The 288,358-nt window shown below is 38.3% G+C and overlaps 2 protein-coding genes and 1 long non-coding RNA gene across 9 annotated transcripts; 2 read left to right on the top strand and 1 right to left on the bottom strand.

Moving 5' to 3' along the window:
• Positions 1–61,562: 61,562 nt before the first annotated feature.
• On the top strand, positions 61,563–269,858 carry CNKSR2 (connector enhancer of kinase suppressor of Ras 2). Of its 7 annotated transcripts, XM_048955174.1 has the most exons (23): positions 61,563–61,998; positions 95,511–95,674; positions 107,364–107,566; positions 116,891–116,978; positions 134,934–134,975; positions 147,197–147,316; positions 153,851–153,910; positions 158,486–158,554; positions 170,963–171,030; positions 172,560–172,716; positions 182,200–182,333; positions 185,230–185,441; positions 189,498–189,587; positions 190,337–190,551; positions 210,148–210,196; positions 211,098–211,270; positions 213,348–213,421; positions 215,920–215,991; positions 221,728–221,795; positions 227,025–227,125; positions 228,772–229,324; positions 263,044–263,240; positions 266,274–266,489. In XM_048955174.1, exons 1-23 carry the CDS (start codon positions 61,935–61,937, stop codon positions 266,487–266,489), a joined length of 3,189 nt encoding a protein of 1,062 aa, XP_048811131.1. In that variant the 5' UTR covers positions 61,563–61,934. The 7 variants fall into 7 exon arrangements, with proteins under 7 accessions (XP_048811131.1, XP_048811140.1, XP_048811148.1 ...); XM_048955183.1 differs by lacking the exon at positions 170,963–171,030 and having other exon boundaries at positions 61,712–61,998; positions 172,570–172,716; positions 266,274–269,858; XM_048955208.1 differs by lacking the exons at positions 263,044–263,240; positions 266,274–266,489 and adding an exon at positions 250,650–252,542 and having other exon boundaries at positions 61,717–61,998.
• Positions 269,859–269,871: 13 nt separating this feature from the next.
• KLHL34 (kelch like family member 34) lies at positions 269,872–272,372 on the bottom strand. Its single transcript, XM_048955283.1, has one exon. It carries the CDS (start codon positions 271,666–271,668, stop codon positions 269,881–269,883), a length of 1,788 nt encoding a protein of 595 aa, XP_048811240.1. The 5' UTR covers positions 271,669–272,372; the 3' UTR covers positions 269,872–269,880.
• Positions 272,373–272,599: 227 nt separating this feature from the next.
• Positions 272,600–275,354, top strand: LOC125697797 (uncharacterized). Its single transcript, XR_007378929.1, has 3 exons — positions 272,600–272,755; positions 272,896–273,020; positions 275,071–275,354. It is a non-coding gene; the product is annotated as an uncharacterized LOC125697797 (long non-coding RNA).
• The last annotated feature ends 13,004 nt before the right edge of the window (positions 275,355–288,358 follow it).

Below are 288,358 nucleotides of genomic sequence, written 5' to 3'. Positions count from 1 at the left end.
GCCATATTCAACCCCAGATATGATACTGTCCCTTTGCACAGCTGTTGCAAGCTAGCAAACCCATCCTTCCCATCTCGTTAGTAAAGATGCTCTTCAAATAATACATGGGACAGGTAGCAGTGCATATTGCTGCTCTGTATAGGCAACTGGGAGGGCACAGACTTAGGAATGGGCCAACTCTCTTTCTGACTCTCTGCACCCCAAGTCAGCTTCTTTGCACTTTGATTTCTGAAAAAATGAAATCTGGACAGGTCCTGGAGCTATGGAGTGCTGCAATTTTATATACAGTGTTGATATTTGATCAAGAAGAACCATTCAGTGCTTTTCTGTATGTTACCATAGAAATGATTTCAGTATATTTTGCTACTGAAGATGTTTTGGTGCTTTAAAGGCTTCTGTAACCTTCAAGCATTGTATTTCCCCTGTGCCTTGACAACTATTCTCTATGCATTTAGGCATCTGGTCCTTAGAAACCAGGCTTTCTAGGAAGTTTATTAAAGTCAATTTGACTTCCCGTTTACATCACCATGAATATCTCTCTTAAATTGTTTTCCGTTTCCTCTGCAAACTAATGCTGCATTTGGTGCCAAGAAAAGCAGACTCATTCTGCTGGATACTAATACTCTAGAATAAGAGTAGAACTCACTGTTTCTTCTATCTCTTTTGAAATATCTGCAGTTCTAAAACTTGTTTGACAAAAATAAAAATAAAATACAAATAAAAATTAGAATATCTAATTTTATTTCTTTATTATAAATATCTAAGGTGTGGGGGGCAGAATGGCGAGGCCGGACTCTTTTCAGTGGTGAGTGGAGACAGGACAAGGGGAAACGGCTGGAAACTGGAGCATAGGAAGTTCCGCACAAACATGCGCAAGAACTTCTTTACAGTGAGGTGATGGAGCACTGGAACAGGCTGCCCAGGGAGGTGGTGGAGTCTCCTTCTCTGGAGATGTTCAAGACCTGCCTGGATGCCTACCTGTGCTACCTGCTGTAGGGAACCTGCTTTGGCAGGGGGGTTGGACTCGATGATCTCTGGAGGTCCCTTCCAACCCCTACAATTCTGTGATTCTGTGATTCTGTGATTATGGAATGATAAAGAACAATAATAGAGAATGATTAGTGAAGTACATCCTGTGTTGGAGACATCACATGTAGAAGCAGAACTCATCTCTATCTCACAGTGGGGGCATGGTTTGATATCATCATATTCTGTGTTCTGCAGAGCTGAAAAACTTCCTAGCTTACTTGCTTTCTGAATTATCCAGTGCAAGTCATCAGAAAGAATTAAGGGTGTTATAGCAGCCTTAACTCAAGATCAATAACTCTATAACCTTCCCCATTAACTCAGACATTTGCTTTGCTTACAGTTGCTCATTTTTACTTAAATTCATTATGTGAACTTATCTTTTAATTACTTATTACACTAATTCATTTTTATATAATTTCACTAACTTTATTTCTAATGTATGTACCCTTGTAATGTTGGCATCTCAAAATAGTGGTTCATAAAGAGTTCGCTCACCTTAAGAATATTCCTTTTTGGTGTTCATTTAGTCATTATTTAGATAATTTAAAATCTTTCCCCGGTCAATGTGCTGGACTTTTTATAGACTCCTTTGTTCAATCACAGTTTTTCCCCAAGTAGTGTAGATCAATAGCTGACTCTTCTTGGTTTTGTTTATTCTTAGCACCTATGTAGGTAGCTTATATGCCAATCAAAGAAAGAAATACATTCAAGGTATGGCAAATGGTTCTCAAATAATTGTTTTGTAGGAAATGCCAGTTGTGAACTCCATCCTACCTATCGTGAATGTGTGCCCACACTAATTGAAAATAAAAGCTACTTTAAAATCTAAAAAAAAAAGAAAGGTATGTTTCCAAAATCACAATACACACAGTAAATATGTTGGAGAAGCAAATGTTTTAGGTTCCAGATATCTTTATGGAATCTTAATCTGCAGCCAGCAAATATAAACCTACCAGATTTCAAACAAACATGAGAGAATTTTATACTCTACATAAATCCCAAGGATCTTACTAGAGAAGAGCAAGTTTCTTTCCATTAATTTGTAATGTGCTCCTGACTAGGTCCAGGAAGTCCAGCAAGACTTTTGACTTGTAAGCTCAGCTGTCAGCCAGACCCTCACTGTGAGCCAGACTTTTTGAGAAAATTGGCAAGATTTCACAGAATCACAAAATCACAGAATGGCCAGGGTTGGAAGGGACCTCAAGGATCATGAATCTCCAACCCCCTGCCACATGCAGGGCCACCAACCTCCCCATTTAATACTAGACAAGGCTGCCCAGGGCCCCATCCAATCTGGCCTTGAACACCTCCAGGGACGGGGCATCCACAACATCTCTGAGCAGCCTGTTCCAGCACCTCACCACTCTCTCTGTAAAGAACTTCCCCCTGACATCCAAGATTTAAGAAAATGGGCACAATACTTTTGTTTTCCATCTGACTTTTGATGCAGTGTACACAACAAGTTCTAGATGCCTCCACTGATTGCCAGGTTCTGCAAGAGGCTGGTATTATTGACAAGAAACACTTCCAATGGGATAGGAAGTTTTATGTGAGTTTAAGGAAGGTTCATGGCATGTTTTCTCTTGTTTCTGCAGCCACATTACTTTGTAATACCATTTTTTAATTTTTCTCCAGAACCAATTCTTTTCGGTTGTTTGATGAATGGCAAGATGCATACGCAGATGACATTAGTTGATTCTTGGGAATCCAGATTGCTTTGATGACAGTCTTTTTTGCTGATTTTCTTAGACAAGAAAAAAGACATCATGCTTTGTTTACTGAATAAGACCAAACTAAGCATCTTGACTGCCTAGCAAGAAGCTGATAACTTTAGATAGTCTCCTGTTAGAGTAGAAGAAGAAGAGAAGGACAAGAAGAAGAGTTAGTAAAAACCTTGGTACAAGCTATTTTAAAGTTGTGTTGACTGTTATCCTATTTTACTGATCCATGGAAGAGATAATCTTTCTTTTCCTTCTTTCCCTATTTAAGCCTATAACCCAGATGAAACCCATTCTTTTAGAATATTCTGGAGTCTCTTTGTTTCCAAACATATCCAAAAATACATTTGAGATCTGCTTCTTTTTCTTCACTTAGGAAATAAGAAGCAGGATAGTCAAAAGGTAGCTATTTATTTATTTAAAGATCCCTATATCAGTTCAGATTTCTTAATTTTACAAATTGTTTAGAGCCTATGTTCGGCATTTTTATTTACTTTATCATTTCAGCCCTGGCATTTGGGCAGGTATACAACAGGATTAATTGTGCTGAGATTTATCTCAGTAATGTAGAAATAGAATGTCAAAAAGGAATGGGATAATGAACATCTTTGGCCAAGAATTTGCCCAGGCTGGACCTAGTTTTGAGTTCCCAGTCCTTCCACTTGTCATTAGTCCCATTTGGCACTGTCAATTAGAAGCAGATTTTCCATGTGTGCCCATTTCTCATCTTCAACAATGGTTGCTCAGCATAGTCATTTCTGGCACCCTAATTCGCCACTTCGCATGAGAGTCCCATCTGACATGAAAATGCACCCTTTACAGAAAATTCAGTTGCTTTCTTTTTTCTTTTCTTTTTTTTTAATTTTATTGTAAATTGGCCACAATAATGGAGAGAATATACAGATTGCTTTTCAGAAACTTTTGCTGACCACCTGTTTCTGAGTGAAACTGAAGGTGTTGATGTAGCAGATGTAGGCCCAAGTGACTGGGGTCCTTGCAGGCTGCTTCTTGCTGCATAAACCAGACAAAGAACTAAGATTGGCAGAGGCTTGTATGGTAAGGGGAAACAGGGGCCAGAAGGGCTCAGGGGTGACCGCTCTCCATTGGAATTTGATCCCTTCATTGTTCATTCTGAACTAGTCTCTTGACCCCGTAGGCACACTGTAAATCTCTGCTATTCATTCAGACATTTGCTCTTGAGCATTCAGTAAGAAAATTCAGTATTGGGGACTCCGTGGTTTTGATGAAGTTATTCAACCTTCTTTAATTTTTCATGTATGAACATAAAGCCCATTGCTTGAAAATAATTTATACATTGGGAATACCATGCAAACAAATTCTAATGGGCTTAAAGGTGAAAATGAGTTTTATTTTATCCCTTTTTGCACAACTCAGGTACAACACTTAAAGGAACCTAATTAGCATATTGGATGTTATTACTAATTTTTGCTGCAATGGTAGCTTTCCTATTATTATGTCTATGGTAACAGATTCTCCCTGATGATAGTAGCCAGGCAAAGCACAGTTTTATGTGTTCTTTGCAAAATACTTCTCTGGAGTTGTTCTGTTCCTGCTATCAGTTAACTTTACAACACAGACTTACTTGTGCATGCTTGGGTGAGACTTCAAAGAACATCTTGAAGATTCTCACACAGTGAGAAGAGGGCAGATTTCAGCTCATGAAAGATACCTGTGCGGTATGCCAGTAAACAGTACTGGTTTCTTTATGGCACTAGAGTCAGGGTGACAATAGAAGATAAGATACTGTGGCAGGTCACTAGTTTGAAGTGAGATGGTGTTAGAGTATCCTGTAAGTGTAAAAGAAGAATTTAAATAAAAGTAGACTATGGGAGTTATCAAACCACATTGACAACATCCAATTCACTAAATGTTTGGTGAGGTCTGAGTGTAGATTTGTATTTCTAACAGGCTTCAGTCTGGATGGCACTACAATTTTCAGTCTGCAGTAGAGCTGGAGGCATCCACAAAGTTTAAGTCAATGTCTATTCCCTTTCCATTTCTTTCTTTCTCTGCCTCTATCTCTAATAAGCACATACATACTCATACACATACATGCCATGCAAAGCTCAAAAAACTGTGAATTTGAGGTTGGTGTTTTTTTCCATATTTATCTGTATATTGCTATTAAGCCAGAAAAGAATCTACACTGCTCTGAGAATAATGACTTCTATTTAATTAAGATCTAGGATATCAGAGGCAGATGGTGGTATGGCAGTACAGGTTGAACCTTTCCACCAACATCCTATTACATGTTGCTGTGTGACGAATGGCAGCAGAGGGGCACTCTGACAAAATGGTGTCTGACTGAAATTGTGGATGAAGCAAAGGGGTGGAATTGAATTCCTCCATGCATAAAAAATGGTATCCACTGACATACATCAATGTTTGCTGAATGTTTGTGAAAACCAAAGAGTGGATGTGAGCACAGGGAGGTGGTGAGTGATGTATTTCAGTGATGGCAACAGCAACATGAAAGACAAGACACATTCCAGATGGCTATAAACAACTGTTACACCACAAAATGAAGAGCATCTCAATCAGCTCAAAGTGTTGGAAAAGATGCTGATAATGTTAGAATATCTCAGGATCTGTGCTAGATGAGTACCACAATTGCTCACACAGGAGCAGAAAGAGCACTGTATGAAGTTCGTCAGGACCTATTGAACCAATACTAGGCTAAAGGTGACAATTTCCTGGATGGCATCATTACTGGAGATGACATGTGGTGTCACCACTGCAAGCCAAAGTCAAAACTCAGGTAGCGAAGCAGCAACATGTGAATTCCCCAAAGAAAAAGTTCAAGACACAGCTCTCAGTGGGTAAAGTGGTGTCTTTGGAGGTAGGAAAGGGCTGATCTTTCTGGATTTTCTAGAACCCAGGCAAACATCGAGTCTGACAACTACGTCATGATGCTGACTAAGCTGAAAGACAAAACTTCCAGAATTCACCTGGAGAAGACAAACTTTCCCTTGCAATATGATAACACCAGACATCCATAGCAGTTTGAAGACTGTGGAGCACACTGTCCGTCTTGACTGGCATGTCCTACCAAAACCACTGTATAGTCAGGATTTGATGCCTTCTATCTTCCATCTGTTTTAATTGATGAAAGATAGATGGCATCAGCAACATTTTCCTAGCAAATATGCTGTCATAATAGCTCTGAAACAATAGGTCACCTCCACTGACAGAATTTTATGAGCATGGTATGCAGGCTTTTGTTCATTACTGGTGAAAATGCGTAGCTAATGGTGATGACTATGTTGAAAAACAGTGTGAAGTGAGAATTTGCTCTATCAAGTAGTGTTATTGTATTCTTTTTAGCTGTTGTCATTTCCATGGAAATAAATAAATAGGTGGCATTACTTTCAAAGCAACTTATATATGTTAAGATATTTGCCATTTTGCTGCATTATTCTGGTAGCATTAGGAGGTTAATGGAAATCATAGTGAATGCTAAAAGAAAGAATGGATATTATTGTATATTAATAATTGGATAGGCCACCTGCAAGCTTACAACAAATGGAATGAGTATGACTATAAAACACTATTAATAGTAGTGTTTTTATATAATTCATGAAAGTTACATCTGTGATATCAGAGAGATTTACCCAACTAAGGGCCACCTCTTCCACATTTCTTGTTGCTGAACTTAGTCCACGGTCCAGAACTTAGTCCAGAGCACAGTTCTGAGAAGAAAGTACTGCTGAAGTAGGGAAAAAAAGAGTTCTACTCCGTATTGAAATAATGAAAGTTTCTGGGACAAATTCTAGTGAGGTTATTCACATTTTTTTTAGATTCATGGAACAATCTGAATTTGATAAATGCATCAGTTAATCAGTAGTTACTGCACTGACTTTTCAAGAAGTGCATCACTTCAACAAACATATTTTGTTAATGTAGGTGTTCATAGAAGGCATTATCAGGGAAGTTGACCCATAAAGAGTTTCGAATAGTCTAATCTTGAAGTAACAAAATCATGAACAGGTTCTGGACAAGATACAACTGGCTGCAGAATGATCATATTCTTTAAGCACACTCAACAGGAATTTGATTAAACTAGATAATAAACAAAAACCCCAGGCAAATTACTATTAAAATGCAGAAACATCAAAGGTGCTAGCAGGGAAATAAAAAGATTGAAGGAGTCGTTTTGATGTAAGGATAATTTATATTCATTTTATCAACCTTTTCATAGAAAATTTTTTAGGCTCCAGGCATGCACATTTGACAAGATTGAATATTTTAATATCAAAATGGCAAGCCGTGCCCGTCCTATCCATTGATTCTAATTTCCTTCTGTTAGATGAACATTTAGATGCTCCTTAGTTATTGAAACCAGGTTTTCTTTTTTCTTTCTCTCTCTCTCTTTTTTTTTTTTTTTTTTTTTTAATCTTCTTCCCTCTTCTCAAAACCTGCCTTGAAGTTAGCAGTAGGGCAAGAGAGATGTGGTCTACTCCCACACCTGTTAGAAGGCAACCAGAAGACAAGTAGAAAAGTATAAATACAAAATTTATTTTGGCTGTTTCAAAGACAGAAAAAGTAAGTTAAATCATTAAAAATTTTCAGATAGTAAGAAATAAAGATGTTTAAAATCAGACAATGATTCTCTCAAAATTCTTGATGTGGAGCCATTTAAAGACAACCTAACTAACCAAATACAGATAAAATAAATCAGACCAAAAATGGAAGGCCGAGCTCTTCTATTACTGCCCCATAAAGTCCCATAAAGTACCATGACAGAATGTATCTAAAGTGTATATTTAACGAAAAAAGATCAGAAATCTCACTATGTTCAGAGAGGAACTGGTATGACACAAGAACAAGTCTGACTTTATTTTGTTATGTTTGAATTGATGACTCTGGTAATTATGCAGGCAACTAGCTACATAAGTGTTGAGGACTGGCTTGAGAAACAAGGCCATGCTCAGAGTATCGAGGACATGATAACGATGTAAAGGAATTTGGGTAAACAACTTGTTGTAAGTTGTGATGTATGAAAAAGCCATTGTGAGAAGTAGGTGCAGCAGGGAATTTCGTGTTGTCACAGTTACAGGGTGATGTGAATAAGCAATAACCAGTGAGAAAGAGCCAAGTGTACTTAAAGTTATATATTCTATTTTTCCACCATTAAATGTTGGACTTAGATGCTAACTCGTATTGAGTCATCTCTAAGTAACTGCCCAGAATCCCACTCCCGCACGTAAACAGTTTAAAGTTTTACCAGCAACCTGATTTTTAAGGAAGGTTGTGTGCACATTTGCAAGGATGGGCTTTGGATCAACACCCATTCAGCTACAGCTCCTATTGGGTAGAATTCCAGGAGTATTTCCACCCCACTTAATGGAAGACAGGTAGTATTTTGTGGAAAAAAAAAGTTTAATTTTGGCATGCGGAGCTCTGAATCAAAGGCTGGCTGTACTGCTGAGCATCTCTTACAGAGACTGAAACACATTGTGTTGTCAATACTCTACTCCTCCTTCTTCCCACAGTCTGTACGCTGTCTTCTGCATTTAGTGTAGCAGCTTATCAACATGTGAAATATTTTCCTTTTAAATCTGTCCAGTTCTTAGCATAAATGAGAATCAGATAAGCAAATAATCATTTAATTGACGCTGTGAAATAAATAATTAATAAGACAAAGCTACTTTCAGTTTAGTAGTCCAGTCAGTTATGATGCTCTTTCCTGAAAAAAAAAAAAGGCAGTTCAGTCATGCATTAAAGGGTTCTCATACGCCGGGCTCCAACTTTATTACATATCCATACAGAAGAATGAAATGAAGGGTTTCATAGAAAAGAAAAATATTAATTTCTCATTAAATTAAGGCAAGCATAGTATCAGTTAGAAACCATGCAAGGAAATCTCTAGTCTCAACCAATTGCTATTTAAAAAACACCTAATTTTATTGCCATTTATATGCGCACTGGAAGTTTTGCTAAATGCTGACTATCAGAACAAAGGGGCAGAACCTAGGGACTACATGTAAGTGTGTTGCTCTAATATTTTTTATTTATTTTGGTATGCAGCTACCTTCTTCCATTTGTCCCACATCTGCCATTCAACATAAATAAATGAGTCAAATTAAAATAGGCAATTCACATTCTTCATGTCATTGCCAGTATAGCCTAATCTAGCTTATATTAAAGAAATAAGTAGACTCTTTTCTTGATTCGCTGTTGGAATTTTTTGAGCAGAGGAAATAGACTGACTTCATTAGCATTTGTTTACTGATACCCGAGTTAAGTTGTAGGAACTGTCATCCATATCATCCCTTAAATCCATTTCCTATGCAAATTTTAGCTTTGGATGTTTTGGAAAAAAAATAGAGATTAAATCCTTCCCATTTTTTCCATGGTAAGGAAGTAGGCTGGAGGCAAGCAGAGACAAATTTCTTAACCTTTGAAGAGCCTAAGACCCCCCGGAATAAAACAAGGTCTTGAAACCCACAATTGAACAAGAAGTCCCAAAGTCCCATTGCTTGCAAATCCAGCAAGTGCTTCATACTAAAACAGATTAGCTAAATCTCCACAGTGAACCATGCTATGTAACTTTCTGTGACAAACCAACAAAAGGTAGTTCTGTGAATAAACACTGACTTGACAGGAGGTTAGACAAATCCACTCCAACAATATCTTTAGTATTTCAAACAAAAGGAAGTATTTAGGGAAAAATTGGAGAGAAAAAAAGAAAAAGAAAACAAAAAACAAAAATAAACAACAAAATGAACAAAAACAGCTCCCAAAACTGTACAGAGTTCCAACCAGGTGCAAATCTTTACCTTAAATGAACTGGTGAAATGGTGCTTTTGAGATATACAGAAGTGAAGCCTAAGTGTGGGGTTTAGAGGGATAGTCCTGTGAACATCAGCATCAGTGAATGACCATCATGCAAACCTATCTTTGCTTTGTACATCTGTCCCTTATATTTTGATGAACAGTATTTCCAAAACACTGTCAATTTGAAGTTACAGTACAAATAGTTTTGGTTTTTTTTTCCATGGAAGTTTCTTCGTCTTGCTTTGTCTGTGCAAAGTAAGCAGAAGTATTTTGCCAGAGGCTTGAGTATCTCCTAAACATATCTATCCACACTTTCAGGTTGTGCCCACAGAATATGCTTTTTTGCTCAGTGTTAAGTGTGTTAATCTGAATTGTAAATATTCACATAGTGCTAATGCACTATACTGGCACTTCTGCAATTTAACACTACTCTAATTTACTACAGAGCTCTATTGAGCGACAAAGGGCCAGCCTTTCACAAGATTCACAAGAAAAATATGCTTCTGGAATTCATCCTTCCCCAGTCTCATCTTTGTAACTGAATTGAAAATCCAAATAGTGAATGTGAAGTATACAAAAAATTAAAGATATCTTGTTGCTTATAAAAGTACTGATTAGAAGATTTCTTTCTATTGATTAGAAAATAAATAAATATTTGAAGTGAACAGAGTCAAACAGTATGTTCAAAATGGTTCACATTGACTAATCAGCTGCACAAAAATATAAAATTTATGCAAATCTAAGTTTTCTCATGAATTCATCTCTTTAACAACATGTTCATGAGGTCATTTGTTTTAGATTAATAAATCAGGCTGTTCTAATAGCAACATACTTGCCAACATTAACCTCTTTTAATCATTTGCTTCCTGGAAGGAAGCTATCATTCACAATTGCCATTTCCTGATTAAGGATATGCTGAAGATGTAGAATAAAGGATACAGAGGGATTTCAAGAAGATCTGGTTTTTATTCTGCGCAGTGGAGCATGCTGAAAATCTTCCCTTATAGCTATAAATATTGTGGTTTTTTTCCAATAAATCTGTGCTAAAAAAACCCAGGCAAATAATTTCTAGCCCAGGTGCAAGCAGAAAGTAGATTATCAGAACCAGCACTGGAACCTTAGAATGTGATCATATACTTCTCTATATCGGAAAGACATGAAGATTAAATGAATGTATCTTCATTGGTACATGAGAGAAAGTTTCTTAACTTGCGTACTGCCACACACTGATCTAGTAGATTTGATTGTACAGATATTTTATTTGTTGACCATATCATTGAAATTTTAAACTTTATAAGTAGACATATACAAAAAAAAAAAAAAAGTAAGAAAAAAGGATGGAAATCAGAAGTCTGACTTTTCCATCTAAATGCTGTGGTGAGGCTGATATTGTCTTCAATACTATGGCCTAAGATCAGTGATGCTCAGAAAAACCTGTAAGATATTATTCTGTCAGTCATTCTCAATCAGAAGAAGAAGAGTTTAATTATTACAGAAAGATCTCATCCTGTGGTAAAAATTCTCACATGCTTTCTATGTTTGTGGGCTTCAGTGCATGTGATCTGATAATATCCTGGACATATCCCAGACTGAAATGTGTATTCTCCATCTCAGCCTGCCCAAAGCATGCTGATGTCCCTCTTGAATGTGGTGGCTCAGGAGGGATAATGTGGTGAGCAGGGCACCAGGGCAATGAAGTTCAGCAATTTAAACATGATATATCTCTATTTCCCTTGGAAATGTCTGCAAATCAGAGGCTGCTTTCATTAGCCATTCCCAAACTATGGAAGCCAGTTATCAGCTCATGATGTCTAATCTGGATTTCTTTAGTTGTACATGCTCTTTACACATAAGAGCTGAGAAGTCCATCATGTGTTGAACTCTTCGTTTTCAGAGTTATTGGAGAACAAATTATAAAAGCAGTTCTCAGACAGAGATTTTATACTGCATAGTTTTGAGCTCAACTTTTAATTCAGTATACAAACAACTCTGATTAAAGAGGTCATCCAAAGAAGAAAAAGCACAAGTTTCTTTTATTTCATTGCCTTGACCTGTGCAGCTCAAGCACTTTCCATAATGTGTCATAAAAAATTATAACTGGGTGTATAGTATAGCCTTCAAAGCAAATATATGCTTTAATAGCCCTGATCCCAATTACATGGTTTTTATTGCCAAGTAAATGGTAGGCATTTGTGCACATCCTGTCACTCATTTTTTTGTGGTTTCTGAGCAGATAAGAAAAACTCTCTCTGAAAATGTCTCTCAAAACTTAACATTTTATACATTTGTTTCATCACTCATTACTATGAAATTCAAAATAAAAATTCAGAATGATCCTGATGCAGAATTCCTTTATCAGGAGGATCAAACAGAAGAGGAACTTACTGAGTTAATACTCATGCTTATACAAATGTTGAAAATCAGAGGAATGTAACATAAACCTTATAGCTGGGTACTTTTAAGACTGTGTAAAAAGAAGATGATACATAATTTTGTCTTTTAAGTGTTAAACTCTGACTTACAGCTGAACCACGTTGATAGAAATTTCTGTTTGAAGAAAGATTTTCTTTCTATGGTACTACAACACCTAGAGGCTGCAGTAAGTGTTGTGTCTTCTGTTGCTCTGAGCACTCCACTTAGATATGACCAAGCAAAAAGCAGTTACTTTATTCTCTAGAGAGTGTGTGTGTGTTTTAAGGCTGTAAACAAAGATGGAAGAGATGGTAGGGTGGAATGGAAAAGGGAGAACAAAAAGGGAAAAGGAGGGGTTAAATACATAACAGTGAACATATGGCTCAAACTGATGACATCAATTGTTTCAGCTCACCTCGCACTGAATTCTTTAGTCTTTCATTTCCCGTTTTATGAAGGAAATGGAAATAATGAGAATACGATGAATAATGCATATTCATATGCCATCCAGAGAGTACAGACTAGCACTTTTGCTAATTTGTAATTTAACAATATTCTGTGGAAGAAACAATGAAATTCTCTTAGTCAGGAGACTGGCTCAGAGTCATTATGAGAGATGCAAGCTCACAAGTCAATTTTCTGTTCAATTTTTTGGAAAGTCCTTCTGTTCCCAGACATTAGATGCTTTAGTACTAGGCAATTAAGAACACTGCTGAGCTTTCACAGAAGCCACTTCCTGATTATTGGTTGGCTTTTTTTGGCAGAACTGTTCATGCAGGAACATTCTTAATAGAAAACTACTAGGAGTTGACCATCAAAATGGACAAAAGGAAAATACATACGTAAATTGCAGCATTAATAAAAGGAAAGCCTGTTATGCAAATATTTTTTCATTTAAAAGTTTTCCATTTCAGCCAAAATTGACAAAAATGTCAGAAACATTTTTAATAATTTATTTTCTTCTTTTTTTTCTTGATGAAATCACTGGAACCACAGGCAGAAAGTATGTACACATATTTTCCTTTTAACTTACCTTTATTTTAGTTCTTCTGTGTGAGAGAAAGGAAGAATAGGTAAACATAAGAGAATTTCATCACAATTTAAAAGGAAAACATTTGCTTTTTTTTTTTTTTTTGGAAGTTGCAATGCTGAATATCTTCAAAAAGAACCTACATTTCTTCCTGCAAAACAAGTTATCAAAACACATTTGTTTTTTTTTTTTACAGATTCTTTGTCTTGACAAAATCAGTGATGTCTAATCACTCTCCATAGTATTGAATACGAAGCGCCAGACTCTTCCAGTTAAACAATGGTGTTGGGAGGACTTACACAAGTAGCAGCAGCCTACGCAAATGTGTCAAAGAAGAACAAGACCAAGAGCTGGGGGAGACACTGGGAGATTTGTAATCCATGTGTGTGCCATTATGAACAACAAAAAAACCTTTTATTTTATTTTTCGGTCAAATTTGACAAGTCTGGACTCATGCAGCATGTTGTATTTTTGTGGTATGAAATAAAAAGTGATTCTCAGCCCATTTTATTGTCCTCCTTCTGTTTCCTTTAGGCCGGAAGATAACTCCCCAGAGCTGTCTTCTAAGATGAATTCAGCACCTGACATGGAAAGAAGTGTGGGGATCAGAAAGTGACAAGCTAGAGAGCATGGCCCAAAGTATCTCTGTGCTTTGTGCTTCCCTTAGATCCTATACCGAACACAGATTAGCTAGATTCAAGGTCTGGCACCCTGCCTGTACTACAGTAGAAAAAATGATTTGCGCATAAGAACTCACAGGACAGTATCTCCAGTCAGCATGAGCTATCACAGCTCTGTTGTTTTATTTTGATTCATGCCTGCAAAGGATCCAGCTCTTCAGTAGTTTAATAAAGTAATAGCCATAGTCTGTATTGACAGGATTTTAAATGACAATACCTAAAGCAGGAGTGCATGTAGTTACTACAAAATAGTCTTTTTCAATTCCTGGTGTTGACAAAGGAAACTGTGATACTGCACATGCAAAGACCCTTCAGAATAAATCACACAATTCAGGGAGCATCACTGTTCATGAACTATTGAACCTCAAAACTGCCATAATTTTCATAGTCCTCCAAAGATTGCTATCTAGATATTAAGATTTCCATTTCTAGATGAATGCCCTCTTTTTATCTTTTAAAATACTATCTACTGATTGTAAAGTGCTATTCAGCTTCCTAAAAATCCATACTGTAATACATGGGCATGGTTTCATAGCTGTTGTCTTGATTTTTTTGGGCTCAGAGGGGAGCTCATATCCCTTCTGTGATCCAGGCCCACGGTGAGAGCTGACAAGTTTCTGTCTGTCTTGGGCTTTAGTGCCTCTTGATCTTATGAAAGGATTCTTGGCCCTGCAGCTTCCTCCCATACATGATATGTCTTCCTACAGTCCCCAAGTGTTGTATATATTTTTAAATCCAAGGCATGCTCAGGAACGAAAAATATTTCTTTCCCTTTACTTGGAATGCCCTTTCCATCCATTCACTGAAATCTTCTGACTGAGCTGGCTACAGGACCCATTTAGAAACACTGAACTGAAAGATTCGTTACCACCTTGCCTTACTGAGCAACATCTCTCAGCTCTCATATTTCAGCCCTTTCTTCCCTCTATGTTTCAAATACTTGACAGGGAACAAGAGGGTTAATGTCTGAGGAATTCAGGACTGGGATTAATGCTTGTGGCAATTAGTTACTCAGAGGAGCTGCCTGTGCACACCAATTTTCATGAGGTTTGACACAGCCAGTACTTAGCCATATGGGGAGTTTTAACTACCTGGAAATTCTCCTTTTTCCTGAATTGGATCTCCAAACTTCCTTAAAGTTGGTCATATGTGTTAGGAGCTGAAGACTCTAACTGAACATAGTGAAGTGAACTATATTAGGGAAATCTTACTTTGAAATACAATCCTGAAGTGCAGTTGGAACAAACCAAGTAGAGCACAATCTTGCTTTGAGCTTGAGAGAAGTCTAAAACCCTAATCCCACACTACGGACTTAATTGCCATACAATGGTAGGGTCCTTAAAGTGTGAGCAATCTGCTACAAACGATGACATTGCAACATGTACAAAGATTATTTCTGGAATGTTAACACACATAGAACTTGTAATGCCCATTTTATGCCTCCTTCATGCAAAAGTAAACTGTATTTAAAGGCATTATACATGCTTGCTATGTAATTACATTAATCAGAGAAAGCTTCTTCTCTGTGTTCCTCTGGTGTTGCCATGGCAGCATCCCCATGTTTGCAAAGTGCAGAGCACCCATTCTTAATTATACTTACAAAGCAGCTACATTTCAAAGGAACACAATAAACACAAAGTTAAAGTGAGGATGCTGTACAGCATGGATACAAACAAATGCATTGTATTTGTTTGCATGTGTGCATGCACACTTCTTACCCGCTATTAGAAGGTTCTCCTTAGGAAGCCTCAGCTTCCTTTTGCACATTTATGAAAAAACTCCTGATTTCTGCCTGCTAGAAAATGCAGTGTACATTGCAGACCCCAGAGCTATTTCTGCTTCTAACCTGGGAGCTGATCTTTGTGAAACCGAAGCAGCTTAGAGAGACCTTTGAATCTGCACCCATCAAACGATGGCAAATGGGAGCATCCTCTTATTTTCCACTAAGCAGCTGAAATGCCACCACTGCTCTCCATTCCCACTAGTCCTCCAGCACCCTCCCAGCAGATGCTCATTGAGCTGCTCCCTACTGCAGTCACCCATTTCGATGCCACAACATTATTTCTGGTGACAGAATGAAGGCCTCACCACCATCAGCCTGAGATGTCAGCATGAGGTTAATCAAGCAGAACACATTTCCTATAGCATGCACAAACTCCCAGCTTGGTACAGCACAGAGTACCAGTGTAGTCCTTGCTTCCCAGTGAATGAATAACAAGGAAATTCAAGTCACACAGAAATTTGCATTTTTACCCTTTTAAAGAAATGAGGGATTCCCTCGTTCTGAAATTAATGCTCCCCCTGAAGTTGAACAGAGCTCGTACAGATCCGATATGCAGATATGAATTATGTATTTTCTGGGGGTGGAATGTCATGCAATTTCAGTGCTATTCAAGCCACAAAGATCCATCGGGAATGAAGTAATTAGAATATTTCAGAGGCCCAGATTTACATTTCTTAAGCTTGTGAGCAAAATGAAATTGGCTGCCTCCAATTTACATGTCTACAATCACACCATGAGAAATCTGTCAGATCACAGCTTTTGGATCTAAAACCTCTGGGGAACAAACAGGTGCTCTGGCAATTGATGATATTGCTTTGGTGTGCTCACAGCTCTGCTGAGTCTCTGCTGAAGTCTAGGGTGAACTGTGTTATTGCACGTATATGAGCATGAGTAGTAAAAACTATTGGATCAGACTTACAGGTCAGAAGCTCTATTTTCTAGCTTCTTTGTTTCTAGTTTAACTTGCTTTCCCCATGTGCATTTAATTGTCACCTTACACACAGGAAACTGGCACTTTAACCCAGCATCATACTGAGCAATAGAAAAGGGAAGCACTTCTGTCTTCTTAATGAACTGTGCTCTGAGTTAATTGCCTGGGTAAGCAACACGGCCTGGGCACGGCTGGCATATAAGGACATGTGGGAAGTGATGCTTCTTCTTACTGTAACAGGAAAATCATTCTACAGTGAGGGCTGTGAGCTGTAGCCAAACGTTGTATTCTCCTGGCTCTGTCTGCCCTGTCTAGATCTATGCCATGGATTACAATGACTTCTAGATAGTTTTTCCATCTCATCAGGCTCCAGCCTGCCAAGAGGAGTCACTAGGTTGCCATGGCTGGAGCTGGGGGCTGAACAAGAGGCCATGATATCACTGCAAGACAGACATTGGTAGTTTCTTGCAGCACATGCTGATTCTCAGTACTGGCCTCTGCAGAGGCAGTTGCTTTGCTTACTCCGCACGCAGAATAATAATAAATGTCAGGGTGGCTTGGACAACTAGCACAAGGACTATCCTTTTGTTTTGACTTGTACAGGCTCACATTTCCATAATTTCTGTTCCGGGACAAATTTTCCCCACAGATTTGAGAAATGTACTGTTGAAAGCAAAGAGTACGTAATTAAGACTGATTGTTCTGTATAAATATTTGAAAATATACACACACGTGTGCATGTATATGTGTATAGATATACACATAGATATATCTGCTTGTGCGCATATGTGGAGCCTGTCCTGGTACCGCCCCAGTGTAAAGCACAGCTGTTATATAATGCTACCAGCCAGGAACAGAGAAGCAACTATATGACTAAGCAACAGAGTGTGACTTATGAATATCAAATGTTACATATTCCCTAAGATATTCCTCTAGCTGATCTCCAAGAAAAGAAATTTGCAAAACAAACGCTTTTGAGAATTCTCCCATCTCCTCCAGGACTACGAGAACATACTCGAGGACAATGAGAAAGCAGAGAAGTAGATGAAATTTATTTCATGTATTTACATTGTTCCTTGTAGATTACTTATTTTGGCTTGATAATGACTTCATATATCGACTCAGATGATTAATATGTGGGTCAAGATTTTTCTCCCACTGTGCTGCAGTAGTATGATTGAACTCAAGTTTGCAGCTGACAGCAAACCCAAATACTCATGGGACTCTTCGAGGGGGGTTCAAGGCTCAGAAAGGTGACAGCTGGGGAATTTGCTCTCTTTCTGCTTGACCGGAAAGAAGCCTGCATGCAGGCACCTACAGGCCTTGTGAAGTTAAAAAGCCTCTCAGGTTGTCAGTACCTCCAGTACATCTGAAGAGAGCTCTGAACTTTTCTGTCTGCATAGAAAGGCCCCTGCAAAGTGATGGTATCAGTGAGGCAGACACTGCTAAAATCTTAGAGCCAGATCCTTGTCTGGAAGAAGTGGGCAGGGCTTCAGTGGCACCAATAAAGCTGTGCCAGCTGATTCCTGCTGGCATTCTCAGGAACTGATTTCTCAGAGAAAAATATATCAGATTGATGACAAAATAAGAGAGGGGAAAGCTTCTAATGCCTGAAATATGATTTGGAGACAGAAAAGGAAGGGCTAGGGGCAAAGAAACAAGGATGCGCTTGAACTGATTCAATAAGCAAATGGAAAAAAAAAAAAAAAGAATGAAATATCACAGATAATGAGCGAAAAGGGTGATTATTTGCTATCTCCTCTCTGAATCCACATTTTCTCAAAGCTTTCTGGCTTTGCCATGGAGACAACATGATTGCCTGATCCAAGGCGCTGTGATTTAGGTAAGATATCTTCCCACAATATCATCCTGGGATCCCTGCTTGGCTTAGAACTGATCGGGTGGTTATACAATGTCCTTATCTGCTGAATTTGTACAATGCTCCCCTTGCAGCAGGTGTGCCTACACCAGCACCGCAGGACAAAAAGGAATGCTGAGCTCTAGCTCTCCTTCGCTGGTCAAGCAGAGCTGAGTCAGTACAAATCGCTTTGCAGTTTATTGCTGGCCTTGCTCAGCACAGGGGAGCACCCGGGGAGCAGTGCCATCAGGGGCTGGCACTGGAGCACTGCGTCGCTCTGGACAGAGCCTTAACATCGTGTTCTTCTCAAAGGCTCCATGAAGCCAAGTGTTTCTGCTGACTTTTTCAGATGCTCACCAGCAGGGCTGCTCCTTTCTCTACACTGGCTCACTTTGCCATTCCCTTGCTTGCTCCCCAAGAAAGTGCAGAGTGAGATATTTAGGGTGGCTGAAGGCTACTGCACTACAAAAACAAACAAACACAAAAACACCTCCTTTCTGGCCCTGCTTGCTAATGAGGGCTTATTCTTTAATTTTTTCTCATTTTGTACTCCCCTTCTCTTTCAATTCTAAGGTTTGCTTTAGCCTATCCATTTAGCCTACCAAGCCATGGTCTTATTTCCCCCTGTGCAGAGGAATACCCCATAACACGAACAAGCTTTTAATTGCTGAGGCCCAAAATTTGGATGTCTTGGTGAGAGAAAGCACAGCAGTGTGTAAGGTTCTGAGCAGTCCAGCATGATACTGCTCTGAATAGTGAGGACAAGATAACTGCTGCTGCTACTGATTTTATGGCTGATTACAATTTGGCCTGGAATTGTTTTACCAAAACAATTAACTATGTTAAATGGATGCTAATGATTTAATGGTGTGGATGCAACTTTGTCATGTCAAATCTGAATGTAAAACATACTGATAAACTACCCCAAGGAAATCAAATGAACACATGTAGTTTGTCCAGGAACATTCCAAAGACGTACCAGTGTTAAAGTATTTGAGGTCCACCTGAAAAGGGGAAAGGATGCATGTATGGGCAGGCTACTGAAATTATCAGTTCCAAATGAACTACTACCTGATTTGGAAGAACTTCAAATACCTGGAAAATGAGCTCTTTGTGCATTTAGCATCTAATTTTCTAAAGAACTAACATGAGTGCACATCGTAAATCTTTCCTCAGTGATATATTTGTCAAAAATGGTGATAAGGCAGCAGCACAGAGACGAAAATTTGGACAACTCTCCTTTCTTTATGCCTCGTTTCATACCTCAGACCAACTCTTCAAACTTCCCTGCAGCTGTCAGCTCTGGTGAGATTTATTCACCAGTAATAAAGATTCCAGGCATTCCCAAGAAGTGAACACATCCAAACATTTACACCGACCTGTTCCCCTCTTCACGTTAACTCTCCTCTGTTCCCATGGCCTCTCTTCCCAGATCCTCTGTGACTTCTCCCTTAGCAACTCTGCTTTCCTCCCATCAAATATTTCTGAGCAGCCACTCTCAGAGCTAGCAGTGGTGAAATTTTGCCATAGCAGAGAGAGTGGTGTTTTGTGGCTTTTTTTTTTTTTTTTTTTTTTTTTTCTTCTTGGGATTGATTTATTTTTCTCAGGGTATGATTTCACTGTGTAGCAGAACACAGCTCATACAACTAGCACCAAGCATAACTAATACTGACTGAAAGAGCTCCCAGTGTGGCACAGCACTGTTAGCTTGGTGCTGCCCACAAGATAATGAGCCTTAAGCACTTTGCTGTGCTAATGTGTCTGTCTCAAAAACTGAAATAGTTCCTCTGCATAGTGTGGCTCTGTGTAATACTTACGAGATTTAGGGACTCAGATCACGCACCAGCTTCCTAGCTGAGAGCAAAAGTGAACAGCCACCTCTTTCCCCAGCACAATCAGCCACCCAGCCAGCCAGCCAGTGGGTGCAATGAAACAAGTCGGTGCTCATCAGTGGTGGAAGCTGGTTTACTCAAAAATTCCTTTCTGAATGGTGGGACCCACCAGACACCTCTGACATCTGAGTCTCCAGTTATGGTGGTGCTTTTCCTTCTGCAAAGCAGAAGTAGGTTCTGTGTCCTCTACTAAAATCTGTAGGAACATAACATCCAGCATATCTACTAAATTTGATTCCAATGAGTTAGTAAAAGCTGTCGACAGACAGGTAGACTTATGTATTCTTATTCCAGTAGGCTACAGTAGCCAGACTACAATCTCAACTTTGAAATAAATGGCATGCTCCATCCATCTTTAATATAGATCAAAGTGGAAGAAGTTGTCCAAATATCCATTTATTAATGCTAACCAATGAGCATAATGACAAAGCACATTTAAGCCCTACGGAACCACAAAATCTTGTGCATATGTCATTCTGTTCCCCTTTGTTGCAATCATCATTTCATGAATTCCACGTAGCAAACACATATTGTTCTGGGGAAGGATTTTGAGTAGTTCATCGTATTCTGAACTGAACAACAAGAGAGAATTACTATGCAGCAATATATGGGAGCTTTATTAGAGACAGACAGGCTGCAACACTGCATTTTCTTTCCTACATGGAATTAACTTTCTTTTGCCTCCTTCTTACATCTAGATCTATGTGAAGTTATCCTCTTGGGTTTGATCATTGATAATGAGAAATAAAACATGATCATCAAACACTCCAGTTAGCTATTTGTGTCACAGACAGGACCCTTTATGACAATTAATGTCAATTAGTTTTAGTAAGGACAATTGACCCTTTAGCAACCAACAAGAGTTATAGCTTTTTGCCTATTGAATTTTTGCCTTTCTGGTGGAAGTACAAGTATTTTCCAGATCCTGTACATATCACTGTACACTGTACATATTTTATGTCCTTTCTGTGCACTGCCACTCTTTTTTAGCCCCTGCCTTATGCTTTGAAGAGTCAGTTTAATGAAGAACTACACGTGTGAATATTTTTCTTTATTTTCATTTGAGCAAGCACTGTAACACATTGCTAGCTTTAAGGCAGGTAGTACGACTTAAGATGTTTGCTTTCCTAGAGTAAACAGGCACTTCTGGTCCTACCATTTAGTTTGGTCCCAAAGTATTACCAGCCTTTCCCAGTGTGATATTTACACAGAAGGAATGCAAACTCTCATCCAGCTCAAGTGATTTTTATGGTCCACTGAGTAACAAGATATTAGTCACCAGAAGGTCTTCTGACCTCACTCATTTTTACCTTCTTTTCTGCTAATAAATATATTCTTCTTGTTATGAACTGCCCAATTTTTATGCAGGAAAGGTCACCTTCCTGGAAAATCTGCCAAAAGCAAGTCAATTTCAGATCATTACCTTGGAAGTTAAGACAAACAAGTTTTTAACTCAGATACAAAGTTTTCATGACAACAACAACACAAAAGCAAATTCTTCTAACATCTACAGTATAGGAATTTTGGAAGCAAGGTCGTTACACACTGGCCATAGAAATAACTTTAACTCTTCTATCCTTGATCCCTTGATTTGGGATCTCCAGACTGTTTAATGGAATCCCCTCAGACCTCTTCCAGCTGAAATACAAAGAAAGCCATCTGGCCAAGGCACCCTTGGCTGTTGGAGGAATTATGTAATATTTTTGCAATATGAACAGAAGAGGGTTGCACATTCCTTGGAGATAGCACAGGGGAAGAACTTTTTTCTTGTGAGGCAAACAAGGGATGTGTCTAACCACAATTTCTTCCAAGGCCTCTGCTGGAGAAAGGGTCCAACCTGGAAGAAGCATCCTGCCATGTTAGCAGATGGGTGTGAGTAAGGCAGCCAAAAGATGAGAGAAAAATGGATGTTTGTGGCAGAATGACAGAAAGGGATTTCATCAGAACTGAAGGATGCAGACGGCTATTAAGTTTGTAGACTGCAGTGAAGAAATGTAACATAACTGCACACAAACAGCCAACTAGGATTAAGTCTTCAGCAACAAAAAAGCTTTACAATGTGAGTCACCAACAGGCATCTACTCTTGTCTGTGAAAGCAGGGTTCATTACCCTCCATGGACAGCACTGTGCCTTGTCACAAGAAGAGGCTGGGGGTACAAGCCTTCCTCTCAGAGATGGCATATTACACTTGCTGAGACCATATGCAGCTCCATGCTACTACTCAGCAGGAACACAGCCATCAAAATCCTTCTCAAAACCAGAAGAAAAATGCCTGAAATGCCTCAGCTCCCTAAGCTGAGCTCTGAAGCCTCTGCAGTGCAACAGTATTGTTGAGAGCTTCTAACAGTAGTCCAGAACAGTAGTACATAAAAATGGTAGAATTAGTTTGTTTGCCAACTGGTAGTGCCCAATCTGCCAATTTAACAGTCAGCTGCAATCTATGAATAATATAAGCTGCTCTTCTGCTGCAGTAATTGTATATTCTAACAAAATTTTAAGATTCACCACTGAAACATTCTATTTTTGTGTATGTTTATTAGGAACTGTAAGATTTAATTAGCTAAAGTGCAAGCATTTTATTTTGTCTGTTGCAGACAGAGATCGGAGATGTGTATATTCTTTGGGGCAAATACTCTTCCCAGAGAAACTCTCTTTTACCCCAACTGTTAACCCTACCACCTTTCCTCTAATTTTTGATATACGTCTGTTGTACATGGCAATTTTGCAACAGTGATTGGTAGGATATTTTTAGTGAAGGTCATATCAACACCCAGTATGCAAAGACTGCTCTGAAAGTAATGCCTCCATGGCATCAGAGGTAGATGGTATGGAAGTATAGGTTGAACCTTTCCACCAATACCCCATTGCATGTTACTGCTGTGTGACAGATGGCAGCAGAGGGGTAGTCTGACACAGTGGCATCTGACATGGAAATGCAGATGAAGCAAAGGAGTGGAACTGAATTCCTCCATGCAGAAAAAATGGCACCCACTGACATTCATTAATGCATGATGAATGTTTATGGAGACCAGTGGATGTGAGCACAGGGAGGTGGTGAGTGGTGTGTTTCAGCGGTGATGATGGTGACAATCTGCTCTGCTGGTGCAGATTGTTATGAGCACAGCTTGAAGGCTCTTGATCATCCCTGCAGAAAATGCATAGCTCCTGATGGTGACCGTGTTGAGAAACAGTGTTTTCTATCCACGAGTTTGCTTATTTCCAGGGACGTACATAGGAGGTATTACTTTTGGAGTGACCTATGTATTTTGAAGCCTCATTGTGCATGCATGGCAATAGAGGCATTGCCACAGAATCTAATAATCTGTGAAGGACACAAGAGCATTGATTTGAGTGTAAGTTTGTGCTTCAGGAACTAAAGCAGATAGGTTACATGGAATTGCTATCTGCAATACTTTTCAAGAAGAGCACTAGCTTTCAGAACTGCCCAGAGATGAAAGATGCTCCATTTTAACATCTTGAAAATGTTCTTTTTCTTAAGCGTGGTTTGTTTTCATTTTTTGAGGTTACCAAGATGTTCTCAAATGGGTCACAACATGCAGAAGAATCCAAGCATTAACAACTCTCCTTTCAGTTCAAGCTATATATGCTATCTCAGTATTATAACTTGAGCATTTTTTGAGACTTTTCTGGTTCTTACTCCCAAATGGATCGCAGAAAGCATTTCCTATGTGTCTTTGCTTAATAGACCCCATTATTTTCCAAAAGAAAGAGATTTAATCTAGCCAAGTGCCTAGGCTTGTGCATACCAGCAACATACGAGTAATGTTATTGAAGTCAAGGAGGAGTGCCACCTACATAGATACGTTCAATAGGGACTGCAGTATTTCACTAGGTCAGGCCTCACAAGGGATGCTGATGAAATAGAATAGAGGACAGGCTTTACTCAAACACATCTACCACTGCCCATGCAGTGGGAAGGGGCTACAGGTGCTGGGAATTTCCAAAATTTCCAAAATAACATCCTTCAGTGTCTATATCCTCTATGGATGAATCCAGCTCCAATTTAGCAGGCTGTTGGCTGCTTGCTACAAATCCACTTAGATTTTTCAGTACTCACCTGGAATGACTACTACTACTAAAACAAGGCAATATCTTGGTCTCTGTGCAAGTTTATCACTGCTGAGCCCACCAAGAAAGGGCAGCATCTGCTCTTTTACCTTGTGCTGTGCCAGGAACTGAGCTGCATTTGCTGGCTGACAGGTAGGAATTACTTTTGACTGTGAGAAATCTGAGATAGGGTGAAGAGATAAGTAATCTCTCTCTATTGTCCACCACTCTATTCTCTGAGATATTCAGTCACTTTTTAACTGTGTAGTTACTTTTCCCTTCTCAGAATAGCTCAGATACATTCTTCTAAGCAGCAGTGTCACTTATCAAGTGATGCAAAGCTCCCATTCTCAATGGATGATAACCTAGAAAAAAACATGTTACTAAGAATAGTGCACTGAAACCTTGCTTTAGTTGTCACAGCTACTGCAGAGGGAGTCCCACTGAAGACCCAGAGGAGTCAGAGCATCCTTGTCAGGAGTGAGACTATGGGGGGAGCTCTGGGAATGCTCTGCTGGAGTGTGAGCATCCCCAGCCTGGTGGTAAATTGCTGTGATTGTAGTCACTGGCAAAAAGGAGGGCAAACAAACACAAAGAAATTCAAAGAGAAACATCAAGTTACTGTAAGCAACCTGAATTATGCAGGAGTCATAAGGGTAAGACGTGGATAGGAAAATTACTGAAAAATGTATAGCAACATCTGCCTTGTGTCTGTATCAGAAGTGAGACTGGATTGGGAAACCTGTTTTGATGACATGCTGAGTGAGACTAAACCCTTGCTTATACCTCAAGGAGAACACATAAAACACTGCTCACTGTCTCTCTGGTAGCACTTTCAGCCTTGTCTGTGCTTTTCTGTATGTCCTGCAGATCAGAGGGGCAGCCCCTTGTGGTGCTGACATGGCTGGACCCCAAGCTTGGCATTGCCAAGGAACAGGCATCCTGGTGCCGGAACGAGGCCCAGCTGCTCTCCTTCCCACTGACACACTTTGACCCATGGTGAGAACCAAACCCTGTGTCTGGCAGGCATGGGAGGAAGGCCGTGGCCCCACCAAGGGGTCAGCATGGTTGGGTCAGGAAATCACACTTTTCAGCCCAATCACTCCAGTTTCAAGCATGGAAAATCCTTGTGGACAGCAGAGAGGGAATTTCATGAAGGGAGGGGTGCAGCAGAGCCTCCTCAGCTGTCTCTGCCTTTCTCATTCACAGCACATCCCACATCATGACGGGTGAGGCAGGAGCTGCCCCAGGCTCTGTGTGCCCCTGCACACCCCAAAGCACCACTGGTCTGTTTTCACACCATCTGCAATGATATCAGGAACCAGAACACTGTTCAGGTTATATTATTAGATACAGAGACGCAGCGCAAAGCATGTAAGCTAATAGTCTGCTTGTCCAAGACAGTGACATTATCACGAATCAATCATAATTTTGAAAAGATATCATGTAAAGGACTGGAGGGGATATCTTTTCATGGTTTCTGAGCAAGGGTGGAGGGTTTTGAAGAAGAAGTGGGAAGGTTAGATGCTCTTCCTTATATTTTCAACCTTTTCCTTTAAAAATTATTTTATAAATCTCATTCCATTTTTCTGCCTGAAGTACATTAGTTTCTATGGAAACATTGTAGTCCTTTATGCTCATGGTGTTTTCTGACATCCATATGTGGAGTAAAAGGACGAGGTATGTCACTGTTGTGAAACAGGCGTTTATGTGATGCTTATCATGACTACATCCAAGAGAGAGGATGCTTTACAGTGGTGTATAATAGATGCAGAAATCCAGATGCAGGGAAGGAGCAGTGATCTCAGCTGCAGAATTTAACACACTCAATACATCAATAGCCACACTGAAGAAAAATGAGATATTCACGTAATATTTTGATTTTGCCTATTTGGTGCAGCTATCTGTCTTCACTGTGTAGAGCAGCACTTGAACTTCAGCGAATTAATCACTGCAGAGTCCAATGATGTAACTCATCCTTCCTGTGACAACATCCAGTACTGCTGAAGGAAAGATAAATAAAAAAATCATGCTGTTTCTGCTTCATGAAAAAGATAAAATTATATTGTGGCACAATGTGTAAATAACAGAACAAAAACCACTGGTTTTGTAGGTATCTCATTCAGTAGAATAAAACAAGCTTCCAGTGAGTGATTTTTGTTTCTTATGTTTTAATCAGACTCTTATGAATCTACTTTCATATCTGCTGAAGGATTAGTGAAATCCTCCCTATTTGAAGTATGTTTTAAAAAGCAGCGCTATGACGGTTTAGGAAATTTAGCCTCTCCTCCAGCTTTAATTTTTCATTTATAATATTCAGAAACACAGTTTGACAATTTGTTATCATTTCTACCATTAATTTCTTGTATCAAGATGTGGAAATCGGCTTCCTTGAACATGCCTGTGCAATGCAAATTAAACTGTCACAGGATTATAACCTCTGATGCACAGATCAGTTGTCTTACATATAATATCACAATACTAACAACAGGCAGAATCTGTAGTGATATGGCAGATTGGACAAATTAAACCAAGCAAGCAATTGAAACTAGGCAGAATTCTCTGCTAAGAAGATATAGCAATACTTGTAAAGTTGTAACTTATTTCAGACAACACAAAGAAAAAATATACTTTTGCAGATCCTTCCTGTTGATGCACAGGATTCTACACAATCTTTCTTTTTAAACATATGTAGACTTCACATATATGATGAATTCTGCCACGTGGGAAGAAGCAATATTTGTTCTAAGGACCATCTTGGGAGTGACATGAGTTTCTCTGTTGTACACATTTAATATGGAGGTTGGTGGCCTTGCCTGTGACAGGGGGGTTGGAGCTTGATGATCTTCGATGTTCCTTCCAACCCAAGCCATTCTATGATTCTATGATCCTATGAGTGCCCTTCTAGTGGATGTAGAAAGGACTGCCAACTCTGGAAGGAGCCTGAGATGAGGAGACACAATTGCCCTAATGGTGCATGGTGAGATGGCACATCTGGTCCCAGAGCATCCAACTCATATCCTCACAGAGTGGAGCAGAGCTGAGCAAAGCAGAGTTAGTCTTCAGCCAGGCTGGTGATACGGGCAGGTCTGTGCCCCCAGTCAGTCTGACATCATGACAGCCACTTGTACCAAAAGGGCACGTGCTGTCAATGCAATAACAAAAAGTGGAAACACCATACAGGAAAATTCTTTAGCAGTCTGCAGCTCCAGCTTGCTTTTTACTGTATCAGCAGTGTGGATATTGAACTCGGAATTCTCAGCATAAGACCAATGAATCCACAGATTTAAAGATGTAGCAGACTTTTGCTATTTCAGGTCAATGTGAATGGAAAAATAATAGATAGATAGATAGATAGATAGATAGATAGATAGATAGATAGATAGATAGATACGGTACTAAGTGAATCTGAACAGTGAAAGATGTGGGGTCAAGATGTTAAGAAGAATAGGTTTTGATGCCACAGAATGACAGAATTATTAAGGTTGAAAAAGATCTCTAAGATCATCTAGTTCGACCATCATCCCATCACCAACATAGACTCTAGAACAAATACTTAACTGCCACATCTACACATTTCTTGAATGCCTACAGGGACAGCGACTCCACCACCTCCCTGGGCAGCCTGTTTCAATACCTACTTCACCACTCTTTTAGAGAAGAATTTTTTTCCTAATATCCAGCCTGGACCTCTGTTGGTGCAACTTAATGCCATTCCCTTTCGGGAAATAAATATATCAATCACTGGAAACAACAGTGATAGAACTTTTAAAAAGTTTGGTGAATTTACCTTGTTTTCAGTTTCCCCTGAATCAATCCATTAGGCAAATTCTCAGTTACCCATCAGATTTAATATCATTGTTCTTTAAGAAGTTTCTGATTCTGTGGGTTTTCCCATAAAGTGAAGGCTGCTGAGACACTTCACTTATCATGGTGGCAGGGAAGAATATAGTGAAGAAGACTTCATGTACATATATTGCCCACTTTAAATACATTTTAGCTTGAGAAGCTTTTTTTAAAGGGGAATAGTAAAATATTTATCCTGGTGCAAGGAAATCCATCCTTGAAATGTAAGTCTGGAAGTACTATGGGATAAAACTATTGCTGAATATAGGATTTGTTTTGACAATGCTCAGTACACTAAAACTACATCACAGTTTTAGCCTCATATCTTTTTCCTTTGTTTTGTGCTTCCAAGGAGAGAAGTTTCTGATTTGTAGTAATGTCAGATGGGTCAGCTAAGAAACAAAAACCCGGTAAAAGGATTGAGAAACATGGAAGGGAAGAAAATGCCGAATATTTATTTTAGCGGTGTCTCTGGGAAATGTTCCAGATCTCAGCTACATGACGCTATGTCAGAAGGGGAGATAGTTGACGAGCCTCCAGTCTTTCTGAAATATTCTTTTCAGCATTGCATTCAGCATTCCATTTCCAGCCCAGGAGAATGATAGCTAAGACATTTCCTAGGAATTGCACCCTGGGAAAGGGTGTGATTTTCTCAACACATGTTCTGCATGCATTCCATGAAATGCCAAAGGTAACATCACCATATGTTCTGAGCACAGAACGGCTGAGTGTTTCTGTGAATCTGTGTTTATGATACAGTGGATTGTCCCTCAAGATGATTCTGTTAATGATTGTGGATTATGGCTATTGAAAATGAACTGTAGCTCTGCCAGAACTGAGGAAGATTGATTCTATTTAGCTCACATTTATTCAACTATCTGTAAATCAGTCCTTTTCAATTTATTTTCTGTTAAAGACAGGTAGCAATTTCTCTTCTCTTAGAGCTTTATTCTGTCGCTTACTGCTGTAACATGTGCAAGTACTCCATGCAAAATCAATAGTAACAGCAAATTCCCTGGTTGACTTCAAGGAACCTCCACAAATTTTAAAGCCAGATCTGTGCCTGAGGAAGCTGCTTTGACTGGTGATTTTGCTCTGTTTCATCCTGAGTGAAGTGAAAGAAGCTGAGGACTAAACGGGGTATTTTATTTGTTAGCAGTACAATTGGAGCAGAGGCTTTTCCTTGGAGGATAACTTCTTAACACAAGGCTCAGCACTGAGACATCGCTCCAGCTGCAAATGCCCTTTCACAGGGCTGGAGCCATGTGACCCCCTCCATCTACAAGGTCAGACCTGTTTTCATAAATTTTGGTAGGGCTGGGGTTCGGTACATTCATTCATTGATTTGAAAACTGAAGGCATGACATCTTCTTGGGGCTGGATGCTTAGTGAGCCTGGAGCCTGGCTGGATTTCTGCCAGCAGCTGCAGGCCGGAGATCAGTGAGCAGCCAGGCTCCTATCTGCAGTCAGCTTTGGGGTGAGGTTGGCTACAGCAAGTTATTTTATGCCAACATGGATGACACAAATGATGTGGTCAAGCCCTTGTCTAGATTACCAGCAAAAATGATATTCAAAAAGGAATTTTTACATGTTTGTTTAACCTCATAACCTCCCTGTAGGGAGCCAGATGGAAACATAGGTTGTGAAGTGATGCCACTGGTGGAAACTGGGAACAAAAATTCTTCTAAAACATCTCCTTCTGAATCTACTCTGTGTTTAGCTTTAGTTTGTTCCTTTGATGTTTTAGTGGGTTTATTGGGTTCAGATGATATCTATATATACGTCAATGTATCTGTGTCATCACCAGTTTATCTGTATATATTTATACATGAAATCACTATCATCATCCCAAGGCATTACAGTATGTTGTCATTTCCTAAGGGTTTGCTGTAGCTTTTGATGAGAAGACAGATTACCGTAAATATTTTTAGGACTTCCATTCTGAGTACAACTGTCGTATAATGACTTTTTTTTTCTTTTTTTCTTTTTTTGCTCAAAGCATCAATTGCAGAGGGTATTGCTCTAATGCTTTTCTCAGAATTTTTCAGGTGTGCTGGAAGCAATCTCAGGCAGAGCCAGTGTGGCACATGATAAAATTGAAGAAAGGATCTTCTTTTCTCACTCCTTTAATATTATGTTAATATTTAACAATAACGTATTAACAAGCTTGCACTGACTGACATTTTATGGAAATGTGATTGTTTTGCAATATCCTTTCAAAGTAGGAAGTAATGATCATCAGCTAACAGTCGGGGAGCAGTCCCTCTGAAGGCAAATGCTTTCACGTTCATACTAGAATCATAGAATGGCCTGGGTTGAAAAGGACCACGGTGATCATCTGGTTTCAACCCCACTGCTATGTTCAGGGTTGCCAACCACCAGACCAGGCTGCCCAGAAGAAGCCTCAGATGGCAGTGGTGGAAGGTCGTGCTCTGACCACTACAAAATCTGTTTTCTTCTGAATGTGTGAGGTTTGCAAGGTCACAGTCTGATAACTGCCTGAGCTACTGTGCATGCAGATGGGTGCACATTACAAACTCTTAGCTCTATCTGTGCCTGTCACCAGAGCTTCTTCAAGAGGAATCCTCGCCAGCCCATTCTGCAAAAAGTGGGAACAATGAATGAGCAACTCAGTACCTAAATGTCTCCAAGCAGCATTTTTTACTGATTCAGCCAAGTAATCATATATTGGCCTTTCAGGATTTCAACTATGGGAAAAACTTCTCTAAAATAAAGGTAGGATTTTGGCCAAAAAAATACTATCTTACAAGCAGGTATTTATTCCTTTCAGGAGGCAGCAATATATGATTATTTTCTGTATTGGATAACTTAGTTTAATACACAATATTATGAAAATGCCAATTTCTAATGTTTTATGATATATGAGATTTTTCATCAAACTTCATGAACCTGAATACTTTGTTCAAGAATTTTGAAATATCAAGGAGCCTGGAATTTACTGTCACCATCATATGTGAGTATGATGACAACTTTCTAGGAAATGCATACTTTCTTTGCCTTCATTTTCAACTGTTTTTATTTTCCATTTCATGATAAGGCAAAAACATGTAAAAATACAGGTTTCAACCTTTATGACAAGAATTTCTTCTCCTTGTAATAGTTGTAAAATCTCTCTGTTAGAGAGTCAATAAGCAGTACTCGGAGATGCCCAACACCCACAACCTACCTGAAGGGAAAATAAAATCTAACTTCATATTCTCTTCAAAGCAGTCTTTTCTCCAGTTCTATTTAACCATGCTCCATGCCAAAACACTAGCTGTTAAAATTGCTCTATAAGTCACAATATGTGTACAGGGCCTAGACCCTTTTGTAGTCTCCAGCAGGAGACAGTTGTGATAGGAGAATGGTTTGGCTGGTTAGAAAGCAATGTACACATCTATGTCTACAGTCCTACCTATGCTTATTATCCTGGAGCCCCTGAGCAACATCACCTTCTTCCTGGTGCCTTTCCCTCATGAAAGAGCAAGTTGGGGCGTGATGGTAACACGCTGCTGTTATCTTCCTCCCTGCCCTGCTTTCTGCAGGGCAAATCTTTTGACTTACTGCTGCCTTTTGATCTCCAACTTGTAAAAACGTCTTGTCAAGCAGCTGAGCACGAGGCAGAGCTTCTGCACACCTCTTAGCTAAGCCACTTGGTCTGAGCACTTTTGGGGAGGCTTCTTACCAAGGTGTTGTGCTTCTTGCTTTTGTCCATCTTTCTCTTAATCTATATAAAGTAGCATCAGAACAAACGTTCATACACCCACAGTACTCAGAAGCATATTGTAGATTTTTTTTTCAAGTATAATTTGTGTATGCTCTCCTAGGATACAAATTCTAACTAGAGAACACATACACAGTGCCTAGCACTGTAAACGGATTTTAATTATGGTCTAGTGAGCACCTTAGTGAGATGACAGATGAGAGTAAAGAAAGAAGGATAACATCATGAAAAGAATACACATACTGGAAAACAAATGCTGTGCATTTTATTGCATATGAAATATTGATGAAAAACTGGAATAACTCCATTTAATATAGTGCTGTTCAGACAAGCACAATGGTTCAGGTACCAAAAATATATAAAACACAAAAATGCTCTCAAGACTTCTTACACGTATACATGTCAGACCTGAGCAAGACAGTTTGAGCAGGTAATAAGACTTAGGACTGGGGAGGAATACAAGACATTTTTTTTGTGGGAGTGCACAAAAGTTTAGCTAAATCTTCTGAAAATCATCTTGTTTTCCAGGGCAGGTAGAATAGCTTAACATACCATAACATAGAATTGAGCAGACTAGAATAGTTGAAAGAAACGTAGAGAGATCATCAATTCCAACTGCCTCACCACTTCAGACCTAACCAGAAGTTAAAGCACATTACTGAGGGTATTATCCAAATGTCTCTTGAACACTGATAGGCTTAGGGCATCAATAATCTCTCTAGGTTGGCCAGTGCAACAAACAGTGAAATAAGTTGAGCATTTTCCAGCAAATGAGCAGAACCTTGTCAAAATACATTATTGCAAAGAGGGTTAAAAAAGAGAAGATTTTTCTCTTGACTACAACAGGTCTCTGCACTCTAGTCACATGTATGTGGGTTCTCACTTAATTCAGCAGAGTTAAGATCAGGCTCTCCCTGTACTTTTTTAGCAGTTGCTTACTCATATTCCCAAAAGACAGACAACAGTGGTGGTACACTCATCTTCAGCTATGACAGAAGCCCAGGCAGCATCTTCTGGCAAGTGAAGGTGCTCCCCAGCAGCTAATACCTCCACAGAACAAGAATACAACAGTGCAATCATCTGCCCCGCATCATTGTGAACACCCTGTTTGATATCCTTATTGATGATCTGCACAGGGCAATTGAATGTGCCCACAGTAATTTTGCAGATGACACCAAGTTGGGAGGATGTGTCAATCTGCATGAAGGAAGAAGGCCCTACGGAAGGATTTGGATAGTCTGGATCAATGGACTGAAGCCAATTGCATGAGCTTTAAGAAGGCCAAGTGCCAGCTCCTGCGTTCTTGCTAGAGCAACCCCACGTATTGCTGCAGCCTTGGGGCAGAGTGGCTGGAAAGCTACTTTGAGGAAAAGGATCTGGGGGTGTTGGTAGACAGCTGGCTGAACACAAGCCAGTAGTGTGCCCAGGTGTTGTATCAGAAATAGCGTAGCCAGAAGAAGTAGGGAGGTTCAGGCCAGATATTAAGAAAAATTTCTTCTCAGAAGGAGTGGAGAGGCACTGGAACAGTCTACCCAGGGAGGTGGTGGAGTCACCATCCCTGGAAGTATTCAAGAAATGTGGAGATGTGGCACTGAGGGACATGATTAGTGGGCATAGTGGATTGGTGTTTGGACTAGATGATTTTAGAAACCTTTTCCAACCTCAGTTTCTATGATTCTGTGACCATGCCAGCTAGAGAGCAAAAATCCTACTAGGGAAACTTTGTTAGGTAGAAGTAATTGCTCACACTGAAATTAGGCCAGAAAACTTTGCCTAATTGCACTGGTTATGAATTGCATATGAAGTGTGTGGTTTTCAAATGCCTTACAAGTTAAAATGTCATGAAATTTCTGCTGACCAGAAGCAGCTAAAAATTCACTTTTACATTTTTACCAATTTCTGCATTATTGCTCTTGCTCTTAATTACTTGCAGTTAAAAAAGCACTTGGAGATCAGCAGTTTATTGTATAAATGTACATGACCTATTGTTCCAAGAGGCCATTGTCTCCAAGTATCCAGCATCCATCTGGCTCTGACTGCTTCCAGTAGCTGTTGCAGGGCTATGAAGAGGATTTACCTGCTGAAGACTCAGAATCTTTGGGCAACTGAGCTATTTATATCTACCTCTGGGTTGGGATCCCCCTTGTCCTGTGCTAACTATGCCAGCCAGGTGCTTAGCCTAAGGTTGTCCCTCTGCAGCTAGTGAAGACAGAAGGACATTCAGAGGGCAATTCTTCTTAATTGTCAGAAATGTTTTCAGACATGAGTCATTCTCCAAAGGATCATTACTTTCTCCTCTGATCATAGAATAACTCGAAGGGACTGCAAATCTATCCTCTATGCATTTAGAAGCATTAAGCTGAACATCACAGAAATGTCTGTTGGTGAAAAAAATGGTTAGATCTCATACTTTTCCCTTGCTTTCACGACAGGCTGAGATCTTTGAAACCTGATTCACAAATGAAGCCAGAGCCTGTGTTTAGCCAATGGCTTTTGAAGTTTTGTTTAAGATACAGCAAGATCACAGGGAAGGAGAACTGAAAGATAATATTTTTGTAATGTTAAATTAATTGGACACCATAGAAATATTGGCACAGTCTGGTAGTGCAATTTTCTATAGACTAAGTAATTACACAAATGATTCTTTCTTACTCCTGCTGAGAGATACAAACGAACCTGTGTAGAATTGGAGTTGTCTGTCATCTTGTTAATGTCATTTTGATACTCAGCAGCTTGCGAACACTGCATTGATAACATGTCCCATCAGACCCAGGATCATATTCTGCACTGAGCAAAATCTCACTCATTGTATTTACACAGAAGTGTCTGAGTAACTGAATAACAAATGTGTGAACAGTACAGACTTTTGATGAATAAGATCCTTAAGGGCTCTGTTACTGACTATAACACTTCAGTTGTAATTGTCTTTGTTTTCCATAGCTGAAATAGCACATAATAAATGTTTCCAACAAGACATAGCTCTTCAAGAGGGTCCCTGCATAGGCTATGATGCACACATGTTTGCAGAATACTGCACATTCACATCTGCAGAATCACAGATGTTCCCTGTGTCCAGGCGACAAAACAAACTACTGAAAAACTGCTGTGTTAATCTTTTGCAAAACACCACTAATCTTCCTCCCACTGCTTTTGAACACTCTTTCCTCCAGATTCCTTTGCAGCTTTTGGAATCTTGTCATTAGCCATTTGATCTAGCAACTGTAATTCTGCCTGGTCATCACAGTTATTTCTTTATACTTTAAAGAGATGAATGTGTATTCTTTGGGAAAATTATTTTCCAGCACTACAGAGTGATTTATTTTTCATTAATGAGTGGGTGAATAGAATGTTCTGTCCTAGCTACAGACTGCAGGAGTTTCCTTCTTGTTTTATCAAAGAAGAAAAATATTTCTTAAGGAGGTTGTTTTTCAGTTTCCTGAGATAAGAAGGCAGAGAGTTGAACTGCAGTTTCAGCATAGATAGGTAGAAAGTTGGTCTTTTTCAGTAGAGTACAGAAAAGTACATGGCCACATCTAAAATATTCTAGTACTTGACTTGGAACTTCCTTAGAAGTGCTAGATCTTGTTCCTTGTAAACAAACAAGCAAACAAAAAACTGCTAATATTTTTGCTTATGAAGCCATATACAGTTGGATGTTTAAGAAATGGAAATGAGTCTGTGTGCAATATTTGAGGGAATGCATTCCTTCTGTATAGCACTCAGTGACAGGGAAACAAATTGCAAACATGCCTATAACTTCTGAATTACCTCTTGGCTTACACAATATAAAAATACTGTGAGATGAAGTATCACTGTCTTACATCATGAATAAGTTTCAGAACATAAAGCATGTGGTCAGTTCCTTAAAGCAGTGGCAGCAATCCAAAAGTACAGCTATGCATGTGCTCAAAGTTACACACGCAAATACCTCTCCTGATTTACAATAAGTGTATGCTTAAGTGTTTTTCCAGGTCGGGGCCATAACCTCTGCTCATTCGTACTGCAGCAGAGTTCTAACTCTCCATGTTCTGTGCTGCCATGCAGGAATTCACACCAGATGTGTTACACACTTGTGTCTTTCAAGTTCTGAAGATGAGAGGTTAACCAAAATTAAATTGTGCAAATTAGCTCAGATAGAAAGGAGAGAAAATTGTTATTTGAATCTGACAATGTGGCTGTACTTTGGGAATGAAATACAAGTTTAAATAGGAGGCAGTGAGAAGAGATAAGAGAACACAGGTGCATTGTATGTTATCTAGCAACGAAAAGCCTCAGTGATATGGGAATAGAAAATTCATTTGGAAAAGGTGGAAATATATCAAATGGCATGTATTAAACAGTAGCAAAAAAATCATAAATTTTCATCAGAAATAATCATGAAGCATGTCCGATTCCCCTGGCAGCCCCTTCCCAGGCAGGAGGTGAGGCTTAGGGAAAGGGATCAGCTCAGGCAAACAGAGTGGAGATGCTGTATTGTATTATCCACAAGCTTACCACCAGTAAATTCTCCTTGACTTCTTTGGGGCATCTGGGAAAGGCCAGCCACAGACTGCCTTTGAAGATTTCATTACCATGAGCTGAACAGTTCATTAGTCACACTGTGCATTCTTTCTCAGTGAATCTAAGACACGTAAAGTAGTACTGAAAAGGTCATGCTGTTTAATGTGGGATAAATAAATGTGATCTTATTTTAGTAGGAGTCAATCATATTTCAGTGTTATTATGGAAAAGACAGTGTCAAGTGCCAGCCTCTTTAGCAGGCGCTTTTGTTTATTTTGTGTATCTCAGGGAGAGTAAAGAATAACTTCACTGGGAAGAAAAGTACCGGTAATATGTCAGAATAGTATTTCTCAGATTTACCAGTTTTTCATTTTCCAAGTGCCCGGATTTATAAAAACCAAAGGGAAGAAATCAATAAGAGGCAGCCTGTTGTTATGAAGTCAGAGATAGAAGTAAAATGCTCTAAGTGCAGAAGCAGCAATGCGGCTTGGAAAGAAGATAAATAAATATTTATTTACAGATATACTTTATTAGCATGAAGTATTATATTATGCAGTGAGTTGAAATGTGCATAACAGGTAACCAAAAAGGAAAACCTATTAATACATTTATGAATTCATTTCTTATTCTCTTTCAAAATCTGGTTGTATAAGTTCAAGTTGAAATATTTGAGGCACATGTGGTAAAAGTTTTAAACAAGGTATTAAGAAATTTTATTCAAAATGCCCAGCCTAATTATTGCACTGGTCAGCTCAGCAAACCAGTGACAAATTTATTTTGAAGTTGCCAAACTGAACAACTCTGGAAAACCAGAACAGATGCTTTCTGAGATAAATAAACTGGGTCATTTTCGTAATTATACGTTGGCATTAGAACCAAATCATTGTTAAGCACAGAATAATTTTTGGACTGTATTCTTCGTTAGCCATTATATCCAGTGACCCGAATGGCTCTGACGAAGGGCTTTTTGGCCTTTCTGTTCCACTGTGTTCACTTCAGTGAACTGTTTAATTATTCCGTTAACCTGCAAAAGATATAAAGGTCAAACAAAACCTATGTGGTTAGTGTGTGTGTAAAATGCTGACTAAGTAAATAATGAATAACATGAATTATTTTTTTAAGAAGACAGAAGACTTAATGCTCACCTCAACAGGATAGAAATCATTCATCTGAACATTTTATGAGAGCTGATTTCTCCACCATGGGAAAGTAAATAATACATGTGAAAAATTTTATTATTCAATAAGCAAAAGTGCATTAAGACAAGGCTCTGCTACTTTGACAAATTTTTCTTTCCCATGCAAAAGAATACCACAAATAACCACAATTTTCCCATATTTGCTATGCATATATCATTCTATATTTTTGTCCACAGGGCTAAATTCTACCATGGATAGATAGGTAAAGTAACAGCATGCCTTGTGCAGGCCAGCAGTAACTTTGCTTTCCTCTGAGTATCTTTGATATTCCGATATCTGATGGATAGAGGTAGGGGGGTGGTAAAGAGAGAAGAGAAAGCAGGTGAGTAAAGAGAAAATATATAGCTGAGGGAGATGGGGTAAACATCTGAACCTAGTGAGACTCAATATTCACATGAGGTTTTCCTTATGATTACAGTTCAAGTAAAAATCTTCCAAATTTTAATATTTAGGGCCACTTCTGCAATTATGTACCATTTAATTGGAGAGAAAGTGTAAGCTGTTGTTATGTGCTTTGCCTCTGTGAGTCACACTTCGACATTTATTCTTTTATTGAAATACTTTATTTCGCGTTCAGTCAATACGACATCCAAAACCATATTCAAATGTTGTTTATGTTTAGTTTGAGATAGTTTTGAAAAATGCTGATGTTCAGAAAGTGCCAAGAATATTTGATTTTGGCTGGAAATATTGAGAAATGTGGATACTCCATAATGTGATCATTTTTGGAAAAGTAAGGTTACCTAAGTAAACACTTAAAAAAAAACAAAACAAAACAAAACTTCAAAGAGCTTGTTTGGTATAAATTATAACAATTTGAGAACATTTTGAATTCTACATATTAAATTCAAGGTAAATTTCAAAATTAACAAAAATTAGTTATTGTTTCATTCTACAGAATCTTTATGTTATTTCTTTTTATCTCAAACTCTCTGTTCTCCCTGTGACTGAAGTACATGAGGAAATAACAGTTAGCAAAGGAGTAGAAGGATGAGGAAAAAAGTTAACTTCCTACTGGAAGAAAGATACTTCCAAAGTTCTTCTAGATTGTTTGGAAAATTTTTGCTGGTGATATGAAAATAATATATGTGAAGATTTAAAACATTGTGTTTATTTGTGCAGAGAGTCCTTCTTTCATTTGTGTTTCTAGATAGGGAGAGAAGGTGAGGAGGGTGGGGGAACATAAACTCCCCTTATTTCAAGTGTCAAATATATCAAAAATATTTTCATGATTTTCTAAAACTGCCATTTCCTCATAAAATTCTGATATCATGATCTTTTCAAGATAGTCCATTTTAAGATGCCAGATCATTTGAGTAACTCTTCTAACAAGTTGAGAGGAGTTCATGGCTACCATCCACTGAACTACCTTAGTATTACAGACTCTATGGACTTAAAATGAGACTAAGATGCCATGAGAGCAGTAGTGTGCACCTGAAACTGCTGTGATGGCCACTGCCCTAGCAAGGGATAGCTGGAGATGAACATTTCACAGGTGACCCTTCCAGAGGTGGGCTACCACTGGGTGTTGGGTGAGGGATCTCACTTGCCAGAGCTGAGCCTCAGGGTCTTCCCTGGTACAAACTGCACCATATTGGATTAGTTTGTGGCTCCTGCCTTCTGCCCATTTTGATGTCCACACTGTACCTCTATTTATGCCAAAAATGATTTGAAGTCAGAAGAAGCTTCTGGAGGCATTCAAGACCAGGTTGGATGGTGTCTGATCTGGTCAGTGGCAGTTTTGTCCATAGCAGGGAGTAGGAGCTGGATGGGCTTTAAGATCCCTTCTAACCCAAGACATTCTGTGATTCTAAATTCTATAACCTACAGTGCTGCCGCCTGGTGTGAATCTCCAGTTGGCAAAGGTGGGAGCAGCCTCCACTTCTGGCTTGGCTGCTTTTAGCACAGCAGCTCTGGTTGTCTTTCCTCTTCTTGCTCATTTAACCAATTTCAGAAGCTCAGCATCAGAAACAATACATGTTAGGAAAGGAGCATTTGTCACACTACTTCTATTAGTTTTGTCCTAAAACAAATTTAAATAGGATTTTTAATGATGTGAAAGACCTCTGTTAGAAACAGATTAAAATGTATGAAGAACAGCCTCCACCATGTACATAAGTCAAAGTATGAAGTATTTTATGAGCTCAGCCTCTTTTAGGTCTGTGTGAAAATATAGCTTTTTTCTTGGTGATCTGAGCCATGTAAATAACCAAACTAATTCTTCAGGGAAAAGTTTGAAGGCTCAAGCAAAAAGAAGCCTAAGAAAAGAAAATCCGCATGGAACTACGGGGCATACTGTTTTAGTATCCTTAACAGCCAAGCCTTAATACTCCTTCGGAGAAGAAATTTTTCCTAATGTTTGACCTAAACCTGGTGTGACCTGAAGCCATTCCCTTTAGCCCTGTCTCTGTCACTTGGGAGAAGAGGTTGACTCCCTCCTCACCACAACCTCCTTTCAGCAGTTGTAGAGAGCAGTAAGGTCACCCTTTCTCCAGACTGAACAATCCCACTTCCCTCAGCTGCTCCCCATAAGAAATGTGCTCCAGACTCCTCACAACTTCATTGCCCTTCTCTGAACACGCTCCAGGGCCTCAATGTCTTTCTTGTAGAGAGGTGCCCAAAACTGAATATAGTACTCAAGGTGCAGCCTCACCAGTGCTGAGTACAGGGGGACAATCACCTCCCTGCTTCTGTTGGCTGCACTATTTCTGATACAAGCCAGGATGTCGTTGGCTTTCTTGGACACCTGGGCACTCTGCTGGCCAGTGGCATGGAGGTCCTGTGGGAGACAAAGACGTGTGCCACTGGAAACACAACAGCTATAAAAAACTCACCAGTGAGAAGAAATGCAGTCCCTGAGCTGGACCAAGATGACAGCAGCACCTGCATGCACCAACACCCCTTGCAGACTTAGGGCTGGGCACTGTGAGCAATACATCAGAGAAGGGCTGGAAACAGACATTATGGCGCTATCATACTTGCATTGTTACCAATTCTATTGAAACTTTTTCTACTTAGGCATATTCTTTCTTTTCCTGTCATAGTTATATCTGTAATAACAATTCTTGAGTTGAATTCCTAAGGTTTCATTTATACTAACAGTAAATTCCTGTCCTCATATATAAGATATACTTCCTGTTTGCCCACAGAAGAAGATAGCACAACCAGCTTCTCCACCTCTGAGCTAAGCCATGAAAACATTACTTGTTAGTAATATTGAAACAAGTTCTCTTCCTTGTTAGTTTAAAAAGAAAGAGTGAACCTGCAGATTTTAACCTAAAACTTACATCTGCTGAAGTTTTCTGTGTCTGCCGCGCAACCAAAGGAAAATCAAGAAAAATGATTTCCAGAAGTGGAAGAGGGTATTGCTTTGTGGATATGTGAACATCACAGAGTACTGATTTCAGCTCTGAAGTTGGGGAACTGAGATTTCACCCAAGGCAATTTCATCCTGAATAACACCCTTAGCCTTCAAGAAAACTGGGCCGAGCCCACCCAGTCATTCAGGCTGGAGGACCCAGTCCTCCCTTGTAACTGAGCATACCTACCATTCTCTGGGCTGGAGGAAGACACAAAGGCACTGTCCCCAAGGATGTTACAGAAACACACCACAAGCCTGGTCATTGGAATTTTGTGGGTGCAGTATAGTGACATGTATGGATGCATTAGATTAGCTGATGCTACAAGGCACATTATAAATAGAAAAGTGAAAAAAGAGAACCAACAAAAAACACCAATCCTGAACCAAGAGGAATGTATTATCTGCAACTGTGATTAAGAAGAGTGAGATTTGATGCTCTGAAATAACACTGTGAGAGCTATGGAAATGCCTGGAGGATATCACAGAAGAAGTAAGTATCTACTGGGTACGTATGTACCTCTACACGTCTGCCTAATTACCTTTGGTTGATGCGATATGCAGGAGTAACTTTGATTCAGTTAAGTTTCAGGTTAAAAAACATACACAGGGGCAGCTCTGAAAGTTATAGCTCTTGTTATATTATGTTGGCCCACAACATCAGAGGTGGATGTTGTTAGTATGGCATTAGAAGCTGAACCTTCCCACAAATATCCCATTACATTTTATTGCCATTTGACAAATGGCAGCAGAGGGGCAGTCTGACATCATAGCATCTGACATGGAAGTGCAGGTGAAGCACAGGTGTATCATTCATTGAATTCCTCCATGTAGAAAAAAATGGCACCCCTTGACATTCACTAACATTTGCTGAGCATTTATGTAGACCAAACAGTGTATGTGAGCACAGTGAGGGGTTGATGGTGTGTTTCAGCAGTACAGACAGTGACAGTGGGTCACCTCTGCTAATGCAGGATTTTCTGAGTGCAGCATGCAGGCTCTTGATCTTTGCTGGCAAAAATGCATAGCTACTGGTGATGACTATGTTGAAAAATAGTGTTTTGTAGCTGAAAATTTACTCTATCAAACAGTGCTATTGTGCTCTTTGTAGCTGTTGTATGTTCCATAAAAATAAATAGAAGGCATTACATTCAGAGTGATGTACAGACATGAGTACATATATACATAAGAACACTTTCTACCTTCTTACTATTAACAAAGTATTTTAGATTTCTATGGATCACAAACACACAGTATTATTTCCTATATAAAATATTTGAGTAAGGTGTCTAGTCTATTTCAGTCAAGCTACATCATCTGAAGACATAAGTTTACAGAGCAAGAATGAAGGGAACATGACTGATCTCCTTAAACCAGGAATTATTCATTGGACAGGGGAACGTTTTCATGTTGTTCTGGGGATAACTGGTGATTTTGGGCACCCAAATCATATAGTACATTTATAACATCTGCTCAGAAACAAGCAAGCCCAACATTATTTTTGTTGCTTTGTCATATCAGACTCTGTTTATGGTCATAGACTATCGACTTCATCTTCTCAGAAATTAAATGCCTGAGTATGAATTATTCACAAGTGGATCTTTTTCAGTCTGTTGAAAGAAACAATCATTTCTAACAGGCAATTCATCTTCCTTTAAGTTAAATCCTTAAAGCAAATCACCCTCCAGAAACACTTGTTTCTCTTAACTGGTCTTTGTAGGTGAACAGCCCATACTGAGATTTCAAGAAGTTGGTTATTTAATGTTAGGTAAGATGAATCCCTCTCAAAGCCTGTATGTGGAGGCACGTAATAGATGTTTATCAGTTCCTGCCTATGTCTAATCAGGAGGCTGTAAAACAATATCATGTGCTGTGTCCGGCTGCAAAGGCAGCTATGTATAGGACTGTTTAGTATCTTCTAGCTATGAAGTCTTGAACTTTGTAGACAATCTAACAAAGGAAGTTATTGATTTTGGAAACAAACACAATTTTATTTGTTTATTTATTGTACAAAAAGAGGTGTTATGAATGTAGGGGTTTTTAATATTTTTAAATTAAAAAAAAAAGCCACAACATTTGAACATTTGTGTGATAATTGCAAGTTCAATTCTACACAAATTATATGATATATTGGAGGCATTTCACAAACACTGCTTAAAAGACCTTCAACATCTGAGTCTTCCAGTTGAAAATGTGATCAATTAGAACTTTTAATGATGATCTTTGATCACTGATTTTTTTAATGACTATTAGTTTCTAGAAAATCATATGATTGTTCTAATAGTAGTAGTAATAATAATATTAATAAGCTATACTGTGAAAAGAGTAGAAGATACTCAAACTTTCTCAAATGGTCATTTTAGAAAACTTTTATTAGCACACTTGTAACACATCCCTTCTTGGCAAATTTACCGTAAATCTGTATTATATTGTTGCAACAGCCACAAGATGATTCCTGCCAGTAAGCTAAATGCTATAAAACCATAATAAAACCATCTTTAAATGCAACAGTAAGCTTATCATAGTGGGAAAACATGATAATCCCTGACTGGGAAGCTCATTTTAATGGAGTAATTCAGAACAGGGCAACTGAGCTCAAGAGTAACCTTGGTAAGGAAGTGAAGTGTGTTGTTCATCAAGTGCACCATCTGTAGGGGTGATTACAGCTCCCACCTCCTCACCAGAGGAAAGGTCATAACAGCAATGAGTGGTAAGGAGGAAGCAATAGCACTGTGTTTGTGTACAAGATGGCAATGGACAAAGGAAGGAATTGCTGCATGTAAATGTCTCAGACAGATATGATTTTGACTCAGTGTCACATCCTCAGGTCTGGACAAGAGGGGGGCAGAGCAGGTAATCTCCATAGCATGCACATATATATAGAGGGCACACACATATATACAGGGCACACAAACATATATATATGGACACGCAGATTGACACAGACTGAAATGTGCACAGGCTCAGTACCTGTGCACACACAAATAGCACCAATCTTGTTTCCTCTCTGGCTGATCAGTATGAAAGTCTTTTAGGGGAGAGCTTATACATAAAAAATCATAAAATTGTAGAATCGTAGAATCATAGGATCATAGAATCATAGAATCATAGAATAATTTAATGATTTGGGTTGGAAGGGACCTTAAAGCCCATCTAGTCCCAGCTCCTCCCATTGGCAGGGCTGCCCAAACCAGCTCAGGCTTCCTATTGCCCTGTCCAACCTAGCCTTGAGAGCCTCCAGGGATGGGGCACCCAAAGCCTCTCTGGGCATCCTCACCAGACGCAAGTACCTCACCATTTCTGAGTAAAGAATTTCATGATTTAATATATATCTATCATTTTTCAGTTTAAAATCAGTATCTCTTATCACTATCAGTAGCGAGCCCCCCAAGCCCAACTGTCTCTCCAGTAACCAGCTTGGACCCCCTCAGTCCTCCAGTAGCCAATGCACAGACCCTCTGGATTTTTCAGTATCCAAGCCAGGTCCATGGCTGCTGCTATACTTGGCTCCCAAATATATTAATCTCACTGGCTAGTCCATCCTTGTGTTCGCTATAAATCACACACTAATACACTCAGCCTCTCACATGCCACTTGTGGCACTGCCTTCACAAATGATCTGAGTCTGTAAGGTGCTCTGGAGAGCCTTGCTCTGGTCCCATGGTTATGGATCTGGTCACCTCCTTGGTAACCCAGAGAGTCTGGATCTCCTTTCTCTGCTGAGGTTACTGGTAACCCTCTGTCTTCCTGCCTCTGTGTAGGGACACAAGTTCTTAATCACATAAGAAGCAAAGAAATGTCACTAACTCCAGATATATGAAATCACTGGGAGGAACTATGTAAAGAAGCAGAAAACATCAACTCTTTGGCATAGTACCTTCTGAGCAGGTAGATTATATGTTCACACAACATACACTAGTGTAAGGTTGACAGAGCACCTCTTTTCCTCATTTACTTATTATTTCATCTTTCTTCTTTTTTAAAAATGCTGTTCTTACATTTCCAAACCATTTTTCTTGGTATCTGGTCTACTCTACAGAATCATTTAAGAACAAAAGAAAGTTAAAGATTTTAGAAGTTGGAATGCCTGGTACCAAACCCAAGGTTTGTGTACACATTGGAAGAATTTTTTTCAGCTCAGTACAACTCTGTTCTGGGCTTCAAAGTCCTCTGCAGCTGGAGGGCCTTAGTTGTGTCACTGGAATCCTTCTTCTGGTATATTTTTGTCCAAAAGGAATCCACATTCATGTTCAAAGACCCATTTCTAATGAGTCAAAGATCAATAAGTCTAGGCAAGCAAGAAACTCACCTCAGCAATGCACTTTTGCTGTGGACAGAAACTTGACTGCAGATGTGCTTTCACTCAGAGGAAAGGAAAAATTATATAAAGCATGGCTTTTGGCACATGCAGGAGCAAACTCGATGCGAGCGTTAGTCCAAAGAATATCTAAAATGCATATATTGAGAGGGATCTACCCTGATTCCACAGGGCTCACTCTGCAACGAGCACACTATCACACTGTGCTACCTGCTAACACCAACATAAACCATGCAAGGTTTCTGTCTCCAGACAGCTCCATACTGCCTTCCCAGAAAGGTCTCCATAGCCAAGCTTCTTCAGATGTGTGCACACATCTTGTTTTGGAGGGACCTTGGAGGGTCATAGCAGAAGAGAGTGTGAGAGTATGCTAACAGCGATGGTTTGAGGACAGAAACTTGAAATGAGCTGTGGACTTAGGTCATCTGCCCGATGAAGCTAGCACCATCTGAAAGAGATATGCTTCAATAAGCTATGCTTCAATAAGAGCACATTTTTGTTGGAGAGCCAGTCCACATACAGCATGTCTTTTTAATTTCTCCTTTAAAGCAGAAATATTTAATTTTACATATTTATTAAGCAACTGTTACAGCAATTATAGTGTAATTACAGTCTGCAGTAGACTCCATATTAGTTTGTTAACAAGGAATGTTTGTAAATGTAGTGTATCCTGGGCTCCCTGAACTAAATGAAAAATCATAGGCCATACCTATTATGAAGGCATGCGGGGAAGTTAATGAAATAAAGGTGGAAGGCAAGTAGGCCTAAACTGCAGGTTGATAAATGCCATCTGGGTGTTTTTATGCAGGAATAAAGTGGCTTTCATTTTTCTGTACCTTAATTCCATTTAAATTGCTGCAAACTCTGGCCTCTTTATCCTGAGTGAAAACACATGTTCAAAGGGTTTAACGTGCTTGACCTTATGCCTGTTAACTTCACCACTTCATTACCCATACCTTTCCCAAGTCTCCCCAGCCAAACTTTGCCATGAAAACAACTTTTTGCTCCTGCTAATATGAAGGAGCAGTGGTGTGCTCCAAGCAAGACATGAGCAGCACATTAGCCATGTGGGACTCTTCTGATGTGCTCTTATGTTTGCATGTGTTTTAGGAAGCTTAGCTTCCAAAGACAACAAGTGAACCAACTGAGGGAGCTAAAAGCATTCTGACTCTTCTCTGTACCTTTTCTGACTTTGTCCCAAAGTCAGAGACTGTTTTATAAAAAAGATGCAACATTGGCAATGCACATCAAAAAAGTAATCAAAATCAGTGCTATGGCATTCTCAGAGTTGATGTCAAATATCAGTAAGTATGTTGCCCTCAACTCTACCAAACTCCTCAGGAAGACAAGCTGCATATTGTCTTGCTTCATCTTACCCCCACAGTGCCCTTCAATATTTAGAACAGAAATACTTCTCGATACACTGCTTCTGATTTAATTTCCAGGTTTAGCATTGTATTTTTCACCATTTAAAAATACAGGAAGTAATAAAAACAAGAAAAAAGGAAGAGCAATAAACACAAAGTGATTAATAGCTGAGGTACCAGCCTACTGCCCAAATTGTGAGGCATGCGTTTGATGTACAGGATGATGAGAAAAATTTAATAACAGCCATTTCATTTGTGTGCTCCTAAATAGGGCAAGAATATTCAGAGAATGTGCATTACCACTGAATAATTCACTCATTGCAGGTCTTGTTCTCTGGAGTACAAAGGTAATACTGCCTTGATCTATTTTGGAGCAGACTGACACCAGCCATGGTTCCCCACCCGTGGCAGGAATGACACTGGCATCACACAAACCACTTCCAAGGCCATAGCCAGGCATCCTCCCTTTTCCTATATGAATGCTAATTTGAATTCCTGGGCAGAGGCAGTCATGGGGAGCTGTTTAAGCAGGCATCTATCCCTGGCTCTGCTCCAGACATTCCTGCCCACAGTTCACTGACCTTTGTGTTCAGTCAGTTGATTTGAGAGATGGGGTGGTAACACGGTGGGCTGTGGGGCTGATGCCCCAGTGTGTGCAATGCCCGAAGAGTATAGGTGTTGGAAGAAGATGTGGGCAGCAGGGGTAGAACCAATATTCAGCGTCACCATGAGTGTCAACAACACCGTCTATATCAGGAAATCCCTGCCATGCAGCACTGCTGTCTCAGTACTATGAACGACTGTCTAGAAAAAAGTATAATGATGAATGATGAAAAGTCTTCCTCTCTGTGACTCTGGTTGCTGTACAGCTCCATGTTTTCATTGCCTTACAAGATGTTTTACATTTGCTGTGCAACCTAGAGGGAAAAAAATCCAAATCTACCTCCTTCAGATGGAAAAGTCTGAGCTCCATGGATACAATTACTATAATACATCTTCATAGCTCCATCTCTGGACCACAGCTTTACTTTGAAAACGGGCTTTTGATGAGAAAATCTGGCTCTTTTGGAAGATCTAGAATCATGTCAGGAAAAGTACAGAGAAGTTTCACTTTCACTAAATAATCCCCCAACATCATACAATCATTTGAATTGGAAGGGACCATTAAAGATCACCTAGATCAGCTCCCCTGCAATGAACAAGGACAGCTACATCAGGTTGTTCAGAGCCCTGTCCAGCCTGACCTTGGACATCTCCAGGAATGGGGTATCCACCACCTCCCTGGGCAACATGTGCCAGTGCCTCACCACCCTTACTGTAAAAAACTTCTCCCTTATATCCAATCTAAATCTTCCCTCTATTAGTTTGAAACTATTTCCCCTTGTCCTATCACCAGAGGCTCTGCTAATGAGTCTGTCCCCTTCTTTCTTATAGCCCTCATTTAGTCACTGAAAGGCTGCTATCAGGCCTCCCCAGAGCCTTCTCTTCTCCAGACTGAACAGGTCCAGCTCTCTCAGCCTGTCCTCATAGGACAACTGACCAAGTTGTTCACATGAACACTGAGAAGCAAAGCAGCCTGGAAACAGTTAAATGAGTCTGCTTGCTCCATTCTGTGGCAGAAGCACAATCTACATACTGTCCATATTCAGGTGTCAGATTAAAAGATTTGGTGCGTAAATTTGGATATGTAGTTATGAAAAAATGCTTCTGGTGTCCAGGAGTTCACCAGTCAATCCTTTCTAAACACAGCACTAAAAAAAGTTAACCTGTCCCTATACCAACTTCCTGTTGCTTATGTAACTGATTAACGTCAGTTTTATGGAATTTTTAATTCCTGTCTACTACTGTAAGTGCCATGGACTGCATGGAAATGTACACAATCCCTTTTACAGTCTTAAATAATTTTCTCTGATGCTTTGAGCTCCTTTAAGTCACCACTTGAGTACAAATTATAATACACTGGACTTTTCACATATAAAGCCTGAGGTGTTTTGAAGCTTTATGCAAAATACGAGCAGTGCACTGGATTAATATCAGTGGAAAACCAATGTTTGAAAAGATCCAGTGTTCTCATATCATAAATGTTTTCTTTCCTCTTTTTACTCTCTGAAAACATAAGTAAAGGGAATATCAACATTATTGTTACACTGCTGGTTTTTTGTACAATATTCCAATAAATGTTTTTCTGTTGAAGTTGTTACTTTAGAAAGACCTGACAGGACTGACAGAGGCTTCTAATGCTTTATGACGAAATGAACTAATTGACTTTTAGGAGAAAAAGATCAGAACAATTTATCCTACTACTATATATCTTTTTCTGGGCAGAAAGGTCATGATGACAAAGTAACAAAACTGAAAAATGATTTAACTTTCAAAAGCATGCAAAGCCCCCATTACTCTTCCCCATGACAATTTGTGACAGAGATAAGACTCAAACAAACTTCAAGATATTTGATGTTAATAAGCAGTGATGAACGATGAGGTTTCAGTTCTTCCGTCAGGTGCAGGGGTGTTCTGGGGAAAGCAGAGCTGCTGAAGCCAATACACTGAATTCCATCGTCCATAAACTTAATGCTCACTTGCTCAGTGCTTTGAACTTAATGGAATTCTGGAGTTAATTGGGTTTAACTCTGAGGACAATTGGACCAACTAGAATGAGTGCTAACACAAAAGGCTTTGGAGTTGGGCCTGCATTGCTGCTCAGAGAGATTAATAGCACAGAGAAAAGGAACCTCTCAGGAAGAGAGAAGGACAGAATGTGATGTAGGAGAAATGTGCCCCATCTTTTGAACTGGCAGCTGTACCATATACTGTGACGGAATGGGAGGCACTCAGCACCTCTCTCTGCTCGTGCCAACCAAATATTTCCTCAGTCTTTCATCACAAACGCAAAGTGGATAAGTCAGGATGGATAAAAGAGAACAATATAGGGAGTTAAAACAGGTTGCCATCTGAGAAGATGTGGGATAATGATTAAAGAGATCACCATTAGTCCTATCTGATGCCTAGAACTTACACATGCAATTTCACCAAAAAAGCAGCCACAGAAAATATGTTTTTTATATTGTTTAAAAATCTTTCTATGTTAAAAGATCACATCAATTATAACTTCTCATAGTAGTATCAGATTGTTGGTCAAAACAATTTTTATGATCTCAGACTGAGAATGATGCCATCAGCTACCCCCGAAGTTTCATCATTCAGCATGCACTGACATAGTAATTACATTTGTGCTACAGTATGCAAGCCCATATAAAGTGCCCCAAATAAAATTCCTCCCTAAGACTTTGATATCCTTCAAATAAATGCATATTAACCAGCAAGGTTTTATCTTTCACAGACTGACTCATTTCCTCCCTCAGTAAATGATCACAGTGTAACCCATTGAGTTTCTCCATAATTATTGGCAGCTATAAGAAAGATTTCTTGCACAAACAGTAAGACAGGTGCCATGGAAATTGGGATACATTCATATTGCTTTATCCATTCATGAAGAATTCAGCCTGTAATTACTGGAGATGGTTATGGAAATTTCCTGTAGAGTGCAGAAGGAGGTGTCAGATGTAAAAAACCTGATCAGCACCCTCCCCTTTTTAGCTGTTACTTTTTGTCTCCTGGACTGAAAGAAAGAAATGGGTGACTGATCATTTTTCAAATATATTGAGTTCATCTAACACTCATTTCTAGCATCAACAGCAAGGAGAACATTTCCTCTTAGCATGAACAAAGGACATTTTTTGTTGTCTAAGACACACTTCATGCTCTTGCTTAGAAAAAGCTGCTGGCTTCCAAAGCTCTTTCATCAAAATAAAGATGCAGCACGTTTGTTCAAGTCATGATGACCATCCAAGTCATTCTGAAATTATCTCTGAAGGCCAGAGAAGCACCTGCACCTTTTTCTCTGCAGACATCACCTGTGAAATTATACAGGCAGTTTTCCTTTTTTATTCAACATCTGACTATAGTGGCTGTCATGCTATAGCCTCAGACTGGGTAAGAGTACTTGCAGAGTGAAGGTGACAAGAGGGAGATAGGGGAAAGTAAGACAGGGAGGATGTTTAGTGTGCAAGTAAGGACCACAAAGGTTTTTGTCTCTTCCAGCATCCACAGCTGGCATAGCGTGTTTCCCCATCAAACAAACAGACCTGGATGAGTGACAACAGAACTCCTACACGTAGACTGCATGTGGCCATGAAATGTCACCTTCAGATAAATGTTTTAGGCAGGATTTTTACCCACAGATTCATTGTGGACATCGCTGTTGGGTTTTTCAGAAGTCTGTACTGATTTTTTGTCTGAAGACAGTAGACCTCACCCATTGCTGCCACGTTATGACTTGGTTCTGAGATTGTTGACTTCCAGTGATCTAGTGAGATCAGAAATAACCTCAGCTCCAGAGAGGCATCTGTAAAATCAGGTAGGTTCAAGAGACAACAGGTGACCTACAAAGAAAGGGAAGGCATAGAAAGAAAATGTTGTGGTGTTTCCGGGCTCTAACCTGACTTTCAGAGCAGTCTTGGTAGACTCACTCCAGACTATCTACAAGATGACCTCTTTCTAAAAAGCCATATGACCAAATTGGAACAGTTGGAAATTTGCATCAGTATAATGAATTATACAAAATTTACTATCAGCCTGTGCACAGATGCAAAGCTGGTCTTAGATATGATGCGGTTCCATGTGAGGTATGCAACTGTGTGCGCTGCAGCAGTGCAAACATAAATACATGCATGTACTACATATCTACTGCTGAAAAGCTGTTTGAACAAATGTGCTAGCACAATGTTCCAGTGTAGTTTGACAAAAGGAGAGGGAAGCTTTCTTTGAAAGTCCCTCCTACAAGAGACTGGAAGAGCCACATACATTAACAAGCTCTGGCTAGAACTCAGGATCCTTTTCTATCATTTCTTTCCCACAGTAATAACTTTAATAATAATAATTAAACAAGATGAGTTATATGCCTTCTCCTGCATGCATTAAGACAGAAGAGAACCCAAGATCGATATTAATTAGATTATATAGTAGACTCATTTAATTCTCTAAAATCCTCAAAATACTACAGAGAAAAGCACAGTGAAAATGTGCTGGAAGATTATATTAAGTAGGTGCAATACCTGACTGCCACTGGGATTAATAGTTTTTTAAATTGGGGTGGTTGGAGGTTTCTGAGATGTTTCTGTGGCTTGCATTTTTGCTGAGCAATTATTCAAGCAATGCCTGAGAGCTCTGCCAAAGTTCTCAGTCTGTGACTCCTATTTCCTGACTTCCCAGTGTTCTTCTTTGCCAGCTATGGACAAACGCTTCAGGAGGCCACAAGGCTGGAGCAGCACTTGGGAGTAACTTGGGAGGATGGCCAGCTTTCAGGTGGTAATTTCAGGCAGTGAAGCTAGAAGCATCTCATGAATGAAATAAAATGGTTTTATGTGTAGTATGATACTGACTGTCCCGCTCTTGAAGTACAGCTGTGTGGGGGTACACCACGAGCTGCTGTGGTGCATCTAGTTCCCTGAGACCATGTTTAGATCACTGCCTAAAGTCACCTTTGGGATTTGTCACACCTGAAGGACGTCTTTAGATGCAGGTTTCCAAAGTATAGGGACTAGGAACCACCTGGAGGTAGTCTGAGCCCCACCCAACCCGGATTCCACTGCTGTGGTGGCACTGAGGCAGTGCTGCTTGCCCCAGTTTGATGCTGACTCTCCATCCAGAGCATAGCTGAGCGTGAACCTAGCCCTGGCAAGCAGTGCCAGAACCTGAGACATGAATGTAGGCTCTGTTATTATGTCCTCAGTAGTAAATACATAAAGATATTGAAATATTTTCAGGCATGAGAATGATTCCACAAACAACCTGTTCAAATGCTACCTGGCACAATTTTAGACTATGACAGCAAACAGCTCCCAAACAAGTCCCAAACACAGCTTGGGTGTTAACAGAGTCAAAAACAATTCAAAATTTGCATGTTGTGTACAACTACTTGGTTCTGGAGGGAAAGATGGTGTAATGGTATGCATGTGAGCTATTCTTTAGTGGCTGATACTGGTGTTAAAGAATGTGCCAGGCATGTTTAATTCAGCAGAGTTCAATTCAGTAGCAAGAAAAATACCAACAAGTAAGCTTTTGTTTAGTGCTTGATCTAGGTCTTTTTCTGAGGCAGTTGCTTACTTTTCTGATTAATTAAAGTTATTTTGACTCTTTCCCCATGGCTTAATTTCTATTGAGTCTCTTCAGGTACTTAAATCCAAGTTGTTCAATCTGCTTTTTTTAACATCCTTTTCTTCTAAAGTTTGTCCATGTTTTGGATTTCTTGGCTTTGATGATAATATACTTAGATTTTCTCCTTTATTTCCCCACAATTTCAATATTCTTCCTTATTCTCTCATGTCACTGGTTTCTACTCTTTTCAACATTTTTTTTAATTTCCCAGTCTTAATTTCAGCTCTGTCTACAGATTGAGCTGCTTATAAATTTATGCTTTTGTTTTTCCAAATTTATTGTAATTCCTTCTGATTATTGTACTGCTTTCTGTAGTTTGTTCTCTGCCATTCTCTTTCACTCCTCCTATAATAACTCGTTCACTTTGACCCATCATTCCTACACAGTTACTTCTTCTTCATAACCACAATTCTTCGACACTAACGTTCTTTCTCACCCAAAAATACCATATTTCTTTTTCAGAAGACAGTACCCTTTTCTCCATCCTTATTTCTTATGCTTTAACCAGTCTGGCTATAAACCATAGTACAAAGTGAAAGTTAATGACATGGTGGTACACAAAATCCCAAATTGCAACAATTTGAATGCTTAGCATATTTACGTAAGTTAAATATATATTCTGGTTAGTATTGATTTCCAGAGATCTTTTTGATTTAACCATCAGCCTCTCTAAATTCCCCCTGGTTTTAGTGTCACAGCCTATGGATGGAATTTACATTGAGGCCCAGTATGATCCAAGGGAAAATACGTGGATGGTTATGACATCTCATAAGAGAAGGACCTCTGCTCATAAAATTCTCAAGTTGTAAGCATGAAGTTTCATGTAAATATAAGAAATTTCAAATAACTTCTAATCACAAGAATATCAGGGTGAATCAGATCATATTCTCTTGTATCTGCTGCTTTATACAAAAAAAAATGTTTGTCTTTCCTTTCCTCTGAAACACATTTGAAAATACTAAATGCTTCTTAAAGATGGGAAATCTGGGGCTATTTCCATAACAATAGGTTTCAGAGAAAGTTGTCAGGTCCGAGAAATAAAACAAACCTGTCAAGTTTCCCTGGTCATTAGCAGAAAAGGTTTTCCTGCCCACTTCACCCACAAAAGCTGACTGATATGAAGTCTTGTGACATTGGAAGATTTATACACTCTTTAATTTATTCAGAATAAATACTGTCCCTGTGGGATAGAAGCCATGCAGTGTGAACAAAGAACACGCTACATTTAAGAGGACATTACTAACTTGCAAGACATATGGTAATGCTTCCTGAAGTCAGAAATATAATGTAATACTTGTAATACAGCATGTAATACTTTCTGTTCTCCACCAAATTACCAGGGAGACAGATTGTGCTTTTCTGAGTATACTGACAAATGTCCCTTCTCATTATGGTTTTGCCCTTTTTATATTACCATATCATTATTCTTTTTATTTTGTATTACAGTGCACAATTTAGTTGAACTGCATTCTTAGGCAATTCTAGAATGTTGTTTTACTTTCAGAATTCCTGAGAAAATTGTCAGATTTTATCATTCTTTCAGTAAGACAAATTCATCACTAAAAACATACACCTCAAGGGGAGACACCTGTTGTGCTTAGCCAAGTTGCCGACCAGGCCAATGGTAGCCAAGTAACATTTATAACCAGGAACAAAATGCTACATTTCTTCCTAATGAGATTTCAGAGCTGACTCTTGTTGGCAGCCATTTTATATTTGTGATGCTAATAATGAGTAGAAACCTTATGTTAGTAATTAGTAGCTGTTTGCTTTTATAATCTTTCCTAACAATTTTAGCACAGAAGCAGACTTCCCTCAGGTTTCTTGTTGTTTGAAGAAGGACATTTGCCAGTGCTGCAAATGCAGCCTGGCAAAGCAGCTGCATAAGCAAGCAGCCTCCTTGAGCTTGTGCTTAAAGAAAGAAAAGAAGGAAGCCCACTTAACACCTATGCATGTCTACTTCCGTGAAGAACTAGAGAATTCTCCAAACTTTTCTTTCCAGCCAGCAGTTTCCCTCCACCTTTGCTCGAAAAGGTTCATGAAAAGACCCCCACCAGTATGGATCATATCTATTGCCCCCCACTACAAGCCTGTGGCTTCTTTGTAGTCAGCATTGGTGAGGCTGTACCTTGAATACTGTATTTAGTTTTGGGCTCCTCACTGCAAAAAATACATCAAGGCCCTGGAGTGTGTGCAGAGAAAGTGGGGGTGAAGAGTCTGGAGCAAAAATCTTATGAGGATTGGTGGAGGGAACTGGGATTATTCAGTCTGGAGAAGAGGAGGCTCAGGGGAGGCCTTATTGCCCTCTACAGATCCTGAAAGGAGGTTGTGGTGAGGTGGAGGTCGACCTCTTATTCCAGGTATCAGTAATAGGACGAGAGGGAATGGCCTCAAGTTGTGCCAGGGGAGATTTAAGTAGGGTAATAGGAAACATTTTTTCTTAGAAAGAGTGTTGAGGTATAGGCACTGGAACAGGCTGCCCAGGGAAGTGGTAGAGACACTGGCCTTGGAGGTGTTCAAGGAACATGTAGACCTGGCACTGAGGGAAATCATTTAGAGCAGTCACAAGCATAGGCTGGTTGTTAGACTAGATGATTTTAGTGGTCTTTCCAACTTCAGTGTACCTGTGATTCTACGATTCTGTCCCAAAGTTGTCCCCCAGAGCCTAGTCCTTTGTTCAGGAACAAAAAGCAAGGGCAAAAGGGGATGTGGGACTGTGGGACGACCAAATCCATCCCTTCTCTCTGCAGATGCCTTATACTTGTGTAATAGGATAGGCTAATGAGCTCAAGACTAGTGATTCTTTTCTTGGTAGAGCTAGACACAGCCTGACTCATCCTCAAAGTCCTGTCTCCTAAGCCCTGGATTTAAACGTGCTCAATAATGTGCGCACCTCAGTTGGAAGCAGCCATGCAGTGCAGACAAATATGAAATTTGTTGACTCAAATTTCTGTTCTTTTCAGCCATTCGCTGAGCAAACCACCAATTTTACTACATATTGGAGGAAATGAAAAACAGGTACAATTTGGTACATAAAGGAGATACGGTCAAAGAAGAGATAATTCATCTCACCACAGGAAATACTGGATAAAACTCTTCAGCAAACATTAATTTAAGAGGACAAGTCAGATGATCAGGGTGGTCCCTCCTGATCTTAAAAATCTATTACGTCTTTGTATGTTCCCATATACCTGGGAAGGAAGTAACTGTCAGCAAGCAATTACTTGAGTCCACTGCTTGAGAAAAACAGTAGGACCCAAATTGTGTGCAGAAGGGTTTTTTTTGTTTTTTGTTTTTTTTTTAAATGATGAATTCTAATTAAAGTGATAGGAAATTCCTGGAGAAATTCTCAGCCTGTTCATTTTTTAGCATTCTTTGTATTAAAAAAGGTGCTTGAAGTCCTTAAATTTTTACCCTTTAGCCACCTTTAATCTATTTTCTAATCTCTTAATAGCCTTAATTGAATTCTGAATGCTTGCAATTATTAAACATCTTTAGGGAATTGTGATTTGTATTTCAGATTACACAAAAACAATATCAATTGCACAACACCTCCACCCCAATCTTTATGTCAAATTAAACCATCAGGGATGTAAGGCATATATTTTACAGGCATGATATTTGCCTTTGAAATACTATTTACCTGTGGTTTCGGGCAGGTTGAAGGATATAGATGAAAAGAACCGAGGAAACAGAGAGATCTAAATGTGGGCCTGAAGTTATGTTAGAGCTGTTGTCTTTTTGGCCTCTTCACCCACTGTGCAAGACTGGAGCCCAGTGCAAAGTTCCAGTCAGAAGCAAATAGAATCACAGAAACATAAAATCATTAAAATTGGAAAAGATCACTGAAATCATCTAGTCCAGCTATCACCACCATGCCCACTAGCCCTGTCTCTCAGTGCCACATCCACATGGTTCTCAAACACCTACAGCGACAGTGACTCCACCACCTCCTTGGGCAGCTTGTGCCACCTCACCATTCTTTCAGGGAAGTTTTTCCTAATATACAGCCGGAACCTTCCTTGGTGCAACTAGAGGCCATTACCTCTTGTCCTAAATACCACAGGAGTGTGAGATGCAGTCCTACAGCTGGGAGTGGTGCGGAGACAGGGCATTCACTGCCTTCATACTCCAATGCTCCTCCAGCATCCGCTCACAATCTGTTTGCTAGGAGGTTTCATGGAGCTGCCTGCATCCTCAGCCCCTGGACCAGGATCCACCTCAAACATGCTGGACTCCTCCATCTCACCCAGGGCCCCACAGTGTCTTCACATTTACCAGGTCCCAGAGCTGCACTGTCCTCCAGGTCTCACTCTTGGGCATCTGAATTGGTCTGGGCCTCTAGTTTCATCTGAGCCTTTTTATTTCTCTAAAATTTCCTTGTTTGCCCTGCCTCTGCCCTCCTCCTGCTTCAGAAGCTTACAACCTTTTTGTACCTGGAGCTTCCTCCTCTTCTCCTCTGCTTGCCTGCAACCCCTGGCACCAAGGGTGTTTTTTATTTCTCTCCCTTTTTCATCATTGCCACTTGTTGAAGGACAGCTGCCCTGCTGGGAACACCAAACCTGCTCCTTGCTAGGGGTCAGCTCAAACACCACTCTGAAAACAAAAGACTCTGGGAAAAGAGGATGCATGGTAGTCCTACTAGGCACAGAACAAACCCACTGCTTTTATTCAAGGACTGGAGCAACTTGCTACTCTCTAGATATGTAAGAACAGCATCCAAGCTAGATATTTACAGCTAATACTGCAATGAGCTAATAATAACGAGGAGGGCCACTAAGATGATTAGAGGGCTGGAGCACTTCTCCTATGAGGAAAGGTTGAGGGAACTGGGTTTGTTTAGCTTGGAGAAGACAGGAAGACCTCATTGTTGTATTTCAATACTTGAAGGGAGCAAATAAACAGGGGGGGAATGGCTGTTTATGAGGGTGGATAATTATAAGACAAGGGGGAATGGTTTTAAAGTGATACAGGGAAGATTTAGGTTAGATATTAGGAGGAAGTTTTTCACTCAGAGGGTGGTGACGCACTGGAACAGGTTGCCCAAGGAGGTTGTGGATGCCCCATCAGGGCAGGATTTCAACTTGTCATTGCTGAGCATCTCAAATGCTTTCTAGAGACCCTAACAGAAAATCCAGGACATTTCTGGAGTTATGCTTGTATCCATCACTTGTAGCCACTGCATAATCCGTCTCCATACAAATAAAATAAACGCCCACTCATTACACTAGTGTCAGAGCCTTGATTTAATTCATCTACCTTTATTTAGGCTGAGTAGCGTTCTACTCTGGGAGCTGTTCTATTAACCAACTAGGCATAAAAAGGCAAATTATTGGATACATTTGAAGCATTAACAGATATTATTTACAATCTGTATTGTCGTAACAGCTGGTTGCCAGTCCAGCTCTAGGGAATTGTGCTTTTGACAGCATGCTATTACAAAAAGTCAATGTTTGATCTTGCAGGCTGATGCAGTGATCCAGGAGGTACAGGTACCCAAACCTATCTACTGGGGTTGTTCATTTGTGCCCAACAGATGTTTGGAGAAATGATACCGAAGCAGATGTATGTTATATATACTGCTACTTTCAGGTTTGTACTTGAATTGTAAACTTTCTCATCCAGAGGAGGCCACAGAAATGATTAAAGTGCATGAACACCTCTCCCATGAAGAAAGGGTGAGGGAAATGGGCTTGTTTAGCTTGGAGAAGGCTCCAAGGAGACTTCATTGCAGCCTTCCATACTTGAGGAGAACTTACAAACATGAGGGAGACTGACTTTACATGATCTGGTAGTGATAAGACAAGGGGGAATGGCTTTAAACTAATAGAGAAAAGATTTAGGTTAGGTATCAGGAGGAAATTCTTTACTGGGGGGGGGGAGAGGAGGGGGCACTGCCCATGGCAGGGTGTATGGGAACTACTGATTCGTGGCCTGAAACTTTGACTAATCACCTAAGGCAAGCATTGAGTCAGCCCTGGAAGCACAGGTGAAGGCATTTACCTGTGCTGCTGGAAGGGGTGGAGCTTGGCTCCACCTCTCCTAGATCCATTTAAGAGCTGATTACCAGTAAGGAAGGATCTCTTTCTGGAGATCCCTCCTTAGGGAGTTTTCTAGCAAGCCCAGGAGAAGGGTAAGCCTTCTATCCTTTTTGATGTAATAACCTGCTTAGCCAAACTCTCTTGCATATTTCTTAATTATAGCACCTGTATATTCATTGATTATACATAGGGGTTGAGGCTGAGTGGCCTTTAAGCTCACTTCCAACTTAAGTCAGTCCATGACTCTATAGTTTTTCCTTGAATACTGAATTTCACTGTGCATTTGCTTTTACATTCACTACGTAATACATTTAGATTCACCTAATAAAGGCATGTATATTTAGATTTAAAAAAAAAAGTAAAAACAAACAAAAAACAAAACAAACAAAAAAACTCCACACAAACTAATACACCACAGCCATTTTTATTGCATTATACAGACCAAAGTAATCATAAAAGATGAGTTAGGACATAATTCTGCAGTTGAGCATCTGTGCAGAAGCCTGCCCCGTATGCTATACATAAAAGTCCTGACTCATGCAGGTGTGACTGCAAGATGCGGGCCACTAAACAATGAAAACAGCTGAAAAACTTTGGTTAAAGCAGTTTGGCTGAGACACCACAGTTTAAGCAGGTCACTATGAAAAGTCATTCAGCTCTCCTTTGGACTTCTTACCCTAGAAAGAAAGAACAGTAATAAAATCAGGCAGCAATAAATTTAGAGCAAATTATATTAAAAAATACTTGTATATAGCACATGTCCTGACTATGAAATAGTAATAGGTCATCAAATTAAATACGATGACTGGATAATTTTATCATTGCTCATACTGAGCCAAATCCTCCTTTCCATGGGTAAGCCAACCAAAGCAAGAATATTTGCCCAAATAATGCACGATTTACCCCAGTAGTTATGAGATTGCTATGTTCAATGAGAAGAACAAAAATGTAGCTAGAGCTCAGGGTCAGTGCATCTTCTATTTATTGTAGTGGGGGAGTAAACTCCCTTTTACAGTTCCATAATTTGCTAGAACCACTGCAAAGGGGCTTTAAAGTGATAAGTACTGTTCACTGGTTCAGTACTGGGTCACAGATGCTATACTGAGAACCTGACTCTAGCTCCAGATTAGTCTAGCGAGCTATTAGGGATCATAGTGCATTCTGTAATGAGGAACTATAGGGCTTGGTGCATATGTTCTGAGAACTTATTTCTCTTCTCCTCACCCATAAATAACTTCTCAACACAATCAGAATCACACAATGATGTTATGATTTATATGCCAGGTTTCAATCTGATCTCAGGTATTCACTTCCAAACCTTTCAAAATCCCAGTTTCTAATTAAAATTATGACGCGTTCTTTCAACAATAACCCAGTATGCAAGGACCTGCATACCTTTCAAATCTTTCATAAGGCAAAGAGTCAGCCTTAATTTGCAAGTAAAGTTTATTGTTCTGTTGGCTTTAGGTAATGAAAACTTCTTAGAAACAGACTGCCATGTCAGGAATGTGGCACAGTATGCATGGCTAGAGCCAATTTTGAAGGAAGTTACAGTGTCAAATCGCCTCTTTTCAGTAGAAAAAACTGCACTCTCAATTATAAATGCAATTCCAGCTTGACCTTGAGTGTGTCCAGGAATGGGGCATCCATCACCTCTCTGGGCAACCTGGATCTCCAGGGAGAGGTTATGGATCCTTTGAGTGCCTTCCTGGCACTCACTGCCAGAATTTCAGTCCCACATAATGAAACATGAGAGCTTGTGTCACTGCTCATGCTATTCAAAGGGATGCCTTTATCATTGCTGCTTAGGGGCTGAGGGAATCCTCTTTTTTTCTTCATGTACAGATATTAAATGTCGGAGTCAGCAGCTGGCATTCTGCAGCCGTCAGAGGGAATGTCTTGATGGCCATTGCCTCAGTGTTGGCAGGAGGAGCAAGGGGGATGTAAATGTAGGCAAAAATCGGCACTAGCCAACTCAAAATTGAGGAAAACACCCTTCAATGGTATTTATGCTTGGCCTGGAGCTCTGGGAGGACAGAGGCTACTAGAAAAGTTGATGGAGAAGCATTCACAGCCATTGTAGGAGGAATCCCTTTGCACTGCGAGGAATTCCTACAGCAAGATGGGCTGTCACAGGGTCTGTGGGAATTGTTCCTTTGGGGGAGCGCTGGCCAAGCCTTGCTCCTTCAGGATGAAGGCAGCCACCACACCTCAGTGGTGAAACTCGGTAGCCAACGTGGACCCCCCCTAGCTGAGCCTGCCGCTGGTCCTCCAGCCTCTTTGCCCATTACCTCTCTCTCGGGGCGAGGCAGTGAAGTAACGCCCTCTCCTTTCCTTCTCTCCTCTCAGGGCTCTTTGGAAGCAGTGGGTAAAAACCGCCATCTATCACCGGCATTTAACAGCCTGGCTTTCCCCAGAGGAGAAAAAAAAAGAAAAAGGGGAAGGACGGAAGGAAAAAACCAACCTTTACCACCCACGCAGAGATGCTTTTTTAAGGGAAGGGGAGAAAAAGAAAAAAACAAAAAAACACAGAAAACCCAACCGAACAGCAGCGATCCCCTTGGCTGAGCTCCCCGTTCGCCCCCGGCGCGGTGCCCCCAGCTGGGCAGCAGCAGGTGCTCATCCCCCCGCACCTAGCGACTCATCCCAGCCTCCCCCAGCCCCGGGCGGCCTTCGGGTGCCGCTTCCCATCTCTCTGGGAGATATTTTCGGGTGACGGGAGCCACCTCGTCATTTCCGCCAGGAGAAAAAGACCCCGCGCACGGGAACCGCGGCCTCAGAGACCCGGTGGACGCAGCCTCAACCCCGCCGCTCCCCGCTCCGCTGCCCGGCAGCAGAGCCCTCGCCAGGGCTGGGAGCCGCCCTCGGGGCCGCGGGGGCGGGAGGCGTCGGAGCGTGCCACCGCCTCCTCCCCCTCCTTTTTCCTCCTCCTCCTCCTCCTCCCCCTGCCGCCGAGCCGGCAACATGAACTGAAATCCCTAGAGAGGAACAGAGGCGGCGAGCGAGCGGAGCGGAGCGGAGGCAAGCGGGGCTTTAGCGGGGATTTTGGCTCCTTCGGGTAGAGGAACGGCCCCATCTGAGGGCAGAACGCTCCCGAAGCTGCGCACAGCCTCGCCCCTCACCCGAAGAGCGGCGGCCTCCCGAGCCCCGCGCCGCCGAGCCCCCATGGCCCTCATTATGGAGCCCGTCAGTAAGTGGTCGCCGAGCCAGGTCGTCGACTGGATGAAAGGTGAGCGGCGCGCCCCGCGTCCTCCCAGTCCTCATCCTCATCCCTGCAGGTGCTCCCAGCCGACTCCCCCCGTGGTTTTGGGCAGGGGTTGGGAAAGGAAGGGAGCGGCTGTCGAGTCTTCGCCGTCTGAGGGGACTCCGGGCAGCCTCGGGGCGTGGGGGTGGGAGCGGCCGGCGACCCCCGACGGCCGCAGCTCCGGAGGGGCGAGAGGGGGCCGTGCCCGGGGGGCTTCAGGCATGGGGCGCGGCAGGCAGCTCTCAGCAGAGTCTCGAAATAAAAGTTGGACCCGGGGGAGTGCACCCGGTGCCTAGCCTGGCGGCAACTAGCGATCTGCATTCGGGGAGCGGCCCCCGCCGCTTGAGCGGCCCCCGGCCCGAGCTTCGTTCCCGCAGTGCGCAGCCCCTGGAGTCGGCACGGAGGGACGCGCCGCTGGCGTTAAGCCGGGTGCGATGTACGGCCATTTGTTGGGCTGCCATTTATTTGCACGGCTCCTCTGCCTGCTCCCGCTCCCTCACCTGTCACCTTCTCTCTTCCCCACGTATTGAGAATAAAACTTGGACTTTCTGGAAAGGCTTCTCACTTATTCTTCATATACTGGCTTGGCTTTAAAACTCCAATTTAAAAAAAAAATGTTTTTTTTCTCTCTTTCCTTTTTACCTTTAACTTAGTCTGCAGCTGTGTTTTGAATAAATCACTCTCTGATATTATATATCTTTTAATAAAGATAGAATGACCGGATGGGTACAACTTTCGAACAACTGCTACATTGTGGGAGTTCCTTATAGCGTTCTGCATGCTACTAATGTGACAGTTCCATCATCCTTAAAATTTCAGGCATATGGCATATGTTCTCCATGCTGGCGTTTATAGCTGTCGAGTTATAATTGTGGTCAGTAATGTACATAGCTTTTTGCAGTCCATAGAATTTTAAAAGCTGAATAACGTGATACTTCATATTCTAAGGAATTAGCAAACATAACTGGCAACTTGAAGGAGCTGCAGGTGAGCAGCACTAAATGCAAGTCCATTTCAATCCCGGAATGTTTCATTGCAGTCATTTGGCTTGCAATGTTTTTTCTTTTTTTTACTTCTAAAAAAGCTCATGTTGGGTTTTTTTCAAAGCAGTGTCTGAGATACCTTCCTAATGTGTTGAAAATGCAAACAAACAAACAAAGAAGCCCAAAACCATGGATGAGCTTCAGAGATCCCGTTTTTCAAACACTTCAAAATTGTAATACATCACATACTTCTTGTAAGTGACAGGTGAAGTGCATGCCATGTTATGTGTCTGTATTGCTTCAGTGTAGAATTAGTTATTTAAAACCAACAGGCTGACTACATGAAATCCAATATTGAAAATAGTGCAGCTGGAGGAGGGTTCGGAGTGAGAAGCCTGGAAGCGACTCGTGGGGCTGTAGGTCTGCTAGGAAAAGAATTAGGTGGACTTTACAGGGAAAAAAAGTGGGGAAAAAAGTTACTGCAATCACGCCTACTGTTTGGGTTATGAAGCTTGCCTTTAAATGTTCAAACTGTTTATTTTGGTGCAAATGCTCATTTGTTTTCTGAAATACTTCCATTTTTACTGAGCAAGCAAACCTACGTTGCTTCAAGCTTCCACTTCTTTGTTTTGTATTCTGCAGAGCTGATGACACTTCATCTAGAATGATGTGCACAGAGGTAACCTACCTGCCTCTGGTGAGAGCTGTGTGAGAGAATCCACCCACACACCTGAGGTAGTTTCAGACGTAGAAACAAGTAGGACTGGCAGCTGCGTGCAGGTCACTCTGCCTGGCAAAGCTGGGGGAAGGACAGCAGTGGGGAAGGGCTGCAGCAACTTTGTTTTCCTGACTTATCGTTTAAACACAGTTGCTGGATTCCAGGTGAAAAGACATTCTTTAACTGTGTTAAGTGCGTAGTTTCTGAGAAACACAGTCCAGAATGTCACAAAAATAGCTTGTGTTGGTTATTTGGAGAGGTACCTAAGCAGGTATATGCCTAAAATGTGAATGAACACATCTTTCTCAAGAGAACTTCGGGGTGAGTGCATTAGTGGTCTCTGCATTAATAGCACTTAATTTTGGTCTGCAGAAATTACCTTCAGCTCCATGACACGGGAATATTAGGCTGAGTTACTGGGGTTATTTTAACGAATTACAAATGCTGAACTTGGTTTTAACCTCTTTCTTTAAATAAGTGCCCTGTTATGTAATACGCTTGCTAAAAGCACTTCTGTAAAGAGTGTTCTTCAAAACAGATTTCAATGTTCAAAGCACAATCTTTCCTGCAAAAGGAAAATCCTACTGTTCAACATTGTTTACAGTTATCTGAAAGCAAGGGGAAATGAAACACTTTGGATTTTATTGCCCTCAGTGTTTCTGTGATGGTCTTACTGGTATGACCTGAACGTTTGCAATAAATTCCCTGTCTGGAATTCTTTATTTAGGCAAAAGAGCCGTGACATCAGTAGCATTTTGTTCAGAGCATGATAAAGCATTGGGCCTAGCATTAAGGATGTGAAAAATGAAGACAAAGAAAGTATTCCAGCCCCGAAGCGTTACATAAAAGTGCCGACTCTTTGCCAGATGGCTGCATGGGGACTGGGCTTAAGGCAGTGGGTGTTCACCAAATTAATGCAGCCTCCCCAATGTGCTCTCAGTTTTTAATTTCTTAACATCCACAGTAGGACTGGGAAGTCCTTAGTGCTCCTTGGGCGCTAGCACTGCTCATAGGTGGAGTTGGGCATGGAACTGGTTATGTGTGCGAGTAAACCGCTGTCTAAATTTTGCCTTGTGAAAATGTGTACAGTAAGGTGTTGTGGATCCAATTGTGTGAACCAGGTGATGTTAACCAATTAAAGCTTTGCAATTGAAAATTGGAGCCTGTGTCAGCAGATGAGTTCTTGTCTGTTTTGAAGTGAACTCACCAGCACTGAATTGACTGTCACGGAGCTGGAAAAAGAGCAGATGGATTAGCTCATCTCTCCCACAGGATGGCATATTGGATGTGCAGGATAAGATGAATATTTAAATTGATTCAAACTGCGCGTTATTTCACTTTTCATATATTTAGTACTAATTTTAAAGGCCCTGCATGGATCAGTGAGCTGAAACTGTGTCAATCAACTCCTCTGCCTCTCCTTTTGAGGACATATGTGGATTCCGCTGCAGCGTTGCAAGATGTTGGCATGTTGTATGGGCGGGCGTCATTGAGCATCATGGCTTTCACTGAGTTGTGAAGGGAGCTTGTCAGATGTGCTTTGGATTGCTAGGGCTCTGAGCAAACTCAAAGATAAGGCACTCAATTACCTTCCAGCCACCAGGAGATTTTTAACTGGGTCTTGTAATTTTTCTTCCTTTGTTCCAGGTTATTTCTAATAGCTGTAGTTTAAGGGCTTGCTGCTTTTAACAATATTTTAGTTTTAATTCAGCACCATTTTTGCAGTGGGAAATATGTTCAAAAAGGCAACCCATCTGGAAAAATTGAAATTACCTTATGTAAAAAAGATTAAATATATATATATATTTTTTGGTAAATGACAGCTTATGGAGCTTGTACTAAGCTCATACAGCTTAAATTGTTGTAATGGTAGTAATACTAATCAAGCTGAATTTTGAAGCATGGAGATACTTTAAAAGCTTTTAAAGCTAAAGAACGTGGTCTTTTTACCTACATAAAGTGTACTGTACCAGCATTTAGAAGGATGTAAATATTTAGGACTAGTGGAAGAGAGAGGCTGATGTGAATGTGCTAGCAAAGAGAAAGCAGAGTGTGAAAGTTTCTCCTTTGGGTAAGTTAATGTTACATGGATTTAAGAACAGAGTTTCTCTTTGCTCTTCACCTGCAGAGATTCCTGTTTTCAGCAGTGCATTTGCACAAAGTCATCAGGGGCTGCTGACAGCTGTGCGCCAGTAGGTGTAACGGGAACTGTTTGTGCTTCAAGAAAATGCAAGGGTTTGTGAAAATGCTCTGAAACCAAGACTGTAACACTTAATAATAATTAAAATCTTGCTCTGGGGACCCTTTTACTCATGTTTCTGTGTGTGCATAGCCCTAGGACTTGTGTGGCAATATCCCAGGTTGTTCTGTAGTCTCTAAACTATTAGCCTGCTCATCAGTGAAGGCACCTTACCTTTCGCAGCACTGGGATTTAGACTTCATAAACAATAAGAATGACCACAGAGTTACTGTCAGACCTATTTGAGAAGTTCATTTTTTGCCTTGGCTTTTGCTAAAGAAGATTATTATGGACAGAGGTTAGGAGAAAGCTTTTTCTGAAGTGTAGGATTGACTGTGACACTGCAAAGATCTTATGAGCATCTGCCTCATGGTAAAGAGGTGGTGTGCTTGCATGTATGTTATGTGCCCTCATTTTGAGCTTTCAATTTTATCCTCTTCAGTTTTCTTTGCTGTCTTGAGTTAAAGGTACTTTTTTATACTACTTGTTGTTGCTTTTGAGCAACAACAATTAACAAATATAACTTAACAAATATTTTAGAAATAATGTGTATTGCTAAATGCTCTCAGAGAAACAAAAGATGGAAATCTAAGAATATGAGAAATACATGCTTTCTAAAACTTTAGTTCATTGTAAGGATTGTGGTAGATGACTGATAAGCTGCAGAAGAGTCATCAACTTGAAAAGTCATTGTGTATCACTGTATGTAAAATAGATCAGGTGTTTAACATTTTGTTAGCATTAAAACAGCTTTTTTTTTTTCCTCCCAAGAAAAGCAAACCAAAATTCTATGGTATCAGAGGATACATACAGTTGTCCATCAGCTCTGAAGCAATGCTATTAAATGTAGCTATGAGTTTTACTGTAATGCCTAGCAAGAAAACCTGTGGAAAAGCTGTAGAAAAAGACAAAGTGGTACCACAGTTGGAGCTTAATTATGATGAAATCCTGAACTTGCTAATTTAAAGGTAGTTACTCCATTCATAAAAATAATAATTTCACTAAGAGGATTTTGGATCCTTGCTGAAAGGAGGAGAGGGGAGTTTGTGTGAAGAAAGGTTGTCCCCATTGTAAGTCAAACTGTGCTATTCCAAACTTCAGTTTTAATGACTCTTGTTTTAAAACTGTAGTGAAGGCACCACTGAAAGATCTCTCTCTTTCACTTGTTTATTTTTCTCTGTGAGTTTCTTTTTTCTTGTCCTTATGACATTAGGAATTTTAATAGCATCAGTGGCCACTGTCGTGGTGATATGCTTTAAAGCATATTCATGATTAGTAAACCTCTCCTGCCATCATTTATCACCAGAAAATAAAACTGAAACTCCTGTGTAACAATGCCTGACAGCCCTGGTGTTGCCATAGCAAAGGCATTGTTACATAAGCAGCCACTCTGCAAACAATTCAAACAGTCAAATTTTAAGCATAAAATGAACATTCATTTCTAAATTAATGATCTTTTTGGGATTGAACTTTCCTAAATTAGGAGATTTCACTCATTGACAAAATTAATGTGCAAGCTGGGAAGCTCTTTCAGCAGTGCCCCTTTACACCTTTATTTTGTTTGAACATATTGTTCTGTTTCTGAAACATCTGTTAGTTTGAATATGGCCTCACAGTATGTTTTCTCAAGTGTTGTGGTTTTTTGGTTTTTTTTTGTTTTTTTTTTTTTTTTGCAAAAGTTCACTGAAGTTCTGTATCCTTATCTTACTCAGATTCATTTGCACGCTGTTGTATTAAACGAAGCAATTTGTTAATGATTGTCAAGAATTTTGCAAGGCAGTGATATAAACCAGATCATTTGTCAGATGAGAATTTTTAAATATGTATACATTTGTATTTTTAGAATCATTGCAAGTAGTTGTCTTCTAGTGCTCCAATAATTATAAAAGAGGCAGTTTTATTTTCTAAAACTCAATTGGTGAATGGTCTAGCCTTCCTGACTGATTCTCAGAAGAGCTGCTAAACTTTAATCTCAGTAAGTTACTGCAGCATTTGATGGTACTGCATTTCTTCAGGGCCGGGTAGTAGTATGTGTTACTGATTTCCAAAGGAATAGCACAAGGCTGTTTTCTTTGTGGGTGGGCTAGTGTTTAGAGGTATGCAACTAGTAGAAAGAGGAACGTAGTTCCTTGGGCTCTTATTTTATGTGGCTGTTGTTTCTTTTTCAAGAGGTCATTATTTCCTAATTAAATTATAGGATAACCATAGTAGTGATCTGCTGTAGCAAGTACCCATTGCAAGATAAATTTAGATTTCTAGATCCAAAAAAGCAAAATTGTACTACTCTTGCACTTATTACTTAAATAATTTTTTTAATGAAATCTTTAAACTTTTAGTTTAGGAGCTGACTGGTTATCAAGACAAATGCTATTGAATAAGGATTCCCAGAAATCCTACTGAAAAATTGCAGTTCTAGAAGGTCTCTGTCATGGAATGGCAAAAAATACATTTTCTTCATTCTTGTCTTTCAGCTTTTCAAAGGCATCTACATTTCTCTCTCTTTTTTTTTTCGGTTTTTTTTTTTTTTTCTTTTTATAAGTATGGAGGGAGAGATCAGTTGTATTTTTTCAAGAAGAAAAAATTTAGAGGACTAATATTAGGCCCATGTTATAGTCAAAATACAGAGCAAAGCAACTACCATGTGTGCAGGGTATTCAGTTTCACCTTGTGGAAGAGTTGGATCTAACAAGATACTTGTTCTTAAATTTAGAATAGTTGACTGTCCTGGACCAAAAATCTGCGGTTTTCAACAATGTTCCTGCAAGTGAGGGATGAAGTGTTGGAGGATACATATCCATCAATTTGTGGTGCCCAAGATGAGCACTGTTATAATATACATTCCTTCCTCACCTTATATGGGAATTAGGAGATGTCTGGCGAATGAAGGTATTTTTTTCCAGTGCAAGGAATCTCTCTTAATATAGAAGGAATTCAGCAATGTCTACATCAAGTCATTTAAAAACGCTGTGATCTTGAATACCTAGCCTTTTATGTTCTACTTATCTGCCAAATTATGTCATCTTTGAGAAAACAGCAGTGGGCATAAGCACGTAAGGTATCTGGCATTTCCTGTTTATCAGCTTTTTTTTTCTTAGGTAGAAATTTAGGGCACTTGGTACCTCAGATGAAGTGTCTAGAACAGTAATTTCAAAGTGTTTGGCCTTACATGATGAACATCTGCTGCAGTGCCATATGGTAGGAATTTCCAAGTAAACTGTTAATTAATATATGAGTTTACTAGAGTTAAGCCGTAATTAAGCTGTATTCAACTGAAGTGTATTATTTTAATACAGTAGGATACAAAATGCTGCATTTTTGTATTATACCTCTTATATTGAGAAGAAGAGAGAGAAAAAAAAAAAACCTTGATGAGAGTTAATGTGAGTCTTTAAAGGTTCAAGTACCCTTTTTAAAATAAATAGTTTAAGTCTCTCATCAGCTTCAAACATCCATTGTTTTGAGTGGAATAAGGTCTTTCTCTTGCTAATGCTAAATTTTAGATAGCTAATGCTGTGGAGATTCTACTAGTAGGGCTTTACTGGTATCTGGACTGTAACACATTGGACCCTGTATTTTCAACTGGCAAAGCCAGGATGGATAACAGAATATGTGCTGTCTGGGTCATTAGTGGAGGTCTGGCTGAACTGTGCAAGCATGTGAGCCATTTTCAGATAACATGAAATACCAAGCTGACAGGTTCTAATGAATTCTAGAGTACATCTGGAAGAAAGGGGGGGGGAAAAAAAAAAAAAAGCCCTACAAAAAAGATGCAGGTCTGTCTGCTGGGTGGTGCTGACTGGTTCATGCCTAGTACCTTGGACCAGTACCTCTGGTGGAACAAAATCATGCTGTGTGCACTGGTGAAAATGATCTGTAGGAGTGTTGGGGTGGAAACTAAAGGTGTGTATGAGTAAGGATGCTGCTGGGACCTCTTCCTTGGCTCTCCTCTATGGAGCAGGATGGGCATAGCCAGGGATGTCCAGGTGTAGAGCCTAGGTCACCTCTAAAAGACTCTTAACTCTCACAGAGGATGATTGTTGGCCTTACAGAAGTTTACAGTTTAACAAAAACATATTTATTATAGAATTTATTTTTAGTTTGGCCAGTTCCACCAGTTGCCAATAGCTACAACTATAAATGATCTATTCTAAATATACACTTTCTTCCCTGGTCTCCCTTCTTTTACCTTTCTCTCCTGATAATCCTCATGTCAGTAGAAAGGTGAAGAAAATCTTCCTCTGCACAATGAGGCCAGGTAAATATAGGTGGGACATTTCTGTGCTGACTAATTCACTTTGTGGCATTTTTTCCTCTGAGTCAACGCTGAAACCATTCCTGGAGATGCCAGGGGTGTTTAGTCTCTTTACTGAGGTCTGAATCTGAAGTCTTAACCAGGTGTGGTAGCTGAAGACCACTGGCAGCCACAGCATTATTGCCATTAATAATACAATTTTTGAAAACTTAGGCATTACAATAAAGCCAGTAACTGGCATTATTCATTACGGTGGGGAAGTTAAACCTGGTGCCCTAATAGCATTTCATTTTAATAATTAAAATCTTTGTAACTGAATTCCCCTCATTGATATTCATGGCTGATGTGTGCCTTCTTTACTTCGTTAATTGCACTGTAGTTTTGCTGGGTGCTTTTGCATAGCTGTTATTTTGACTGGGTTTTGTAAGATTTGCAAGGCTCCCTTAAAGGCTCCCTTAAAAGGCTTTGTAAGCCTTTTAAAAGCAATCAAAATTTTATTCTTGTCTTTGCCTAATTTAAGTGTGAATGAATTGTAGAATGAAATATTAAAAAAACAAAACCAACAACAAAAATACGAAAACACTTATTGAACATACAGCACTTCTAGCTGACTTGTTTACTATTCTTTTATAGTCACAGACATAACCATGAACTCTTTGTCTCCATTTCTCCAGGCGTAGCTCTTTTTGGTAGGCTTTGTTTTACTAGAGCCAACCTAATCTTAAGCAAACCTGTTAGGGTGTTTTTTTTATTTTTGTAGTCTGCTTGTACTTGTTTCTAAAGTCTTCTGTAATTGAACTGTGATGAAGTGGTCATTGCTGCTTTTCAGAAAGGTGTTTATTGCTGTTTTTCAAGTATTGCGGTCTTACTGTTAGTTTAACCTCAAATGTGGAGGCTTATTGTTTCTTAAGTTTCTCTTTATGTGTTTTAGTACAGTGTTGAGTGTTGCATCCCCTAAGTCCTCTTGAAAATATCTGTGGTCGGTAACTCCATTGCTGTGTATTGGGCTTTCAAATTAAATGTAATTTTCATTACTTTAGCCTTTATTTCATTGTATGTTTTAAACCTTTTGGATCTTAGCTGTTTAATGCAGTCTGTGGTCAAAAGCCTTTTTCTGGAGTTCTGATAATTAAGTCCAAGAGCACAGTGTAGCATTAACAATTTGTCATGCACTGAGTGTGGATCTGGGAGGGGTTCGGCCTGGAATCATAATCACTGCACGTAAGAAATTTCCATAGAAGTGTCATTCTGAACCTTTTAAGGAAGGAAGGAGTGCTGTTTATTATCGGAAAAGTAGAGAGCTATCTGTAAGACAGCATTCTGCGTGAGCAAAAAACAAAACAACACCTATTTTTTTTAACAACTGCTTATTTTACAGCCTTTAAAACATTGTTTTAAATGTCTGCTTTAGCAAATTATGTTACTAGCATAGTGCATTTGAATGCCTCTGTGAGTGATGAAGCTGTCCTTGGCAGCTAAAGAAAATACAATGTTGCATATGCAATCGTGAGACTTTTGTGTTCTCAATTAGCATGTTTCCTTAGTGGTTTGTTTATTTATTTATTTCCTTTTAATTAATGTATTTGCGGTCCTGGTAACTATGTTGGTTTGAAGAAGACAACTTGAGATTTGTGGCAAAGCTAATGAAGTATTACTTGTTATCTGTATTTCTACCAGAAATGCTGGTTGTTTAAAATGGTCTTTCAAGCTCAGCCACTCAAAGTCTTGTGAAAAACAGTATGCTTGGTGCAAGGCAAAAAAAAAAAAAAAAAAAAAAAAAAAAAAAAAAAAATCACTTTCTTGCAAAAATATACTCTGTGTACCATGCAATATTGAGAAGATGAATAGAAGATGAAATTTGTTGTGGAAGGTTAAGGGTAATTTCAGTTCCTGGAAGTTTTCAAAGGTAGTTTAAATGAAACTCACTTTTTTTTATTTTTATTTTTAAATTTTTTTCTCTTTTGATTGATAAAACCCTTTTCAGTCACTTACTTCAACATCATTTACTTTTTATCCTTCATCCTGTGCACTGTCCTTCACTCCTTCTAAGCCACAATGAACTACTCAATTATGAACTGGAGGTAACGATTACTAATGAGATATGAATGAGTAAACCTGAATAGACTGGACAATTAGTTACTGGCTCTGGTATCAGATCATGGGATTTTATGTGTGTTCCTGAGGTGCTCCTTTTTGAATCAAGGTGCGGTATTGTGCTCTAGGTGGCAATGAGTTGTAGAACAAGTTTGCAAGATATTGAGTCCTGAATGATTTTTGTATATGCACTCAAGCTTCTGTTTGGAGATGCTAGTTCTGTTCATAACAGATTAACTGAAAATGTAACCTCGGTGTATGGAGTTGCTTCAAAAAACAAACAAGCAAAACATAAGAAAGTGAACATTTTTCTTCAAACTGAAAATAAGGTAAATCAGAATACAAATGTGGCTGCCTGGATACTCACAGGATGAGGGGGAAATTAAAAAATTGATAAGCAAACAAACCTTACCTGTGAAAATGCTTGTTTTTCAGTTGATGATATATTTCAAGCTGTGGTGAGGGTGGCAACATTGTGAATCTAAAGGAAAAATGGGCATGCATGTAGCTCTTCAATTGCATGTATGTGAAATTAGTTATTTAACAGGTAGAATTCAATAGCAGTTAGGAATGTTGTCTTGTTGCTTCATTATTGTTCTTCATTATTGTATGTTCAGTAATGTGGTCTATCTTTTAAAGGTTACTGACTTAAAAACAGCTCTATTTATCCTACAAATCAAAACTGCAACTGTTAAGCCTTTACCCTCTTTTTCATTGTTCTAAATTACTTGAAGCTTTTTCTTGCATATTTCTGTATTGATAAAACTCTCAATTCAAAATTGATCTCAAGAAAAATTGAAAAACTTGAAATGAGATCATGATCTCTGAAGGGAAATGTTAATGTGTCCCTCTGAAGGTAAATTATAATGTGTATATATATATATATATATATATATATATATATATATATATAATCTTTGAAATTATTAGGCAGTTCATAATTTGTAGCTCAAAGTTTTTGGATTCAAAGCATCTCAGTAACATAAAATGACATGGACTGTATTTTCTAGAAAGAAAATGGTTTCTCAGTTATGGTAATTATAAAAATGGGTTAATAGATATAAAAGAGCCTTTTAGTGTTATGATTAGATATTTAGTTTCAAGAGATCATTTAATTTTGAGCTCACAGTTTTTTGGATTTTTGTGTTCTTGTGGAACATCACAAACCCATTACACATCAGCTCTCATTGCTGAGGGAAATAAATTCATGTGGATCCCTTACTTGAATACAGTCTTCTTTTGTGTAAATAAACGCCATCAGAACAATTGACTTGAATGAACTTCTTATGAGTTCTTAAATGCTCTCTGTAAAGTTATCATCATGTGGCAGATGGGAAGTAAATGAGCTAGGAGTTCAGAAAGGTCAGATAAGGCCAGCTATAATGGCTGTACTATTTTTTTATCGTTTTTTTTCCCCTTCTCTTAATGTCTTTTTTGCTGTGACATACGTGACTTTAAGTTTGCTCTGTGCACTCTAATCCAATTGCTTTGTTTAGTCAAATGAATGTTTTTTTTTTCTTTTGGTTTGAATTTTGGCTTTTGTTTTTAGTATTAAATGTGCATATGTAATTAGGATATGTTATTAAAGATTAGATTCTCACAATGGGATGTGTGCCAACTCTTGAAATGAAGTCATGCTTGTCAGGAGATAGTAAATAATAAGCTTAGTAAGGTTTAAAAGATGTGTCTTGCAAAATATTAGACCTTGTAATGAGCACAAAGTGACAACAGCACATAAATATCAATTGTTCTTCTCCAGTGGATCTGTTTCAATATGAGTTTCCTTAATTTGAATTACATTTTCTTTTGCCAGTTTAATGAAACAAGCAAAAAGGGATGTTTGTCTTTTGAGAAACCACAATTTCCCATCCCACAACAATGACTTGTTTTGAACTAAGGGGGAATAATCTGACATTCATACAGTATCTTGTAGTCTTAGTTCCCAAAAGCACATTAAAAAAAGAAACTACAGTCCAGCAAGTCCCTGTTTAGCTGCAAGGGGGGGAAATTGGGTTCCTAGCTTCACTTTTGGGACTCTATATTTTGTTTTTCATTATATGCAGAATTGTTTAGTACTTCTGGGAACAAGAGCATGGAGCATATGTTTCCCTGTGCTCTTAAATATTTTGAGTACTATTGCATGTGAGCATCTTGGCTGGTGTGTGTGGCATTAGCAGGAACAGGACCTGGAGCCAGGGATGGGTCTGTCTTCTTGCTAATTTAATCTGCTAAAACTCTGTGTAATCACACCCTGAAAGATAAGAATTTTTTTTAATGACTGCAGACTTCAATTTAGGCATCTAATTTCTGTCTTTCAAGTGTGCAATTCTTTCCGTGGCTCAAGTCAGAGTAACCTCTGCTAATGATCTGGACAGGGGGTTGTCCTTCACTGTTTCTGATGTGTTCTCTGCTGCCTCTGGGAGCAGGGAAACTGGCACAGCTTTTTGTGGATGCATCTCTAGCTCAAGCAAGGTAGAAAGGGGGTAACGGTACATCAGAGTACGTATGTATGATGGGGGAAGTGGGGTGATTTAAGTGGAGAGGATAAAAAGGGGGTACTGTGCGCACAAATTCTCAATATTTTTTTTGCTTTATGTTAATTTTTAAATCATTTTATAAGTTACGTTCATAAACTTTTTTGAAAATTGCGTGTATAAACTCTTTGATTTGGGAGATAGAGTATGAGATGTTACCCTGAGAAATTGCCTTCTCTGATAACCAAATGTTTCACTTAGATTAATAACAGAACAACAAAACCAAATAAGTAATGAGGAAAATGTTTATTTAGTAGTTTAGGGATGCTTATAGGGCAACCAAAACCTCTACCACCTGATGCTGAAATTAAGTAGCATTATACCAAGTAGCAGCATACTGCTATGGGCATCCTGGTATTAGATGCTTCATTTTTGGCTAACACCTGGAACTTATGTGTTTGTTATTGGAAGGCCTTAAAAATTCTTTTGTAAGAAGCTGTTATCTTGCCTGTCTCAACAAAATCACAGAAAATGTTTAATTATACTACAGAGTCTTTTCCTGTGTGCTGCTGTACCTTTTGTATTGTTTGAATCACTTTGGCTTCAGCAGTGTTTCAGCAGCAGGTAAAGAGGCTGCTTACCACCCACTGTACTGCAGGTCCTCCGGGTCCCCCTCATTACAGGGGGAAGAGGAGGTTAAATGCATTCTGTGATCTCTACTTTAGGTAGAAGCACTTCTAAGTGACTGGCTGCTTTTTTTTTTTTTTTTTAATGAAAGAAATTTGTCTTGTAACAGCTTTATATTCCCAACTAATTAAAATCACTGCATTATATTGTTCTCTGTATATCCTGTTTGGTAGGCAGAAAATGTTTGCTCTTTGACAGAATAATTTCTTGTTGATGTTGGTCCTGGACTTGTGCAACTTAGAAAATAAGGCACTAAAGCATTTTATGTATTTGGAAATGCAAAGACTTGTTAATCATTAATACACAAAACATGTTTAGTCTTGCTTAGCATCACAATATACAATTTGTTCTTCATGTTTAAGTGCCTTAGCATTATGGCAGGACTAAGTTGAAGGGCATTTAGTTTGATGTATTAAGCTTGGGAGTGTGTTTTAAATTAGAAAATCATTACAAAACATGATATGCCTTTCATAGCAACCTCTTTAAAAGCTGCCAGGCAGGAAAAAATATCTTTTGCAGTGAAGAGGTGGAATTGTCTGTGCTTTCCTAGGCACTTAGTGTTGTTTGATGCCTTTCAAATTATGTGAAGTCTTGTATGTTTTTCCAGTGGTCTCCTTGTTGCAGCGCTTTCATGTCTTCCGTGCAGACTGGAGTGTGCACAGGTGGGACTTGAAGACTGCCATGCTGCCTGTCATTCCTGTTCTGAGATCTGGAGGTTTGAAGAACTTCACCCAGCTGGAAATCAGGATTGGTTGTGGAGATGGAGCAACCTCCTAAACCAGTCAAGTGTAGCTTGCTTTTCCTCCTATCTTTTTCTTGTGCCAAAAGCTGTGGCATGAGCTGAGGATTAACAACCCCATTACCATTTCTCCCAGCTGTCAAGCAGTCCCTTGACAAATTCTTTGGTAGTCATGTTGATGTAGATTCCACAGTGTGCTGAAAAGGAGGAGAAAAGGCATTTTTACTGGCTTAAAATCTCACAAATTAGGTTCCCATTTCATTTATTGCAGTTGAGCCAGTTGGGTTCTTTTTATGAATGTAGCACTTCTAAAAATGAAAACCAACTACCCAGTCTGATATCTTCTGCCTATCCAAAAGGAGGGGCTGGAGAAGAGCTTGAGTTGACACCTTCACCCCCAAATAGAGTCCCCTTGAATCAAGGACACCATGGGCTAGTGGCATGACAGGCAAGGTGAAGTTAATAAGAGCCCAAGTTTACATTAGATATTAGGAGGAAGTTTTTAACACAGGAAAGATTGCCCAAGGAGGTTGTGGATGCCCCATCCCTGGAGGCATTCAAGGCCAGGCTGGATGTGGCTCTGAGCTACCTGGTCTGGTGGTTGGCAACCCTGCACATAGCAGGAGTTGAAACTTGATGCTCTTTAAGGTCCTTTTCAACCCAGGCCATTCCATAGTTCTATGATTCCATGATTCTTTGATTTGGAGAGAGGGATCTGGTAGCAAAATGAAAATTGTGCAAGCTTTTGGCCAAGTGATTGAAGCCATTACAGTTTGCCACCTACTTCACTGTTATTCTTCTGACCAAATGTAGAATGGGAGAGTGTTTGTAATTCATAATGTGATGTTTTGGGAGAGGCTTGATGAAGGAAACGAGCTGGATGGGGACCTGTTGTCTTGGGCTCTGCAAAATATACTCTTGTACTCTAGCTTGTCATACATGGAAAGAGAGAGGAAATGCTTGAGAAAGAAAAAGAAGAGCACTGCAAGCTTTTATTTAAAAAGATTATTTGATTAAATGATTTTGAGCAATAGGAAGCCCTTTGGTGTAAAACTCCTGTCTGCTCTAAACCATAGGCCTGTATTGATCTGGCACAGTGCTTACCATTGTTACAGTGCTAAGCAAGACACTACAAAACAAATTTATACTGAAGAGAAATAAACAAATGCATCCTCAAAATCAGTTTCAGAAGCTCCCTGAATTTGGAATCAGCATTTTGACAAAATAAGCATTTTGACAAAAGCACTGATATATTCTGCTACTGTGGATTGGAGCTGGGTTTGCTTTCTGTTTATTATGAGGTCAGATGGGGCTTTCAGTGCATACTGCTCAGTAGGTTACAAATTACAAGTCAGATCATAATGGGACTGTAAAGATTTTTAAAATTGCCCTACAGATAAGGCTAATAGATAATTTGGTGAATCTGTGCTAAAATGAATTCGAAAGGGGTCTTGATGAATGCTAATTTCTAATAGAGGCATAGTAAATATTGAAATTCTTGTGAGTTTTATATATATATATATATATATATTTATTTCATTTGTGGCTTTTAAAGTATTGCTTTCAAGGGTATTTAATGACATTCTCAAGGAAAATTTGAAATATCATCATCATACAGTTTGAGACTAAGTCTTTTTGGTTATGTTTAGAAAAAAAAAAGAAGATACTGAAATGTCAAGACTGCCAGCAAAAGAAGTTGATCTAGTCTAACACAGGAAAAGATAAGTGTAATGTATTGAATACACTGTGCAGCATTTCCCTTTCTTTGTTTTGTGGCAGTAATATATTATGAAAAATGCTTCTGGTATTTGCCATGCTTTTGCTAGAAGCTCTTTCCTGGCTCTCGTTGTGGACTAAGGCAGTGTTGTTGTGCATTTCCATGTGTGGGCAGTTAGCAGATGTGCAGCAGGTTAATTCTGGCTCTGTGGGCCGAGGCATCGCTTACAGTAGTCCCATGCATTCCTGAAGCATTAATGGGTTATTCATGTGCTCACCAGGGGTGAAATTACCTGGCACATCATGTGAGAGGCCAACAATTCAGAACAATCCTACGATAAACTCTCCCATTAACAAAGAAACCTCTTTCAGGTGAGTTAATCTGTAGGAGGCCAGGTGGAGGGGGCTGATATTGTGCTTTTAATAAGATTTCTTAGGTTGCCAGCTGCCAATATTGACAAGTGTGGACTGTGCAGAGCAGAAGGCAGTCAGGAGGACTTCCTGTGTGTAGGCAGAGGCTGAATAACCTTTGAGATCCTGCGTGACTGTTGTGTGACAAATAAAGCTGTACGCGTGGGGCTTCAGTGGACAGCCTGGCAATGCTCTGGCTCCAACTCCAACAAAGCCAAAAAGCCAAGTGTGTGAGTTGCTTTACAGTGTGGCTAGAAACTTTGCAACAACTAACATTTGTGTCATTTTGAACACTCCTTAGCACTTAAGATTAGCTGTTAAGAAACATGAAATGTTTAATCACCACGTTGTTTCTTATTAGCAGTAGATGCTAGTGCAAAGCTTGTTTAAATAATAGTAATTAAGTAAAAAAAAAAAAAAGAAGCTGTTTAAATGTTTTACTCGGATTGCTTCCATTTTAAGTGTTTAGATTATTGACCCTACATTTTCATCTCCAACGAAGTAATATTTTTAAATACTTAAAATCTTGGCATAGAAATGAAATAATCCTAAATGTCAATCAGAAATTTGGAAGATTCTCTTATTGCCTCTAAATGTTTAGGCAGTTTTAGTGTTTGCTGCAAAGGTGAATAATTTTAGACCAGATTGAAACTAATGATTTGTCACTTTCTTAAGGTCTTTTATTTCATTTAATATGATAAGTGTGATACAGTATTGGTTCCATAACAGCCACACATTCACTGAATTGCTTTTTCTTCCCTAGTGCTGCTTAGATGTTTAAAAAGCCGTTTGGAGTAGGCTTCTGAATAACTGGAACAAGATCTCTCAATTATAAGGAAAATTTATCAGCCTCAGAACTCCTCAAAATCCTGAGGTACAGCTGGATATTTAAAATGTTCCAAATAACAATAAAACAGCTAATTCCATTGGGGGCAGTAATTGTAGGACATTTTTCTTAAATAGAGATTTATTCCCCTGCACAAAGTGGGCATTTAATCAAAAATAACTTTTGCTTCACTATATTCTAAAAACATAGATTATGTAAAAGATCAAATGCAAACACAGATTTTAATGGTAAATTTGTGGAACTCTGAATGGAAAATATCAGTAAAACTTTACTAGTCAGTATATAACCTCCTCTTTGCTACTCTAAATCTCAAAGACCTGCTCCAAGCCATGATGGGAGAAGTCTTCGCAATGAATTTAGACGGTGGGGATTTCTGCTAGCATTGCTAACAAACACATAGAAAGGTCTGTGTCAGAGGAGGTGCCTTAGATGAAAAGGAAATTGGGAGAGTCCTTGGGAGAAAGGAAGAAGAAAAGGGACTTGCCTTCTTGCAACTCCTTCCTGGATATGCGCTGGGATTAGCCACATCAGAGTCTTTCCCAGCAGGAAGCAGTATGGTGAGGTGCTCCTAGCATCCACTTTGCTAGGGAAGAGTGATGCCTGGGATACGGCAGTGGGTTAGCATAGGGGAATTGGGGATGAGTAAAAGGTTGCTGTTGTGCTTTATTGAAGGCTGTTGCCCCCACTTGAAGTGATGAGGTTGGGATGAGCTGAGACACGCCTGCACAGTGGGCCCCAGGGATGAACTCTGCTTTAAAATGTCTTGGGAAAAACTGAGATGTATGAAGACAGCCTTTTGCCTCCTACAAATGCTGAAGGATGACATTTTCTTTGAGAAGTAACTGTGAAAAATCTACCAAGAAAAACATTACCATGTTATGCTTTCCCTGCATGTTGATGGGGTAAATTTTCTTATTAGCATTTAGAGAATGCTGAATGATGAGATGTGGGTTTGCAGAAGAAAATATTCTGCTGCTTCTTCTGTATAGCAAGAGGGAAAACAATGTCTGCGGGCCTGGCTGAAGTGTAACCGTGGTGATAGGCAGCAAAAGGCAAAATTGAAGAGTAAGGTGCAAAATAAAAATGTTGGTTATTGCTGGAACTAAAAAGAATTTTTGGGGCTTGACAAAACAAAAATTATTGGGAAAAAAAAAAAAAAAGGCAGGAGGGTGATATGCTTTACAGCTTGCAGAATCCTAAAAATATGTTTGTCCTTGGCAAAGTGTCTGAAGGTCTGAGAAGCCTTAAGATATTACAAGCACCTCGTAGGGAGACATCTGGGAGCTTCTTCGCCTGTTGAGAATTCGCTGCAGGATTTGGGCTTGAGAGCTACTTTCTGTGGGTAACATGTTGGATTTTGAAGCTCTGTTCAGAGATTAACTCCTTGACATTTAATTACCAGCTATTGCATGTTCAAAACATTGGCAGTTGTGATGTTTGGTTGTGTCTTTTTTTCCGAACATGTAGCATGGGAAAATAATGAAATTAAGGTTACAAAAAAAATGGAATTTGAGTTATTCTGCCAATATTAAAACATTTCTGGATTGAAAAAAGAAGGAATATGCCTTATGGATGTATAAATCTCAGAATTATTTTGGGATGTGTTCATATGTGTTGTACTGGGTAACATTGTTTGTTTAAAGGAGAAAACTTTTTTTGTAATATCTCTAAATGCTGACACTTCTTTTATTCTTACAGTATTATAAAGTAGTTATGTTAACTTTTGACAGAGAATGTGAAACGTACTCAGATCTAAGGTTTCCATAATATCATATTAATTAAAATAGTCCTAACAGGTGAATGGACACGAGTAACTGCAGCTTTCCTGTAGGATTAGAGCTTTATCACCTAGAAGATATGCAAACTCACAGATACAGAGAACACTAGAGTGAACTGCTTTGATTTCTGTCAGGATGTCCACAAACTTAAAATGAAAATCATGTATGTTCTCAGCGATGAAGTCCAAATTTGAGAACTATAACAACTGAGTTGCATATACCTTGGAAATGTTACTCTGATTTTCTGATTTTTGACTTTTTTCTTCCTGTAATGTAAGTATTGCAGTCATTCTAGCATTCATTTGAAATGTGGTTAGTCCTTAGTTACTTTATTGATGGTGCTATATTTTGGGTTGCTAGTAGCTGTGAAAATCACATAACAGTGAGTAGTACTGCAAAAGTACTTTTGCACTGTTGCTGTTCATCTGTTTTATTGGAGATGAAAGTTGTGCTTTCTGAGAAGATAGAATTTTTTTGTTGTTGTTTGTAATGTCTGTACATTCAGAAAGTTGTAAATGTTCAAGAACGCTTTGGATGAGAACATTCTTATTGCTTTTCTTTAAGTGCTAATATTTGTTTTAAAATATATGGGGATTCAGCATGCTTTTTTTTTTTTTTCCCTGAAGATGGATGTAGACCTTCTTGAGATGGCTTAGAAAGCACTGCTGCTTCCAACTGTCTTAAATATAAATCGAAACCTGTTAGTTTTATTGGTACCATTCTTTCAATTCTTTCCTTAGCATGATTTAACAAATGTTAGGGTCTACATATTTAAGCTTGTCTGTGAACGCCTATAATCCTGTGTGTCCAAATTAGCCTTCTTGACCTTATGCGCAAAAGGCGGGAAGAGACGTTTTGGGATGAAGTTCAGTAATGTCAGGCCAAACCCTGAGAGATTGTTTGCACAGCTGTGTCAAAGCAGGGACCAAACTGTTAAACAACCTAGCGGGGGAAAATGAATAGAAACTCCTGTTGGCCAGAGCACTGAATTTCCTGGACAGCGCTCAGGATGTTATGAAGTCATTGCACACAGTGGGTCAAGGCTTTTACCCATATTTTCCCTTTGCACTTGGGAATAATTCCTGCTTTGTTTTGCCTTTTTTTTGTTTTTTTTTTCTCTTCACAATAATATAATTGGCTTCAAGCATCTAAACGAAACTGTATATTGGTGAATGATTCACTATAGTGTACTTACCTAGAACTTCAATGAAGGGACCTTTCCCTGCCGGTGAGCTGCTTCTCTGATGTGAGAGGAGACAGTGTCTGTATATCTGTCTTGCTTCCTTGCAAATTGTAGATTATGAAACTGGACTACTGAGCAATAATTTAATCAGTGCATCAGAAGAGCATTAAGCTCCATTAAACATTGGGTCACCATCAATGTCAGATGAGTATTAAATTATGGCTTGCAACTTAGCAATACTCATCCAAAAGGCAGTGCTTAGGTTCTTGGCAAGCGTGTAACAGTTTATTATGGAACAGATGCTTCAGAGTTTAACATATGACTGGAGTGTCAAGTTGTGTCAGAGAAGATGGGCCCAACGTTAATGCAGTGCTCAGACTTCGTGGGACACATGTCAACGAATTACTCGCTACCTGAACAACGTAGGTTAAAAGAATTTAATTAACAAGATCTCCTATTGAACATTTGGAATTCAAAGCACAGCTCATTTGCCAAGGGTTGGCTTGTAATGTGAATAGGTTGTAATAAAATCTCTTTGCAAATGGTGGAGATGCACATCTTCTAATGCAGGGGGAGTATCCCTGCAGGCTCTTCAGTTTGATTTTTTTATTTTTATTTTTTAATGTAGGAGAATTATGAGTTTCTTTCTAGTACTGGTGCAACGCAATATTGCCACCCTGGTACTCGGCAAATGACTTTGGAAGCTTTGCTGCTAGTCATGGGTTTTCCAAGTAGCAGCAGTAAGATGAATGTAGGGACACCTTCTGGGTGACTTCCTTGATGTTAACAGCAGCTCACATGCTGTAGCTAAATCCTCAAGGATCTTGTCAGTCTGCTGAACGTCTCCTGCCAGATATGAAAGCAGTGTGCTGCAGGAGACACTGACCTTGACAGAGGGAGGAGGGTGGAAAAATGGGTGCTAGCATACTGTTGGCTTTTCCATTACTGCAAAGAGAATAAGGGGAAGATGAGGAAGAGGGGGAGTGGGTTGGGCTAGTAAATTAACAGGTGTAGTGAGGAAAAGTATCGTTAATTGCTGGGAAAAGAAAAAAACAAAGGTTGCTTTGATAGAGGCAAAGTATGCCTGATCTTTACATAGACTAGCTTGGTGGTAGGATAGATTCTTCCACTGGAAGCCCTGACAAGATTTCCCTTCCCATCTGCTGAAGATGGTGGCTAGTTTTCTGACAGAAATCTTGTCCTGTTGTCAAGATTTTCTTATCAACCTGTAGCTTTGCCTTCTTTCCTATGTGGAAAACTGGCCTTGTAGACTTAGTAGTAAAGTACTGTGTACTTTGAATGCCACACAGGCTTTCATTTGTTAAAGGTTGCATCACTGGTGTTCAGGGGTTGCCAGCTATAAATTCTTGCTGCTGTGTGACAACCACAATGATTCTGCTCCTGTTGGAATGGGCTGCAGATGGGATTGCTGCAGTTTCAGGTGATAGAGCTTGGGGCAGCTATGTAGAAGACAGTGGTCTTCAGGGAGGAGTCCTGTCATCTGGCTGTAGGATGGGGTGCTGGGGCAGTGTGTTGCAAAACTCCTCTAGCCTAGAGAAGCTTCTTCTGTCTGTAACTTTTACCACATAAGTATTGATTAAGAAATTTGAATGTCCTAAATTATCATACTGTTGTTTTTGTTTTCATAGATACACCAATGAGTTGGCAGGATATTAATGTGGAAATATAAATATTAAAAGTTTGAGAAGTCTTTTCCATTTTTCACTTTTCTCCCTTTTACAGTCATGAAGCTGGCCATTATACAGAGCACCAGCTCCCAAAGGGACTTCATCAGAGAAGATTCCCTCACAAGAAAGGGATCGACACCGTATCTAGACAGACATTAGATTTTCCAGACCCCATCTATCATTGCTCTGTGTGAGCACAGGGATGCATGTAATGCAGTGCAAGATTAGAACATAGTTGATACATATATGTCTAACAGACCTGTTGGCATTTGGAAATGATCATCAAGTGGTGCATTTTATATCTTAGAACAGGTGCTTGGAAATAAATAAGCTCAAATGAAGTAAGTTCTCTTCTCAAAAACATCACCCTTTAAGTCTTACTGAAGTTCAGAAAGATTTTTTTTTTTTTATGAGACTAAAGAATTCTGTGGTAGGTAACAAGGACAGTTGTTTCCTTCACACAAAGAAGAAGGCATGACAGGTTAGACAGAATTACTATGGTCAACAAGCTATTCATTTATTCAGCTTTTATGACTACTTGAAGTGGCATCTAACCTGTGTTGCAGGCATGCTTTTAAGATTGAATATGGAATAAGGAAGATCTCGCACAGTTAAAAAAAAAAAAAAAAAAAAAAAAGTATATGGGACATATATAGGACATATGGTTGTTGTTGTGTTTTTGTTTTTGTTTTTTTTTGGCTTTTTTTTTTCCCCTAGCTTTTATACAGGTCTAGATTGGATATTAAAAGAATACTTAGTAGTTTTGCACTGTGTACTCTTTCTAGCACTTTATAATATAAAGTAAACAGTGCTTAGTTGGGCAGGAAAAGCACAACAAGCCCAAGATGCATACTATGGTTGGACATATATAGCTAGCACACGAAGTATACAAACAATGTTTACCTCCTGGTGATATCTTGAGGAAATAGGTAGAAGTATGCATAACTGGGACACTTTATCACATGTTGACTGATACAAGTATTTAGTTCTACCATTCAGGGATATCGCAGAATAAAGGATGATGATCACTCAAAGGAAACTCAAGGTCAGAGTGTTAAATCCTGTATGTTTTTGTTTTTGTTTTTTTTTCCTTTTATCTCATATAAGGTCTTGATATATTAGCTCATGTGAAACTGCTGCTTCTCTGAACCTGTCTGGTTTAGTTTACCATGCCTTCTATATGATTTGGTGCCAAGGTGTTTGTAAGCATGCCTAAGAAAATGCACGAGAGCATCACTTTGTCCTGTATTGCCTACTAGTAAAGATCTGAGAGCTGTTGCTGATGACTAGTTTTCTGTGATGTCTCTGGCCTCTTTCTACATTAATTATCTGGAAGGCTGAGAGTGGTGTGCATCCTCCTCTGCATTGATGTTTCTGAATATTCCTCCCTCAAAACAGCAAAATGTAGGAATTTCAGGTTTTCTTTATCTTAATCTCTGCATTGGTTAAGTAAATGGGTGTGCACAGGTGCATTAGAAAATATTAGTAGCATTAAAATGCAACATTTTGCACTAATGTATGTAGTGTGTAACACTAATGTTTGATGAAATAAATACCTCATCCTGTCTTTGTGAAGAGCTTAAGGAACAGAGGTTTCATGTCATTAATTTTAGAACTATGCAGTTAGTAGTTGGGGAAAAAAAATATATTAATTTTGTGTGATGTATGCACACATTACTTTCTATGTGTGTGCTCATCTCTTTTTCCTGGGGATATAACATTGATGAGTCTTAAGAGACAGTAACATGTCGCTGTAGATTAATTCAGTCTTTGAAGGCCTTAATTCCTGCTTACTGCTTTTTGCTCATATGGATAAATTATGTGAGCAAATGATTATGCAAAATGAGAAGCTAGTGAAATTATAAGATGTCACTTAAACAGATTTAAAAAAAATTTTTTTTATGTAATTACAAGTTATGCAAAGCTGAGGACGTTATTTTGGACAGTGTATTGCCAAAGAAAATAGGAAACTAACAAATGTATTTTCCCATCAATCAGTCATGTAGGAAGCACTCTCAATTTACCTGTTTTCATTTTGTATTATAAATTTTACATTATGATGTATATTACTCTCTTTTAATGAGAGAAAGAGAGTTGGGAAGACCATGCTTTTGAACTTACACTTGCATCTACTTTACTTAAGCTTTTTACTTTGAACAGAGTTTGTAACAGGTTGTCTTAGAAAAGAAGCTGTAATGTTTTTGACTTCTTAACATAGATGGGATCTGTGCATAGCAGTAATAAAATTGTAGGGCTGTTTGTAAAGTTATCTGTACATGTTCTGTCTGGCAGTGGGTAACCTCCTTAGGGTTCTGTCTCAATCCTGAATAAGTCCTGGAAGAAAGTGGACAGAACCTGTGTATGCTTGATGGTCTTGTAGGTGGTATAAGGAAGACTACATGTGGGAGAAGGAAGAGCAACTTGGAGCATAGGTGGAAGTCATCATGTAGACATTCCCAGTCTAGGCTACTATCTTGTCTGCTACTGCTCTGGAGAGAGGCTGAGTGTCATTGCAGCCTGACCTAAGAATTGCTCATGTTTTGAAATGAATTGCTTTGCATTAACTAAACTTCTGGGACTCGTGGAATCCATAGACTGTGTGTGATGGTATCACCATATAAGTCTTGAAGGCTTATCTGAACTATTAGCTAATTTCTGCCATAGTGTGAAGCAGTGTATAATACTGAAGTAGACTATATCCTTGAGAACTGTTGTGTTGTTTCTTCAGGAACATGATGTTCCAGCTTGCTCCAAAAAAATTGTATTTTAGCTTAACAAATTCTTGGCAGCAAAGCTGGCTTTCATGGAGAAGAACTTTAATAAAGGCTATGGCAGAGCTTATTTGACTATTTTGCGTAATAGCATATATTAGCCCATGTGAGGGAGGGAGAAGAGGAGGGCCCTTCTTGTGACAACAACAGTGTGTTTAATGTGGCTGCCCCAGAGTGCTCTTTGAAAACACAAACATGTGAAGGCATTTGAAAGAACAACCAGTACTTAGTTATTTACTTGGTTAATGTCAGGGGTATGCTTGGCTTACATAAACATCTTTTGACTGTCTTACACATTATACTTGTTTTTTCCGTTTAATATATGATTCATTTATGTTTTGCAGGGCTGTAGGATGGTTGCTGAGGCATCTGAAGTACTGCTGTAAGAAAGTAACGAATATTAGAAGTATAGCTTTCCCTTTCTTCCTGAAGTGCCTCCTACACATCACACTATTTGACCAGCAATTTTAAGTTACAGATGTTTCTTTGTCATGTGGAGGGGGATGTACAGCTTTTTTTCTGCCCACAGCTCTAAAGGCATCCCAAATCTCAGACTGTGCCGGATTGTGCAAACTTCTGCTCAAGAGAGCTTTGAGCCTGGGAATTGCATGGGCGTTGAGATACAGGAGAGTGAGCGGGAGTTCACTCAAGAGTTTGGGGAAACTTTCTTGCCTGCCTGCTGTAAGCTGAGACACTTGACAGCTTCGCACTTCCTTTAGTCATATGTGATCCTATGAAGTACAGCTGCAAATAATCATGGAAGATGATGGAAAGCTACAGAAAATTGGACTTCTCTATCTCAAGTCCAGAGGGGATTTCAGCCTCCTTGTTCCTTCTAGCTGTTGGAGAAGCCAACAGCACACTTATTTAGACAAAGCCTCTGGGAATATAGTGGTTGCATTTCAATGCTTGCAGTCATCTCTTGCTTTATCACTGTTGCAGGGTGCAGGACTTTGCATTGGGCAGGTGCTGTGTGTCAGTGGGCATAGAGTTGAGTACAGATAGTGGGCTTGCACAAAGCAAATTGGGCCCTTGCTTGCTTTCCTTTGCTCTGGCATTGTCCCGCTTGTGCTGGGCTTGATTCAGGTCGTGCTGCTTGTGGCATGTTTGAACATTGTTAGTGCTTACTACATCCTTGGAAGGCATGCTAGAGGAGTCTTAAAGACATATGCTGGTGTTGGATGGACAGTTGCTCTCTTTGTAAGCTTTTTTTTGCACCAGTGCAAATATACCAGTACAAATAAGCCTCTAGAAGGCTTATAGGTGAGAAGAACATGTGGAAAAAATCTGTACTCTCATAAATTGCTTTATATTTTAGGCAAAACGAATTAGCAATGAAATTTTTCCATATAGATGTATGGTAGCAGTTCCTCTGATGTATGGTAGCAGGCGCTTAGAAAACATGAAATCCCTAAAGGGGTAGAGATGCAGGCAGATGTACAATGAGCCATGTGGAAAATGGGAACATTTGAAAGTAAAACAAATTTCTGATGAAACACAAATAGATGTAATAGGTTTTAGTGAATGGTACTTAGAAACGCAATTTTGTAATGCAAATTGAAAACAGCCTGCATGTTGAGACAGTTGCAACATGTTCTAGTTTGCTTCTGGTAATTGGTAAAGAAATGTGGTACCTTGAGGGAAGAAGTTAAGGATTGATTGGATCCCAAAGGCTTTTCTTTTTGAGGTGATCTGCAATCTGAACTACACATGAAGAAAGGGAAGGAGAGTGCAAAGTGAAATGGAATAGAAGTCAAGCTATTCAGCAGGCATATGCCTTTATTGGCTAGCATGTTTGAATCTTGTGGAGAACTGGATCTCCTTGTATATTACTTTGTGTAAAGTCTGTCATCATGGAATCCTGAATACGACCAGACTGGCTGGATTCTTCTGTATCATAAAAATATATTTGTCCTAGCATTCAGAGTGACAATGCCACTTGCATTCTTCTCTTGCTTTTTGTAAGAGTTTTATTGGTATATTTCATGTCCTCTAAGCTGTTTTAGAGATCAGTGGGGCATACGTTAGTGTACGATAGAACTTGAGATGATAAGGGGATTCTCTCTTTGAAATTTTCTGGCGGAATTTGATTCAGTGTTTCTAGTTATGTAATATTGATAATAATTGGGTAACTTGTTGGAGAAGTTATGGTTTTGGTACTGCACAGTATTAAAAGGAACAACTTTATTGTTCTCAGTCTTTTCTTAGTTCTGAATACAAAAGGGATTCCTTCATAAAAATTAAAAAAAAAAAAAAAAAAAAAAAGGAGGAAAAAAAAAAAAGGAAAAAGGAAAAAGTCCTTACTGTTCAGATGTTTGTAGTTTATCCCTTGATGTCTCCTGAACTGTGCTGAACTTCTGAGTCTGAATTTAAAAGCTGTCATTTTACACAATCAATTATGAGGATGAATGCGTGCTTTCTACCATCCCCATTGTGCCTGCCCTGTGCCCCTGTGGCTGGATATAGTAGTGTTTATCAGGAGCAGTGCATGCTTTCCTTTGATTAGCTTCGTTTGAGGGATTCCTGATTTTTAATGATGCTGTGGGTTGTTTGGCAACGACTAGCAAAGAGATTTCCGCTGCTGTTATCAGCCACACTAACTTTTCAGCGCACTTCAGCATTTCTGGTGCGCAAAGGCCACAGCTGGAGTTGAACAATGTAGTTGTTTTAATCCAATATAAGAGTCCTAAATATAACAATAATTATAACCTCTTACACTGAGAACAATATTGATAATCAGGGGTACTATTTCTTGAATTTCAAAGAAATGTAGCTCTATGTTGGATGTTGCAGAATTGTTTGTGTTTTAAGATTTCAAATACTTAGCAAAACTCATATGTATTATGCAGAGATTTGGGTTTGGTATACAGATGGGCATAGTGGTAATAAAATGCTCAGAGAAATATGAATAATGACATTTATCAACAACTAAACACAACAATGGGGATTATTTTCATAATTAACAAGCCCAACTTTCATAATAAGCCTTCAGTCTAACAGCTAGGACTTGTTTTACTGAAAATCTCATCTATTAGATACTGAACCCTGTTTGGTCTTGTATACCTTTAAATCATGTCTGTAGTTAGTCTGTATACATAGTTCTTCCTTCTCTATGTTTTAATTTAGTTTTCTTTTTCTCAAGAAAACCTTTTTAAAAATTGGTGCAAGACTTCATAAAGTGGAGCTATTGATGAGCCAGGTATGATCTGCTCAGTCTTAACGTGTCTGGAGTTTTTTGATGAAAAAAATATTGCTGTTTATTGCCAACATTCTCATATAATGAATATTTTTCCAGGTCTCATAAAAGCTCATGATCGAGAAATGAGAATGTATTTGTAGTCACAGGAACAGTAGATGTTTCAGTGGTTAATTACTAGAACAGGACTTGGTTTTTAATTATGGAACTAGTACTGACTCTGGACAGTGCTTCTTACCCCAGATTGGATTTCAACTCAGGACCTTTGCAAATTGCTCTCTTTGGCTTCCCAGTTCTTAGCTGGCAATGTTCATATGGGCATTAATTCATATATGGCATTAATTTTTGCTGCCATCCTATCATAAGTAGACATTTGCTATCTACTGCGCTTAAAATATCTCTGAGAACTGTGACATCTGCTTGTCAAATACAATGCCCAGGAGGTGCTGCAGATCCCAAAGCATCTCTAAGGACAGAAGAGTATAATTTTTTACCTCTAAAGTGGGGAATGGCAGGCTGGTCTTGCTCATGATGGCTGGAGGATGTGGAGAGTCTCCAGATGTTCATCTCCCATGAAGAGATTGTGGTGAAGTCTTTCCTTTTTTGTGTCTTCCCTCACATTCTAGTTCCCTGACAGCGGATGTCTGAATGCGTGTCCCATATGGGAACTGCTGGCTCTGGGTTGCTGGCCGTGTCCAGAAACAACCCTCTGCTTGAACTGAGTGAAGTAAGGAGAGGTTTCTTGTTTGCTGATCTTGCTGTTTGGCAGAAGGAAAGGTTTTTTTTAATAATGAGACCAAATTAGTATCCTACCAGCTCTGTATTAATAAAGTAAATGTGTGAATCATAGCACAGTGCTTTAACTTATTGTGTACTCAGCTGGACATTTAAATTCAAAAAATGATGTGTGATGTAGTAGACCAACGTGCAGTTTCTACAATGGTCAGTCCATAAGTGTGGTTGATTTTAAATGTAATGCAGATCTACTTGTTGAGAGAGGAGAAAGCAACTGATTTTGTCTTCCATCATGCTAGTTCAGGTAAGAATGTTGTAATAATAGTTTGTCATTTGAAGTGGTATTGCATGGTGCTACACAAGTGGCCAGCTCATGTTAAACTCTAGCTTAAACTTTCTTTAAAATGACTTACTAAATGCTGTGCTGTAGTCCACTGCCTGAATTTATTAAGGTGTAAAACTGACAGAGTTCATGTAGGGCATAGTCTTCCCTTTTAGACTGAAAGCTGGATTAGTTTGATTTACAAATGTTCACTTCTGTTTAAGAAAGCAGAATATTTTCCTCTCCCCTGCAAAATTATTCCATGTGTTGTGTGTATGTAATCGCTCTTCAGTAACTGTGGGGTTTAGAGAATAAGGACATACCAAGGGAAATTATCAGTTTACATCCTTGTTCTGATTTACCAAGGAGGCACAAAAATATAGTCCTCTTTCAAAGTTTCAGGTATGAAGGTTAGACCTGTAACGTTCATAATGCTTCCTTAACCCCAAGGTGGAAAAAAGATTAGTAAGTACGCAAGCTCTGTCAATTTCATTGTAGTTCTCCTGAAGAACGTAAAGGAAAAAAAACTAAAGAAAAAATTTCTTTGCCACCAATTTGGGGAATAATTTTCTACCTAGTTGTCACTGTATTTAGAGCTGTATCTTCTCTTGTAGCTGCTGAGCAACTGATTAGAAATCTGGGAGTAGATCTCATTGTAGAAAAAGGGTTTTTTTTAGTCATATTTTGTAATACTTATTTAGGGGTTCACTGGTCTCTTAAAGAGACATTGATACATGAAATTAATAATTTACTTCTGTTTGAATTTTCAGAGGAAACAAATTCATACCTTAACTATAGTGGAGATGCACTATTGCTGTACTTGCATACACGTAATCCATGTCTCAGATAGTCTGTGTTCTTGCCATGCATTCTGTTAAGGACCTAGCAGATAGCTCACTTCTTATAGAGGCATCCCCTGAGAGGAGGGAGGGAAACTGAACTTCTTGAAAAGGAGCAGGTGGTAGGATCAGAACTGAGATGTAAATGGGAGATGAAAATGACCCTTCAATGAAATACCTCTGATTTACCACAGGTGTGCATAACATTCTGGCTCTGAGCTAGATGGTTGTTGATGATTTTTCTTGCTTCAAAAGATAACCCCATACATGCATGAAAATAAGATAATACCTCAGAAAGATCATGGAGTGTGCGATTGTGTTATTAGTTAGAAGACTGCAAACACAGAAGATTTCCCCAGAGAGTAGCACTGCATCTTGCAATCTTTTTCCAGAAAATCTTATGAGTAGAAAAATGAAATTAAACATTTCCCGATCAGTTTCTAACGTGCCACTGTAATAACAGGAATTCACTTCATAGAAATCTGTCCAATTTCGCATCAGTGAGCGACTGAAAATCTTTAATGATTTGATGAACTCCAGCTTGGCTCACAAAAGGCAGAAATCAGTGACAGAATAGAGAAAAAAATATATATATAGCTATGGTACGTTCAGCTTGCAGGAGATTTATTTTTTTTCTAGATAATTTTTTTTTTTTTTTTTTTTTATGTTTAAAGCACTGATTTCTGAGTAGTTTCCTTTGGAAAGCTTTTCTTTTTTTGCCTCTCTCCTCACTTTTGTTGTTGCTTATTATTTGTTTAGTCACATAGGATATAGCTTGCTTTAAACTCAGTGAAGAGTGTTACTCCTTTTTCTGTTAATGCAGAGAACAGTACATGTGCAAACACAGTACCTCAATGGTATTCTGGCTGAAAAAATGTGCAATGTATTTGCTTTCTGTCATAGAATCATGGAGTTGCCAAGGTTGGAAAATAACTCCAAGGTTATCTTCCATCACATCTAGACCCCTGTTGAGCTGGCTGTGTAATGAGAATGCAGAGGGGTTTAGCAGCAGTGCCAAGCTCCTGGCTGGTAAGCTCAGAGAGAAAGCATCCAGCATAGGGGAGTTTGCCTTCTGGGAAGTGTGTGATATTTCTGGAGCATGAGACTTGAAGACTCTGTCAAAAACTCAAACCCAACCACTTACATAGTGGAATATTTCCTTTAAAGAGTAGGTCTAAAAGGAAGAGAACTAACATGATACAGTTTTACATTAATCGAATGTCTGTGCCTTTACATATACTCGGAGAATCCTAGGGTTATTTGGAAGGAGAGGGGGCTGTTGGATATGAGACTGTTCCTCAGTTATTGTCATCACAGAACAATTTCTGCTACACTGAGGCTGGGATCATGCAGTGCTGCAAAAGACAGAATGCTCTAAAGAAAGCTGTGCTTTCCCTGCTGGCTTCCAGGGTGACTCCATGGACCCCTGGCAGTTGATCTTGTACATCTTGTTCTGTCCCAACTTAAATGGCCTTGTAAACCAGGAACGCCTGTTCCTTGCAGTTTGCTGGCTGCTGGCATACAAGCCTGTTTGCCAAGCCTTCGGGGGCTGAAAGGTGTGAATGAGGAGTGCTGACTTCCCTTTTGTGTTATTAGTGTCGCCTATCAGTGTGCAGTTTTATTTGCAGAAAGAATTTCTGTTCCTTGATTAAGAGAATGACAGAAAAATAAATGACTTCTTAAAAAAAGATATCCAGTTTAGGAAGTGAGGGGAAGTAACTGTAGAAAGCTATTCTGAAAATGTCATGTAATCTACAGTTAGGTTATTTTGTTCTTTCCTGGATCTGTATTTTACGAAATCGGTGAGTCAAGCAATTGTCAGTAATATTTTTGTTTTTTATTTTTTATTTTTTCTTATCTTATACACGAACTATATGCATCTGTGTCTGTATTACAACTGAATGATAAAAATACAATATATAGCAGCAGGAGGAAGAATTTTAGCTTTATTTAGACTTGCAGTAAGTGTTTACTAAGTGCATCTGTCATATCATTATGGATTTGTTTTCCTAGATTCTTATGTTGGGAATTCTTTTTCTTTTTTTTTTTTTTTTTGATACCTGATGACGTTGAACATTTTAATTTTATTATTCTCATTCAGTGATCTATTATTCTCATTCACCAATCTATGTAAGCAGTGTGGGACTTAAGTACAGAAATATCAGAAGTATTTACCGATGTCTTTTTTTAGTCATTTAGCAAAAGCACATCTACAGTCCATTTTAATACATTTTAGATGAAGCATTTTATGTATCGTCAAGCATATTCAATTTCTTTCAAAATACAAACGTCACTGTATGTGAGACAGTGCTTGTAATGCAGTTATGCAGTTAATTTCTCAAATGGAAATCTTGCGCTAAATACTTTTGAATAAAACAGGTACAAATGTGGATAAATCAAGAAGGCTTCTGTCATACACTTCAGGATGATGGTATCCTGTGTGTGTTCCTTGTGTGAGATTCTATAGGTATGCCTGCACCCTAAAGGAGGTGAAAGAGAAAAGAAAATGCTATGGAAGCCTTATGCTATATGCTTGGTCTCTTGAGAATCCTGCTCAGCAGTCGGGTCTTTGCTCTTCCATATATCTTCAGAGTTTTCAGACATTTTGATTAGCAAGTAAAAATGTTCTCACTGCCTTACAACGTAACAAGCAGATGCCTTTTCATCATCAGGGAAAGAGAGATGTGCTCCCTGTTGTTTCAAGGCAACTATCAGAAAGGTGGCATCTCTGAAGATGTGGCTAAAATAGTTCATTCAAGACTTTGCCAATTCCTACTACTCAGTAGAAATCCTATTCCTCCATTAGGGGGTATTCAGTCTGATTCAAAGTTTATATGGACCCCCCCCCTCCGTACCCCCTGAAAAATATAAGTTTTTCTTATTTGCTTTGCATAGAGATACATGTGCTGGAGAGCTTTCCTAGGCAGGGCTCATCCTCTGAGGCACAGATTGGTTGGGAAGAGATCTGTGACATTACCTCATGCTTTGCAATGCTCTTTGCTCAAGGCGAAAGCATGTAGTTGGCAAAACATTGTTGGACTGGCACGAAAAGTGAACAGCTAGAATTGTGGTGGTCCCAAAGCAGAACCTGATCCTGTACAAAAGGAAACCAGCAGAGTACGAACAAACTTATCAGAGCATATCTGATGCTACGTGATTCTGCTGTTTTGCTCATGGAGTACTGTAGTCAAGAGTCCTATGAAAAGGCTGTGGACATGAAAGTCTCTGGGAAATGGCATCTCCTGTAGTGCTTCTCTATCTCCATCATGTGACCTGCCATGGCAGAGGTGTGCTGGGAGAGAGGATAAGAGACATGAATGGTCTTGATATATTGCATTAAATATATTCACACTCTCGTTGCCTCTTAGTTTGTCTCTGGCACAAATGCTTTCCCTTGTTGCCAGACTCTTACAGTATTTTGTTAACTAATATAATAGTATATATAGCACTTGCAGAAGGCAGTAAGTCTTCCTCCTTTCCCTTGTTCCCTCTCCTCCCCCTTGGATGAAATAGAGGCATTTCTAGTATATGTGTTACTAGAGGCTGTCAGGTGCATGTTCATTAACACAGTATACTGTAAGAATTCAGGGCTTTGTCTGAGTTTCAGGAGTAGTTGGTATCATCCAGAGGTGGAAAAGGCATGGCTGTCATAGCTCTCCAAAACTTATAAATTATAACTTATCACAATTGTAATATATATTATGTTTTCATATTTATCTTCAAAGATAGGACAAATATTCTCTGTATGTATTTATTCATTACTTCCTATGGCAGTATAGAATATTGTTAACTTTTCTCTTTACTTCTTCCATCCTGTTTCTGCAGGTCTTGATGATTGCTTGCAGCAATATATTAAGAATTTTGAGAGAGAGAAGATTAGTGGCGACCAGCTGCTACGTATTACTCATCAAGAACTGGAAGATCTTGGAGTCACACGAATTGGCCATCAGGAACTTATCTTGGAAGCAGTAGACTTGCTCTGTGCACTGGTAAATTTATTGGGGCAAAAGGGGAGGAAATGAATGGTGTTTGCATATTTGCTGTTTGTGTATTCGAATTTCTAGTCCTAAAAAGCATTTAAACAGGTGCTTTTCAATGTATGAACGGTTTAACATTTTAAACCAGAGTCAAGATAACAACATCTACTGCTAGGACAGTGCTTGTTAAATAAATTTGCATCAGAGGTTTAAGACTTCCATATCTTTGTTTGTAGGAAAAAAGCCTACCTAAAATCACAATGAGACTAGACAGTGCTATGTTTGGAATGTAAAATAGTTAGAATGAGAGAAATCAGAATGTAATAATTGAGTGCCAGTTGCCCTTTAAAAACCAACCAACCAACAAACAAAAAAACCTCATGATATTAACCATGTTATTTAACCATGTCATATAACCATGTCATTTTTCACTGATCTTTTATGCACTCCCTCACTGTATAGCAAATTATGTTTTAGATGATTATTTAGCTGCTTGTATTTCACAGTAGAAAGGATGAGATAGTGGAGTGGAAAAAAAAAAGTAAATAATACATAAATCCTCAATGCAGAGGGATTTTGATAATGCTCTTTTCTGTAAGGTAACGTCATGCAAAACTTTGATTATCCCCTCAGTGAGAGGTGTAGTGCTAACTTCACTGTTCTTATGAACTTCTGCATGATTGTAAAGATTGGACACGCTGTCTGCGTTCGTTGCTGTAGAAAAAATTGTGAACAGCTCTGTTAAGATGTACTTGACTGCCTAAAATAGAGTTTTGTAGTTTCTAGTGTGGATGATTTTTCCAAGCTTCAGCAGCAGCTTTAAGGAAGCCGAATCTCTGTAGAGGAAATCAAAGATGATACACTGAAAGGTTCCTTAGAAGGGCTTGTGGATTCTCAGTACTCAGCAGCTTTTCTGAATATGATACTGTTGGATCTTTGGGATTGACAAAGATTGTACAGGCTTTGGATTTTCTTCTCTAGAGCATTATGTTGTGGAGTGGCTCCGTGTGATGTTAACTCCACCATTTTTAAGTGATGGAAAGTTGTAATCCAAATAAATAAATAATAAATAAATAAAAATTGCTATGGACATACAAGAAGACAGTCACAAAGTACAGACCGTGCAAAGAGAAACAAGAAAGGAAATACTGTAATTAACTGAGACAAAATCTAAGGTAGGGTGAACACTGAGAACAGTTCTTTCCAAGGGAGACAGATCATGATTCTTTCAAATGTAACCTATTTTCACAGAATGAACCTTGTTTATTAGCTGAAATTTCCTTTTCCCCCCAGATATATAATTACAGATGTTATCATTAGACAAACAGACACATCTTGTATTTGTAGTTCCCTTTTATGAGACAATAGTATGTAGAACTAAATTGTACATAAAATAAGGAATTTTTAGTGAAAGCTTGCAATGCGTCCTAAATTCATGCAAAAAGTCTCTACCTGCTTGGCCCATATGGCATATATTGTTGTCTGCTTTTCTGAGTTGGTTTTTAAAAAAAACTTTATCATTGAAACACAATAGCAAGCATTCAGATTTCAACTTCTAATTTAAGTGGAGGCTTTTGCAGTCTCACAATTGGCTGCTGATGGCTCCTCAGGGACAGAAAATGTGATTGTTATATTGATTTTAGTGGACTTAATTTAAATTTATTGTTCACCAATCGGATAAACCTCTTAGGAAATTTAATTCAGAGACAATCCTTTTGGCTATTCTGGTCCTATACTTGCAGGCTTTCTTTTTTTTTTTTTTTTTTTATTGCATCAATAAGTATCTGTCCTGGTTAGTGCTTGCCTGTTCTTCTGAATTAGCTTCTAATGTGGACTGTATGTTTATGAGAATGCTAAACCTATAAATCTTCAGCACAGGACAACTGCTTTTGCAGGTGGTCACTGTGCTGGGCTTTTGAAATGCAAGTTACCTGACTGTTTCTCCTGTTACACTGGAGTCTAACAGAGGATTCACTATAGAATTTGGCATGAGGCACAGGTTCGATCCAAGTGAATTAAGATCTAGTTGGATGTTGGAAATGATCAGTAGTATGATGGGATAGAAACAGTAATATTAATTTTGCCTTGTGAGCATAATCTCTGATTCTGTACTAATGGTGTCCAACAGATTGCTTCCGATTCCCCTCTCCATTCTCTCTGAGTTGGTGAGTGAACACCTAAAGAGGCTTTTTTTTAATTTTTTTTTTTTTTTTTTCTTCCCCCCCAACTAAGAACAATTGAGGAGGACAGAACCACCCCTCCTACCAGTCATTCCTGCTCCCACTCTATGGGAAGAGGTTTTTAAGACAGAGATACCATCGGTGAGGGAAACTTCTGTGTCAGCTGATGTGCTTAGGAGATGCATCCTTCCTGTCCCTCTCCAAGGAGTTTTATGGAGAAGATTTCCTCTGACAGTTTCTGCTCTATAGCTGTGGTTGTGGCAAATGGCAAACTGGCTGCTTGTGTTGTATGTCTGCAGTTTGTGGGGCAAGTTTTTCTTTCTGGAGGAAAATGAAGGACCTGATCAAGTATGTTTGGTGTGGGCCTGAGTCCTGCTTGCCTCAGACAGGCTGTGGAATAGTACTAAAAAGACAAACTGCTGGCCACAGTAATAATTGGGAGCCACTTATCATAAAATCATAGAAGTACCAAGTTTGGAAAAGACCTTCAAGATCATCTAGCTCAACTGCCCATCTACCACCAATATTTCCCTTTTAAACTGTGTCCCTTAATACTACATCTAAATATTTTTTTGAACACCTCCAGGGATGATGACTCCACCACCTCCCTGGGCAGCCCGTTCCAGTGCCTGACCACTCTTTCATAGAAGTTTTTCCTAATATCCAACCTGAACCTTCCCTAGCACAACTTGAAGCCATTCCCTCTTGTCCTGTTGCTAATTATGTGTGATTACTTTTGGTAGTGTTCTTTGAAGGATGTTCTTTTTTGACAGAGTTGGTAGGTAACTGTGGTCTCTCTCAGTATTCCCATCCTGTCATGAGCATTTGCAACAAAGGGATCCTCCACTGTTAGCTGATAAGAGAAGAAATGCTGGACTATGTCACCATCTCACTTGAGTCTCTCTTGGCTGACACTTGCCATACTGTGCTGTTGACAAGAGAGCAAGTATCCTGGGGGTGAGATAAACAGGTTTTCTTTTCCTGTGATACTACAGAGGAGAGAAAGACATGGCTCAGCTGCTACTGCTGTTACAGATCACACTTGCTAATAATTTTGCATGCCTTCTCAGCTGAATGTGTCCCATGTAATTAATGTGTTTTGTATGTTTGCACTCTCCTATAGATTATCTTTCTTCTCCCCCCTTTTTTTTTTTTTTTTTTTTTTTTTTTTTTTTTTTAATTTAATAGAAAGTTTATGTCAGAAAGGGCAACTCGAATGAAACACACTCTGTGCTTAAAAGAAAGAAGAAGGTCTGTGGTGGTATTTCATTGGTAGGAAGCTGTTACGTGGTTTTTGGGTCAGACCTTGAGAAAATATCACGATGGAGCTGCTCCTGCAAGGTTACTCTATTTCTAGCAAGACACGTCTCTTCTCCCTCCCTTTTTGTTCAGTTAGACACGAAATCCAGACCATGCTGGTGACACCATTAGATTCCTATTTGATGTGGATGTGCATGTTTATTCACATGACAAAATCTCAAAAAAATATTTGACATCTCAGAACTTTGTAAACTAAGAAACTCCATACCAAATGTGAAGATTCAGGAGAAATTGCAATGAATTAGCTGTTATGCTATGTTTCCTGTGATTTTGGTTGATGAAGAAGATGCAAATAGTTTCATTTGATTATAAAAAATTTTATTTTTAAAAATGAGGCCATATGTAAAAATATAATGTGAAGAAAAGTCTACTTAGAAAACTTCACAAATGACTTCTGAACTATTTAAAATTTTCTTTAAACAAAAGAAATTAGTAAAGTCTGTGAGTTTGCAAAAATATTTTTCAGAAAGCCTGAATTTATATATTAAGTAAGATATTCTTACTTAAAAGGAAAACAAAATGGTTTTGCTTTATACAGTATATTGGTTTTAGTTCTCATTTCATACTGGTTACTTAAATCTCTTGTGACTTCACAGGAAGTTGTTACACACTGGATATTTCAGTCTGTAAATATGAGAGATTGCAGCGGATGAAACAGCAATGTTACTTGGCAGAGAATATGTTGGGGTGCGCTAATAACACGACGTTACTTGTCATTTACCACTAATACAAAACGTTTAAATGCAAATGAATGTGGAAAATAGATCTACTTCACCCCCTGAATGATTCAGTTTTTTCATAAGAATTACGTCCTTTATCTTAATATAATCTTCTTGCCATTTCTCACACAAAAATCCTTTCCTTTGCCCTTATCACTAGTCAAATCTTAGAGCTACTTTGTCAGTAATAGTGAGTATTAGACTTAAACCCTGTAGTGCTAAATGAGGAATGCTTCATTCCAGAATGGAAGCTTGTTTATACTGTACTTAGGATTTATTGTTAATATTCTGCATGCTCACGGCAGAAGAATTGCCCTTTTTTTTCTCTTGCCCTTTGCAAGTTAAAGTTCTACTTATCTATCAGCTGCTGCCTTGTCTTCAGCCTGAAATAACTTACTATGAAGAAGGAAATTCTCAATCAAAGGTCCATAACCAGATCAATAAAACTAATGAGTTAAAGGCTGTCTGATAGCTGATATTTGTAGCTGTTAGTAAATCTTTTGTGCAGAACTGCAGTAAACCCTGTGGCATGCCAAAGGCAGTAAATATGTCCATATGCAAGGAATGAATGTCCTTCCTCTGATCTGTGTTTGGGTTATTCTGAGTTTTGGGCAAGTGCAAAATAGATGCCTTGGTTAAAAGCAGGCCTGTTGAAAAAGACTGATCTTATTTCCTTAGCTGTTTAAGAATTTGGAACTGCATGTAACTGAATACGTAAGTGTTATTTTGAATTCTAGAGAAGTAAGAGGACCTGGCTGACTAAGGACAAAATTACACGAGGAAGTTGGAAAACAAAGAAAACATAATGAACACTTGGTCTTGCAGAATCTGCTGATTGAATAAGAGTAAGGAGCATAGTTACATAATTGCTCTATTAGTGCTACAAAGCATAACTAGGGCTTGGCTTTTTGATGTGTTACTTGATTGTGCTGTGGAAAAAGAACTGCTTTTTTTTTCTTTTTTTTCTGGAAACACGAGGATAGTTATTATTAAAATTTCCTGGGTTCTCATGCACCTGACTTTTTTTTTTTTTCCTGACTGCAAACACTTAGGACAAATATTTGTATTCTTTGAAACCATTTGTCTTTTAATCAGTATATATTTAATAGCTGCAGTATATAATGTCATTTGAATGTTCCGGCTTTGTTTCCTTATGTATTTGTTTTCTACTTATGAAATCTGTATAGACTGTGCATTGTCCCATATGTCAGTGCTATTCCAAGGAGGGACAACCTTAGGGTTGGCATTTCATGATTCTGGAAGAAAGGTTGTTAGAAATATATGTAGAAATGCTGTAGGCAGAGCTGATGAGGTACAAAGTTACATAAGGCACCATCCATATGACAAGCTGTGTTCTCAGTCGTTCACAACTTTGATCTTGTAAATTGCCTCATAATTTGTGGGATGTGTTTAGCCAAATGCTTTCGAGTATGAGGTTCAGAAGGGGATGGATTTTACTTAGTTTAAAAACAACTTTGAAGGAGAAGATTAGAATTTTTCATGGGAAAATTTTAGCACCCCAAATTCTGAGGCATGGCTTTGAAATGGCTGCCATGTGCCATGGTATCCCTGTGATGCAGTTTTGATTATTATTGAGATTTTGATTATTATTAAGAACTTCTGCAGGCTTCCTAGGAATAGAGGACTGTGAACTTTGTCATTTCCAGTTTGCTTGTTTAAAAGCAATGAATATTACATGCAGACATGTGTCTCAAGAATTAAATTTGGAAGATGAGAGCTCTGAAAAATAGTGAGGAACAAATGTAAACTTGCCTATGTTATCTTAACTCCACTTCTATAGCCTTATGCTATTTTTACCTGCAGCTTCTGCATCAGTCTGTGAATAAGGGGGGGAAAAATTGTGTTAGAAATAAAACTTGAATTCATCCTTGTGATTGCTGCCCAAACTAATTGAAGACACCAAGTATAATTGAGATGTTTTATTTCCTAACACATATATTATACAGTATACAGCAACCTAGACTGTAATATTTGTCTTTTCAGGAGATTGCAACTTTGTTCTCCTTCTTTAAAAAATAATGCTTATTGTTCTGTGGCAAATATTTGTCACCATAATCCTTTACCTTCTGTAGTTTGTACAGTAAGAGCAGCCTTTCTCCAACAGGGCAGCAGAGCTGACTGAAGTAAGCACTGGCGTCTGCTGTGCTCATCTTATTTTCCTTTTGTCCCAGTTAATCAGTGTTGCAGTAGTAGCCTTGGTTCCCATCTTGCGTCAATTCAGTGAGAATCAACACTGGTCATGTAATGCCTTGCACTCCATATGGCTTCCAGCAGCTTTCTGGGCTGAAAGAGAAGAACCAGCTATTTAAAGAGAGGGGCAGAGAGAACCATATGCTCATTTTTCTCTCTTGGATTGTTTGTGGGAATCATTTGATGTTCTTGAACGTAATGTGGCCTTTGTGTTTATGGGTATGTAGGCTTTTGTGGATTTATAAAAAGTTCTGATCAGGACACATGTTGTAAGAGATTTTTGGATTTGGTAGTTGGAGTGTATGTCTATATAGTATATTGTGATGAATTCAGACATGGAATTCTCTTGATACTCGAACTTGACATTTTTATGTCTTTGTGTTGCACTGTAACAGTGGTGGCATACTCTGAAGTGTGTCAGCAGCCTCTAGTCACCATGTCTGAGCCGGCAGAGATTGTTAGCACTGTATGAGATAGAAATGCTCTCCTTTCTAACCGGTATTAGCAATATGAGATGTACTTACCTGCTATAAAGGCTTAAGTGCATTTAATGAAAGAAGAAATTGAGCTCTGATCTGATATTTTTATTTTTTAGTTATTGATCAAACTTGCCCCCAAATGTTCATTTCACTTCCAAAGTTTGGTAACTTAACTCTCTTTCTAGCCTGTGATGCTGATGCAAGGATGGATGGGCAGAGAGAGAGGGCTAGGCTGGCTTTCCCCACCAATAAAAAATAATCAAAATTAATCACTAGTGATTACAGCTGCTACTTGTCAGCATGCAAAGAAAAGAGCTACAATTCATCACTACCATGTGAATCCACAGAAAAGTAATTAGTAGGTAAAATGCCTATTAATAGTTCCCACCACCTTTCTTTCAAACACCTGCTGACAAGCTATTACACTTAAGCTTCATCAAGTTCTTGTTTTGTGATTGTGAGAAAAAATGCCATTAGAGCCATTTCTGTTCAGGTGTGGTGTCTCTAAAGGCACTCTTCCTTTGCGGCTCCTCATTGAGAAAGCAGACGTATAGATTTGCCTTACTGCTAGTAATCTCTACAAGCACACAGATTGCTTTATGCTTCTTTCAATGACTATAAGTTTATCTTGGCTAATGACACTATAACTTGCGTTAGTGCAGGCTAAATACAGAGTAGGGAAAAACAAAAGAATTGTCATCTTTGCCTGCAATTATCTTTTTATGTTGCTTAGAGATAAACACTGTATATCTACAAGAAGCATATTATTAATAGTATTTGATCGCATATAAAGTATGACCGAACTTGGCAGTAATTATTTGAACAACCTTTTCCCCAGTATTGAAACACATGACACGTTAGATTTTTTTTTTTTATTTTAATGAGGACTGGAAATATTAGTGATATATCAAGTGGGGATTTTGTTAGCTTGGCTGCTGTTCTAGGAGCCTTCTCATTGAAGGCTTCTTTAAACAGAGCTGCCCAAAAATATGTACCTTGCTCCAAAAGTAATGCCTCTATGGAAACTACCAGAACTACAAAGAGCACAATAACTCTACTTGATAGAGCAAATTTTCCTAAATTTTCTAAATTCTAAAATTTTTTTTTTTTTTTACATAGTCACCACCATTAGCTATGTACTTTCACAAGCAGTGAATGAGAGTCTGCATGTTGAGCTTATAAAAATTTGCACTAGTGGAGGTGATCTGCTGTTGCTACTGCTGAAACACCACCTACTGATCCACTGTGCTTGCAGCCACTGTTGGGTTTCTATCAACATTATGCAAGTGTCAATGTCAGCGGGTACAATCTTTTCTGCATGGAGGAATTCAGTTCCACCTCTTTTCTTCATCTGTACTTCCATGTCAGATGTGATTGTGTCAGACTGCCTCTCTGCTGCCTTCTGTCATGCAGCAGCACAATATAGCATAATATTGTTTGGAAGATTCAGCCTCTTCTTGCCCTACCACCAACACCCGCCTCTGACATGGGCCAACATATTAAAATAGGAGGCTTTACTTTCAGCCGTTGTATTACTCTGCATGAAATTTATATCTGTTTTACACCCCTGCCTATATCTGTCTCATACTGCAGGTGGAGGCTGTGCCAAAACCAGCACCATTCCTAATGAATGATTAAATTGAATGCAGCTTAGATACCAACTGAACCCCTCTGTTTTTTTGCAGTAAGAAACCATGAAGTATTGGTGAATGTATCTGGACACAGACTTTGTGGTCATTAACATTGTCCCTTCATTTCCATGTATCTAAGTGTGAAAAAAGATGTCTCAAAAAGGAAAGAGAATACATTTGTACGTGGTCATCACTTGAAACATCAATGAGACTACTAAGCTTTTATAGGAGCTGCTTTTCTAAAGAAGCATATATGCAAATGTGTTCTGTTATTCTGTCACAGAATACTTTTTTGAGTGTCTTGCTCACTGTTTTAGTTTTACTGATGATTTTCTTTCTGCTGGGACTTGAGGCCTGGGTGTTTTTGACCTGAGCTTCTGCTGCAGTAGGCACAGCCCATCATTGCTGGGTGCTACCCACTGCTCGCCTCTCTGAACTGGCAAGGTGCAGGTCAGGCAGCAGAGAGGAGGATGGAGGAAAAAAGAGGTGAAGTAATTCAGGGCTGTCAAGGGAGAGCTTCAGGTTGAAGCCTGGGCCTTGGCATGGACATCCATCTGTGGCGTAGGCATCCATCTGTGGGCCCTGTGCCCAGCTTTGGCTCGGGATCAGTGCGCCCTTGGTTAGCATGGCTTGTGGCAGCCCTTCCAGCACTTTCCCCTGGATTACAGAAGGAATGGTGCCACGGGATTAGGAAACTTGAAATACAGGCCCTGTTGTGAAAACTACAGTAATACTGAGGCACCTGGAGTGCGACAAGAGTTAGAGGTGCTGTGTGACAGAACTCAAGTTGCTGAGGGTGAATGTGAGCACAGTATTTGGATAACCACTGGCTTCCCACTGACAAACACCTTAATTAAGAAATTCTGCTTTTCTGTGCATCAGAAAGAAGGACGTTTCATGAGGAGACCTACGACAGGGCTGTAGCTTGCAGTCATTCCTCTCAGTGTTTGGGAATGTGAGCATCACTGTAAATACATGTTGTCTTGTGGTAGGCTTGCTTTTCTGAGTTTGCTCAAGAAAGGTGATCTGTAAGAAACTTCCCATGACATATTTTTTGTACAGAGTAGACTTAATTTCTTTTCTGATTAATTACTTCACCCAAACAAGCTAGATGCTCAAGAAGAAGGGAAATTAAAAAAAACTTGTTCTATTTATTGTTGTTCCAGCTTATTCCTGAGCCCTACATCTTCATCAAGCTCTTTCAACCACAGCAACCACAGAAAACTGCAGGAAAAACAAATTTGTTTTTATTTGATGTTTATCTCTTTAATTTGGGCGGATTTAATAAGTTATTAATTACGAGCCGCTTAACTGCACAACAAAGTATCTTTTACTTTTCTTTCCTAATCTATTGTTTTCATCTTGTAAATTTTTAATTTATAGCCTAATTCTATCTGTTGTATAATTGCTATAGAATATTTAAAGTCATTGCCCAAATGCACCGACTGTCTAATTGGAAACTGAATGAGGTGGCAACGGACAGTGCCTACGCAGAAACTGTGCAGTTATAAACATTCCCACAAAGCCATTTGTTAGCTAAAATACGATGTTCTCAGATATTGCAGTAGAGATTTTTAAAATGCAATCTTAGCATATGCTTGTTTCCCTCTTAAGCTGAGTCCCGAAGTGGGAAAGATGACTGACATTGTAGTGACTCCTTATTAAGTGTGTTCAATTTACAGGTATCGAAAGGATGTGGGTGGGAGATACATCCAAGCCATATTCTGAAGTCTCTGTTTTCTGCAGTATTTCAGCATTGTCCTGGGATTAGGACTGTGGAAGGGTTAGGGGCTCTGTGTTTACTGGGTCTTATGACAGTGTAATCTTCCTGGAGTCCCTATATAATTAAAGAGTAGATAAGTTGATTTAGTAAATGGTGTGGATTAGGAGAATGACAACTGCTGGAAATAATCTTTTTTTTAATTTTATTTTTTTTTTTTCCTACAGACAAGAGAGGAAAAAAAAATCCTTGCCTGTAGGAAAAAAAATAAAATAAATAATCACAGTAATAAGCTTCAGTAGTCTTAGACTGGAATTGGTAAACACATCCCTTCTCATAGACAGATTAGTATGGTGACCAAACCAGGGAGTCTGGGATGAGAGAGAGGGAGTGTTGTTAGGAAATGTTTTTTTTGTGTGTGTAGCTGAGGCAGTTTTTTTGCATCCCGGTTCATCCACCTTGGTTAGTAGCAAGTAGCTCTTATCTCAGATGAAATTGTAGCCATGCCACATCATAACCCTGTGATGTATTTTAGGCAAGGAGCACTTTTAGCAGTCCCATCTCTTGTGGTAATGATAAGCTCAAGTCTCCACAGTTGCATATTTATTTAAAATAGGAAGATCTCTTTTTAAATAATGCTAGTACTCTTTGCATTTGTGAGGAAAACATCTATTTTAGAATTATCAAATTGCTTCTGTTTCTGTAATAAATTGTAATAGAACATTAAATTAGGATATTCTCTAGTGCCATTTCAGTGCATTTGAAGGATTTTCAAGTAGTATTTGTTAATATTTCTGCAAAATTGTTTTTGTATCTGCTGCATAGTAGAGGACTAATTTCAGCTTAAGGAACTGTGTCTTAAGTGGAAGCAAAGTTTACAGCTCTAAATGGGCAAGACAGACTTTGAGCAAAGTAGCATTGTGTTCTTTGGTCTGTGATTATGCTGGTCTTCTGCTGCTAACAAGAATTAAAAATGGTAATAAACATGCTTCCAAGAAAAGCAGTCTGATATTACGCTGTGTTCATACTGTTCGCTTTTGCTAATTGCAAGCCCTCTTTTCTTACATGGTCTTAGGAATCAGTGAGACTGAAGGCAGAAGGGGCTGCTCTGTAACTGTCAGATTTACTGAGAGAACTACTGGGTCTACTGCTTGGAAAATCAATTCTCCAGACTAGAAAGAGATGTTTTTTTTCTTAGCTCACTTAAACCATCTAAAAGATCGCTCATAATTTTGTTCTTCTTTTGTTCTATTTTTATGCACTTTAGAAACAGAACATGCCATACATTTAAAATCTAATGAGTGGGTATATTTATACCTTAATTATTGGGAATGGTTAAGTTTTGAAGGAGATCAGTCTTGCTGTTCTCAGTACTTCATGTTCAGTAGCACGGCTAAGTTTCTTTTTCTGTTTTTTTTTTTTTTTTCTATTTTAATTTCAGAACTATGGTTTGGAAACAGAAAATCTGAAAACTCTTTCACACAAACTGAATGCATCTGCCAAAAATCTGCAGAACTTCATCACTGGGAGGAGGAGAAGTGGTCACTATGATGGAAGGACCAGCCGCAAATTACCAAACGATTTTCTGACATCAGTAGTGGATCTCATTGGAGCTGCTAAAAGTCTCCTGGCTTGGTTGGACAGGTAAAATATCCCATATGTGTCACGGGTAACCAGTTCATGGACGTGCTGAAAACCCAGCCTCTTTACAAAACGTAACGTAGACATTTACACAGTAGCAGAATCCACTCACGAATTCTAAGAAGAACTTTGTGGCAGTTTTTTTTTCCTTGTTATTTAACTGTCAGTACATGATTCTGATAACATTACAATACTTTCAAATTCCCTGCAATCCTACACATTTCTGGAAATACAGCATAGCACCAGGCTGACATGATTAGGATTTTTGCATATTTCGTTAAGAATATAGAATAATACATTGACCTGCATAAATCAGATTCTTTGCTCTGACAAAATCAAACTGACGAAACTGTAGTCTTACGTTTCATAATGTATGTGTAAATATAGACTTTTACTGTGTGTGTGTGTGGTCTTGCAGTTTATGTTGGTTGTGTTTTTAATTACTGTTGGTGCATTTTTGTTTTGGTTTTTTTTTTGGACTGCAGTGAAATACCTCAGAACTGTAGATGCAGCTGGAATGGGCTTATATTCTTATTTTATTAGCTAGAAAATATGTGAGAGCAGGGTTAACTGCTCTCCTTTAGTATACCTGCATTGATAATTTTCTAGCGATAGAAATAGTCATAAGCGGGTATTTAAGATGATCATGTAAACTCCGGAAGTGGTTGAAATGAGTCTCCCTGTCTTTATGAGAATGCATCACAGTGCATTTTTATCATGAAAAATAAAATGCTTACCCTGATTTGCAAGATGTGTCTTTAGTGAGTATCTAATTTTTTTTTTTACCCAGCAGCTGAAGTTTTTTCAGAGTACGAGTTTTGTGTAGTTCTTAGAATCCAATAGAGCTGTTTTGGTTTACTTCTCTGGGTTTTGCTGTGTTGTATCTAACTGATGGCTCCTGTCCCATAATTGATTTCCCTATGAAAGGGTAAGGTGAAACAGGAATCACTTCCATTTCCTAACTGAAATTTAAACTCTTTTATTCAGTAGACTCCAACTACCAGTATTTCTACCTTCCTTTCTAGCCTTCCCTTAGATTTCAAAATTGAAGATGCGCTCCTGCATTTCTACCTAGGCACAGGGAATAACATTAGATATGTGGAGAAATTATTAAGCTTTGTGGGAAGAGTTAGGTACTGGAAGTTGAAGAATTGGGAATTTGTTTTTAGCTTTACCTCTAACCTATTGCTTTGACCTGGAAGACCTGTAGTCCTTGTGTTGTTTGTTTTTTTTCCTGCAAACAATTTTTGGCAGAGAATAGCATATCATTCTGAGTTTTAAAACAGAAGGAATAGTATGAAATCATGTTCTGCATAAGCACATCACTGTTTGGGACTTTGTTCCATTTAGAAAAGACCTTGATTATTTTCTCATCTAAATTGTGGACAATGGATAAATAATTGGAAATAATATTTTGTGTTCAATAGTCTGAAATTAAAAAGTAGATTTTCATGTATATTTAACACTGGAAAAAAGTTACTGTTCTGCCAACTAGTTTGCTTTTTTCTGTAAGGCTGATCAAATAACAGTAAAATTAAAAAAAAAAAAATAAAATAAAATTGCTTGCATCTGAGTGTTAATGTGTGAATGTATTCCTGTAAACTGGTTAGTTGTAGTGTTGGTGCAGAAAGATCTCTGAAATGTTTTGGTTTTTTTTAAGTGTATGTGAATCCTACTCTCAAATGAAATGCAAAATGACTTATGCATTTATCTGAAGCTGATCAAACCAAGGAGTTCCAAGAAATTAAAAATTAAGGCAACAATGGTGAAAGCTTTTAGCAATGTTGTGTTTAGCGTGCAAATGAGGCTTCCTTGAAGCAATGTATTAATTTTATTCAGATTTCTGAGAAAGTGCCTCTAATGTTCTGCGTAGCCTAAACATGTAGTGCTGCCAAATGTTTTCTGTAACATTTTAAGTCGATTCTGATTTATGAGAATGTGAAGCTTTCTTGTTTAGGTTTGTTCTTCCTTTTTTGTGAAATCCCCAAGCTGGAGTGAGAGCAGGCCAATGAATGTATCTTTCTCAGGAAGATGGAACATCTGAAATACAACAGCATTCTGCTAATTACATTTTTTTCTGAGCAGATGTTGGGGCCACTAGGGGGAGATAGTAAGATTTTAGATATTAAATATCTGAAGTCAGGAACGTGGATTTAATTTCATTCTGCAAAGCTATTGCTATAAAATCTGGGCCAAATCTGAATTCTTTTGGTTGGTGCCTAACACCAGTTCCATCTGTAGGGTATGAGAGGGAAGAGAAAACCATTTGGAGGTATAAATTGGTTATTAAGGTTATCCACTCTATAGTAACATCCATTCTCCATTGTCCCTGTGTCGATTTGCCTCACAGGTCACACAGGGAAAATGCAGCCAGCAGCAGCTTCACATTGCCTAGAAATGCAATGATGAGGTTTTCTTATGCGTGGGGAATGATGATGATAGCATATGAGTCGTGCTTTGCCAGCTGCTCAAGCAAGCCCTCCCTTTATGATGTTTCCATAGGATGTTCACTGCTTATAATGGCCATGATACATGAGGCCAGGTACAATTATCAAACAGACTGTAGAAGTTGTGATTTGCTGAGTTACTTTCACTGTGGCTCTTATAGTGGCACTGTATGGAGCTGATCTAAGAATGCTCTTTGTTCCAGGCCTCTGCTTGTAGCAGCTGTACTTTCAGATGTATGTCACAGATAGAGGTTTTTATTGGAAATTAAGATAGCTTTTACTGCTGAGGTTTTAAGGTCTTCAAGATTAATTTCGCTAAGGAACTGGAAATTTCAGCAGAGAATTCTAGCTGTTTTCAAAGGAAATTGGCTGAGAATTTTTAGGAGCATAAAATGACTCCCTAGTAATTATGTTCTGCAAAGAAATTGTCATCATGCAAATAGATTATGTCCTTAAGCTTTTTAGACTCATTTCAATTTCCCTTTACTCTCTCAAAGCACAAAATCTTCAGAAAAATATTTTGTCTTAATAATTTTTATTTTATGCTCCTTCCCTAATCTTCAGTTTTTTTGCAAGCCATCTGGGTGCTTAGATTTGAGCTTCCTTGAAAATCTTGAGAGTCTTTTCTGAAAGCATGATGTATTTCCACTTGACACACAACTTAGCTCTTAAGCTGATGGAAATACATACTCTACACTGTAGCAACAAACTATTTGTCTGCTGTTCTGAATGACTTGGCATCTAAATGTCTCTGCTGTGAAGTGATACTTCTTAGGAATTAGATAATAATAAGAGAGGAGCTGTCCAGGCGATCCAGACTTCAAGCTAGATGATAGTTATTATTTTCAGTCTTTGTTCCTGTAGTTCTTGTATCTTGTAATCTTTGAAATAGTAATTGATGCTATCGTTCTGAATCTTTCTTTTCTTTGGTGTACTGGGTTCCTGGAAATTCTTCTGTATTTTACAAGGTTCATGCACTTCAGCCTGAAGAGGTTGAAACCTCAGTGCTTTCTATACAATATACTTTATTTGCTGAGATTATGTACAACAGTTATCGTGAATGTGTTTCTTTGTATCTTCTGAATAACGGTGCACGTAATATTGCCTTCAAAGTTGGGCAACTTACTTCTCTGCAAATTGATTATTTGATATAAATGCAAGAGGAAGATGAGTACTGTTAAGCAACTGAAAAATAAACTGAATAGTTAAAGAAAATCATTAGAAAACATGAAGCAAAAACACAATTGAAAAATGCATTCAAGTTATCTAAAACTAAGAATTGAGGTAGAAGTTGTAGGTCCCTCAAGCCAAACTTAAACTTAAGGTGTACCAGAGAAAGAAAATCTTTAATGTATGATTAAAGTAGAATTACTGTTGCGAGTCCATTACTGTGGATTCAAAGCATGAATAAACCAATTTTATGGTTTAAAGCTATCTCTAGCCTCATAGAAGTGTATTTTTCTGTATAATACTGTGTCCAGTGGTACCTGTGCAATTAAACAGAAATTAGACATATTTATTTATTTCAATCCCAGGTAATGCTTTATTCTTATGCACCTACAGTCCTACATAAAACCACTTTTACAAGTGTTGCTTTTTGTGTGCATCTGTGTTCACTGCCTCTGTGAAATTTCTAAATTATGTGCCATTCATTTGAGGCTTTATTGAACTGAAAGCACTATGAATTCACTCTATGTTGATAATCAAGCTACTTTTTTTTGTATTTCACTTGCGTCTTCAGTGGCAACAGTGAAAACTTCAATACTTTTGTCTAGAGGGAAGTATGAAATGAAAACTAGTGATACAGTGTTTCCAGAAAACTATCCAGAGCTTTTTTGAGTTTGGAGTTTAGTGCAGCTTATAAGTACCTTTATGATTAAGACTGAGCTCTTGTGCTGTTCTCACATCTCATTTCTTTTCTAAAAAATTAAGAAAATATAATCGACTACTAGAAAGTTTTGCATGTGGTATTGTGTTACAGATTTTCATGGTCATGGATTAGGATTTGCCAGAGAACACTGGACTTTTTTTTGTTTTTTTTTAATTGTACTTTTTGACTCAGCTGTCTGTTAGGGCAGCTATTTGATGTGACTTTCACAGCAGTGCTCTTGTACCCCTTGTTTTTCACCCTGGCATATATCCCCATAAAATCTTAAACTGCTGCTATGGATTAGGCTGAAGTTGAAGTAATAGGAGCAAAGATATCTTGTGGAAATAGCTTTCGAGTTCCGGTCTTTCAGAGTTGTGGCTGGAGAAAAATTGGCAGGCTGACAAATATGCACAAGTTTGATTAATTTACCATTGCTATCTCTGGTCTGATACGTGAGCAAAACGGCACATGAATGAACAAAAAGTCCTACTGCAAATAGAAATTGTTGGTCCTATTAAAGAGGCAGGTCAAATTGCTGAGAGAAGTAACAAAATGTAAAATTTCAGAATAAAAGACATTCCTGATATCTTAGATCAGCTTTTGTGGGCAGTCACGGAATGATGAGGTATAATTCTTTCACTCTGAACCCCAGGTTAGTAAGTTGTTTTGTCATGGTCCTAAATGTGCTAATATTTAGCAAAGCACTTGTATGTATACTTCAGTCCTGTTAAGGTAGGCTCTAATCTGTGCCTGAAGTTATGGACATTTGGATGCTTCAGTGCATAAGTCTGGATAGCAGAACAGACTGAGCCTGTTCACTGATTCTTTGTTATGCACAGAGTATAGCCTGCAATTACGTAGATGCTCTTGTTTACATATGAATAATTCTAGGTGGTCACCTTCAGCACACTCTTTTAATATGCTTTGCATGAAAGTACTGTGCTAGGAGAATGCATTTCCCACTCATATATGACTCTCCCTCTTTTCACCATGGTGACACAGTGCATGCATTTTCTTACACTGTAGGTGAAGCGTGTCTTGTTGGATTTCTTCGTCTCATTGTTCTCAGTGAATGAGCCTCATTTATGTTTATTGTGCGACTCTTCTGTAATTGTAAGTAAAGAGGACCATTTATTGGGAGAATTAGGCTTGAATGTTTGCAAGCATCTAACTTCTTACTTACAAAAGCTGTTACTAGTTTGAGGCCTCCTCTTTAAGGGACTCAATATGGTACTGTTAGCTGTGCTTGATTATTACTTGACAAGGTAGATCTGGTTTGTGCAAGGATGGCACTGGGAAAACAAATGAAAACCCAAATAAAGAGAAAACACATTTCAGTGATTCACTCCACAAATAATGCACTTTCTGTCAAGTGGCTTTCAGTCTACAACACATGAATACGAATATATGAAGTCTAGCATGGTGCAGGTTCACAATGTGGGTACACATAATGGAAGAATTAAGAGGCTCCCTCGTCACTAGCATGCGTGGTCATGAAACATGCATGTGCTGTAGAATTATGAAGGCGTTTCATGTGCATGTGGCAAAAAGGAAAAGATCTGTGAGAGTTTTTGAGGGAAGAAATAATGAATTTTTAAGAGGAACTGAGAAGAGGGTTCAATGAATATGGAAACGTATATGGAAAGGATTTTGAAAAGCCTGTGAGAAACAAGGTAGTGAAAGGCAAAGGATCATGCCACAGCAGGAAGTGGGACAGCATATAGCCTTTATACCAGGATAGTTTTTAGTTCTTATTTAATTTAAAGAACGCTAAATTGAACAAAATGCATGTTGAATATTGTAGTTATTCGCAGGGAATTTGCTTCTATGTAATCATATGAAGTACCTGAGAATTGAAGGTCCAAGGGACTCAGAAGACTTTTGAAAGAAAATAATAAAATCTAGAGGTTGATGGAAATGGTTCAGACCGTTTAAGAAATACATATATATTTTTAAAGTGGAGATAAGTGGTCTGATTAAACAAGGAATTCCTCTAACTTGGTATGTTTTTAAAGTCTTGAGAAGGAAGGTGCTGGAGTAGCCAATTGAAAAGGTGTATGTAGGATTTATCTTCACTTCTGTTTGACCTGTCAATAATTCTGTACTGTATTGAAACAATGCATTTTAAAATCAGATATTAATGAAGAGGAGTTTTTGGTGTTTCACAGTGTATCTATTATGAAATCAGCGATTCCATAATGACTTTTCTATTGATGTTTATGTTGAAACTGCTTTGTTATATCAAGTCTTGCTGGACTTTCATGGTTGAAATTGAGGTTCAGGATGTATTACCAAAATAAGTATCCTTTGACAGTAAATATACTTGCAGAGGCTTTTGTTTTTGCTACTATCCTAGTTGCCTACTGCAGTAGTCCATGTGTGTGCCGATTACCTCCAGTGAAGTGGACTGAACTGGGGAGAGGGTGAAGAGGGAATTTCAATTTTAGTGGTCCGATTTGTAGCAATATCCCATAGAAGCATTGGCAGAGACTGCCATGTGAGAATCAGTTTATTAGCTACAGAGAACTACAGAAGAGGTAGCTTGAGGACTGCTTACCTCTTCCATAGGAAACAAGGACCTGTCATCTTATCCTTCCAAGTAATTAATCAGTTCTCAAAATATTTTAATAAGGATTATATTTCTTAGGAAGCTTCTCCCTTCTGCTGCCACCCATGTGTCACTTCTTTCCATGCTGTTTTCAGTAAATCTTCACTGTGTAAACCTCAGTGTAATAAAAATGAGTAATGTCTCAGTCTCTTTGCCTCCTCTTTAAAATTTATTTGGGGCATTTCTAACGTTCTTCACTAAGAGCAATGATGGTAAAAATGTCATTATTTTCCTCATGAACCATGAAACCAACTAAATTGTAAAAGTATGAAAGAAAATCATACAGTTTTAGAAGCCAAAGCCTACCATGCGATTTTGTTTAGAGCAGTGCTGGAGGCTTTGAAATGTCAAATAGATTCCAGTTGTGTAATTTGAGGATCAAATTGTATTAACATCCATACTTAAAGTAAAAGAATGCCATTTGCTGGTTTGATTTCATTCATTTTAAGTAAAAATGAGTTCATAAGTTAACATGACCTTTTTAAAGGTTTCAGGTAGATTTAAAACCTCGACAGCCACAATTTTAAAAGGGGAAAAAGGGTGTTTTTGTACATTTTAGCTAACGCACTATTTTTTTATTTTTTTTTAAAACACGATTATCGTTCATAACCAAGAAATACAGTCAGCTTTCATCCTTTAATAAGCTCTCATATCAACTGAACTTCAGTAATACTCTGTAACTGTAGGTAAACCTGCTATGTAGTTTGTATGTACTGTACAGTTTTAAACTTGCATTTTCAATTTTGATTATAGCTCTGTGTCAAATGGCTTTTGTCAGGCACCTTTCAGAACTTATCTACATGCTACGTACCAAGATTCTACTGTCTGCTTGCTTATATGGTTCTTAAACTCTGCCAGACTTCTTATTTCTGTAATTTTATTTTTAAATTCCCTAGAAAATAAAGGTAGAAAAAATATATTTTTGTTGTATAATGTATTGCATCAAATTAAAGCTGCTTGTCTTGAGTATGCGCCTCAGAGTTCATGTCATTTTTTGAACCATCAGGGCAGGATTTAAAATTCTGGAGAAGAAAGAGAGCACTAGAACAAGATAAAATTCACATGGACTTGTTGGCAAAATCTGCCTGTACTAAAAGTTCAGTAACTCTGCACACAGAAAAGAATTTTAGAAAACTACTAAGAATCAGTAGAACTGTATCCATAGTTCTCATTTAGACATGCTTATAGCAGAGTTCTTTGTACTGGCAACTTGTCTTTAGGTTTAGATTAGGAAGTTAGGAGCTCTTTATGAATATAAATGCTCCGAGATTTTGTGACAATTGGGAAAGGATAAGTGATCCAGATTGTTTAAAAGCCACTTCTCTTCAAATAGTTGATCTATATACTGCATGATCTGTTGTTAATTTATTCAGACATTATATTCCACACAGTACTTTGCCACCTTTTTGTTTGTTTGTTTGTTTTAAGTGTTTGAAGCAAGTGTGTTATGGAGAAATGTCATCTTTGTGATGGTAATAATGTCTGTAAAAGCCTCATTTGCAACACTGGTGGAGTAGAACTCTTCACTTGCAGAAAATTCCAGCCCTGCCTAGTTTGACTGCTTCTTGAGTACACAGAATAGATCAAGTTGTGTTTATGTTTTAAGACAGATTTGTAACACAGAAATCAGAGGACTGCCAGCCTCGCTAACCAAATATGTTTTAGCAGTGCCTCCAGAAAATAAGCAAGCTTCTAGACAAGGTAGATAATCATTTAAAGCATTCTGACGTGACATTTAAGGTGTAGGATGCATGTAGGTGACTTCTTTAAGTGCTGGATTACATTTTTCATTTCACCGATCACTTCTGACTGTGGCACAGTGTGGGGAGATGTTAAGCTGTGCCTCCAGTTTAGCCTTTGTAACTGTTTTTGAGTGTTGATTCATCTCTGGCTCTAAACGGCATTCTCATTTGGATAAAACTTTTACTTCTTCTGAGTTCCTCCAGTAATTATATTAGACATCAGACATGATTCCGGAAATTGCAGTGAGTCAGTGAAATACTTTCCTGGTGCAATTTATATCTGTGCACCATCCATATCAGAGGTGAAAATGGCACTTTAGTAATGGCATTCCCAAACAACTGCCAAAGGCAATGTGGGATGTTTTTTCTAGGGGTGTGAAAGTAGTTCAGGAATGCGCTGGAAGACTATGAGAAATTATGCTTCTATAAATGAAGCTTCTTAAGGAAGAAAAAACAAGAAGAGTTGAACATTTTCCGTGGATATGTATCCTGCAATTTACAATTTTAATAATAGATTTTAGTATTATCCGTGCTTTTAATATCACTAGAAAAGAAATGCATTAAAAAAGTCCTATGGGTGCTAAGTTCATTGTGAGCCACTGAAACAAGTGGATATATGACAGTGTCATTGAGCATTTTTTTTTCCTTCTTTCTTTTTAGATCACCTTTTGCTGCTGTGACAGATTATTCTGTAACAAGAAATAACGTAATACAACTCTGTCTGGAGCTGACAACAATTGTACAACAGGTATGCGAGCATCTACTTAGAAATTTAATCTTTTGTAATAGTAAATGGCCATTACCTTGTGCGCACTGTCATGTATTATTCTTTGTTTATATTATTGTCTAACAATAAGAAGGAAATACTTGTGCTTTGTAAATTCTCTATAAAAATTCCGCTTCCTGATTTTATAATAGTAGTTTGGGCATCCTTCATGTCCTCCCTGCCTATCTCAGTAGTGAAATTCATCTTGGGTTGAATAACATTACTATAAATTTGTATAGTCAAATAGTTTAGTATACTTGAAATTATACTTGATAGTTTGTATAGTTGAAATCTTGTATTTTGTCTTGAGATTTTCATTAACTATCTGTTTGACATGGTGTGCATGTATGTGAGGAGGAGCTTTGTTATGTGCTCCTTCATGCAGCTCATATCATCTACACACCTGTAAAGATAACATGTCCCTGTTAGGCTAGAATAAAGAATGCACTTCTGCACATGCTTTAAGAAATACAGAAGCTAACACTGAGAAACACTTTTGTAATGGGCTTCATTTTGGAGTACATTTTAGAGAACCTACTACATCCTTTTTTTTCTTCTCACTAATGTGGTTTAGAACTGTCCCTGTCTTTGCTGGGAAGTGAAAAGTCTCCTTTGCTGCGAGTTCATTCTGATGTTGATGCTAAATGCTGGAAGAATAACCTGGGAAATTAAACTAGTTCTGTTCAGTCAAGCATCATCCTGTACTCTGATGCAAGTATTTTTGAGGTTACAACTCATCTGTCTACTATTGATAACTGTGGAGGGATGTGGTACTATCTTATATCATTGTTTTCCTAGTTTTTTGGTGTTCTATTTCATAGAATCATGAAGATTGGGAAAGACCCACTAGGATTATCTACAGCAACTATTTCTAGCAGAACAAGGAATGTTTATTGGACCCAAATTACCCTCCTTCAGCTGAGATTGTGACGCAGCTTGTTGGCTTCGTATTCCATTTCTCTAGACAAATGTCAGGATAAATTCTTCTCTGTTGGCTGCTGCAGGGGCAGGTCACAGCCATCTGTTGTGAACTGCTGGCCCTCCCTCTGTATGCATATCCACTTGCTTTGGGCTGCAGTTCAGTGCTGGAACAGACAGTGCTTGAGAGGAAGAAGAGAGATGCATGCAGTGCCCATCATGCAGAGGGATGAGACTTGGCTCTCCTGGTGGTTCAGCAAGAGTATGAGGGAAGGGCCAATGCCAATATGGAGAATTTTGCAGAAGTGAGTGCACTTAAGAAACTGGAGATTATAGAAGTAGGAGAGGGTGGGCTGGGTAGGACTAAGAGTGCTAGGGAGAATTTTTTTTTCTAGTTGTTAGAAGTATCAGTCTATTGTCACTCAATTGGTCTATGCTAAAGATCTCCTATGTCCCCTTAGTGTGAGTTTGTTTGATGACACTACTCTCCCTTTTATAAAAACAATGCATTTTTCTCTGATGCTTTGATAAATACATACAATACCAAATATTATTTGGGTTTGCTTCCTCTCTGATTTAGAGAAGAGTAGTGTTGCTAGTCCTCTGTGCTCAAATTTGGAAAATGAAAATTTTTTTTTTTAGTTTTATTTTTCCTTCAAATTTGATTGATGTTTTTTTGGTGTGCAAAATAGAACGTGGTCTGCTCCCTCCCCACAGATCACATTAGCAAGGGTGCATTTTGGTGCCTGGGCAAGAGACAAGGGGGGGTGTCTTGGTAGTCTTGTGCTTTTGGCCATTTTGCAATCAATGTCAGACTTCTCATTTTCATTCTGTCTCAAACTGCAACAGAGATGCCAGCAGCAATGGCTGTGAAAGAAGACCGCAGGCCTTTGTTTTTGTGGATGGCTATTTATGGAATCTGCATGGGAACTGCTGAGTCACGGCCTGAACCTCTGATTGATCACCTGAGGTGAGCCATGAGTCAGCCAGAGGAGCACAGGTGAAGGCAATTCACCTGTGCTGCCGGAAGAGGTGGAGCCTGGCTCCACCCCTCCTGGACCTATTTAAGAGCTGGCTACCAGAGGGGAAGGATCTCTTCTGGAGATCACCTCTCTTGGTGTTTTGTGGTGAGTTCAGCCGAAGGGTAAGCTCTTCCACTTATTCTCTTTTGTGATCGTTGTCTACTTTGCCTAACTCTCTTGATTATATTGTGATTATAACATCTTGATATCTATTGATTATACAGAATCATATCACAGGATGGTTTGGGTTGGGAGAGACCTCAAGGATCACCAAGTTCCAATTCCTCTGCTGCACACAGAGTTGCCAGATTCTAGGTTGAATACTTGATCATGTTGCCATGGTCCCATCCAACTTGGCCTTGAACACCTCTAGGGATGGAGTGTCCACAACCTCTCTGGGCATCCTGTTCCAGTACCTCATCACCCTCTCAGTAAAAAACTTATCCCTGATGTCGTGGCTAAATATTTCCTCGTTTAGTTTAAAAACATTCCTCCTTGTCCTATTATTATCTACTTATGTAAAAAGTTTATTTCCCTCATGTGTATAATCTCTCTCTAGCTATTGGAAGGCTGTAATGAGGTTTCCCTACAGCCTTCTCTAAACTGAGCAAACCCAGCTCCTTCATTCTGTCTAGACAGGAGACGTGCTGTAGCCCTCTGATCATCTTCGTGGCCCTCATCTGGACCCTCTCTAAAAGCTTGATTTCTTTCTTGATCTGGAAGCTCCAGACTTGAATGCAGTACTCCAAATGGGGCCTCGTGATGGCATAGAAGAGAAATAATCACCCCCCTTGTCCTGTTGGCCATCATTCTTCTGATGCTGCCCAGGATACTGTTGGCTTTCTGGGCTACAAGTGCACACTGTTGGCTCGTGTTCCCCTACTAGGAACCATAAGCCCTTCTCAGCTTATGGTACTCCTCAGGGGTACTCCCAAGGAGTTCTTCTCCCAGTCTCTGTACTTATCTGAGATTACCTTGACTCAAGTGCAAAACCTTGCACTTTTCTATGTTGAACTCATTAGGTTCACAAGGGCCTGCCTTTGCAGTTTATAAATGTTTCTCTGGGTGGCATCCCTTTGCTGTATCTGCAGCACTCAACTTGGTGTCATCAGTAAATTTTCTAAGGGTACACTTGATCCCGTTATCTATGTCATTGGTAAAGATGTTAGAGAGTATTGATTCCAAAACAGACAGACTGGGGAACACTTCTTGTTCCTGGCCTTCATCTGGATATAGAACCATTGACCACAACCCTCTGGCTGTAACCTTTCAAACCAATTCCTTATCCACCTAATAGTCCACCCTTCAAATCAGTATCTCTCCAATTTAGAGATAAGGATGTGGTGGAGGACCATGTTAAAGGCCTTGCAGAAGTCCAAGTAAATGAGATCAGATTCCTTTCTGTTGTCAACCAGTGCCATCACTCCATCGCAAAGGCCACCAGAATGATCAGGCATGACCTTCCCTTGTTGAAATTGTGCTGGCTGTCTCAGATCACCTGCTTATGCCTTGCGTGCCTCAGCATGTATTCTGGGAGTACCTATTCCATGATCTTCTCAGGCAGAGGTGAGGCTTACCAGTCCATTGTTCCCCAGGTCCTCTTTCTTCCCTTTTTATAAATGGAAGTGATGTTTCCCTTTTTCCAGTCATCAGGGACTTTGCCTGACAGCTACAACTTTTCAAATATGATGGAGAGTGGCTCGGCAACCACATTGACCTGTTCCTTTAGGACCCTGGGATGCATGTTGTCTGGCTCCATAGACTTGTACGCATCCAGTCTGTGAGGCTCTCTCGGACTTGCTCTGCCCTTACAGTGTGAGGGGAGTTTGCTCCCCCAGTTCCCACCAAGAAAGGGATGTGAAGTTGAGGGATGTGAGAAATATGAGAATCCTGCCTGCCAGTGGAAACTGTGGCAAAGAACTTACTGAATATCTCAGCCTTCTCCCATATCTGTTGTAGCCAGTTCTCCTTTTTCATTTATCAAAGGAGGCATGCTCTCTTTGGCCTATCTCTTCTGACCTATGTACCTATAGAATCTCCTGTTGTTTTTAACATCCCTTGCCAAATTCAGTTCCATGCATGCCTAATCCCATCTCTGCACATCCAAACAGCATCCCTGTAATCTTTGCAGGTGATATGTCCTTGTTTCCACTGCCTGTGCTTGACCTTCTTTTTCCTCAGTTTGATCGGCAGGTCCTTGCCAAGTCATGCCAGTTTCCTGCCTCCTCTGTCTGCTTTCTTATTTTGAGGGATGGAGAGCTCTTGTGCAAAGTGTTTCTTAATCTCTTGCCCCACGGTGAGTTGTGCCCTTATTGAGCTGTGAAAAGGGTCAGTACTTCAGGACAGGAAGCATACAGGACATGTATTGCCCTTGGCTAAACTGCTTGTTTTCTGTAGAAGTAATTGTGACTCACTGTCCAGCTTTTTAGTGGGAGTAAGAACCATCTGATCTGTTTTCATTAACTATATAACGATGAAATTAATTATATATATATTTGTATTTCTCATTAATAGTATTGACTATTAATGAGAAAGAGGTTAGAAGATGAACCGCTGCAGTATTTCCCAGGAAGCCACTGAGTATCAGCTCACTTTTTTTTTTTTTTTTTTTTAAAGTCATCCTCATTCATGATACTACTGATTTGCTATGGTCATAGGTAAATAATTATCTCTGTATGTTTTTCAGTGAGAAATTAAATAGACCAAATGTTACTATTTAATATTTTTGGAGAATAGAAGTCTTATCTTTGCCAAAACTGACATGCTTTCCCAATCAGGAAGCAGTCCAGTACATGAATCCATACTTTGAATTCAAAAGGAGCATTTACGTGCCTAAATTTAAGCATGCTTTGGTACTGAATTGAGCTGCAGTCAGAAGAATGATAATGAAAAATTCCATTACTAGCTCCAAACACATGTGGATTGATCTCTACTTAAAACGAATGTGTTCCAGCATAGCATTTCAAATTGCCTTTGAGTTTTTCTTTTGTATGATCATTGAGCACATTGAAAATCCTCATTATACTTTCTTAAGGCTAAATGCTTAAAACAAAATGTTTTTATATCACCTTAGCGGGTTTTTTTTTTTTTGTCTTAGAGCTCAATTTCTTTTGTACATGAAGTATCTCATAGTATTTCATTAATTTATAGCAATTTGTAATTTAATTTATAATTTTTTTGAGTTTATGAAAAACCTTAAAAAGACAATGATACAAATTTTTTTTACACTAGTTAAGAATAGATTTTTATAAAGTATGTATTAAGAGGAAATAGTCTGCATGTTTTCTTATACCTCTGAATTTTTCAAAGATATTCATACAACATAAAAATAAAACACTGGTATTCCCTACAGTAACTAAACGCTTGCAAGGTTCAGAGCTGATTTTTGTGTTGTTTGCTTATAGTCAACATTAAGAATTAATAACCAAAAATGAGAAGTCAAGGTGGGGGGAGGGAAGCTGGAACTAATTTGGCTTTGTTTGTAATACTTTGCATGTTTTAAGGCTAATTGCAATGTTTCTTCATTGAATTAAGGCATTTCTTGTCCCCCTCCTCCCTCATTTGTAAGTACTCAATGATAATGAAGAAAAAAATAGCAAAAATAGAGTTCTTTATTCAAAGAATAAAGTCTAAGAAAATCAATTGTAAGTCTGTGCTTTAACCTTTAAATAATTATTTAAAGTTGGATTTATAATACCTACTTAGGAATCAACTTTGGAATAGCGCAGCATGGCACATACTTGAGTGTAACCATTTCATTTTCTGTGTGCATTGCATGTTGCTGAACACCTAATTTGCCTCTGAGAACGGGTCCCTCAGGGCACTGCAAATTATTATTGTAACCTGTTTTGCATTCACACTAATCCTACGCTTCTATGCTGTTTTATTTTGGTTTAGGATTATTGTTTTCTTCCCCTTAAGACAGTAAGATAGTGTTGGACAAATACTTGCTGTGGTTTCACTCTTAATGTCACCCTCCTTTCTGATGGGTTATTAAATTTAGGGCTCTTTAGTAGCTCCCTACATTGGACTGTTTCTAGTAGAATCATAGAATGGCCCAGGTTGGAAGGGACCTCAAGGATCATGAATCTCCAACCCCCTGCCACATGCAGGGCCGCCAACCTCCACATTTAGTTCTAGACCAGGCTGCCCAGGGCCCCATCCAACCTGGCCTTGAACACCTCCAGGGACAGGGCATCCACAACCTCTCTGGGCAGCCTGTTCCAGCATCTCACCACTCTCTCTGTAAAGAACTTCCCCCTGACATCCAACCTAAATCTTCCCTCCTTCTGCTTAAAACTACTTCCTCTTGTCCTGCCATTATTTACCCTTGTAAAGAGTTGATTCCCCTCCTGTTTGTAAGCTACCTTTAGGTACTGAAAGGCTGCAATGAGGTCACCCCACAGCCTTCTCTTCTCCAGGCTGAACAAGCCCAGCTCCCTCAGCCTGTCTTCATTGGGGAGGTGCTCCAGCCCTCTGATTAATAGCTCCATGTCTCAATTTGTACTGGGAGCCCAACACTCAGAATAGAAATGTATCATATGTAATGATTCTATTAGCATTGTTGGGATAGTATCAAATATACTGAAAGGGAAGTTAATATCCTTCGTAATAGGAATGTTGTTACAAAGTATCTCTTTTCTATCATGATTCCTCACTTTTTGCCATCCTAGCTCTTAAGGACTTTAAGGACTTGATAAATATATTTTTAAAACATTGAACTTAAGGTCATGCTAAGTAGCTAATTACCATAGGTTTCTTTAACTAATAAAAGGGCTTCAGTAGTTAAGTAGTGTGAATGTTTGATTAGCTTCTTATTACACCTGTTATGCTTTTGTTGGTGTTCATAAGCAAAACTGTACATGAAAATTGATTTTTTTTTTTTTAAATTTAAATTTTTGAAGTTCTTCCTTCTACTCCAACTTTGTTAACAGATGCATTCAGGAAATCTTTGTTATTCTACTAGTAATAATTCCTGCCCACATTTTTTTAAGAAAAAGGAGGCTACAGTTTTGGAATTTGAAGTATGTATGTATGCATAGTACACAGTTTATACAAATTGTCCCATTTCTGGTAAGTGTGCAAGTAGGAGGATAAGTGTACAAGTGGGTAGATAAACAAGTGTGGTGTGAAGTTAAAAACTGAACAAAAAAGTCCTACCAGAAAACAGTACCAAGGCAACATCTGCCTTTTGATCAAAATGATATTCCAATAAGAATGTTGTAAGTTATTGAAAATCATGCTGACAGAAATTTAAACTGACCTTGTATCCTCCAAGTGCTGTTGATAAGCAAGATTTATTGTTGCATAGGGTTCAGACAGTGCTCAGGAACAGCGGTGTTTCAGAATGCGTATTATCACATGCGGTTGCTTATTCACCTGGAGAAGTCAATGTATTATGTATAAGGTAAAGAGGAATATAAAGGATTGCTTCAAATATGAAAATTGTTTTTGTTTATCAAAGCATCTTCAATTTGTAGTCTTTAGCAATGTTTTCCTCCTTTTCAAAGTAAGAGTAGCTTATTTCTCCAGAGCACACTTTGACAGAAAATTTCATTTGTAATTTAATGTAAAAATAAATTATTAAATGCCTAGTGGGCATAGATGCCCTTTTCTGATTGTAGTGGCTTATTTCTGCAATTTTTCTATATATATGTGTATATATATATATATATATTTTTTTTTTTTCAAGTTGCTTACTAGTGGATTGTTGTCTTTTATTTATGTTTTGGAGTGTTTCTCTGAAATGGAATTAGGCAGGGAGTAGATCAAAGGTTAAACCTTTAATAACAGTATATAGGGATATGAAATTCTATCAGAAATAATTTGCCTCGTGGTTGGAGGAGGGAGAAAAAAAAAAGACTGTTGAGTATATAAGAAGCTTAGCGACTAGAAAATATGAATGTGTTGGCTTATTCTTTGTTTATTTGTTTAGAAGATTTTTTAGGTTAACAGACTCTCTCAATGGAGGTAAAAAAAATGAAACAAAAAGAGGCAGAATAATTTGTGGAAGAAAGGGTACTCTTTTTGATTCAGCATATTCTGGTAAACCAGTGTAACTATTGAATTTTTATAAGGAAAAGAGCCTGAATGGGTCAAGGTAAGGTGATAGTGAAAGAGTCAAGGACAGCTTGGGTTTATTCATACTTGATGGAAAGTGGCTGTAAGTTCGTGGAAACTGAGATCAAGTGTGGATGTAGAGGAAAAGTGTTTTCAGGCGTTTCATACATTGCGTTTAAATAAAACCTGTTTTATTTTTTTTTCCTTAAGTTGATTTATATGGGCACTGCACCTGCACTTGTTGAGTGCCATCACTGTTTTCCATTCAGCTAGGGGCAGATAGGAGATATGCCATGCTTTGTCTGTAGTTCTTTGCAAAAGCTGGATTTAATCCTTAACGATGATGGATTGAGATTATATTAATTAGATGAGTAAAAATGGTTTTCACTACTTTTGCTTCAGAAACTCTGATTTTCCTTTTCCAGAGACGGTGTAGTATCTGTAAGCAGGTGTTACAAAGCAGGATTTCACTTCAGTCTGGTGAATTACAGAAACTGCGTTGCTAGGAAGCCAGCAGAAGCTTTGGTCATGAAAAGTGTGAGGTCAAGCTTTATTTCAGGGAGGTCATGTGAGATACATTTGTGTTTGTTTCCTTAAATCCATTAAAAACACACGAAGAATTTCAGATTATCCAGTGTGAAACGTTTGAGTCATAGCTGAGCCTGAAATGCCATCTTCCTAAATACCATTATGTTTCTCAAGTTCAGTTATTTTCTCTGTTGGCAGAATAACCACCTAGGCACTATGAAGTATTTTGCTGCAATTTTGTTTTATAAACCACAGTTCTTTATAATGAGAATCCTAAAGGAAAAACAGAAGTAAAAAAACCTAAAATTATTTACCTCTAAATGATTTTGCAGGTGACATTGAAAAAAAACTGCAGAACACCTTCCACTAGAAACTGTGCTTGGCATGTCAGTAATGAAAGAGCTCATTTTGAATGCTTGACACTAATTTTTCTGGATTAGAAGTGTGGAATAAGGTGTGCTTTTACTTTGTTGTTGTTGTTTTTTCTCATTTGAAGCATTTTTACCCTGGTTGTCAACCTCTCATTTGTTGATAGTTTCAGTGGATTCTTTTTACCTCTTGAGAATGTCTTTGAGTAGAAGAATTATCCTGAAGTGAAATTCAATTTAAACTGTGTGAGCACTTGGAATCTAGCAAGATAGATGAGCAGGTGTCAGTATGACTTTACCCAGTTATGAAATGCTTGCTAGAATTTCTGACCTAATAGATTGCCAGTTTGTTTTAGAAACAGTGTTGTAAGAAATGTGATTATATGCAGATGGGTTAATGGTTGGACTAGATGATCTTACTAGTCTTTTCCAACTTTAATGATTCTATGGTACTTAAGAATTAATATGTGACCAGATCTCAAGGGAAAGCAAGATGATGCTTTTCATAGAACGTAAGGCAGAAGTAAATGGAAATGGAAAATGATTTCAGAAATCTGGAAGAAAAGAGCTCAGTGCCCACGTTGCATCTCTATTAATCCAGAGAGCAGTTTTTCCCAGTAGTTCCTTGATCTGTGGGTGATTTATGTAAGTTGTGTTAAATTTTTACATGAAGCATTCTGTTGCTATGGTGATAGGTGCCACTCCACGCAGATTGTTTAAATAACGTTAAAGCAATTCTTTGTACTCAGTAAGCTATGTAATTGCTCTTAGTTTGTACACAAGGGCTATGAACTTCAAAAAAAAAAAAGAAAAAAGAAAAAAAAAGAGCAGTTTCATTAAATCATGGAAAGACTCTGGAGTTTTACATGCTTTTGTGTAGGTTGCATAGGGAATATCTTCTTATGTAGCGTTTATTTAATAGCTGGCATTATATTTTTCACTATAGGGATATTTTCCTCTTCCATTAGTATCTTAAATGGTGTGTGCTCACCAATCTGCTTTCTCCCATCTCTGTCATTTTTTAGGTATGTTTCTGATGGGAGAGGGACAGCATGGGTTGCTGTAGACATAGGTGAGCTCTGGGTTAAAAGCAGAGAGGCAGAGAGTAATAACAGAGCAGGATGCCATGGACTCGGTGTCAAGAAGCTGCAGGGATTGAATAATTGCAGCATAAGTGGAAAAGAAAAAATATTTCTGAATGGCAGTGGGAAGAAAATTGACAGGATTTGTGTGGGAGGTGGAGTTGGAAATGGCACCCAGGTTGTGAGCTTGTGGGACATAAGGTGGTGGAATTGTTGACAGAGATAGGCAAAGAAGGAGGAAGCAGGGAAGATTTGGGAAGAAACATGATTTCAGCTTTTCAGCATATTGTGCTAGGGCTAGTGGCAAATATCCAGGAGGAGATTCTAAACTGTGAATGTGAACAGAAGGGACGAGAGCTCTGTGACTCATCTACTCAGAGATGATAATTAAAGCAGCATGATTTTTAGGAGGTGCTGAGCAATAGTGAAGAGGTTGCAGAAGATGGGAGGGTTAAGGGTAGAGCTCCCTGGGCTGTGGCAGTCTGGAGGAGGAACAGCCACGATGAGAGACTTTTTTTGAGCAGCTCAGCAGAAAGAAATTCAGAGAAAGCACCATATTCCACTTACAAGTCCACTTGTTAAATATATATATATATATATATATACATTTTATTTATAAACTGTGTAATTTTAAAACTTAAGTTTATATGGCAGCTGTCAAGGACTGCCTGTGCAAATGCTGGGATGCTGCAAAGCTTAAGAGCAGCCTTCTATTGTATTTTAGGCAGTGAGATGAGAGAAATGTGTTTCCTCTTGCTCTTCAACCCTGCCTTTGTTCCAGGCATGTGTAATATCACTGTCCTGAAGCCTGTATCTTTTTCATCCAAAGCCCTGCTAGACCTCTTAAAATCAAAGATATGATAAAGCATCAGACTAGGAAAGCTGTAAATGTGTCATGCTCTTAATTCTTTGCCTGTTAGCAGAGGAGAATGTTACCTGCTTTCCAGCTTCTTTTGGTTTGGGAGTATTTAAAGGGTTTGATTTCTTGGATTTTGTGGGGGGTAGTTTGGAGGAAGAGTTTTGAACAGATCTGTATTGCTGCCAATTTGTGTTTTATTATTCCAATAATTACTCAATTATACCTGTAAATTGCACGTTAGGAATTCCCTAATATCCTTCAGTTCTCAACGGGACACAGTAACATCTTTACCACACAGCCTATATTGTATTGATCAAGTTTATTGTTTCAAAGCTGACATTGTTTAATTCTGTAATCAATTGCATTAGAAATATTTTCCACGCATTTTCTGTTTTTAGTAGTTGAGGACTAAATTGATTGCATCTACCTTATCTTGTACCTATTTCAAAATCATTTACTATTGTCTCAGTCCAAAAAAAGCAATAAAGGGTAACGATAACAAAATCTACTATGAAGACTGTGAAGCTTTTGCTGTTTTTGTGTTGGCAAAGCTTTAGGCTTTATCATAATTACTAAGAACTGTTGTGAAAACATCCAGTGAAGATTCCAATAAACATCAGTCTTATCATTTTCCTGCCATAAATGAACTGGGTGGAGTTCAAGCCAAACGAGCCTTCCTAGAGCCAATGACACAAGTTGTCTGGAGCTAGGGCTCAAAGAGACCTTCTGGAAGACAGAACCACTTATTTTGGAAGATGTGGAGAGCCACAAGGGCCTGAAAGTCATGATCTGAGCATTCTCAATTATTTCTTATTGTTCTACGTAGCAGGACTAACATACCATCCATTTGACATACACTGGAATTAAAGGATTCAGTTACAGTTTAATCAATTTGAGAAGCAAAGGGATTTAAATGATGGCTTGACTTAATTCCAGCCAATGGCTACATTGCTCAAGAGAGATTTTATACCAAAGGTTTGGCAATGCATGAAGGCCTGAACTCTCTTTTAGCAATCATGTAATTCATTATTTTTGTTAGAAATAGAGAATCAGAGTTACATACTTCAGAATATTTTGCGTGACTTCAAAATAATGGCGACAACAATACTATCAGACATCTGTTTTTAAGCAATACATGAAATCTAAGTGTTGCCATCTTAAAACAAGACATGGAAAAAATATAGAACTGATTATTTAAAGTGCATTTCTGAAGTGATTTCACTGCCATTTAAAAAATTATGTTCCTAATCTTGCCTGTATTTTGTCACTGGAAGACTGCTAAAACCTGTGTGATACACACACGTATACTGTCTTCATGGAAATTCAGCTGGACTGTGGAGAAAAACGTGAAGAAGACAATGGAGCAGCTCCATCAGAAGCAACTCAAAAGCTGCTTTGAAAATGAATGCTCTCATGGTGACCTTTTTTCCATTTGACTCCACCTCTGTAGCAAGCACCACACAGATTCTTCCAGGCAATGCTCCAGTAATGCAAATTCACAAAATATTTGCTTGGGCTATTTTGTTATCAGAGAATCAGGAGATTCAATTTTTGTCATTGGCAATTGCATGCTTTTGTACTTGCTCTGCTTAGGAGATTTCCCTGCCTTGAAGGAAAAAATTAATGAGGATGGGTATATACATGAATAACTGAGTCACTGATCTGAAGAACAGTGAAATACAGTGAAGCAATAACGATACAGCTCTATTGCACACTCTCGTCTAGAAGTGCTGAGCCATTTCTGAGTTGTTGCTGAAAGAACAAATACACATCTTTTTGCAATTCTCCCTGTTCCTGAACATTTCTATGCATATTTTATATTCTGAACTAGCATAACTTTATTCTGAAGTTAAGTTGTGGAGTTTATAGGAACTAGAGACTGCCAAAAAGAATGCAGTGCCAGAGATGCCTACAATATGTGGACAAACCAATAATAACACTAAGGATCATTATGTTTTCAAAACAGTATTTTGCAAGTACCCTGAGAAGTGCTTGGCAGTTAATTGCAATGGATAATTTGATGCGATGCTTACTCAGACATATAAATATATGTACATTATATACATGCACAAATAGACGTGTTTCATTCTGAAATTTGTCTCATAGTTACAGTACTGGAGAACTGCATGATCTCCAGCTCCAGATCCCACTTGCTTGGGATGCATGAGCAGTAATTTGAGTTGGCAGGTTTCTAGACCTCTGTATTTCACGTTCTGAGTTGAGATTTAATCAACTTTGATGGAAAGAAAAGGACCAAAGAAAATTGTCAGTATAATTAGCTGACCCAATTCCCCAGTTCTGAGACGTACTAAGATGGAAGTTTGAAAACATAAAAATAATAGCAAGAGGAGAAGGAAAGAAATTAGAAAAATAAAACATCATAACCATTGATTTAAAAAAGAAAAATAATCTATAACTATTGCATTTTGTAGAGGTTACTTCACACGTGAGATGTACTAGCATAGTTGAGGAACAGAGTAGGGTGAGATATATGCATTTGGAAGCATTGTCACCAGTCAGTGCTACTTTAATTAAGTTGATCTAACTGTAAGTGTATGTAATAATTCTTACCTAGGGACATGATAAAATCCAACTTTTTGTAGAAATAATACAGAATCATGGCTGTGAAGCTCAAAAGTTCTGGAAAAAACACAATGTAAGTGATGCATCTCAGTTACACTGTAGCATGTCTCGCTAGTTTTGCAAATAAGTTTTGAAATTTGGGAAGTTTTGGAATTGAAAGTGCAGAAAAACCTTGTTGTTGATTACTGTTGTTTGTTTTTGCTGTTTTTCACTTCTGCATTTTTTTCCTTTATCTTCCATCTTTGGATCTTATGTTTCCCTTTTTATTAAGATCTCAGCTTATTTCCTTCTATCTCTGCAAAGAAAGAGCCCAAAAGCGCCCTGTGACACTTTAGATGCATAAATTAGAGCTGCAAAGAGTGACCGTGAAAACCTTATGTTAGCAGTTAAATTGTGCCATTATATTCCCCTTTTAATCCTCCTCCTTTGCTGACAGAACTGTCCGTTTTTCCTGCCTGAAACTGTTAATGGCCAATATTTGAGTACATCTTTAGTAAATGTAAGTTAGCACACAGTTTGTAGCATAAGGAAAAGAGCGGCATCTCTTGCTTTGTTAGCAACCCCCTCTATTATGTTGGGTTTTTTTTAATGTTTATTCCAAGCTGGATGTGGCTCTGGGCAGCCTGGTCTAGTGGTTGGTGAACCTGCACACAGCACGGGGGTTGAAACTGGATGATCATTATGATCCTTTTCAGCCCAGGCCATTCTATGATTCTGTGACGTGCACTGAGGAGACAGTATTCTTCTTCAGCTGTTTGAGCTGAAGTCGTGTTTGATTGGTTAGGTGAAGATGAAATAGCTTAGCTTTCATTATAACTTTTCAGTGAATATGCATGTTTCACATAAGGCACAGGTGAAAGCAAAACAGCTCCTCTTTGTTGTAACTGCATGTTTGAGTTGAGGGTTAATCGCAGTATTCTTCCACTAATTGAATAGCAAATAATTGAATAGAAGGAAAACTTTGCTTTTTTTTTTTTTTGTTTTGTTTTTTGTTTTTTTTTGTGTGTGTGTGTGTGTGTGTGCTCCATGTTTTCTGAAGTAGAAAAAAGTTGATGTTGAACTTATATATGGTCTGTTTCTTACCATAACTATATTTTTGCGGTACTGTGAGTAAACAGATTCTTAAGAAGATTCTTCAGGAATAGTCAAGGTTTGGAAGGAAGAGTTGTCCTCTTACTGAGGGTAGTATGCTATTAAGAGAAAAAATTATTTCTAATTGCATAATTAGTGGCTCTCTTTGTTGTTTTCAAGTGCATTAAGCATTTTCAGTTGAAATGAAATGGATATGAAAAAACGATAATTGTAAACAGTGAAGACTTCCAGTAAAAAAATCAGTTCATTGTTCTACCTAAGGGATATCTGAAGAGTATGAGCCCAATTATCCATAACACTTGCTTGAAGATAAAGCACAAAACTGTGTAATGACTTAAAAATAAATAAATAAAAATAAAAAATAATAACAATAATAAAAAAAATCCAGGGAGAAATAAACTGTTGACTTTGAAAGAAAATTATGTGTAGGTTTTGCTCTTGGGATCATTCAAAAACTATCTCAGCCCTTGTCTCCAGGGATGGCTGAGGGAAGTTGAAACAAGCTTGCTATGATACAGAGGTCCACTTGGTGACATTCTGTAGGTTGCTTTGAATCTTAGACTTCAGGATTGCTCTAGGCTGTGGTAGCATGGATCTTTGCATTCCTGCACATTTTTCTGAGTTCAGGCTTGAATTATGTGTTGCTGCATGCCATTTCTTAATGGAAAAGGCATATTTTGGAATTGTTTTACTGAAGCATTGAGTTTGCTTTCCTCCAGTTTTTCTCTTACCTACTTAACAATTTTTTTCTTGACTGAAAATAAGGAGGTAGCATCAAAAATCAGCAGTCCTATATGCGATGAACTCCATTAGCAATTTGTTTTCCCAAACTCTGTGTTTGTTGATAGCTGTGTGTATGGAAACTACTGAGTCACGGCCTGAACCTCTGACTGATCACCTGAGGCGAGCCATGAGTCAGCCAGAGGAGCACAGGTGAAGGCAATTCACCTGTGCTGCCGGAAGAGGTGGAGCCTGGCTCCACTCCTCCTAGACCTATTTAAGAGCTGGCTACCAGTGGGGAAGGATCTCATCTGGAGATCCCTCCTTCTGGTGTTTTGTGGTGAGCTCAGCATAAGGGTAAGCCTTTCATTTATTCTCTCTTGTTATCATAGTCCACTTTGCCTAACTCTCTTGTTTATTTTGTGATTGTAACATCTTGATATCCATTGATTATACACTATGCGATAAGGATGGGATTTCAGGGTGAAGCCACTTGCGCCATGTAGACTCTAGATGCCTGGGAAGTTTTCTACTTGATTTCCTGTCATTGGGAGATTCAGAAATGTTTTTTACTTATACTCTTGGTTTATCAGAAGTAAGCAGGTTTTTAACTTCCTTTACGCGTGCGTACATGTAACAGTGTTTCTCCCTAATTCACTTACTTCCTAGTTGTGATGAACCTCTATGGAGTCTGGGTTCTTAAACTCCTTCCCTTAGTAGTGAGAGTTCTCAAACAGTATCCTCTTTAAGCTGAATATTAAATTTACAGTAAACTTTTCATTACAAATGAAATAATTACGTCTATCTAAAAGCGCCTTTTTTTTTCTCTGCAATATAAGTGTTACAGTATTTTTTTTTTTTTTAAAAATGATTCATAAGAATCAGTGCAGAACACAAGATATATCCAGATTGAAAATGCTACGTGCCCTTTCATGTATTGTTATATATGAAATGTGCATTTTGCTACTGAGATTGCAAATATGTCACTGATATTTGCATATAATTAAATGATTCAGATTTTCTTTCTGGCTGTACTTACTGGCAAATGTTTCCTGAATGTCTTGATAAACTTGCTGCTTCTGCATTGTTGTTTTAGGTAAAGCTTAAGAACATATTGGCTATTCTTACCTAACACTAGAAACATTTCATGGACTAAAAATTCATTATTAAAAGAGTTGCATATAACAAACTTGTTTTTCAAAGAGGATAAATTGATTAAAAAATGAAAGGATTTACAGTGTGGAACCTTAGTCAGATCTTTCAAGTGAGTTATTGGGTAGGATATAAAGCATCTATCCTAAACTGTGTACAAATCACCACACAGCTGTCGCACCCTGTGAACTTAGAAAAGATAGTTCTTTCACCAGTGTTGGTTGCATTTCATGTATTCATTTCCTTACTAATTCCTGTATTTCCACTTTACTATATCTGCTGAGACTTGGCCTGTCAGAAAAACTGACAGCCCTGAGCTTTCCATCTGTTAATCCTCTTAGAAAAATAGCCTCACATTTTGGGTAGTGCATACAGGCTCCAACAGACCTTGTAGAATCATAGAATGGCTTGTGTTGGAAGGGACCTCAGAGCCCACCCAGCCCCTGCCATGGGCAGTGCTGCTCCCCATCAACTCAGCTGCCCAGGGCCCCATCCAACCTGGCCTTGAGCGCCTCCAGGGATGGGGCACTACAGCTTCTCTGGGCGGCTGTGCCAGCGCCTCACCTCACCATCCTCTGAGTAAAGTATTTCCAGCTAACATCCAATCCAAATTTTCCCTCTTTTAGTTTAAAACCATTCCCTCTTGTCCTATCACTATCAGACCCTTTAAAAAGTTAGTCTCCCTCCAGTTCATAAGCTACCCTCAAGTACTGGTCACAGTAAGGTCTCCCCAGAGCTTTCACTTCTCCAAGCTAAATTAAGTCCAACTCCCTCAACTTTTTTTCCTTTGTTTACTGATGTTGTCACTGCATCACAGAAGGCTATCAAAAGTCAGGCACAGTCTGCCCTTAGCAAAGCTGGCTGTCACAGATCACCTCTTTATCTCACATGTGCCTTAATACAGCTTCCAGGGGGATCAGCTTTGTGATCTTCTCATGCACAGATGTGAAGCTCACAGGTGTATCATTTCCTGGCTTTCTTTTTCTCCCTTTCTTAAAAATGAGAGTGATGTTTCCCTTTTTACAGTCATGGGGGACTTTGCTCGATAGCCAAGACTTTTAAAGTATGGTGAGAATTGTACCACAACCACATTAGCCAGTTCCTTCAGGATCTTGGGATGCATACTGTCCAGCCGCATAGACTTGTACACATTCGGTCTCATGAGACAGTCTCTAACTTGCTCCACTCTTACAGAGGAAGATTTTGATCCCCTGCCCCCCCTCCCCATCTAGAGGTTTGGGGATATGGAGGAGTGGGAAGCCTTACTGCTTCTGCTGAAGTCTGAGGCAAAGAACTTGAGTACCTGTTTTCTCCATGACTGTTAAAGCCAGTTCTCCCTTTCCATTTACTTACGGAGAGAGTATATTTTCCTTTGCCTTTGGTGCTGGCTTCACTCTTTTGTTATATAAATCTTTCCATTCTAATTGAGACTTTGAAATCTTTTGTTTCTTCCTCAACCCATTTCAGTTTTATTTAATTCTTTTCAAGAATAAATCTAGGAATGGTGATTGATTGGATCAATCTAACCTGTCTTTTCTGCTTTACTTTTTCAGGATTGCACAGTATATGAAACAGAGAATAAAATTCTTCATGTGGTAAGTCATTTTTGGATTTCTATTAATAAATGTACTTGCATTGAACAAATAGGATTCTATCTCTGTGTGTTTTGTACTTTTTCCGTGTATTGCCAGTGTGATAATGAGCTAGTCTGCGTATGACTGACTGCTGAATATTTGGAAATAAGTATGAATAGGTAATGATTGCTAGGAAAACGAAGCTTGACATATGAGAAGCCAGCAACTTTGTAGTGGCTTATGTTTTAAGCTGGTTCATGCCTATCTGTTGTTTGTAAAACATGGTTAGGAAAATGATTTTGAAGAATGAGATTTCCTTTTAGAGAGCTGTTTTCTAGTCTTATATGATATCATATGTAAATGTTAGTGACATAGCTTCCTTTATTCATCACTCCTAGGAGTACTGAGCTAGTCTAGTGATAAGAAGATTAAAGCAAAGCTTTCCTGTTGAATTCTCAGCATAAATACAATAGTCTATTCCCAGATTTTCTACTGCTATTCATAACAAATAAAACAGCTGAAATTTGTCAGCACTTAAACACCAGAATATAAAATGGTTTGGAAAGGCTGACACTTCAGGGGATGGAGAGAAGAAAGTTTGAGAAATCTTGTGTGAAAACTACTGAGATGACGTAACACCTAAGTATTAAATACTAAATTGCCTTTCATGTTCTGTTGGTGGTTTAGTGAGTATCAAGTTAACCCTGACCCTGCTTCTGAAATGTGGAGTCTCACTGAGATGTGAAGCCTTATTTTCTAAGGGTGAAAAATAAAGTAACTTAGCTGATGAAAATGATAATATTTTACCTTTCACTGTATTTCACTTTCAGATAGGTTTTGATATCTTATTTCTCTTATGGTCTGAGTTTAAGGAAGAAAAAAATACTTTATTTTAAAACATGAACTTTCCAGTAACGTTGCTACACTTTTTTATTCACCTCTCCCATATCAAATACATGGCAATCTGAATTCTGTAAGCTTTTGACAATTTGATTTCACAGTGATGTGGAGTAAAATGTCTCCTTGTAATTTTAAGTTACACTGACATTTTTCCCCTGTGGGACACAAGGAATTTACATTTTTAGTCAGGCTGACATCATCTTCTTTGCTAGGCTGATCTCTGCAAGCATTTAAGTAATGAAGTTTTTAATTGCATAATCTTGGCAAAAAATGAAGTACTGTAAGTTTGAATCCATTATATAAAGCCTGATTTTCAATACATGCTTGTTTTCTGCTGTAAGAGCCAAGATTTTTGACATCTGATGTACATACAGTATATAACATTTGCAAATTAGCAAAAAGAATTTGAAAGAGAGCTGGCAGTGGTTGAAGCTGATGAAGCATCAATTAATATAGTCTCCAGCATAAAATTTTGAGGAAGCCAAGAGAGATTCATTTAAGATGGGAATGGACAAATCTGAGACAGGTTTCGTTACAGTTACATTAAAAATAACTGCAAATGATGAAGTGACATTATTTTATGTTATTCAGACTCACACAGGCTTATTACTTTAATCCACAGCAACCACTTTGTGGTGACAAGTGGACACATAAGTTATCATAGAGAGCTTAATTACATTCTTTGGTAAGTGCTCAAGGTGACAAGGAAACATGAGCAGAACACCATGCTTGTTGCCTAGGGGTTAAAGTTGACTTGTATGTATTGTACATAACTTGGATTGTTTCTGATCATGTTACATTTCAACTGATGGATGGAATTTCATGAAGCAAAAGCTGACAATAGCAAACAAGGAAAGAGAAAAATCTCTGTCTGAATAATTAAAAGATTAGTTTTGAAAGCAGATTCTGAATTTGAAAGGGAATATTTTAAAGTGCAAATGAAAAGATTTAATGATGGAACGGTGACTGCTTTCAATTCTCTCTAATTCCTCTGGGAAGACAGAAAAAGGTGTTGTGAATTTTGCCTATTAGAAAATCAGGGGAGGATCAGTGTAAGAGAGAGGTTTACAACAATAGTAACAAAAAAGTAGTAGGGAAAAAGCCTGATATTTAGAGCGAGCATGCGTCTTTTATCTCAGTATCAAAGAAGAGAGGACAGTAGTTATCTTATTGGATATCAAAATATTTGAATGCACACACATGCAGAGCAGTAAATGCAGTGCAAACCAGGTTAAAGATGTTCAAGAGAGTGATTAAGAATTTAAAACTCTTTTTATAGACTGTGTATCCTTGAGGTGAATGTTAATAAGAAGGTTCTCCAATATCAAAAGAGTAGAGTAAATTTTAATAAAAGCATAGAAAGAATCTTGAATGCAAAACCTGGAAAAACCAGCAGAAATGGAAAGGACTCAGACAGATACGATATACTTTGATTTTCAAAAAAGAGATAATTTAGTTTCTAAGACCAAACTGTTTTTTGAGTATGTTACCTATTAGCAAACAACACAAATTTCTGCTGATATCAGACGTGTCTGACTAGCATCTCATCCAGCTACTTTTTGAATGATCACATACCAATGTGTAGCTGGAGTGAATTACAGAGGAACTTGAATTCAGAACTGCATGTTTGTCCATGATTTCATGTACAGTGTGACAGAAAAAAGGTTCCTCCCAAAAGTAAAAGGCAATGACTTAAAACTGATTAGCAATTTGTGTAATTAGCCTATGGAAACCCTTGTTGCAAGGCAAAACTGCCTGGATGCCTACCTGTGCAACCTGGTGTAGGGAACCTGCATTGGCAGGGGGGTTGGACTCGATGATCTCTGGAGGTCCCTTCCAACCCCTACAATTCTGTGATTCTGTGATTTTTCTCACTAAGGAAGTATAGTTTTAAAACTTTTATAAGATCCTTTTTTACCTATGTAGCTACAGCATAAAAATAAATTAAAGATAGGTATATACTTTTATTCTTTAGGACATCAAGAAATTTGCGATTTTACTATCACTGGATACAAGTAGTTTATTTTTGTCCATGTCACCTGTCAGCGGTCCTGCAGATTTACTTCAGAGCAGATTGAACATATCCTTCATTCACATGCTTAAAAGTGTTTTCTTAGGCTCACGTGCAATCATTCGGAGGCTGGAGTGCTGTAAGTACACAACTCTCAGGGAGTTGCTGCCCAGTTCCCAGCAGAACAGGCCCCTGTTGTGCTCACCCATCCTGTCACCTGAGCCAAATCAGGGGTCAAGAGGGTGTGTGGGCACAGCTAGGGTATGTGAGACCATGCTGCTATCAATCAGATGCTATCAAAATGCATCTGTGGATACTGCCAACATCAGTGAGTCACTCACTCTTCTCTATTTCCTTGGAAGCATGGTGAAGTAGGCAACATCTCGCACAATGGGCGAGATCCTTAGTTAAATGACAAATTGTTTGGCTTTAGGTAGGGCCAGAAAGTAGTTGATGTGTTCATTTTCTAACAGCAGTAATTTCTTCTGGAAAGTCCTCTTTCTTCGAGATAACTGTGGGAGTTCGCGTGGAGAGATTGCTGAATCACCTTACCCATAGATAGTATGTTTTAATGTGAACAAACTTATTTTGAAGTCAACTTTTTGTCAGAGAAATGGTACTCTCTGATGACAGAAATGTATGAATCCAGCCTATATTCAAGAAGGATTTTTGTTTACTCCTTGAGCAATTGGGTCTTCAAATACTTCATAAATCATTTTGTCTTCCCTCATGATATTAGCTTAAGTAGTAAACTAGGCTGTGCTATTTACCTGAACACATAAAATGGATCTAAAGAAAAAGGTCACATGTAAAATAGATGACATTTTAAGAAGTTAACCATGTCAGTTTTGTTTATTTATTCTAAACAGAAGTTGCAAGAACGTGTATTTGGGAAAAAACAAGTTTCTACTTAAATTTTCTGCCCTAGAATTGCAGGTGTGTTAAAACAACTTTGAAGACTTGTATATTTCTTAAAATTATTTTCACTGTGAATTAATTCATAAAAGCCGTGCAATAAGAAGCATAAAACTATGTGGGAATAATATGCTGGGTTTTACTCATTAAGAGATTTCTGCTTCTGAAATATTCATGACAACAGAGAAATGCTTCGTATTTCTATCACTGCCAATTTCTCAGTATGTTTTTTTCCTTGTTACCTTTTGCTTAACAATCCATGTAACAAATAAATAAGTAGATGGTAGAAATTGTAATAATTTGTTAATGTAAGCACAGAATAAATATCAGCAGAAAAAAAACGCCAACAAAAGTAGATGGCAAAAAAAAAAAAACTTCAAAGAATCGGTTAAAATATAGTTGGCCAAAATATGAAGTACATAAGCCATGGGTTGTTTTCTTTAAAATTGGGAGTTGCCATTTTGTATCCAGAATCTTAATATTAATTCATCTTGAGATGATAAAGTACATGGAAAACAGCTCAGCTTAAAAAGGTATCGGTTCTGCTTATTTGGGGAGTTAAGATGTTTGCAAAAGTCAGAATGGAGCTCTAAAGTCTTTTAAAAATAATTTGTTGGTTCTTTCCAGCAGTTCAGTGCTCAGTAAGATAGAAATACGTAGTTCAATCAGTATGAAACAGTGGCAGTATTAAATTGAGACTGAGATAAGAAGGACTAATTATAGAAAGCAGAAGTGACGTTCTAGTCAGATTAATAATAAGTTTTTACTGAATTTTCAGCTTAATTTTCTGAAGATTATGCTGCTTTTCCTGAAAACGTACAGTTTTTTAATCTGGAAAACTGTGGAAATTAGAACTGGAGAATGAAATTAATATTCAGATGTGCAGCAGATATGCAAATTTACGGCTTGAACCAGTGATTGAGCACCTGGTGAAAGGCAGGCCAACCCAGGGGAGCTCAGCTGCATGCAGTGCACTTGAGCGACCAGGAGGGGTGGAGCCAGGATCTACCTCCTCCCAGACCTCATTTGAGGTTTGGCACTGGAGGCAAGGTATCTTGCTGGAGGTCTCTCTGTATCTGAGGCCTTCCAGGGGGTAAAAAGTCTTTTTTCTTTTGTTTCTGCATCCACAGCTGCTGCACTTGGGCTTATCCTCATTTGCTGTAGCCAAGGGCTTTGCCACTCCAGCACTAGTTCTGTTCTTTCCATTGTGTTTCAGCATTAGAAGGTGTTTGTGAAAAACATGAGCTATTTAAATTATTTTCTCTTGTGTTACTAAACTGAAAGAGGAGAGAACAAGTAATGGATCAGGGTGTTCTCTTTTTACTTGTAGAGAAACCACAGTGCTAATAATTCAGTCCTGCCTACTGAATTTGAGTATTTGTTATAGAGCTATAATTGTCTAAGAATGCACTGTCAAAGGTATCATTTTAATAGTCTGATTAAAGAAAAAAAGAAAAAAGTAACCACCCACTTCCCTTCAAGGTTCTATACCTTGCGAAAAGGTTCAGCAAAACTCGCTAATTCTGCATCCAAAATAAGATTGAGTTACTAATTAAACTTCATGTATCTGTAAATAGTAGACTAGGTATGGATGGTTCTAAGATTGCTGCAATTACTACAGTATTCCATATGGTACCAGAAATGTTTTGGTCCAATATTAATTGATAAATAATTATTCTGTATGTCTTAATCATACTAGTTAGACTTCATTCTGAATGCTTGCATTGCTTTATCTCAGTAAGATGTAGTTAAGCTTTTTTTTTTTTTTCTGAAATGTTAAACTTAACATCACGAAGACATTTTTTCTGACTTTTGCCCTGAATTTCTATGCCTCACTGCCATCCCACTCATCATTTGAATGATGTTGTTATGATTTCTTGTAGAAGAGGCTGGTTCTTTTCTTGCCCTCAGCTCTGGGAATGTTAAGCCAGGATGCTTCTGTATTGCTACTGTTTGGCAGGATAGATTTAAGTTTGGTCACCAGCCTGGATAAAATTAAATACGGGAACAAATAGAAGTCTGTTTGCTTCACCAGAAATATTTGATGAACATAGAGTTCCTGAGTGAACAGATAATGGGTGACTGACTTGTTGAGGGAGAAGGCCTGTGGAGGCTTTTCGAGCTAGTCATGTCCGTAACTACTTCCACTGTATGGCAGAAGATGGACATAATTTTGCTGATGCAGAGTGAATTAGCCACAGAGAATCAGAAAAGATGCAAGAGCAATTCAGTCACCTTTTTGTCCTCATCCCCTTAGCTGAAAGGAGTAATTGTAAGAAAATGGCAAGAAGTGAGTGTACTGCAGTCCAAAAACATAAGTACAGACAAAGTATGGTTTTCAAGTAGTTATCTACAAAGTGGAAGAAAATGTTTCCCATTGAATTTCTGTCACGCAATTAAATGTTTTTTAGTGATATTTTCATCCTCTTTTGAATCCTTTAGCTTTGCACGTAGAGACTGTGTTGTAGCTATAATATGCAATTATAAGTTTGTTACTGAATAAAGAGAGAATTTATTACTAATGTGAAGTGATGAGTTATTGCAAGAGAGAACTGAAGCCATTACTGTAAGGTTTATAGTGAGAATAGGGGCTGTGTAACAAAAGGAGAAAACGTAATCATCTGCTCATTTCTCTCAGTTAATCTTTTGTAACTTGTTTGTTGGTGGTTTTTTTTTTTGTTTTGTTTTGTTTTTGGCTTTGTTCAGACGTCTTACATGCTGAAAGCTAAGTGCAGCCTGAAAAAGGCGAGGCATTTCTAAATTCCTGCTGATGTTTACAGGAGCAATTGGATGCTCATTTTTTTTCTGCATCTTACTGTATCTATTAGCTACTCATCGTTTTTAGATTTGTTTCTCCAAAAGTATAAATGCAGCACATAGACATGTGGAGATTCTTTCTTACAAGCTTTCTGTAGTGGATTCCACTGCATATCAGAGAACACCTACCCCTCTCTTTTTTTTTTTTTTTTTTTTTTTAATATGTCTGTGTGAATTGCTTAAAGGTGTATATATTTTGACTTAACCACTGAATCTGCATTGCTCACACAGAGCTATCTCCTAGGACTGTATCTTATTCATTGAGAAAGTTTCCTCTTTTGTCTTCAGTACAAGCAATAGAAGTTGTACCTGTATTTTGAGGAGGATAATGAGTGGCAGACATACTAACAATCTTTAATATTCAGTTTTTCCTCTGCAGTATTCGAGTTGCTGACTGATTGAGTTTGGAAGAGACCTCTGGGTCCATCTGGTCCAACTCCTGCTCAAGCAGTAACACTCTGAGCAGAGTGCCAGGACCGCATCCTCAGGTGTCTTCCAATCTCTAAGGAGAAGATTTGCAGAATCTTCTGGCAGCCTCTGGGCAGCCTTTGCCAGTGCTCCATTACTTGTACAGCTCAGGAGTGCTGCTTGGTGTTTGAGGGTCTGTCCCACTCCCTCTGGATGGCAGAAAACTCTGTATCTTCTGTAGGTTTCTGAGATGCAGTTTTGCCCTTGTTCTTTCACTCATTACCTCTTGCTGAGAAGCCTGTTTTCTCTGCTGGAGTCCAGAAAGTGGTGAATGGAAAAGAGCTAGGTTAATTTGGGTAACACTATTTTCTTTCATCCTTGCAAAGAATTAATAGGATGTCCAAGCCAGGGCTGAAGAGCAGTTATGGCCCCCAAATTAATTTAGTGTATTTACACGTCTGTTAGCTTCTAAAGTCATGTGTTTCTAAATGATATTGCAGTAGGGAATCAGCAGTTATGAAAGTAGTATCTAGCATTCTGATCCTGCCTTCACAATCAGAAATTTAGTTTTCCAAAGAAGCAAAGGGTAACTAACGCTTTAGAGAAAAGGGGAGAGGAGCTGACATCAGATTTTAGTGCAGCATAAATGCATGCCTGTGATACAGCTTGTGCTGAAGAGCTAAGGTGAAAAGTGTTGTCTTATATGGAACAAATTGAGCAACAAATGTATGCTGTTGATGTGCTTTTCTTCCACTCAAATTAATTCAGTAGCATATATGAAAGCAGGTCGGTCCATTTCTTTCTCTCAAAGAATATATAATTAATAAAAAGCCTAAGCATTTCTCTCACCTACATAATTTGTTCCATTCGCTTCTGCCAAAGTGAATGCTACAATGAAGTCTGGGAAAAATTAGCAGAGCATTGAATGTAACTGTAGATTTAAAATGAGAAGTTGCTTGAGTTGAGCTCACAAACAACATGTGTGGAATAAACCTGATGAGCTGCAGTGGAGAGTTTAGGAAAAGTGCTGTAAAATCAAAGGTGATTTAGTTGGGAACTTTCTAAGTGCAGAAACATGTCTCCTTTAAATTAATATTGTTCTTGTGCCATGGCAGCATCTTTGCTATGGAAGTTCCCAACTCTCTGGGGAGGCTCAAGATGAGTGGGGGCAACTTGTCATTTTCCGTGAAGAAGTCATTGAACTCCTAATTGGAATGGAGAACACTCCTGAAGTTTCCTCTGTATACTATGTACATCAGTATATTAACAGTACATTAAAAAGTCTTGGCCAATGAAGCTAACAGTGGTAATTTAGGCAGGAACCAGACTGCAACTAAAATCAGACCCACTTTTTTTTTTTTTTTTTTTTTTTTTTTTTTTTACCCCCCCCCCAGTTAGTATCAAGTTTTCTTATAAACTGACATATATGTAATGTTTGAATGTATTCCAGAGTCATCTGAGCTTAGATACTTTGCTTGGGCTCAAAAAGAAAAACAAAGCAAACAATCAACCTTCCAAAAACAAAATAAAACTAACCCTAAATGAGATTTTTTTGAAAGTAAGGACAAGGAAAAATGCATAGTTTTGGCAGTATCATCCTCTGGTCGTGTTTTCAGTGACAGCCCCTGAACCTGCTCTTTCAGGGAGGAGAGGACAGCTACTGCACACAAGTGTACTCCTTGCTGTCCTTGCTCTGGGCATGCTCAGAGTTCTGGTAGTTACCCTTCATACTAGCTTGATAGACCCTTGATCTTGCTTGCAGTCTAACTCTAACTACAAACTGTTTCATCAAAGATATTTGAATATATAATAGTTAAGAGAGACTTGTAAGATTCTGTGGGAATTCTGACATTGGCAGACTTATGCTTTCAGAAGAAAATGAGTTGCTGGGTATTTGCTTATGTCAGCTGAAAGTTTTGGGTTGTTGGTCAGAACCCAGCAACCATTTTCTTTTTTCTTTCTTTTTTCCTTAGGTCTATACATTTTGTTGGAGCGACAAAACAGAAAATACATACTACTCTGAAATCTCTTGACCAGCTTAATTAAAAACAAATCAGGCTCATTCCTTTATTGCCATGCAAATATATGTGAAATACAGGAAGTCTAGGGAACATGAATATGTCAGTTCATTATCTAATAGCAGTGAGCTTAAGTTCAAAATCCTCCTGCAATAAACATCATTCTCTCTCCAAAGGAAAGGAAGGTTCTCAGAAGCAAACAAAACCTTTTTTAATGAAATTAGGTTTCTGGACAAAGCTTTTCCACAATTATTAAGCAAGTAATGTTCTGATTAGGTCTCATTATGTTGAATGACTGTTTCTTGAGAAACTGTCTTCATGGACTATTAGTTGATGGCATATTGTTTTATTGAATCACTTATGTCCATTAGTGTTCTTTTAGAAGAAAAAGATTTAATTCTGTTGATCAGAAACTGAAAGAAGTAATTCAGGAATTTACTCTATTTTCATTTTTTTCTGTACTTTCAATTTTCTTTTGCTATTTCTAGTCACCACTAACATGATACAAATATATGGTAATAAACCTGATAACGTTTAATGGATTTCTAGAGCTTCTCTGTACTCAACCTGGACAAGCATGAAGCAGAAAAGATTTTTTTTTTTTTTTTTAAATGCAGCAGCGTTTTGCCCCTTAATATCTTTTTTTTTTTTTCCTAGAAATCCAGCTGTATATGCATTCCCACTGAATGAGAGCTTAAATTTCAGAAAAGTCATAGTATTGAAGTCTTCATCTGAAAGTACATCCTCTAACTCTAGAGTCCCTGTTAGAGACTTCGCTGTGGCTCATTTATTGTGCTTCTAATGTACCAGATACCATCCTATTGGGCAGCAGAATTAATGTCTAGGATGGAAAAAAAGTAATAGAAGGCAGGGGTTGGAAGAGACCTTAAAAGATTATCTAATCCAGTGCCCCTGCCAGATCAGGAACACCTTTATCAGATATACCAGGCGGGCTTTGAATGTCTCCAGAGGAGGAGACCCCACAGCCTCTCCAGGCAGCCCATACCAGTGTTGTGTTACCCTTATTTTGAAGAAGTTTTTTCTCATATTTGTGTGGAACCTCCTGTGTTCCAGCTTGCACTCATTGCCCCTTGTCCTATTGGATCTCACTGAGAAAAGCCTGGCTTCAGTCTCCTTACGCTCACCCTTTACATATTTATAAACATTAATGATGTCAAAAGATTTTAAATAAAATATCTTTAAGGAATGCTAGAGGTATACTGCAGATATTTTTTTCAATCGTAGTAACTTGGTGATTTTTGCATCCAGTATTCCTGGAGCACCTTTTGACAAATATTCACACCACCTTATTTTCACCCACACTCCGTAAACTTAGTAGTTTTTAAAGCAATTAATAGGAAATATATGTAGAAAGCAAGTCTAAAGGTGTATGGAAAAGTTCAGTTTTAATCAGCAAAAAATAATTCATAGTGTAGGTCTTTTCATTTTGCATGTGAGAGATTAAGTCCTCTAAGTTTCTAAAAAGGATTTTTCATTTCTTTTCGGTGCAGTTGCAAGAGAATTGAAAGTATAGGTAACATACCAGTATTGTATTTAAAACCAGAAGAAGTCAACAACAAAACCCTAAGTTTTCATTTGTTATGGAATTTCATATCATTTTTACCGTTTTGTAAATTTCAGCTCAAACCAGTTTTCTTTTATCCAAAAAGTCTTAAAAAAATGAATTTTGTGGTCAAGTTGATCATTATAGCTTTTCAAATTCTCCCTAGTTCAGGTAAAGCACCAAACCTTGAATTTCTTTTTTCATTAACGATGCTGTGACATGAAATACAAACAAAGCAGAAGCAATTTGTGTGTGTTTGTGAATGTCTGTGCTTGAAAGTAATATTATCTCTGGAAGAAGGTCACATTGGTAGTGTTTCATTATGTCTTCCATTTGATTTTAATTATTCATGTTTCGTATTATTGTTGAATAAAGTAATCCATCTATACAATATAAAATTTTCCAGCCGATTGTCAAGTTTGAGGAGAAAACTTCAATGTGATGGTCTGCAACAAGATTAAGTTTCCACTGTCACTGCATTTTTATTTTTGATTTTTTTTCTCACAGCAGCTTTTTTACTTTCTTTTCTCCATAAAGCATTTGCAGTTTGGCATTTAGAATTACGAGGGTTACTTGTCGGTGGAGATTATACCCAGTTTTATATCCTATTTCTATATTATTGTTGTAGATGCCTGTACCTTAAAAAGTATGCTTTGCAATCTTGGAAAAGTAGTTGGTGCAGCAGTTGGGTGTAGTTGGGTTTCAGTCATTTGAAGAGATGGGTTAAATTTAATCTTTTGCATGTAAAGGCAGTTAAGCTGCCTCTTCACTGGTTTCGCTGATACCTGCAGTTATGGGACCAGAAGCATGTTCTAATCCCCAAATTCTCTGACAAAACACACTGAAACCTGAACTAAAAAATTGGTTTTAGCTGCTGAAAGGGGATTCCGTAGAAAACACTGGAGCTCTCAAAATTGCTTGCTTACGGAAACATGAGAGAAGGCTAACAAATAATTTATCACAACTTCCCTGCCTCTGACAAGAGGGAGTTAGATATGAGAAAATAGAAAGCACCCATTTGACAGCTCCAGCCCTTTTAGAATCTTTTTTCTGTCTCTATCTTGCTGTAAGGAGGCTGCCAAGGATAACAGGTTTAAGAATTATCCCATCGTGAAGCGGTTATTTATTGTCATCTTTGTGCCTGCAATAGTAAATCATACTTGGCACCAGCAGAAGATGAGAAACTCAGTCCAAAGTCAATTAGCATGTTTTATGAGTACAAAATAAACTTCAGAGTTAATGGGAGTTGCCCATGGTTGTTAAGAGCCTGATTGTCATCTGTGCTGAATGTCTGCACTTTCAACTGAAAATAACAGGGCCTGGGGCACTTAATGGCTTTGTGAAAAACACCAAGAGAGAGCAGCTTGGAGGTCTCCATGCACTCACTCCCTGTCTGCCAGAGCACAGCATAAAAGTATTCACCTCACTCTAGGAGGGCATGGGAGCAGCCCACGTGGTCCCTTTGTCTTTACTGAGAAGCAACAATATTTGCCTCTATTTTCTTTCCCTAATCTGATTTCTTTATCAATGTGATATTTCAAGTTGTAGGTTAAATAGTAAACAGTTAGTAATGGTATACTTATTACGGCTTTTTATTTTTTCTTCATAGTGTAAAACTCTCTCTGGTGTCTGTGACCACATCATCTCACTCTCTTCTGATCCCCTGGTTTCCCAGTCGGCCCACCTTGAAGTGATCCAGCTTACAAACATCAAGCCAAGTGAAGGGCTGGTAAGAAGTACGCAGTTAATCAAACACATCATCCATGATAAGAGAGTAACAAATAACAATACAATTTGTATATGTGGAAATGAATAGGACTCTTTAGACTCTTTTTTTCAAGTCTGAAAATAGTTTGATTTCTCATGCTAGTTTGATTTCTCATGCAGCTGGGCCAGTAGGGAAGTGTTTTGTATGGCTGAACAATGTATGTGAAAATTTAGTGAACAAGAAGAAATGAATGAGGAGTTCTTGTCATTTATACCAGCTTCTAAGAAATGGTTCAGATTGTTCTAGCATCTTTAAGTCTGAAGGGATTTAAATTACGAAGATCAACTCAACCAAGAAGTTTGCGTGGGCTTATGCACAAAAACTGTCAAATTCTGGAATATGCCTCATAGTATCTCAGGGATATAAAGCTGTTTTGTAAGTTATCCAGAGGCTGCACAGCACTGCTGAGAAGTAGCTTATTGAATTTTATAGCAAGAACTCTGCACGCTTAATCAGGTGGTTGTAAAGGCTCAGTGCAGCCAGCCTGTGTTTGCTGTTCAAGAGTTGACTTATATCTTTTGTTTGTGGTATCCAACACTCATTGCATGAAGAACACAACAGATAACAATTACAGCTGTACAGCTGTGTATCACTACTAATATATCTTCCCACAATCCTTGGAGAAAGCAGTTGATTAAAGTACAGTTAACCATTTTCTGCCTAATGAAATAACTTTTGCAGCTTAATCCCAAGTTTATTCTCAGTCCATTTACTTAAATAAGAGAAATCACTGCTGTGTTCTTCTCAGCAGTAGGTTTCTAAGTTGTTGTTTGGATGGTGTAGTTTTAGAGTATTCTAGCTTGTGGGTTTGTTGTATTAGAGGTTGGGGTTTTTTCTTTTTTTTTTTCCTTTTTCTTTTCTTTTTTTTTTTTTTTTTTTTTTTTTTTTTTTCAAATTTGGTATGCCAAAGTATTTAGATTAATTATACACTAAGCTAATTTTCCCCTCTTCTGGTAAACTACGATTACAGTATAAATAAAAAAGCACTTCTGGATACGTACGTATTGCCCCATACTGTTTTTCTGGTCTACTATTTGTTTTCTCCTCCACCACTGGCTTTCTTTTCCTTTCTGAATGCATTTCAGACTGTTCCTCCAGGATTTCAGCTTTCCATGGACTCTCTCTCTTTTCTCCTGCAATTTTCTCACTCTTCTGCCAGCTCACTGCAGTCAGCCTTTCTAGATCTTCTGTTGTAATGAAGAAATGTTTTTTTCCTTTCTCTCAGCCACCTCTTTTGGAGTTCTGTCCAATTTTATCTTAGTTTTTCCTTATTTCTTTACCGTTCTGCCTTGTGACTGTGTTGTTGTTTGTTTGTTTTTACTTATTTAAGCCTTTCTGTAGGGTAGTGATATCCTCAGTTACTGAAAAATGATAAGACCAATACTTTATATAAACAAGGACAAGGGTCTGTTGCTGCTTGCCAGATGATGAGATAGATAACCTCTTGCCCCTCTGTTTTCTCCCCTCTGTCTGTCTTGTCTGGTACCATTTTTAGTTTTTTTTAGTAAATGTCTGCGAACAAATTGAACAGAGTCTTGATGCTGACCACGTCATTGTCATTTAAAAAATAATTGTATGTATTAAAAAAATTGAGAAGTACCTATTATGCTGCGTACAGGCTTTAGAAGGACACAAACCTACTTCCACAGAGTGAACTTCTTTTCCCTTTATGCTTCCCCATATGCGGCTCTTCTCTTGCCCTGTATTGTGCTGGCTTCTTTAGACTGTGAGCTCTCCAGAGCAGGAATCAAGAACTACATATTTTGCACCAAAATGTGCATATTGTACCTATCTGTTTGTTACAGTCTTACTAACAGATCATCTTGGGGCTTTGTACAAAAGCTTTGTTTCCAGGCTACTGATATTTTCTTTAGTCATTTCACTAATATCTTTCAGTTAAGATAGAGCACTCTTTGTATCATTTTAAGAAGTAAAGGTGGAATGTGGAGTTTTAATAGTGTTTGTACATCACAAGCAGGGTGAATGTGGACCTTCTGGACCTTCTTCCAGGATTCATGAAATGTTGGAGATGGAAAATGGATTATTGTCAACTGTGTTCTACATTTTGGACCCACGTGACAGTTCTGTGTTGGCCTTACTGCTCACTAAATAAAATCTTCTATAAAGCTGAAAAGGCTTCAAGGAGAAAGCAAAAGGGCATGGATGACTGTTGACTTGGAAGATGTTTCGTCATCTAGCATAAGTGGCGTGTTTAAAATATCTTGAATTTAATATCTAAGAAGAGGAAACAGATCAGGGAATGAAAAAGAAGAAAAATAAATGTAAAATTTGGAAAACAATGCTATTTCCCTAAAATAATATGGCAAATATAAGGTGGAATAGAGAAAATGGTTGGACCTTTTACAACATTAAAGAAATAGCAGCACTATCAGTGTGTTTTGATCAACATGCAGTTCTTTTACTATGTTTGAACTGTTTCTGTGGAAATCATCCAATTATCAGAAGGAAGAGGTAAATTTGCTACATACAATGTCTTATTATAATTATAAAATGGTTATCAGGAAATGAACTAAATAGTCTGGGAAGGATGTTCCTTGGATGTGATATGGAGAAATTCTGGTGTACTGGGTAAAGCTTGTATGAAACATGGGTGAGTTTTGGTATTGCTCTTTATCTTTTTTTTTCCTCCTTTCTTTATCCCTAGTCTGCCCACGTGAATGACTGCATATGTGTTCACGAATGGGTGTTGCTGCAGAAAGAGATGCATCCTGCAGTGATTGTGAAATAAGAGTGAAAGGGGATCTGTCAGAGTATAAAATTCTTCTAAAAATTATTACATCTGTATCATGAAGTAGAATCCAGTTTTGTGTATTTTTCCCATATTGATTCTATCTAAGCTAGCCAGTCTTATTTCTATAATATCATTTGCCAGGAAACAGACTTAAAAATATTAGTTTGACTATAAACAAGTTTGTTTAGCTAAGAAACAGAATACTACACAACTACTTCTAGACAAAAAGCAAGTTATAAATAGCACTTTTCTTGTGGAGGTTTTTCTTCAACAGTGCCTTTTCTTTCACTTTTTTTTTTTTAATACAGAACAATACTGGAGAACTGTGGCACGAATTAGGCAGAAAATCAAATACAAACAGGAAAAACTAAAACTAGTCAGTTAATGGATGTGATAACAAACCTAATGAGTTCTGTGATATGACTTCAAGTTCAAGCAATTCACCTAATTTGTTAGATTCAGAAATGCAAAGGTGAATATACCTGAATATTAGACTGGTTGTTCTTGTTTCCCCTTTGCTTGCTAAAGCAAACACAAAATGGGCCTGCTATGAGAAAATGCACTCATGAAATAGAAGTTATATGTAGAGAAGAGCAGCTGGTTAAAACTGCGCTGGTGGGTGTCCAGTTGGGAAGTATTTTTCAGGCATCTAGTGTACTACCAGTTCCTGATACTTCTCCTCTTATTTGTCTTGAAATGTCGGAGGAGATGGGGGGGGGGAGAGGGAGGGGAAAGCTGTGAATAGGGTTTTGAGAACTGCTGGGACTTTGGTCTTTACTAATCATACTTAAGCTCTAGGGCTGAGCTAAGACGCTCAGGTTTACTTTGAGCTGTGTGTTTACTTTTGCACTTTTGGAGCACGTTCATGGCTAAAGAGGCTAATGCAGCTTCAGGGGACTGCATTAAGATGTCATCATGGAGAAAGTAAAGACTCAGTTACGTACATGAAAAATGGAATTTAAATCTTCTTGTGTTTTCCATCCAGTATTGAGTAAATTGAGTTAAATGTAAAACAGGTTCTTTCAAAAAAGAAAAAAAGTCATTGTTTTTTGAAGCCTTAACTAAAAAATAGTTTATACTAAGAAAACATGTATTAAGTGGTTTGAAATTGGATTTCTGCCTATAACTGATCATAACAATCTGTAATGTAATGAAGCACAAGTTACCTGATCTTTAATCAAGGAATTTGTTTGTTCTTGTTTATTCCCAGGATGGTTTCTGTAGTTATCTTAGCCATATAAAATGCATTACTTTTTCTAAGAATCCCTCAGATTAAAGAAGTTCTTAGGCTCTTTGGCATTGTCTTTGAATATAGAAGCTGTGTATCTGCCAATTTGTTTTAGTGGAAAGAATGGTGCACACTGATCATTAAGAGTCTTGTTGATACTGTGCAGCCACAAGGAGGCAGGGAGGAAAAACTGTAAACGTTTTTGTATTCTTTCATTTCAGAGGAAACGTGTCCTATCTCTTTTCTGTACCATTTCTGATGCATGATTCACTTAAAGCAAGTAGTGGGTTGTGTGTGTGTGTGGAGGGGTAGCTCATCTTCCATTGCATTTCTTTTGGAAATGGCAAAATGTTACTTCTCCCCATTTAAAAGCTGTTTTGTAAACACATTGGTATTGGTTCTTTGAAATAATGTGGCATAGTATCAGTGTAACATTTCTTCTTAACTTTGCATGTGCAGAATTTATTACAGCTTCTCTTCTGATGTGCACAGTGTCTTGATTTTAGCCTTTAAAGAAAAAAATTCAAAAATCTTTATTCTCTTTTGATTCTTGAAGTTCTTTTAGATTTCTAGGAAAGATTAGATTGGATGCAATGTTCACTACTCCACAATAGCATACTTAGAAGACTTTACCATCCTTCAGAATAATGCATGAAATTGAACATGAAGTTAAGTGTGAAACTTTATCCTATGCTTTCATTTTGATATTTAACTTGAAATCAGTAATTTATTGTCAGCAAAAACAAAATTGTGACTTCCTTCAGATATTGCTCTGTGTGAACCTGACACATAATTCCTGCCAGCATTGTGGTTTCAACTCTTGCCGTGTTGCATGGTGTCTGGTCAGGTCACTTAGATCGCAATCTTAAGAGTGATGTTATGCTGTTTTGTATTTTGTTCGGGGTAGGGATTAGAAACAACAACAAAAAAACAAAGCAAAACAAACAAAAATCCCAACAAAGAAACCCAAAAAACCCCCACACCTCAAAAACAACGTATCTATTATGTGACTCATTACTCTGTCTTTAAAATGTGTGTATATTAGTGTTTCCCTACCTCACAGGGGTGTTGTGAGGATAACTATATAAGAAACGTCTGTACTGTATTTGATATGACTGAGGAAACCACGTGCATGGAGACAATCAATGGAATGTTATTTAAGGTGGATAGAGGAGGTAGAAGGTGAAAAATAATGTTAGGGGGCTCTTACCTGCCTGAGAGAACAGATCCTTCCTTTGTGCTCTTCCAGCTATGGCAGCCCAATATGACAACAAGATTTCATGCTCTTATTGTCGCACAGAATCATGAAGGTTGGAAAAGGTCTCTAAGATCATCTGGTCCAACCATCTACCTGCTACCAATGCTACTCACTGAATTGTATTTTTTAGTACTTCATCTGCATTTGTTGAACACCTCCAGGGATAGTGACTAACCACCTCCCTGGGCAGCCTGTTCCAGTGCTTTACCACTCTTTCAGGGATGAAGTTTTTTCTAATATTGTGCCAAGCAAAATAAAAGTTAATTTTGAGCGTTGCCTCCTGAGAAACGCATATATATATATATATATTTTTTTTTTCTGGTTGTGATGTCACCGCCTTAAGTAGGGAATACTTCCTCTTTTCCACTATCAATGTTTGTGAATTCTGGTCCCAAATTAGATTAGCTAAAATGGATAAGTCATCTTTGCTCTTTACCATTTATCACTGGTATATGCACCCTGTTAGTCAACTAGAAACAGGTTTCTTTGTAGCGCTCTGCTTAAGAGGAGAAAGAAATGATGATGGAGATAACATTTGCTTGAGTGCTCAGTATTTACTTGCTTCCTCTGAAGTAGTTAAGGAAAGAGAACTTCCTCAGAAATTGCTAAACATGCAGTGTATGTCAATTCTCTCCTTTTTCCTTTTTTTTTTTTTGATTATTTTAGAGATTGCTATCAAAATGTTCTAATTTTAACTTGATGAACAAACAGATTTGAGGTTCTATCCCAAAGAGCCCATGTAGGAACTTGTAACTGTCCATAAGCTATCCCTTTGCTTCCATAGTTTATGAAAGAAGCGGCAGTGCTAATAAAGTTGATGTTTAAGTTGTCATTATTCAGTTTTATAGCTGAACTGCCCACTGAGATGAGTAAAGACAGTCAGAAAGTCTTAGGTTCGTTTTGCCAGCATGCTTCACAGCATTGGTTATCAGTTTGAAAGGCATGTTTGTGTGGACTGGACTCTAGTCTTCTGTGGCTTCCAAAGCAAAAGAAAGCTGTAAAGTATTTATGGACGTGACTGTGGTAATTTTTAGGCTGCTCTTGCTAATTAGGGCTGGAATCATTTGGGCTGTTGTTCTCTATGTGTGTCAGAGAGACCCGTCCTGCCCAAATACTAGTTCCTTGTGACCTGTGCGAAAAGTCCACCAAATCTAGGGGAAAAAAAGGCTTTTCTTTTAGAGATATGCAAGTTATGTTTGGATGGTGATCATTTGTGAAACACTTTAAAAATTCTTTCCCATAATGTCTTTTTCTTAGGGTATGTACATTAAGTCAACATATGATGGTCTCCATGTAATTACTGGAACAACAGAAAATGTAAGTATTGTTAATACTGTACGTACAGGCCTGGAAGCCTTTTTGACATTACTTGTGGTTTATGCTTTCCCTTTGCTGTAGACTACATTTTGCTTGTGAAAGTGTGCTAGTTGGCTGATGAGGACCAGTAGCATGTTGGGCAGCAGAAATGCTTTTGCTTGTTTATCTCAGAATTGAAACGGTAGTTCTCAGCTGAGAACCAGGAGAATCAGTCTTGATTTGCTTTTGTAAAACACCTAAAATGATTCAGTTGATTGAAATAAGAGGTGGTTACCTGGGAGTTCTTGCTCTGTGGGAAAAAAAGGTAAATCTTTGTTATATGTAGATTGAAATGCTGGAGTTTGCTGCAGTATTAGAAAAACAGCTTTTATATTTTCCATATGTCAAGCTTTGTTTTGTAATAAATAAGTGCATGGAAGTGAAGATGTGCCTCCATATTGACAAATAAACATGTTTCTGCATGAACTGAGCAATGCCTATTGAAAGGAGCACTTATTACTGGTGTACTAATTCTCACTGAAAATATTAAACAGCAAGCATAACACAATAGACCAATTTTCAGCTGCTGAAATACGCCTTTTTGTCCACCACGTATAGGGTAATAGCATGCTGTTAAGAAATGAGCAAGATGATCATTATAAACTTCAATAAACACAGAACAACCTACTAAACAATACTGAACTGTTTCAAATTTTTTTCGAAATTTTTCTTCTTTGTGAAGATTTTGATGGCATTTTCTTAAAGCTGTCAGAAATGTTTTATTCTGTTACCGTGTCATATTGTGAAACTACCTGCACACTATTTGCAGCTGTTACATCTGATATTCAGTGAGGCTCTGTTAAAATCTGAATAAAATGGGATTGCTGTTTTATCCCTTCATAGAAATTGCCATCTGATAGCCTCTCTTTTTTTTTCCTTTTGATATGGGCAGGATATCCATGTTTTATCCAGCAAATGATATCTGTTGTAGAACTTCTCATTATGCTGCCCAAGAATAAGGAAGGTACATGGAAATTTACCCTTGAAATAAAAATTGTAGGTACTTATACCTGAAACTCCAAATATCATCAGTAAAATTAGCAAAGCTAAAAAACAGCATAAGCATAGTTGAGCCAACTCTAGAAAGCGTAAGAGAGTATGCTTTTTACGGCTGGATATCTGATTATACAAGGAACCATTTCTCTCTGTAAGTCGCTAATGGTGGTTTTAATTTCCCAGGGGCGATGATAAAAATAATCTTAATGCATTCCCTCAAAACATTTATCTTTTGTGATTCATGAACGTAATTTAGAACCATGTCAGGAAGCTTCAGTTATGATGGCTTTTCTGCTTTTGTTACTGATGCTCATTCATTGTAACAGCCCTAAGGTTCTCATAGCAAACCAAGAAACTGCAGTCTGCTATCTAGGGAAAAGCCTGTTGTGTGCTAAAATGTTAGTGAAAATGAGTTGTGCCTTAGGGAAAGTAAAGTGTGTGTGTTCTTTTAAACACACAGTTGCTAGCCACTTTATTTAATGAAGAAGTAATGTGATTCTGATAGATGTGAGGAGAAACATCGAAGCAGCATGGTCAGCGTAAGGTGGTGATGATGCAGATTCAATCTGATTCATTGATGCTGCCCCGTTTACCATTTTTGGTGCAGTTGAAGTTCTAGGAAAACTCTAGTCCAAATCTCTTCCTTCTGAACAAAAGTTTACAGCCTTTATCTTTCCAATTCCGCTCAATGTGATAAGACATTGGCACAACTTTTTATCTGACATGTTCCTGACAGATCACAGAGAAACACTTGTCTTTTTAATAAACACAGTAGTATGGCAATACTAGCTGCCTAATCTAACATAGCATTTTAATCTACAGTTCTGCTTTCTCTATTTGCAATTTGAAGTTTTTGATGTTCAGCTACAAAACTGAATTTGCATCTTGCCATTCAGCATTATGAGCCATCTTTCCCAACACATCAGTTCTACAGTTGAGATTAGTGGAGCTCTGAGCCTTGAAGTATGAGAGACCAAGTTTTCTTAAAGGTCACTGCCCTGGAAGAGCTTATGTCTAGTGATTCTGTAGCATTAGAGCAACATGAATTTTCTGGTTTGTGTCTTCCCACTCTTGTTTGAAAATAACAATTCTAAAGGATGCATTATTCCAACAAGAGATTACAGCTTTCATACTGAGTAGCCTGTCTAGACCAAATTAGAGACAGTCTTTTAAATGGCAGAACAAATGTATCCTCCATATAAAATCATTTGGTAATTTGTTTTTCTAATAGAAAATAATGTTTTCTAAGAAACGTCGTGGGCTACATCTACAGCAGGATTGTAACTTGAAAGGATGTGATCCAGTGTTCTCATGCATGCATGGTCCACTGGTTTGCAGGGTGTATTCAGGGAAGACAGGCCTTTCAAGAGAAATAATGGGAGCAGGGTTGTATGAGTTGGTCTTTCAGACAGTTTTGGTGTACTGGGGGAATGGGACAAAGACATTTAACCTAAGGATCAAAACTAAATGCATTTTGAAGAATAAATTTGATTTTGATTAGCTTATATGATACGAATGGATAAGCATCAGCAACAGGTACTTCCATCTGTTCAAGTCCCTGTTAAACTAAATTATTAGCTAACGATGTCATGTGACACAGTATTTCTCCCTTTAGAGCTTCACAAATTGATGCTTTGCTTAAAGATCAGAAAATCATAATAAAAAAAGTTTATCGATGCTCTTCTGTTTTCCTTAAATAGTGATAAAAGATTTTATTTCTTAACTTGTGTATTCTTGTCAAAAAAGTATTAAGAAATTGAAACTTGTTCATAAAACAACAGCCTTGAGACTCCAGTATAAATGATTTCACTTTCATGTTGCATTGTATTCCAAGCATAATTTATTTGTTTTCTTTACAGTAGACTTTTCCAGTCTGAAGATTCGCCTTTATTTTACTGTCTCAGCAAACTGCTGCACAAAAAATACCAGTTTTGTCGAGATTTAAGCTGCAAATGCTGAAGTCAGTACAGGAGAAAGATGATATTGTAATAAAATCCCATTACTAGCATAGACATTTTGAAATTCTTAGGTGTAAAAATATTGGATCTAAAATAGTGATATTATGCAGCAGGACTGTAAAGATTGTTAGCAGAGTGAATGAGCAGGTGTGAGTGGTGAAGCATCAGACAGAAGGTAGATTCCTGGTACACAGTTGTTAGTGCTAAAATTTTTCCCCCAAGATATAGAGCCGATCAGCCAAGGCAGCTTTTCTTTATGTAAATAAAATTACACTTCTACCAGCCTACCTTGACTTAGGATGTTGTAAACAATGCCTCCTAGAACTGAGTTGTGAGTGACATATCTTTTAGACACATATTTCTCTTAGGTTTCTCAGTTTCTTTTAAACACCATTCTTAATCCAAGCCATGATGCACGTGAGATTGCATTAGAAAGTCATAGCACAGCTATGGAACACATATTTTGAACATGGAACGTAGTACACAGGTTATCACAAACAATCCACTTAGCAGCCTTGGTGCGTGTTATCAAGACTATGTGTTATCTTACCTGAAAATTAATTTCATTTTCTTTATTCCTTTAGAATTCATAGCAGGTATTCGAAAATCTGCTCCTGAGCAACATGTTGTTTTTGTTTTTGTTTTTTAGATTGTCAATTTCAACTTCTGCCTTTCAGTTGATTAAGTGGCTTTATAGGCTGAAGGCTACAGTATTGAGAGAAAGATAGAATTGTCACTCTACAAAAAACTTAAGGAAGTTATTTTCCTTCAAACATAAGGGTTTTTTTTTTGTGTGTTTTTGGTGTTTTTTTTCTTGCCTCAGAAAACAGCTGGTCTACTGTAAATATAGGTAGTAGAAGAGGATAAAGGTTCTTCTGTTGATTGGTTTTCTTTTTGTTGCATGTTTTGTGGGGTGTTTTTTTGTTGTTGTTTTTGGGTTGTGGTTGTTGGTTTTTTTTGTTTTGTTTTTTGAGGCAAAAGCAAAGAAAAAAGCTACTTTGCTTATCTTAGGATTGTATTGCTTTTTTCAATACTTCAGTACTTTCACCATAATAATGACCGAGACACTAAGTTACCGTGTAAGTTACGTGATCTTCCTGCCTGGTAGCTGGCCTAAACTTCTTTTCTTTGTGTGTTCTTCTAAGAGCAGTGATTTACTGAAGTTCTTTTGAATCTATTGAAATATTTAAAAGTAACTCAAAAGGCAATGTTGGGAAATTTTTTCATGAAGCAATTTCAAATTTGCCTTGATAGGTTCTTAACTATCTGTTAAGACTTGAGAGATATCAGGTGGCTTTGAGTGGAATGAAATGATGAAGAAATTTTTAAGACTTGATTATCCTTTAATAATATATATACATAGCTTCCTTAACAGTTGATTGTATTGTGTACAATAGTACATATTATTTTTCACCAACAACAATGAATTGATTTATTAAACATTTCTTTAATTGTTCGTTTCACAGTGGAATGTAATTATCAATCTAACCTGATCTACATACCTTAGCAATCATACTGCTGAAAGAGAGATGATGACCAGTAAGGACTGTATTCTTTATCATCTCTTTTATTTTAAATTCAGTCACCTGCAGATCGGTGCAAGAAAATCCATGCTGGAGATGAAGTGATTCAAGTTAACCACCAAACTGTGGTATGTATAATTATGTTCTGTGTCAATTGCAGATAGAGGTGTCATGGCGCATCAGTATATGTATGGAAGGAATGTGTAGAAAAATGTGTTTTTATAAATCTTTGCTTATTTTGACATCTTTTCTCTTCTGATAATGCATAATTCTCAAGTTCTGAAGTTAAGACCTAATCATCTGAGTATCACTGGAGTTATCGTGAAGTCAGACTAGATAATGGAAACTTGGGAGGTATGGTAGGGTTTTCTGCTTATCTATGTTCTGTTAATTAACAGTTAGTTTTAGTGTGATAGAAGGTTTGGTTTGAAGGCATGCAGGAAAGATGAAACTATTCTGAACCTTGTGTATCTGCGGTCAAAGTTAACTCGTAGAAGCTGGAAAACTTTATTTTTCTGAATCTGCTGGGATATGTAGAAAGTGGCTTTCAAGAACAACAGCAGTTTAAATTCCTACATTGTGCCAAGGGTGTTTAGCTTAACGTGAATACAACTTTTCAGACGTGAAAAGATGAGACAAATATCTGGGATATGATACACAAATGTAACTAATACCAGGCAAATTGATTTCTGTGTGAACGGATGTATGATGACTTCAAGATTGGTGAACTGTTTAACTAGCTAAGAAAAGGTAAACAGAAAAGAGCAGATTGTCAGTATAGAAAGCAGCTATTCTTTGTCTCAAGTATAAGCTTTTTTAAAGATTTATGAGTCAGTTTAGGGTATTAACTACGTATGTCCTTGCAAACAATTTAAATGATAGAAAATGATCCTAGATTTCCATTATTAATACAGCAAGCATTTGTTAAAAGTGTGTTTCATCATTCCCCATAGGGTTCCTCTTATAGCTTTAGGCCACTGTACATCATATCAGCTCTTCTGCACAAATTAGTATAATATTTCAGCATATCCTCCAGCTAAATTTGATATCAAATATACTGTGCGTGTGTGTAACTTAACTGATGAGAAGCTATCTTTTGAACTAGGCAATATAAATTGATAAACCATACCAGATCTGGGTGAATTTTAGTATTTTCCCCCAGGATCATTTCTTCATAAGTGTTGTATGCCATGATTACTTATGTTTATTGTTGATCACTAATTTCTTTCTTTCTGCATAAAGAAAGCTTATTAAATGCCAATTTATATGAAAAATGTTATGAAATACTGTTACACTCTTTCTTACACAAGTTTTTTTTTCCAATAATTTTTGATGGTGCTATACCATAGAGAGTTTGCTTATCAATTTGGAAATTTTCAGTCAACCAGGTATTAATTCTAGTTTTCTTGACATATCTATACTGCATTTATTTGATGAAGTGATCAGATTTTTACTCCTAAAACAATTAATAAAAGCATTATGGCAGGGCTTAAGATGAGGTTTCTTTCATACCTGGATATAATTCTGAGTGTAGGATTTAGGTATTTTGGCTTTTGCATCAGTGAAACTATATTTTGAGAGGTGCAGGAAAAAAAAAGTAAAGTTGATTTTAATTCTAGGAAAGAGAAACATAGGGAGCTTAGAGAAGCTCTTAAGAGGTAACATTTGATGTAAAAGTTATGTATGGAAATAGGCTATATCATACATTTGCATATTTTCCTTCTTCATTTTATCAAAAAATAATTGGCAACTTTGATACTATATGCAGGTAACATCCTTGTGTTTTACTGTTGACTTTGCACAGTAAAACTTAATAACACCTTCTGTATTACCTTTACAAAGGTATACTACATTCATCCAATTTCTGGAGCCAAAGTATTCAATATTTTCTACAAGTATTGACTTTTTAAAAATCTATTTTGGGGGTTTTTATTTCTTTTGACAAAAGTTTTAATCAGTTGTTTTGTACACTATCATGAGGAATTTAACTTACAGTTCTAGGTATCTGTTTTTGTGAGAAGTATTCTCACTTATAGTGATTCTTGCTTTGGAATTGAAGAATTCTGAAGATGTTTCTTTATAACTTTTCTGTTTATTGAATTATTTGTTTCAAATTTCATATACTGCTCAGTAGTTGCAGTCATAAGCAGTTGCTTCTTGTACATATCATTTCAGTATTACACAAGTTACAGAAATAACTGCGGGTAGGTCTTGTAAAGTATTGTTCACCTGTAAGTGTTCTTAGGATAATGTCTTGTAATTGGAGAATCAAGCTTCAAAAAGAAAAGGAAGGAAACTTCAAAAAATTATTTTGAAGTTCTCTTCTTCCATATTTTCTTCTGGCATTTCAATGTGTGCTATCAAAATTAATACCCAACTTTCAGTACTGTGTGTTTCAAAGTATTAGTATACATATGAGGAGATCCATGTAATTATTTCACAAATTCAACCTGGTAACTAACACTTTTTACCAGGTTTACATTTTAATCATGAGGATTCTGAAATTAGGCAAATAGTTTAAGTTGACTTAAATTATTATTTTTTTTTTAGTGCAAGCATCCTAATACTGGATGTCAACTAATTGTAAGTTCTCTACTGACATCCTCTCTTTGCTTGCTGCAGTAGTGCTTTATTTTCATCGTATTTCATCTGGCAGTGAAATCAAAGGATTTCACATGATTACCCAAGTCTTTTGCTGTGTTGTAAGAAAATATGTGTAACAGGATTTATTCCACTTTTACTGGCAGGAAGCTTGGAATGTAAATATATTTTGAATTTTTAAAACAAAGAAATAATAAAACTAGGCCTAAAGTCAATTAAAAGTTAATATTCAGAAAAATGTCCCTTTTAACCTGTGTTTTATTGATGTTAGATAGCTGAATCTTCTGTCAGTTTTGTCTTGCAGGTTAGAGTGTTTTATGTAGCTCTGTAACTAAAGGCATAGCTCTTCCATTAGAATTCAAAGAACTGCATTCCCTTAAACTTTCATGTAAATTCCATTTTTAATCTCCTTTAAAAGCCTGGCTTTCTAAAACAGTTCCAAGGCAAACTAAAAGGAGTTATTGAGGCAGTTCAGAATTTTCACTGTACTTCAGTGCTTGCATTTCTTCCTATATATAATTCAAGAGTGTATTTTGCCCCAAGATAATCTTTCATTTAGTCAACTGAAAGTGCAGAAACGTGAGTTATTACTGTTTGCAGTATTCTTTCTGATTGCATAAGTGATCAGTCTGTGCAGAAACTATTGAAAGCAGAAGCCATTAGGTGTATACACTGAGAAGCAGGATTCCTGAATGACAGGCTGTTGTTGTGTCATCTCCTATGAATAGTTTTTAAGTTTAGGAGAAGATTTTTGCATGTTATTTATACCTTAAAGCAACTGTGATATGGCACGGATTTCATACAATTATGGTATGGCACGATAGATGTGGATTTCTTCACTTGCTGTTAATTAGCTAAAACTCATCAGAATGTGTGTAAATAAAGATGATGGGAAAAACATTGTTCAGTTTGGCAAAATAGGCAAATATGAGGAATTGTTTCTTGACTTGTTTCATGTAGAAGCTACTGTGTTTTATGTGTAGATTTTTTGGACTCATGTAAGTAACACCTACCTTTGCTATGGTACGTTCTTTAATGTAGGAACTCCTTTGGACTCTTAGGAACTGAGCCAGGTCAGAAGGAGTTGGTTGCTGAAATTATTTTTGCATTTACAGTTCAAAAAATTTGAGATGTTACTAAAATTCATCTGAAACATTATGGATGTATTTACAAGACTGAATCTTGCATTTCTGTAAAGTAAAGCATATAGGAATAGTATGAAATCTTTCCAGATATTATCCTAACTTAATTCTTGCATAGAAAAAGAAAGGAACAGGTTTTTAAGTTTCAGTGAGCAATGAGCAGTTCAACCTCCACAGACTCAGTTTTTTTGGGGAGCTAGCAAATTCCAGCTGATAGGAAATACTAAACGTGAGGCACATATGAAACTCTGGACTGTATGCACATGAAATGAATTTTGGAGTAGATACCATTTCATTTGGAGAAAAAGCAAACCATAAAAAAACTATCTATCTTAGAATTTTACAAAAATGTTTCATATGTTTGCTACTTATTCAGTTTTTCCGCATTGTTTTGCAGTTCTTTGGGTTTTTTTGTTTTTTCAGATCTGGGCTTGGTTTTTCTCAATACAGATATTTCCTGTAAGACCTTGTTAGTTTGGCTTTGAAGGAAACAATATGTCTATTGAGTCTATGAGGAAAAGTGATCTAGAAAATGCAAGGAAGGGGACAGCAGAGGAGATAGCCAAGATTTTGATGTCAAGTGTTTGAAACCTCACAAAACAGCTTCTGCTAACATCTTTCATTTAAACTAATTTTTTTTTCCTTTATGATGCTTGACTTGAATAATGAAACAATGCAGCAAAATCATAAATGTTCAAAAGAAATTCACCTTTTCCTCAACATCCTTCTATAGCTCTTATGCATGTGCTTTTAATGATGATGAGATAAAATGCTATCTCCTAGATCATATTGTAATGCTTTCCAAATCCTTGGACTTCCTCTGTTTATAATGATTTCATAAATGTAAACAGGAAAATTTGATAAGTGGGATTTAGAGCAAAAAGCTTTTTAGGTATACTCAGATATGATAATGGAAGTCTTTCTTAAAATAATCTGGTTCTCTGCAGGGCACTGTTTTGAACTCTTTGTAGTTTGTCAGGGTATGAGGACCATGCTGTGATTTTTGGCAACTGTAGTCTGTCCTCCAAATTCCCTCTCAATTTTTCAGTTCTTTATTCTTACTTCATCCCTGTTGCACAGTACTGATAAAGGAACTGAACTGCTGTGATCCTCTCAGAATGAAACATGTTGGAATCTATGTTGAGATCATGTGATGTTATTCATGATCTCTTTTTTACACAGTGGTTTTTTGTTTGGTTGGTTTTTTTTTTTAACATAGATGTGCAAGTACTGACATAAATGCATTATTTTATACCCCAAATGTTAGCAGTGTGATATTGCAGAAATTGAATGTGTAGGGGAAGGTTATTTTATTTTTCCATGATGAGTGCAAATCAAGCATTTTTATATTAGTATAAATGAGAGAATGAGAGACAAATTTGACAAATGCAGGTGAATTATGTTGTGCTTTCCAAGAAATACTCTCCAGGGAGAAAGGATGCTCAGACTCCATGGATAATACATCTTTTCATGGAGAACTTCCCCATGCTTCTTCTCAGACCTGTGGAACTTGAGCAGCACCACTCAGTAGCACAAATTCTGGATGTTCTTACCTGATAAATATGTCTTCAACTTTGAACAAGCCCCAGAGATAAATTGATGTGTGAAATGCATATACTACTTTGCTTAGTGCAGCCTTATTTTTATGTAAAAAGTATGCAGTGCCATTCACTTGCACTTCTAACTCTGTCATGGCAAATGAAGCAACAATTGGGTCATGGCTGCATTTGTTAGACAGACCACCATAAGCTTGGCCAGCACACGCTGCATCTTGTTTCTGCTCAACTTTAAATAATTTCCCTTTGCTCTTTCCACATGAAATTCTCACGCTTAACTGCACACCTCTGCCACCAGCCAGTGAAATTAGGTCATTTGCAGCAGAAAGCCATACTGTGCCTTTCAGCAGCTACCTGTCTCCCAGCTGATAACAAAAATACATGACTGCTTGTACCTGAAGTCAAACCGCTTATTTAGCTTAGCAGAAAGCATTAAACCCATGCCTTGAAATGGAAACCCTGGAAGGGTTAACCTTAAATCACAAGTGTGGTAGAAATTGCTTCTTACTGGTTCAGTATTGGTGAGCGTCAGGATTGGACTTGTGAACTGGATACACACATCCAACTTTCAGTGTGCTCTTTGATGCATGCTCCAAAGCACCTGGTCTGTACCCTCTGCTGTGTAGTCACAGCACTTAAAGCACATACGCTTGGTGTGATAAACCTTAACTGTGGGATCAGGATGCTTTTATTGTAGCCGTATAGAAGTCCAGCTGCTTGATGACTAGAGGCCTTGGAGGAAGTAATAGAAGAAATTGGTTCTAGAGATGCCTTTTCTTAATTAGGATTTAGATGTGATTCAATGCGAGTGCATGGAATTCCTGGAAATTTTTTCTGCTAACTGATTGCAGTCATGAAGACCTGTAGCCACATCCTGCATCCTAAAGCTCTCTTGAAGCTTTCTGTCCTGGCTCTAACTTCTGAATAGACAGCTGTATTATCACTGAGCTCTGGTAGTTCATTCATGTGATTAGATCAACACATATGAATAGCCATTCATCAGATTGTTGATTTCTTCCATTATTTTTCTTTAGAAAAATAATATTCTTTTGTAATGAATGATGTGGACACCACATCTAGGTTGACTTTGAAGGGTCTAATGTCCATTTTAGAAACTGTAGTAGCATTAAGAATTCTAGTGCAGAAGCAGTTGACTTTTCTGTAGATGTTTTTGGTCGGCCTTCATAGTTTCACCACTGGTGATAACCAATTTTCTGATTCCATAGAAAAATCAAGTATTTTCAAGTAAACTATTCTTATGACCATACTCATATGGGTATACCTGCTAAGAATGGCTGCAGTATTTTGTGTAGTGTCCTTGTATACTAATTGCTAAATTCATCTTTCTGGACAAAACTTTCTTTAGGAGTATGTGTTCTAATATTTCTTTTTTTTTTTTTTTTTTTTATACAGTTGTTCAGTTGCTTTATTTCCTGTACCAGATGAGTAATGTGGTAAAAAAAAAAAGCAGCTATAAGAGGCTCTCTAAATGGCATTAACTTCTCCAACAGAAATATTTAAATACAGTATGCTGCCAAAAACCTTACGAATATATTTCTGATTTAAATATATATATAACATATACATAACCAGAGCACAAACATATATCTTATATACATATATATTCATGTATATTATTCAAATAATTTATATATTCGTGCTCTGGTTATTACTCTCCACTAATGTTGCTGTGATTTGTATTTCCAGGAGATTAAACTACAATGTAAGCAGGATGTCCTTAGTAGTGGAAAAAAAAAGTAAATTCTGAAGTTAAAATTATTCTTTCAAAATTTCTTAGTCTGATGTATGAAATCCATGATTAGAGCTTATGTTTTATGCCCAAGTAGACGACAGATGTAGAATCAGATTTTCCAGTTGTTAAATATGTTGGTGCCTGTAGAAGATGTGCTGAACTTTTTGTCCTTTATGAACAAGCTAAAAAGCTTGCTGTTAGTTTAAGGTCAGGTACGTGAATTTGGAAAGAAGGACAAGGATTATTCTGCTCCTAAGAATCTTCCTTTTAACTGAGATTGCTGAAAATTAAAGTACATTGTAGTAAAGCAAACAAAGGATAAGGCGACGTCTTCAAAGCCATACAGATAAATTGACTGATAGCATAGCAGTGCACAACCTGTGCCGTGTATGTGCTAGGACTCAGTGGTTTTGAATACCTCTGTGCTGCGTGCAGATAGCAGCTGTGTAAGTTACACAGCTGATCTTCAGCTTCCAGCCTGATCTTCTGCTGCATAATTCATTAACTTTGATGAAGCTGGGAGGTGACAGTGAGGGAGTGTGAGATGGTGATAATTGTAGAAGTGGATCAAAGCAGTAGGAAAAGCAAGTTAATGCCGTGTCATGAGGGAGGGAAAATTAAAGCAAGGAAATTCTCTGCTTGATTTGAATTTATGTGCTCTGAATATATAAATTGTTATTAAAAAAAGAAACAAAAAACTCATTACTGGCTTAGAACACCTCAGTGGCTTGAATGCTACACATTAGCTATGAATGATCAATTTAATAGCAGTAAAATGAAACAGGAACAAAAAGAACTCTCATAGCTAAATGATGAATGATTTACTATGGCAATTTCCTTTAACTCTCCATCCCTCTCCTTCCTTTAGCTAAATGATGCTACATAACTTTTCAGCTTAATTAAAGGCTTTTGTTTTGGCTTGATTTTTAGTTTTGTGTGTTTTTTTTCAGTTTGCTTGGTTTATTGGTAACCTTTAAAGACTAACTTTTTCATTGCAACTTCTGTGTAAACTAGATAATTAATTTTCACTACATGATTCAGTTTCAAGGAAGACCTGTTTCAAGCACTGTTGAGCTGTAGGACAGCTGCAGGTCTCAGTGAATTTATACATTGAAGAGCAGGGGTCAAAGACTGTTGGAATTATTGATTCCATAGAATCTTTCTAAAATATTAAGTAGTCATAATGTTAATTTAACATGGAAATATATACATATTTATTTGTGTGTAAGCACGTATGTTTATGTGTATTTCTTATTTTAATTCCAGGACAACCATTTGGGGAATTTAAACATGAGAACATGCAATACATACACAAGCATGCCTCAAATTCTCGTTGTGTGATGTAAATGCACAAAAGAATTACTGTAGGGGCGATGTGGCTGTGATGGCTTAATACTGCAGTTCTTCCTGAGGAGCACATTCCTTCTGCTGGAGAACTTTACTCTTTATGCCATGAGGAGTGAGGCCTCTCATGGCTATACTGAAGAGTAATCTGTGAGAAACTGGGGTCTGATCTGGTCTGCCTAAAGCCTTCCTGAGCCCTCAGCTCATACAAAATGTCTGCACCTGATTAGGTTTTTATCAGCACTTCCCTACTCAGCCTTGGAGTTTCTTGATCTCTTCCCTGTGGCCACCTGGGTATGCCGAAATATCTGTCCCTTGAGGAGCCTCACTGAAATGAAGCTCTATGTTCCTTGGGAGCATCTGGAGATGAGGCCAAGTGGCAGCATCTTTATTCATAATGGTTCAATGTCTGTACTGTACTCTGGGTAATGAAGAAGTAGGGCCTGCTCACCACAGGGTGGATTTCACACCCTGCAGTACACTTGTAACTTATATTTGTATGGCACAAAAGTGATCACTGGGAATTGGAACTGGAATCCTAGTTTCCCTGCTCCCAGTGCAATGCACTGATGGTTTCTTGCCAGCAGAATGACTGTGCATCTTATCCATGTATTATTGTCAGAATGATGCTTTGCCTAAGGAAAGACCTTGCACCTGACATTACACACACCTTGGTGCTTGAGCTTGAAAGACTGAATTATTTAGACTGAGTCTAAATAATGCTGAGATTCATGTTTCCTGAGTGGGTGGAAGACTGAGTGAAAGCCTTCCAAATTGCCAGAGCCTGTCTGTCTCCTGTGGTGGTCTGCACCCCTGGCTCAAGAGAAAGGAACCTTACAGCCATCATGCTGGAGGCAGCAGGTGGCTGTGGGGAATCCCATGTACGAAGCTAGAAAAGGTGCTTCGGACTTCAGAGAAGCATAAAAACCAAGCAAACTGAATTCTACCCTTATTTTATTTTATTTTTGGTCATATCCTGTAACAGGGAAACACTCCCCCATTTTTTTTTTTCCTCAAAAATCATTCCTAGTCACTGATCAAATATTTGTGAAATATCTGTATGCAAACTAGGTTGTTGTGGCTTCAGACAACAATACAGAGTGGTGTGATCAGAAATGTTCTAGGGGTGAAAGGAACTAAATTCTGTAACAGTGGATAAAATATAATCATATTCATTTAAATAATAAAGCAGAAGTACTCCTTAATTAAAATTACAGTAAATTCAATCACAATACTATGAATCTCTCTTCTCTGGGAGAAAACTGTTACATAAGCATGGATTTCATTATTATGCTTGCCTAATAAATCCCTGAAAGACATCTGCTACCCTCCTGACACTACTTCTCTCACCACATACAGATACAGCTTTCATCTCTGCGGTAGTCCATGCGCTACAAACATCCTTCTGTGGTTTCCTCACCTCATAATGTTTTCTGGAGGCAAAAGACCTATGGCCTTCCATTATTTTCTAACCTTTTCAGGCATCTGCAGCTGGGAGAAGGGATTTCTACTGAGGTATTTGTTTTCACAGGGCTGCCAGCTGACCATCCTCAGTTGTGGTGGTCAGTGTTCATGAAAATCAATCTGCAAATTTAACAGCATGAAGCCAGATAGTTCCTTGTCATATTCAGACTTGCTCAGCAGCTAGCTATGTTTGATAGACAATGATTTGAAGTGCAGTGTGTTTTTATTTTGTTAGGGCTTGGATTTTTTCTTATGTGCTATTTTTTATCTATAAAATGCAAGGTGGGTGAAAGGGGGTTTCTATTAAAAAAAAAATTCCTACGGTGAATATGCTTTCCTCCTAGAAATTCTATTTTTGTTAGCTCAAAAATGATTAAAGGTTGAATCTTGTAATGGTTGATACGTCAAAGAGCTCTGGCTGCGTTCCACTTACAGCAAGCACCAAAAGAATAAGAATTTTTATTATCTTTCTGTTCTAGTAACCTTTTAAAATTAAATGGCAGAATGGATTTTCCATATTTACTTAGCAATAAAATAGCAGAACCCCTTTGCAGTTTATATTTAGCAGGAAAATACTACGTTTAAAGAAAAAGTGTTAAAAAAATTAGTACTTTTCCCCTTTTTGCAAATCTGCAATTCAGGAATGAATTAACATATCTGCGGAGAAAGAGCGGTTTTCATGGAAGCAGAATGTCTGACATAGACTTTCATTGGCTTCTGGTGACCCTGTGAACAGGAATATGCCTGTAAAAGCGTGGATTCTGTTCTGTTTATCATTTTGCTATAATTTCACCTCCATATGATTTAGTTTCAGTCTGCATTAGATTTACATGCTGCTTTTAATTGCTGCTGCAGCTCTGTAGTCTCCTTTAACAATCTTTTCTGGATTTTTTTCAGACTGTACGCTATTTAGTAATGCATCTAAGGGCACCTACACTCATGACAACCTGTGGTGCTCTCTCCTATCTCTCTTCTCCAAGTTCCACCATCTTTGTATTTACCTTCCATTGCTGCTCCTTGAGTAGCATTCATCCTTCTCCACTCTCCTCCAAACCCCCTCCCTGCACTCAGTGCTGAGCTGTGCTGGCAGCCTATTGGGGGACACAGACACAGCACAGCAAAACTCAAGGCTGGGTTTAAGCTGCCACTGAAGAAACATCTGGCCACAGCTTTTTTGATGACATGCAATTTAACAACAGGGACTTTCTTATCTTTGTAACTGAGTGCTTGGCCAGTATAGTTCCCTGATTAGAAAATTCCTTGAGAAAGGTGGCCTGGAAAATAATCCTCTCTTCATCTCCCAAACCATTGAGGAAACTTTCTCATTACTGTCTGTGTTTGCAGTACATGGGCAAGATAAAGGATATGGTAGGGACTTTGAAAGCTGTGCCAAAAAATCTTGATGATTAGAAGTTGAGAATTGACAACTGTGACGGTAATGAGAAAACTGCAGATCCTGAGGAGAGGCCAGAGAGAATAAATTCAAATCATACTTAGAAGTTTAGATTACATATCTCTAAAGCAAATTTCTGAAAAAAACATTTTCAGTTCCAGATATATTCTTTGCCTTTTCCTCCTATCAGCTTAACCTCATATAAAATTGCTTCTGCATAGTTCCTATCAAATTGAATTTTGATGGGATCTAAACAGTGTGGGAAATGAAGACCATGACTCCTTCCTGGGCACCAGTTTGTTTCAGTTGGTTGTGGACCTTCTCTTAAGTTAGTTGTTCCTCTTAGACCCATATGATCATTTCTGTTCAGACGGTGGAAAAAAGGCCAAGGACTGCCTGAACCTGCCAGAAAGCTCCGGTCAAGAAACCAAATAAAAGCAGAGGATGAACAGCATTTGAAATTCGTAGTAAACCCAGAGATTTCAAATGAAAACTAAGTAAAATTGTTTCTATTCATGAGCTTCTAAATTGAATACATCAGATCTAGTGCTTTGAAGTGTTGTTGTTTTTTTTTTTTTACTTTAATCCCCTAATTCTCATAAAGAGACTAGATAATCTTCCATTTATAGCAATGTAAAGCTTAGTTGAAATATACAATATTGTTTATTGTTTATCTATGCAAAGTATGAACTTGCATTTAAAATAGTTTAAAAGCTACTAGCAAGAGAAACCAATTTTATTTATATCTCTCTGGCTGTTTCAGTGATAAACAGATGGCTTTAAAGCACAGCTTTCCCACGCAGCATCCTATCAACTTAAATGGCAAGAACCTTGCAGCTTGATTCTGTAGCTAGGGTCACATCATGTTCTCCTCCAGGCTCCCTGTGCTTCTTTATTCAGTAGAAGTATTCCTCTCTGTAAGTCTGTCTTCAGTTGTTACATTAGGCATCAGTAGCTTACAAACAGATACCTTACATGAACCATGGGCTTCTAATTCTTCTTTTGAGTAGCACAGAGCAAATGAAACCATATGGATGTCCAGTGTAATGCTATGGAACTGTAGGTAATAGATTGTTTCTAATAAGCAGTGGAAGTCTCTGAAAACAGTGTTGTATTTTTATGAAATCGTGATATTAAGGCACAAAGATTATACTTGCAGAAACTTGGTTTCAATGCTATTGAAAGAGGATGGAGACTTCAGGCAGAATGTAGGTATTGAGCTAAACTTGACTATGTTCATGTTTAATTATATTCAAAATATAATAGCCATATCCCTAATACAGGGGACTGAAAATAAGAATTCCAGCATGTTTGGAAGTCTTCTGTGGAAGCTGGAAAATATTCAAAAAAGATAAGTGTTGCCAATATCCTGTTTCTTTGTTTACAATAATATTGCTGTAGAAGTACATCTTGGATATATTGAAGTTTTCTGTGGTGGAAAAAGACAGGTAGGTTCACAGTGGCTGAACAAAAGTGAAGTTTGAACCATGTTTTTGATACAGGATTGTTGATGTGTTACTGTTGGCTTTAGTTGCATGTTTATGTGAGAGTATCAGCTCTTAAAATCAGTGATGTTAAAGAAACAAAGTGAGTTTTGGTGTAATGGGAAATAAGGTTTAAAAAAAAAAAAAAAAGTAGCAACAACGTACCTTAAAAATAGGTTACAGATATATTTGTTTCATATATCACTATACTGATGATAAGGATCATCTGCATTGTGTTTGTTCATGTTGCTTGTTTGATCATTTCAAATGTGTGGGTATGATATAGTGTAACATTACCACTTCAGACCTCTAGAAGTTCTTTTGGAAAGAATTTCTCATCTCAACTTTATAATTTCCTTTTTAACGTGGTTCTTGCATAAATTCTGAAAGCAGACAAATACTTGCAACTGTGATCCTTTAAATAACATGAGAGCACACTTATAAATTTATAGGATAAAGTTAGGAAAACTGTCGAATTTACCAAAATAAACACTTTCTAAATATCAGGCTACAATTTTCAAGGAACATATGATTCTGTGTGCTATCACTCTGTGTGCCAAACTTGAAGATGCAAGGATGCAATGTCTTTATCCATTTCAAGTTAGATATCTGAACTTGGGCTTTATTTAGACAGATGCTGTTGCCATCAGTTGTACTGTTGCAATATTTGAAGAACTTTTTCTCAACGATACAAAGTGAATGATTCAGAAAACTCTAGCCTCTTCTTAGAAATAAAAGCCTGCTACTTTCCACTTTAGTCGAGTTTTTAATTTTAGAACGTTTCAACATGCTGTAATTCAATTGGGAAAATTGTATTTTGGTCTAATACTGAAGTAGTGGCTAGACTGTACTTCTGTCATTAATTTGCTATTTGTTTCTGAAATCATCATGAAAGAAGTACTATTTAAGAAAAGGCCTTGTGATTCTGATTTTATTTTTATAACACTGTGAAGAGTAGAAGATTTGTTCTTGTTTGTGCTTGCATAAGCAACTAGAAAGACTGCATGTGGTTAGTGGACTTTAAATAGCAACTCTACAGTATAAATTGTTCAGTTTTCAATTGAAGTGTATGAACAGAAGCCAGGGCTTTTTAACCTTCTAGTCCCTAAAGTCTGCGTATAGAGCAAACTTAAAAACACTTTGAGGTTTGACTGTGTTTTTACAGTGGAGTAACAGTAGTTTATTAATTCTAAAACATGAAATTATGCATATCCATCTTAATGAATTATAATAATTAATTTAGTTGACATGATTTTTATGCAGTAACTTTTTTGACATTTCTAGAGTTTATCTTTAAAATTTATATACACTCCTATTATGTTATTTTATTAATCGTATTTAAAAAGGGACGTTAGAAATTGAATATTGTACCTCAATTTTATTGTAATGATTTTACTGGTTACCAGGTGGGGTGGCAGTTGAAAAATTTGGTGAATGCACTACGAGAGGATCCGAGTGGTGTTATCTTAACTTTGAAAAAGCGACCTCAGAGCATGCTTACCTCAGCACCAGCTTTACTGAAAAATATGAGATGGAAGCCCCTTGCTCTGCAGGTAATGAAGCTTAATCATAAGTCATACACCATCATTTTAGCTATAAACTATCTCAGTGATGCTTTATTGTGCTTCATCTCAGCAGCATATGGATTTACTCTTGTATGCTTTGAAAAATTGTTTCTGAAATGATTTCTCTGCAGTTTGTTCTCATAGGCTCAACTGAAGTTAAACCTGTTAGTAGAACTTGTCAAAGTTCAGAAGTAATCAGCACAGTGCTTTTCAAGGCAGAAAAGTAGTCCCAAAGACTTTTCTAGCCATAGGGAAGAAAGCATACTTACGGAACTTATAGATTTTAGTTTATCGTCGTGTTAAGTTCTCCATACAGTACGACTTCAAAGAAAGTGATATGGAAGAGATCTTTAGTTCTCAGTTTGATCTGTCATGGAATTGTAGGAAAATATATGCGGTGATTTTCTTCAACAAAGCAACATGACCAGCAGAATTTGCCCATACAAATAAATCTGCATGTTTGTCAGAGTGTTCCTTGTGAAGGAACCATTGCATACGGATTTAGTACAGGATGACCAGCTGGATCTTTATTTTTAGTAAGCCTACGATGTGCTGAAAACCATGGGATGGTTTCATTAAAGCGTTCATGTTTCACTCCAGGATAAAATGTCAATGTGATGGATTTCTCTAGGAAATAAAAGTTATCTCCACTCTGATATAAAGCACGTAACCAACAGATGGAACTGAAAAAGAATCCCTTTTTTTAAATTCAGTTCAGATAGGGCAATGTTTAGAATTTTATTTTCTTTGCATAATGAATGCATTCTTCAGTACGTTTTTATTGCCACAGTAAAAAGTCTAATTTAAAATTAAGTACATTTGAGAGCGAAAAGACTTCCACATAGTTCAAGAGAAAGGAAAATGAGATGTGGAAATGCCACTGCTAATGGCTGTGGTGTTTGCCATTTAAAATAATGGTAGATTCATAAAAAGAATTAATATCTCAAAGAACTTCTTTCAGCTATATATTTTTATACGTTTATTTGATCATGATTGAATACCTCATTGTCTGTGGAACTGACTAAGGTTATGAAGATTGGGATGTCTTGGTCATTCAGATATCAAGTACTGACAATATGTGTAACAAACTTTGAACCAAGAATATCACATGAGTGTCTAAACATAAAATTGCTGATCTGTATGCATAAGTGTGTATGAATGTCCATGCTTGAAGGCTCTGCTTTTTATCATAGTTTTAGTAAAAATATAAGTACAAATGAAAAATGCATATTGTTGCTTCATTGCTTTAAATGAGATCAAATGCTTTCATTCTGTATCCCTTTTGGGTGAGTTTGTTTCAGTTTGTAAACTTCAGTTTATCATTTGCCTCTAGAATCATTCAACTGAAGATCACACAACAGAAGTTTATGAGACAAGCTGTTGATCTTAGCAATTAGGCCATTAAATCAAAAGGGTGGGAAGAAATTGGATGGAAACCAATTTCCACCAAACAAAGTCCAGTAAGAATGTGAGGATTCCTGCAGTCCTGTTACAGTGAAGGCAATCATGAGACAAAGTTGTGAGCGTGTTTGAAACTCCACACTCAGTTCTAGAAACAAAACTCCTTTAGTGTGTTCTATTTGGCTCTTATTTACATCTCAGCATCCTTAGTTCAGCGCAAATGCTAAGGTTTTATTCAACTTATTTAACTTTATAAAAGTTAAATATAACAACAGTTACTGTTTCATTCATCTGTATGAATTTTAAATTGATCTATCTTAGTTGACAGCAAGATGAACCATACACATACTTCTTTCTCCATTTGGTGATAAAAAGAGTGCTGACAGCTAGATCAAATAAAGATTACCTCTGTTAGATAAGATGAAACTAAGTCTACATAGAGGTTTTCTGTAATGTTTTCAGGTTGAGTGAAAGATAGACATTTTTGTTCGTTATTGGCTTTTTTTTCTGATATAGAAAATCTGGGCTTATTTTCTGGGCTAATATGAATACAAATAGAGACACTGCTAAACATTAAAGAGATAATCCCAGTATTGTGACGCCATTCTGATACACCAGGAAAAGGTCAGAACCTCATTCAGTACTTCTGTGTGCGGTGTACATGTGTGTCTGTTGTAATTTGTGATTTTTAGTGGGAGAAACAGCAGTTTTCCTAAGTAGATTATCAAAAAAAGCTCCAGGGTGACGTGAAGACAAACTTCAGAGGCTGCATATGGAGGAGATTTTTGTTGTTAATTTATGCAAATGAGAGGTGAGCAGATGTTAGAGTCTGTTGGTGTTAAAGTTTAAATGCAGCCTGAGTGTGAAATTGGTGCTGTATGCTTGATTAATAAAAAGCAGTAAAAAAAAGAATACAATATAATTCATTGTATAGCTATTAAAATATGAGGTAGTATTATAAAATTTGAGATAATAAATATAGCTAATTAAAATATGTTTTAATAGCTTCTAATTTTCTATTGCGGTATTTGTTTATTATAAAAGACAGAAAATGTTAGGAAAAAGAATCTTCCAAAAAATCCTGTGTTCTGTGATTGAAGTAACATAGTGGCTGTTCCAAAATTACTTTTGTTCCAAATTCACATAATCATGTGCTTGGAAGTTAGTGAGAGAGGACAAAATAAAAATGATAGCAAACAGGAAAAAAGATAAAAGGAAGAGCAGTACTTCCATCTCCTTTGGAGTCAGAGGAAAATATGATAATTTGTTTTCCTATATTAGGATATCATGAAATAATTGAGGATGTTATAACTGTGCTGTCATCTCAGAGCTAAGTTAATTGAACCATATGTATAATTCAACGAACACAAGCTATAAAGACGTTATGACTCAGTATAATAATTCTGTTAAAGTACAGAATGTGAGTGAAAGCCTCAAGAGACTTTAGAATAAATTGGGGAGATGAAATTGTAATAAAATGTGGATTAGGATCTGGAAAAGTTTGCTGAGTTTTTTTCTTTGGCTCTGCAAATGAGGAGAACAGAGGAAAACGCGGTGTCACAACTTGCAATGACTGAGTTGGAAAAGTGTAAATTTGCCCCAGTGTAAGGGGGCTGACAAAAACAGAACTAAGAATTTGAAGCATGCCATCTGTGAGGATCTTTAATGGTTGTTAGAGCAAACGTAAATATTTCAGCTATTAAAATACGAAACACTGAGATTGAGAAACATTTGAAAGGTTTTAAAAATTAATTTTTGCTGAAAACGGATAGTGTTCAGCCATTGGTAAAATGAATTTTGCTTGTTTAGCTTATGATTCTATGTAGGAACATGAAGTTTGCCATTTGAAGCAGCATGAAAAGCTGAATTTCAGAGAGCCATAGGAAGTGTGCCTATAAACTGGGAAAAGCCTAGAGGAATCTTCCCGTTCAGGCGGTATGCAGGTGCTACCAGTATATCTTATCAATTTGGGGTGTAACTTGGTATGTCATCAAACCAGTATCCTACCCATTCTGTGTAGCAGTTCTGAAACTTATTGCCAGTGGCTTGATGTAAAGGAAAACAGTACAACTAGCTATGGCTGTGCTATTAACCATAACAAGTGTGTACGTACAAGTTCATTAACTCCATCTGTAAGGTCCACCAGTAGTGAAAGGAAAACATCCATTTTTTCCTCCCCCAGTGTCCTGATTAAATAAGGTGGTTTGGGTTTTTGCTTTCAGTCACTTGATGATTGTCTCTTTTAATATCTATCAGGTATACCACTTCTTGCAGTAATCAGAGTTCTCCCTTAACACACTTTGGAATCATGACAGAATGTTGGAAATTGAGGGATTTTCAGCCTATGTTGTTTTTTTCATTGCTTTTATAAAATCTGAATTAGACAGCTATGGCCTTGGAGAATTGTTTTTTTTGTTTTTTTTTGTTTTGTTTTGTTTTGTTTTTGTGGGTTTTTTTTGCCTTTGCAATGAAGATATTCATTAATATGGTATTGTACTACAAATATGAAGATGTTATGCCTGCAACGTAAGACCTACTAAATTTGCCTTTCAGTTACTTCCCCTGGTACACTGGTATTTCAGATTGCAATGTTAGTACTTCTGACTGTTACTGAATATGCTCAACAAAAAAAACAAGTTTCATCTTTTTTTTTTTTTCTTTTTTTTTTTTTTAACTTCTCTCATTCAAGATAGAGATGATTTAATTATCTTGGAACTTTCCATATTTTTGTCTGTCCCCGGAGCAATCAGCTGGCAGTTCAAAACATAATATAAATAAACCTCTTTTACTCTAGATCGTCTCTTTCATTTCTTCTTCCCACTTTGAGTTTTTCTTGGGAGGTTTCAAAGGAAGGCTCTCTGAAGTGCAGTTTGAACAAGGGGGAAGGTTCAGTGAAGAAGAATCTTAGATTCTCTAAGTTGGTATCACCATGATAGCAAAGCCTGCAAAGCCATCTTTTACTTCTGGAAAATGCTTTGTAATTATTCAAAAGAAACCAGACTTTGACTATGGTGTGAAGATGTTTCATCCAGTGTCTTGAAAAGGAATGGTCACGCTTCAGCTAATTTGGATGAAGTGCTGCCAGTTTCACTGATGTCAGTGAGGCTGGGGGCAGATCCAGCTGCCATCTTGTGTCTTGACTCGGAAAAAGCCTTTTGACTTCACTATTCTGATACAGTCTTAATCAAACTTATTTAAATGTCACATTTTGTATATTTAAAATAGTTCACTGTACTGTTATATATGTGATTAAATTTTACTGTTAAGAATTGCCACAACCTCAGCATCTGTATTATTTTAAAATAATCTTTATTTTCAATCTCTACACATCTCTACTATGCTATCTTCAACATTTCAGCCTCCTGAGAAGCAACAGTAACAGCAGAGTGCTTGAACTGAGAGAAAATCCTACCTTTATTATTATTTAGTATTTTTCCTCATTATATTGCTCTTTTCATTCCACTATAGGCAATGTTATGTTCTGTTTGAATCATATACAATTAGAATTAATGACTTTACACTTTTTAATCATTAAATTTGGATAAAATGCTAAACTGTTGGCTCTTCAGTTGCTTAGCTGTCTCTTAACTACATGGAAACTTAGCACTTTTTGCAATATTGTTAAAATTAATTTGGACTGGGTTTTTCTACAGAGTTTGAATTGGTTACAGAATTTCATTACTTCATGTCATGTTCATCTTATAAAAGTTTGTTATTGGAAACATTTTGTTCAGTAAATCATAATATCTTGGTCCAATATGAAAACATATATTAACAGTAAAATCTGTTTACTGCTGCAAATACTGTGTAAAGATATTACCACTTAAAATATTGTTTTGGTTTTGTTTATATTTTAAAAATTGTATGCCTTTATATGGAGCAATGTTTCTCAAACTGTATATTGCATCTACCAAGGGAGTTAATGAAAGGTTCAAAGAGTTTTAAAAAGCATTAAAAAGAATTTTAGATGGTATATATTAATTATTAATCACGTTCATTGTTTAGAGGAAAAAGAAGCCAATAAAAGAGAAAAAGCTGACAATCTCATTTTGGGAATGGGAAAGCAATGCTAGCTCCTCATACCAAGAAGGAGAGAAGGGGACCACAGGACTGACCTAACCAGAATAGGGCAGTCAGTATATATGCACTATCACTCAGTAATTATAGAAACTTTTTACTTATTTCTCTCTCATAGAAGAACTTTGCTGTTGTAAGTAAAGTTGTTTTTCTATTTTCTGGACAGCTGTCAATTTGGTAGAGGATCCATGATGACTAATAATTTTGAACGAGGATGGTGCATCCAGAATGTTTGAGAAACAATACTCCAAAGTGTAATGAATCATGCATATTGTTTTGGTCATTGGGGATTAACACTGTAGGGCTTTATGCGGGATATTTTTGAGGATATTCCAGTTCTGATATTATAACTTCTAAACTTTCTCCGTCAGGTTATTCCCATGGGTTAAGTATTTAAATCTGTGGTCCTGAAAACATTTTAGTTTTATTGCTGTTTCAGGATTCCCACTTGCCTAGCCAGCCTGCCAAAAGTGACTGCAGCAGAGGAAGTTCTAGTCTTTGAAAGAGAGTTAACTCAGTGATAATACTTATCTCCAAATCAGACATACTAGAATTGGAGTTCTATGATGTTCAGTGTGCCTACATGGCATAATATAGTCCACTACATGACTGCCATTGACATATGGGATAGATGCGATCTGATTTTCTTGTGGATGCACTGATTGACTTAAACTAAATGATTGGTGAGAATTGAAATGCAAAATGACTCAAGGGTGCACCTTGTACCCTGAAGGTTCTGAAAGCTCCCTTTTCAATAAGGAGGGCCTGAGACTTTTAATTCCATATGAAATGAAAGCTGAACTCCTAGATCCACGAGGTGGTAACTACTGCAATGTTCTTGGTGTGTTGAAGCTACTGTCAGGGGAGCACATCTGAATGTTTTCACCACGTTGCATTTCTTTTAAAAGAATTCACTGATTTATTAGGTTAAGTGATGGTTTAAAAAAAAAAAAAGTGATGGCGTGTTTTTAAATTTAGTTTTCTCCTTTTGTTCCAGTCTTTCTGGAGCAAAGCTTTTCTGCTTTTGTAGAAATAATCCAAAGAATTGAATTTGGCAGTGTGACTTAGATATGTAAAAGACGTGAAATACCCTAGTGTGTTTTGGGGTGATCCTAAAAGATTATGCTTTCTCTTGTACTAGATTTTATTACAGCTCCTCTTGGGAGCTTCTGGGCCCTGGGAAGATTTACCTCTATTGCAATTACATGAGATACCACAGTCATTAGAACTTCTACCAGCTACACTGTAATTCTCACTCCAGAAAACATGCCAGTATTTAACATAGGAACAGTCTGAGGGAAACTTTCTACCTTTAGAGCTCTATTTTTTTCTTGGTGTTCTAATCACCTCACTTAGCCAAAAGATGAGCCAAATTTTGCATTTCTCAAAAACATGCAACTTCCATTGATTTACAGTCTCCCAGCAAACTATTCTGGAGGGCAAGCCAACCAATATAGCTGGGCTGTGTACTTGCAAGATCTTGTGATGTTATATAGTGGAATACTCAGGTTTCGGCAAAACTTTAATCCAGAAATGAAACACATCTCATTAGCATTTAAATAGCTAAGCCCAGGTAATTCCGGGGAATTCGTTACCTGTGTCTTGTAGCCCCCCAGCAGCTGCTCAGAATGGGTGTGGGCTAATCAATCCATTGTAAGCCCAGACCACAGTTATACCCAGGCATGAATTTCCTTGTGTCGGAAAGCATAAATTCCTATTAATTATTGCTGTTAAAATTTTTTGTTTTCCTCTTCAGTGCGGAGAGGAGCAAATCCTCTCTCAATGCTCCTGTCAGTATGAGCTATAAACAGCAATGTTTTGGGCCTAAGAAGTGTAAACATGATCCTGGTAACAAAATTCTCTTGGCTTAGGAAAAAATAATTCTACAAACTGCTCAACAATCTGCAGTGTGTACTTACCATAATAATGCAAGGCATTGGAAAGGGAAAATAAAGGCTTTAGTAAGTGGTTCAAGAACATCTGTGGCTACTGTGTCACAGATGAAAATTTAAACAATAAGGTTTTTGTTCTTCTGAAGGAGTTTTCCTTGTTCGTTTTGTTGGGTTTTTTTGTTTTGTTTTGTTGGTTTTTTCCTTCTTCCCCCAGTTTTGCCACCACCTTCAGTCTTATTTTTGTAGATTTCAGTCTTCTGCTTGTTTTTATTGGTCGTAAAGTCTTTTACCTGTCTGGTTTTGTGTTTGTGTCTTTCTCCCTTTCTTCCTGTAAGTACTGGCTGTCTTTCACTGGTGTGTTTACAGAATACTCATATTAACTCTATTGAGCAACAAAAGAATTTAGCAGTATCACTGTTTATAGGGGAAAGATTTCTACACTCAGCAAGAGAATATGTTTCACTTTATAGACATCATTTTAAAAGTAGATGTAATAAGTTTTAATGATACATTTTTTAACATGAAGTTTATTATATTTGAGATAAATCTAACACAGCTCCGCTGCAAAACAAAACAAAAAACACACAACAGAATCCAATTAAAAGATGTCTGAGGTTTCCTAAGTGGCATGTGTTCTTCTTAAAATACAGTTTGTAAAAAAAAAAAATGATGTGATGGAGAATACTTGCTTGATGAACATAAATTTACAAGGGCTCATTACTATCTTGTGAAAGGACCGTGCTTTGAAAAAGTTCATGCTCTTGAGATTTTTTTGCAGTATAGGTACCAAGGTTAATATCTAGAAAATATAAACTGGTAATTCTCTCAGTGCTTTCTCTGTCATGCTCTGTTCTTCATAGTGCTGGCAGAAGGATCTTTCTGCACACCCATTTGGTCAGTGCTTAGAGCTCTGTCATAAATACAGTATGAAATATTTGTGTTCTCCAGCAATTCCTAACTTCAGAAATTATAGGTGTAGTGTACACTGTGTCTTCCCAAAACCTTTTTCTTCAGAGACTTCACTTCCGAAAAGATGCAGGAGAATGTACTCTTACAAAACAAAACTCAGTATTTCTTTAATATTATATTTAAATTTTAGGGTGCAAGCAGACAGTACTTCACTTGCATTTTCTTCTGCTTAAGTTCATCTATCAGACAAGCCAAGAAGCGTTAGGCAGACATTGTTAATTAGACTACAGCAGTCTACGTTTGCTTCTCATTTCGTTTTTATGTATTTGCATCTGTATAGAGAGTGCTAGGAAATTGTGCTACAATTTCCAGTCCTACAGTGATTTAATAAATTCTTCAAATGGATAATCATTATTTAGCTAGTCAAGATAGTTGAGTTGAAGGAGAAAATCATGCTTAATTTGAGAAAGAGGTAAAGATGTGATTAAGAGGAAGGGGCATGTTTGAATGGGAAAGATAGCTAGGACGCATTATTATTCTGCAAGAAGGGTACAGATTTTTTTTGGTTTTGTTTGTGTTCTTTTTGGGGTTTTTTTACCTGTGATTTACTTTGTGACAAGTTTACCTAGGAAAATGAAGAATAATAATAATTTCCAGTTTATTCAGTATCATAGCACTTGAGGATGCTGTACCTGACTTTACAGCACCTGCAGACAAAAACTAAAGCTTTTACAGCTAATTCTTAAGCTGTAGAACAGATGGGGAGAGACGACATTCAATTTAATGCCTACTTATGAACATTTACTGTAAACACTAGACTTTTTCTTTATAATGTTAGTTAAATTAAGCAATTCACTGGATTCTATATGCTATTTACTCATGAAGATTTCACTAGTGGCTCTACTAATTACTATTTTTATGAGCATTGGCAATAATCTTGCTGTGCAAAGGGGAAAAAAGTAAGATATGATCAGATGAGTCAATTTTATAAGCACAATACGTGTCCATTCATAGATCCGCATCCCTAAACAGAAGTGTTATTTTTTTCATTTTAAAATCATGTAAAAGATTAGAAGTGCTATTTCTTTAACTTTCTGAGCTGTAGAGATTTTTTTTTTTAGCTATTTCAGTTACAAGTAAATTATATTTAAGGATAACTGTGATTTTTTTTTCTCTCTTTCCTTTGAACCAGCCTCTTATTCCCAGAAGTCCTACAAGCAGTGTTGCTACACCATCCAGCACTATCAGCACACCTACAAAAAGAGACAGCTCTGCACTCCAGGATCTTTATATACCACCTCCTCCAACAGAACCTTACGTTCCCAGGTAAAAAGTGTTCAGTACTCTAATTCAATACTCTGTTCTCTCAAATGTAGAATAGTCTATTGCCTATTACACTGTTGTCCTACTTCAAAAGAGAAAAATTATCCAAACCCCTATATATGTAACTATGAAAAGAGTTTATTCCGTTGCCTAAGAGCTGTGATGCAACAATGGAGGCTGTGCTAAAAGCGAGAAACTTTGCAGCTTTGACAATGAAAGCGATGTTTTGTTCTGCTTTACTAGTTTCCTTTTTGAACATATTTCATTAGTGTATGAGCAGTTCTCAGGATTACATCTTAGTGTGGGATTCATTGACCTACCTTCACACGTTCCTAAATGATTCAGTAAAATTTCTTAATACACACGGATGTTGCTTTCTTAAAATTCTGAGAGAATTACAGCTGTATCCATAAGGACGGCAATAACCAGCCGGAAGCCTAAAGATGTATTTACAAGTGACCAGCATTTTTAATGTTTCTGTATCAGATGCGGAACATCCACTCAATGTATTTTTAGATTACTTTTTGCTGTTCTTTTAATTTACTTTCTTACAAACCTGTTAAGGGCACCACGTCCTTTCTTGTATCTGAATTTTCTGTACCTGAGTTTTCTGGTACCTGAGTTTTTCTTAGACTCTACTACCAGTAACTCTTCTAGCCAATTAATAAGATTTGTGACCTGATGCTGACAAGAATTTCCTGGGGGCTGTCCAAGAGTGAGGTAGATGGCAAATTAAATTGCCTTGTGGGGAGAAGAAATCATGATTCTGTGATTAATTCTTACTCTTCAGAGAGATGAAAAAACCTTCCAGGGCAAGAAAGTGACTTTCTATTTCATGATTTAGATGATACCATGGGCCTTTCTTAAGCTTTCATAAGCTGAATCTTGTTTTCCTTCCTCATCCCTACTTTATATGCTGCTTGGTCTGGTTTTATTTCTGGGGAGATTAAAAAAAAATACTGCAGAAAGAAACCCCAACCAAAACAGTCTTTGTTTACTTTTTGAATGTATAGTTACATGGCAAAGACCTGCCACTCTTGCAGCTAAAACTGTACTCTCCTGAAAGAAATAATGCCTTTGTACTGGTGCTAATCATATTTCCTACCTCAGAAATATTTCTGTTATTTAATAAGGAACACATCCTCTTCCTTGAAGTATTTTTGTTAGATATTCATATTTCAGCAGTCTTTAAGTTCAACTCTAGAAACTGGTATCTTCAGAATGCATTTTGACTATTTATTAATACCATCAAATAATGCTTATTAATTCACAAGTTTGGGCCAATTCTGATGAAACATGATAACACATATTAACACAAGGTTCTTTAAGCTACACATTTTTTATTTTGCCAGATAAATCCTAATGAACTGTAGTTCGTTTCACAAAGCTGCCACATACAGTACGGTGTTCCTGAATGATCTGTTTTGACATTTCATCAGGTTTTTTTGGTCTATGATTAACTATATTTAAGCATGTCTTTATTTTGGGTATTATCAAAATGTTCAGAATCCGTTTCTTAGTTTGTTGTTGCTGTTCCAAGGGGGAACTTTAAAAAGTAAAATGCCCACCATTTGTTCCTGGAATAGAATAAAAGATTTGACATTTTGATGTAAATTGTAAAACCCCAAACCCTGCTGTCCTAGTGGTGACACCCACAGATGCTACAGCTTCCAGCACAACCACACACAAATAGCAGGACCCTTCCTTTTCTTGTGATGGTTACTGACAGTTGCAGGTAGCAAATTAGTGCTTGGTCAAGTCTGTTGAATGCCTTTGGAAGATACATCAGTCTCCGTTGCTTTCCCGCCAGTGTCCCCTGTCACTGTCACAGTAACGAGCTTTCAGCCCCGTGGAGCTGTGCCTTTCCCCCTCATCAGCACCATCTCTGCTCTGGGAAAGCCTGGCAGAGCAGGTACAATGGATGGAGAGATTTTCTGTAGTTTCAGTGCCATGGCCTATTCAGGATGGCTCTTTCTTTTCCACCATGGCTGCTTGGCTTTGCTTTGTACTCATACAAGGTTACAGGGCACAAAGAGAAGTATGGGTCAGCTTTGTATTTACATGGTCTAGAGGGGCAGAAACTCTACAGTGAGGGCATGAGGCCACAGCTACTCTCTTGGCAGCCTCCCATGCATTTTGCTGCTCAGAAATTACTGTCTGATTAGGTCTTTTGCAGCCATCTCCAGGCACAGCCACACCAGCAGTTTTTCAGAGTCCTTCTTTACCTAGTGCAAGGAGAGGGTAATCTGCTTGGGGTTCTCTGTGTAGGTTGTGCAGCATGCTGCTTGCAATAAATTTCTGTCCTGGGACAGCAGCTCATGACAAAGTGTTATGCATTCTTTTTGTTACTGCACAGGTATATCTGTAACATCTTGGAGGCCCAAATTGGCTACTACAGAACTCTGTCAAATGCTTGTAGGTTCTTCTTGCTGAGAGGTTAATTTGTAAGAAACTAGACAGAATTTATCCACACTTACCATAAGACCATGTCTTAAAACTATTTGATTCAAAAATTGATTCAAAAAACTGTTTGATTTGGAAGTGCACATTTGAAAGTCAACATTATTTCCTTGCCCTAAGTTAGTAAGTGCTAGTATATTCCAAAAAAAATCATAAAAAGAATAGCTGCACATCAACTTTATTTGTATGATTCTTTTCTAAAGAAACCATTAAAATACAATCTGCAATGGAAGCAAATGAGCAAAGATGTAAGATAACTAGCGTATACATACATACGAATACATAATATGTGATCCTGATTTTAGCCAGTTGTATATATTTGCTGCTTGTGTGGCATGCTGACATTTTGACATTTTTAATTAAATATTCACGTTTTTAAAAATGAATGTCTTATTTAAATATATTATATAATATATAATATATCTTTTATTTACTGAAGGGATGAAAAAGGAAATCTCCCATGTGATGATGTTGGCAGACATACAGTGGGCAAACCAGTTCATACAGGATCCGAATCTCCAAACTCATTTCTTGACCAGGAGTATCGAAAGCGTTTTAATGTGGTTGAGGAAGATGCAGTGTTATACTGCTATGAGTATGACAAGGGAAGAACAAGTGGTCCTGGAAGGAGAGAGAGCACACCAACATACGGTATGGCATTTTGATCTGACATTATCACAGTTTGTTGATTTTAGGATTTTTCGTACATCTGGTCTTGTATTTAAGCACAAAAATAATTCCAGTGGCTATTGAATGTGCTGAGAATTTTGTACAGATTTAGTTTAATTTCTACATAAAAGCTTATTCTGTGCAAGCATTTATGTATTACTATTATAAGGATGGCAAATCCAGTTTTGTTTGGTGATTTTTCTGAATCTGCTTTTTCATCAGCTTTTTTATCAGCTTAATTTTCCAGATAACTTTTCAGTATCATTTTGTCAGAAAAACTGGCAGAAGGCCATGCATTTATGCTAAACACTCTCTATGAAATCATGCTCCCAGTGTAAGTGTTGGAGTAGCTATGTAGGAATTGCTAGGCCTGAATCAGTGTTTGAGTACCAAGTGAGAATGCACGGCTAACCAAGGGCACACTGGTGCAAGCAGTGCACCCGGGCAATTGGAAGAGGTGGACCCTGGGTGCATTCCTCCTCACTCTCATTTAAGGGTTAGCAGCCAAAGAAGCAGGATCTCTATTCAGAGATCACCCCTTCTGGGGACTTCACTGACCTTCAGAAATGGTAAGCCACTTGACCTTGTATCTTCTTCTGAACTATATCTTGACAAATGCCTTTAAAGTGTGTTCAAATTGTGGTAGAAGGGAATATAATCACCTTCCTTTGCTCCACAGTAGCATAGGTATAGTAATTCTGCATTAGAAAAAATTTACCAAAGTAATTTTAAAGATCAAAACTTTTTCAGATGAACAAGAAGATGGTATTCTGTTTTCATGCTGTACTATGTTCTAAAACTCTCTTATTCTTCTCTAGTTTCAGGAATGAAAAATGACTGATAGTATGCTTTTTTGTAAGGCTGTTTTAATATTCTCTAACTTTTTATGAGAAATGATGACTTGCTATATATAGCAGTCCCCATTTTATAAGGCTGTGTGTTGTCCATGTAAGAATTTTGTATGTAAATGCACATGCATGTTCATGGTACTTACATGTCTTCGATTTTCACTTATTTATGGTGAGAACACTGAAACAATTTCTAATGAGAGTTTTGCTCCTCAAAGCTTTGTTCTCCAGATTATTTTCATTTTGAATCTATTGGAATACGGCCTTTACCTAGCATTTTATTTGGGCTTTGGACTAGGAAAATTGGTTTCCTGTTGCTATACAAGGAATTGTTCAGTGATAGAGTTGTTAGTACATGGGAGAAAATTAAGAGGAAATTTTGTTTTTATAAAAGTTATTTTGACAGTCCTTGTAATAGCTCAACACATGCTTGAATGTTTTTTCACCCCATTTGCTGTTATTTCAATTATTAAACTGAGCATAGGCTGCATCTTGGAGTTGTTATAGTAATCCTGACATCATATCCCTTTGAGAAGATGACAGGCTTAATCTATGAGGAAGAATATATTTGGTACATCATGCAGCCAAGATCCAAAATCACCTGGGAACCATGATACAAATTGAGCTTGAGCTGTGTAAAGTATCCTCGGGACTTTAAGCAATGTGCTTGCATTGTGCTTGCACAATATTAAAGGATGTGTTTTTATAAAGTGCACTTGTTCCACACAGCCACACAATGCTCCTGCAAAATCCTCAGTATCCTTTTGATTTTGAAGTGCTTTCAGATGTTTTTTAACCATGCCTATATTGTATGAAATAAATGAAAAGTGTTCAAAGTTGATATATTAATTTTATTGCTCCTGTATTTCAGTTGGTGGATGTAGTCAGTTCCATTAACAGAGATGTACTCTCTGTTCCAGATGTTAAATTTTAATACTAGTATTCTAGAGGGAGAACAACACTTTGTTCAAGGACTGCTGAATCCATTATTTTATTACAGGATAGCTTTTGTAGCATATTTTCCTATTAGCTGAAAGGGTTATAAATACATGGATCTAAGACCACTGAAAATCAGTCACTTTTTTAACACACTTCTTATACAACATTTCACTTTTAATCTGACTTCTTTTTTAACAAATTCACATCACAGAGTCTGTTCTCACTTAAGTACATTTTCTAAAATTATTACCATTCCAGCATTAAATTCACAAGTTTCGCACATGCCATTTGTTAACATCAGATTGGCGGCTAGGCATAACCTAAGGATTTCACAAAAATCTAGTAAATAACATCCCTCTGGCTTACAGTAGCCTATTAAAGAAGGCCAAACAGAGTTCTGAGAAATAGAGAAATAGTTGTTTTCAACATATACTCATCATTAATTATATGGTGGCATTAATTTTCTTTAATACTTTTCAGTCCTCCTTTGTGAGAGTTAACAGGGTCCTCCATGACTCCTCCAAGAGTCAACAGACTCTTTGAGGAGTCTGTTGGCTTCTTTCAACTGTTAACAAAGAAACTTCTCTTTCGTATTCTTACTGGCTTACAACTGTTGTATAATATAATTGCTGCTAGTTGGCCTTGAAATGCTTCAGTTTGCATCCCAGCAATGAAGTTTTCCTGAGTGTAGTCAATAGGCAAAAGAGGTTCAGGGGCTTCACATGGGCTAACGTGAAAGAGATAGTAGCAGCAGCAGACAAATGAAGATCAAGTTTAAGGAAAGAAACAAATTTGTTAATTGCAGTTTGGCTGCCAGACAGAAAAAGAATGTAGATAAATTTAACAGCTAGAGATATTATGGAAAAGTTGTTATGACTATAGCTTCTGATAATAATCACAATTTACATGATTTTCTACTTATTGCAGCTTTCTGATTTTGCAAGTGCTTGCCATAGCATCCTGTGAATTTATTCTAACATAGAAGATAAGGTCGTATTTCTAGAAAAAGTGACCAACATCTTTCTTATCAAGGATAATACATGTGCACTCATGAAACAACTTCTAAATGGTGTACTTCAGATCTCAATGACTTCAAACACACTTAATGATGTGCCCATAATGAATAAACTAATTGATAAATAGGGAATTAAGCATAAGCATTTTGTATTCTCAGTAATTATGTATTTGTGAATTGATCTTGTTGTCTGTAGAGAACATACTCATTTTTTTGCCATGTTCATTACAATATCTTAAAAATTTTAAAGACAAAAACAACAAAACACAAAAACAGCATATCATTATGCTGCACGTGCATGGTAGTGGTGAGCTTCCCATGGATGCCATTATTCATTAAGTAGACACATTTGAATATTTGTTTTCATCGTAATCAAGTATCTTCTTTTTCACTGCATCATGGATTTAACATCAAAAAAGCAGAATGAAAATGACGACCTTTATGTCAGGAGTTTTCCAATATGTAGCTAAAAAAACTTCTAATTTTTTAATTTTAAGCTCTAATACTTTTCAAAACAAAATATTTTCCCTTTATTTTCTGTTAGCAGTAGATAAGAGCAAAGACTGATTTTGTTTCTGAAAAAAAAATCAGTATGTGAGATGGACATTGTGCCATTTGCCATGCCACTTTACATGGTATTTTTTTGCTTCTGCATGCGACCTAACTTGCTAAAAACTGTAGCTCACTTTAAGTAATCCCACTAAGTTGCATTGCACACTTTCACTGAATTTCCAGCTGTATTTGTGGAAATCTTAAGCAGAAATCGTAGTTGACATCTTTTAAACATCCCAGCAAAAATGCTATTTGTAAAGGTATCTTAGTGATGTGATTGTGATTCTCTTACCAACAATTCATTCTGTATATGCTTTAAAACAGTTTTCTATATGTGTGTGCCAGGGGCTTTTAGAATAACAAACAGATATTGTTAATGAAAAGCAAACTACGTAATTTCAGTGTGTTTCTCAGTCTCAAGCATCAGTTTGGTGAGGATTTTGTAGGGCACTGGATTTATTTTCTAAAGTTAAAAAAAAGAAATCCATTAAATACTTTTAACTGCTTCTTGCCTGTTAAAGAAAACAGAACTTAATCTCTGGTTCAGAGGCTATGCTGGATCCTCTTTCATAAGCAATGCTGTAGAATAGCGGCTTAACACTTAATTTCTTTTTTTCTTTCAAGAATGTTACTTAAATATTGCCTTTTGATGCATGATCTCATTTTTTTCTCCTCTGTTTCTAGGGAAACTAAGGCCTATTTCTATGCCAGTAGAATATAACTGGGTCGGGGATTATGAAGATCCCAGTAAAATCAAACGAGATAGTAGGAGAGGTAAGTGATCTGGTCATGTCTTGTACAAGGCATTATGGGTTTTATCATGCTTCAAGCAATGCCACAGGAGGTATGAATACCAAATGTATACATGAATATAAGGAAAGATCAGACGCACTCATGAAAGAATCACAGAATCACAGAATTGTAGGCGTTGGAAGGGACCTCCAGAGATCATCAAGTCCAACCCCCCTGCCAAAGCAGGTTCCCTACACCAGGTGTAGAGACAGACATGTAAAGACATGTCTGAGTTTTCCTAAATTTGTAACCATTGGTTCTACCTTGGGAGATCCCTCAGATAAAAGCTGGTAGCTACGGGGATAATTTCAAAGGAAAGTATGGATGATACAGTGAACAAGCTTGGGCTGAACATTCAAAGCAGGTTACTTGTAAATGTATGAGCCCACAGTCAATTGTATTAATCTAGGATCTGTTTTTTAAAAGAAGATTATAGATATAAGTGTGCCACTGCTGATTTCTTTAAACCTTCAAGACAACATCAGCATTTGCTTATGTGAATCTTTATGTGAGTTTTCTTTTCATTGTCAGCAAAACTAGAAACCTGAAAAAATAATGAATTTCCCCTTCAGATCGAGATTCAATATCTTCTTGCTATATCCACCAAAGAAACAAATAAGTTTTGCTAATGAAGAAGTCTTGAAGTCTTAAAATTGACAGCAGATCTTCTTAAGAATATTATATATACCTAAAAAAAATCATAATTATGCTTTGCATTACTCTTTCAACAGAAAATTCATTGCTACGCTATATGAGCAATGAGAAAATAGGCCAAGAAGACTACATGTTTCAAAGGAATAGCAAAAAGGATACCGGAAAAAAGTCAAAAAAGAAAGGAGACAAGGGTAATAGTCCTAGTCATTACTCGTTGTTACCTAGTTTACAAATGGATTCATTGAGACAAGATGTCATTGGCACACCTGGACCAGAGACCACTTTGTACCATGTGAGTAAAAATAATTTTAAAGGAACCTTTTGCTCTATGCTTGCTATGAGAGACTGTCATGTTTTTGTAGAGGTGTTGAAGACTTTTTTTGACTGGTAATCTTGCAGTTCTGGCCTTGTTTCCTGACCTTCTGATAATAATTTGTTTAAAGCATGCTATTTAGAATCTTCCCATTACAAATGCGGAACAGGCACCTATAACACTGTAACTAGAAGATCTTATGTTTGAAATGTAGTCTGGTATCTCTGTCTTGACTTATTTTGCTACTGATGAAAAGGAAAGAAGCAGTTTGACTGAATGTATTTCAACACAGTATGCCAAGTCACATTAGATAACTCCTTTACTATAGCTATTGGAAAGGCCTGTTAATGGCAGGAAAACTTGTTGTGGAGATATTTGTTTTTCCTTTGAGGTGGGGAATGCCCTGTTGCATACTGATTACATGTTGTATGCGTAGCTGTTTTTAATACAGATAGAATAATAGATTTCAGTAACTTGAAAGTCAATTGGAAAGGAAAGAGTCTTCTGAAGGGAATGTAAAATGAGAATTCCAGTAACTTCCTAGTTTTCAAATGTGTCTAGAAAATGTAGGTTGACAGTCACAACATATTTTAGATATGATGTTCAACCTCATTAAATCATTTACGTTTTAGACCTGTCATCATAGAGTAATACACACACAGTTATACAGCAAAACAATAGAAATAATTGTAGTTACCTTCCTGAACTAGCACAGAGAATGTGATTTAGATTGCCAGTGTTTAAGGGTAGCAGCACTGTGGGGGGCTTACCAAGAACTTTGCTTTGAAAAACTAACAGCTAGATTTCCATTGAACATGTAAGATCCAGGTAACTCTTGTCTTAGAAGCATTATAAAACACTGCTACAAATTGTTGTGTAATAGTTGGTGTGGATTAATTTAAAATAATAGAGTTTTTAAATTCCTTTAAGCTTTTTGAATGGTGGGCCCACTGGGTTCCAAAACTGCTTTTTGCACTACATGTATAGGTGAGTGATAAATTTCAGAAATTATGTCATTATGTCATTAATTATTACACTGTACTTCAATTGACTCAGGTCTCCAGATGTGAAAAGGTTGTTGCTTTTCTTTTTTTTTTTCTTTTTTCTTCTTTTTTTTTTTTAAATAATTAAGGCACGATGTTAAGCTTTTTTCTTATGTTATTTTCAACCATTTTACACTTATAGCAAGTTGGAAATCTGACTGTGAAGAGATGTCAATTTGCAAAGGCAAACTGATGTATAGGTGCATAATGCAAGAGGCAGAGGAGTTTTTAAGTAACTGTCTGTCCTCTTTGCAATGTATACAGTCTTTTGTATAAAAAAAACCTAATCAGTCTGTGAGACCTTGAAATCAAATATTTACAGAAGAAAATTGAAAAGTTATTTGTGTAACAGAGGCGTTCTATTCTGTAAAGAACAGTATGGTAAATTAGAAATACTCTTCATGTTTTGAGAGAATATTCGTCTCTCAGTGGCATTTCTTTGTTAGTAAATATTGAATTTCTTGTCTACAATGAAACTTTTTTTAATGTCGTCTTCATTTTCCCTTGGCTGCCTCTATTATCTATTATCTGTTTCCAAAATCTGTATGAATAAGCAATATACACAGATACTGGAAAACTCTTCAAAATTCTTGTGTGAAGGTTAGTGAGGAATAGCAACCACGACTGACTACCAGCATTCTTCATGCAGGTTGGACACTCATCTGCAAAATGCACCTTAACTGTTAACGCCACAATTTCCACCACCATCTGATAATCCTTTTTGTGGATCATTACCACAAATGTGTATCTTCGTAATGCTATTAAATCTTCTTTTTGCTTCTTTTTTATTTTTGCTTCTTTGCTATTAGAGCTTCTTTTTGCAAGTTTAGTGGGAATTCATTTACTTATAAACATAAATAAAAGTTATTTGTTCTTTAGAATGGAAATCAGCATTGATCTGCACACTGGTTTTGGAGCGGAATGTGTGAAGTAGGAACAGTAATAGGAAGCTTGGGACACTGATTTGTTCACAGGACAAATGGAAGGAGCCCTTCACAAAGCATTCACAACCTTATAGTGCCCTATCACAGGAAGCATCCTGGCTGCCACCATGCAATGCAATACAGTTCCCTGTTTATGGTGGTGCCACCTATGCATATGGGCTTAGAAAATCCTAATCTAGGTTGCAGAAAGGTCTGTGTTTCTTTGCCACGTAGAAGAACATATTTGCACTCTGGTCTGAAATAAGGATTTGCTAATATCAGTTACCTTGTTTTCATAAAGATTTTGCATTATCTGGAAATGGGAGTCTCTGGATGAGCACGAGTTCAGTGCAAGAGGAATGGTGATAACTCCAGAAACTGTACTAATAGTAGTAAAATGTACTGTTGTTTTTTACGTTTGCTTTGGTTTTGATTTTTTGTTTTGTTTGTTTTTAAGAAGAAAATAGATGTTTTCATCATACTAGAATTTCAGGTGAAGAGAGAGTACTGTGACTCCCTGGGGTGCAAACCACAAGCCAGTGGTCTTTCCTTCCAGGTATCTGTAGATGAACATATCTCCTCAGATCCAGAAATTAAAAAATACTTCACCAATCCCTGGTTGTTCTTTATGTTAAAAGATTTCATCTATTAGCCTGTGTTCACGTTCTGCTTCCAACATTAGATATCATTGTAGCTTTGTCCTCTAGGTTTAAAGGTCTTTTGTTACCAAGTTTTATCTCCCAGTTAGAAACTGTCAGGTTATAATCAAATCCCTTTGTATCCTAATTTTGCTTGAAAGGAATAAATATCCATCCAGGGTTTGTTATTAGAGAGGATGTTTTCACACATCCTTTTGTCATTCTCATGATTCTTTCAACTCCTCATTTTTCATCTCAAAGTACACTAAATGTTCATCCTCAAGTCTGTATGCAAGAACAGGACATAAAAATCCAGGACTGAGCTACAGGAAAGGAAAGTGACTTTTCTATTCCCATTCACTACTTCTCTGTTTAAATATTAAAAGGTGTTTACTGATTTTAGCCATAGTCTTGGCATGGAAAACTTTACTGCCTGGTATTCCCAGTCCAGTGAGTTATATCTGGTAGTCCTTGTTCTTGTATGCTTGGCCATGGTGAGACATAGAACTTCTTGGGTGTTCTTTTTGAATAATCAGTGACTCTAAAACAGCCCCAAATATGAAGTGCCAGAGAGTAAGGTCTCTGGATGTTTAGATGGGTCCTTGTGATTCCCCATTCTGCATTATGGAATACTGAAGCTAATAGAAGACTGTGATCTGCTGTGGAATGAAAATTCTGAAACATTTGATTTGAAATGATGCAATTTCTGTGTAAAATTAAAAACACACAGTAACTCTTTCTATCTTTTCTCTTTTTTTCTTTTTTTTTTTTCATTCAGAAAATGGAATGGAAACCATGCAGCTCATTTAGCGTTTGGGTCTCATCCATGTCATTCTCTGAGTTTCAGTTCTGTGTTATCTTTATTCAATAATAATAATTTCATTATTTTGGAGGCCCTTGGTACAAATGTTAAATAATTTTGGATTATTCAGTTAATGACTATTTCCCCTAAGGATTCCAGGTCTCCTTCCTTTTGAGTTGTGTAGCCATTTAGGTATGCAGGTTAATATGCAGGTTAATATTTCTTTTTTTTCTTTTTTTTCTTGTTTTTAACTATGATTGTTTTGCACAGGAAAATCAGGTTTTACAGTTACACTGACTTTAACTCCTTGCTTCTACTGTGCTTATGCATGATTCTGAAAAGGAAAATCTATGATCAAAAAGCTACCCATAACCAAATTGTTATTGTTTTTTGTCCTGTAGACAAAGTGAAGGGCTTGGAAAAAATTGCCATGGTGATTCTTTAGTGTGTGGTGGTTGTTTATTAGCTGAAAATTGTCATTTGAAGGATGCCAGCTGATTCAAAGTAGGTTTCCTGTATTCTGAAGCAATCACAACAATATAGTAGTCTAACATTTTCTTGACCATCAGTATACTAAATTTCCATTAAATTACTGGTTTTAGGAATTCTTATGACATAGACCTGCTGTGATGATCAAAAACATTGTAGTCAAAGGAGCATTTCAGTAATGGCCTTAAAAAATGAACTGCTTCTATCTGTATCCACAGAAAGTAACCGATATAAACAGTATAAAAGCAAAAACAAAAACAAAACAAAACAAAAAAGCAAAAAAAAAAACCAAAAAAACGTGTTATATCTGTGAAATAATCACCTCTTGTATCTGCTTGCAGAAATTTTAAATTCTCATATAGATAGTCTCTGTTCCGCTTTGTTTTGTTTTGTTTTTCCATTGCAGGCAACACTTCTAGCATACACTGATTTCTAGGCAAGTTGTTTCTGCATTCTATTCTCTTTTTCAAAACTGCTGAAGAAATACTAACATGGAGCATTAATGTTTTTATTAAGCCAAGGCAAACTTTGAGCTCCTGCTAATCTAGTGTGCAAACAGGTGTTCAGACTGATCTATTACTGTAGATACAAAACGGTGCAGTTAAAATTGTCTTGGACCTTTGGGGCATAAGAGATGAAAGCTCTGACACATGATTATAGTATTTTAAGTTCATTATATTATTCTATATAGGAATTTCCTTGGTACATTGTGCTTTGTTTTTGTTACAGGAAAATAATGTGGTTATTTAGTAGGGGGATTATGTCATGAGTCAGAAGGAGTTCTGCGTCAAGTTAATAATAAAGCCCTTATCCAGATCCATACGCTTTCCTGTTAATCTGGGAATAATGCTGCTATAGAAAGAGAAAATTGCATGTAGCAAAGGATTATACAAGAAAAAACAGCCTTGCTTACAAACTGTTTTCAAATGTACACCAGCAAACTTACATTACTGCCCTTTTTCCCTCACCATTCCTGCCTCCTATCCCTTTACCTTTTCTGATGTATGCTCATTTATTAATGTAGGTATCAGCAATACTTAAAGAATTGCTTGTCACAGGAAAAAGAACCAAAAAGAGGTTTTTATCTTCTTGCTTTGCTGATAACCAGTTTATTTAAAATTGTTTAAGCTAGGTATTAATTTCTTGGTGACTTGAATTGTACTTGAAAGTAAAGTTAGTTTATTAGCAAGAATTACTCTCTGAGGATCACACATCAGTAACAAGTGGTTCAGGATCAGATGCAGGAAAGAAATTAAGGATTTGTTTCATTTTGCTGAAGGTATTTTTTAGGGTCACGTACGCGTGTACATGCATTACGTTTAATGTCTCAGTTTTGCTTTAAATAAAGGAGAAATAAAATGAAAGTCACTTTTTTTTCCCCTTCAAATTCAACTAAGTTTGTGCACATTTAACAAACCTACTTTCTTCTCCTTTAGCAATGTGTAACTCCTCACATGATTGGCACACATGTCGATGGCTCTTAAATCTAATCAATAATTTCAGTAGTTGTTGTGATGGGCACCTACAGAAGGCCGTGCACTCTCCCTTCTACTTTCCCTGGGGGGACACTGAGGCGATGAGTTTGAGGGATTTAGTGAGGGTTGTAATTTCAGTCTTCTTGCGACTTGTCATGAGGTACTCGTGTGTCTGTACCAGTTCAATCCAGTGTGTTTGCTCAGCAGATCTGGTGGGTTGCATCTGCCTGAACAAGCAGAATTCAATTGGTTGCAGTCATCTCACTGAACCTACTGTAAATGAAGAACATTTGTTTATGAGTCTGTTGCGAAAATCAATTTTTAGCTGATAATGAGATAAATTGGAAATTGAGGCAGTAACTTTTAAGAAAAATAAGGTTTTTTTCTACTTGGGTGATACATATTTCCAGATACTTCATGCTTCCCACCCAGCAAAAAATACAGGAAAATGGTTTTTATAAATTCAATTCCAAATGTGCATATTTGAATGCTATCAGTATAGAGGACAATTTATCCAAAGTTCCTCATTTTGAAAACTTTAAAAGCTACTTTGTCTAAGCTGTTGTTTTTCACTTTTCTTATTCTTCTCTGCAAAAAGCCTGAAAGGAAGGAAACTTGAATGTGAAGTGCATACATCTTTTATAAAAAATCTTGAATCCAATAGGCATGTATTTATGAAACCTTTTAATTGTAGTATAAAGAGTGCAGAACGTATGCATATGAGTTCTCTAATAAATGTATGCACAAGCTACCTATCAATTTGTTGCAGAAGTCTTCTGAATAGAAATGGTGTCTAATAAACACTATGTAATGGAAGGCAGTCTACAAGAAAAATAAAAGCCACAAAAGAAAGAAACTAGCAGCTTGTTATAATTGTAAGCACTGCAGCATTTAAAGATTGATAAATGTTTGGTTTAGATACTTGGAAAAAATGTTTGGATTAGATACTTGGACAAAAAAAAAAAAAGTACTTCAAAGAAAAAATTGAAAATTCAATTGCACAGATTTTAAGTAGGTGTCTGATATCTAGAATGCCATTACACCATTATGACAGATGGAGTTGGTACACTTTCTCCTTTAAATTGTATGTAGTCCAACTACAGCAGTCTTTAAAAATGAAGGTTCTCTTTTTTTTCTCCCTAATTTCACATTATGTACAATCAGGCTGTTGGTTACTGTAGAAGTAGTCCAGCCATTAGTATCAAAGTCCAGTTTAACTTAAGTGCATAGTGAAAAATATTTTCCATAAATATATCCTTTTTTTTTGTTGTTGGTATTCAAAATAACGTTGCTTCTTCTCCATGATTTTTTCACTTCCATTTAAATATTTTATTAATACAATACTGAACTTGCAGAATGGCTATGGTTGAGCATGCATCTACTGTCATTAAAGGAAGCCTTAAACGCCTTCTTTAAAATAAACTCATAAGAAATAATTGATTAAAAAAATGATGCTTGCTGAGTTAAAATTCATAAGCACTGTCAGTTGTATATTTTCAGCTAAAAAATTCCACTGTCCAGAAATTAAATGATGTTCATAAAGAGTTTTTTAAATAGTTCATAATTGTGAAAAAAATCAGACTGCCTACTACCATAGAAAGAATTATATAGCCCTGCTTCTGTTAGAAATTAGCTTCTTTGCAGTCTAAGTACAATTTTATATCCATTTGTTTCCAGTATAAAGGCAGGAAAACAGAAACTTCAACTGGAAATAGTATATGTACTGTTAAAATTCATGAGCGAAGAGAAGTTGAAAAATTGAAATATTTGTCACTATGTCTAGACTGCACAAAAGTACTCTGTGAAGTTGTGCTCCAAGTAGATTCCCAGGCAGGCAGCTCAGCAGGACAAGTCAATAGTCTGAACTTCTGGCATGTCTGATCTCTTTTCAAGTACTCAAATGTTTGTAAAGATCCAGGACAGCACAGCTTGACTCTGGTCAAAATCAAACAATGGGATATCCTTCTTTGAAGGTGACCAGAGTAGATACTATATTGACATTCTATTCTGTAATGCTGGTCCTATTTTACTTCATTTTCTGTAGCCTTATGAGGGTGAATGAGAGCACTTTGGCCTGTCCTACAGCTTCAAGTCCTTCTTAATTTTCTCATCAATGGGCATGGAACATGGAAATAAGTCTGCACCAGTATCTAGATCCATGTGTGTGAAAGTAGAAGGTGCTTAACATTCTGCAGTAGAAACAGAGTTGAGTAGGCTTATGAAGTTATAGAATAACATGAAATTCTTTCAAAAACTTCAGAGGCAAAGGTGCTGGTAAAATTATTCACGTATACAGAACACCCAATTTTGCTGTAGCATCATAAGCATCTAGCTCGTGTCCATTTCTCATGTCAACTTCCTCTAGTATAGCCCATAGAAGAACTTCTGTAATAAGAGACAACTGGAAAGAACTGTAATTAAAAAATCAGTAAGGGTAAAAAGGACAAGATAAAGAAACAGAATGGAGAACTCGTATCTAGTGTCTTCATGAATCTGGGGCCATTTAGTCTGGAAAAAAGGAGGTTGAGGAGAGACTTCATGGCTCTCTACAGCTACTTGAAAGGAGGTTGTAGGTAGGAGGGTATCGATCACAAATAAACAGCCTCAAATGAACCAGAGAAGGTTTAGATTGGATATTAAGAAGAATTTCTTCACCTAGAGGATGCTTATTGTAACAGGCTGCCCAAGGAAGTGGTGGAGTTGCCATCCCTGGAGAAATAGAAGAGACATATGGATGTGGCAATAAGGAACATATCTTAGTGCTGGGACCCAGTAGGTCAGGTTCATTTTGCAGTCTAGATGATCTTTTCCGAGCAAAACGATTCCATGTTTAAGAAAAAATAGTAATTATGTTGTTAATTACAGAAGCCCATATGAGCCTGCATGCTGCACACATAAAAATCTGTTCCAGTAGAGGTGACCCACTGTTTCACAGCTGTTATGATGGCACTGTTGCTGAAATGCACCACCCTCTACCTTGCTATGTTCACATCCACTGATCGGTCACCATAAACATTCAGCAAGCCACAATGAATGTCAGCAGGTGCCATTTTTTCTGCATGAAGGAATTCAGTGACATACCTTTGCTTCATCTTCACTTCCATGTCAGCTGTCGTCTCGTCTGACTGCCCCTCTGCTGCCATCTTTCACATGGCTACAGAATGTAGAGGAATATTGGTGGGAGCCTCTACTGCCATATCACCAGCATCTGCCTCTCCCTTGTGGGCCAGCATAATCAAATAAGATGCATTACTTTCACCTCTCATATTAAACTCCATGATCAAATATGGAATTGTTGGTCCTCATCAGTAGAAGGTGGTAAACTGAGTGAGTGACTGAGCAGTTGCCTTAATTCTAAGAAAAAATGTTGGACAGAGGAGAGGAAAAGGAACAAAATTATGATTAGTCTGCCAGAAAGTGAAAGGCTTAATTCCTAGTGAATTTGCCATAAGATAAAAATAAGTATGACAAAAACAAACAAAGAAGAAAAAAAAAAAACGGTATGAGGTGCATAGGGGAGGGCTTCAGAAGATCTCTGCTCCAGTCTTCAGCTTAAAGCAGATGAGCTCCAAGGTCAGGCAAAGCTGTTCAAGGCCTTGACCAGTCAGATCTCGAAAACCTCCAAAAATAGAGACTGCACGAACTTGTGGCCAGTCTGTTCCATTGCTTGGCTGTGCTCATGGTGAAAAAAAAAAAGTTGGAAGTGAGTGATAAAATAGAGATTTCAGTAGTAAATTAAATAGTAACTTGCCCAGATGTAAGGCATCGTTTCTGATGTAACACTGCTGCTTAATTGAAATAATGTTGTGAAAGAGTCTCAGTGATCTTACATTTGTTCTGACAGTTCTAGATTTTCACTCATTTGACCTCAAGATTTAAGAGAGTGGATGTACAATGCGGCTTCTACAGTTTGTGCATACAGTTTGTGAAATAGTTTATATCATCAGGAGGGATTTCTAAATTATTTTAAATATATGGAATATTACCTGCATTCTTCCCAAGGAATGTTATTGCTGTCACTGATGAGAGAATACTTGCATATCTGCATTGCTTTTCTTTAAAAGAACCAGTTGAAACTATGAGTTTTCTCTTCTTGGGGAACTGCTTGCTAAAATGAAAATTGAAGGTAGTGGATATGGGAGATTTTGCATCTATTTCTATATGACCTGTAATCTTTAGTAAAATCTAGAATCACTGTTGCAGCAAAGCATTGTGGAGATTGGTTCATGGGTCGTCATGAAGCACAAATGGACTCTTGTAGAAAATGTTCTACCTTAAATTTACTCTGTTATCTTCTCTCACTTCTGACCATGAGGAAAAAAATGGCCTGTTATAATCTCTTTCTATGATGAAGCTGGGAAATTCTTCAAAAGTGAGGCTGTTAGTGAAAAGGTCATCTAGTCCAACTTTGCCAGTATAGATTTATCCCCTACTGCATATGATATAATGTTCTGAAAGTGTAATTTTGCACTGTCAAGAGATGTAGATCTATAGACCAATAAATCTTCCAGCTCAGAACATTTCCTAATTTCCTTTCACATCCCTGTTCTGTGTTGGTATTTTTTGTTTGTTTTGTTATCTATTTCATTTAATCATTTTGTGTTGCATCCTGGCTTTATTTCCTGATAGAGGACTTATGCCTTTGTAGGTATTAGCATTGTTAGTGCACCAGCAAGCTGCATTAACTGTAGTTGGTACAATCACAATAGCACAGTTGAGAGATTTCTTCTAATGCAGAATAAGTGATTTAGTCCCTCAATTATTCCCCTTTGATAAAGAAGAGATTAAGCATGGCATGTTGTAGCAGAGAAGCATTTGTTAGCCTTTGCACAGAGGGGACCCAGCATGAGTTATTACCGCAATATTGTGGGGAGTGTCACATCTATGAGAAGAGAGATCTAGGTCTTGACTTCTCAACTGGCTCCTCTCCATACTTCTTTTTGTACAATGGAAAGACCACGATTATGAAAGCAGTGAATCAAGGACACTGACTGGCATGCGTCATGAAATCTGACTTTGTTAACATCTGAATGTTGCTTCAACTAAGGGGGAGCAGATGCCCCTTTCAGAGCACAGTTTTATCAAAATGCTTTGACAAGCAATGCAATTGCTTCTGAACAGCTGAGTATTCGGAGTGGTGGATTTGATTCAGCAGGAGTCTTTACCCCCTTCCTCTGCCCCACTTGCATGATTGCAATCCCTATGGGCCTTCTGCTGACACATACAGTGGGAAATTGTATGGTTATATCTGCAAGGAAAGTGGTTCTTTGCAGCAGTGTGGCTTCTGAACAGAAGCTATTTTATAAGGTGTTTCTGCTGTACTGTGAAGAATTGCCTGTTGCTTAGCACTGATCTGTGAGTCAGCCAATCTGCCTCTGTTACTGCACCATGGAAGGAAAAAAACCCCTCATATTCTTCATACAGTAATAACTGCTTTCTGTTCACTTCTGAAGTATATCCTTTTGTTTTCAGATTAACCCCAGTACATAGTATTTCTAACACTTGTGAATGCTGACTTTAGAATGAGTGTAAAAAACATAGCCATCATAGAATTAAGAAGACGTAATGTTCTTTCTTCCTGAGATATCTTTCATCTTATATTTAGAGGAAATTTTACAAAATTTCAGCATTGTATCCCAGAATGAACTATTCCTTTTCTACCTTAATTCATGGATACAATGGAAGTGTTAGGCGTGAATTTTAACAGAATGTTTAAGGGCCAACTTACAAATACTCTTTCTCGCATTTTCCCATGGAAACTTGCCTTCTATTGAAGAACCTATTATTGTACAACTGTAACTATTACTACAGCCAAGACAGCAAGCTGTTCCTGGTATTGTGATGCAGAGAGACACAAAGGACTGCTTTCTGGAAATATCATTTTAGTCCTGAGGGGTACAAATGCAGGGAAATATCCAAGCCTTGGAAATGGATATAACATGTTCTTAATAGTGATTTAATTGGTAGATAACATTTTCTCCTCATAAAGAGTACAGATATTTCACCACTTGAAAAGAGCAAATTTGGCACTGTGTGTATTCTCTTTTAAAGATGAGCAGAAAAATCATTTTGGTGACTGTCTTTTTCATGTTCTCTAATAAGACTGTTTCTTCTGTGCATACATGTGTGCTCCTAGGATCACAGAATGGCTTGGATTGGAAGAGACCGTAAATATAATCTAGTTCCAATCCCTCTGGTGTGGGCAGGATTGCTAACCACTAAATCAGGCATTAGATCAAGCTGCCCAGAGCCCCATCTAACTTGGCCTTGAATGCTTCCAGGGATGAGACACCCACAGCTTCTCTGGGCAACCTGTGACAGTGCCTGACCGCCCTCTGAGTAAAGGATTTCCTCCTAATGTCTAACCTAAATATCCCCTTTTAGTTTAAAGCCATTCCTCCTTGTCCTACCACTATCAGGCCATGTATAAAGTCAGTCTCCCTCCTGCTTATGAGCTTCTCCATTGTGGAAGGCCACAAGGAGTTTTCTCAGAGCTTTCATTTCCTATTTTATCAAAATCTTTGCAACTTCATAGTCCCAGAAGAATACAATTTTCTATTTTATCGATTTTTCACCAAAAAGTTAATATTTTTGAAAGTCAAAATGAGTTTTCTGTTTCTCTGTCTGGAAGAATATTATGCCTGAGTGCTAACAGAGTAAATTCCAAGAGTTTGTCTTCCTTGAAGCAGTTTTCTCATTTATTAGAGAGTTAATGTACCTCACATCTTTCTCTGTCACACAGCAAGGCTGAGCAGTGGGAAAGAGAGATCAGGCAGAGGGACAATCTGAAGTTTCACTATTGGGAGAGAGCTGTGAATTTACTCCTTTTCATGATAAGGATCTAGGTGTTGTAAGAGGAACAGAAGTTTGCTTGACTGACTGATGTCTTCTGGAGGGGCAGTACAAGTAACCCACGAGGTTTCTGGGGCACGTGCATAGTGAGCTCTTCTCACTGATGCCTCATGGAAGAATTAGAGGCATTGGAAAAAAGAAGGCAATTTCTGCGTGAACATAAAAAAGACTGTGAGGATGGTTGAACATTGGAGAGTGTTGCCCAGGGAGTTTGTGGAGTTTTTGGTTTTGGAGATAGTCAAAGCCCAACTGGAGATGGCTCAGCAACTTGCTCTAGATGACTCTGCTTTGAGTAACAGGAGAGGATCTATAGGTACCTTCCTGCCTCAGCCACTTTCTGATTCTCTGACTGATCCGTTCAAGTCAATAAGAGGTGAATCTGGGAATCACTGTGGGGTAGAAATAAAAATAAAGGATTCAGTACTATTCTTTAATGGGTGATAATTAAGTTTATTTCTCCTTCTTAAGTGAATGCAGTTGAAATCTACACTGTGATGTAACAACTGATGCATCACAGTCTTTTGCCACTAAGGACTAAATGCAATTTTTGAACTTTTCCTTTCTTTCTTTAGACTTACTGTCAATAAAGCAGGTACTAAAATTACATGTTTCAGAGTAGATGCAGAGAAGAATGATTTCAGAATAAATTATTCTAATAAACAGCACTTGTCTAGTTGAACTTTTTATCTTTATTTGCTTCAGGCAGCAATGACACAGTCCTTGTTCTATCAGTAGTAAAGACACTGGGGGAATATGAATACTCTTATTTACATTTGAAATTGTCTAGAAGTTTTACCGCTTTCATTTTTCCATTAGAGTCCCATGGCTTAATGACCAAAAGGAAAATCTTTCTATGTAGAAACACTGTATGATACAATTTTCTTGATATGGTCTGAAAATGAAAAAACAAACGAACAAAAAAACCCTAACCAACCAAACAGCAACAACAAAAAAACCTTTTTGGATTGCCTAAGTTTACATGTATTGTGCTATCAACTTGGCATGAACTAGTGCAAAATGTCCCTTGCATGTAAAATTTGCTGCACTGTACCCCAATATCTCAAGAAAAAATTGACAATGAGAGAAAGAATAAGAATTCCTGAAGAGAAAATCTGTGCTTGCTATCACATTTCAGACAACCACAGTCTTGTCTAGCATATTCTTCTTGGATGAGGCATCTTTGATATTATCAGCCCTTGTATACTATGTAATAAGGAGAAGATCCTGCACAGCGTAACCATATCAAGAGTGGCAGCTAGAAATTTGACAGCTTCAGTGTTGATGGCTATATATTTTACAGTAAAAAGTTCTTAGAATGTTCCTGTCAATACACAAGTTGTGTGTGTTGTGGGGTCGTGGTTGTAGCTCCAAAAATATAGGGATCCAGTCAGAGTTGTAGCTATATATGATGACTGACACACTGTACATCTAGTACTTCCTAGGTGTTTTTTGGAAGCTCCTGTGGGAAAGGAAAAGGTGCAGGAATTAGGATCATTGGTTATCTCATTAGCCATGGGCTTTTTTGGCTGCTGCCACAAAAGCTTTGACTTTTGCAAGTACGCATTCATTTAGCCCTAGCACTGAAAGACCTTACAAAAAATTCTGGCATTTTTGCATTTCTGAATCAATGTAAAAACGGGGAATCAAGAAAATATTGTGTGGTATAACGTTCCAAGTAATGAATTGTGAGATCAATTCTTCCAGTGACTGTTAATGTGTCTGTGCCTCATCACTCATTTGACAAACCAGTGATTCATGCGTCTCTCTGTCTGAAGTCCCCGCAATTTAAAAGAGAAATATCCACAGGATATTTATTGTAGAAATTCTAGCTTTTTGACATTATTTTCCTTGTACTACAAAACCTCACTTTTAGAGGTCTACTCGTATGTAATGTTCATACTGTGCTTTAGTGTAAAATGTCTTAGATAGAAACTTAGTGAATGTTTGCTTTTGAATCCAGGTATGGTATTTTATTATAGAGGGTTCTCAAGAGCAAAGAGAGCTGTGAAGGGAAGGCAGAAGTCTGCATTATCTAAGCATCGAAAGATCGATTTGATTCAATAAATTTTGCTATTGGGAGGTGAGACTGAAGGTTTCAGGACACTGTTAATCAGCTCTCATGTCCTTTGCCTATAAATCACTTTTGATTCAAACTCACTATGGATTTATGAATTACGTACAATAACTGTTTTGTCATCAGCCTGTGACTTGAGTTTAGGAAGATTTCTGTCTCTGCTTTCATAAATTCACTGCTATGCTTTTGTATTAGATTTTCTTACAAATGGGTCATCCTATGTATTGCATTTGCATTTTACCTATCCAGAATGAAGCACTGCTTTTTGAATAGCTTTGTAAACTCGAGTTCTTGCAGCATGTTAAAAATAGTTTATTTGCAATTTAGTGCCACTTGGTACCGTTTCTAGCAATTAAATTGATGCTAAAATCATGTAGCCACAGATAAATTAGAGGATGTTGAATATATGAGAGGTTCAAAGTCCAGAATTCAAGTTAAAATAATACACAATTGGCAAAATATAACACACACACACACACAAAAAAAAAAAAGGAATAATCAGGATTAGTGGTATATAGATATAGTAGCAAAAACATCCCACACGATCTTACAAATCAGATTTCCCAAACGTAAAATTTTTTTGCAGTTATTCTTTGTTAGCAGTCCCTGAAGTCCAGTCGGCACAAGGCAATTCAAACAAGCCTGTGACATATTTTTATTTGTTTTTGCCTTCCTGAATAAGATCATAATCTGGAGTGCAGTCCTTCCTTATCCCACTTTTTAGTAGATTCCTGTTGAGTATATTTTCACCCTAGATAGTTTATCTGATCCTTAGCCACGATAACTGGCTCCTTCAAAGTACTAGTTCATGCCTCATCACTTCTATGCTGCTAAAGTCCTGTCTGTTCAGCTTCATCTCCAAAAAATGCCTTGCAGATGCCCTGTGTGAACTCAGCTGGCTTCATTGCTGACAGTAATCTCTTGTTTTGAGACCTAAATGTAACAACAGGTCGATGCTTGGCCTTGCTCTAAACAAAGTAGTTATCTATTGTGAATGCAATTCTGCTGCTGATTTACAGTTTGCTTTCAGAACCATTCTGAGTTCCCAGAGGTCTTCTCTCATCACACCTTTGTAGCAAAGTTCTTTAAAACTGTTTTGCTTAAGCATATATGAAAATAATGCTATCTGTCGTTAGCTCTTAATGGAGGCCAAATAATATAACAAGCCAAAAAGCATAATACTGTCATTGGGAATACATGGTTTTCTTTTTTTATTTCCAAAAATTTTGGATCTCCATACACCAAGAAACACGGTGTACATGTCTTACTAAGAGAAACATGTATGTTTAGTTCATCAGAACTGTGGAAACACAGCATAGTCAATGAGGTCAAGTTATTGAGTGTGAGAAGCCCAAAAATAGGCAGCACCAGTTTACTATTTTTTTCCAGATATCAGCTTCTCCATCTGCAGACAAAAGTTACAGTAAGTAGAAATATTGCAAGCTACTTTGCTGAAACTAGAGAAAGTTATCTTACACTGACAGAGAGTGGAGTGTATGACTGTAAATAGTTCCTTAATGTCTAAACTTGCAGCTTCAGAAAAATTGGGTTTGACTTGAGCTTTCAAAAGGAAAAACAGGCAATAAAGATATCTACCTTTTTCCTTCCAAATCAAAATGAGCCCAAGTAAAAGAGTTGGAGTTTATTATTCTCATAACCTGTTTCTCACTTCCTGCTTTCCAAAATGATTAAGTGGAGAATCCCTAAAGAAAAATGAAGAAACAAACATCTGAATGAAGACTTTAGGAGCCATCACATTTAACACTAATTTCTATGTCTAATCCAGATCTTCAGAGAAGATTCAGTTAGTATCTTTTGTAGCAGAACTATATATTCTGTTACAATGAAGGACTCCACATGATTTTTTTGAGCTTATCTAAGTTTTGGACATGGGTGTCACATTATTTTGGTCTCATGCATATATATGTTAGCTATTAGAGAAGCTCTTGCATAGGTATTAGAGGAATAGTTTGACTCCAGTTCTTTGGGCTTCCTTCTCAAATTTCTGAACAAATTGTAGCCCCAAGTCAGTAGTTTTGATAACCCTTTGTTATGCATTTTTCTTCTACTTTCATTTTAGGTATCAAATAGAATTTCCTAACTATTACTGCAGTTTGAGTTTTATCAAATATCCATCTCTTTGGATAGCAGTTTCACTCCAAATTAATATTGATTACTTTATTAACTTTCCTATTTGCCATGAAACAAATGCATTCATTGAAACTTAAATTATTTAATGTTTTTATTTAAGTAAGTTTTTGATACAGAGAGCTATCAAATTACTGCTAAGTAGTCCATAATAGTTATTCACATGTTCAGGCTTCTGAATATTTACTGTTTGCTTTCAGTTTTGTATCTCTTTTGATCAAATATACAGGAGTCTTGGTACTATTCAAGAAACTGAAAGTAGATTTTGAGGATGAGAGAAAAACCTGAAAGTCTCATTTCTCGATTTCTTGAAAGCTTTATGTTGTACATACTGTAATGCTAGAGTGTTATTGCATGCCTGCTGTTTTTCTGAACTGTGCTTCTATACATGATTACTTTCTTGCTAAAGCAACCAGTAAAATTACAAACTGTTGGTGACCTCTTTTCTTAGTGTGAACTCCCACCTAGAATTTTTTTACTCTGTAGCTGCAATACCACACTATAATCTTATGAGCACAGTGAAATGTACATACCCCAGGGCACATTGCTATTTACTCCTATGCAGTTTTTTGATGGGCTTTGAGAACTCTGTCAACCATTTTGAAGTGTGTGACAGTAAATAGAACCCACGTAGCAAGTTCAGTAATGATCATTTGCAGCTGTTATGGTTCAGGTGCGCACAAGGAAATCTCAAATGGCTGGTGGGATTATGCAGCCAAGCCTTCAGAACAGGCAGACTGAAATACTATCAAGAGGAAGGCTACCACCTTTGTCAAAAAAAAAAAAAAAAAAAAAAAAAAAGCAACCAAACACAGAAACATAGCAGTAATCCCTATTGTAGATAATGTTTTATTTCCCTTGAAATAACATGTGCTTTGGCAGCTGCAAATAGATATATAGATATATGAATAAAATGCTTCTCTGACGTTCTGCATACATGTGCTTTTGTCGGAGGATTTATTTTAGGTTTATTATTAAACACAAGTGCAAGCAATTGTATTGTAGCAGAAAATTACTGAATTCAAATAACTGAGGCTCTGGGTACTCAAGAGAGCTTTGCATCAAATGTCATCTTTCTTTGGGTAATGCAAAGTTTTGCTAATTGTATTTTGGGCAACGGAAAAACGTGTCATTCAGAATTTGAACAAACAGTTGCAAATTTTCTTCAGGAGTGAAAATTTCCATTTGGGTTAAGATGTTAATCTATTTCATCTTCTCAGTGGCAGTTTTGTTTTCATTTCATCTATTTTTTGAGTTAGTAACAATTTCCTTTTATATAGAATGCTATTTTCCATTTAATTTTATGTTTGCTTTCAGAATTAGTAGGAGAGATGAGTTCTTGGAAACAAGGACAAGATGTATGAGAAAATAGTTGCTCAAAGCTCAGATTGTAGCAGAACCAAAATGTAGTATATATGTGTTGAAATCCAGCCTTATGAGTAGGTGAATGAACATTATCATGCAGTAAAATGGCTTTAGTACAGTTGGATTTCTGGTTTCGGTATGAATCCATATTTTTCGGATTTGTGGTATTAAAAAGTGTTATTTGTGTTAATGTTACACTTGCCACATCACAGAACTAAGCTGTAGAGGGGGAAACATTATGATGGTCAATACTGGGACAGGTCACTTGAGTGTGAAGTCTCCCTACTTGGAGACAGTTGGACATAGGCTGGAGATGACCCTGAAGAACATAATCTGCCATTGGCACCAATTTAAAACAAGCCTTTTTCTAAGCAGGATGTAGGACAGGAGCTCCAGAAGACCCATACATCCTCCACTGTTTTGAGATTCCAAATGACATTGAGAAAATGGCTTTATTCATTTTCTAGTAACTGTAGAGAGGCTGCAGATAACATTTGGTGATTTCCACAATAAACATTTTTAGATTTCATCTTCACTTGCCATAGTTTGGAGGTGCGTACCGTGCCATATCATGAATGGTATTGACTAATACATGTTGCTTATAAATATTTTGGTTAAAAAAAAAAAACAAAAAACAACATTTCCCAGGGCAGTCGTCACAGCCCCAAGCTGCCAGACTGCAAGCAGCATTTGTACAACACTCTCAGACACAGGGTATGGATTTTGGGTGGTGCTGTGTGGATCCAGAAGATGGACTTGATGATCCTTGTGGCTTCCTTCCAACTCGAGATTTCCTTGTGCACTCATGAGCAGTAATAAGAGAAAAATATTTTTTTTGTCTTGAGAAAAATTTTTTGTATTGATTCATTGTATGCTGCAGTAAGAATTTTTAATATTCAGATGCTATAGTGTGGCCATTTCTTGGTTTCAGCACAAATGTAATTTGTCTATCTTTATGTACAATTAAAATTCAAAACAATTAAAACTGTGTTAAATTAAATGTTCAGAATGATTAATTGCAGAATTATTTAATTCACTGTAGTGATGATGATTATCTGAGTCTAAAGTTTTTAACAGAAAAGATCATAAAATGTGTTAATATGCATTGCTGCTTTTAATAATCTAGAAACTTCAGGAACAATTTCCAACCTGTCTTATTTCCAAGGCAATGGGTTTGTTCGTGGTGCTGGATCAACTGGAGAGAAACACTTTCAGTCAAATCTGGTTTAAAAAGAAAAATAGTTTCTATTTCAAAATAGAGATCTGTGAGAATTCTTCACTGTTGCAATTGAACATAATTAAATATTAGATTCATTTCTGAACAAAAATATCTGATGTCCTAATGATCATAATGTAAATGCCTTTAGACTAAAAGCAACTAACTAAAGCAAGTATGTCAGGAAGATGAGACCATTTATTATAAATGCAAGAGCTGTATAGCTTTACTATCATAGGAAACAGAGACATGTTCTCTTTTATTAATGGAATTAGAAATAAGGGACCATTATACAGAGAATTTTCAGTTGTTAATGGCGGATTAATTTGCAGTCTATATTAGTATTCTTAACCAGGTGCTTTTGTTTTACAGTCTTATGAATGTATGACCTTTTTACAACCAAAACTGACATCTTTTTGGCCTAGAAGGCTATTAGCTGAAGGTGTTGTTACCTGAAGATGACTTCAGCACTCACAATGTTCTTTTATGATAGCATGTGGTTGAATATAAGCGCTGCATTATCTCTTCTTTTGTTTTGATTTTCTTCTAGACATTTCAGCAATCTTCTCTACAGCAGAAAAGTAAAAAGAAAAACAAAGGTAAAAAATAAATTTATTTTCATATGTTGGTAGGAAGAGAATTGCAAGCATCAGTGTTTACATTACACATACCTTAGACCAACTAGAACTTTTTTGCTCCAGTCAAATGAGTAATTCAGTTGAACAGAAATATACTGAGTTCCTTGAACATCATACTGATAAACCATTAGTCTGCTATGGAAGTCTTATAGTAGCCTGTTACCTTATCATCATACTGCTACTATTTATTTATTTATTTATTTTCAATATTTACATTCTAGCCTCTTTGGGGACAGGGCTGTTTTTGCAGCTGTATCCACATAATGCCTTACTGCAGTTGTTCCTCGTTACTTAAGTTGTCTGGTAATTATATCATGGTAAACTGTTTTCCTTTGATTTAGAAGTACAAAGGCCTCGGGAAATGTTCTGCTGCAAAAGGAGGTTCAAAGACAGGTTTTTGAATACCAATTAAGTATTTACCTAGTTTTATTTCACAAAAATATTGTAGAATTAGTAGCCAGGTGTGAAATACATCAATTTATATGCTGTGTGCTTTAATCTGACATGAAATACTAATTTGCTGAAAATGATAAATAACCATTTTTCTTCCTTTCTTTTCTCAAAAACATCTTCTCTTTCTGTGTTGATTTTTTTTGTTTGTTTGTTTTTTGTTTTTGTTTTTTTTTTGGTCACAGCATTAGAATATGAGCTCTGTAAGGTGCTGAACATTGTTTTGGTATTGTTTCTTTTAAGCTGTGTTGTCTCACATAGACTTTAATAAAAGGCTTGTAGTAATTTAGGAACAGAAAATGAAGGTTGAAATTTTTCCTTAATGTTGTGAAGCAAATTTGTAGTGCTTTATAGCTAACTTGTTGACATAAGGGACGAGTCAAATGCTTTCACAACAATTTGTCATTTTCAGCTCCTATTCCTGGTAAAAGCAAAAGAAGGATCTCCTGTAAAGATCTTGGCCGAGGAGACTGCGAAGGCTGGCTTTGGAAAAAGAAAGATGCTAAGAGTTATTTCTCCCAGAAATGGAAAAAATATTGGTTTGTCCTGAAAGACACATCTCTCTACTGGTATATCAATGAAGAGGTAAGCATGTATGCTTATTGTTTCATCATATAACCTGTGTAGTGTTAATACCATGGTTTTGTGGAAAGCCAGTGGAGCAGCTGTGCAGCTTTATAGACCCAAATAACTATATTAATTACCTGCCTAAATTACCAAAGAAAGAATTAATCTTCAGATTTACCCTTTACTACAAGAATTAAAAACACACTTTCCAGAGTCCAGCTCTCACCATTTTTGCATGAATCTGTCATCAAGCCATTGAAAGGGAAAAGTATTTTATTTAATGTTGTCATTCAAGTTTAGTCATGAGAATGAAAACTTTAATTATATGCTGCCTAGCATTCCCTGTTTATATGTAATGGTGAGATCACCAGAAGCTCTGGCAATCACAGAAGATGCTTTTGTTTTCTTCAGTTGTTTTCTCGTGCTGTTCCTTCTCTAGCTTTTGTTATGATTTCAGGGCTCATATATACTGAACTTAAAGAGCATCAGAGCAGCTCAACTAAATTGCTAAGAGCTTTAATTGTGTGACGTGTTTTGCATTCATACAGGATTATTTATGTCAGCTTAAGCAGAAAAGCTTTTTGCCAGTCAGGTAAAAGGCCTTAATTTTAAACTCTACTAGTATCCTGAGATAAAGCCATTACCAACATGTGAGTGTACTCAGGCTTGGACTACCTTACTTGTTTTAATCACTGCAAGCATTTATGCACAATTTTTTTTAAATGTAACTTCTCCCTGAGTAGATGGAGCAGATAGAAAGGAAGTTCTCTGAACAGAGCCCATTTTCCCACACATTTACTTCATTTTTGCCTTCATCCCATCTTTACGTCAGTAACCCTAACTCTCTCCTTCGCATCTTCTCTCCCAAGGTTACCCTACAAGGTCATCATCAGGGTAGAAATTCATAAGTACTAATGCAATGACTAGCCACCAGCTAGACAAGGACCCTGGGGAACTAATGAGCCTTGTGTACCTTTGGAGAAGGCAGTGGTCTGAGGTCCTGTGCCTCCTTCCTGCTTCGAGTTTCCTTGGCTTTCTGGGGCTGTTATTTTTGAGACCTCAGCTTCCTCATCAAAAGATTCAAAAGGTGGGAGGGTACAGGGAGGCCTTAGTGACAGATGGACAGATAACCATGCTCTTGCCAATTGTTCTTTTTCTTTGGAAACTATGCAAAAAAGAAAATAATAACAAGTTCATTATAAACAACTTCATTTTCATTTTAAAAAAAAGTTCTAATGAAGAACATCTGACAACTTTGTACCTCCCACAGAATGACTCCATTGCAGTTTCATATGCTGATCTTTGTCATTTATTTATTTATTAAAAAGAAAATAATCATAGAGACTGCACATGTAGCTGTGAGGATTCTGAGAGAAAAAGATGTAATTCTTTGGAATTCCTTAAAATATAGCTGTGTCTTCTGCAGCTTCGCTCTCATGATCCTGTGTTGATTTCTCAGGCCAAGTCATCAACAGTCAAAGAAGAGAATCTGTGGTATTGATGTGTCAGTGACTTGAAATAATTCTTTCAAATTGTGCAGTCAATGCAGATTGAATATCTGATAAAATAACCTATGTGCAAGTCTTTAGAAGACAGAGGAAGAAGGTTAGATGTCTTCTCTGTGTGTTGGAGAGAGATAACAAGTAGCTGAAGTGATATTGCATATCCTAGTTGCAATATAGTATAAGGATGACAAATAACATTTATTTAAATAGTGGGGTTTTTTTTCACTTTTTTCTTCTGTTCCTTACAGTAGGCTGCATTTCTACTTACTAATTAGTTCATCCTCCCCTGAAATTATTTAATTACAGTAACTAATTGCCTGCATACATTTGGTCATTTTGTATATTTTCAGATGCACATTCAACTGTGAAATTGTTTGAGAAAACTGGATATTTAAAATGGTATTTTACACCAAGGGATCTTACTACTTTGGCAAAAGTCCCAGTGACTTCTACAGGAGGTTTGCCAGAGCAGAGCATACATTGGTACTGCTTATGTAAGAAGCAGGCAAATGCAAATATCTTTGTTTTCAATGTGGATTTTTTTTTTTCTAACACCTTTACATCAGTACTATTTAGAACTATCTTTACAGGATGAAAAAGCGGAAGGATTTATCAGTCTACCTGAATTTAAAATTGACAGAGCCAGTGAATGCCGAAAGAAATAGTAAGTATGTTCAAAAATAATGCAATGATACAATAGGAGCAGTGCAGTACCATAGAAAAAGTGAAACAAAGTTGAACATTCTTTATAAAACAGTGACATAATTGACTTCATTACAATGATCATTTAGTTATATCACAGAATGAGTTCATACAAAACTGCCAAATTCAGTGTGGTTTCTGCGTCATCTTTCTTAAAGAAGAATGGAGATTTTTGTGTTGTTTTTTTGTTTGTTTGTTTTTTGGTTTTTTTTTTTTGTGTGTGTGTGTGAATTTTAGTATTGGTGGTGGTGGTGGTATTTTTTAAGTTTATTAAGTTTATTTTGAATTAAGAGTAACAAGGCTGCTTACTTGCTTCTGTCTCATTATTATTATTTTCTTAGTTTTCTCCTCTCCTTTTCAGAAGGGAGGGTTGTAATTTTTGGTTGTTATTTTTGTTGTTTGAAACCTGGTCAAAAATCCATCTTTAATGCAACTGCAAATTAGTTAGCATGATCTCAAACTCTGCTAGCTTATTATATTGGTCCTGAGGCAGAGTAAAACAAGGGAAAGGCAGAATGGCTTGATCTAGAGTATGACTTTTAAAGTAACTTTCCTTCTCACCTATCTTTTTAAAGTAACTTTCCTTCTCACCTATCTTTGTTTTCTGGTATCCACATTTGCACCATTGCCAGAACCCATTTTTCATTTAGATGCAAGTTCCTGTATGATATGAGTGATATGAGGAGTGCGTACTCTCACAGAAGTATTCTTCGTCATTACTGTTGTAAACCTTTTAGCTTCCTTCTAATGTTTTTTATCATTGTTTGACTGAAGTTTATAAAGACTGTGGAATTACTGAAAATTGTACAGAAAAGCCATTTCAAAAGCAAAACAATGTATCTTATGTTACATACAATTAAGAAGAGGACACTGATTTTGTACCAGTTAGCCTACATAGCTCTTCAGGGTGAACTCTACTCTTCATTATGATCTCATAGAACAGAATATAAAAATAGCATTAAAACATTAACTTGAGCTTACTGTGTCCTTTGTCCTTGGACTACAGTGCTAAAGTGCTTCATTTGTATGTTTTGTTGGGGCAGCAACATGAAGTCAGCCTATTTCTCAGAAATGCATCCTGCTTAAATTGCTTTTTACTTGATTTGGTATCTGATGGATAGCAGAACATAAAATGTGGCTGTTAAATTTCCTTGCTTGGATGACAGATAAAGTAAAAAGAATATGTAAGAATCCAGATGGCAGATGCTGTAACAGTTTTAAGAAGTCAGGTTTTGGGTATCAGTAACTTGATTATGTCTTTTTAAATCGAGCAGACGTCACTGTACATCTGCTTTCACTTGCATAACATTGTGTCGTGCTCTAATATTTAGGACTGTTTCTTGTCTCATGTTTACGGGCTACTTTCAATAGCAGTATCTTTCCTGGATTTCAACTTCATATACCTGGTTTCTGAAAAACATATATATGTATATATATATCTTTGTATATGTAACTATGTGTGTGTGTGTGTGTACACGCACATACAAACACGCTACAGTCTGCAAGCATGATACACAGGAAGAGCACCATTAACATTTTTCTGAAGAGCAAAAGATTAGAGAGAGAATTGTTAATTTTTTAATATGCATATATATATATATATATATATAGTCCACTGTCTCTCAGAAAAAAGCCACTGATGTTTTTCATGTATCATGCTTAGAGTTTTCCTTATTTTCTTGAGGAGTATTATGCATTTTTTTCTTATTTTGGGAAAAACCTTCAGGCTATTCTCAAAAATGATTCTTCTGTGTTGTCAATTATTAATTACTGTCAGATGCATTTTCTAAATCTTTAAGAGCTTCCCCATAAATCTTTATGCAACATAGTTACAAAATTCTTTCAAGTAATTCTCACAGCCTACTCATGTTGATTACTTTGGTGGAAAGAAAAGATGAGATGTAATTTCCCATTGCTTAGAATGACCTCAAGAACACATTGTTGATTTATAAGGGCTTTTCAAAAGTAAATCACATCATATTTTTCTGTTTGAAATTCAGTCATCAGAGCTAAAGGTAACATCAAGGTCATTGGGATGTCATAAATTACCAGGATTGCGAGATGTTCTGTTGTATTGAATAAATTCTTCGGTCAATTTTCAGTTGAGGTAAAAATTGACACCTTCAGTATATATCAGTAAAATTGCAGAACGCATAAAACTATCACAGTAAGTGTACAGTCTCTATTTATACACGTACGAAAGTAGGTGTAGTTGCAGAACATTTCAGTCACTGAAATCTGCCACTATCCTAAATGTTAATATCATAGAGTTATAGAATATCCTGAGTTGAGAGGGACACAAAGGACTCAAGGATGTTGTATTTTTGTGTCATGTCTGGGGGCTTCCGACAGCTCAGGAAATCTGGATTCATCTCATTGCTTGGTGACCACACTACTTTACATTAAAAAAAAAGAAAAGTTGTACCATTACATTTTTATAATTATGTTTTTCCTCTACAGCGCATTCAAAGCCTGCCATCCTAAGATCAAAAGTTTTTATTTTGCTGCTGAACATCTAGATGATATGAACAGGTAAGGAAGTTAAGCAAAATTCAAGGAACCATTCCTTACGCAAGGCATTTCCTTGAAGCTAGTGATTACAAATTAGAATGTGATAAATTGTTTAGCTAAGAAGGTTGTAGTTAAAAAAAAAAAGAGTTCAGAGTGGCATTATTTCTGAGTGTCTGCATATGCTAAACATTCAATTCATGCAAGATGTATCTTTTTTGAAAGAAAGATTTGGAGATTTTTGGAAATGAGGTTTTGTCTTTCTACAAAGAAGCAAAAAAAACTTTGAAATTTTGAAAATAACTCAGAAGCACAATTTAAGAATTCTGGGTTTCTGTCAAGCTGTTCTTAGCTGTGTTACACCTGTAAAGGTGGAATATCTCCAACTTGGCACCCTAGCCTATCTCCACAGACGCATGATGCTTGATTTGAGGATGCTTCTATTCTCCTTTGAGGCATTTCAGGGGTTGGAAGAAGTTGGAGAAGCAGTCACTGATTTTTTTTCTTCTGCCATTCGTGAAATAGGATCTAGAGATAGCAAAGACTTAATTGTGCAGACTGTCGCTACCAACATGAATGTAACTTTCACTTTGAGGTGAAATTTCAGTTTTATTGAAATTAGCAGGGAAAATCTCATCAGCTTTTAACAAAAAGAAATTGAAAAAGAAAGCATTTTAGTTTTGCTTCTTTGTGTGTTGAGCTTACCTCTAAGTATTTTAGGTCTATTTTTCAGAATGATTGAGACTTCAGCACAAAATAAACACAATTTCTATTACTTCATTTAAATGGCAAATTAAAAACATAGATCCCATGTCTATTCAAATCTATCTGAGAATTCATTTCATTTATTTTCACAACATACACTGAAGTTAACTCATAGGATGTAGTTTTCATCATATGATAGGGCACAAAAAAGATCTATGGTTGCAGCCTGATAATTGTTCTGTTTTGGATAATGTTTGTAGACATCCTAGCTGAGGTGCTTTTGAAACAGGAGGAAAATGAGATAAATCCCAATCCATAAAACACATTAGTAAGATCACAGTTTAATCTGTCCTGCGTGTACTAGATTCAGCTACCTGGCCAGGGAGCTTCAGTGTACTGCCAGTTCTTTACTGATAATATATGACTGAAAAAGGATGCCAGTACTCTGCTGTGCTTGCTTTTATTTAGAAATAGCCGTCTGTTAATGTTTTCAGAAGTTCATGCACGACTAAAGCTCACTTCAAAAGTCTCTCCTCAGTTAGAAAACTTAAAACCTTTTTGTTTGTTTGTAAAATTTTAGACTTGCCTCTACTAGATAAATCTGTCAGGCCAGTCACTCAAAGTGCAGTTTGCTGCAAAGCAAACAGAATAATGACGTGGTCTATTCAGCATATTCTGAACTACAGCAGCAGATAAATCACTTCTGTCAGTAGGTCCTCAGTGTGTGACAAGGTGGCTTGCTTCTGAAAATTTGAATGTGGCTCTTCAGTAATCAGAAAGCAGCAGGAAATATGCATCAGTACATTAAAAACATATTGCACAGAGTATATCATAAGAGCTAGTAAGTTTTCATCTTCCTAGCATGAGTTATCTTTTATTGTTTTTTTTTATCAGTTGTGCTTACTATTTTATTTAGAATGAGTGAGACTAAGTTTTGTTCCATGTTATACACGTGTAAATTTCAAGTAACCCGATCAAGCTCTATGGAATTACTTGAAATTCTTATGTCTGAATTGGCATTGCCGTTTCAACATATGCTTTTTTATCTTCTTTGATTGATAATGTAAGAAAAAGAAGTTCACTTTCATAAACTAAGTACGCAAATTAACTGAACTGAACTGAAAAAATGCGTTACTAAAAAATAGTCTTTCAAATGCAGAGATAATGAAAGACATTGCTTCCTATCTAAAAGCATGTTCTGACCTAGCCAGAGTCAAATACAGAATCAGTATATTAAAAGGTAAATAAGACTATTTTAAGCAATTTCTGTTCTTTTTCAGGTTTCCAAGATGTTTTAATAATATATCATGCAATCATTTTAGTTCTGTTATATTGGAAAGCAGAACAATAGAAGAAAACTGCTAAAACAGACTAACAGAAAGTTACAGATCATTCAGTTCCTTCTACCTCTGAATAAAATAATTTAATTTAAAAAAAAAAAAAAGAAAGTATATATAGAACATGAAAGGATTTTGTCACTATTCAACATTTCTTACTACTTTTATGCTATATTGCTATGCTTGTAAGAAACCTGAGGAGCTATGATCACTGAACTTTATTGTTGTGATGTCCCTTGCCTTTGCATGGCTACAGCAGCAAAATTGTTCTTTCTACCCACACTGAGTTTGGGTGAGAGAAGGACAGAATACCCTTTACTGACATAAAGTACAGTTTTGCTAATGTAAGTATATATTCACTGAAACACCTTCCTTGGAAATTTATTTTTATTCCAAGAAAGTGATCTACTATAGAAAGCAGTCCACGTATTTCTTCTTAATGACACCATACATAAATTTGTTTTGATTTTCTCTGGTAACTGTGGCTGACTCTTTAAGTTGTCAGCTAGGCAGTTACAGTCAGTAACTTCGTGTGGAATGGTTGTCTGAGAACTTCCTTGAACCTATGGTAACTGAACTGTATTGTTTCTCTTTTTGTTGGAGTCCAGAGTATTGAAATTGGTAAGAAGTTTCTTTCTCAATGTAACTAGATGATCAAGATCAAAGAGGACAAGTCAGTTTGTAGTGTTAGCACATGAGAATGTCTCTAGGTGTATGAAGATGACCTCTAAATTTTTTCAAGTATCACCTACAGATCTCTTCATTCTAGTTGAAATGCAGTTGATTGCTTATAGACATTGTATGGTGCCCATACTCCCATATAGCCAGTTCATCCTCATCCTTGAGCTTTATGATTAAGGAGAATTTGACACCCTAAACTAAATTTGAATACAAGCATTGCATGTACTTGGAGCATGAGATAAGAAATTGTTTCCTACTGTTCTGTGAGAATGCCAGTACAGTGCATTCTTTCTTACAAAAGTTTCAGATCTATAGAAATATTTTTATCTACTTCTAGTGTGAGTCATGAAATTGTTTTAATTAAATACTGAGGGGAAATGTACATGTCCTATTCTTAAAAAGATTTAAAAACAGAAAAAGAGAAAAGCAAACATAGATGATTGCTGCAAGTACCAATGTTACTTACTGTAACTATTTTAACTATTATTGTCACAGCTAACAATAACAGACTTCTCACAAAAACGCTAAAGCTGCACTTGCAGTAAGGAGGGAATATTTTCTTGGCTTCTTGCCCTTGAGAAAACTACAGTGGTTATTAAGACACAGCACAATGTAGGGAAAGGAGTTTAAAATCTTCCCTTGACCAAGTTTTGCGGATGACTTCCAAGTGGGTTTTTATTGTATGTTTTAATATTTATATTGAGTTCTTATATAACTGTACACTTGATACTTTTGTCCCTTATGTTGTTTAAAGCAGGTATTTTTTACTCTTCTTTTGTTCTTCCAGAGATCTTTACAAATCCCTGTGATACAAGCCCAGTGTGATAGATTTCTCATATGACCCTAACTTGGAGTAAACTCTAGCCACATTAAATCAAAATAATGATTTTTTTTAACTGAACACGTTCTTCTAACTGTATTCAATGAATCTTTAGTGGACATATATTAGAAAATCTGCAGAAGTCAACGCCATTCTCTTAATCTCTGAACTAGCAAACCACTCAAAAGCCATTATTAACTCTTTACAACTGTATCACACCTTGTCACTTGGCCACAGGCATTGTAGGTGACACAAATCATGAACAACAGAAAATGATTAAATGTGAAGTCAGTCAGCTGTCTCTCTTTTAGACCGGTATACAGCTCCTGGGTTATCATTAGATTATATTTATCAGAAATTTATCCAGAAATTTTCTGGAGTTATCCGCTATAGCTACGACCAATATCAATTGACTGTCAATTAACTCTTTGTTAATGTAGCTGATTGCCTCACTAACTGTCATGTACAAAATGCTATCTTATGTTTAGGATGAAATGAAATTTCTCAACTGGATAACTCCCATACTTATCTTACCTATTATGTTGTGGTCAGCAGATCTATTCCAAGAGATTCAGTAGGTGGTTGTTTCATGTTGACTGCCATGCGTGGTGATAAGCTCTGAGCTTTGTTCTCCAAAGAAAGCCTTCTTGAATCAGGAGAGTTAACCTAAGGGAGTGTTTTGGAAAGGGATCACTTTTTCTTCCACGAAAATGTGCAATAATCATCTGATGCACAATTTGTTGACTCTCTGCCTCCATGTGCCTCTGACTTTTTATAAATGCTTGGCACTTCCTAACAAGTACGACTAAAATTTTGTCTCATCTTCAGCTTCTCTATCATTCTGGCAGAAATGTTGATTATAAGCTAATATGAAGTATGCTGTAATCACTTCAGAAGCAGATCTCTAGCATCCTTACCAATACATAATGACTTCTGGACTATTAGCATAATTTACAGATAATACATCACTGCTCACTGGTCACTATTTTGGGAGGGGCAGTTGGAGAAATTTATTTCAAAGAGATATTTATTTCAAGGTATTTTATGATCTTATGCCTACTTTCCCTGCACAAAAGTTTCTCAAAGGTAGGCATGCAGGAGGGGTTAAAAAGGTCTCAGAAAGGCCTCTCTTGCTGAGAAAATAATGTATGCTGGTTCCATGTGTGCAGTGTGCAAATAACACCCCTCAGGCACAGTTTTCTGAAACACATTTCTGAAGAAAACACAAAACTGACTTCACTTATCTCTCTACCAACACTAGCAGTAAAATTGCAAGCTGCTCACTAGCTTGGCAAACAAAGTCTGTCATCCTGACTGTGGGATGGCTGGAATAAGCAATTCCAGGTTTAATATGGAATGGACAACCATGGAAGGTTGTCATGCGCTTTTAAAGCTTCATTGATGGAGAAACTGATTTAGTGTAAGTGGTCGGATAATGAATACACTGAGAGCCACACGGGGGAAGAGGGGAGGTTGAAGGAAAGCATTAGTAAGGGCAGCTGAATGTACGCCTCACAATGACTGCTCTGCTAGAAGAGAACTGCAGTAGTTCATTATTAATTCGTGCAGCTCATGGAAGCCTTTTTTCAAGTCTGAGTTGAGGAGAAAACCTTAGATGTGAATTGCATTGAGGCAACTGCCTTTTCTCTCTCTGCTTCTCTGACACAAGCACAAAAGTGAATTCTGGTATGCCTCCTTCTCTTTGTGGCACTATAGGTAAGCCCCAAAACACATAATGGCATAATTAAGCTTCACTGTCTGTTTAGGATGGAGCCTGTTCTTTTGACAGCGGGTTTCTGCTCTGTTCCTCTGCTACACTGCCTATTCAAGCCTTAAAGTATTGCTTAAATTTCTGAAAAGTGGTGTTTATTCTTAAGAAATCAGAACAGCAGGAGTAGTGATGTGATGGTGTATCTGTGAGCAGCAGACTTAATAGCTCTGTGGTTATCTCCAAATCCTGTGTTTTACAGATGTTTGACATCATACATGGTTTTCTATTTGAAGCAAGATCTATGCTGTAAAAACAGTTTTTTGAACAGCGTAATTATAGATCTTTGGAGGCTACCTGAGTAAAACTATCAAAGAAAACAGCTGTTTAATATGAAAAATAACATTATTCTGAATCTCCTTCAGATGCTCATGCTTTTGTTTGTTGTAGAGGTGCATCATAATTTAACATTCTGGATCAGTATCACTGCTCTTTTAATATTATTTCAGATGGCTAAACAGAATTAACATGCTTGCTGCTGGCTATGCAGAAAGGGAGAGAATCAAGCAAGAGCAAGGTAATGTGTTATTATTTTGGTTTCTACTGTCAGCTCTTATAACAAGTTCATCTGCTCTTTTTTCCCTGCTGTGTATCAGGCCTCATTCTCATCAGCTGAGAGCAATTCTCAAATGAGTTTCACTGTTGTTGCAGTAGCAAATTCTTTCTCTTGGGGTTTTTGATTAGCTCCTTCAGATTCTGATCCATGTACCCTTGGATTATTTCTTTGAATGCTGCAAAAGTAGATAAAAGCAGCAAATTTACTGCCAGTCGTCTCAGGCATGTGGTGCCCAGGTATGTGTTCCCCCATCAGAACAAACTTAAGAATCTGTAGGCTAAAAAAAAAAAAATTGAAAACATTGTCATTTGGTATTTGAATTTACAGGAGTAGGAATGCGTGAAATTGGTCTCTAGAACAAAAACATTCCTCTGAAATCTGCTGACAAAATTGGATTTCCCTGAAAGACTTAATTTTAAGGCCATTAAGTGTAGTGGTGATTACTACTGATTTTGCTATGTTGAGGTGCGTGGTAGAGCCCTGTTGCCTTTTCAGTGAACTCTTCGTTTGGAGTTGTAGGCTTACATCATTTTTTATTTTTTACGTCTAGTATTTCATAGCTTTATGAAAGTAGCATATTTAAAACGAGTCACTTTGTTTTAGATTACTGCAGTAGAAGTCATGTTGGCCAGCAGGATCCATTGTGTTGGGCAGGTTGTTTTCTCAAATTGCCAGTGGCAAAGATTCACAGAAGCATTTATATCCAACAGACTGGTCTGGAAAGCATTTGGCATCTCAGTTCTTACTCTTTTTTACAGGTGTATCTAGCTGCAGGCACCAGACAATGACAGTGTTCAGAATGAGCGAGAACTCATCTGAGTGCCTGTCTACCTGCTGCCTCCAAAGTCAGAATACCACATTCTAATTCTGTGCCTTCTCAGCCTTCATCAGTGAAGCTCTAACTTTTGTTCTGAAAAGCATGTAGCTAGCGCATGCAGTCTTTTTTTAATGCATTCTTTTCTTTACAAAAACTCCATTTCTAGCCGTTTTTCAGGGAGAGTTTGTATTCAGAAGATGTTCGCTAGGCTTCAAAATTAGCCATGTGATGTTCCACTTGCCCCCCAAAATCCTGGTTCTATACCAGCCTATGTAACAGCAGCCTTAGCCATGTCCTTCTGGCATTAGCCATGTCTCCCTCCTGGGAGACTCCATGCAAAAGACTTCATTGCCTATTGAGAAACAAGGAGGACTTTAGTAGGCAGGTGCAAACATCAATGGAGTAAGATATTCAGTAGTGGCAGAAGATGAAGAGATGTTGGGAAATGGCCTTAATTCATATCGTGATTGTCTTACTACAGAGCACCCTAGAGGTGCTGTTGAAGATCAGTGGCTTACAGCATTGAGACGTGTTCTGATGGTAGCAGTGTGGGAGGGAAGGTTTGTGGGTGTTCAGCCTTTCCCTCAGATAACTAGGTTGTACCTGCACCACAGCCTTTCCCTCAGATAACTAGGTTGTACCTGCTGCTGCCTTGTTTCTAATTATACCTTCCAGCAAATGCAGCTGCTTACTGTGGGAGTGCTGCCCATCTCCTGGTGTGGTCTGTTATTGTCTGTGCACACCACATCACTCATCATACCAGGTCCTCTGCATTCACACAGCCCAGGAGACATGCTGCGCTCACTGCCACTCCAGTCATTTTCTCAGTGCCTCACCAAACCAAAACCTTCTTGGAAATCTGTATTTCCCATGTCATACAGCAATAACCATTTTGGAGGAAACTATACCATCCATCACTGCTTGAAGAGGCCACAAACAAACAAACTGAATCTTGGAGTTTTCAGGGAAATCCTCCATGTTAACATCCAAAGCCAAACTGAAGCTTTTATAGAAAGGAAGTTGGCAGTAGAATTACAATAACATGTGGGATGATAAAGGAAAAAGTTTAAGAATAGTTATACTAACACTGCCCAAGTGCACACTGCAGAAATAGTGCGCTTTTGTAAATCCAGATGGATGTGGAGAAATTTTTTTCCTACCAAGCAGTTGCTGAATAATTGCAGACGATCCCTTTCTTAGACATGAGATCACGTGTATTCAGGCCTCATGTTGCCTATTATTAAAATGGCTCCCTGTTGAAGATCATCAGCGAGACTCAGCTGAAATTATATCCCAAGCACTGAGGGAGCTCTTTATTTCCACTCTAATGCCATTTACTCAAATTGATTCATTGTATGGAGGTAGGGAATGTTATATCCTCTTTATGCTCCGTATTTGTGTTTATGAAGGGAATCAGCATCACATTCCCCTTTTGCTGCAGCACAGAGCTTTTATGCCTCTGCTGCTTATCCTTGGCTCCCAGAGCAAGGGCTGTTAAACAGCTGAGCTGTGCCCCTAATTAGCAGAGGCATCGAGTTAACAATGTAAAGCCTCTCTATCACTTCAAGTGTTTTTGAAATTAAAGAAACTGTGAAGCTGGATTTTTCTATATTCAGTGACTGTAGCAATTGTCATCTACATATTTAATTTCACAAAAGGTCTTTTGTCAGTTCAGCCCCTTGCAGGAAAGCTTTAGAATGCTTCTGAAACAATTCAACAGTAGTTGTCAAACTTGTTTCAATTAAGAGTTGAACAGTTCTGAATCTAAAGTGTATAAATATATTTCAAGTGCTTTAGAGATGCACGAATCACTAAACTGTGGGTGTATTGCTGGAGAAAATGTCACATTCTGTGCAGAACAGTCTTATAAAAATACCATCAGCTTTCCATATTAAATACAATGAATGCTAGCAATAAGGCAAGGGACTTTCTTGGATGGAGAAGTTACATGCTTTCCAGTCATAGAAAGTTAGAGAAACAAAAGGACTCGCTTATCTAAATAGAAAAGCTTTAACTGGAAAATGGCAGGTCAATTTTATCTTACTTGTAACACATACAGTCTCTTGTTCATTCAGAAAGCTTTCAAGATATGGCTAATGCTTTGAACATGTCTGTTGCTAAATTGGACAAAATCTGCAGAGAGAAATATGGCAACCATTCGATGCCATTACACACATTTTAGATAGACTGTAATGTCTCACTTGCCAAAAAGAGAACATTTTTTAAAATCTGATGGAAGCTATTTTCATTCATTTCACCTGAAAGTTGGCCCCTATAATTGCAGATTTTTTTTGTAGGCAAATACAGTAAGTTGCCAACACAATTTCCTAGTTGAGGTAAGGTGCCCAAAAGCACAATCATACAGTATTTTATGGTTTTGACAGGAAGAACTTTTTTGTATTTTTAGCCAAAATTGGAAACTGCACTGAGAATGCTAGATTTTACTTCCAGAATAAATAGACGAGCTCCAAGGCTGCAGAAATCACAGTGAGTGAGATAGCTCTGACAGGCCTCTCACAAGAACTAGCTCCACTAGGCTTTGCTATAATGGGAACAAACATATTTACGTGCCAGTATTTTGAGGTTTTCTGAGTTGCTGGAAACAAGGAAAAAGAAAATGTCTTAACCATTTGTTCTGATGTTGTCTTCTTCCCAACCAGTGATGAATTATTTTGAGATGTCTGCAGACAGGGACATTTGAAATTAGTTTTTTTTTTTTCTTTATTTCATTGCCATGATAAAAATTATTTATACTATTTATTTCTTACACTACTTGAAGAGAACCTCTCAGCTATAAGCTTGCATGAGGCAATTCAAGAAACCCAGAGTCACAAAAGAGAAGTTATTACTTCTAAAGAATAAATAGATGGATATGGCTGCACACTGCTCAAGTACCATAGCCTGAAAAGATAAAGAATTTTAGAGACAACATTTCACAATGGTTTCATCTTAAGATAATTTTTTTTAACTTTAAATCTTGAATAAGATTAGGTACAGTAGATTTTTAATCATGACCATGTTGGTAACAAAAATCATTAAAGCCAAAATTATATGTTGTGCTAACTTGGAAAAATTCAACCCATTCCTTTGGTTAGATAGTTCAGATAGTAAACCTTTTTCTCCTATTAAATATAAAATAGTAAGTTACACGGTTCCTTGAACATGTAAAGTGGAAACTGTCTGTGAATAGCATGAACTAAACTTGTCCTGTGGTATAGTGGCTTACCCAAATACTAGAGGGTAATGCAGTCAGGAACAACGTGGCAACACAAACATTTGCATCAGTCTTACAACGTATAGAAACATAAAGACCATCCGTCTGGATCTGAGTCAGCAGTTAGTTTTCTTTTTTATGGAACATTAAGATCTGTTGTCAATTTAATTGCATCCTCTTCTGCTTCAAAAGTAATTGCCACAGAATAAATAGAATTATCATGTTGTATGTTCTTACATGTGTTTTCCTTCTTGAGTAAGTTACCAAAAATATCATAGAATCATAGAATCATTTGAGTTGGAAGAGACTGTTAAAAGTCATTTACTCCAGCTCCCAGTATGAAACAGACTTGGCTAAGACTTGATATCAAAAAAAAAGGAAGCCTCATATCCCATTAAATTTAGTCCAAAATTGATGTGTCCTTTGTACTTTCTTTCACCCATCTTTTACAGTTCTGTGCTTAAATATAATTGTCACATTCTTCCTTAACAAACCCCTTTACCTTGCTTGGTTAATAGGATAGCAGCTATTTTATAATGAAGATGTTAAATGAAGTTTTTTCTGCCTTATCAGAAATTTAATTGAAAACCTTGGGTAACTGGTAGTGTAGAAAATGATGATAAAAATAACACTGATTATTCATCCAAGCACTAACCGCTACTTGCTTGATTTGCTAGTTGGTATTGATTAAATTTGTTAATGTTATTTGCAGCCAATAAGACTTTTGAAAATTGCTTTCATCTTTTCCATTCAAAAAATACTTTCTGTAATTTCCAGCCAATATATGTACACTCACAATTATTTTGATGATACAGCTAATATTTGAAAATCTTATTGCACCATGTGTATTCTGTATGCATGTTGTATTTATAAGGTGTGTACAAGAGTTATATCAGTGGGACATTCACAGGTTGTTGGTTAATTTCTCTGTGGTGGGAAATGAGACAAAATACACCCAATGTTTTAAATTTTTCCTCCTTATGTTAAAACATTTCCAAATTACAGCAGCTAGCATATAGAGAGTCAACGTTCAGTGATATTTAACTCTCAGTAATATCTACAAAGGAATTTCTAGTTGTTTTTATGAAAACAAGTTTTCTGATATAGAAACATCAAAAAATCTTGGTAGCTTTTGACCTGATGTGTATGTAACTTGTAGATTACTGGAGTGAGAGTGATAAGGAGGAGGCTGACACTCCATCGACACCCAAACAAGACAGCCCACCACCCCCATATGATACATACCCACGGCCTCCTTCGGTAAGTCACCTGCAACTGCCTAATCTGGAATGGCTACACAAAGTCACTTTCACCAACTCTAATGATCAGAACCACGTGCTTGCAAACACTGCACTCCACTGTATTTTTTAAGCCAGTACTGGGCATAAACTATTTCTTACGTACAATGCATTGCTAGCTTCAAGAACCATCCTTGCCATTTGCACTGGTGTGTAGAGAACACATGTATAATCCTACTCATTGTACAAACATGAATTAAGTTACAGAAATCTTCCTCTTCTTAATTCGTGATAGACCCCTACTCATCCATGTAATTGCTCACATCCCACTTACCGTCTTCTTTGACAAAATGTAATACCCTAGTAACAGATTCTTTTCTAACAGTTGTGCTGTGAAGCATTACAGTAACAAACTACACTTCCAGAGAAATGCCAACGTAAAAATGTTATTTTGTATGGCCAACAGCAGTTTTGTTGCTTGTGAAAAAGCAGGTTTATCTACAAAAGACAGCAAAAGGAGGTCTAGTCGTTATTTCCTTCTTTAAGCAGTTGTTGTTTAAGCACTAATGAGTGATCTTCTAATTTATTCTTCATTGGAAATTTTAATTTTCATGTCCATATATTCAGACATTACTAAAGCACCTTCAATATAATTTTAAAAAATACAAAAATGTTGATTGAAAACTTGGTTGAGTTTGTGGAAAGTGTTTGTGATATTTAATTTGCATGCAAGACGTTTTCCAAAGCCACAGAGCTTTGAAATGTACGGAAGCTCTGCAAACATGTTTCCAAAGTAATTTTTAGCAAGATAGGATGATAGCAGGCATTTGGATTGCAATTTTAAGATAGTATTGATGGGCCAGGTGTATCATAATCATTTGAGTTGGAAAAGATCTTTAAAGGGCATCAATTCCAACTCCCCTGCAATGAATAGGGACACCTACAGCTAAATCAGGTGCTCAGAGCCCCATCCAGCCTCACCTTGAATGTCCCCAGGGACGGGGCATCCAACCTGCTGCAGTGCTTTACTATCCTTATAGTAAAAAACCTTTTTCATATTATGCAAACTAAATCTCCTCTCTTTTAGTTCAAAACCATTTCCCCTTCCTATCACAAAACATCCTGCTAAAGCCTCCATCCCCTTCTTTCTTATAAGCCCCCCTTTTAGATACTGAAAGGTCTCCTTGGAGCCTTCTCTTCTCCACACTGAACAGGCTCAGGTCTCTCAACCCGTCCTTGTAGGGGAGATATTCCATCTCTCCTGTGTCTTTCACAAAGCCATATTTGACAAAGTTTTCTGAAAAAATAATGGAGTGGGCCTCTTCTATTGATTAAGGGACATTCTGTAGGAGTGCATATCAGTGTGTGTGCAGGGTCATTACCACAATGGGGGCCATCGGTAGCAAGAGAATCACAGAATCACCCAAGGTTGGAAAAGACCTTTAAGATCATCCAGTCCAACCATCCACCTATCACCAATAGTGCTCACTAAACCATGTCCCTTAATACAGTGTCCAACCATTCCTTGAACAGCTCCAGGGTCGGTGACTCCACCACCTCCCTGGGCAGCGCATTCCAGTTCCTGACCACTCTTTCAAAAAAGCAGTATGTGATTGCTGTTAGGGGTAGGCCACATTCTCCACTGATCTCAAGCTTGCTCCGTTGCAGATGAGTTGCACCAGTCCCTACGTGGAGCCAAAGCACAGCCGCCTCTCCTCTACAGAGACCTCCCAGTCTCAGTCATCACACGAGGAGTTCCGCCCAGAGGCGGCGGGGAGTGTCACCGACTCGCCGGTGCGCAAGACAGCGAGCCAGCGGCGCTCCTGGCAGGACCTCATCGAGACGCCACTGACCAGCTCAGGACTTCACTACTTGCAGACGCTGCCGCTGGAGGACTCGGTGTTCTCTGAGACAGCCGTGGTGTCCCCTGAGCACCGGCGGCAGTCCACCTTGCCCACCCAGAAGTGCCACCTGCAAGACCACTACGGCCCCTTCCCACTTGTGGAAGGGGAGCGGATGCAAGTGCTGAACGGGAATGGAGGCAAGCCCCGGAGCTTCACGCTGCCACGAGACAGTGGCTTCAACCACTGCTGCCAGAGCCTTTCGGTGGGAGCCACTGATCACCACGAGGAAGTGCAGCAAAAGGAGGTGGAAGAGGAAGAGGAGGAGGAGGAGGAGGAGGAGGAAGTCAAAGCAGCAGAAGAAAACCAGGAAGATAAAAGTAAGTATGGGATATTTCTGTGGCTTTTCGGCAGCCCTGTTTGTGTTATGTAGTGGTTGTTTTTCCTTTTAACTATTAAAAAAGTCTTCCACCATCTCCCATATTTTACCAGGTTCTCTTTGTTTTATATCTCTTTAATCAACCATATGTATGAGGCTTAACAGTCTTGACAGAGTGCTGCATGATCTGTCATGAGCCCCAGATGCTTCCCCATTGGCTGGTCAGCAGCTGTACCCTAATAGTGTTTCTCAGTCATAAATGGATGTTGCTTCCTTGCTTTCTTTCCCCTTGCACAGTATTCTCCCCCACTGACACAAGTATGTGTCAGGCAGGACATGCTTAGTCCAGTTTTCCAGTCAGCCTCTCTCCAGGTTGTAAAAAACACTCAGTAAACCCTGGAGTTGCAGGGTCAGGTTGTGACTGTGTGGTGTCCAGGAGAACAGGTCACGGGACAGCTCAGAACCTGCAGGAATTCGAAGAACAGTGTATGTTCCCCAATTCCTCACCTTGTGATTTTTAACGACACAAGTTCAGAAAACATTTCAGAACAAAAACTAAAATAAAATAAGAATATCTATTTAACCAGCGGGGTTTAAAAACAAAGCATCCTAATATTGAGTAACTGCCTCTTACATGGCACATCAACTCCATAGATATTTGTGCTACTTGTCAAAAATATTCTAAATAAATAGAGAATGAAGGTCCCTGCTCCTCCTGAACACGTAAACACATTTCTGTGTCTGTTTCATGCTCTGTCTTCACTGTCATTTATGGAGCTTCTCAGCGTGCGTTGCTAGCAAAGTTCAGTTTTGCACCCAAGTTGTCAGGTCTGTCAACAAAGCCTGCTTCCATGCATTGTGGGGTTGTGCTATGATGAAGTTTCTGCAGCAGCAAGGAAAGTGGCAAGGATGACCTCTGAAGCTCTCAGAGGTGCGGTGATCTCATTCCTTCAGATTTTTCACTGTAGTAAGGAAGGGTAAAAATGGTAAAGAGATAGGAAAGGGTAGTGAAAGTTTTGGATAATTAACTGCCTGCCTAAGTTAATTCATTGAAGTTAGCACCATCTTGAACATTAAGGTTCATATGGGCATTATTTAGTCTCCATGGGAGAGATGAACTGTTTTCCATTTTCCCTTTTTGGTCAATAGATTCTAGACTGCACAAATTCTTGCCTTGGAGAAAACAGTGATTTCTTCTGCAGATACAAAGTCTGGTGCCATAAAAGGGAGAAAAGGCATTATTTCAATTGCATTCATGCATTACACTTTCCGAAAAATCCATATATTCATTAGGGTAATATTAGACTCTTACAGACTGTGAAATGAAGCTCTCCAATTAACAAGGTTAAATTTCATCAGATGGGCAGAATATGGTGTCCTATTTTTAGTCTTCAATTTTGATTTTCAAATGGCTTTTTACTGGTGGCAATAAGATTTTTTTAAATAAAAATATTTCTTGCAGCCACTGGAACTGGAAAAGAGCAAGGAGACTTCCCAGCAGTGCCTGTTCTGTTGGGCATTATTCAGGGATCCTATTGCACAGCCTAAGATGTCATGTGCTTTAGACATCAATTTTTAATCCTTTAGAGTCCCGGGTGTAACAGGTTTTATAGCGTGCAATACTAATAAAGGGCTTGTGTTTGGATTAGCAGGCCAGAACTTGGGCTCTCCTCCACATTTCTCTACAAATTTACAAAAAAGGGAGGAAAAAAATTAATTTTCAAGCAGTTTCCCTACGTACACACACTTTTATTTTTCTTTAAGTGAGAAGGTTTTCATGGTTGAAGCATTAGCAGGAGATTGGTTTTGAGACATTAATGACCAGCTAGACAAGTAAAGTATTCATGGTGAGTTACTGACCATGAAATTATAAAAACAGAGAGAAAATTCTGTTTAGTCTGTTGAAAAGTTTAGGTGCCAAATTGCTTGTTGCTATGGCTACTATGTTCTGTTTGCAACACTGGCTTTTTCTAGCATGGTTACCAGTATAAAAGGCAGGAGGGACTGCATGCAAGTGGTGCTCTGAGGTGCAAAATCTAAATTTCTGGGCTGGGAGGAACATGATTTGCTTGTGACTGCCGAGCGTGCTGACAGGATTGGCCCCACACCTCCGCTGGTCTGGGAGCATAAAAACTTGCAGCTGGTGGGGAGGGGAATCCTCCCTGTTGGGAGAGGTTTTAGCCTCTCCTTCAGGCTTCCCGATGTGGTATCAAACAAACCTTTCACATGTATTTATTTGCCTTGCACTTTTGTGATCCTGACATAGTTCTAAACTCTTGGATGGCTCTATGTTTTCCTGTGTATACATGTCTGTGTTTCAGAGCTTAACCATTCCTCTTGCTATTTGTGTGAGACAAAGAATACAGCGCCTTCGTGCTTGCTGCTGTATGAGTCAGATGTCATTGCCAAAACTTTGTTTTCTCAGCTTTTTTTTATTCCTTTCCCACTTTTAAAGCCTCCTGAGTTTCAACCAAACAGTGAAATGCAGTCCTGTGTTTTCTACTTCTATCCCAAAGATGTTTTCAAACAGTCACCACACACATTAGGAGCTCCAAGCTTTCTGTCAGATGCTGTCTTTGGGTGCTATAATTTGCATGGTTCTGTTGACTTTCTACAAAACCTACACTGATTCGCAGCAGCTGAGAACCTACTCTCTATTAATCAATGCTATGTGCACTAAATAAATACTGCAAGAATGTACTGACACTGCAAATAGTGCTGCATACCAGCCCCTGCTGTAATGCCTAGATATATCATGGTAAACTAAAAATGTGTGTTGTCCTTTCCTGTGCTTATCCATTGGGACGTAACTTTTGTGTGTTGTTCAGTTGCTTCTTTTTGTCTCATGATATCACATTAACACTTAAAGGCTAATCTTTGGTTATTCTATTTCCCTAAGTGACTTTTGTCTCAGTCGTTTAGATGTTTGGTACAGACACTGTCCAGTAACGGTCTCCTGCTTTGTAATTTAAGAAGATTCTCTTGTGGGGTATTTGTGTTTGTGTGGTTTTTCCTGGGACCATGAAAATGGCAAACAGCACCAAATGTGCCCTCATGCTTTGATGCTGTGAAATAGCTGCACATAAAGAGCACGTCAGAGGCCTGACCCCTCTGCATTGCATTTCCATGGTGCAGTTGCGAAGGATGTGTGCCTTTCCATGTTTGCCTTCTGGTAGCTGCAGTGAGCAGAATGAAAGAGCTGTGCATCACATCACTGCCACCCCCTCCCCAGGCCCTACCATCATCCTCACTCGCTGTGTTTATTTCATGACTTAATGCCAAAGAGCACCTAAGATCTTCTTGGCAGATGATTGTTACTCAGTGGAATCTCTTTCATTTTATAGGCTTCTGTGATCTGTAGGGAAGGAACAGGGATGTCTCTGGGGTCAGCGCTGAAGAGAAGCAGCTACTAGCTCTGAAGTGTGTAACTGGTGTGGACCCACTGACCTCTCTTTAAAGAAACCATCACCTTCTGTGCTACCTCCTAAAACAGGGCAGGAGGAGCAATAGTGTCAGTGGGAGACTAATGTGAAAAAACAATTTCTTATACCCAGTCTAAATCTCCTCTATCTTAGTTTGAAACCTCTTCCCCTTGTCCTGTCATCACAAACCCTGCTAAAGAGTTCATCTTCTTTCTTACAGCCCACCCTTTACATACTGAAAGGCCGCTATCAGGTCTCCCCGGAGCCTTCTCTTCTCCAGGCTGAACAGCCCCAGCCAAAACTGTGAAATATGCAGCACTTCTTGCTTTTACTTCTCTGCCTTTTGGATAGGGTATCGTTTTACTTTGGCAGGGAAATGTGGGAGTTAGGATGAGTAATGCATAAAGACTGGATTGTACACACTGGAGCTGTTGCTGATGTGTGTCTGCAATTAATAGGATGGTTTGCCCCTTTCCATTAGACAGGATACCATTAGTAGTGCCCTGTCATATGACCCCACCTAGTTAGTTTTATCTGCACCAATAGGAAAGGGAGAAGCCATTAAGATACTATATTTTCCCCTCTGGAATTTCTCAGGTTAGTAAAGGTGTGCATGCCTGCTAGCACATCTAAAGTAAGCAGGGCTATGAGAGATGACAGGTCATGTTTCACATTAGAAATATTCCTTTTGAGGCTGGAAAATTGCACAAAGTGCAGCACCCTCTGGGATACTAAGGAGGATGTTATTCTAACTTAATACATTCACCATCAGTTATGTACAAACCAGAGCATTTGCCAGGGCTGGGTTGCTGCTTTTTCTTCTCAGCATCCTTTTGAGCAGCTCAGCCTGTGTATACTCAGACACTGAAATGAAGGAGAAAGGATGCTTTTTCTAAGCTGTGTATTTGCAACTGGGCTTTTCATTCATGATTCCAGCATGAGCTGTCCCCCTGGCACCAATCTGTGTGTCCATGCTCCTCCCTGCTGTGCCACCCGGTGCCAGCACCCAGCTGGTAGAGCTGCTGGGCACTCAGAACGAGCCGGGATAAAATACCACAGAGTTGTATTAAAATTTGAAGTCTTATGTCTCTTAGTTTATGCTGTGAATGGCTAGCCAGTGGGGTGTTGGTATGGGTAGTTGATATCTCCAGAGGGAAATTTCCATCAGTGGCTTGCTGTTTCAGGCAGGAAGGAAAGTGGAAAGGTAGACAAGTCAGTGGCTGACATTGGGTTACTTTCCAACCCTATTTTCAAAGCTAATGTGTTGCACACAAAATGTTCAGTGGAACAGCTTGTATCTTCTGTACAATACTGTTTTTCTTACTTTTATCTAGAACGTTTAGTGCTTCATTCATCATAGGATCCAGAGAGACAAAAGGGCTGTTACATTCGAAAATTAATCAGTGGGGAGAGAGCATCATTGATAACCTAGCCTATATGTGTAGCTAAATGTTTTTATCTTTGTTAAGTTTTAAGCTCCATGTTTATCTGAATAGAAATTTCTGTAAGCTTCCAGAAGCAGGTACATATGTGGGGAAAAAAAGTCAGCCTAAATGAGAGCTGCTCAATTATCTTCTGTGTGTGCATGTTCAGTTGTATGTACAAAGTATGTATTATACTACTTATTATATTAAAAAGTATACTGATACAAAAACCAACTTAGACAAGTACCTGGACTAAGTTTCCTGTGAATCTTCTTTAATTCAAAATGTAAACTTTATTAAAATAATTAAAAAAAAAAAAAAAAAAAAACCAGAAAAAAGCTTTTCTAATTCTCACAAGAAAAAGAAACCCTACTATACAAGTGTTTTTGTTTAAAGTGTTTTTGAATTTAAATTTCAGTAGGAGGGGGGAAAAATCATCTGCAGTGTTTGAAAGCCAAATGTTGAATCATTTATTGGGTAGCACTTCAGAAAGCGATACTGCCTCTCAACAAAAATAAAAGTAGTTTAGTTTTTATGCCCATTAGACTTTTTAAATGTGAATGCATTCTACCCACGAATGTGCTGTTGCCACTTTTTAATTTTAATTGATTTCCATGGCTCGTGCTACTAAAAATGCAAAGGAGAGGTGGAGTTCAGAAACAGAAACGTTATTAGACATTTTCCTACTCTTACTTTTGTTTTAATAGCTGTGGGCATCATTGCCAACAAAGGTCATCTGATTTTTCTTGAAGCATATGGATTTTTACAAGCAAAAGAAATAGAGATGAGAATTTCCTGCATGGCCGTTCTTACGGTGTACTTTTCTAGCAAAGAATCCTCAGTTATGTTAACAAGCTAGTGGCTGTCAAGAGACATGCTACCAGAGGCACTGTCATTTTGGGTTGAAGAGGAGAAATCTATGCGCATGATAATATACTTCAGCTTTTTTTTTTTTTTTTTTTTTTTCCATTTTATGCATCAGTTCTCTTTCAAGGAGAAACCTGTGGTTTGCCTTTAACTTTTTGTTTCCTGAGGTAAAGAATCTCTGTCCCTTCCCTTTCTGAGTCTGGAAAAGATGACTTGTACCTGGCAGACCACTTGATGTGTCATGCAGGGAAGACAGTCCAAACACCCAAATTCCCGCTGCTCACCATACTGAAGGATATGTGATTGTTTATTCGATAATAATATTTTTAAAAATCCTTCTTTTTGTGCTTTCCCTAATGTCAAACGAGCTTACATCTTAAAACATAACATACATTTTGTAAATGAGGCTACGTAAGTTTTTAGAAATTATTTTGTGTGCAAAATGAAAAATAGACTTTTTTTCAATTGCCGCGTAGTTTCCCACTAACAGGGGAGGGCTCCTATCCTTAAATCGATACCTATATTCATTTCCAATGTGAAAAACTAATTTTAATTATTTACATAAATCTTATTGTGAGATCTCTGAAAACCATTTTGGAGATGCACATAGATTTGACCACTGCAGAAAATGTGAGGAAACTGGTTTTTTTCAGTGGGATTTTTGCTGAATTGTGATAGTTTCTCTTAGAAATTCAAGAGGCACTTGGCCCAGCCTGGAAGTTTTGAAAGACAAAGAAAGCATATACTGCAGTGAAACAAGTTAGCCAGTTATTGTGTGCAAGGAGAATGTTCTTTTGAAATGCGTAATTTTAAAATGCGCTTCTCCAAGCTGAAACTCTTTCTGCAATCAAGTCAGAAGAATATGACACTCCTATCAGTAGGTTTGGGAGAACGTATTTATTACATATCCAGGTGCCACCATCTGCTGGTTGTGGCTCTCAGGTTCTTTCAAGGCAACTGTTAAACATATGCACGGAAGAACCTGAGTCATTACTGCCTGGGAGAACATAGGAAGGATGTAGTTTTATGAGACTGTTAGCGTGCTGAACTTCTGTAGTGTCGCTATGTAAATATGCTTTCTCATTTAATTACTGTCGGTTGTGGGAAGCAAGATGAGATATTAGAATCTGCAGGGATGGGGTTCTCAGTGTGAGCAGTCAGCATCTTGCTATAATCTTGGAAAAGAGACGCTGGCATAAGCAAATTGTTACAAAGCAATTTTGTTTAAATCAGGTTTTTTTGTGAAAGAAGTCCTCCTGGTTCTTAGAATTAAGATGAAGGTCATCGTGGATAGAGTCACTATCTCTGGATGTGTTTAAAAACCATTTGGATGTGGTGCTCAGGGATATGATTTAGCAGACGGTTGTTAGAGTTAGAGTAGTATGGTTAGGTTGTGGTTGCACTCCATGATCTTTAAGGTCTTTTCCAACTGAGCAATTCTGTGATTCTATAGAAGCCTATAAAATAAATGTTGCAGTGTAGTTTTTTCACTTTTAGTGTCTTAGTCTAGTATTTGGCTGAAATTCCTCCTTTTAGCCTCTATCTGCGCTGCTGCAGAGGGTGACAGATCTAAAGATCTTGTGTCCTGTTTGCTCGCTCTATGCAACTTCCTTGTCTGTCCTTGTTTGGACAGATAAAACAGCAATAAATGCTTGTGTTGTAGCATCTTAATCTCTATGTGGGAATTGTTTCCTAACCCTTTACACCACAAGAAAGTAGCATACGTAGGCTGAAACCTTGGACCCTCTGAAGGCTCTGGTGGAACTATAAGTATGCTGTGCAAGCTTCAGAGCCAGTGGGCTGGAATTGATTTTGAGATTTTGAGGGGTTATCTGTACTTCAGATCTAGAGCTGTTATGCCTACTGCATCCATCCTTAAGTATCCTCAAGTAGTGGGTCTTCTTCATTCCCTCCAGACAGTGCTTTTCCTCTTTTCTGTATTGAAGAGGAATTTATTCCTTCTCCTAATAGATATTAAATTGTTCCCTTTATAATTTAAGCGTAGTTTTTTCCTGTCATTATTGCATGGAAAACAAAGCTGCTCCATCACAGCAGCTGTTATTTAAGCTGAAAGATGTTATGAAGACTGATCTCACTTTTGGCCCACTTACTATTTGGTAGGCTTTTGGCCAATCATGCTGAATATAACTGATTTTCCCAGCTGCCCTACCTCACCTGAGAAGGCAGAATCCATATGATTATAGAGACATAGGGTTGAAATGGACCTCTGGAGATTACCCACCCCAAACCTGCCTGCTAAAGAAGGTTCCCTACAGTAGGTTATACAGGAAAATGCCCAGGCAGGTTTTGAATATCTCCAGAGAAGGAGACTCCACAGCCTCTACGGGCAGCGTGTTCCAGGGCTTAATCTGGATGTAAAGCACCTGGCTAACACCAGGAAGATTGCTTCACCCTGCGTGTTTTAGACACTGTACTTTGCAGCTGTACAGTACTTCACATTTCACTCTGTGTTGTGCAGTGTGCTAGATAAGCTTTTCTGCTTGACTGCTATTTTTCATACCTTAATGAAAGCCGCTTCTTCCTGTGCTTGTCACAAATCCACACTAAGTAGCTCAAGTGGATAAACACCTCAGGTGATTTAAAATATCTAATTGAGCTAAAACCAACCAACAAACAAACATGACAGCTTGTAAAACTAACATCCTGACTAGAGAAAATAAATGCCTTGCAGACTAACCTGGTGCTTGCCAAGTTCTGTATCTTTTAGTATATCGTTTACCATACTGTTACATGAAGCTTGGCAAGGGGATTTCATCCCCTCCAAAAGTCATTCCCACTTCTATGACTGTCCTATGAGAAATCACACATTCATTTGATTTGGAAAGGGTCCTTTAATGCCATCTGGTCCAACTCCATGGCAGTTAACAGGGGCACCTACAGCTACGTCAGGGTGCTCACATCCCCATCCAGCCTGCCCTGGGATGGGCCACCCACCACCTCTTTAGGCAACCTGTGCCTAACTATCCTTACTGTAAAAAAACTTTACTTATATCCAGTGTAAATGTTTCCTCCCACTTTCTTGTTTGTAGATTGTAATAGGTTTGCTCTATTCCACCATCCATATAATTAGTAAAATCTGGGCAGCAGGATGCCCTTGAGAAAACCCCACAAAGCACAGCCTTCTTTGCTAGCAGCAAGACTCAGGTTACCCCTTCTGCTTGGGCTTTATTCTTGCCATCAGAGGGGACACCCTGGCTACCTGGGGTAGCTCATGCTGCTCACTTCTGGGAGCTGAACTTCTGGAAACAAAAGATGGAGCTGTGTGTTATACCCATTCTGCATCTGAATAGCAAAGGGGGGTGTTACCTGGAGATGAGTGGGAAGTGAAGGCTCATCCTTTTGTCAGATGGGAATTTATTCAGTCTCCAGAGAACTTAATGCTCAGAGTTTATACTAATCATATGGGGTTTATTTGCAAGTTTTCCTATTGTTTTTCAATATCAAGCAGTTCTTGTGAAATAAATGTCATGATAAGATAGTACTTTATTTGGGAAAAAATGAAAGAAAGAAAAGTCTTGCAATCAGACAATTTTGCAAAGATCTCAGTTCTCATTAAATATTAAAAAAATAGGTTCCTAATTTTGTTTTGAAAAATTGTTGTTAAAAAGCTGGAAGATAGTTTGCCTCCTTTTTGGCCCCACTTTGTGAGTTTGGATGTTGTTGATGACTTAACACTCCCATATCACAGCATCAAGTGCAATGATATTAAGTAGTATGATGTCATATGCAAAATATGAAAAAAGTTCTCTGCAGAATTTTGCAGTATTTACATAAGAAAATGGCTGCATATTAAATAGGATGGTTATTTTCTGCCTCCACAGGTTGAGTACTTCTAACACCAAATTATAACAGCTTATTATTTCTTCTCTTTTGGATTACTGAAGTATAAAATTTGGCCTTTCAAAATAGTAAATATCGCCACTGATTTGTTTAAATGTATTTGAGTTATCATTAGAAAATGAGAAGTGCTGCCAAAAATCTTTGACTTAAAAACATATTTCTGCCTGTTTTTGACATATTGATTTAATCCAGTAAAGATTTACAGGAATCGAGGAATTGAAATTAAACAAGCCTCATGAGAGAGATTTTTCCTGCTTCTAAATTCAGGGGTGAGCAAAGATCAGACAGTAATATGCCAAGACCTGTACACAGGGTATGATTTTTGACCAAAGCTGAGCTGAACTTGGGTTCCTGTCATAGGGGAGAAACTGGCATCCAAAATAAAGCACAAACATTACTCACTGGGTGTGCTGATTTTTCCTCTGAGTGCAGGAAGAGCTTTAGGGACCATCTTACGTTCAGATCTTTTGGACTGGCACTTGCAGCAGATAGGCAGTGCTTGCTTTGGGCTGCATAAGGATTGATTTTACAGCTGCCTGAAAGGAGGTTGTAGTGAAGTGGCAGTCAGCCTTTTCCACATAACAGTGAAATAACGAGAGGGAATGGCTTCAAGTTGCACTGGGGAGGGGGGGGTGTTCAGGTTAGATATTAGAAAAAAATCCATCTCTAGAAGAGTGGTGAGGCATTGGAACAGGTTGCCCAAGGAGGTGGTGGAGTTACTGTCCCTGGAGGCATTCAAAAACTGCGTGGATGTGGCACTGAGGGATGTGATTAGTGGGCATGGTGGGGATCAGTTGAGGTTGGTCTTCGTATTCTTTTCCAACCTTAATTCTGTGATTCTATTTCCCATAGTGGGGAGTGGAGCCTGCAAGACAGAGGGGAAAAATTTTGCTCTGGAGAACCCCTGGGAATGCTTGGATAGGGAGGAAGTTTACTTTGATCTCATTACTCATCGAGGCTAAATAAGTAATAAAACTCATTAGAGATCATTGCAAATTCAGTTCTAGGTGAAATGAAAGTCAAATTTGGGGTGCAGTCAGCTGGCTTGAGGGAGCCTCTGCAATTTACTTGCACACAGCAGTGGCAGACATGGCTCAGAATACGAGGGGCTCACTGCAGTTGGCTTCTTCCAACTAGCACAGCATTTCTAGTGTGTGCAAAGTAGTCACTATAAAGTACATGAGAATTGGTGAATATGAGACCTAAAAAATTATTTTCCTCTGGTAAAAATAGCAACATCTGTTTTAGAATTCACATAAATTTAATAGCCTGTACGTTTGGTGTGAAAGTAATATTTTTACTGTACTAATGTCAACACTTGAAATCAACACTTGAAATCCAATATGAAAATCATACTTGATCTATAAAAAGCTTTAAGCTGGTTATTCTAAAAATTCTGCTTCTTTCCTCCTAACTACAATGTAATTTGACATTTGTTTTCAACTTTTAATTAGTAAAATTAATTTTATTTTCAAGAGATTTTTAGTTTACAGTCAAAATAAGCACATTTGTAGACTTGTACAGTATAAAATCTAACTTTAATGTAATGGTTTCAGGGGCACCTAAAGTAGCTAGCTTCTGTCTTTTCAGAAGATGGAAGAGCACTTTTGTTCCTGGCTTTGTAAAAGAAAGTAGGAAAAATCCACTTTAAATTTTACGTTCCCTCTAAAGCTTTCCTAGGGCATTTTGTTTATATTGCGTGTCACTGAGGACTTTGTTTGCCTTGCCCAGTGTTACTGTCCTGATTTTGGCATTTAGTGCAATGCTTCCTCAGTTGCCTCCACTCCAAAATTTAAATCTCAGAATTTTGACAATGCTTTAAGAAAGGAATTATGAGGAATAAAATATAAAACAAACAGAAAATGCATTTTTGAATGTACTTCATTATGCATTTAAAAAAAAAAAAAAAAAAGATGGTTTCTAAGTTCTCTGCTCACTCTGCTTTTTAATACTATGTAGTCCCTCCTTAATAAGTTCCACATGTGTGGGCACCTCATAGAAGACATCATGAATCTCATACACATATCTATGCATCTTGGCAAGCTCTAGTCAGTCAAGACATTTGATTGTATGAACATTTTTCACAGTCTTTAAAGTATGTGCAGAATATCTATATTGTAAAAGGGGTGATAAACAGGACGTGTTATTTTTGTTGGGAATTCTTGTTTAAAGGAACGCTGAAATTTTTGGTTCAGCTCATTTTTTAATAAGTTTTTGAAAGTGGAAGGAAGTTTCAGGTTTTCATACAGTGAAGAAGTGAGACTCACAATTTGGATATGTTTTTTACAGTTAAGGAAAATCAAAAATGTCAGCCACCCTCTTGCCTTCCTCCATCCTGAAAGGCTGATTTTCTATGCTTGTACATGTTGTAGCTAAACAAGATTGTGGGATTTATATCAATACAAAATTCTTTTGAAAGACAAGGCAGGTTTTAAGTCACTTTAGAAAATAGCATTTGATTAGTTTTATTTCTTTATCAATTATATTGTTTCTGACCTTTAGAGGAGGCTTCATATAAGAGGCTGAGGCTGCAGATAGAAGGCCATGAGCAGCCAGCACTGTCCGTCAGAGCCAGGGGACACCTATGGATACCTACTCAGAGGAGAACAGAAGCAGAAGGAGAGATTTAATATTTCACTCAGATTTGGTGCTTCTAGCACCACTACCTGGACACTGTGCATGTTCCTGAGCATCACTATTCCCCAGAACACTGAGGGAGATGAGGTTGCTCAGAGTAAGCAGATGAACAAAGAAAGAAAAGCAGGCCCCATCACAGTGGCAGAGGATTAGCTTAACTACATAACAAGATAGGAAACAGCTACTTTTCACATGCCATGATTTGTAGTGCTTGTTGAGAACAGACAAGAAACACCAGGGTGCCTGAGGAAGAGCAGGTAAAATGCAGTACTGGGTGAGATGGAGGCAAGAGGCTGAAGACTAGAAAACGATGGTGTTATGAATCTTTTCTCTGATTAGAAAACCTATTTTAAGAACATTTTGGCTTGATAATAACACATTTCTCTTACAAGAAAATCTACTATAAATGCAATTGTGCTGTGTTTGCCTTTGTTCACAGCTTAGCATGCTGCACAGGTGATTCAAGTGAATGTTCTTTATGTTGGGACCACGTTCCAGTGAGCTGCGCCATCACATCAAACTATTTCCTCAGCCCAAGTTATGCTCCAAGGAGGAGAATCCAGCATAACCTCATGATGAGGTCATAAACTTTCTCATAGTGCTCCCATAACTCATGTCTTTGAAAACCATGAGTAGAGGCCTCTGGTGAGACATTTTCTTCAGGTGACTTACTCATCTGTACCACATTGAAATGGAGTAGATATTTTAAAAGAGGAAGGCATAATCTCGTTTCATATGTTGTCATTTTTATTATTATTATTTCTTCAGCTTGTAGTTGTTCGTATTTAGCAGTTGCTGTAGATAGCTCCATTGTAAATGATCAAAAGTCTATGGCCATGTGCTTACCGTATTTCAGGGCTCATGGAGAAAATTTTCTGAGTCCGGTTATGTAAACTGTAGCCATCAACTTTTATTTCCTTACCAGTAGTTGTGCTGATATGGTGCCCCTCAAAACAGTAATGGAAACAGAAAAAAAACACCCTCTTGTCCATTCCTACCTTCCTGTGTTCTTTCTCATAAGGAAATTAAATTTAGAATTCTTACTTTCCTCGAGAGTTTTAAAATAAATGCATCTTATAGTACACACTGAACTTTTTTACCTGTGTAACAACAGTAAAAACTTTAATATATCAGACACAAGCAAGGTCACTTTCTTGTTTGCTTTCTACTTCAAAAAAAAAGAGAAAAAAAGAAAAAGTAATCCTTGCAGAATTAAGAACTCACTAAGCTCGTGTTTTTTGCTATTTTGTCTTGAGGACTAACTTTCCCATTCTACACAGCAGATGTGGGCTCAGTAAAAATTGACCAAATGTTGATTTGTGAAATTCTGTACCAGATCTTAGACTCTTAGCTATTTTCAGTTAAAAATAAGCAAACAAAAACCCTGCAGGTGGTTGCTTCTGAAGTGCAGCTGTAGAGTTTTGAGCCCCAAGTTTCATTTTCACATTTCAACAACCTGCCTTGAATAGTGCCTAAAGCATTTTTGTCAGGAAGAGTTAAAAGCCTCTTGCTTGTAGCTCTTGATGGGTCATTCTTCTATCCAGTTCATCAAGTAGTTTTATTGCTTTTGAAATTAGGTGTACTTTTAGCCATATCACATGGTGAAAAGGAGTTGTCTGACTTACAGGTTGGAGAGAAAAGCTTCCCTTTTGGTTAGTTTTGAATTTTCCACCCAAACTTTCAGATGGTCCCAGTAATGAAAGAGGCAATGATCAACCTTTTTCTCTGTTTACCTACTGCATGTCCTCATTGTATAGATTTCTTATATTTTTTGTCTTCAAGGATCAAGTTTTAAACAGTTTTAGACTGTTCAGTTGCACCTTGCAGGAAAAACCTTTCATACCACCAGTAATCCTACCTGCTCACATCTCTCCTGTTCACTGCTTTTTCAGACGAGAAGGCTAGAACAGCATAAACCCTTCAGTATATGACATATTACCATGTAGTATTTTAATATGTTATGCCTTGTCTTTCTGTATTTTACTCAGAAGAAGCCAAATATCCCAAGTTCTCTGATTTTGAGGAAGTTGCTTCAAAATCATTAAAAAATATTCTGCAGTTGTGGCTTTGCAGTCCATAGGAGAATTAATAAGAAGTCAGTTATAAGCTGGTTCCCTTTCCAGGGATATTTTCCCTTCTTATAACCTGAAATCTCTGATTGGACACCAGGAAACAAGTGCAGCAATGCAGTTAATAAAACAGCCCTCTAATTTCCCGTTAAAAGTCATTGGAATATTATTTTCGTGCTCTTGATAAAGAACAACATTTTTGACATCTCCAAAGCTTTTGTGAAGTGCTGGCTAAAAGAGCTTTTGCAGGAAAAGTGAAACTGGTACATGGGTGCCAGTGTGGCTATGCCAGTAGGCCATGTGAGGTGTTCCATGACTGCAGGAGGACAGCAGGGATCCTCCAGACCCCACTGATGAGGGTGGGAGGCAGGAGCAGGACTCTGCCCTTCTTCACTGGGTGTGTTGTGTCCTACCCTGTCTACTTTCCCCCACCTCCACTTTGCCATAAAGGGCTGCCTTGTGCTTTTTTGAATGAACCAGGAGCTTGAGTACAAAGATGATATGACGAAAGGTTCCTTTGATTATTTTGCTTTTTTCTGCATAGAATTACTTCCTTAGCAAGTGTGAAGGGTTGCTATCCCATTAAAGAAGTAATATTCACTGTAGCACGTTCAGGGATTTAAAGTAATTTAAAATGTGTTATTTGTCGCTATCTTTAAAGTAGAAATACACTGGGAGACTTCTGACATTTTCAGCATTTGACTCCTGTAAGAGGAGCCCAATGAAATCCCTGTTCAGCTATGATTTTCTCTAATTACACTGGTGAGTGCATTTTTGGAAGATAATAGTCTTAAGATGTACTTAAGAAAGAAAACAGAGCACTTCTGCAAATAGCTCTTGCATGTTAAAAACATACAAGCAATTATAAGCAAAAAATATAGCAATGTTTGGCTTGCCATAAGGATACCTTACATAAAACCTTTACGTGTAAGCTTTTTAGTTAGAAAATTATTCTCATTTAAATAAATAAATCACTAGATGAAAATTCATTCTTCCAGTATCCACCAGATGTGAAAAATGTTATCATTAATTCTTCATTTTATGTTCCCAAGTAGGTACTGAATTCACTGCTGCAAAGCAAGCAGCTAACTGCTGCATTGATCAGATGGGCTTTCAGGGCACTGTAACCCCTGAGAAAGTAGCTGAATCATTCCTTTAAAAGAGGACAGGAGATTTCTGCCATGTCTTTACAGAAACCAAGTGCATTAGAGGCAAGGTATCTAGCAGGAATTTCTTTACATATGCTAATTTTGTGCAGTATATCTCAGAGGGTTTAGGTCTGATAATGTGGTTTTTTGTTTTTTGTTTTGTTTCGTTTTGTTTTGTTTTGCTGAATACGGTTTTCCTGGAGACTGGAAGAGACCTGACTGAATCAAAAACAGTTGGAGCAGAACCATGTGACTTGCCTGGCAATAGGCAGGCAAGCTGAGTTAATCATCAAATACATATTAATGCATGAGGAGAGAGAATGGAATGCCTCTGTTAACTGTAGCACAACCAGACAGGAATGGGAAGTTGTCAGAATTTGATTTGATGGCCATACTAAATGAGTAACCATGTAGACTGTTTTGTGTGTGCACTTCTGCAGTGAGTACCAAACTTTACTAACATATTTCAGTGTGAGCCTGATGATCACAGTCTGCCTCCCAGCCTCCCCTAGCTGGGCAAGCCTCAGCAGCTTCCATGTTGGGACTTGTGACAGAAGCTTCTTCAGAACCTCAGCAGAACATGGGCAGGAGAAGGGAGATGCTACTTTTTGCTGAGTCTGCTCACTATACCTTAACGACCCAGCAACATCAATAACATCAAACATATCTGATCTGTTCCTGTTATTGACCCATTCTGATAAGAGATCGTAGGCCACAATGAAAACCAGCATTGTGATCCCCTGTGGGTATCAGCAGACAATGAGGACATAGCAGTCTGTCCCCAAGTTATATAGTCATGCAAGGGATTTTGTCAGTGTGCCACTATTTTTGTTGTCAGTATGGGAAACACAGTCAGAAAGAGCAGTTACAATGCTGCATGTATTAAATTCTTCTTTATCTAAAGTGGTCTCTACTGCTCAGAGCTAAACGCTTAAATTTGACATGTCATAATTAATTCTAGGCATTTCTGTTTCACTTGAAAGCCCCAAGCAAACAAATGTATAAAATTTCCAAGAAATATGCTGCTTCTCAGTGATACAGAGAATAGTCTGTTATGATAATGGAACCAGTTCATAGAATCATGGAGTGGCTTGGGTGGAATGGATCATCTTAAAGATCATCTAGTTCCAAGTCCCTTGCCATGGGGCAGGGTTGCCACCCACTAGATCAGTTCTTTTTGAGTATTTCATATTGAAAAAGTGGATTATTAAAAAACCAGAAAGGTAATACATTACTTATTCCTTTTTTTTTTTTTTTTTTCTTTCAGTATTGATGTCCAAAGCATTAGATAGGAAGCAGAATGTGCATTTTTTTCTTTAGTAACTGTTTCACTGGGCAACAGATTGGATCTACAGTTCCTGCTTCATGATGTGGAAATAAAGATGTGTCTTTCCAAGCTGTTCCCAGCACAAATCATGTAGGAGGTTTAGCAGATTAAATTCAGCTTTACATGCCATTGCAACTATAGCCTGACTAATCTTAACTTATGATAGTAGGAAGGAATCTTTCCTTTAGGTGTATACCTAATGCTGCATGTGTTTTGAGTACAAAATTGACTTCTGTTGGATGAGGTCTGTCCCATAGAAACATGTAAGTTATTTGCTGCCCAGTGAGGTTGTGAATGCCCTCTCCTGGAAGCATCCAAGGCCAGGCTGGATGAGGCTTTGAGCAGACTGATCTAGAGGGAGGTGCCCCTGCCTATAGCAGGGGGATTAGAACTAAATGATTTTAAGGATCCCTTCCAACCCAAACCATTCTATGACTCCAGTGTAATGCAGCAATTAAAGTGTCAATATACAGAAATTTGAATAACATTCACAGAATTCATGAACTGTGCGTTGGGACACTTAACTCCTGATTATATCTTCCATCTCCAAATCTATATAAAATTATGTAAATTACTGTATTTTGTAAGAAACTTAGCCAGCTCCTTTTTATCACCTGACCATTATTTTTCAACCACATGCCTTTTTCCCCCTTCTAAAAGAATGAAGCATGTTTTTCTTGTTATTCTTATAACTTACAACATGTTTTTTAAAATTTTCTATACTCTCATTTGTTTTTGTCCCAAATTAGAGTATGTCCTTTGTCTGGGAGCAGTGGTTTATGTTGGTTTACAACAGTCATAACAGAAAGTATACGACAAAAATAATTGGTGACTTCTGACAAAGCCATAGCTCAGACTGCTCAGCCTTGGAGTTGTGGACTCTCACTCTGTAAGACCTCAGTAACAAACCAAATGAGTTTTACAGCATTAGAAAGAGACCTATACAGCACAAGAATAGCTCTGAAATATATCTACTATGGAAGGACATAACGTGGGTGGAATTTGTAGTAATATATTATAGTATGTATCAATAATTTGATGATCCAGCTTGGCACATTTGAAAGAACAACAAACACAATACCAGAAGGTGAGCCAAAAATGGAGCCCCTGGTGAGTAGCACTACTTCATTAGGTACTTAGCTACCAACACTGGTATCATCCTTGTTTGTCAAGTAAGTTGGAAGCTCATCACTTAATAAAACCTCCATAAAGAAATAGTAAATTATACACAGACTCTAGTGATATAATTAAAAAAAAACCCTTCTGTCACTTACAGAAACAACGCAGATAAACAAATGCATGTTTGTTAGTAAACTTCTTTGACATACCTGTGTTAAGTATTACTGTGGCAGAAAGTAGTGATGTGTCCACAAGCATCCAGGTCCTTAGCTGCTTGTTTCAGGCCTTCACAGAGCGTTGAGAATGCTTTGCATGAAGCACCACCAGTGTGATGGCTGCCTGTGGTGCTGTCCCCAAGTGCAAGGCTTACAGGAGTTTGGAAAAAGCATCATAAGTATAAAGGGCTTATAGATCTTTCCTGCATGTAAGATGAACTAGATAGGACTCAGTGTACACAAGCAAAGCTTCAGACAAGATCATGTAGAAAATAATACTATTCTATTAATAAACCTGTTAGTGGTGTGGTACTGTAAAGTGTAAGATAACCTTAGCTATGAATTTTCTCCAACTGCTCTTCATTTTTTTTTTTCATTTTTCTTCGTCAACACTAGTGGGTTTTTGCTTTTTTGTGTGTTGAATTGTATGGGTTGCTTTGGGTTTTTTTTGGTTTTTTTTTTTAGTTCATTAGTACTGAGTGGGTAGAGGGTTATTTAGCTATAAGTATAGTGTATGAAATGCATAGTGGGAGAGCAAGGGTGCATTTGCACCTTTAGAAATACTGTGTTGAAAGGGAAAAAAATACCCTGTAGATGAGAACCCTGTCATTTCTTGTGCTGCCTTCTGCTCACCAGGCTGAGAGCAGTGCTCGGGCAGGAACCGCTCACTGCTGGAAGCTGAATGTGCTTTGGCATGCCACCTGTCCTCCCTGCTCCCAAGTCCTGCTTTCTCATCATGGTGCTTTCTTGTACAGTATTTGTGGTCCTGGTGTTCTTTTGTTGTCACTTTTAGCTCAGTGGGGACACAAAGGGCACTAAAGCCTATACAGTAGTGCTGGGAAAATGAAACTTGCTACTTGTAGATAGCATATTTCTGTGTTAGCCATGCTTCACGTAGCTCACTCCAGTAACTCAAATATCCAGCACAGTACTTCCATTACTGCCTCCCATGTCTTACTTGACTTCTCACATGATAAATGGCAGATATGTTGCTTTGGAGTACAGTGCCAGGGGGCTGCACTGATGTGCCATTCTAACCTTCTGCATGGCACTCTCTCTGTGACCCAAGCAGTCCTTGAAGATTCTAGTTACTTTCCTTTGCTGAGCAAGGAATAGCTTGTAAATCTGCCAGCATTCCTCCAGGGGAATTGAACAACATCTAGCTACATCCCCAGACCTCATAGCATCCCAGTAGCCGCCACTGGACTTACAACAGAAGCAGCCAAGTAGCAGTCTATGGTAAATGGGGAGGGGTGTTTCCCTCCTTGTGTTTGTGTTCATTCCCTGTTCAAAGCCTGATAGCGCAAGTGTAGCATTTACTTTCAAGGAAACACCGTACCAGACGTGCTTCATTGTTGGACTAGATAGACACTACTAAAGAGCTTCTTGTCAAAGTTCTTTTGCATCTCTTATGCATATATGGGCAGATATAGAAATTTGTACACAAAATTGGGTACAGGTGAAGGAAAGCAAAGAGATTACAAACACAGTTATAGTTTAACTGATTTCCTCTATAGATGAGAAGTAGGAGGTTTTTTTCCTAAATCTACAAAGCTTACTTCAAAAGTTTGCTAACCTGTTATCATTTAACTGCATCCTTCTCTGAAAAGCAAATTTAACCATCAATTAAATAAATGTTATAACTAGGCATCTTGTACTCACTTTAGACAAAATAACAATGTTCACAGAGAGTCTGGTGAAGCACTGACACAGGCTGCCCAGAGACATTATGAATGCCCCATCCTTGGAGGTGTTCAAGGCAAGGTTAGGTGAGTTCCTAGACACCTGGTCTAGTGCTCGATCTAGCGGCTGGCAATCCTGCCCATGGCAGGGAGGTTGGAACTTGTTGATTTTTGAGTTTTCTTCCAACCCAAGCCATTCTGTGATTCTGTAAGGAAGTGTACTCTCAAGTGGCAGCAGTAAAATGGTATATACTTTCTTTAAAAAAATAAAAAAATCGAATTGAAAGCCCTAACTTAAATCTGATTAGTGACTGCTGATGTGCCTTCAATGTTTATAAACAGATCTCAAACAGAGGGAAATAGTTGGTTCACCTTCCATGTCCTTATTCCCTATTGATTGTGACTCAAATATTTCTCTCAAGTGAGAACTTTCTCCTTTCCTATGCTTACATTTCTCTTGAGTACTGAGACATGCTGGCATGGCTGGAGAGGCCTGCAGTGTATCCTTTAGTTCTTGCTTGGTTTGATCTGAGCCCTGATGTATTCTCTCACACAACTTTTGATTGGTAAAGGGCCTCCCCACTGTTACAGGTTTGCTCAGACACAGGAGTCCTTACATCTTGTTATATTTGCTGAAGATATATGTGACAATTTACAACAGGCAGTTTTTTTTTTCTACAACCTCTCTGAGAATGTCATTTGCCATACAGCTCTTCTCATAATACAAGCATAAATTAATTAATAAATGCAATGATATAACTTCATTTTTTTCACAGGTTTGAATTCATTTTTGTATTTGAATAAGAATTGGTTTATTTTTCAAAATGTTTGCAAGTCTCATCAGTTTCATAAATTGTAGTGTTGATAAGTATCCATCCAAAGTCACATTACTTGTTCGTTGTTGTTTGTATTTGTTCTCCTTTAAAACAAACTTAGAACAACTCTAGGCTGGAAAGGGAACCATGTGCTGGATTTTACTGAAATCGTTTTGCTAATGTGTATTTTAGAATGATAAGGAAATATAACATTTGTACCGATAGGCAGATAGGCAAACTAAACTCTTAAGAGTGCATCTACCCTAATAGAAATATTGTACAGTTGCTTTCTGTAAGAGTAAAAATAATAAGAAAATCTATTTAGAAAACCTCAAGTGTGCCTGTTAATTATATTCACCTTCAGATAAATAGGCTTGTGTCTGCTACTGCTTATCTTAAGAGGTCCTAATGAAAGGCTGTTAATATACGCTGTGGCTAATCCAAAATGGGCCGCAGCAAAATTAGCGGTATTTAACAGTCGTGCTACAAAGACCTTAGCAATATTACTGAACAGCCTTCTAAAAACAATGTCTTATCAGCAGGATTTCTTTCAGAAGCAGTCATCTTCTAATGCAAAGTGTAGTTGGATTTTAGGTACGTAAAAACCATCCTGTCCCAATGAAGGTAGCATAGTTCTTCGATACATCCTTCAACTTGCTTCAGCAAGATGTGTGGAAGAGCAGGGTTGGGATATCTGCTTAATAACATCCTAATGAAAACACCCCTTCTTTATTTCATAGCCACCTTGTTTCATGAAAAGAGGAGTTTCTTTTGTCCAAACCTACCTTCCTCCAGGAAACCAAACTTCCTGAGTTTTTAGAGCTGAAGTTATAGAAACAGCAACCATGAGACACCTGGATCTCCTGAAGCTGCACAAGTGACATCTATGAGGCTGCGGGCTCCACTCTCTCTTAGTGCCTTTTTCCAAGCAACTCCAAGATTGTTACTTCAAACGCCCTGACTGTTAGCATTATAAAATAGGCTAAAATGTGAAAAGCATTCCTTTTTGCAGTCCGCTGAGCCTCCTTTCTTCACAACTCCATCAGTCCTGCAATGTGCTGGCATGGGCTTTTGTTTCTCAAGGGTTTGGTTTGGGGTTGGTTTGGGTTTAATTTTCTTTTGTGTTTATTTGTTTGCTTGTTTGTTTTCGTTTCAGTTGTATAATCAAATGTTCCCTGTTTAAAATCATAAGTTATGTAAAATTGTCTCTTGACTGCTATTCTTAGGACACAGTTATATAAACTATTTTCCTCTCCCTTGTTCATCCTCCTCTCCCTGTTAACACAGAATTCCCAGGAAAGCTAGGAAGTTCAGAAGAGCCTGAATTTCCTTTGAGCTCTGCAGCATTGCTCACAGCGCATCTCTTTGGAAACCCATTTTCCAGTTGCTGCCGTGGGTGGACTAAATGGCACCAGTGTTTCTATCTGGAATTCTTTCCACCTGCTGCCTTCTGTCACTGAGACAACACCGTTTTTTGCTCTCCTAGACCTTTCCAGATATCCTCAGGAGTAAAAATGACAAAGCTTTGTATTTTCCTTCCATCTTCATCCTGCCTTTTGAAAAAGTAAATTCCTTAACAAGGGATAAACAAGTCTCAACAATTAAATTGGATATAATTTTTGCATCTTTATACTTGGCCTAGTTGAACTCTTTCCCAAAGTGAGGCTTGTTTTTTGTTTCTTTTAAAAAACAAAATATCTCACAGATTTTCCTATCTGAGATCTGAAAACAATGGATTTTGAGAATCACGGAAAGATTCATACTTTATTACAAATAAGTATAATTCACAGCAAAATAGGTATGCGCTGACACCAGCTGGGCTTTTGAAAGTGCCCTGTGTGCAGAGATTGCGCAAATACACAAAAAACTCTTCAGTAAACAACTTAGCAACATGCTGTTTATTCCACCTCTCTCTTTCTCTTTTCTTTGCTAACACGAGTCCTCAAAGATTCGTGAGTTCTCAAGTCCTAGCTTTTGGATGTCAGCGTGGTTTGAAAGTCACGTGATTTCCTACTCAATCTTGCCTTTCATCTGAAGTGTCACAGTGCTAGATTGCCAGCTAAAATAACAAAAAGAAACATTGCATTGTGCCACCTCTTTTTCTATTTCAAACATAAGCTGCTGACAGGGTATCTTTCCGTGCTCATAGCATGTTTGGTGGATTTCGGGCACATTCTTTGCTTTCTTTCTCCTCATTCATGTGACCCTTTTCCAGTGTTTCCAAATGAGTTCATGTCTTTTAAGTATAGAGGAAACCAACCCAAGTTGGTTAGGATGTGTATTGTTCTCGATTATTTTTTTCTTAATTAGTCTCTGTTCCGTTTTGTTTGGTTGGTTTGTGGGTTTTTTTGTTGTTGTTTTTTTTCTCCAAACGTGTCTACAAAAAGCAAATATGTAACTTTCTGCCCTAAATACCTCTTTTGATGGGGCAAGATGTCACACCAAAACAGTGCCATGTTTCTGTCCTCACAAGCATACGTGCATGCAGATTAGAAAAGCTCTGTAGTGCTGCAACTGTATGCCAGTTTTGCTATTTGCTCTTGTTTGCATGATAGTAATTCTAATATACTAATATGATATGGAAATAATGGCACATCACCGTTCTCTCAACATATTGTATCACTGCTTTATCATATTAGGCTAATACACTGCGAGAGTTGATAGCACCTCTCCATGTCAAATCGGATCCACTTCTCTTGGCACTGAACCGATTGGACTCAAAGGTTGATAAACTTATCATTAGCGATTGGCACGACGGAGACTCAACTTCAGCCTCTTGCAAGACACCTAATGGCCTCCGTTCAGAAAGTCAATTCTTCTTGAATAACATTGGTGTTTATAAAAGAGACTAGACCTGTTAAAGCGTAGACAACCACATGCCTGGATATGAGGCCTCCAGGAAGGTGTCAAGGGCATGGCCACTCTTTTGAAGAATGCACCCTTTCCACAATGGGACTAGGCACAAGGTCAGATCCAGTCTACACGGAGCACATTTGCAGAAAATACTGCCCCGCATGGGAGAACGGAAGGGGAAGAGGGTCTTGACAGGGGAAGGGCTTTGATGTCACTCAGTTTTGTTCTGCAGACCTCGAGGAATTAAAGAGGGATTCGGCCATGGTAACACTAAAATCCTGTTGCTTTTACTGAACTGCAGTGAATCCATTCAGGCCAACCAGACAGATTGTGCCATTTAAGCGTCCTTCACTAACGTGAAGGATGATGCTACCTTTCTGTATCATGCTAAACTAAGTGTATTCTGTCAAGTGAAGGTGTGCGCAGACCTTTCAGAGACTTCTATTTCTCTAATGATTTGTAACGCATTACCGGAGGGTACACTGACACTGGTTTGGATGATGATGGAGAAGATACCTCACGCTGAGATTTCTTATACTCTGCAGATAACTCTTCAGTTCCTCTTTATCTTCTAGGAGTTAAACATGTGAGTGATGCTGCCTGGAGAAGCAGGCACAAAGTATTCTCTGTATAACACCCCGACTCCAGAGGGCTGTTTGGGGGCCAGTATTCGTCTGGATGTCACTCAAAGTAGATGCAGATATTGTATTTATCATTATGTTCTGAGTCCCCTATGGGTTGATGTTTGCCTCTATCTCTGTGGTTAGAATGTGGATTTTCCTTAATATATTTGGCTAAGGGTGTATTGTAATAATGTTAATGCTAATTACTTGATATTTCATACTATCTTACGGGGAGATACTTTTAAAAATGTATTTTGAAATGTTTTCTTTCTGTTTGCTCAATGTATGGTATTGCATTATGTTAATACCAATAAAATTATATATATATAGTTATATATATTTCCCTTTTATAAAGAAGTAAATTATGCTTTTTTGCCTCACAGATGAAATGTGCAGTGAATAAAATACATCATTCTGCCTTACAGCAGGTGACAAAGCTTATAATAGTTTTAATATTCTTTTTTGAAAAATAAAAAGTATAGTATGACATAAACTAGTTGGAAATTCATCAAAATGCATGTTGTGTTTCTGCTTAATGGGACTGTCACAAATCAGCCTAAGTATTTATCAATGTTGTTTTGGCATCTTTAATTTTTTCCAATCAGAAAACATACACTGTATTGCTATTATTGATTACAAAATTGTACTTTCATGACTTTGTGCCTGTTGGCCAAATAGACAAGCCCACTGAGTTTTTATGACTCTCTTGTCTGAAGGAATTGATTTTTAAATTTAATTCAGTGCTTTTTCCAATGCTTGGCAAAGGCAGAATTTATTTTTTATATAAGGTTGCCTTTGAAGTACCTGCCTCTGCCAGGGCTGATAAATCATGGCTAAGCACATAAAGGTTCTGCAACCTGAAGGATGTAATGTATCATTAAAACTCTGCTGGAATGGCCTGAAACCTGAGCCAGTCTTTCACGTTCTGTCATTAAACTCCATAATTAGTTAGAGATGAAATGTTTTGGAAATGAATTAGAGAAGCAGAAGCAAAGATGTGAATCTAAAGTATCCTTTGGCTGCCATTCTGGGTTACGCTGATGGCTTGTTTGCAGCCTGTAGCCACAGGCATGCATATATCTGCACTAACATGAATTAGATCGTCTTCAGCTTCCTCTTTCTTTTCCCCACCCTTTCTAACATATTGTATTGAGTATCATTGTTTTGCAGAGACATTCAAGAGGGCTGTAATTAGCAGTCCCTGGCATTTAATTGCATACCCATTTGTTAAATATTTTTCTGTATGCCTTAAAATAAAGTATAGAAAATGGCAGTAATGTTTCTTTAATGAAGGCATTTGATTTATTCATGAAGTCAGGATTTTTGAAAGTGTTATTTTGGGCTTAATAAAGGAAATAAGCCAGTAACTTCTCAGCTTTGCCATTGTCTGTAAGGGCTGATGGTCACTTCCTTCTTTTTCGTTTCTTTTGTGTGCAAACGCGTTCTTCCTAAGGGATGGGGAATAGACCTTTCTTCTGTGATTGCTGCTATGCCAGTTTTGAGAGAAAGTTTATGTTAAGGTGCCTGTATGTTCACAAGTTCATTGGGCATTATAACACACGATGACATGAGTGATGACTGGAAAAGCCACATGGCATTGCATTTCTCTTGCCATTACTGAACATACAGCACTTGTTCTCAAAGGCACTGGGCAGGGACTGAACTCTGTTCAGTGCTTACAAACCGTGGTGGTGTGATGGGCATTCAGCAGCTGGTGAGGCTGCTTGAGATCTGGCAGTGCCATGCCCCAAATAAATGTGTAAATCAGGGTGCAGATTCGTTAGTCTGGGATCTAATCAGTGCAGCTATCACAACATGTGCAATTATAAATCCCATAATAAATCTGAATATCTGAATAAATAAAACATCTTCTGGGATAACATCTTCCGAAATATTTCAGGCCCCCTTCACAAGTGCCTCAGGAGCTGCTTCCCTAGCTGGCTGCTGTGCAATATGGAGGTAATCGAGCTGGTTAAAAGACACTAGTTCCTGCCCACACTGATGTACCGCATTTCTTTCATGTAGAAATTGGGATTTATACTCCTGGGTGATGCAAATGCTTTTGAAAATTTCACTCAGTGTTAGATTTTCATCCAAATAAGCAAACCTGGGATGCAGCCTGAAGTAGAGTTCATTTTCTCAGTGGATATTGCTCACCAGGAACACTACTGCTTCCATTCAGGCTTGCTTTCAGGTACCAAGGCCATCAGCTGTGACAGGTATTGCCGCTGAACAAGCACGACTGTGGCTTGATTTTGAGCAGTGAGTAATGTTGCCAGGTCCATATTGCTTGTCACTTAACTTTTCACAGCTTTGTATGCTGTAACAGCTTAGGTTTGTGAAAAAAATATTTTCCTGAAGGAGTAATTGCTTCCATATATTGCTTGCGGGATGGATCCATAGGGACAGCCTCATCCTGTTTAAAAGTCACAGCATCCCCAGAAGTATAGCGATTTATCTACTCTGCTTCAGAGCTGGCTTACCTCGTACATACAAGAAGTTTTTCATTGTTTCTGAACTGAGGGGACTAAGGGGAAGCATACCACCAAAATGCAATTGCTTTGTTTATTTCACCTCAATATTGGTACCTTGCGATGAATAGTGCTTGTACCGATCTGTGGCAAAGAAAAATGTCAAGATACCCTCTTTCATTGTGCTAAAATTCTCCCAGACAGTCAATAAAATCTGTTCAGGGAATGAGAGTTAAACTGATTTCTTCGTAGGCAACTTAATGAGTAGAGAGCACTGTGACAAATACCAAAGGATGCAATTATAACACTGCTGCCATGAAGTTCTGCCACTGATCAGAGTCCTCTGTTACACTGAGTTATTTCAGCCTCATTCTTATGCCCTCTCTGAAACCGTAGCCTACCAATATCTTCATGAAACAGCAGGGCAGAGAGCACGAGGCGTTTCTCCTGTTGCCCATTCGAGATGTGTAAGAGCTGTCAAGAGGCTACACGAACAGAGTGAGCTAATTATTCCCTCTGTCTGTGTTCTCCCTTTGCACTAACATATTAACCCATTTACAAGCACCTGTACTTCATTGCTAAGAGGATGCTGAAAGTGCCTGAAGGTTGGTGTCAGCACGACAGTGCAGGTCTGCAGAGAGGAACTTTGTGACTCGTGGTACTTTTTAAATGTTTCAGTTTTTTTTCAAGCTGAGTTTGGCATCAGCCATTTTTAATAACCCATTCTATTTGCACTGAGAACTCAAGAACAGTGTCTGGTGCGGGCTTGGAGCAAGGCCAGCCCAAGTGTTGTGCTTCAGCCCACAGAACACCATCTGTGGCCAATGGTGGCTCACGAGGGCAAGGCTGTGACAAGGAGCAGGCAGCCTTTCATTAATTCACCAGAGGGGTGACCTAAGAGGAGAAGAGAGATTCACAGGGATCTACAGATCCAAAAAGAAAACTGCCATAAATGTCTAGACCTTTGATGCTTCAGCAATTGGTCCAGTATCTCTCAGGTCTTACAAAAGCTAGTGTCAGATCCTTTAAAAGTGACTGTGGTCTCTGACTGCTGCTGACTGTGAAATACCTTCTAAAATCTGTCCCATGGGAGATGGGCTTTCCACTTGCCTGCACTGTTCACTTTATTTCAGGAAATCAGCGTATACTCATTCAGGTGAAAGGCAGAATCACTGCTCCTGTAGGGAACACCAGCATAAAGCAGAGCTGGCTTGGGCTGGTACCCTCAGCAAGGGAGTTCCCCTGGCCCTCTGCCTGCAGGTTTACCTAATGGGAGAGGATAGAAACCATGTTCAGCTAGCTGATAACCAAAAAGTACTGCCTCTTTAGAGGAAAAGATAGCATAAAATGTAAAATTAATACTAGTTTTCTGATCCTCCACTCAAAGCTTGATTTTAAACATTGTTCCTCCCTTTCTTGAACAAAGATTATGGGGAGAATCTTGTGCTTTCAGGTACATGGATCAGCATTTTAATGGAGGATTGCATAAATCAGAAAAGGGCAGGCAAGGAGAAGGGATAACAGAGAGAAGGGCTGCAAAGTCCAGGTGCTGCATGTTAAGTCCATAGCTTTTCTTAAGCATTTCTTCAGCTTGCTCACTCTTTTCTTCACTCATGGACAGCTCTCAATAGATTTACACGCATAGATTTATATATATACACTTCTATCTATATATTCACTCACATGCCATTCTTGATTTTTTCCATGAATGTGGAGTTAGAGAAGACACAGGTTTCTCTTTGTGCTCTAGCAGGGAAATCTGCTCCTCATGACTCAGAACAGATGACTTAGCAGCTGGCTTCCATACAGACCTGACTTGTGTCTCCTGCTGCCTCCTGCCACCTGCTCTGTGCCATGCACAAACACTGCGATATGGCTGCTGATGCTCTCCTAGCAGGAGCTGATATCCCTTGTCACTGTGCTCCCCACACTCACAATCAGGGCAAACTTGGTACACTGCATGCAGTCTCCTTGTAAAATTCCATCTGCCAGTGGTTTGACCATCATCTTCCTTTGATGATGTAAAGAAGGGGAAAGCAAACACCTAGCTTTTCTGCCTGCCATCCGCCCAAATAGTGTAATAAATGACTGTAATTCCTGTTTTCTTTGCACCATAAGCATTGTCTCCCTCTTGTGTAGTTTGGAATCTAGTGATTAACCTGAACAGCAGCAAAGATGCATTACAGCCATGGAGTGAGAAACCAGAAACAACTTCTTTAGAGGCTTCTTTGTTTCCCCTCCAACAGAACTAACACAAGCATTCTTTCTAGCCTTTTGCTTTCTCAAGTGCAGGTGCATCCCTTCTACTTTTCCTGAAAAATGAACAAACAAACACCAAAAACAGGAATTTGTGCTTCAGTGTGAGACAGCAACAGGGCCTGGGACCTCATCCCAGAGACTAGGGATGTTATTGGTTTTGTTGCATTGTATACTGGTAGCCCCCAGAAGAATGAGGAGGCTTCAAGCAGATGTGTGAGGTGAAGTGAAAAGGTGTAACCTTAAAACTGGAAGCAAATAATATGAGATTTTTAGGAGGAAATTAGTATATGGTTTATAATGTGATTAATGCTGTCTTCTGACAAACTTACCTCCTCAAGATCCTGGGGGAGCCAAGGTGAGCTGCTTCCCCTGCCAGAGCCAGCAAGTTCACCAAAAGGAATGAAAATGGGAGCGTGGGTTTCAGTAGAGCTGGGGGATTTCAGCCTTTTTTCATATTGTTTGCTCTCTGTCATAGACTTTGCAGCAGCTTTGCTTTCTCAGGATTTGCAGAGGGCGGTAATTTTGTTCATATGCAGGGCTAATTGCAAGTGGAACAGTCTGTGGGCGTGCGCATGCAAGGAGTTACACAGGGAAAAGCATGTCACTAAGCTGTGAAAGCAGCAAACAGCAAAGCATTGCAAAAAAAAAAAAAATAAATAAAAGGAGAAAGCCATTAGAGCAGGAACTGTGTCCCCTCAGTCTGGATGAGGAGCCTGAAGATGATGGGAGGAGTCTGGATGGAGTTGGGAGGCACAGGCAAAAAACAGAGAGTCCTACAAAGGAGAGCTACAGCCCTTGAAGAATCTGCCTTTGACAGCACAGCAGGTGACAAAGCTTGTGATGAACTGTGTTGTAGGATCCTTGCCTGGGTAGCTGTGTGCACCCATAGTTGCAGGTGCAGTCATTGGTTCTGATGGTACCTCACTACTGAAAGGGAGATGCCACACAAGCTCTCAGTGACTCAAGATTTTACAGGGAAAGCGAGACACAAAAGTGCTGGAACCTCCACTGAAAATGCCATTGTTACTCCATTTAAAACAGATTTGTGAGAAATATAAGCCCAGGGATTACCTATGTCCAGATGGATTAGCCAGATGGGTTGCAGCAGAGACTTTCTACATATCCCTAGTTCAGGATCATCTTGGTGAATCATTAGCTCACACAGAACCATCATCTTTTGGTCCATGTAAATACCAGCACTGATGGTTTCTCTCTGATCACTTTTCATTCAGGTACCTGATTTCCCTATTTACTGCTCTTACTGGTTTTTTTTAGAGGGAAATAATGGAAAGATGAACAGCCCAGTGGAGCAAGGAGGTGGTTACACAGCTATCCTCAGGGTCATTCTAAAAACAAAGAGCACAGTGCTAAAAATCCCACCAGTCTTTCCTGAATGCCACAAACCCAAACCATTCCTGACCTCCTACAGTTTCACTCACTCAGCCACCATCTCTAATTTCCTCCCCTGAGAAAATGTAAAAGTAGATAAAAATATTCACAGCATCTTAAGAAGTGTATGAGTTTTGAAACTATTCCACAGTGGAAAGAAGTAAAAAAAAAACCATAATACACAGCATTTACTAGAATGTAATAGTCCAATTAATACACTAGAACTGTTTTTCAGCTCCTGAATTTAATGCAAAAGGTTTTGCCTTCTGTTGGAGACAGAGCATATATTTTGTTATTTCAAAACGTAGTACCTGTGTATTATTGTAATTGGAAGATGTGGTTCTGAATTTCAATCCTGTGTGCTGCAGAGTTTATGCAACTTCTTTTCTGCCTCAAGGTTATAGAGTTGTTCAAGACTTAGGTCAAGCAGAGTGCAAAAGTATCATTTCAGAAAGAGACCCTCCTTTCTAGCAGTGTGTGGAACATCCATGTTCCTTTGTATTCAGAGAAGCAAGGTGGCTGGAGAGATGCAGCCTATGGCTCAGCAGCCACGTCAGGGTGACTAACTACCTGCTGCACTGGCTGCTCTTCTGAGGTCATCTGCGGATCACATCAGGTCATGTTTTCTGCTTAAAAGCGGCGTTCTCTGAGGTCTTATTTCCCCTTATGAGGAAAGCCCTGCTGTAATAGCATATCACTTGCATAAATATACACCAAATTAAGGAAAAAATAAAAAAGAAAAAAAACATACTTTTAAATCTCAGCTGTATGTCTAATCAAGTATTTCAATTCCTTTCTGGCATGAAGGGTTTCACCAACGCCCACAGGAAATCAATCAAAGCCTTTAGCAGAAGGGTGAGGGAGAGGAGATTTGTCTCTAATGTCATTCCCGCCTACTGAGGGCCTACTCCAGCCACCGAGAGCAGCATCATCATCGCTTTCAGTGTTCCTCTGGAAAAATTAAGCACTTGGCATGTGTTATTGTGACGCCCACATCCTTCATCCCAGCCGTGGGTGGACTGAGGCAATCTCTTGCCCTGCTTCAGCTTCCCAAGCATCAGCAACAGGGAGGCACATAAAAGCAGGGACCAGCTCTCTGTCTCCCCTGTTCTTGCCTTCAACAGCAAATCCCATTCCTTCTTTTCCACACTGCCTGTAACTACAGTATTGTGATGACAGAAGCTGGAAGAAGGCAGCCAGTGGGTGGAGGAGAAGCATGGATGTGTTTTGGAGACCCTCCAGTCAGTGCTATGAGAGGGCAGCAAGGCTGCTTCTTAATCCTGCACACATCATGCTCCTGTGGTGCCCTGCAGTGTGCTCCCATGAGATCTCAGAGCTGGACCCCTCACACATCCACAGCCTTTCTGCTTAGCAGCAGTCAGGCCTGAGAAGGGGAGCCCAAAGGAACACAAGGCAGGGCAGTCCTCCAGGCTGGTGTGTGGCACAGGGAGGGAGGCCATCCCTGCCCTGCAAGCTGGCATTTGCATCTACAGAAGCCGTGCTACTTCCCAGGTTCATTGAAGTTGCTTGTGGCCCCAGGTGCAACCTTGAGTTTGAAGTCAAACTTTGTCCTTCTCTGTGGTAGGGACCTTCATGTTTTAGATAGGCAGAGGTTTTCAGTGGCAAGTCTGGACACGGTGGACAGTTGCTAATGTATGCTCCAGATAAACCTAGCAAATCAAATTAAAATGATGTGGAAACAAAGCACTGGCTCATTCCTTCAGCAGGCTTTCCCTGCACTAATCCCCAGAATATACAACACAGTTATGCTGCTGGGAAAGAGACAAGATCTCTTTCTCTTTTCATAAGAAGTGATAAGAGAAAGAAAGAAGTACGTGTAAAACACTGTCTTGGTTACGTTTTGTTTGTTTGTTTGTTTTGTTGTTGTTGTTGTTGTTGTTTTTAGAAAATCCCTCCCTTTCAGACTCTACCAGTTTCAGACTGGTAGACTTCAAAGTTCAGAGGCAACTGACAGAAATATCCCAAACATCAATTCTCTCATTGCTACAGGGAATTTTTAAGAAAGCATAAAAATGAAAACTGTGGAGAATTTCAACCAATCCGCTGAATGCTTTACCTATTAACGTATTAGATTATTATTGTGTTAATAAGAAAGAAATCAACCAGACAGAGCTGCATCCCATTTCTGTTTTTCTTTAAGTTCTTCTTGGACATGCAGTGATAAACAAACTCCAACATATATATCATCTGAGGAAACCCAACACCTTTGTCAGTAAAAGGCCTCTAACCCTTCTTCATGTCCGTACATCTTTAAAAATAAAACCTTTAAAAACATTCTCCCATGCCAGAAAGGGGCAAATGAATGAACAGATGGGGAATATATCGAGATTAATAGCTGGCTACGAAACTATTTGTCTGTGTAAAGACCTGTATGACTGCAAATACTTTTTGTGATGGGATGTGGAGAACTTGGTTCCTAGAGTTCTTGCTTGTGCCTGAGTGGTGAGTAGTTGCTGTGCTTGCGTGTTATGGGCTTGAAAGGGAGGTGTCTCAAGTCACTGCCGGTAGGCATGTATGTGTCTGCAGCAATGGACAGCTATTGTGTATATGGGATGTTGGTGTGTGAGTGGCAGCAGGGACAGAGCTGACTGCTCTCCCAGGGCTGCCTTGGCTTCCCACAGTCATCTCTCCGCTCATCATGGCGCTTCACCGGCACTTTCCAAGTTTCTACACAATCATAAGTGTCTTAGGGAGGAAATGGTGTATGAGAAATTGAAATGTTTTGATGCTTGGCAGATTAAGTATTTCAAAAGCTTAGAGTAACATTTCATCCCCAACTTTTATTTGAATTTGTTTCTAAAGAAGTAAAATCTTTTTTTTTAATTATGTTTTCCTTTAAAATGCTCTCAGTACTAGTCAGAACAAGCATTAAGAAACCTGTAATGCAACTTGCTGCACTGCTGGGCAGCATGCTCAGATATCCAGTCTGTGATCTTCTGTTAAAACCTCCAGGAAATATCACGAGCAATAGCATTGTTGACTATTGAAAAACACTCTTAAGTATCAAAAGCACATGCCAAAAAGGACTTTTATAGGAAGGAAAATTACATCTGATCCAACAGCACTGTCATCAGCATCATCCAAGGGCACGACCAACATCATATCTCAGGCCAAGATCAGGTCCCTGATCACCTTCTTCACTAGGACATTTCCGGTGCTTCCTTTTGTTGTTACTACTGAATTACCAGCATATTTAAATGCAATACTAGATATGAGATTTTTGACAGTACAGCACTGCAAGATTACTGCACCTTGTACTGTTGCTTCTTTCTATGCGGGTCAAGACTTTACATTCTTAAATGCCTTTCTCTTGGAAGTTAATGAAGGAGAAGCAGCACTTTTTTCAGGAAGCCTAGCAGATTTGAAATATTTTCCTTATGATCTGGTTATACCTGTTAAACATTTTGCAAAGGGTCTGGGTAGACTATCATATAACTCCGTTAATGATCCACTGTTCTTTTCTCTGTTTTTTTTTCCTTTTTTTTTTTTTTCCTCCTTTTTTTTTTTTTTCATTACAGTTGAAACTACGGAAGAAATAGCAGCAGATTCCTTGCAAGATTTGTATAGAGCTCTGGAGCAGGCCAGCCTTTCTCCTTTAGGAGACCACCGGATTTCCACTAAGCTGGAGTATAGGAAATCTTTTATAAAGAGATGTAGCGATCCAGTAGTCAATGAAAAACTGCACCAGCTGCGAATTCTGAAAAGCACTTTAAAGGTGAGACTACAGAGAGGAAAATCCTGCCCTAGGGTTGGATCTGACAGTATTGTATTCAGATATTAATTATGTGTGGCTGGAGCTCAGGTTGAATGTGGCTTGTGAAACGTGCATGGAAGATATGTGTAACCACTGTTCTTAAAGCAGAAGAAAATGTGCCTTGGGAGAGAAGTCAAAGGGAGGGGATTGTTTTAATTTGTGCCCAGGTAAAATCTCAGCTCCTCCTCTAGCTAGTATGACATCATTTCACATCACATTAATAGAGGAGACCTTAACCACCTTTTTTATCCCTGAAAACTTTCATTTATAAAAATACATTTACTCCAGAATTGCTAAAGTCTAAAATGCAGCACAGTCAGCTTTTTGGAATGAAGCGATACCTCTTAAAACGTTTTATTATTTCCTGATTACTGAGTTTGTCTGGAAATGAACTGTGTGCTTGGTTTCTGCATAGACTGGTAGGATCATTGTATTTAATCAGTAGGATTGATTAAACAAATAGATCGTGGTAATGATGGATTTGAAGATTTTTATCATTATTGTAAGTGCAGTGCAGCTAATTTGAACTCCCTGTCAGCTTCTTTATTTGTTACAGCAGTTTCAAATCTGTACTGTTAGAGATTTCAGCAAACAATATGCTGGATTTCCCCAGGGTCCCTGTTAACTGTATTAAATTACTACATTTTAAGTCACTAGATAATTGTACAGTAGATTTTGTAACAGCTTTTATCAAAGAGAGTTTTATCAGCATTAATTAATTTGGTTTTCCATCACCTAGAGAAGCATTTAAGCAGTATTATTTTCATGCTGTGAGACTCCAGCCCTGAAGAAAATCTTTCCTATGCTTACCTTTTTGCACTGTATCATCTCAATGAAGACAACCAAAAGAACTAGGATGTGTGTCTTTGCTAGATTGTAGACTGATAGAAAAAGTCAAGGTGAACAGGCTTTCCACATAATTTTTACATGAGAAACTGAAGCAAAATCATAGCCATCTCAGATATGCAGAGCAGGCAGGAGGTTCACACAGAATCTACGCTTTTGTACCTTTGTACAATCACTCATACTAACAGTATGTAAGAGTTGCTGATCTGAAATATAAAAAATAACACATTTCTTGATACTTGCAGGAATTACACAGCCTTGCTGCTGTTCCATATCAACAGCTTATCAAATGGAATTGTTTCCCCCCCCCCCCCCCCAAGGTCTTCCAAAAACAGCTCATCCCTTTAACCCAGCAGATGCCTGTTTTCATGCTTCTCTGTGTCTTCTTTCTTTTAGACCAAGCAAACATAATTTGTTTATTCTCTTTCCATGAGACATATTTTCTGAAGTAGTAACCAATCTTGTTTGGACCAGAATGACATAAATAATTGACAGTGCAATGCCAGCAAGTATCAAAGACAGATTATTGCTGTTTCTTGCATATGGCAACAGTGCAATGTGGCGTGTGCCTGTTTTGCAGTGGCATCACAGTAACTCATTAATTGTTTTTAGTTCCATCCTAACTCACCTCTACTATTGTACTGGTAGTAGTGTTTATCAGGAGCTACTGCCGTTAGCTAATCGTTTCCCCTTCTTATCAATGCCATTGAGTTCTCCTTCCTGAATATGTTCACTTGCACTTGCCCATTGGATCTGGTGTTCTGAACTCTCCTTTAATTCATTCAAATGATTAGTAATCTGTACAGCCCTCTAAATTGGTTCTAGCTCTTACCACACATAGGCTATCTGTTCTATCAGCAATGGAAAGACACTTCTGCTCTCTATGTCCTGACATAGCCACAAAACCATTCTCCTCAACAAGTATGAGCCACTTGACTGGCAGTGCTGGGTTGTGTGCAGATCGCAATCTGCAAGAAGCACGTTATGGTAGTTCATGTGAATATATGGTAACAGAGATTCCAAAGGTTCTCTTCCTCTGTTTAGCTTCAGGTGTATGATTGTTCCTAAATTGAGTATTCTAGTATATAGCATTAATTAGCTACTGATTGTAAAGCATGAAAAATACCTTTAAACATACTACTTGTCGGTGACATCTCTGACTCTTCTGGTAACTATTCCACCAAAGCTGTCATTGCTGAATACATCCCTAAACATGCTCCCTAGACAGGTTTATCATATTTGTTGTATAAACATGGCAATTGTCTGTTAGAAATCAGGTCTATGAAACCCATCTGGCATGGAGGATAGAGAAGAAGTTGTTGGTGACCAGACCATGCCTTCACAGAGGAGAAGAGCTGGAGCTTGCCTGTTACTTGTTTTTTCAGGCTCAAGGCTGGTGCATCCATCTTCCACCACTAATAAAAACAGTGAGCAGCTGTGTGTGTGTCTGAGGCTTGCTCTGACCCATGCTGGCTGCTTGTCATCTCTCAATAAACTAATCACCAGCCAGTGATTAGGATACAGCCACATCCCCTGCATTCGTGACAAGTGGGGAGGTGCCAACAACTGTGTTAGATTTTACCCGTTCCTGCATTCTGCTTGCCACCACCGTGGTAGGAGGAGGTAGCAGCCAGCCACTTCACAGCATGCTCTGGATCGCTGGTAGGGCATTGCCAAGCTAAAGGCTCCTAGCACAGGCATTTGCTCAGGTGCCCCCATGACAGGCCCTGTAAAAAAGGCTTAGCTCTGCTGGCGGGAGGGAGGCCATCTGTCTGCATCCCACGCACAAACGCGGTATTTCTCATGCTGATCAAGGAGAGCAAACAGATGGCGCTTGGCAGCATGAAACTGATCCTGAAAATTAAAGCAGCTATTAGTAAACAGCACAGGGCTTGTTTTTTGCAGGAGCTGAAGGAGGGGTGGGAGGGGAGTAGGGACCATTGCTGAGGGTGTGGGACAAGGTGAGGAGTGTCTGGTCCTGCAGGGTGATGAGTGACATCAGGGGAAGAGGCTGCCATGTGTGAGTGTTATCACAGCAGTTGGTTGGCTGCCCTGTTTCCCAGACCTCTGTGGCATCCTCGTTCCCACCCTACCCATCCTGTTTGCTCATTGCTCACACTGACTCTACTTGTCTTTCTTCTCCCACAGGCCAGGGAAGGAGAAGTAGCCATTATAGATAAGGTTCTGGATAATCCAGGCTTGACGTCTAGAGACTTTCAAGAATGGAAACAAATATACCTTGACATCTTTTTGGACATCTGTCACAACAGCACCCCGAGGGGCTCTGTTAATGGCTCATCTGAGGTCGACGCACTTCTAGCTTCCTTAGCACACACGCACTCCTACATTGAAACACATGTATAAGGGGTCCTCTTCTACTCCATTTGCTACACTTCAAGCCTTTACATAAGTGCATAAATTAGGTTTTATATCAATATGTGGAACTTCTAGTAAACTATCTTTTAATGTCACTCAGCCGTGTGATGTACACCTTCAGTGGTCAATGATACCATGTCTTTAATGAGGATTTGTGTGTTTTATACACTACCAGTGCTACCAACTTGTGTTTACTTTCTGTAAAAATAATATGATCTTTAACTATTAGATAGAAGTATTTAAAAATGTTTTTGGAAGACTGTGGCCTTCACAGAGGAAGTTCCACAGGCTAAAGGTTTTGTTATTGAAGGTTGCTTTTATAATGATATTTTTTATTACATAATTCCAGTATTATATTGCATTTTTGGAGTGCAGGTACTATTTTGGTGGCAGGGGAATAAAAGAAAAATTATATTTAATGAGAAACTCTAGGAGTTTTCTTACATAACAGGGAAAAAGTGTAATGCAGTGACTGTGTTTCCAATTTTGTTGAACACAAAAGGGCTAAAATCAGCCCACTATAATGACTAATGTGAATTTAAGTATTAAACACTTAGGTTTTATTTCCTTGTACTTTTTTAAAGCCTGTTGCTAAGGTTTACCATCAGTGCAAAGAGATACTGGTCTGTATTCTAATTAAGACAAAATTATGTGTTACTTGTCTCTACTTAAATCACATTTGGTTGATTCAATTTTTTAAACAAAAATTAGTCGTGGTACTGTCATTTATGCTGCTTTTGTACCGAAGGGATCAGATTTTGCAAAAGAGAAAGAGTAGACTTTGAACATCCTTGATAACTGCATTTCTATTGCCAAGAAAAGCAGCAGCAGAAAAGGTTCCCAACAAAATGCTCCCAACCTGAGAGGCTTTGAAAATTCCCACAATAGAAAAGGAGTGAAATTTGGCCATATTGTACTCGGGAAAAAAATATGATAGGAACAGAGCTGAGCACAGAACCTGAGAAAACTGAGAGCTCGGAAAGTCTCTGCTCTGCCTCTGAATGGCTCTGGTTTCTGCTGAGTTCACAAGCCAACAGAAGGGTTTTAAACTTCCCTGAGAGCTGAGTTGTGCTGCAGAGTGCACAGTGAATATAAGCAGAAATATCTCCTTAGATTTAGGCACCTGTCTGGAATAGGGAAGAGAGAGGTAAAATATCTATTTACTCTTTATGGTCTTGTTCTCAAAAAGTGATCAGAGCATGACAAAGCATTTGTGCTGCTTTTCAGTGTTTTGCTGCATAAGTTAGGATTCGAGACATAGCTTAGTAATGCTCATGCAAGAGGGCACAGCCTCTTTTATTCTTTCTATAGTGAGTTGTACGTTTAGCCAACCTTTGCTTATTGCCTGTACAGCTCAGTGAATGTACTTCAAACTTCATGAGCTCTGGTATTTCCTGGCAGTTGTATTCATGATGAGATGAAGGAAAGAACAGATTTATTTATTTGTTCTCTCTCTTTCTTTCTTTCTTTCTTTTTAGTTTATTTGCATTTATTCCTTTATTTTTCTCTCTTTCTTCCTTGTTACCCTATTGCATTCAGATTGCAAATGTTTTGCAGATTTTGCACAATTGTACAGAAGAGTGGCCTTTCCGTAGCCCATTTTCAGTAATCCTATATATTCGAGTCAATATGGATCATATATTAACAGCATTTGTATAGAATTCTGGATCCAGTGTAATATTTGTACCATTTAGAAGAATATTGTTTGTATAAACTGAACATTTATTTACTGCATGTACTGACTTGTATATTAAATTTGTGAGGTTTTTGTACATTTCTCTTAAAAAATGCTTGACTTGAAATGGTTTGTGCTATTGTTCCAAGCATTTAGATTCTCTTGCTACTGTTTTACCGGACCAAAAGTAAATATATTCATATAAAACCTCTTTATATCTGATGGATGTATATGCACATTGTGTAGTTGATTCCTTGTCAAAACCAAGGCAGTTCAGAAGATTTAGATCTGTTGCTATGCAACAGCTATTCTGCCTGCACTTTACATTAGTAAAGTCAGCTTGATTGCTTTAAAGGTGAAAATTAAACATTGCAGTTTTTTAAGCTAGTCTAGTGACAAAGAACATGTGTCCTATCCATTGTGCTGCCTTCTTTTAAGACTATTAAATGTTCTTCTATATATATTTTTATTGTATTAACTCTCAACCTAGGAAAGGAACACTGTAAAATGAAGTACAATAAATTTAGCTTTTAAATGAACATCTCTGATTTGAGTTTGAGTTTACTGTGTACAAAAACAGTGGCATCTGACCACTTTACCCGCATTTCGCAGATCAGCATGCCTTCAAGTTCTTTGGCAATTGGGCAGTGTCTGCAAACTCACGGCCAAAAAGAAGTAGAACCATTGCTGGTTGGTTTGTAGGCTGTCGGCAGACTCAGAATGAAGTCTGCTGGAAGCATTCCGTTGCATTCCTTCCCTCTGCACTCTTTGGTGAAAGTAAACCTGTTTGCTGGGTTCTCTCGTGCTCAGTAATGAACAATTTTATCATTATGATCAGGTATGATAAAACGATGTATGCTGTTGAGGTAAGTATCAGGGCATTAGGTGCAGCAACTCCTGAAACACATATCATAGGGTCTTGCAGTACCTACATCAATTCAGCTCTGGCCATCTAAACTAACACAAGGCTTGGATATATGAGAAGTGTACTGTACCAGTAGTGTTTCTTCAGAATAATACAAAATAATCATCTGAAAGGCATGCTACAACAAAGGCTGCTCAGAGAGAAATGGCTTCTATGAAACAAGCACTGTTTTAGCACATGGACACAATTGAGGCTACATTTTAAAAAATCCATGCTTTCTGTCCAGTAATTTCATGCTGTTTAGCTAAAGCACTCCTGCCTAGTATGTAGCATATTAAAATAATACCTTTCCTTGGCACTACTTGTTATTAGTTCTTACAGCCGTCAATTTTCTCATCTTTATACATCTCACTTTCACTTTGCTTAGCCATACCATAGCAATTCAATAGCACTTACCAACTGGGAAAATTACCTCTGATTAAGAAAACAGAAAAGATGGATTACATTTTTTAACCTCAGAAAAAATCTGACTTACAACAACTCTTAATTGCTATCTAGGTATTACTCTTCAAAAAAAGTCAAGGATTATGATTCTAGCTCCTCTCCTCCACATGTGCTACTTGCTACATCTTTCCCCAGTGAGATTGGCTTTCAGATCTACAAATTGCTGCACCTTTTCCCAGGTTGCAGCCAGTCTTCCTTGCCTGTTTCCACTCAGTGTCTTGCTTATCACCGCAGACCCTCAACTCTTTTACATCCAGTGCCATCACAATTTTCTTCTTCTCCAGAGTTGCCCCACTGGCTCATCTCCCAGGGCTGTCATTCCATGATGCCTTGGCTCAGCAGTTTGGCAGCTTCTTTTTCGGGGTGTCACTGCCCTGTTCGTCGTCCATCTCTGACAGCTGCAGCACCGCACACTGCAGCCCACACCAGGGCAGGGGGGCTTTGCAAATCTCCTCCCAGCTATCACTGTCAATGTCATAGCCAACCACGTCTTGTGTGGGGACTTCCCGCGAGTCCTGCCATTTCTTTCCCCCAATGAGAAGAGCTGTTTCCTCTACTACCACCAGACCATAGCAAAATCGGTCATAGATCAGTGGCCTCAAACGAGTCCATTGGTTTTGATCAGGGTCATATCTTTCTATTTCAGAGAATGGTTCATATAAACCTAAAAATGTGAATATGGTTTCTCTGATTGTCGCCATTTGATGCCCAAACCGAGCAATGCTCATGGGGGCTTGTTTCATCCACTGCCCTTCAAGTGAGCTCAGAGAATATAAGTCCTTGCTTGTGCTGGCTGGTTCTGCATATTTGCCACCTGAGATGTATATAGTATTCTTGCAAGTGGCGCTGGCATGACCATGTATCTTGCATGGCAATTCCCTGGCCTTCGTCCATCTGTCTCTAGTGATGTTGTAGACTTCCACAGATGAATGCAGACACCCATTCTCACCCCGTCCACCAATGGCAAAAATATTGTTGCTTAAGACACAACAAGAAAATTGGCATCTCTTTTCCAACATGCCTGTGATTTGGGTCCATGTGTTAAACCTTGGATCGTAGCGATGGACCTTGTTTGTAACCGATAAGATCTTGTCACTGTTCGAGTCACTTGGAGTGCCACCTTCTATTTCTCCCCCCAAAACGTAGAGGAAGTTCCCCACCACACACACACTGTGGTTCTGCACCCCATCACACACCTTTGTGAGAGCTTTCCATTTATGGTTATAAACATCAAAAGCCACCACTTCAGTGATCAGACCCTCACTTACTGTCCCTCCCCCCAGAAGGATGATCCGAGTTTTCTGGTTCCTCAGTGTGGTGGACTTATCCTGCAGGATTGGCTGTCTGAAAACCAATGTATGGTAGTTTATTGCTTTAATGATCAGGCATTTGATACTTGCAGTAAGGGGCACTTCTGACTGTGTGTAAATTCTCCTCAGGTCTTCCACTGGGATGAGACCATATCTTATGTGCTCCAAAAGGCTGCTTGCATGAATCAACCTGGATTTATCCTGCTTCAGCCACAGCAGCAGAAGATCCAACAGCCTGGTTTCCTTCACCATAGGGAGATCTGGTGATTCTACCACCGCTAGCAAAGTCCTGAAATTCAGCTCGAGCAATCCTGACAAGTCCAAGTCCAACAGCTTCCAGAGGTTGTTGACAATGTATTTTTCTGCTGCAGATAGGGCAGCTGGCAGGTAGAACCTCCTGGCAACATTGGCAGAGAAGCAGCAGTTCTCCAAGGAGAGGTTGTTAACCAAGTACTGATTGCACAAGCCAATGGCATCAGTCACTTGCAAGTAGCTTGCAGCTTCCAAGGTCTCCTCCAGGCTTTCAAAGGAAAGAGGCAGCAAGGAAGTGTAAATGAAATCCAGGACGTGCTGGAGACCAGTGGGTGAGACAACCTGCAGCTGAATCACACTGGCTTTAGATTCCTGTGTGTAACTTTTGAACATGGCTCGGAAATAGTCACTGGAGCATGCCAGCAAAGACTTGTGTGCAGGAAACTCATTTTCCTTCACTTTCAGCAAAATATCACATAGAAAGCCCTCTGATCTCAGGGTCTGGTAATGGGAGAGCACCGTGGTGCAGTGCGCTTTGCAGTAGGACAGGAAGTAGCTCATTGTAGGTAATGCAGCGCTTTCTGCTTGACTAAGTTACTAAATAATGCCATTAGACAGTGAAACAGATGCCTTAATCAACAGCCATTTGTATGAATGCCCACCAGACCTCCAGCTGCTAGAGAAAAGCCCAACCAAAAAAAAAAACACAGTCTCTCGCCTGGCATAGGGGAGGAATTAATAGATTTGTAGCGAATTCAGTGCATTCCTTTATAGAAAAAACTGCTGAATGTCATAACAGCTGTAATAAGATGCTTACTTTTCTCGCCTCCGTTTCTTGTGTAGGGATGAATGAATGGTCCACGGCTGTGCTGAGCACTTGCTTGGCTGGCCATCAGGTGACAGATGAGGGAGCTAGATGACAATCCCAACAAGTAGCACTTTGTGTCTGCTCAGCCGTCGCCCTCGGCCCTCTTTGCTCCTCAGGCAACTCAAGTAATAGATCCTCTCTGCCTGCCAGCGCATGGCTTGAGGCAGAAGCAGATGTTTATCCTCTCTTGTTTCAGACTCCGATAAGTTCAGACTGCACCGCACCCGGGACAGCAGCCCCTTTCTGTCCTCTTTTCACACTCTCTCAGCTGAAGATCAGGTCAGCACCCAGGGATTATTTCGTGAAGGTTTCCTAAGACAATAAATCTCTGCCTGGGAGGCGCTGAGACAACCAAAATATCTCGGTTGGTCACTGGGCCAATCCAACACAGTGCATATCTGGGCCCCGCGGCTCACATGACTCAGGCAAGGCTCACAGCTACCAGAATAGCTGTGGGTGCCCAGCCCTCCCTCCCTCCACCCCCCCCGCCCCGGCCAGGATCCAACTGCCATGGGCTGGACCTGGGGAGGGCTGCAGCCCTCAGGAGGCCCACAGCCCAACAGCTGGTCCGGGGCACCCAGAAGGGAAGCGCAAGGGCAATGCATCTGCACGCTGGGGCCAAAATAGAGCCCTGCTTCTGCCAGAGCAGCTGGAGGGCTGGGTACTGGCTGGGAGCAGAGCCCATGCAAGGGCTTTATCATTTTCGACTTGTCCCCATTAAAAGCACGTACAGGGATTATCTCTGATTTTCACCTGAGTTTTCCAGGATAGAATTTCCAGGTAGAATTTCTACCAGGAATAGTAGATCTGGGCAGGTTATACATGCTGATTTCTTACAGCTTTCCTTTCTTTTTCTGTTTGTTTGTTTGTATCTCTGATGGAGGTGTGCAGGAATCTCCCTCTGACACTTCTCTTTCCAGGTCGAACGCCCTCAGGATTTACAAAGTGACAGGGTAGGTGAATGCCAGCATTTTGCTGCCAGCAGACTTGAGGTAGAGGAGGATCCCACAGGACTGATAAATCTCACCTACTGCTGAAGCCAAAGGTAAAGTCTTTTTACTGCACTTTTAAAAATATTTATTTATGTGTTTTAGTGAAGTTTATCAAGGGGTGTAATCAAGGGGTGTTTGGGATCTAACTGAATCCCAGTACAGACCATGTATGCCACGCTGCTCCTCTAGGGAACACAAGCTGTCTTGGCAAAGAGGCTGATACTTGCTCATGCTCTGCTCTGCATGTGGGGGAGGATTCTAAAAATGTCATTCTTCATTGCTGCACACTTCTGTACATTTATCTCCTGCTTGAACCCACTTTCCATCATTGCATTAGAGACCATTAATCAGGATCATGTTAATAAAATAATCCTCCCTGGTATCGGAATGACACGTGTAGACACTAGATATGATGTAGGAAAGGGATGCTTTCTTTCTCAATGGTTTTGCCTGCATCCTTGTCAGCATCACTTTGAATACTTTCAGATATTGCTACCAAAGCTATGTAGCTGAGGCCAAGCTTCATTTTGCAGCTTTACCTGCTTTGCACACAGCAGAGGCTGGGTACCTTTGCTACCCGTTTAGCAGTCATGCACCAGGTGTGATGCAGAGCTGACCAAATTGGCTTTCATCACAGGTGCAATGCAAATCCTGCACAAAGGTGTTCAGGTGCCAGCTGATGGTAGGGCACTGCCAAAGAGGCCAGCACTGATTTAACTGGGCCTGATTTAACACCCATGCCAGATAAGCAGCTCCTGTAATGGTATGAAGATTGTTTATGCAGTTTGCTCTCATGCCTCCTCCAACTTCATGGCAAGCTGGCTAATGGAAAAAGTAAGAATCATGATCTACATAAAGCTGTTTATTTGCCTGGAAATTTATTCTTGTTTATTTTCAGTTATAAATGAAACAAAGACAACCCCTTTCCAATCCCTTGCTCTGGAATGATTAAAAAAAAAACAGATTCTCAGTGACAAAATTAAGTTTCTCCCTACTTCACTTTTTGGCAGTTAGCTTAGTCTAACTTGGGAGCTCTCCTTTAATCAACAGACAAATTATCTTGCAGGCAGCTTCTCAGATCTCCAGCATCTTTTGAGAAATTTTTAATATCCATTAGTGATAGAGCAGGCAGTGACTAAATAGCAATGAATCTGAGAAAGCAACCTAGCACTAGGTGGGACATAGTCAAACCATTATCTTACTTTTCACATTCATAATTTGGGAGATCAGATCTAATTTTTGACGCACAAGATGTTGCTTAAAATTAGGGAAACATTAGTGTTTAAGTGATATATGATTTTCTGAGAATAGATAATACATTTGTACTCATGAGCATCATTTAGGCTTTAAATTAGGTTTAGATTTCAGATTCAGAGTACATTCTCTGTTTAAATCATTGCTATTGTGCAGTAGATAGTCTGCAATAAAGAATATTCTGGGGATGCACTGCAAAAAATGTTGGATTCCACTCTTTTTTTTCTTCATATAAAAGGCTGGAAAATGTTCTGAATTGCAGTGCTGTATTCCATTTAATCTTACAAGTAGGCCATCGGTTGGTAAACACTTCAATTACCATTGTAAATGTTCCCAATTATTTTTTGAGTAAAGGTTATATAAAGAGTTGTACAAGTAAAATTAGTATCATTAGTAACAAGTGGCTTGCTGCAAAATATTCATTACAAAAATCTACAGTGGAGGATTTCCAAGCTACACTTCATACCAGAAGGAAATCAGTGCAATCCAGAGTACAGCACAGCAAAACGTTCAGCTGTTTAGCAATGTACTGCTTCAACACATACAGCAAAAGTGAGCTAAATGACTAATGGCATACAATGCTGTAGAATATAGGCTTTCCAGAAACTACTGCTGAGAAAGATTATATTGATTTAAGTTGTCCTGTAAAAATCACTGGGCTGGAGTTTGTACTTCATCCTCGAATAATCACGCACAATAGTATTTGGGTCATCCCATCTATTTAAATGCAAGGATGTTTGGACTGGGAAAGCGTTCTGTAGAAACAAAGTAGTGACGGACGTGAAAGAGAAATTTCCTTGCAGCTAAAAGCAATGTATGGTGAGATGGTGTCTATATATGAAAGCACAGGAGAAAGTCTGACATCTTGGGTTCAAGAATCAGAACAGGGATTCCAGCAAAAACTCACTGCATGAAGATGCCTGCTATGCCATGGTTGTGTGGAAGCTTTCTGTGGAAGAAGAGGGGAAAAGGAAGAAATGCTGTTGGCACACTTGAATTCAGTGATGCGGTGCCCAAGCGCTGGGCTATAGCACTTACTACACTGATGTGAGAAAGTCAAAGTGCATCAAATGGTAAAAGGCAATATGAAATAAAAGCCCTTAGATCAGCTGTATCTCATTTGTTTCTTTCCTTTTCGCAGGTTCCTTTTCACTTGTCTCCAACAAAGACAGAGGCAGATACAGCTCCTATTGCTCTCCTGCCTTATTAGAGGAGAGCTTCCCTGGGGAATTGGAAAAAAAAAAAAAAAAAAGAGTTGGGAAAGTTTTTAACCTGGGCTGTTGCCTCTGAGCATCTGCAGTGGGATGAGTCAGGCAATGCAGCTGCAGAATAATGAATATGATCGTTTTTTTCAACCAGCTCTTCAGAGCTGCTGTGCTAATGGCCTCTGCAGTGTTTCACAATGGAGGGCAGTTTTTACCTGCTGCCTGGAGTCTGTCTGTTTGTTTGATGTTTTGCATCCAGCCTTCACTGTTCCCTTTAAGGAGGCAGCAGTGCCTGTACTGCAGCTGGGTAAGGGAGACCTGAAGTTCCTTTCCCAAGGATTCCCCTGCTCTGCATCTGCTCAAAGACTGTGATGGCCGCTGTGCAGTGAGGAAAAGTGTGGATCTCATGGAATTGGGTTCCCAAAAATTGTATACTTGGTACTTGGGCAAAATAGGGATCTTCTGACTGTGTGACCAATAATGGCAGAACAAGCGACTTCTGCTTATAGCTTGGTGTGTCCAGTCTATTGTGATGTGATTTCTGCACACCTAGAGATATATGTGCTAAGTACAAAATCGTTATAGCTGTGAACCCTCAACTCAGGTCTAAGAAAATGATGAGTAAATGGGGACTGGCTCCCCATACTGTCCTGATGCATTTACTTGTGATTAAAACTGGCATTTATTTTTATAGGGACAGAAATGCAAGTAAAAATAACACTGCTTTGGGACCACAGAGAAGGAAACAGCCTTCACGGTGTTTGCTGCAGAGCTCTTTCTGAAATAAAGGTTCTTTTGACACAAGTGGGTTGGGATTCAGCTCTTCCACCCTCTTCCATTCCCTAATTCACATTTGAGCAAATGATTTTTGTTGCTTAGCAAAGTAAAGGTTGCAGCATAATCACCTTCTGTTAACACTGTTGGTTTATGAGATAATGAGAGCCTGATGTCCACACTCAATTGATCACTGAAAATGTTCTTAGAATGTCTATTCCACTTCATTGTTATCATTAGCATCAGCAGCATGTAATTTGGTGACTTTAGATTCGGTTGCCTCCACAGTCTACAAGTCAAGCCTCACTGCTGGAACAGAAGGGACTAGAGCTGCACCTGTAATCCTATTTTATTTGCTCATAAACACCTGTGTTTGTTTCTTATCCACTTGAGAAGTAGGTAAGAGATGCCACCCAAGCAAGCCCTTATATTGGATGACGTGCAGCTGGAATTAATTGCATATGCTGTGGGATGGATAATGAATGGCAAACCAACAAAGTCTATACAGGGTTTTTTTTTGTCTCAATGACATTTAATGAATAAAATCATCCTGGAATGTGACAAAGGCATTGATGAGATGTGTTTTATTCCCCCTTCTAATACTAATGAACGACTGAGGGGTGCATGACATGCAAGTCTCACTGATCACTTGTGAGGCTGAGGCCAGAGCCAGTCCATGAGAGTAAAAGGTACAAGTAGTTTTACTCAACAGACGGGGAGACATAAACACTCTCTAAATTCAATGCCTGGAAGAAATTTATGGATTATTTATAGGAACTGATCTGCATAAATCAAGTTTTCTTCTCTGGGCACATCAATGGAAATGGCCTCAGACACCACCCTGCTTCCTCTGGTAAGCATACTGGCACATGCATATAAGCTGGGGATAGTGGAGAGCCAACACCCTTATCTCCAAGACAGTTGCTAAGAATTAACATAAGTGAGCTCATTTTTATTAATTTTTACTTGAGAATTCTTGTTGGCAGAAACAATGCAAGTATTAGCTTCCTCATAGCAGCAGCAGTGCAAGGATTTCTCTGCCTAGAGGAGAAAAATTAAACAACAAATAATAAAATAAACATTCTACCTAAACTGGCTAGAAAAGCTGAAGAGATGCTTTTCATCTCTCTTGTTTAATTATTGACGAAATTGATTCTCAAAGGGAGTTGTAAGGGAACTGTTATGTCATGGCCTGAACTGATGATAGAGCACCTGGTGAAGATGGTGACTAGCCCAGGTGCAAGCAAATCACCTATGCTTCCTAGGTGAGCAGAACAGGCGGACCCTGGGTCCACCCCTCCCTGGGCTCATGTAAGGGTTAGCTCACCAAAAGGAGAGCATCTTCTGTATGAGTGCTGCTTCCTGAAGGATGTTTTATGGCCAGAGACCCTAACGGCAGTCAGGTAGGTCAACCTTTTCCTGTATAGGACTGTTGGTATTCCTAATGATTCTTTGCCTGGTACTGTAAAGAGCTTATCAAAAGCAGTTTCACTGATTCTAAAGGCCAACAGGAGTGAATATGGCCTATGTTCTAAGCTCCAGCAGCATGCAACTGGCGTAACAATATATCACCATTTTCTTAGTACAGTGGCGAAGTTATCAGGAGAGCTCTGGGTATCGTTTGAGATAGAAAAGTCTTTGGTGTATGCGTGATCATCTGTGACACCAAAAAAATGAAACTGTAGACTTTAAAAAAAAGAAAAAAAGCTTAGAGAAGATGGACTATGAAAGTCACTAAGAGGGAGATATAAAGCTCAAAAACTTCTGAGCAAAACTACCTTTTCAACACTGCAAAATTTTTTTTGTTGTTGTTATTTGGTCTCACAAGTGGCCTACTTCATAAAGACATTGAGTGTCTCTCAGCAAAAGCATGGAAAGTACCTAGCATAAGAAGCTAGCATCCCTTGGATGAGCTGCCCCAACCTTTCTCAAGTACCAAGCACCTAGGGTAAGCACTTTCTGTCTTGTGTAGAGTGGGTTGGTTGGAGACTCCTTCTTACTTGGACTGGGAAAATTGCTCTTGGAGTGAAGGAGTATTGCTCTTTGGAGATGGCGGTTAAAGGATGTTCTTCAGGAGGCTGCCATGTTCCTTCAAAAGAATCCAGAGTTCTCATGCACACAAAACTAGTCCAGCTGCATCCTTCTCCTTTCCCATACCCAGAGGCAGTGCTGATACATAAAACCCCTTATTCTGATAGTGGTCGTGTCAAAGGGGAGGATGCAGATGAAAGGTGAAGAACATGAGAAGACAGTCAAACAGAAATACTATATTACAGCACTAATTTGATATCATATCTGCTTCGAATTCTTTAGCCTGGCAGGTCAACACATTACTGGTACTTCTGAGGTAGCCCAGTGACAGCAGTATGGTTGTTTATGTCAGCAGTGACCATTTTGGCAGCCTTTCCTACCTTTTGGAACTTTCTATCCTTCTTCTCTGTATGAGCTAACAAGCATGTTATTGTAGAGGAAGTTTCCATAATTTGAACTATGGCAATTACAAACCTGATTGGAGGAGACCTGATTTATACAACGTAAGTAGGCTTATATATGCAGAGGAGTAGATAATCTCAGTATTTACACTTCAATTTAGCTCATAGTAATATATGTGCCTGCGGCCCTAGCATAAAAAAAAAAGTCAAAATTAATATTGTAGTTTTAAAAACTAAGCATGAGGCACGCTTCCAAGACATCGCTATGCAGAGAGCTGCTTTGCATTGCTGCTATACAGCCTTATTACACTAAATGAACTGAAGTTTTTCAAAGGGAAGTCTGCATTAAGTATTTTCTCTCATAATTCTTACCATCAGAAAAAGGAATCCTAAAATTATTGCTGGGGTTGGGTGGTTAAGAAAAGAAAACACTCAAGTTCAGAAGATACTTTAATGTGGCTGTGCCTACTCAGTTGCGATATCCATCAGCTGTGCCTTTAATAAGCAAACAAACTGTATACTCTGGTACTTTTACTACTTGTGGCTATGATTAAGAGGCTATAAGTGGAATAGTAAAATAAAAGTAATCATCACTGAAGTCACCTGTCCATTTCTTTTTTTTTTCTTTTTTCTTTTTTTGCCAGATGGCTCTATTTGCCTTTGACTAAAAAGTCCAGCAGATTTTATGCAAGGCATTATATTTTTGCAATTTTCTCATACTGAGATTTGTCATCTATTAGTTATTTTCCAGTTCAAAATTAGAGTTGTAGGGAAGTAGAGGTTGGTTTTAATTCCCTTGAAACCAATAGGGGTTTTGCCATGAACTCTGGTACAGGCAGAAACACAATGTTCTTGTCACAGAGAAGTATCTGTCCTACTTTAGTTTTTCAGCCTTGAACACCAGCTTTCTCACCTGATATGAGGACATGTTATCTCCCAATGGTCCTACTGGAATAAAGATTGTATTAACGATCAAGCCCTTTACAGCTAAGCCCGTCATCTGCTATAAAAGAGTTGTTGATGAGTTTCTACGTAGAGCACGTGATTTTTGCTTGTGTTAACTCTTAATATGTAGGCATTGCATCAGCTGCCTGCAAGGGCAGACTGCCCTAGTGAGTGCACTATGCAGCGGGGCAGAGCAGAGATAATGCCCAGTCAGACATTCCTAAACTGAAGCCTGCACTGAATCTCTGGGGAATGGTCCTCAACACGGACCAGCACTGTGCATGTGCTTGGAGTCCCTACCATTGACAACGCTTGTGTTACTGTAGAAGCAGATGGGCTTGTAGGTTTGCTTCTCACTGCTTTTGATAAGTAATATGTTTTGTATTTCTTTTTGTTTCTTTGTTGGTTTTTTGTTTGTTTGTTTGTTTTTGGTGTGTTGTTGTTTTTGCTGTTAGGCAGATAGGAGTTTCTCCTGTACTTGTCCATATTTTCAGAGAAGTTACTGGAGGAAAATATGGCATTTGTACAGTCTGAATTACTGAATGTTACCATAATCTCCAGAAAACAAATACCACTTGGTTCTTACATTTCTATAGGCTGTCTGTGATTCCCCATGCATTAAAACTCTCAACTGCAAAGATGAATAAACTGCAAAGATGAATAAAAAGGCATCAGTAAGCCATTAAGGAACAAAAGTGTTTAGGGAATTTTGAAAGGCAGAAAGAGCACTCAGAGGACTCATAATTCCTTTAGGCAGTTAAACAGTCCTGATGGCCATTCCCATTCATGACAATGTCCTTTCTAGTTACTGAAATACCTTGATTCTGTTATCAAGGTGACACCACAGTGTCTGTCTTGGTTCAGGACAGCGCTGTGAGTGATAGATGCTTTAGAAACATTCAGAAAATGCTGGCAGCTGCCCTCCCGTGAACCCACTGTTGTAAATCATTGCTGTCAAGAAATACGGTTGCTCTTAATTGTTTGGGTTTCTCTTAGAAACAAATATTTACAGCTTCTGGTTCACACGGTCTTCTAAAGGTCACAGATTCTAGCTCTAACAGAAGACAAACTGTTCAGTCTTAAACTATTTCACACTGGCTCCCTGTGTAAGCCTGTGCTGCCGTAAAAGCAGGCATCGCTATGGGACTCGTGTAAGGACAGAGGAACAAAGTTCTCCTTGCCTGTTTCAGCAAGTTATTTTTAAAAGCTTATGTGTTCAGTGACTGGAAAAAGCCACCTTCATTCTTATTCTTTTATATGGGATGGATACGTTGTATGCTAATGGTCTGCTGGGAAGTTAGAATTACTTTCTCATATAGCAAATCTGTATGGAGAGGTGAGAATTTTTATTGGATTGCTGTTAGTGAGAAATTTTGCATTACAAGGACTAAAAATGATCCAGGTTTTCCAAAACTATTACAGCCCTTCTATGCACAACTATATGTAGTAGCTTGTAGAAAATCTTCAGAAAATCTTCTCATCAGCTACTGGCTTAATCTTTGCTTCCTAAGATTATTAGGAAGTTAAGAAAAAAGTTCCAACTGTTATTTCTTTTACCTAGTTTTCATTTCATTATTATGAAAAATCACAACTGAGGGAATCACTGAGAAAGTTGTTAATAAATTCTAGGTCCTGACTCTTCTCACACTGTTTGAACTGTGTAAAATTTCTAATAACGCCAGCCACCTACATGGTCAATTGAACTGCTGCCTGTGAAGGCAATAATTGGACTACAGAGCTAGATACTTAGCCAGGTACTGAAGATGGTTTGGAATTTGACTTAAACCTTTAGTTATTTTCCTCTCCCTTTTCTGTCTTGATTGGTTTCATTTTGTGGAAGTGTTAGAAGGTGAAGCTTTGCATGACTGAGAGTTACATGATTGCTTACGTCAGTTCCCCTGACCAGAATCATTTAATTCTTGCTTGCATTCATCAAGAACAGCTCATCTTCTTTTAAGAGCTATTATTTTTGTCATCTGACCTAGAAGAATCACAAGAGACCAAGGTCTTTAAGAACTGCCTGCATGCAACTTAACCATGCTTCAGGGAGTATAAGCCACTGCCAGCATGGAAATTTATAGGATTGACATAATTTTCTGATTTGATTGCTCTGCTCATTGTTGCAGACTTCCTGCCCAGGTATCAATTTTAACATCACGCAAACATATTACATTTGTACAGACCAATAATACCAGCTTTAAATTAGGAAACACTTCCTAATGGTATGCGTAATTAAATGCTAGGATAGGATGTCTAGGGAGATTGTAGTAGGATTGCCATCATGAATAGATCCTTACAATACACTGTAAAGAATATACTTGGAATTAGGCAAGTATAGTTGCTTGTACTTAGTGGCAAGGAGATGGATTAGATGGTCTTCTGAGTCCTCCTGGGGGATGTAGTCTTAAGATTTTCTGCTCGAGTCAGAGTTAAATCATGCAGTCCTATGAACCATGAGGAGTGTGTATTAATAAGTGATTCACACAGGTGATTTTCTAAATTAGATGCTCCTCTCAAAAACAAGAGCCTTAAACTGGAAAAAGCTCAAGATCATGCTGGTGTGTGACATTTTAGAGACTTCTTTGTGGTTGCTCCACTTGGAAAACTTACTGAGCATGTCAATAAATTAAAAATTTAATTCCTGGGGATGTCACATCTTCAGCACTTCTACTGAGATAAATCAGTCTGAAAAGAACTTTTTCTGAGAGCTGACTGGAGTCGCAACTCCACCATGGCTGAAGACAGAATCTCTGTTTGTTTTTTTTTTTTCTTTTTTCCTACACTACATGCGGAAAAAAGATCTTATTCTAAAAAAAAAAATCAAGTTCTTGCTCTCCATGACAGGAAAATACACTTCTGTGTGTCACTTTGTGTTGTTTTTCCTTAAAGAGAAGAACAACAACATGTAAAATATCAGTAAGCCCCTCTTTCCCCCCCCCCGCCAAAAAAAAAACAAAAAAACACTCCACAATGGCCATTATCTCTGACTCATCCTGTCCTAATAGATAGAGGTTCAGGAGAGAAACTCAGCTGGAATTTGCTCTTGTTAAATATTTTCTGCATAGCGCAACACCAGCATGCATTCTAAGATAAAATGAATACAGAACAAGCAAAATTCTTTAGGAATAGTGCCTCCACACTGATATACAAGTGTGTTTCCTGAAATAATGCCATCCTGTAATGCAAAATTATACACCGGTGTGCTAGTTCCCTTGTTTCTCAGGCAGGTCAGAATGACCTTAGAGTGGAAAGCTGAAGGAAGAAGATTTTATGTGGGCATGAGGAGCATCCTTCAGGATGCCAGGCTACCACGGGGCTATGGTGAGAGATGCTGTGCTGGCAGAGCCTTGCTCCTATGGGACAGCAAAGCAAGAATTCAAGCATGAGAAAAACACTAAGAAAAGGCAGCCTCAGATGATCCTCAGAGTGCCCTGTTTGTCCATGTGGGCCAAGACACAGGTTCCACTGAGCCAAAGAACTGCTATTAGTTTTAGCTGCATCTTGACTCAGAGCTGAGATGCCATGTCTGGCAGAGGTTGGTGCTGTCCTGAATGAATCGTGTTTCTTGGTGCTGCTTGATTAGAACTCAGGCATGCATCATATAGCATATCAGCTCTTTGTAGGAGGCCATGCAACCATGCCCAGTGAGGCTTGGGCCCCCTCCTTGCTGCCACTCCACTGGGATAGGGTCTGAAGTGCCACCTGATGCCTTTCTGAATCATGCTGTTCCCAGGGCTCCTCCAGAACAATAATGAGCTATGGTGAGCCATGTGCTTCATAGATGAAACATCAGGCTAGAGAGAGAGGGAGAACTGTAAGATGCTGTTTTTTGCTTTCCCTTTCTAGAGATAGTGTTTACAGCGTATTCTCTTCTGAGCATTTACTTTGTTCTGAATTCTCAAAGTCTGCACGCAGAAGCAACTGCTGCTGCAAACTGCTGTGGCTGCAGTATGTTGTGATGCCATGCTATATTGGCATGAGACCTGGCCCTTGGTTTTAGTCATTGTGATGTTGGCATTTTTTTTGCTTGCCTTGCTGGACAAGCAATGTAGGCAAAGCACTTTCCACTCTTCTCAAGAGCTAGAGAAGAGCACAGGTGTCCCATTTGTGTCATAGCTATATGAATTCACGCCAACTGAATTTTCTCAACTGTGTAGTACTGTGTAGTGTCATTTCCCTGACCTCTGTGAAGTTATTCCCCCCCTTACGCTACCCTGCTTGACAGCTCTCAGTGATAGAAGAGTCAGCAGCACTTTATAGGAGAAAGAGTCAAAGCAGGGAATTAAGGCACAGCCTCATGCAGAGACATTAGTGCCTGAGTCACTGGGATGTCATTCAGGCTCTGGGACAGCCTGTGAAGCCTTTCAGATCACATGTGTGCATGACATTTAGAAGAGGTGGGTGACCTCACGGGAGATTATCTAAGAGATCTAAACTGACCATAGACGGCGGCATTGGAAGCTTTCATTTATCCTCACTAACCTTCAGCCATAAAAAAGGAGGATGAGTGCACGGATGTGCATGCAGGAAGTATGCGAGAAGCGCTGAGAACATTGTGAAAGCCAGAAGGCTGATAAACCATACCCCAGCTCCAGTGACACATGGATGTCATGGAAAGAGAGAGGAGGACACAATTTGTTTCCCAAGGGAGAGTGTTTTATTGCAAGCCTTTTCTTGTGCGTTTACTACTTGACTGTGCAGCAGAGGTTTTTTTAAAAAGAGAAGTTGTGCTCCTTTCCTGATTTTTGTAGAAAACTGTGAATTTGTGCATCCTTCTCACCTTCTTAATTCTAAATATGGCCATTAGTCCAAGGTCAACCTTGGGAACAACTGTGAGGCCAACCAGAAAAGCTGAATTATTCAGTTCCCTCAATTCCTTTCATTGCGCGCCCTGTATGTCCAAATCAGCATCCCATCTCAGACCACACTCTTGGTGGGGGACAAGGAGCAAGGCAGTTTTCCTGAGTTCAGTATTAATAAGGTTGCAAAGGGTCGTGAGATGTCTTCTCAAATCTGTGGCCTTCTTCTAATTATTCTTGTCATGTGTCAGCCCAGCGCATACCTTTCTTCAGACTGGTGTTCCTGCTGAGCTTCCAGTTAGAAAATTGGAACAGAAGCAAATAAATGGTATGGCCACAGAGATCTTGGTAGCTCTGAAATCACTTTTGCTCCTTGTCCTGCTTCTCCAGGCAAAAACCCACGCCTATGCCCTCTTCTGCCTCTCATGCTCTGCCTTTTCCATCTCAATCTCTTGAAACCCGTCCCTCTGTGAGTTATCCCTCTGTACCTGATGAGTCCATTTGTTCATATGGTGGGTCCTCGTGTTCAACAAGCATGTGAATCTTGCCCTTTGTGTCCAAATTCAACCCACATGGTCAGAATCTATGTGCTCAAGACAGAAAATGCTGTGTTCTGCATTATTATAACGCCCCGTTCAGCTATATGTTGAGTTACGCATTTTGGCTCAGATCAGATATTGCAGGCTCCGTATACATGTGAAGTCCATCGCTCATATCAGTAGCAGAATATTGCTGCTTTGTTATTATCTTTCCAGGTGTAACACAAGTCTTCTGTAGAGTATTATTGAAAATATTTGCTTCACAATTAGTTCAGAGTAGCTTAGTGAGAAGTGAATATGACAACTGAAGAGGTCTGTTTATTCTACAAATTATTTTAGTCTGCTTCCAAGAACTCAGAAAAAATGAATTTTACCAGATTTGACTTATCTTACAAGCAACCATTACCTTTCGTTTGCCCCTAGAAAAAAGGGGCACGAACTAAGGTGTACATTTTGAGGGCTGAAAAAGTGATAGTAGAGGGAGTTTTCTTCATAGTTATTCATGAGCCAGTAGTACTAGGCAGCTCGTATACTGAAATATGTTTTTTGTCCCCAAAAATCCCTAGCTTAATCTGCTTCACTTAAAAAGCCAAAACTTATTCAAATTACATGCGCACACATTAGGGAAACCAGGATTTAGTCAAATGGGCAAAAGGAGTTTGTTTCAATGTTTTGGCCCTAGAGCTATTATCAAGAAAAATACAACTACTTTCCTCAGACAGCCCTCTCTGGTTCTCTTCTCTCAACACCATCAATTTTTTACAATACAAAATCCTGCCAAAGTGCAGGATTTTTATTACATAGTCTCATAAATAATTTACTGATAACATGGAATGAGAGATGTAAAAGAGGCATCTTTATCACTGATGTGATCACAGTGACCACAGTCCTGGTAGGATGCTACTGAACTCAGTGAACTGTGCTTCAAGGCTTTGATTTTGGGAATTCACTTCCATAAATACAATTGCCTGTAACTGCAGATGTTTTACTGGAAGGTCGCCTTGTGAGAATATCCTCTCAGCATTTAGATGGTCCTCTCCAGTGCTGTATTTTGTCCAGGTGTGGCCTTTTATCCTTCATCAGTTGGTGCTTCTGTCTGCTCCCTGTCATGTGCTTACAAGTGGATTAGTGCAGTGGAGCCTTCCTTTTGCTACTAAATATAATAGCTTATGCCACCAGAGAAATAAAAACCATTCTATAATTCAGGAATGCATAAAGTAGAGCCTCCTGAGTGTTAAAGCAAGCAGCACTGATTGTATTAGAAATTCAGAAGTGTTATAAACTTTTAATTGGAAATCATTAAACCAGAGTCGTCACTTGAATTATATTCAAATATATGAAATTTTTCAAGTAACAGAATTCATTACTTTTTCTTTACCTCTAAGTTAAATGTTTGTTCGTTTGTTTCTTTTCTGTGCAGGTGATCAGAGAAATCATTAGATCCTGTTTTTGCCTAGTGAACCACAATTAAAATTCTCCTGCACAGTATGCTGAGATAGTGGTGTCTCGTAAGACTAAATCCTTTGCTGGAAGGAGAGACACAGTAATAAGTACTTTTGTTTTTCTAACAGAACATATCTCTACTATGCTGTTGAGTAGTTTTTCAGAAAAAAGATACATTTGGTCTTTTTCAAAATTGGCTAATAAAGAGATAAAAGTGCGGAGAACCAGATAGAAAGATAGAAATGTAAGCTTTTTCTCCACTATACATGCACTGAGCTTAGTGACATCACAGCAATAAAGTCCCTTTGATGTACTGTCACGCCAGCACTATGCAGAGAACAGTGTAGATAAATGGTATTGAAATCCACTTATTTTGCTATATTTCATAGGTCCCTCATTAAGCAGGTTAGGGATATGGGGCTGGAGGGGAGTTTATGTCTCTGTGGCTTGTTTATGATAAATATCTATTTTGCTGGAACCCTTCCTTTAGCTTCACTGCCTAGAGACAGTCATTTACTATCTCATTAGTGAGATGTCAGTAGATAGCTGTTAATGAGTTTGGTTCATATGCACAAAGGCTGACGTGTAACTAGATGAAATAGGTATAATTTCAGCATGATCTGTTGTCATGTACTTCATTGTAACACCTCAATGTTTTCTTAAATCTGTTCAAAAATGTAATATCTGGGGTGTAAAATTTTACATGCCAGAAGTAATAGACTACAAAGTTAATGGGACAACTTTCACTGGTCTGTCCATGCCCCAGTCAGACCCTTACATAATATTCAGATGAAAAGTAATAGGACTAAGACATGCCAGTTTGGACCAGTTATTATAAATTTGGTAGCTGAAACAGAGAGATCCTTCACAACCTCTTTTTTTCCATTACTATTTTTTTCTTTCCTGGTGCTAAGTCGCTGAGCCTATGCTTTAGTAGAGATTCATTGTACTGCTAAGAAATGAGGGGTCTTAATGTGAGCAACTTGCTGATCCTCTCTGCCGCATAGTTGTCAGCCTCGAGACAGATTAAAATTATACATATATTATGAAATTTCATTGAAAATAAAGCTAAATAAAAATTGTCTTTGCTTCTGCCTACCCTTTCCCTGCTGTTACGTTTCAGTGGTCAGTGGTGGTATCCGTTCACTTTGGAGGAAGGAGTTGAAATATGATGACACACTTACTCATTTAGATGTGATGACTGTTACACAGAATTCTCTGAATCTTAAGAGCTCTGTATGTTTTATAGGTTGAAAGATCATCCTCCATCAAAGCAACTGTGAAACAGGCTAGGTCCATTCCTGAGTGGAATGGGATTTCCCTTGCTGTGGTCTTCAACCACATGTGATGTGAACCCACCCTTCAAGCTGTGGAGAGTACCAAGCTAATGGGACTTCTTCCTCACATGCTTGTGTACTTCATTGCTGACAGACAGAAAGAAGTAATAGGTATCTGCCAACTAAAGGACAGCACGGGGAAAATTTATGTATAAGACTTTTTGTGTGCGAAAGAAAATTCAGAGCAGCCTGAGCCAGTAGGACTAAGCAGTTCCTCAGTTTTCCATTGGAAGAGGCTTTCCCATTGCTCCCAGCTCTCCTCATCACCTGCAATTTCAACTAGGAATTTTCTTAGCTATGAAATGAGGGGGAAAAAACATAGCCTTAGTTTTCCGAAATTCTCTGAAGTGTTTTTAAAGTGAGTAAGGAATAATAAAAGCTGAGTCCCTGACTCACCTTGTCTTTAACTGCTTCTGGTTCAAAAGGTTGTGTTTTCTCCTCTTTTGATCATCTGCATATTGACAGAAATAATGCACTCCGGCATCAGTGACTGGTAATGCAGTGTGTAGGGAAATTACTCTTTTTTGATTAAATAGACATGATGTTAATCTCATCGGTATGTAAATGAAAGGTGCTCCTGAGGCATTCTGCTTCTTGAAGCTTTCATTTCAGCCTGTCTTTTGGGGATGTTCTCCTCTAAGGATTGCTTTAAAAGAAATCAGC

This window comes from Lagopus muta, chromosome 1 (genome assembly GCF_023343835.1).
Source record: "Lagopus muta isolate bLagMut1 chromosome 1, bLagMut1 primary, whole genome shotgun sequence".
NCBI lineage: Eukaryota > Metazoa > Chordata > Aves > Galliformes > Phasianidae > Lagopus > Lagopus muta.
Note: the sequence above shows the minus strand (reverse complement) of the source record. Positions and strands in the feature narration are given on the sequence as shown.

Excerpts from the sequence above, each read along its gene's own strand:
- CNKSR2 (XM_048955174.1), top strand. The coding sequence starts at position 61,935 with ATGGCCCTCATTATGGAGCCCGTCAGTAAGTGGTCGCCGAGCCAGGTC. Across the intron at positions 185,442-189,497 it reads AGAGAGCACACCAACATACG|GGAAACTAAGGCCTATTTCT; the intron begins GTATGGCATTTT and ends CTCTGTTTCTAG. Across the intron at positions 211,271-213,347 it reads ACTGGTATATCAATGAAGAG|GATGAAAAAGCGGAAGGATT; the intron begins GTAAGCATGTAT and ends CTATCTTTACAG.
- KLHL34 (XM_048955283.1), bottom strand. The coding sequence starts at position 271,668 with ATGAGCTACTTCCTGTCCTACTGCAAAGCGCACTGCACCACGGTGCTC.